Source organism: Catharus ustulatus, chromosome 1 (assembly GCF_009819885.2).
Source record: "Catharus ustulatus isolate bCatUst1 chromosome 1, bCatUst1.pri.v2, whole genome shotgun sequence".
NCBI lineage: Eukaryota > Metazoa > Chordata > Aves > Passeriformes > Turdidae > Catharus > Catharus ustulatus.
Genome location: NC_046221.1, coordinates 155,290,183 through 155,546,704, shown reverse-complemented (window position 1 = coordinate 155,546,704; position 256,522 = coordinate 155,290,183). Strand labels below are relative to the sequence as shown.

The window sequence follows — 256,522 nt, the reverse complement described above, 5'->3', positions numbered from 1 at the left end:
GTCGCTGAGATGTGGACATCTGGCTGTTTGAAGCTCCACAGCCCACCTCAGCTGGCTTGTGGGAGTTTGACATGTGATCATAAACCAGAACTGTCTTATCTTGGGTGAGACAGGGCTCAAGGACTGGGCCCAGGGCTGAGCAGCCTTTCTGATAGTGATTGCTGTGTGGATGTGGCACCCTGGGCACTTACAGGTGTGTCTGGGTGTAATTTTATGTCATTAAATCCCAAATTACAGGGATATTTCAGCTCTTGTTGAAATCTGATAGCAGCAGCCCAAACCTGGGCTTCTATGAGCTCTCAGGTCCCTCAAAGGATGACAGTGCTGAAAGAGATCACTGCAATCCTCTATCACCCTGGCTTGATCCTGGGGAATCTTGTCCTGACCCTAGTAAATGAAGGCTCTAAAGACACTTCTCTGTCTAATTCAAAGACTTCAATTTAAGATCTTCAAATGATGGAAAATCCACTTCATGTTTTGATGAGTTCAGTTACATTCACTATTAAACATTTGTGCCATATTTCAGTCTGAGTTTGCTGGTTTCATCTTTCTGCCAATGTCTGCTTGGCTGATGAGAATACAGCACCTTCTTCCAACATATAAATATTCAAAGGTTCCATAAATCACTGCTGACTCTTCTCTTTCATAAAATAAGGAAGCTACATTACTTTTAATTCCCAGTGTCATTTTTAAATTTTTTTTTTGGGAACTTGAATGTAATAGTTTTATGCCTTTTATCTCTTTCCCTTTCCCTTTCCATGGACATTATATCTGTGAATGCCACTATCCATCACTCTATAGCCATTCACAGTGAACAGGCAGCTCTGATTCTGTCAGGCTAATGCTTTAATAGCACCTCTTCCTCAATACATCCCCTATGCCTCTCGGCCACATAAACAGGTTTCTCAATTTGACTTAATTCACAGTGTTCTTAGAACAAATAAACTGGGAAATAAATTGATTTATTTTATGCTGCTTGATTTGTCTGACACTTTTACTGAAGGCTGTTGCCAGCCAAAGAATGCAGGGACTATTAAGAAGAGAAAGAGAGCTCAGGAAGGATAGGTGCTGTTTTCTCTTGCAAATGCATGGCAGGAATAACTCCTTGCCTGTAGCTGATTTTATTGTAAATAAGTGAGATCAGATATTACCTAAAAATCCAAGGAAAAAGAAAAAAAACACCTTGGACTTTCCTGACTCATAAAAGGTAAAGGCTAATTCATGAATCTGACTTTCAAATGAGCCAAACCACTAGCTGTGTTAGTTTCCTGTCAGGATGCTTTTTCTTCTGCTTTTCTCTGTGATGAAGGTGACATCCCTTTGAATCAGCAGAAAGGTTGGGATTCAGGAAGCACATACTGGAATGGAAAGGGAGGTGGAGAAGTCAAACAGCACCATCAATTATTGTTGTTGTTATTGACACTACTTAGGTAATAGGAAGGAGAGTTACATCAGCCTGGGCCTTTGAAATATCACAGAAGCTTTACAAACAAGAGTATGAAAACATCAGTTTTAGCTGACTCTCGATAACATTGATGAGCACTCAGCCAGCCCCACTTCAGCACAGGTGAATACAGTAATTTCACAATTATAAGCCGCACTTCTGGGTTTCAGCAACTTTTTGGTTTTTTGTCCATACATAAGCCGCACCTGATTATAAGCCGCAGGTTACAATACAGAGTGTGATAAAAGGTATCTGTTCTATCATCATCTGTTGAGGGTGGGGGCAGTGATCCTTATCTCAATGGCAGATAATCTGCTAATGGGCCATCCATTGAAACCAGGCAGGGCATTGTTCTTTATCTTTTCACAACCCATCCTTCCTCCAGCCAGTCATTTTCTGCTAATGGCCATTGAGTCCCACTGTGGTACTGATAAAATTACTGCATCCCATTGGAAGTTGCTCCAGCCAGGGGGAAGAGCCCAACATTTCTTACCAAGATAAAAACAGAGGCTTTGGGACACTAAGGGAGCCGCTTTCTCCACTGGACTCCAGAGAAAAACCGGATTTCTCCACATCACCACTGGACCTCCAGAGGGAAACTGCACCTTGTACAGGAGCACTGCTCCAACTGAATCACATCTGTCACTGCAGGAGGATGCAGCCACCATTTAATGGGACTGCTACCAACACCCTGCCTGACGGGGTGTCAGGTTGTATTCTGACTTTGTCAGGGTTTGGAGTTTGTTTCTTTGTAGTACTGTATTTCTATTTTAATTTCCCTGGAAAAGAACTGTTATTCCTAATTCCCATATCTTTGCCTGAGAGCCCCTTGATTTCCAAATTATAATAATTTGGAGAGAGGGGGTTTACATTCTCCATTTCAAAGAGAAGTTCCTGCCTTTCTCAGCAGACACCTGTCCTCCAAACTAAACCAGCAACTTTTCATTCTTTGTCCATATATAAGCCGCACTTTGGGTTCGGACCAAAATTTTAGTCAAAATGGTGCGGCTTATAATCGTGAAATTACTGTATCTCATTTTCAGAGCTGCTGCCCTTTGCAGATGAGACCTGACACCTGCATGATAGAAGCTGCAATACTACAGAAAGTCTCACTCTTTTGCTGTCTAAAGAGTCTTTCCAAAGAAGAAGGTGGACAGGAATCACACTGTGCATAGAGAGCCAAATGCTCCTTTGCTCCCATTCAGCCTCATGTCCCCAGATACAATGGAGCAGTACCAGGAGCTAAGGTGGCAAATCCAGCACTGAATTCCCTCAGTCCTTTAGAAAATGCCAGAGGAAGGGATTTACCTTGGAATGTTACTCAGCCCAGGTTTCCATTACTGAGTATGTATGCACCATGCTGTGTGGCTTGAACTCCTTGTGCCAGAATATTTGTGAGGCTGATCACACACCCAGCTGCTAAACAGAAAATCAGCTGGTCCAGGTAAAGCAGCCTGACTGTCAGCACTCCAGGACCAGCTGGTCCTTTCTCCAAAGAGCTGGTGTAAATCAGCTCCACTGATTTAGGTGAGTCAGCAGCCAAGTCTGAAAAATAAAACATTCAATATTTAATTCATTCATGCAGCCAAAACAATTTATTCCCACCATTTGAGCAGGACCATTGCCTTTGAGGAGACATGACTGCGGTTTCATTCCCCATAAATAAAGTCAGATTTATTAGGACAGGTTTTCAGCTGGTGTCAATCTGTGTGACTCCTTTGATTTCAGCAGTGCTAATCTGGCTGACAGCATCTGAGCTGTTCCACTGTGAGCAAAAATGTACAGTCACCAATGACAGTAGCAAAGAAACAAGTCATTAAAATACTGTTTTCTGTAGTTTCCCATATAAAAGATTATAGAACTTTATATCAATTTTCAAATCTGTGTTACATTAGATTTTCAGTTACTGATGACAGCAACATTGTATTTTCTTCATTGCCCTCAATAGCAATGGCCTCACAACTGTGTTCATCCATTCTTAAATTTTCATAAATTCCTGATGGACATTTATGTGGGCAAAACCCATACTCTGATGGTTTTGAACCACTACCAGCCATTTGTAACAACAACAACAGTACCCTAGGGTATCCATTGTTTTTCCTGAGTAATTGCCTGTCTTAACATCTGCACTCAAACCACCACCAATTGCTTAATTGAAGTTTTCAAATGGAACTTTGAATAAAAATTTCAAACCATCACCAATTGCTTAATTAAAGTTTTCAAATAGAACTTTGAATAAAAATTAATAACAATAATTTAAAAAATATCAAACACAAAACCATCACACAAATAAGATACCAAGCTCTAAAAATAATTAATCACCAAAATGAACAGGCCATAAAGAATGAGGAAACTGCCAGAAATATGAATAAACTCTTAATAATTCCTTGTTGTGGGATAGTAGTTTTCTGGAAATAAATATTTACATAATATTTGCTAACCATTAAAAGAAACTGGCTTAACAATACATATTGAGTCTGAGCCTCAGCTGGTTTTAGTATGAAGTACCTGGAGTTGCATTGATTTGTGGCATTCATGGGTACAATGCATTATTCATAAATATTAGTTCAACTATTTGAACAAATGCAGGAAGTGCAGGGGAGGAATTAATCTTTGGCCTTGCCTCCTGCAGATGTTTTTCTTGATGCCCATTAAAAGAGAGGTAAATATATTGGCTAGCAAACTATGAAAGGTTGAAGAATCCTAAAAGATATTGCACCCATTCCTGAAATGGCACAGCTTGCTCCCTTTTTAGGTTTGTCAGCTTCCTATCATGGTCTCCTGGACAAGTAATTTTATGACATGCTCCGAAAAATGATGTCACTCCCTGCAGATAATGTCCAAATGCTGACAATCCTGTTCTCCAGATCAGTGACCACAGAACTGCAAAATCATACATTAATCTTGCATTTTTTATCTTTACTGCAATATTACTGTAATACTGTAATAGTGCTGCAATATTCTGCAGTGTCTGGGATGGAATTGGCTACGTGAGGAGGGAAATCTCTGTTCTCCTGGAATTTCTATTCTAGGGAAGACTAGACTCAGATGTGAACTTTTGAGTCACACACTGAGGCTTCCCAGCACTGCAGATATGGCTGTGAATTTCCCAGATTGGGTTAGATTACACATATATTTGATTGGGAAAAAACCCAACCAAACAAGCCCATGAAATTGCCTTAAATTTACAAGAACTAAATGCAATCTATAAAACAGAACCACCTCCTGTTCAAGATAGCCCTGTTTTTTTGTTGGAAAATATGTCTGCTCTTCTAGCCCAAGTGTTGTTTTAAAAATATTTTTAATAAACGCAGACAAATCGTATACTGTTTTCTTATTAAAGAAAATAAAAATGAAACCTTGTGAGATGTTTGGAAAAGTTATGAATAAATTCCCAACAGATCAAACCTGTTTGAAACATGAAATATTTGAGGACCAAATATTTTCCCTTCATGGCCCAAGTATCCAAATTCTGCATTCTAACTCTCGTAAGATTTTATTCAAAGTTTCCTGTGGTATTTGGTTAGTAAACGTTTCCCTTTCAACAGAGCTGCTTTCAGTCTGTGTTTCCTGGGGAAATGGAGCTTATGCAATCACTTTGTACATTTTCATGTCTGTCTCTGTGCTTTTGCAGTAATTTTTGAGCCTTTTGGGCAAAACCAAGCCAAATTTTGTCAGAAAGATCAGTATCTCACTGATGATGGCATTCCTGCACTTTGGGAAAGGAGGCACCGAGGAGGATAAGAGAGGCCACTGGAGTATCACACTTTTGGGAAAAGTGAGGTGTTTATTCACACACTAGAGCCAGAGAAGACACACAGCTGAGACCTGTCAGACTGCAGGAAAACAGCTTCAGCTGGAGTTTGCAGTCAGCCACCAGACACAAATCTGTGGGGAAAGTGGCTTTTATTGATGTAAAGCTCACAAAAATTCTGCTACTTTAGGCATAAATGGTCCACATGCTCTCAAGTCCTCATATTTTTATTTTTTATTTCTTGCAAGCAGAAATTTACACTTCCTCTTCTCTCGCCCCATGCCAATATTTGTTCTTAATTTGATCTTGGCTATAAAAGCAAAAGAGTTGAAAACAAAGTTATCCATTTTCACACTACCACTGTAGGAAGTAAAATATTAAGTCCATTCCAATTTCCTGCCTGGGTGCTTTCAAAGTGCAAAGATACAGTGACTTTCCAGTGGTTCTGTCTAAAGAAGAGGAATAAATTGAGTGTCTGATGATGTGTTAGACCTCAGCAGAAGGAAGTCTAAAATGAGTGCATTCAGAATATACACATTTTTATTACCATTAAAAATTGTATTTGAAGCATTTAAAAAATATGACAATGAAGATAATAAACTACTTTTCCATGCTCTGGAAGATGCTCGCCACAATGTCTGCTAGCAGTCAATATCAGTTTTACAAAGCTGTGAGTGTTATGATTTGTTTCCTAATTCCATTTGGACACTATTGCTGACACAGTAGTCCCAATGCAAAGAAAGGAACCAGGGGAGGTGATGTATCACACCTGGAGTGCATGAGCAGAATCACTGCCCTAAGCTCTGATCTTTGTCCATCCCCTTTTTTCCATCCCTGCCTAGGGTGATAAAACTTTCCACCTTCTCCCGGTCTGAACGCACCACACACAGTGATCACTGTTTCTCTATGGATTTATGTTTCCTTCCTCTTCTCCTGTCACCCTTTTGGAGCACTTGTGTTCAACCTGAGGGAAAAGGAGAAGATCAGGCTGGGTCAAAGCACTGACCCCACATGCTCAGGGAATAGTTTGGTACAGCTGATGCCCACCTTGATCCAGCAAGTGTTTTTCTTCTTCATCAAGTTTAAAAAGCATTTCCTGGGTTCTGGCAGTACTTCCTTCCCTTTAATATGGCTTTGGTCCATCCCCCTTCAATCTCACCTGAAGCTGTTGAGTCCCTGAGGGACGGCTGGGCTGCACATGTTCAGCCAGGACAGGCTTCCAAAAATAAATTTGGACAAAGACATATTTTGGGACATTATGTGAAACTGTGCTTCTGTGTTTTTTAGGCTGCTTTAGTTATCCCTGGGTTTAACCATCAGAAAAATATAGAGAGATCAAAGCCTGTAGTTCTCATATTGAGCAAAAATTGTGGCCAACATGGTGTCTGGTGTTTTTTGTTTGTTTGTCTGTTTGTTTGTTTTCCCCAGGTAAGCCCCCCTTTTCTTTGCACAGTGGGGACTGATGTCTTCATCTTCTGTTACCTCCCAAAGGCAACTCAGGAAAAAAATATCTGACCAATTTGAGGCTTAAAGCAGTTGCTGAGATTACAAATAAGGTGGCCAAGTTAGGAGAGCTTTCATGTGTTAAAAATCTCTTGGCATTATTTATTCACCATGTGCTGGGTCAGGGCTCTTGAAATACGCCCAGGGAAAGTGTCCCCAGAGGTGATGGAGAGGCCTGGCTTCCACCAGGGTACCAGAGATGGGGCACAGCTCCTGCCCAGGGACCTCCTCAGGTGGGAGCCATCACAGCCTCTCTCCTGCCTCAGGACTCCAGACTTTTTTGGAGCAGGGAAGGATATGGTCTGAGAGCAGAGCCAAGGTCCTGAGCCTCTAATGAGCTGGCTCCAGAGATGAAGAGGAAAAATCAGAGGGAGAGAGAGGCAAGGGAATATATCTGAGTACACAGAGGTCTGGAAGGTACTGAAGGGCTCCTCTCATGTCTCCCCTGCCCCAAGCACAGCCTGCATTAACTAAACTTACTGACAGATGCTTGTCTAACCTCATCTGTGATGAGTTCAGCTCCTTCCCTCTACTTTCTTTGCAGTGACCTGTTCCAAGCCTTTCCTCTCAGAGAGTTAACCTGAAATCTCTCTTGCTGCAGTGTAGGTCCACTGCTACTTGGGCACACTGGGAAAAGAAATATTTTCTTTGATCTTCACTGCAGAATTTAATGAGTTTGAAGACAACATAAACATATCCATTGCAGCCTTCTGTCTTTTCCTGTGAGGTGCCCCAAACGGAGCTAGTGCTGGGACTAGACAGAGAACTGCTCTTTATTTTTCCTGGAGTTCATTTCCCACTTCCTTCTTCATGACCTAGACTATTTTTGCAGGATGGCACCTATTCCCACTGTAGTGGCTGCTCCCTCTGAGATCAGTGACCACCAAGCCAAAAGCCATCACCTGCACAGCCACAGCCCTGCTGTCCACATCTGGGAGAGCCAGTCTGGCACCACTGCAGCAAAGGAGGAGGATGTCTGCAAAACCACTTAAATCTGCTGGGATCAAATGGTTGAAAAAAGCAACACCTCAGCATCAGCAGCCATCCTCTCATGCCCTGGCAGGGTGAGTAACCTGCAGGGTTTTACTTTCTACTTGCCCTGTGCTAGATTTCATGTGATAAATACAAACCCTGTTAATGCAACCTTGGAGAAAATAACTGCCAGAAAATAACTGTGGTTGATACAGTTGAGGAGCCTGAGGCAAGCCCATGCTTGCTGCTGTCCTGAATGTCTTTATGAAATAATTATTTCAAAGGATCTCCCTGGGATCTTTAATTTTCAAACCTAGACTTGCATCAGATGTAGCCCCTGTGCATTGCTGTTCAAGACAGAAAGATTTTGAAAGATCCTGGGCTACTTTGCAAAGCCCCACTCCAGCTTTCCTCAGGGGCAAGAGGGCAGTACAGATAAACCCTGCTGTGGATAATTCTCCTACTAGATAGCCATCCACACTACAAGATAGGATTTGGGTTGGATTCCCAATTTACTTGAGCAAAATTTCATGTGAAATAGTGGCAAAAGCCTTCCTGCAATCACCCCACAGCAACTTCATCCTCTTCTACAGTACATACTCTGTCTCCCATTCCTTCAAGATCTGTCAAGTCTGGTGTTCTTTTAATCATGATTTGATTTTCAGAGTGCTCCAAAATGGTCTGTTCCATTGTTTCAATGTTTTTTCTAGGTGTTGACAATATGCACATTCCCTAGCTCTTCCCTTTCCTTCAGAACATCAGACCCATATCTGCCCTCTTATCTCCATCCTAGGTCTCACATATCCTTTAAGAGAGTGGCTAGCCAGTTTTGCAATTTAAACCAAAACAAAAAAATCTGTTCTTAATGAAATCCCTTAGCCTGCCTTTTGCCTGCTGTCAGAGGAATTGCTCCTCCTCACTCACTGGTGTTACCACGTTAGTTACAGGCTCATTGCAGCTTTAGTGAAGGCTGAAAGGTCAAAGGCAATAACCACTCCAGCCCTCCAGGCATTATCAGCTTTCCTTCCTCTCTGATTGAAAGACCAGTTTCTTCCTTCATCCTCCTCCTTCTGCTGAAATATTAATAGGAAGCTCTTTGCTACCTTTCACATCCCTTGCTAGTTGTATTTCGTTTTGTGCTTTGGCTTTTATGATTTTGTCTCTACATGTTCCAGCATTTTTTTTTATAGGTTTCTTTAGTAAACTGACCTAGTTTCCACTTCTTGCATGTCCTCATAGAGCATTTGTCTGATGGCTGGAATTGCCAGTCCATACCAGTGTGGGCTGTGATTCACCTCCAAGCTGGGAACTGGGGGAAACCATGATCCTCCACCAAATCATTTCCACCAGGATGAGGTTGCTGAGGAGAAATATTCTAGGATCATCTCTGCTGTGAGCAGAGAGAAACCTCAGTATTGCACTGGATTGAGAAGCAGGTGCCTGACAAAGAGTTGTGCCATCAAATGGCCAAAGGTGTCAACCCTCTGTATTCAATAATAGATGTCTTTTTTTTACATTCTCCTTGGAAACTGAGGCATGGGAATTTTGAAGAGAAATAGGATATTGAATGGTCTCAAATTTGCATCCCTGTGCACGTTTTCTTAAAATTTTGCTGTTTTGCTCTAGAGAAAGTCAGAATGACATCACACCCTCACCAACAAGCCCAAATTTGGCATTTCTTGTGTCACCTCCTCTGGGAGCTCAAGTACTTGCTGAGGGATAGCTGTTTCCACTGTGCGTTCCTGTGGAGAAGGGTGGTGAAGAAAGTGCTGGGGTAAATTATCTGCTCTTTGAATTATTGTCATGAATTATAAAACAGATGTTTCTTATGCATGAACTTTTCATGATCTTGGGCTGCAGGCTGGCAGGATAATCAAATATTACAGCATGGAACAAGGAGCTGTAATGGGCACATAAATCCCAAATCTAGCTCCTGATGATATAGTTTTTTCCACAGCTTATCCCTTAAACCACACACGTGCTAGTTCTTGCACATCCAGCAGCATTTTCTGTACCAATTCTTAGCTGGAAGTGAGACTTTTGGCAAATTATTTGGAAAACTCCATACAATGCACACTCCTGCTTCCTCAGCTAACACTAAGCTCAGTGCCCTTCACTGTGCTCGAGGTCTTTGGAAGGTTCTTGGGCATGATTGGTTCTGTTGCTTTGTCCCAGGTGAGAATGTCTATTCTTACACCTACCATTAGCATGCCCTGGGCTGTGCAGGAGGAAATGCATCAAAGCCCTTTGCAGTGCCCCAGGGACACAAAGCAGCCATAAAGCAAGCTAAAGCAGTTAATTGCTCTGCTTCCCTAATGCAGCATAAGGGAGTTGGAGCTCCCTGGAGAATCCAGCATTTAGAGAGTAGTTTCTGTTGTGTGAAAGGCACAACTCTTAAAATCACAGACATAATGCTCAAAGGGGTTTTAGATCACACAGTCCAACTTTTCCCACTGAGGTGGGCTCAGGGTTAGAGGCAGGTTACAGCTGATGGTGTTTGCTTACACCTTTTTATGAACTGAAGGTGTTTATACAATATGTGTCTGGAGACAGCTTTGTGCCTGCCCATGCAGAATGGCTGAGCTCTCAGAAGAGATTTGCACCCCAAATCCTCAGCCTGCTCTTTCTGTCTGCTGTGCAGTTTTCATGCCTACTGTAGAGCAGCTGACAGGAACCAGCACTGGACACAGCAGCAGAATTCTCTTATTCCAGTAGCCCCTGGCACTTGAGCCTGGGCTCAAACTTGTCACCATATGGATGGTGGTGACCCTGCACTTGGGATCCAGGCCAAGCCTTCCTCCAGCTGCACTGCTGGCAGACAGCAGTGCCCTGCTGAGTGCCTTTCCAGGGAGCTGGAGCACATGCAGCAGAGATGAATATCCCTGACATTCTGCACATGTTGATCTGAGGTCAACTCTAGATTATGTGACTGCCACATTCTCTTGTTGTAAACAGAAAAAAAAAACCAAAAAAAGGACGTTTTGTATAGATTATTCTCTTCTTTAGCAATTCCTTGCAGCACTTCCTTGCACTCGCCCTACTAACCATGAGGTTAAGGAAATGCTGCTTGAAAGATGTGGTAATGATTTGGAAACCAGCACAAGCAGTAAAAAAATTGCACTGCTTTAGGAAATATTGTCATTATCTTATAAATACAGCATATCTGCATAGGCTGTCTTAGCACATATGGACCACGGAGAGGAAATTATATATTACATCATCACATTATCATGTGCAGTTGGCCAGAATTTTGGGAGCTGTTTCTCAACTCCAGGATCAGATGAGAGCAAAAACAAGAGAGAAACAAGTGACAGGTAGAGCTGCATCAAGGTAGAATGTTCATTTTTTTAAAATAATTTTTCATCTGAGACAGTTTTATAGTGGTAGACATATAAACCATCTTCCCCCAGTTTGGTCAAAGTTTCTATGGAATGAAGTCCTTTTCATGTAGTTTATTCATATGTTGAAGTAATTTGCTTGGCTGTATCCTAAAATAGCAGAGACATCTATTTTCCTTTACCATATGAAGTAAGAGTAATTGCAACACAGACCAGAGCAGTGCACTCAGTTTGGCCCTGTATGGTGGTCATATCAAACCCTCAGCAACAGGGAACATACAATGTGCACTATTACATCTCAGAACTACTCATTGACTTCTGTTGAAATCTGCAGGAGTCATCCTTTCAAGGAACTGAATGTTTTAGGGGTTTGGATTTGTTTGGTTTTTCCATGAGGAAATATGCTATGTGGTGGAAATGACTCACTGATGGATATGCAATGCCAGACATATAGATGGCAGTCTGGCCAGGTTTGACATGCTTGATTTCTACCAAAAAATGAAGAAAAACAGGTCAGAAAGAACAGAGAAAATTTGGGAAACTCATAACCCTTTGTTAAAAACCAAGATATGCCTACACATATGAATGAAATCTGAAATCTCTGTACAGTAATATGTAGGGATACCTTATGCATTACCTGCTCAGAGCAGGGCCATTTTTACAGGATTTAAGACCACCTTTCTAGCATCCTGTGAATTGTAAGTAACAGAATATTATCCAGTTGCTTGCAATCAGATCATGCTAAAGATGATCTTGAAAGCCTCCAGTCACAGCTGGAAATAGCAAGAGACTGAGCAGCCACCACTGCTCTTGCTGACTTGTTTCAGCAATCTAATCAGTTTGCCTTTGCAGACACTGGTAGATCTTGCCTTGACCCTAAGCTTCTCACATGTTAACTGATAGTTTTCATATTCTGCACAACTTCTGTTGGTGTTTGCTCCATGCCTCCAAGAAGCATCTCATTCTTCTTACCTAGTAACTTACAGAAGCCAATTTTTTAATAACTTGCTATTGCGAGCTATTTTCTTGCTGTCCTATTGTTTTTATTTTTTTTTCTATGTTTTTTCTCTGCTTCCTGTGCAATTGTTCAGCATCCCCTTAAAAACAGAATTATCAGGCCAAGGTGTAGCGCTCCAGTACACACTGCTGCTACAAAACCAGGTAGAAATCACATCCCTTCTCTTACTCACTTTCCTCCCCTGTGTAAGTCTGATCATATCAATCATATAATTGCAGCATCATTCTTAAGGCTCAAATTAATCTGTGCATCCAATATCATCTTCAGGTCTGTTTTGGTCTGCAATTTTAGGATTCAGCTACCACCTTTATTCACTTTCATTTACTTTGAATGGCCCTAATTTACAAAATGTCTCATTATCTCTTTATTATTGCCTAAGCACGGGAAAAATTTAGGAGTCTGACAAGATTTATGCCATTGGGAAGATCTAGTTTCTCCCCCAAAGCTGCTGATAAAAACTTGGGTTTGGACCAATTTCTGTCATATCCATTGAGAGATCTATTGCTTGATAAAATCTACTCACTAAAAAAAAAGTAAATAAATTGATAACTACCAGTTAAGTGGTTCTTTAATCCATTAATATTTGTGCTGCAGTGTTGTACAGGACATACTTTATCATAGTTTATTCAGAAAATTATGTGATACTAAATCCTAGAGCATGTTCAAGCTATGCAGTCTCCTTATTCAGTTTACTGCCATATACAAAGTACCAGTTTTGTTAAATAAGAGCCATTCTCATATGAACATGTCATTAACAGTTATTAATTGCAGTCCCAGCCTTGAGCCTTATTGTTGATTACAAACATGTCTCTTTTCAATACAAACAGCTCGTTGGCCTCAAGCCTATCTTTGCATTGTCTTGTTTGTCTCCAACAAACATTGGCAGAGAATTAACATTTTTCCAGTCATTTGTAGTTTCCCCAGTACTGAGATTAAAAGGAAACATCAGGGAAGCAGACACGACATCAGCTTCACTTTAAGATGCCTGAGTCAAAGCTATGCAGAGCTGCTGTTGTTTCTCTGAACCACTGCAGGCTCACAAGGCAGTTTGTGCCTTTATCCCTCTCATGTGATCTCAATGTATCACCTTCTTTCCCCTCAAATACACACATTACATATTCCCAAACTTTTCAGTTGTGATATTGTTTTATTTCTTAATTGCCTGCACTTATTGCTTTTGCTCGCCAACTGTACTTCTAATTAAAACTAGTGTGGGGTTTTTTTTCTTTTCTGATGTTTTGACACCTTTTTTATCAATAAAGTCCAACTGCTATCCCTGATGATTCCTGCTTTTCTTTTATTTAGTGAATTTTTAGTTGTGATACTTGAGTTTATGGGCAAACCTCAACTTGAGTTTATGGCAAACCTCACTGTTTCCTTTTCTGCTATGAGGAATGCTGAAAAAGTGAAAAAGGGTTTGAAACTTCAGGAGGAGACTCCCAGCATACAGACACATGGAGCATCCAAAAATAATAACTAAAAAATATAAATCAGTACAAGCAATCTATTGCTGGTTTTGTTAAAGCATCTACCAGAAGGCATCAGAGCAGTGCCCAGGGTATTGGTTTGATTATTGGGATAATTAGGCTGACTTCTGACACCACCTGGTTGTGTGACCACTTTCAACTTTTTGTCTGCATTTTTCCTTTGAAAAGGCACAAATAGCATAAAATAAATTGTATAATAAATATCTGTTTAAGAAGAGTTCAGTGAAGACTGCAGATGCAATCATAAATCTGATGTTCTTAACTGCTGGAAGACTTAACTAGCAATAAAAAAGTTTTCATCTGCATATTTCCCCTTGTGTGTTTGCTTTTTTAATATGCAGTTTCCCAGGAATTTGTTGTTTTATTTTTTTTTTTTTACTGAAGGAAGAAAGCAGCTTTCTTTTCATACATTGCTGTTTGTTTGCTTGGTTTTCTAATATGCTGCTCCCATGGATTTCTTTTAATTTTTTTTTTTCTGTGGTAAGGGAAGAATCCCACAATGTTTTTGCATCATTCTCCACACTCAGCAGCAGCAGAGCTCCAAAGCAGAGACAGAGCTGGTCTGAAGCCCTTGCAGGAAACCTCTGAGCCACAGCCTGCAGGTGTTGAGTAGGGCTGTGCTGCTGAGCCTGATGTGGTGGGCACAGGTGAGTTCACACAGAGATCTTGTCTATTTTTGCCTCCTGTTTTTATGTCTCTGTACTCCTGTCAGTGGGGTTTTACTGACACTGGCTGTGCTGTGTAAAACATTAATATATGTGGCCACACATTCACGTTCCAGCATTGTTAACAGGCTCACAGAATTTTTCTGAGAATCATCTGTGACAAACAAAGAGGCTGGCTGCATTACTAAAGTGCAGTTGAGGTGAATACATCTGAAAAAATAAAATACATTCCACAAAATAGAAGGAAAAGGCAAATCTGTTAACCCTAGCTTTCCTTGAAGTGATACTTTTAAGGCCAGCAGGCAGAAAGGCTCTTCTTGCATTTCTCAGAAAGATTAGCATAGTGCAGGAAGTCTGACAAATGTCTCTATAACTCTCTCTATGCTATGACAAGGTTAAGTTAAATATTTGTGTTGCTCAAATCTTATTCTGGATCACCACTGAGGCTGCTGCTGAGCATGTTGTCACTGACCAGCTGTGAAGGCAGTGCAGGAGACACAGGGAGCAGAAGAGGCTTCTGAAATCTGTGGAGGATTTCTTTGCAGATGATGGGATGTTTGAGATGATGTTCCTCTCCATAAAGCTCTGACTGCCTTATCTTTCAAGGGCTGAGTGCCACCAGCTGTGATCTTCTATTCTGGAACACTTCTTAGGAAAGAACTAGAAAATGTGATTTCTTTAGTCATTCAAATCAACTACAGATTGAACATTTGTATAGGAAACTTAAACTCATGGCTGTATTTCCTTACTGCCCTCAGATTTTTTTTAATGCGTTTTGTTCTGAAGATGCTGGAAAATATGTTTTTATTGGAAATTCTCTTGAAGACTTGCAAACAACATGTTATCAACTCAAAGTTCTGTGTTTGCCTCTCTGGCTTTTTTTGCTGAGGCCAGTTACCAGTCCCACACTTAAGTTCTTGTTTTGACGATTTGCACAATGCAAAATATGAACGACACCAGCAAGAGCCGTGTGACACATTGGTTGGCCCCAATCTGAGTGAGGTACTTGTCTGCTTCCATTCTTCTTTACTGAATATTGGGGGACACATTTCCTCTGTCAGATATCATCACCCAAAATACACTCCCCTTGATTATTCACTTTGACTAAATACAGATTGTAACTTGTACTTTCTTTTGGAGTGAACTGTCTCTTCCTGTAAAACAAAACTGGCCAAGGGGCACAAATCAGCTTAAAGGTTCTTCCAACTAAACAGGACAAATAAATCTGCAATGCACACAGCTCCAGCCCTCACACCAGCCCTCCAGCCCTGCATCCTCCAAGGCAGGTCATGGTGTCTGATGTCCCACTCCATCAGGACATCCCTGCTCCACACAGGGCTCCACAAACTGCTTCAAACAGCTGCAGCACAACTAAAGCACCTGAGTTGGTAAGGACATCTCAGAGGCACAGAGCACGTGATGCCAGGACAGCACCGGTGCCAATGCTGAGCTCTGTGACAACCACAGAGTGCCAGCACTGAATGATGTGGGCACAAGGTTTCTGCACCATTCTGGGCCCATATTCACCTTTGAATGGCTGCAATAGGTACATTTAATAGATACATTTAATGCATGTGCAGCCTGAAATCTCCTTGCTCATGCAGTTTATGAAGTCTTCCCATTTCAGACTTCTCTAAGCTTGAGAGAGATTTAATCTTTTCATTCTTCATAAATTATTCCTGGTAAACATTTTAAAAGTTGAAATAACCAAACAGCATATTTTAATGCATGTTTAATACACACAACCCACTTGGTCTTTCACTAAGCAGCCACCTCCAGTAGTGTAGAATATACCAGTATCCATAAATGGTGAAAGAACCCTGGAATCCCCAATAGCCATCCAAACAACAGCAAAAGACACTGTTATTTTCACAATGTGTAATGGGAAAGCTATTTGAGATGCATCATACTCTTTACACACTGCAAGAAGCATTCTTTGTTACTTGAATCCCATCATTTCCCTTGGAAAAGGGTCATGGAAATGAAACCCACAAACCTTATGTTTAAATAACATTGTAGGCCTGGCTGCAACCCATGACCGTAATGAAAATGCCTAATTAAGGTTTCCAGTTCACCCCTAATTCACTCCACATTGCTCAAATATTACAGGATATGTCTCACGTTGTGCTTGCAGAGAGATCCCTCAGGGACTGAAGAGTCCCTCCACACCCAGGCAGTTTGGGTCAATCAGAAAGTATTTCATTAGCTCTGAGTGATCTTAAATGTTATTTGAGTACTGCAGTCTGGGTAGGAGGCTCTAACAACAACATTCAAATAATTCAAGGGCAGCCTAAATATGGCAATGCTATTAGCAGAGTTGTTAAATGTTACTGCTTGATTTTTTCCTTCTACCACTACAACATATAAAGATAAAACACTAAACAAAGGTCTTAGGAGACAGTTTAAATTGAAAGAGGTAAATTTAGATTGGCTATTAGGAAGAAACTCTTTACTGTGAGAGTGGTGAGGCACTGGCACAGTTACCCAGAGAAGCTGTGCATGCCCCAGCCCTGGAGGTGCTCAACACCAGATTGCACAACCTGGTCTAGTTGGAGGTGTCCCTGCCCAAGGTGGGAGGGACTGGAACAAGGAAATCCTTCTGCTCTCTTCCACCTCAAACTGATTCCACGATGACCAGCCTGACTCTGGCATTGCTCTGGTGAACAGCACATCCCAGAGAAGCACAGCAAAATAGTCAACAAAGAGTTGAAGCTTTGCTCTTGCTGTTCTTGTTAATGCTTGCTTCATCTGGCCTTGTCCTAGATTATCCACTGACATCCTGCTGCTCATTGTAATTGGTATTTACCACACACACATCTTTAAGAGTAACCCAAGTTTATGGCAAATTTAATACCATCTAAATGTGAAATGTTTGGATTTGTAAATTTGCCCCTGCTATTTTAGCTTTTATTGACAATTGTATTTATTTTTACAGAGACAGTGTTTTTCTTTTCCCATGTCTTCTAGCATGACTAAGACAGACACAGAGGATTAACCCTTCTACATCCAGAGCACTAAAACCCAAAGCACACCCAGCTAAGCTGCAGAGCTGTAGACAGACTGCTCATGGGAAAACCATTATACCTGTGAGGGATCCCAAAACCAAGGGCATCTTTGTACAGAGAGTACATTTTGCTAGAAGTTTGTGCCATTAGTGAACCCAATGCAATAAGCTATTATTGTAACCAAGTTATGATATCTTGGTTCTGGCAGCTTCCTCAATGAGTGACTTTTCCTGCCACAGACCTATTGAGCCTAGAAACTAATTTCAATTTTGAAGCTAATTTCAATTCTGAAGGGGTCTGTAAGCTCTGTCTACATCAAGTGACAACCACATAGTCTGTAGTTACTCAGATATGTTTTAAACTGGCTAGGACAAGGAGCAACAACCCAGAGCTTTAATGTGGATTTGTTTCCTGAGGCAGATAAACCAACCTATCCCTAGGCCATCAACAGGCTGCTACTAGCACCTGAAGGGGAGAGCTGGTTGGCATGGGACACAACTGGAATAGTTTTAGTGCTGGCAATTAAACTTCAGGTATGACCATGGCACAGTCAGGTCTATTCCCCTATTTTAACACTACAGCTGTAGCCACACAAACAAGTCTGAATCCAGCTTGATGTTCCTAATCCTGATGAATGCCTGCAAGTTAGCATAAACACTAAAAATTCCAGAGGGTAGCACTTTATTAAGACCTCCTGTTATTTCATGAGGCAGTGTTATTTCATGGCAGTGGAGGCTCACATTTTTACAGGACATAAGACAAAGAGAGGTCAGTTTGCCAGGAAAGGATGTGTTCATTCCCCCTCATATATGTATCACAGATGTCTCACAAGACAAAAAGCTAAGACTGTTCTGCAGCAGCACAGATAATTTATGTTCCCCTTCCACAGCTAACTGTCCTTCCATGATTACAAAATATTTCCCTCTCTTTCCTCCTAAAAAAAAAATAATTTAAAAAGCAGTGGTTGGGATGCTTGGTGGGATGATGGAATGTCTGTTACACTGAAACAGGGGACTGTGCTGGCTAAATGTTGATGTGTGGAGTGTAACTTTTATGGAAGTTGCCATCTTTAAACGTTCAGCATCTGCTCCTCACATAAGGTGCCCTCTGTCCCTGCAGAGTGAACACACAACAAAGACTGTGATGCTGAAATATTTTGTGTTCTGGGATTTAAAATGTCTCTTCTCTTAGGGCAGGACATAACAATAAATTAACCTATGGATGATTAGGAAGTGTTTAACAAGGGTGGGAAGGCAGGCAGTGTTTTCTTACTCAACTGAAGCCCCATGATGGCTAAAATAAACTTCCATTCTGAAATTAAATACAGACTTGAAGTTCAAAAGTAGAACCTGTGTTGCCAACTTGCAATTCTGAGACAATATTATGGGGGTTTACTGGAACTAAAGCAGCTCATGTCTTCCAAAATAAAGCACAAGCCCAGTCATGGGATGAGGAGTCCATCACAGACTGAAACCATGGAAGATCTAACCATCAGAGGTGATGACAAGGGGAAACATCCAAGGGTCAATCTCTTTTGTTTTCTTTACTGTGTAGTGAATATAAATTTTTTTGCTAAAGAAAACTTCTCCAGAATCTCACAGTTCTTGTTACTGAATATTTATTAATCACAAAAATTTGCTCAAGAACTAGGATTAAAATCACCCTTAGCTAATTATCACATAAAGTCAGAAAATGAAAGAAGATATGACTGCAATCTGCATTGTTGTCCATGCTCCAAGTGCTGTTCTTTAACAACACAGTATCTCAATCATGGCATGGAGGATGAGCATGTTACTGTAAACAGGTTCTTTTTCTCCTAGTTCTATCCCAGTAATCCCAATTCTGTCACTGATTCAAAATCTACAGGACAAGGCTAACATTAATATTGCTCCACACTCAGAATTTGGAAATGTTTTCACTTGCCTGCCACATTTTTACACCAATAAATTTGGCTTTTCAACAGAACCATGAGGGTTAGAAATGTACTTTTATTTAAAAGAGCAGGCAAAGCCTTTCAAGATCACATGACCTCAAATCTGGCTTTTGAAGGAAAACAAAAATTATGGATCTTTCAATAATATCATTGTTCTTCCAGGTCTATTCTTACCAGTTTGACAGTCTGGTCCTGCCACTCTTGCTAAATATGACAATGGATGGAGATCAAGGCAGAGTTCATCAATCTGCCTGAGCTAAGAGAATCATCCTGTGTCAATATTCCAGAGTCATCAGAAGAAGACAGGGAATGGGGATTGAGCTAATTTATTCTAAACACCTATTTCAGTATGAGAACAGTTTTCCCCTGGGATTGACTGAAGAGGGCATGTAGCTCACCATTTGGAATACGGGCAGAACAGATGCATAATCTAATTATTGTAGGTGACCTTAATTATATTCTATATGCCCTTAGCAGAGCCCCCACAAGTCGTGGAGTGCCTTTCAACATAAAAATGTTCTGAGAAAATACCAACCTTTGCTAAAGGCCAGAGCAGACACCATACATGAAAGAGTGCTCCAAAATAGCATTGAATGGGACATAAACAATGTGTGTCCTCTGTGCAAGGACAAATTCCATCTCATTCCTGTCCTGTTCCTGAACTTTGGATGTTAAGGCCCGCTGGGATCTGAGAATGAGGTTAAAATATTTCACTTAAGAAATTAGCTCTTATAACACTCATGGTCATCTTAAAAGAGTCCAGTGCTGGAGCAGTACTGGAAGGGCAAACACCTCCTAAAACTGAGGATTGGTTTTTTGCCCCATGCAAGTGATTGCTACTTGCAGTACAGATATATATGCCAATACCTTTGGAAAACAGAAAATCTTCACCACAGTCTCCCTGGTCTGATGCTGAGGTATAAATAGAACATGCGCTTTCTTTCCTCATGCCAGGCCACAACAATACACAGTAATGGGTGCTTCCCATGTTATTCTTGCTGTGGGACAGACAGAGTCTAGCTCAGAAGCACCATGGTGAGAAAGCACAACCCTAATTGCCTTGAAATTGGGTCTAGAGGGAGCAGTTTCCTGTCTAAACCTGCTGTGCTAATTATAGTCCTGCAAAATGAACATGAACTCTGCCCCATGTTTGCAGACACAGCTCAAAGACACCCTTGGCCAGGGTCCAGTGGCAATCTCCAGGCAGTGGGTCCCAGAGCTCATGAATCACCAGGAAAGGAGATCTTCCATGTGTACATTGACAGAGGTGAAAAAATGCTGGCTGGACAAAGAGATTATAAACAAAATCTGTAACACAAACAAGCTGGGTGGAAATTCAAGAAGAGTAAAGATGGCAAATGAACCTTGTGAAAGTATATTTGTCTAAGCACAGCCTGGAAAATAGATTGTTTTATAATTGAGATATGAAATTGAAGGGAGTCCAAGTTCAGATTCTGGTTCCTGTAGACACTTGTTTCATATTTTTCATCATGTCACTGATTCTGTGCTTCAGAGCTTAGAAAAGGCTTTGAAGAACAATGTGCCAGGTGCCCTTCTCTCTGCAAATGGGGAACTTGTAATTCCTTTCTACACATCTCATTTTTTTTCAGGACCCCTTCCCCCTCCCCCTCATGAAGAGTAGTTCAAAGATGCAGACATAGCTACAGACTTCACATTCATAACTTGTAAACAGAGATTGCCATAAAACTCTAGGTTCTGAAGGAAAGAAAATGTATGAATAATAACTTTAGAAAGTCATTTAAATGTGTCCAAAGATTAATTTCCAGGGGGGTTTTTCAGCAATGGCAAAGTGAGCTGAGCCTTCTTGGATCCTTGGTGATTATCAGGCAACCTGAAACCATAGTTTGTTTGATGACTTAGATCCTAGAACTGAGATTCTGTATTTGACACATAAATAGAAACTATGTTGTTTAAAAATTTTGAATGCAAAAAATAATATCTTAGAGGGCATAAATGAATGAAGAGAGTGTCTGTCAATCTGTAAGAAATGTGTCTTTCCACATGGGTCAGCAGTGGCATGTAAACTCTCCTCAGCAGGTTTTCCTGGAAAGGCATAGCAGAGAAATAAATCACTGGACCTGTTTACTGGGACCTTGGGGAGTGGAAGCACTTCTCACAAAGTCATAGAATGATATCTTGACTGGGAAAGGACTCACAATGGCAAATAAAGTCCTGGCCCTGCACAGAACATCCTGACAATCCCATCATGTGCCCAAGAACATTGTCCAAACATTTCCTGAACTCTGTCAGGTGTGGGGCTGTGACCACTCCCCCGAGCCTGTTGCAGTGCCCAACCACCCTCTGGGTGAAAAAACTGTTCCTGATATTCAACCTAATCATTCTCTGGCTTTTCTTCAAGTCATTCCATTGAGTTCTGTCACTGGTCACCAGAGGGAAGAGATCAGCCTCTCTGCTTCCCCTCCTGAGGAAGTTGCAGACTGCAATGAGGTCTCCCCTGAGTCTCATTCAGGCTGAACAAACCTCAGCTGCTGCTCCTATGGCTTCCCCTCCAGACCCTTCACCATCCTCACAGCCCTCTGGATACTCTCCAATAGCCCTATACCCTTCCTGCATTGCAGCACCCAGAACTGCACACTTAAAAAAAAAAAATAAAAATTAAACAGTTCAATTAATTCACTGCACTCAGTCACAAATCCCATTTAATTTTCCTTCTAAGCCTGGAAGAAGGTATTGTAGGCAAGGCTGCGTGATTAGACATTGAGTTTAAGGAGAGTAGGCTTCTCATTAAGAGGGTTTTCAAAAGCATCTAATTTCAAAAGTATTGTTGAGCCTCCTAGCCAAATCTAAAATGCCTAAAACATGTGTAGGATCATGCTTTATTGATTAATTACTTTCAGACAGAAGCACTGAATGGAACATGTTAAATCAAAATGAGAGTCTTTAGTAAGGAGGGTTGATGATTTTCTCTTCAGCTTCAAAAGGGTAATTGTTATTCAGTTCAAAAACTCTTTGCCCTGACAAATCTGAGCGCTGTTTATCAATTGACTCAACTAAACACATCTGACAGTGGCACGAGGTTCTGAAAGGTTTTGCAGCCAGGATGGGATTAGTGGTGTCTCGCCTGTTACCAAAGGTAACTGGGTGCAGCCATCAACACTGTGACGTGATGACAAGGGGATATGTCCAAGAGTCGACTGCTTTTCTGCTAAAAATTTCTCTGAACTTGGCTGTGTGAAGAATTGGAGTAAAGGGAATATTCAGCTTCCAGGTTTCCACGTTATGCTAGTCACACTGGAATTAATAACACTTAGAAACAAAATGCTTTCTTGCAAAAATACAAAGTTAACTCTGGTAGAAATGAAAATCTTTTCATTAATGCAGGCACTGAACATAATTGAGAATACATCTGTTTTTATCACATGAGAAGCCCACAAAGCATCCAGCATTTTCAGGATTAGGGAACAAAAGGAATATATACGGCCATCGGCACGATGGAATTTCCATCACAGCAGACAAGGAACCCATGTTTTCACATCTCAACACGAAAGAAAAAATGAACACATGCCTTGGAATTATGAAACTGTGGTTGAATTTCCAAGAAATCTTAGCAGCTGTGATTGAGCCAAATGCCTCAAGCCAGGAATCCTGATGAGAGCACACTGATGGGGAGAGAGTGTTTGGGATGCTTGTGGCAAGGAACGTCTTCAGGCTGAGAGAGGTCAGAGGAGCTGCTCAGAGAGCAGGTCAGGCTACTGTGCTGCTGAGAACAATGTGCAACCAGGGCTCTTCTCAAAGGGACTACAGCAGAAAACAGAGATTAAATAAAGAAAACGAGAATTCCTTAATATCATGCATTCGTAACTGGCTGATGTTTCTGAGCTCTAGGGTAGTCAGGTAATAGAGAATCTTCATTCTGAAGAAGAGGCTCCAAAACCGGTCTTCAAGGGAAACCCTGAGTAGGAAATTTATCTTTCAGCTGTGTTTTCTGCAATTCCTTGCCCCTTTCTTAGCTCCTTCTCTGTCTCAGACAATCAGATACAGCTCAAAGGAAAAATAATTTTTCATATTAAAAAAAAAGACAGATTAAAAAATCAAATCCTGATAAACCTGTCACTTCACATTTTTATTCAATACATATTCAAATCTCAGTCTTCAGAAGAGTGAAGGAAGGGGGAACTGGAGACATGGCATGTGCACTGTCCATACAGCATATGGGACTGTTAGGATTTCATTTTGATAACTCATCCCAAAAGAGAGACAAAATGAACTGGGAAGTCTCCTGCTCACAGGTACATTTTAAGACCATGTGAAACTCCTCAAGCCAGATTGGGGTGTCTCACAAGAATCCCTTAGTGGCTAATCAGTTGTTAGATTTTTAGGCCATGAAACACCTGATCCATGAGGTGCATCAGCCCTGGAAGAAGTCCTCAGGCTGTGTCCTAGGCTGCTCTGTGTCTCCTGCAGGGGAACCTGCTGAGCTGGAGGCACATCCTCTGCAAACACCTGTGGGTGGTCATCCCTTTCAAAAGGCTCCAGAAAAACTTCTACATTTTGGCAATTATAGGGGAAAAAATGAGATAGTATTAGAAAATGTAGCTTTCTGTAGTTCTTTCCATTATTTACAGTGGTTACAGCCATATTAGTGAATTAAATAAAGCTGGAACTTATCTCTGACCTCCTACCCTGATAAATCCTCTGTGCAAGACAGGCAATTTCTGCCATGTTTCCTGGCCTTAGATTGTCACCATCATTTCATATCATCCTCCCTTTCAGAATGATTAGCTCTGAGGGACAATAAATAATATCAGGGAACACAGGAAGAGACACCATAAATAATTTTTGGTCAGGATAAAACATTACAAATTGCTCTGTCAATGAAGATCAGAAAGGATTGAAGTCATCCAGACATTTGGAGTAGTAAAACACTTGGCCCCAGATTGATGGTGATTTCTTGATGGATGGTGAAATGAGGACATTTGAGTAGCTTGCAAAAGCAAATGATACAGGGACTCCTGTTTGGTGGAGAGACATTTTCCCCCAATCAATTAAAGAGAGAAAAAAAAAAAAAAAAGAAACTCACATTTTCTATTGTGCTTTTTGCTCTTTGGAACCGAAAATACTCTACTATTTCAAATTAATAGTCTGAACACTGAAAATTTCTGACTTGTTCTTTGTGGTGAAAGAGTGACTACATCCTCTACAACAGAATCTCCCCAGACAGCCAAGGCCTTATGCAAGAAGGACTATATTGCCATATCCTTCCTCTTTTTACTCTTTTCTGCATTTTTTTTGCAGCAGTTGGTTCTATCAACACTTCATTTTTCTTCTTTGAGAATCAACCTTCTATCCCAAAGGAACCCTGAATGGTAGCCTGAGCCTTTTCAGAGTTTTGAACGTTTGGATTCCTTCAGCACAGAAGAAAAATGAAAGAAAACTTCAGCTCTTCATCTGAAGGCTGTGTCTGACTCACCAGCTACTGGATGATAATCAGGAAAGTTTTAAACTCTCCTGACAGTTTTGGCCATTAATAACTGAGATGATAAATGCTTTTTTGAGACTGCCAGCAACCTTGTCTCTCCATGCTTTAGTCACAACTCTGTTGATTATTTTTATGTCACTTAACACTCGCATTTAATAAAATTATTCACAAGAAGACCCTGGAAGGTAATAAGAAAACTCAGCAGTTGTCTGTGGATGGATTTCTGGTTCCACAGCCCTTATCATCTCACCCCAGTACTGGTGAGGGGACTCCCAGTTCCTTCACTGGGATTTTGTTGTGGATCCATGAATATCTGTGGCATCTGCAATTTCCACAGGCATAAGCAAGTAGAGTAGTGTTGTCTAGAAGAGTGTCAGAGAAACCTAATACTTCTAAATGCCATAAAAGTTTCCCTTCAGCTACCAATGGTTCTCTGGATGGGAATTTAAGAGAAGAGGTCTTGATGCAGCTCTCAGCATCTGCAACTTATTTCTGTATTCATCATATTTGCTGCCTGTCTGCAGGGATTGACCCAGAGCTGTAATAAGAATTAATGTTCCTCACATGTCACGGACTGTACAGCTTCAGACAACAGCCAGAAAGAACAATGCCCAGTGAAGGCTGCAGCCACTGGGGCAAAACAAATATATGAGAGTAAATTTGTTGACCTGGCATTGTGAAAGATGATGATGCAGGAGAGAAAGCCTTCAGAGTGTCTCTGAGCTGTTAGCTGGGCATTTCAAAGTGGAGTAAAGACTTCACAGTCATGGGCACCAATTAACGACATACCTTAAAAAGATGACAAAACATTGTGGGAATGTGTGTATGTATAAAATGTACTGTTTCCTGGCAGAGGCTGGCACACTCTTCCTGCCCAAGAATTGCTGATTATGGGCTTTTGTTTAAAAGTTACTAACAAGTAGCATGGAACATGCCTGTTGCACATTGTATTTGGCGGAACACTTGGCAAATAACTAATTATTCACATCTCCCTGTATAATCATAACAATTTCAAGTTGCATTGAGTCTCTGGTTGGTCTCATGATGCACACCTTGAGGAGACTTGCACTGACAGAGGGAGCATTTTTTGTTCAACTGTTCACCCTGCTGAATCCTGGCCCTTCTCCTCCCCAGCACCACCAGCTGATGCTCTGACACATGCTCTACTCGTTCCCTGAGTGTGGACATCTGTCCCCTCTCATTGTCCCTGCAGATCTCTGGTCCTTCTTGCAAAAAGTCATCACCTAAGTTAGTATTCAAATATCATGGTCTGATATTTGCTGCTTTTCAGTCTTGCCCTGGTTCTGCCTGCACTGCAGCCCACAGGGTCTTGGGGAGAAGGGAGGGTTGGAAACTTGCCCCAACTATTTATAAATTAGCTATGGTTCAGGATCAGCCCTGCAGGATTTGCTCTTTCTAAGGCTGGGGCTTGGTGGTCTTGCAGTGTCAGCAAGATTGCTCTTCCCTGTCCATTGCTGTCCTCAGGGAAGACAGATTTGAATCCAGAGAGATTTTAGCTATGGGCTTCAGTGGGAGAAGACCTCAGCTTATATGTAGAAGTACAGCTGGAGAGCAGAGCTCAGAGCCCTGCTCAACTAAGGCTGAAGTGGATGGACTAAGTTTGGGAGGCCACAAACCTTGGCAAGCCGAGGCAGAACCTTGAATGGAAAAGCAAAAGATGAGCTTGGTGTGCTGTAAACTTTCTTTTTGTCTCTGGTGGGTGTTTTACCAGGACCTGAGAGTGCTGATATCGATCAGTGACTTCTCAGTAGCTTACATTTAGGCAGCAGAGAAAGACCGGAGGCCCTTTACACGACACGTTCCACAAGAATTTTATTTCATGCAAGGGCTGTCGAGCAGGATCCTCGGAGACAAAGGGGATACAGTCATATTTATAGGTTCAGGGGGGATTCAAAATACAGCCAATAGAAAGTTATACAAAAGGCAGCATCCAATCTAAGTCAAAAGTTGTAAAAGTGAACTGACCAATTACACAAACTAATTTCTAACCAATAATCTTCCAAGATGTTAGGAGAGTGACCAAATTATTAAGGTATTAAGCCTTGGTATCTAGGAGACCTTATCTATTAAACTACATGCCAGGGGCCAGGGGAAGATGGGTTTGGAGGAATTGTATCATCCACAATGTGCTTTGTTTGAGATAAATCATCCAAGACCATACGTGCCTATGCTGGTCTGTACAGGTGTGTGCAGACCTCTGATTAAGTACAGTCACCTAGAAACACCAATTGTGTACCTGTGCTATTTTTAGCTAGAGTTGAAAAGGTATATACATTGATGTGTGAAATCAATAAATCGGCCTCATGCTTGCATCAAACGGGGGTCTTGTCTCTTCCTTATGCAAGTGGGGGTCCCGTCTCCTAGTTGACTGCTGTCAGTTATACATGGCTAATGTGATGGATTGGCTCTGGCAATTAAGCGATGAATATTGTGTGCACGTTAAGGGAATTTTTATTGATGCATGGTTATGTTTTTGTGGTCTTGCTGTTTAGACACGCTCTGTTCTCCCCACTGTCCCCTGCCCCCCTCAGAACTGCTGCCAGCAGGCAGCCTGGGGTTGAAGGCCTGTGCAGGGCGGGCGTGCCCGTGTGCGCCTGCACGGGCCAGCTGGCAGCGGGGAAGGCTCACTGTTAGGGGGCGTGGCATGGCAACACCTACCCTCCAATCACAGCACAGGAAAGTGATCTCCACCAATGGACGGTGAAGGAGAGTTGACTGACAGGCTCTGGGCAGGCCCAGGATTGGCTGACACAAACCCCGGGATATAAAAGGTAGAGCAGCCATTTTGTGGGTGAGCACATGGTGGCAGGTCATGCGCTCCCAGAGCTCTGCCTTTTTCATTGTTCAGTCCTTGAGTGTATTTGTAAAGGTTTACAGTAATGACTAAAAATTTTGGTCCAAATCCGAAGTGCGGCTTATAATCAGGTGCGGCTTATATACGGACAAAAAACAAAAAGTTGCTGTTGTAGTTTGGAGGACAGGTGTCTGCTGAGAAAGGCAGGAACTTCTGTTTGAAATGGAGAATGTAAACCCCCTCCCTCCAAATTATTAGAATTTTGAAATCAAGGGGCTTTCAGGCAAAAATATGGGAATTAGGAATAACAGTTCTTCTCTAGGGAAATTAAAATAGAAATACAGTACTACAAAGAAACAAACCCCAAACCCTGACAAAGTCAGAGTACAACCTGACACCCCGTCAGGCAGGGTGTTGGTAGCAGTCCCATTGAATGGTGGCTGCATCCTCCTGCAGTGACAGATGTGATTCAGTTGGAGCAGTGCTCCTGTACAAGGTGCAGTTTCCCTCCAGAGGTCCTGTGGTGATGTGGAGAAATCCGGTTTTTCTCTGGAGTCCAGTGCAGAAAGGGGCTCCCTTAGTGTCCCAAAACCTCTGTTTTTATCTTGGTAAGAAATGTTGGGCTCTTCCCCCTGGCTAGAGCAACTTCCAATGGGATGCAGTAATTTTATCAGTCACACAGTGGGACTCAATGGCCATTAGCAGAAAATGACTTGCTGGAGGAAGGATGGGTTGTGAAAAGATAAAGAACAATGCCCCGCCTGGTTTCAATGGATGGCCCCTTAGCAGAATATCTGCCGTTGAGATAAGGATCACTGCCCCCACCCTCAACAGATGGTGACAGAATAGATACCTTTTATCACACTCTGTATTGTAATGTGCGGCTTGTAATCAGGTGCGGCTTATATATGGACAAAGAACAAAAAGTTGCTGACACCTGGAAGTGCAGTTTATAATCAGGTGTGGCTTGTAATCGTGAAATTACTGTACTGTGAAATTTTAAAAGTGAGAGGTTGTTTCTCACAAATTCTATTTGATTTTCTGTTTTCTTTCAAACTACTGAGAACTTCAGCCTTCTTCCAGGGCCAGATGCTTTCTTGGCCACTTGCAGGAAGCGTTCCTGATCTGGCTGCGGTACAAGTGGCCAGGATTTCACTTGGATGAATTGTTCTTGCTGAAAACAATGTCTCCAATGTATTAGGCAAAAAAACAAAAGGCTTTTCTTTTGATGTCAGCTGTTATGCAGGTTCTTTTATCTTAGCAGACTTTCATTCACAGATCTATTTACTCTGGTGGTTGAATGAAAATATTGAATGGGAATTAAAGATGTTGCGTCTTAGGCAGCCCTGCATTGCAGTTTGATTTTTGATTTTTTTTTTATACTATTACCATTAGATTTTATCTATTACCTAAAGTATTGCTTTTAGGGGCTGTGAATCACCTGCTTTCTGCAGAGCTCCATTCCTTTAATCAACACTAATCTAGCAAGATCCCCAAGCACCTTCTAACATTAAAAATACTACATTAATTTAAATTTTCTTTCTCCCACTATTTTGTTTTTTTTTTCACAATCAGCATGAAACATAAAGTAACTCTCAGGAAAAGTAGAAGTAGAATAGGTCCCAGCTCCCCACAGCAGAAACACAACAAGCTGCTACTCACAGCAGGTAAAAAATTTCTGTGAGGGCTTGCTGTAGTTTAGGATGGAATCACAGCACAGAAACCAGAATAGGCAGGGACTGGGTAGAGTGGAAATAAATAATTAGGGGTTAAAGAGAAGAGCAAAAGCATCTGCAGAGGGCAGGAGAGAGAGCGGGCAGGGTAGAGGTTGAGTGCTAGCAAGCTCAGGCTCAGCAGCCCAGGAAGGGCTGTGGATATGGAGCAGGACTCTCACAGGAGCATTTCCTGTGAGCTCAGGGACTGTGATGAAACCAAAATCAGTTGGGGAATGTGGAATTCTTGATAAACTTCTGTGCTGGCAAAAGCATCACCATTATGGATGAAAAGTGCCCCTTTTTTGGAGTTTCACAAGCAATAGGACTGCTCCTGCACTGGTGTAAACTGATTTGTACAGAAGAACCTGTCTGGAATAACTACCCCAGTTCCAGTGTCCTCAAAAACATTTTTGTCACACAAACCTGACCTATGGCAGCATTATGAGCAGGGTAGGGATGTGGTCTCCTCTAATTTACCTTTTCCTGAGAGTAATTTCTTACATTGCCAGTCTGTGAGACAATGGTCTTACTGAGAGCTAAGCATAGCCCAAGGGATCTATTTTTAGCATGCTAAAATATTCCAAAAAAAGGTGATAAAAAGGGTGTAAATCTGCAGCTGGACTCCAGGGTGGAAGGTTGTGGGGAGGGGGTTGATGAAATATGGTTTCTCAGAGAGAGTGCTCCTTTTGGAGCACTTGTGGCATCTTGGCAAAGGAATAATCCATTCCCTCATAAACAGTCAGCACTCTGAGTGCCACTGCTCTGAATCAGTGTGACTTGCAGCCCCTGGCTCTGATGACATTTTTTACTTCAACTGAAAGGCAGGCCCATGGCTTTTGAGAGAATGATCACTGCCAAATTCAAGAGCCTCAGCCCTTGTTGAGGCGTTTATTACCAGGCATGAAAGGAGCAAAGTGCCATGTAAGTGATCTGAAGCAAACACGTCTGTCAGAGCTTGCCTTCTCTCCTGGCAGCCAACTGCTGTCTTTGAAAGCAGTCAGGCTAGTGATGGGATTTTTGACTGTGTTGGCTGGGCCAAAAAACAGTTTTTCAGGATGATGTTTTGAGAGATAAGGGAGCCTGTCTTGTCTTTGAGGATTCCCTTGGGTGGGCATGCAGCCCTTGCATTATCTTGTCCAAGTGATTCAACCTTCTCACAGCCACAAGTTCTGACAGCCCAGGAGGCTGCAACAAAAACTGTGAAAAAACAGAGCTTTGGAGTCACAGAAACCAGGCTGGCAGCCACAATGCTGGCTGTTCTTGAAAGTCTTATTCCATACCTGCATCTTGTAGGAGTTGGAGGCGATAGTGAAGGATAGGACAGCAGGTGTTAGGCTTAGCTCCCAAGGTGCTAAGTTAGGTCCCTAAATGGCTTTGTGAATTTGGATAAAATGGAGAGATGACATAGGGCTCTCTTCAGCACATGGTGGAAAGTGACTGCTTCCTTTTGGGATGAAAGGAAGAGTCAGGCTGAGGTCCATCCTTCCCCTGAGGTGAACACTGCTGGAAACACCTCTACTACTTCTGTACAAAGTGCTGTTGGTCACCACCCCAGGCTGATCTGCATCTTGTGAAACAGGATCTGACTTGTGAACTGCCCTACACCTACAAGGTAGTACTTTGAATGAATCTTTTTTGCACTTTAGGCTGATCTGAGATGCTGAATTTAAATGATGCTGCTTTGGCCTCTAGCTACAATAAACCAAGCAGTCAGTTATTAGTTATCTGAGTGATCTTTCACCTTAACATGGGCTTTACCTCAGAGTTGAATCTCCTAGATAGCCAGCATCCAGCCATTAACTTCTGAATTGTCACACTAAAGAGCAGCTGTCAATTCACACTGGTATTCCCTGTGTTTTAGGATACAAGTACTGAGTAAACTCTTGAGAGCCAGAATAAATCCTTGCCTTATCTAGGTATCCTGTTTTTTAGGTATCTAGACAAAATATTTTAAACAAAAGACTTTTCACTGAAAAATCATCCTTCTATTATGTAAAATTGAGATATCTGAGCAATTGTCATTGCCTAATGTAGAACATCAAGTCTCTTGAACTTGGGCTCTCATTTCACTTATACTGACATATGCAGAGCAGGTCACTGCTTTCAGTGGTACATATAAAATCCTGCAGAAAACTGATTATGACTCCTCTGAGCTCTTTCTTGAATTTAAAACCAGGGATGTGTGGGTCCCTTTTGAGGTGTGCATTGCTTCTTTGTGTAAGACAGTACCTGTAAGCCAGTAATGAAAATGCTGGCTGCCCCACTGCAAAACTGGCCACTGTCTTATTAACGTGTAACAAAAAAAAAGCTTTTTTTGGTCTGTATTGCTAAAGATCTCAGTCTTAACCAGGGAAGCTAAACAACAAGCTAAATTCTCCCCTTGTGAGTCAATGAACTGCTGCCAATTGCAATGGTGCTTTTGTCTGTGGCCATCTGCTCATCATGAAAGGGAAAAGGTTCCTCAGTGGGCACTGACCATTGCACAGATGTTGGGTGGGGTTTTCAGAGCCATAATGAGAACCGGGCACCCAAATTCCCTACAGGTTAGCGGGATCTGACTTACAAAGTTCCTTAGTCAGCTTTGAGAAACAGCTGTAATGTTTAAAAATATCCAGTCCCATCTGCCTTCGATCAGAGGCCTAGGAGATATTATCAGTGAGATTGACTTGTGCTCACCAGACTGTCTGTAGAGTGATTGTGTAAGAAGCAGGAAAGATAAACTCCTGAGGCATTGCCTCTCATGCCATGATAGCAGAATATTTAAGAAATAACAAGAAGAAGGAAAAGGAGGTCTCCCTAAAACAAGAAAATAACAGCTTTTGTAGCGATCTAAAATCTGTGCTGTGAAACACAGCATTCTCCACCCCAGTCATACATCATCAGCCTCTCAGAGTGAGTAGATTTGTCAGGAATCCTGATGCAAAACTGTCTTAATTGTCTTTGAGGGCACATGAGCTCTCAGCTGAAGTTCACTGAGTTTTAGCCAGTGCTGGAAACAAGGGGTCTTCCCTGGGCAGCTGGAAAACTAGGAGAAGCAAACATCATCATGACCAAAGGCCATGCTAGAAGATCCACATCTGCAGGGGCAGGAAGTAGTGACCCCTCAGCTTTGGGTCAAATCAACCTCATATAAAACCAGAAAAAAATAGAAAAAGTTGAAAGCCCTGGCTATCACACTTCCGATTAACCAAGTTCTCTCACACCTGAAACCTATATAAAATCCCAGCCAGGCCTGTGTCTGTGTTTCAAAGACCAAATGGGAACCATGTGGAGGATCTTTGGCTTTATTTTATTTTAAGCCTCATATAGGGAGGAGCAATCGCCCATAAATATCTAATTATTACTATATTAGCCACTGCTATGGAGTGTAGCTGGAGCAAGGTAGAGAGAATGTGAGTATTTAAGTCATACATAACTGACTGTGATGCTGCTATGGTGAAAAACTGAGTCCTCAGTTTTAGCCAAGGGAATTATATGATGTGGTTAGTAGCAGGATGACAACTGTTATGTTCCAGCTCTATGTGTCAAGTACTTATGAAAACAATCAATGTTCCAGCATTGCCATTTAGTCAGTTGTTTTCTTTCCAACTCTGCATGGTAAAATATTTCTAATACTCCACATTTTTTCTCTGTTGCCTAATATCTCCTGTGTGAAAGAATCACACAAAATGCTGTAGGGTAGACATTCAAGTATTAAAAGCAACACATACATAAAGGTTCTGATGGCTTGTCTTTCAAAAAGTTCATATTGAATAACTTAAATGGCATTAACTTGAGTTGTCTGTGTGTGTGCTCATAGCAAGTTTTAAAGACTGCTTCACTTTTAAATAATTATAGCCATTTCCAGTAGGAAGGAGGAAAGCATGGCTCTAGTTGTGCTTCTGTGCATTGCTCCAGTACCAGATCACTGCAGTCTTTGGTATTTCAGTTTAAAACGCAATGACCTAAACAGTCTGGGAATGTATTTTTCTTACTAGGAATTATATGTGGGAGCAGACTTGGCCTCTCAGTATCACTGAGGCTAAAGTTTCCTGACCCCTGTCAGTCAGTCCACATGTGTGCTTTTCTAACTAAATCTCCTGTAGGATTTGACCAGGATATTTTTAACAGCATGATTCCCCATAAGAAAGAGGAGTAAAGTCAGGAAGGTGATGAGAGTCACAGCCAAAAATACTGAACCACTTGTGCTGATGCAAATGCTGTCTCAGAATTCATAAATGTTTGAGCTGAAGGATATGGGACAGAAGATGTGGGAAGATGAGGAAATGGGGAATTACAGGAATACAAGGGATTATGCATTTGTCTGCATCAAAATGTGCCTTGACAGAAGAAATTTTAAAGAAGCACAGAGAGTGAGCAGGACAAGCATAAGAGAAGAAGACGGTGCAGAGAACTGGGGAAGAATATATTCATGCTTTTTAAAGGAGGAAACCAACACTGGGCTATAGAAAAGAGGCTTCTAGGAAACCTGGAGAGAGACAGAACAGTCTAAAGAGCTGCATCCACTGTAACAGAGTGTGTGGGGCAGTCAGCCGTGAAATAAAGATGTTTACAAATAATCCATACTGAAAGAGTCTCTTTTATCAAACTGGCAGTCGAGCTGGATGTCTCAGGAAGAGTGACTGAAAAGCCCAGTCATACCTGCCTATCTACCAGTCCTACCAGATGGCCAAGGCTGTAACTAGGAACCTACAAGGCTAAGCTGTTGCACTCCTAGCTCAAAATGAAAATCTTTTCTCAAATTCCTGAGACATCTCTGGGCTTCAGGTGGAGCTGAATAGTGAGTGGGAAAAGATTATATATTTGGTTTTCATTAACACTAGTCAATACTGAATCCTTTTAAATCTGTCCTCTGTTTACCAGTTCCATGGGCAGCAGGATTATACTGGAGATGCTGTGACCAACAATTAGCTCTCAAATAGGGCAAAAATAAGCCCAGTTTTGCCCAAGGAATCAGAGCTGCACTATCTATAGTTACTGCAAAGAAAGCATCCTTTGTTGACATAAGTGTTTAAGATTTGGGCTTTTTAAAAAGTTCTTAAATAGTTTTGGCTTTTTTTTTTTGTTTTTACCTTTACCAGTTAGCTAATGATGGAAAACAGAGTTTGAGTTCTCCATCTTTACTCTTTTATATTTAGCCAGTTAACAAGCTTCTTGATTCTTCTAGTCTTTTACTGTTTATTGAACAGGATGTAAGTATAAAAACTAGGAGTGTTACACAGTTTTTTTCTATCTTGGTAAAACCTTTGGAAACCTGGATACATGGCAGTATCAGCTCATGTGTTGTCGAAGAGCTCAAGCAGGAAACAAAACCTTATGAGTTGTTTTACTAAATCATTTCAGCACTGCACAAGAAATGTGTGTCTTACTGAGAAACCTTGATTTTACTTTTTGTGAAGTCTCATGGACATGCGTATGATATGCTATCAACTGAAGGAATAAGTTATCAACCTAATCCAAAATACTTTCAGAGCCATTAGAGATATCCTATGATTTTCCTTAAGCTTCCAAAACTATTGTGTATCTCACCACCTTCTTAAAAAACACAGATGCTCCAAGGATGGCATGGTCTAGCTTTAATTAACTTATTTATTGCATTATCTCTTCTGTGTACTCTGCCTTATCCAAATAGTCCTATACATAATTTCACAGGGGATCATGAATATAGCATGTGCATGACTTCATGTGAACACACTCAATGCATACTCTTCATTCCCTTCTTAAATTGCTCTTCCTTCCCATTTTAGAGTTCTTTAGTTTTCTCCAGAATGCCAAGCTAGGCTCTCTCTCCTATCAGCAGCTTGTGATAGGATGAGTAATAAAAAAGGACAAGACAGATATGACATTTAACAAATCTGAGCCTCATCAATGTGGGGCTTCTGAGTGTTTTGATGTATGTCTCTTTCTGGCTGGTGATACTAGAATTTGTGTAGTTGCAAGAAATAAAGACCAAGTGTATTTGTTTTGGTTTTGCAGTTTTTATTGATACTTTATTTTTTCAAATTACAGTCTCTTTTGACTTAATAGCTGTAGTGTTTATTTTGTGCCACATTAATCAATTTTCTTGAAAACTACTTTATTAAAAAGTCTACTTTACTTGATGAGAAAGTTAACTAAAGGAAGTGTTGTTCCTGTGGTGTGAGATGGTTGTGTGGATGTACAACTGTGTGCCAAAGCCACCTCACAGCCCTGTGATTCCCTATCTGCTGTAAGCCACCTCATCCCCCAGGGGCTGCCTCTCCAGGGAGGCAACTTCACTTGGAGTTTCACCAGAGCTGTTTTCTGCAGATGGCTCTCCACCACTTGCACCTCCTGAAAAGACAACACAATTAAGATTAGAATAGATATCATATCCTTGAGGCAGCAAGCTACAAGGTACACATTTTGTCAGTCACATCTAAAAATCTTTTATGCAGCTATAAATGTTCAGGAAACTGTTCTTCTCAGTTGACAATCCATTTGCTTTAGAGTTATGGTAATTAAGTATTGTTCTTTAAATAACTGCCACTGGAACACATAATAGATTTTCCTCCACTCATGCAAGATTTTTTTTTTCTATTATCTCCTGAAAATTCCCTGCCAGCTAGGAAGTGTGGGCAACATTAATTTTTTTGCATATAATACAAAAAGCCCCAAGCACCCACCTCCAACAGATCTTTTCTTTATCTTTTACCTTCTTTGATTTTATTCTTCAACCCTATTTCAGTAATGCAGTTGCCTCAACACCACCAAGCTATGTCAAGAAAGTGTACTGAGGGTGTGTATTTAATGTCTCATAGCTAGAGTGCTCTCACTGCTGCACAGATGTCCCTCATACTAAAGGAATGCTTTCTATTTGAGATTTTCAAAAAGAAGGTGTGACTAGGATGAAAGGTGAATGCTAACCACAACATTCCTGATTCAGTTTTGATTCAAGTCTGAACTCTGAACAATCTTTCTTTGTTTGGACTCTAGTTTGGCTACACATGGCATCCCAGAGCTCACGGAGAAGCTTCTAGGTTTCCTACCTGTTGAATTTTCTACATATAAAGTCCAATCTGGCCAGCTTGAGCATAGGAAATATTCCTAAAGGTGGAAATTTAGGCACATGAGTTGGGCAGACAAGATTTCACTGTGAGGCACTAAAGGTATCTCTTTCTCTCCGGCTGCAAGACTGCTTACAGAGGCACACACTTCAGGAGGATGGGTTGTGTTTAGTTACCAGCTAGAGGAGTAAGAGATGGAGACTCATCCAACTCCACCTGTTTGGGATGCAGTGAGAGGCTCCTTATAAAGGGAGTTACTGTTGTGCACACAGTCCACCCCACTATGTAAGGGGAATGTTAGCATTTCGACATCTGTCTGAATACACATAAACATTCTGGAGCTCCTGTTTTGAATGGAATTTCTAGCTGAATTTTAAGTTATTAACACATTCCCTGGAAAAATCCATCCACAGCTCTATTTTTCCACAATTGCCACTCTTCTTGTTTCTCATTTTGATGTTTTCCATGGTAACTGTCATAATACAAAATATTAAGCATGTCTGAAATGCAACCATGGGAACTCCAAATGTCTTCAAGCACCATCACTTTCATTATTCCCCAAGCAAACTGCTCCCCAAAATTTCAACTTTGCAAACTGGTCTCAAACAATACTTCAAGAGATTATCAGTTCATCTGCAATGAAACAGATTCCAAGTTCCCTTCATAGCTTGTAATGGCACTGCCAGCAACCATTATGATGAATCATTGCATTTATTACATGGATTTTTAAAAATTATCTTCAAATACAACAACATACATTCCAATTATGTGTCAGGGACAAATTATACATTCTATCATTAAATTTTTTGGTCTAATCACAAAATGAAACACCACCTTGGACAATTTATTTTCACTGAGTGGGAAGAAAATTACAGGTAACAGTTAAGATAAACAACAGTTTCTAGATCCAGCAGTGAACAACCTAAAAGACATCTCAGATTTTTAATATGAGAGGTTTTATTCCAGAAGCTGAAATTTATGAGTTTAGCTTAAACCACAGCAAGGAATACCTCAGTTTGCTCTTGGACGGAGATATTGAGCTTTGAGCCTTCAGTCATCCCTAATTTGACATTTTCAAGTCAAGACATTTCCCATGGCAGCATACAAAGGATCGAGAAAAATCCTTAAAATGCCAGTTCTAGTTATATTTTATGACCATTGCTTTGTCCAGTTCTTCTCCATTTGATTGAAATATATTGGGGATTTTTTTGCTTATAGATTCCAGATGGTATAAGAAGCTGGAAAAATATTGATTTCAAGGAAAAGATGAGATGAATGAAATGGGATTTATCACAGCTGGTTGAGATTGCATCATACTAGACCCTGTACACCTTTGTATTTAGATGTGAAGACTGGAATGTTTCGTTGTCCTTACTTCTCACTGGCACACGTGTAAATTCCATCTGCTTGGCATGACGCCACAAACTGCAACCCAGAAGAACAATCCAAGAACACTATCACGAACATTTATAATTTTTGAAAGGCAGAAAAGTGTTAGAGTGGATCTCAGGGTAGCTGACAGACAAAGAGATCCCCCTCAGGAAGGAGTACAAGGTACAACACTCAAAACTGGTTTGGAGCATTGTTCTCTCAAATCTGGTTCAGCATGTGCCAAGGTCCCACGGGACAGCCTGACAGCACTCCAGGAGCAGCAGCTGGAGCAGGCAGGGATCAACAGAGGTGCAGTGCCACAGTTCTGAAGGGAGCCACAGCAAACTACCTCAGGTGCAAGGACATACATCAACTAGGTAACACCATGATACATAGGGATTCAATCCTTGCAGAATCTAATTTTTGGGAGCAATGCAAGTGATGAACTTGTACTGGTGGAGTGACACTGCTTTGACATGAATTTCAGCACAGCATACTTTCAAAAATAAATTAAGGGTGCTCAGCCATCACCATCTGAGTTTAATGCAGTCTTTCTAACTGAACTGATGGACATTGGAATCTTTTCTTATAAGAACCTGGGCTCAGATTGTTATCAAAAGACTCACAGGATCTATAAGTTACCATCCCAGGCTAAGAGGTCTGTAGCAGAAAATGGTTTGCTGTGATGTCTGTTTAAACTCTGTGAGAAAATTTAGTATTCAACAAAGAGAACAGATTAAAAATTACTATCAAAGTAAAGTGTCAAGCCAACATTTCTGTGAGATGGAATTTAGCAGAAATCACCTGTGTAACTGCATTACCATGGTGCTGAGGCCAAGCAAATACTGGCTGAAAGAGCCAGCTGGGTGTGCTCAGTTCTGCTTGAAGATTAACATGTACTTTCAATATGTACTTTTTAAACCTTTTCTTGACAATCCATACTCCATAAATTTCACACTTTATGGCTTGTTTTCAAAAATTTTACTCAACTTTGTGAACTCTTTAAGTGTGTTTTTCTCTCCCTCCCTGTATTTTTGTTTAACATACAAGTATTTGGCTTTGGCCATGGACAAGAGTAGGACATTGAACTAGGCAGATCATTGGACTAACCCATACATGAATTTTGTGTTTCTATGCCGATTAGGATAGTTTTAAATCTTGTCTGTGTCAAAACCAATATGCCCTGGTGGATGTTTTCCCACTTTTTTGGGGAATTTCCGTAGGTGCTAGGAATGGTCTCTGTCCGTGGTGCTCGGCCAGCAGTCATTGTACCAGAGCTGTGACTTCAGCCCAGTCTGGCATTACACAGCCACAGTGCTGTGAGATGAGGTCCAAAATGATCTAGAAGTTATTGTCAGGTTTGTTTACCAGAATAAAGCTGTGAAAATTAGCAATATCTCAATCAGCACAAAGCCATTGGAGATATCAAAGTATCCTCTCTGAACTTGAAAGACATTGATGGATACCTGGAAACTGATGAAAAGGCTGACAACAAAATCCTGACTCCACTTTGGAACAAAGACCATGAGAAAAGATTGAGGCTGTCTATTGAATGAGAGAAGTGATGCTCTGTGTTTGCATCAGAACAACCAGCTTGATGGTTCTGAGATGTTTTAGTTTTGTGTCACTCAAACATTAGTCTCAGCCCGTTTGATGTCTTGTGTCGAGCATAGATAGCCTAGGTAGCTTGGTGTCTTGGAAACTACATTTTGTTCTCAGAAATTCAACTGAGCAAATCAGAGAGAGCCTGAATTGTGTTCACTATGAAGATGAATCCTTAGGACATAAAAAACACATGCAAACTTGCAGGCCTCCAAGAACAATTCCAAACATCTCTGCCTGCCAAAATGGGATGGTTTTGTTTGCTTTGCTTGAGGCAATCCATATTTATTTACAAGATACACAGATATGAAGGGGAGGGTTTTTTTTACTAGAATAAATTCAGGACAGGCAGCAGATTGAAATCTAAGCAGAGTTGGTTTTACTGTCCTAAGCAGTAAGAAAAACTTGAAGGGCTCTCATAGCTGCATTGAAATTTATGGGAAGTATAAGAGGAGACATGCAAGGGGAATAAGCACCACAGCTGTAAAAAAAGTCAAAGAAACTAATCTAGTGAGAAGTCAAAGCATGCAGGAACCATGGTAACACATAAAGCCTCAGCTGCAACTTTACAGTGGATGGCAATGATTTGTGCTCCTCCTAAGCCATAGGAGCTCAACATTCTCATGTTAGGTGCTTCCAGTAGACACAAGAGGCTGTATACACAGTCTTCCAGTTTATCTAGAATCTATATTATGACTGTAAATAGGGAGCAAGCTCTCTATATGGCTTCATCACATCTACTATCATCATAACAAGAAGATTTCTCTGGCTAGTTAAACTTCAGGACAATTAAACTTTATTACACATTACATGCTATAATGTAAGTTTGTTTAGTGTTACATTCTTAACTATACACCCTGGACATTGCAAGATGTTTAATTTGTGAAAAGTGCTTTTCCACAGTGACATAACAGCACTACAGTTAAATGAAAACATTTAGCAGAGAATTTAGGCTTTATTTAATGTCAGAAAACACTCTTCTCACCTGTGGATGCTTTCAGCCTTCTGATATAATCAGACCAAAAGGAACAGTCTGCTTTTTTCAGTCCTTTAAGAGTCAGCAAAGAAACAGTGAATTCCTTGTAGTTATCACCATCATCGCTTGACAGATACATAGGCCAGGCAGGCAGCACCCCCAACATTCTTCTCGAGAAACTGTGGAGGTAGTTTGGATTTCTAAGGGAGTGGGAGACATCATCATTAGAAAAGAATGACATGAACAGTAAAATGATAAGCTTGGCTAAGTCAGGGAAATGTGTGTTCAGTCCCTCTGACCAGCGGGGCTCAGATTCAGTCCAGGCTGGTGAATCATTCATAGTGCCTCATCTGACAGTACCTTTCTAGCCTGCTTCATTTCCCAAGGAACAGGTATACAGAACCTGTACAGACACGGGCTTATGAACACCCTCAATCCCAGCCCAGCCCAGCCCATGATGCTGTAAAAAACACATGAAGTCACTGTTCCACCATTCCCATACTAGGTTTCCAGAGGTACTCCTCATTTTCAAGCATGGTCACAGCACAGTAGCACAGAATGATGTTCACAGAGTAGTTGGTAAAGGGTGTATTGTATCTTCTTGTTCTTTCCCTTTTCTTATGGGAAAAAGAGAACTCTTAGCCAACAGGTTTCAAAATTGGGGTTCTAGAACTGAGCCCTGGATACAACATCAAGGCCTTTGAAGCCTGCATTTACTTTAGCAGCTGGTCAAGGGATTTAAATATCTATTCCTCCTAGCTAAGTCTCTGCTATAAACCTTTGGTGGCTTCTCTGCTTGGTAACTTTGCCGTGACTTTCCAAGTGTGGACCAAATCCCACTCAGGCTTACAGACTGTAGAGGAAGGGGAGAGGGATTAAATGAGGGCAGGGCCTGGGCTGACTACACTCCCTCTACTTCTCACCATCTCCCCAGTCACAGCAATTCTTAAATATCCCACACTTACCCAGAGTTTATGAAATTGGAGATATACTGCATAATTTGCAAGGAGAGGCTCTTTTCTTCCTCAGTAAATTGTTCTTCATACTTCGGGTAAAAGGGTAAACCAAATGCATACTGAACATCCAGCAGGAACTCCTGACCTGAGCTAAACCAAATATTTACAGAAAGATAATTAAAACCATCATTTATTTATTTGTAGGAGAAAGGGAAATAAATTAATTCAGAGAATAAAGCAAGTTTGTAAATAATTAATGACCATTAATTAGAGTGTGGTGAGCTGTGGGACTTTTTCAATCCAAAACATAACAGAAGAACAAGCAATAACAAGGAGATTTTTTCCATTATGTTAGTGCAGGGTCTTTAACATTTGTTACTAAAGAAAATTGTGGAAGGTGTTAGGGCACATTTTCTAAATTAATTGGGTGTATAAGAGAGAGTGATAGAGGGAGAAAGTCACTTGGCTATTCCTCAAATGCCTCTTAGGTTTTGGACAGATTTTCACTAAAATTAAATTCAGAAAGTGGAAGCAAGTGGTGACATGGATGCTGGCAGCCACAGCGGAAGGTTAATTATGGCTTATTTCACAGACTTGGAATAAAATTCTGGCCTTTCTTAGCAGCAACTGGAGTTTTTCCATTGACTTCATTGTGGCCAGGATTCTGGATAAGAAAAGATGTAACAGGAGATGTTTATGAAGATTTCTCTTAGACATAGTTTTAATCTAATTTCTCTGCTGGCTGGGTGGTTTTGGTTCATACACTGTTCTCCCCAAGTTTTATATGGCAGACAAGTCGAAACAGCTTGAGATAATCACCTAGATCAGATTTAAGAAACTGCTGTGTAGTTCCACGTAGTACTTGTAACTTATTATAAGGAATATTTCAACAATTCAGAGCCAAGACCAGCCAGGTGAGACTTGCAGGACCTGGTTACACACTCAAAATTGTCCAGTCCTGCAGAAAAACAGGCCAACTTCTTCTAATAAAATGATAACTAAACTATGTTCTACACATAGCTTTGAACCACAGCTCAGGAGGAGATATTTCTGGCCTGTCCAATCGCATTTTCCATATCCCCACTTGGACAAAGGTCTTATTGACATGGTTTGAATGCTGCATGAAGGCAGGCAGCATCAGGGGACCCTGGACAAGGAACAGATGTCTGTGAGACAAGAATAAACAAATCCCAGATCCACTCAACAAGATTTCATCTGCAGGTAGCACAACTGAAACTATTTTATCGTTGGACATGAAATGCAGCAGCACTGGTGTGACCGTGACACTGCCTCCAATGGAACAAGGACTGTTCCACCACCACTATGGGCAGGTGGTCTAAGAGCAAGATGACTGCTTTACATTTTATGAGTGGTGGCACCAAAGCCTCTATTTTGAAAAACACACAGCCCTCTAAATGAAATACATCTTGGGTTATGTTTTCCTTAGTCTTATCATAATACCTCAGTAATACTTTGCATCTGGAAAGTGAATTATTCACAGATTATTCACCAAAAAAATGTGGAACTGAAACAACATTAAAGCATATTTTTCTTCTCCAAATATTTATAAAAGGATTAAGCAAGATCATAGTTTAATAATTTTGCCTTAAAAATAATTTGCTTGGCCCAGTACATGACAGCAATTTCTAGTGTCAGTATTGCAGCAAAGGTATGATATACATAAAGAGGCAATTTTCTTGGCAAAGAAGAGTCACTTTTGATGAGATTAGAGGACATGAAATTAGTTGAGGTGCAATGAAGAGACAAATGTACTCATTTAGGGACTGCATAGCAGAGGTGAACTTAGGTGTGGAGCTAAAACAAGTAGGCTGGGACTGAGGGTTTCCCCCCAAATGTTCTTAGCCCTCTTTTTTCTAGAGGTAAAAACTGTTAAGGTCACAGCCCAGACTAAAAATTTAGCAACCTCATAAATAGAGAATTTATTTAATTTGAAATTATTTGTATGATTGTACTTGATTTGATACAGACTTAAAGTTGTACAAACCCTACAATTTCACAGACTGCTCTCAATATTTCTAGTTGATGAGAAAGAAAACATGAGGAGGATAAAAAAACCACTAAGCTTAAGAGGGAAAAGAGGCACAAAATAAATGCACAGAAGAGCAGGAAAGACAACTGGGAAACATCTAAATGGCAGCTGGATGGAAAATATCAGAATATTTCTGTCTCCTTCCTCAAACTCTGATCATAGAATCACAGAATCGTAGAATAACAGAACCATAGAATGGTTTGGGTCAGAAGGGACCAGAGGGAAGTGCAAAATGCCCAGAAATACCCAAACAAGGATTTTGGAGAATGCAGGAGCTCTGAGCTCACTCAGATAGTGACACTGTTTTCACTGAAAAAAAAGTGGAGTGAGAGAAAGAAAGGAGAAACAAATAAATATTTATTGCTTTGCTGCTGTAAACTGCCAACTCTGAAGGGAGGTTTTTATTTCCTGAGCTGCTCCAAAGTGCACTCCCAGGATACCAAGCATGTGCTCAACAGCAGCAGCTCTACATGGGGATATGAAGGCTCCACAACTGTTGGAATTGAGAGGACAATTTGACAAAGGGAGAACTGCAGAGACAAGGGCAAAAGGGGTTTTTAAGGAAACCAAATAGCAACTAACTTTCTCTACAGAAGTCCCTTTTCAAGGAACAGATCTGATATTTTAATGATAGCAGTGAATATAATTATGTGTAAGGATGAAATCTTGGCTTTGGTGATTTACAGGAGTAGTACTTTGTGTAAAGGTGGTTCTTCTCTGCATAGCTTTTCTTTTTCAGATGTCAATGTTTTTAGAAACAGATTCATGGCTCATTTTATTTGGCAGACCAGTGGATTAAGCTATGGGGAAGATAGAAGCCAGATCCTACAACTTTGTTCACACTAAAATGAGCTCTCCATGGGGAATTCTTACTTCACCTCGGAAGTGCTACTGGAGTCCAGTTTACAGAAAAATAGATAGTAAAATCAGAAACTTTGTGACATTCATAACCAATGATTTAACAGCAGAACCTGGAAATTTGTATTATCCAGTGCCAAACCATTTAATTGGGAAGGTATAAGTTTGGAGAAAATTTTCCTTAAACCTAAGATGGATTTTCCATTTAAATTTCCAAGTAGGAAAGACAGAAAGAGATTACTCAGCCATCAGATACTCCACTTCTCTCTCTACAGAGCTGTGGCAACTCTCACACAAAGGACAGCTTCAACAGGGAAGAGTAAAAGATGAGTAGATCAGAATTCAGAACAAAACAACCCTGGTTATGGTTGATTTGGTTTAAATTCTGGTTCCAAATCAAATAGAGCACAGATATAAGCCTCCATGTCCAAGAGCTGAAGCATTTTAAACACAGAAAACAGAACAGAAAAAAAACCAAGCCAAATCAACAACTAACAATTAAAACCAGACAAAAAGACCCCAAACCAAACTGCCTCACCACCACCACCACCCCAATTTAAAAAATCCTCAAAAATTTTATTTGCAAAACAGAATTGCCATGATTGGCAATCCATAATCAGGGCAGTCAGAGCAGAAGAATATGATCTGGCAGACTACTGTGCTATGTTAGGACTGAATGCACAACTCAGAGCTGGGGCTGCAGGGACCTCACAGTGCAATCCATAGTAAATTAGGACATGGATCTCATTTTGAACCTTGTCCTTGTTCTAGGTCTGGCTAATTATTTCATACTGGAAACTCATTTTGATGATTAATGACTTACTCTAGCCCAATATTTCTCCTTTTCCTTTCATTTAAAAATAGTCCTTACTCTCCGTTCCAGCTAATATCAATTAATCTCAAAGCATTTTGAGTCACAGCTTCTATTCTTAGTTGCCTTAATGTAATTTTTGGTCCTTTTTTAAACCTCTACACACAGACAGAAGCCAATGTAAATTAGCTCAAGATTCTAATGATATTGTACCAAAGCAGCAAACTTCCCACTGCTATTCAATCATTTAAATTTTAAAATAACAGGAAAAATATAACTAGCTAGAGTTCAGCCAGAATTGCCAGTGATCATCTGAGAAAGGCAGAAGAAATATTGTACTCAGACTCATGTCAGTCACCAAATAAAGCAGATGTTGGCAATCTGCAACAGATTGGTGAGATAAGAAAACCATTTATCCTTTAATGTAAACTGTTGTGAGAATAGCTGCTCATTCTAACAATTCTGTGAAAGATTTTGTGTTAGAGGAGATCATGGCTTTGACTTCCCAGCCTCACAATCAAGGCCCTGTTCAGTATCCCATTGGCAAGGACATGGGAAAATAAAAACCCCCACCTCTTCAGTGTCCCTTGGCTTTGCTGAGAGCAGGTTATTTACATGCTTTACATGAGTGAGCTGAGCACCACAGATGAAACCCAGATTCTTAGGTTGCTCATATATCTCCTGCTGATTTGAGGTTGAAGTAGGATTTCACAACAACTCTGTCCCAGGAGAAGAAGATATGATTTACATTAAATGTGCCTGTGTGCTCTTCTGCCCCCCATTCTGTGTTTATTTTCAGTAAATGAATTTAAAGTTATTTTTTGTGAGAATTATTGGAAATATTAATTATGCTTGTTTGCATCCATCTGCATTATCTTCACATTAATACCAGCAGATTTTTCCAGAGTATATTTGCATATCCAGTATCCTGAAGAGCCATTGTCTCATCCATGTCATGGGAGAGGAGCAGCCTACCAACCCTGCACTTTGCCTGAACTGAAATGTTCATTTGAATGCCAAGAAAAAATAATTTTAAAAATTATATACAGCCACACATTTTATGAAAGGAAATAGTATGTGATTGCAGGGAGAAAAAATAATCAAAGAATAGCTGGGTATTTATAGAAATTCAGTGAGCCAAAGTGAGGCCTGGTGTGACCTCTGCAGTTCTAGGGATGCATTTGGCTCACTGTGTCTCCTCTCATTATGAGCTCCTGCCAAACAAATGAGGGAAAGGATGTGAAAAACAGATGAACATTTTGCTTTCTTCTTTTCAGGAAAATCAGGACATATGGAAAAAGCTTAACTCCTAACAGGATTAAACTGCCAAGTTTATCCACCTTTGTACCAAAAAAGCCCTACAGATACATGGGACTTGCAAAAGTATTCTAGAGTTTGCTGTGTCTTTTCCATTTGAATTACTCCCAACACACACAATGTTCCACTTTGCATTGTAGCTGTTCCAATTAAAGAAAATAAAACTGAAATAGCAGATAGTAAATTCAAGAGCCTGAAAGCTCACACTAATTGAAAAAAAATCATACATCTTAAGGCAGGAAGAAAGAAAGCAAGCACTTTTATCAACTTGTCAGAACTCCTAAAGAACACAGATTACACAAACCTGTCAGATAATTGCTGTATTTAAGATCTAGTAATAGGCATGCTGACACTTGACTGGACTTTTGGGAGACAGAAATTCATTTGTTTGTTCAGTATGGCTACTCTTAAGTTGAATGAATGGATGACTTTCCAGAAAAAGGGGATGTGTGCATCTAAAGACCCCACAACACCAAGGAAAACATGGTGCTCAATATGCATCAACTTTGTGCTTATCTTGTAGATTACATTTGATGGGAACTGCCAATCCTTTCCTGTGTCTTTCAGCTGAATTTTGGTTCATTTAAAGATGTTTCCTGTTTTTTTCTGATCTGGCTGCTTTGCCTTTGCATATTTATTGCTAATTTAAAAGATCTGGAAAATCTACAGAGTTATGTAGGCCTCTAAACTACTTCATGGGAAGAAAAAACAAATTGTCCAGACCCCAAGCCTTTACAAACAGAGAAATTTTGCAAAGAGTTGAGAATGGCATGATGTGGCTGTATCAGTGGGACAGTGTTTTCATAGTTGCAGCTGGCACAAAGCAATGGATAAGGCCAAAGGAATGAGAGGCACTTCCAAAACAACAATTTTAGGAGATGCCTGGGAGTAGAGACCAGGATTTAGAGCACAATGACAAGCTGTTGTTGCAGCAAGTGGATGTAACTAGTCAGGGCAATTGTGGTGCTTGCCCAGCTCTAGAGCAACATTCATCTTGTCACCACCCACTGGTAATTTATTTACCTTCTGTTTTTAGGTCATTTATTTGAAGCCCAGAGGCAGCCTCCTGTCTGCCTGCACAGCACCCAGTTTAGACTGTGTCCCCAGCCTGTGGGGTGTTGGTACTCATGGAATAACAGCTGCAGAGGGAAGGAGAGCATCAAGTGGACAGCAAGTGGTGAATGGATTAAAAGCAGGGATGTGATATAACTGTTGTGAAATGAAAAGAGTAGAAAAATCTCCTTTAATTAGATATTAAGTATAGCCAAAATTCCTGCAGCATCCATAATAAATAGAAACCAAGAATACTTCACATAGCTGAATGGCTTTATACACAAACATTTTTTGTTTTATCAGTCAGGAGTTCTCGCCTTCAGTTACAGGAATCTTAAGAAGTGTCACCGAAACCCAGCCAACTATGTGAGCCTTGGCACACAGCAGCCTTTTAACAACTCACACCAATGTACACCAGAGTGCACAGTCAGGAGGTGAAGGCAGCCCCAACCAAAATGACTCAAAAAGACAGCAGCTCATTAACTTGGGTGAATCTGTCCCATGCAAAATTAAGAAAAGGTTTTATGATGATTATCATGGTCCTGTTAATGACTAGAAGATAAAGCCTCATTAAGCCTCAGTTTGATGCTTTTCCATCCTGTTGCTGATGATGATTATCAGCCCTCCTCATTGGGCAGAGCACTGAATTTTAACCACCATCTTTAAGACAGAACTTTTGGCACCACAACTGGAAACTGGCAAGCAGTGCTTCTTCAATGTAATATGCAAAAATCACCTAGAAACCTCTTGAAGGGTTAACAAGGCAAATCTTTGCACATTTATTAATATTATCCTTGTAAAACAATCTTCTATCACACATTTCCTTACCCTACCTAAAGCTACCCTCCAGTCCTCCCCACTATCCTAGGCAGTGCTGAGCAGCCACATTCCTCCTGCATTGTTTAGAATAAATGTTTACTCCAAGGCCTAAGTGTTCTCAAAGAGGGAGTGAGAAAATGGCAGCTGGGTCATGTATATGTTTTTACCACAGATTATTAATGTGGGAGTTGGCTCCTCATTCAAATGGGAACTGAAGACTAAAGCAGACATGCTGCCATGCCAAGCTCAGGAGAATGCTACCACGTGGAAGGAGACATTATTCTGCTCTCTGCAAGATCCATTCATCTATACAAAAACTGTCAGTTCATGGTTTTATGTGATTTTCCACATATGTCATAGGCATCAACTTAGGGCAGGCTTTTTAACCCTACCCTTGTATCTACACATGCTTGAATGTGTGTGTGTATGTGTATGCATTTTAGAAACATCCAGCTGAGAGACAGACTTTGGCTAATTGACTTTTACTGGCAAGAATTCCTCCCTGTTTAATATTTTTTGTCTACTTTGCATCATTGTGGTTGAGTCTGTCTTTACTAGCTGACTTCTCCTCCCTCTTGTTTATGTTGCTGTTAGTTATTAAGTGAAACAAGTACTTTTTCATCCCTGCATTTTAACTCTCTTTTCTGTTATGCATTTTGGAAGACACATAAAGTAGAGATAGGTGACAAAGTAGAAATTGAAGAATGTGCTGCTCTACAGTGCCTGATCTAATTAGTGAATGGCCGTTTCTCCAGAAAGAATATTTTGTCCAAGAGTAAAAAGTATTCCACTGTTGTAGTTATCTGAATATTATTTTAATGTACTTTTTCCAATTCTCCTGTGAGATAGCCATTAGCAATTATTATAGATTAAATATAATTATATTATTATCATCTTTATGATACAGATTGCAAACACAAAGAGAGAAGGTCCATCTCATGTGTAAACTGACTTCTTAGGAACAGTTTAAACATCAAAGTAAAAAACCCTCATTATTTTATCTTTTATGTTATTCATATTATGGACATAATACTATAAAAATTTCCATTTTTACAAGGGAAAGTTTATATCTCAGCAAACTGGTTGAGAAATCATTATTCTATCAAAAGCCTACAAGTGATGAGGAATGTCTTGTGAGATTTTCCTCCAGCTACAAAGTACGAGGGGGATCAGATTTAGTGTGCGCACTCACAGAATACCCTGTACATGACTCCTGTGTGCAAATCACACTTTGGCTATTGCATTCATTAACACAAACAAATGGCTGTATCAGGGCTCTCCTATTCAGGTCTTTAATAGAATGTTTGCAGGATTCAGTTCTCACTTATGCTGAGCAAGTTCACATCCACAAGTCCTGCCTTCCAGCCTAGGCTGTAGGTTTTTTGGGAGAGTACATGCCTCTGCTCCCTCTCCTAGGAGTCACAGTTTTCAAAGAAGAACTTGAGAACTCTCAAGACTCAGTACCAGTCGTTACACAAGTCTCTTGGAAGTTGGGGACACAGTTGCCAGATCTTTCCCCAAGATTAGCTTATATATGCTACTTGAAGGCTGTTTCATGGATATAATTGGTTTTACGGATTTATTGGTTTGAGTCTGGATAAATAGCTGATAATATTCTTAAGAACCGTTTTTCTTGTTCCAGATTCTTGATAGTTTACCATTTTTAGTAGTCAAAACCACTCTCCCATCTGAAGCTCTTTCCCTCAACAGCATCACAGCACTGCATGAGTGGGGCTGCAGTGCACCCACACTGCATGGGGGAGGGTGACGTGGCAAAAGGGGGATGGGATGAAAAATAAAGGAAGATGCATTTAGGCATGAATGAATGAAGAAATGAATGACAATATTTACAGAAAATACTTGCGCTATATTCAGCAGAGGACCCAGTGTGGGCTCCCTTGGGAAAAATAGGGTTTCACTTCACAAATAGACACATAGTAGTGCAAATGAGATGCTCTCATACACAGAGAAGCTGGATGCTGCAACTTCTGTTAAAGTGCTTGCTTTTCAACTTAAAGAGCATTATTTCAATGGCACTTAAGGATAAATAAAGATGAAAGGAGTAAGAACGCCATGCAGCATACCAAGTTGGGCCATTTCTCCCTGCAAGTGGCTTAACTTAAGGCAATTGAGCCTCTGCCTCACGTTCCTGCAAGTTTCAGACAGCTTTCTGGCTTTGTTTGTTCTTTTAAAGAGGATTATGGAAAAGCAAACCAATAACTTTTGCACTAAAGTTAAAGGAATTAGCCTAGAACACCAGTGTCAACATAAATATGATTAAAGTGTGTAGCTACATGCTATGTAAACTATTGCTGCATGGAAGAGTGTGAGGAGAGCTAAATAACATGAGCACAAGAAAAATCTTAAATAGGGCTTGATAGGAGAGAAAACTCTTATCAATTCAAAATCACTGCCTCAAAGCCAGTGAGTCTAAGCTGTATAAGTACTATTTAATCTACCTACAAATAAGATCTCATCATAGATGGCTGGGCCACTATCATTCTCCAAAGCAAGAGAAAACTTGCTAGCTCATTTGAGAGCACGGCTTTTCTTTTTGTGCAGCTGGATTTTTGGCATACCATAGCTGAGCCCTGTTTGGAGCCCTGTAAAAATCACTTATCTGGGCCTATCAGTAGCCAAATGGAACACTGCGAACATTCCCGCTGGAGCTGCCAGAGAAATAACAGCTCCCTGAGGATTAACTTCTCAGTTAGAAAGAAAGCAAGCCTGTGTTTCCACAGCATAATGGCCTTCATCTGTAACCTAGATCTGGGCTGGCTTCTTTCAAATGCTTTTTCACTATGCTATCAGGAAGGGAAAAAACCCATGCAGTTTGCAGGGAGCTTCACAGGATCAAATGGTGCCAGTAGGAGCCCACCATCCCTCCCCTGAGCCCTTTTGGAGGAAGCCTGAGAACAAGGAAAAGGTCTGAAAAAGCCTTCCTGGAGGGAGGTAGGGGCAGTCCAGGGGGTGGGGAACAAGCAGGGCTTCCTCATAAGGAAAGAGTATGAGGATAAGCATCCCTGTGTGCTTTCCTGCCCTGGTGTGTGCATTCAGGGAACAGAGGGGGTGACGGTCACTGCAGTTTATGGTCACTAAGCCTTTGAGAGCAGTAGCCACTCTGGTGAGTCACAGGGCAGCCCAAGGTGCTGACCACTGCCTGCAAACATCAGCACCTCTTCCTGACTTCTGTGAAAGGCTAGGTCTAAAATAAAGCCAGGAAAGGTCATCTTAAACGCCTCTGATTGTGGTAAGATACTGCATCTCCCATAGCCACTTAGGCCTTTCTGCCCAAAATATAATACAGCCTGTCCTGCTGACAATCATTCAAGTAAGCTTCTAAAATGAAGGATGACACAGAGCCTGAGTCCACCAATGCTGGTGTGCAACAATATTTTTCTTCCCATGAGACAGTGTGTCAGCAGAACACCAGTCATTGCTGGAGCAGGAAGGAATAAATCCCTGAGCTCATCCACACTGAAGGCAAGTCAGTACAACAGGGGTACAGCTGCACTGACCTCAAAAAAGGCAGCGCTGAATTAATGTTGAGTAACTAGAAAATGATACCACATTTATCGTGAGAGCTGTGGACTCCTGATGGCTTGGGCCACATTCTGACTCTTTGTGAGAGGTTTATCAGATGCAGAGTAGGAATATGAAGGGCTAACTTTGGTCAAGGTAGGTAAGTTGGAAAGGGGAAACTCAATTTAAGCATCTAATGGTAAGTGCTTCAGTTCAGAAAAAGGATTCCTGTATAGTTAAAGAACTCATTAGAGACCAATTCCTCCTTTGCTCATCTGAACTGTTTATTTAATGCACCTACATCTATTCATTTATTCCACAGCATGGCCAAGCAGTCAGCCCTGGTTTTACAAACTCTAAATCCAAGTAACATAATGAAATCCATCTCCTTACCTGCTCTGTGAGGAGCTCTCAGGTACATGGTACATGAAGACATTTCCTTGAGAGGCAGCCCAGTGACTTGCCATGTTTATGATGGGACAGGTGATAAACTGGTCACTGATAAAACAGGAGGAGCAGAGAACAGACACAGTTGTGTAAAGGAAAAAAGGGAAGAACCCCCACAAGCAACAGACTTGATAGCAACTATCTTGATAGTTTTCTTTAATTTTCCAAACCAGATCATATCTGTCTTCAAATCAATGGAAGGAAACCACATTCACCCTCTACAAAACTAGAACTACTTAGAATTCACTAGAAGGGCTGTTTTATGGAGTGCTGAACAATGATAGCAAACCAGATCTGACACATAAGAAATATCCTGGCAAAAAAAAAAACAAACCAACAAACAATCTCACTTAAGGGCTCATGATTATAATATTTTAAAGTTCTTTCTGGCACCACTAAGTTATGATGACATCTACTAATAGGTCTTGTATATTTCCTGGGTTAAGGATCAATAATATAATTTCTGAATTTGTATCTGTGTGATTTCCTGGGTAAAGTTTCCAGAACTAGAAGAGGTAAGAGACCACTTTTGAAGATAACCTGCAGGGCTCATCAATATGGAATTGCTGGTGCAATATGTATGGGAAAGAAAGATTAACCAATAAGTATGCAATGAGGAAGTCAATTTAACACCAGGTCTGGTGAAGCAAATGTATCCAAACCTTGCCACCTTCCTTTGCCCCAAGAAGAGGGGCTGGAAGGTGGGGTGAGCAGTAGCTGGAAGAAGCACAAGTGGTTCAAGAGGGGCAGGTGGAGGAGAGGAGACCTTACTGCAATCTCATATCTCACTGTGATTCCTCAAGGCAATGCTATTTACACGTGTGCCACCATTCCCCATTCCTCCTGTGCCTGAGGACTCAGCACATGCTTTGGGCGTTTCTATACCTTTACCTAGATGAGTGCACACAAACATATCTGCTGAGGAAGTGGGAGGTTTCAATTCTCAGTTTAGTGAATCTGAAACAGCAGCTTCTCCTTCAGACTTGGTAGGTTAAAAAATATATAAAACTGGTGAAAGAACGAACAGTGCCAGAGAAGCATAAAAACATGTTGCTATTTTTAACTGGTATGGTTATGAAAGGCACTGTTTGGGTGGCTATCTTGGCTCAGCAGAGTTTATTTAAGCTCATCTGTGAGACCACAAGCTTTGGGCTGACTGACCACAGGGATCTTTGACAGTTATGGTTGACAACACCCAAATGAAACAAAAATTACTGCTCTTCACATGCCTACCAGCATGGGGCTTTAGAGGAGCAGATGGTCTTTCAAAACTAGGCAGTCTGGGGAGAGCAATAGCTCTCAAGAAATACTTTGAGATACATTTCACCATTTAAAATGGATTTTCAGTTGGTACCTCGGGGGGGGGTGGGGAAGTCAGTTATTCTGAGGAAGTAGAAAAAAACTAAAATATCTAAATATCTAATAGTAACTGCAAAAAAGTGAAATGGCCATCTCTTACAGGCATGGAATGTCAGAGTTGTTTTTTGGTTTTTTTTTTTTAAAAAAAAGGAAAGAAAAAAATTAAACTAATTTTACACTTGGGTAAAAATACCAGAAAATTGCAGCTAAAACAAATTTAAAAGTAGAATTATTTTAAAACCACAAAATATGCACAATGTATGTAATTTAAACAACCACTTATGTCTCTTTATCACACTTTGTAATCCTGTTAAAACTTTAGCAGTTAATTCCTGACATAAAACTTCTCTTGGCTTACACATCTATGCTGGTAGTAAACTTTTTGTCAAAAAGAAACAAAACTTAGGAGAAAAAACCAAACCAACCAACCAAACATCCAAAAAACCAGGACCAATCTCCTGTTTTCTCCCCCATGTATGTGATGCTGATGTAGGTGACTCCCATTCTGTACCTACTGTTTCACCTCATCTCTGCTGTAGCTGGAGTAATTTCCAAAGTGTGTGAAGCAAAGTATTATCATCAGCTGCCCTATCCTCACTACTCATCCTTTTGCTTGGCCAGGAATTTAGCCTTAGCCAAGGTATTTGCCTCATATTGTACAGGAGCAGGTAATCCCTGCACCCAGGAGGCTGCTGAGCCTGCGGAGCTGTTGGTGTATCCCATTCCTGCTGGAGATGTGTGGTGTGCCAGCCCTTGCAGCTTTGCAAAAGTCAGTGTTTGCACCACACTGAGCCCTGGGCTGAATGCCAGTGATCAAATGTGACAGCCCTGTGTTACAACAGCTCTTACTGAGGATTTCTGGATGGGAAGAATGGCTAAAATGTAAGTCCTGCAGTGGTTTATTATGGCTTAAAACCTCACTGATCTAAAGAATTACCCCCCAGGGGTAACAGTGGTGATGGAAGGAGACTGAGACAGGTTCTGCCTTTGATGCCCATGGACCACAGTGCTCTACATGCACTGAGGCAATGGCCCCAGATGTCATGGTGATGGGAGCCCATCCCTGGGACAGGCTGCAAAGGAGAACAAATGTGGCAAATGTGTGAGTTGATAAATGGCACAAAGCTCAGCCCACAGCCCTCTGGCTTGTTTCCTTATGACCTCAGTGCACCAGCACACCTGGACCACCCAGAAACTACTGTCCACTTTTGGAATCAGATGTTTCCCAGAGAATCTTGGCTCCTGTTCATCTCCTGCTCCCTAAGGCTCTCCCAGAGCAATGTTCTGCAGCTCTGATAGAGGAATAAAAGGAAAATCCTGTCTCTGAGGTGTTGTGGAGAGTCTCACAGTGGGACAGAAAACACTGAGAGTGCAGATACCAGGAGCCTGTACTATGGATGTCTCAATTCAGAACACAGGTGGAACATCTTGGACAGGTCCATTAGGATTCAAGTCACCAGTTTATAAGCCAATCACATTAGAAAAGTAAAGAGTTTTCACAATGAATCTTGTCATAAATAGAGACAGGAATAGGGAAATAGTTTTTTGATTCATTTCTGGAAAATCTGTTCCACTTAACCATTTGGTCCCTGAATTTGCTCAGAGGCAGAAAACAGGAAGTTTTCAACTTCCACCTCCCAAAGGTCCCCGCAATGTTTCAATGCAAAGGATGGGAGTGCATTTAGTGCAGGCAAGTTGCTCATTCCTCTGCTGACATGCATGAGGTGCTGGAGCCTGTCCAGAGCAGGGCAATGGAGTGGGGAAGGGTCTGGAGCACAAGTCAGATGAGGAGCAGCTGAAGGAGCTGGGGTGTTCAGCCTGCAGAAAAAAAGGCTCAGGGGGAAGTTTATTGCTCTTTACAACTGCCTGAAGGGAGGTTGTAGTGAGGTGAGGATTAGTTTCTTCTCCGAAGTAACAAGCAAGGGGAAGTGGCTTCAAGTCATGCCTGACATTGTGAATAAATGTATTTTGAAGGTTTCATAATTAAAAAAAATCATGTAATTGCTGAAATCAAAGTTTTCAAATTTGACCACCAGACAAAAGTATCTGACTGTATAATTAGGGGACTGGGAATGAAAGGCAGACTGTTAATTCTACTGTCACAGAGGTGACAACTCAAGGAACTGTTGCTGCACAGTGTGCAAGTAACCAGACATCTATGACATGAAAATGCAAAAAGAAGCATTAGTAGTCTGAACTCAATATCAAGCTCTAGAAAGACATGTCAAACTTTTCACAAGGTATAAAAATCAGTTCAATTTCTGTTTACCAATGACCCTGGAAGCCTCACAGAAAATGAAACCATATTCCCCATTTTCTGTTCATTTGCCTAAGAATTTCTCAAGTTTTTCAGAATAGAAATGCATAATTTACATAAGCAAAACACACCTTGCTCAACTCCAATCCCACACATGTACTAGGATGACTTTCTTACCGGGTGGCATTTTCCAATGCCCTGGAAAAGGAGGAATAATCATCAGTTGAGTGTTCCAGGGAGTAATACCATGTAGCTGCATCTTCAATGAGCGAGTTGGATTCTTCTCCTCCTAGAGAATTTTGCAGAGCCTGATAAAAGGCTGTTTTGCTGTTGGCTCTCCCTTGGCTTTCTTCAAATTTCTGAGAAAAAAAGTGCATGCATGGAATTCAGAAACAAAACCTAAAGATAAATTTTTAGTGGAACAATGTAGGCTCAGATCTCCCTCTGCTGGAACAAGTCCTCTCTGCTGTGATGTCTTATTCCTAGGGGATTGAGTAGGGGACAGCCCAACTTTTGCTTTCCCAAAACTGTCACCAACAAGAAATACTGGCTTCCTCTGGACACACTACAGTGCAGAAACCCCAATCTAGTAGGTCCAAATCATAGGGACCAAGCTGTGCCAATGGATCTCTACTAGTACAGAAACCCTGCTGGCTCTCCCAGAAGGGGCTCCCAGGGACAGTCCTCCACTGCATGTGTCCAGTGCTGTCTTTCTGATGATCTCCATGGAGGAAAACTAGAGGGGAGAGAGGGAGTTCTTTCCCTTTCAAAGTTCCAGAAAGCAAGCATGCTGTGTAGGCCATTGAATGGCTGTGTCACTCTGCTCTTCTGGAGCAGGTACAAAGGAGCATGGCTGCTCCAAGTTCTGTATTTAGGTCCTTTCTGGAATAATATCTGCCTTAAACCTGGAAGAGAAATTCCATTCCTCCAAATCTGAATGCAGGGAACAGCCATGATCTTCAAATTTCATAACTCTTAGGCCTTTTCAGAGGAACCAACAAGGAAATGCCTTTTCCTGAGATCTGTGATCTGAAACCTTTCCTAACATAAAGGCATGTTCTCCAGAGCAAAACTCCCATGGGACCACCTTCTTTGCCAAACTGTGTATCCAAACATATTTTTACCAAAACTAAATCTGCTGGAATTTTTCAACACATCTTTTTTTGAGGAAGTTTTTAATATTGTGAACTGAAACTTTTCACTTAAAAAAAAAAAAATAAAATTCCATTTCAGAAACAAAACAACTTCATGAAAAAAAACCAAAAAAACCTACCCTTAACTTTCCTGCGCATCAAGTTCTTTTTAAAGAGGGCACTATACAGGTGCATATTGGTCGAAATTTGGATAAGAACTCCAGAGAAAAAGATCTAACAAAGCACCTCTATTATTTTGGGCAGTCAGTCTGATGCAAACTAGGCCAATGTCTGCCCAGTTTAGTTACTGTAGATGCTTTACTTAATATATTATTTTGATGATACACAGCTGGTTTTCATCATGCTGCTAGAAGGTCTTTCCACAGCCCTATACAGAAAGTACAGATGGAATAATAACTTTTCAGTAGATTCACAGAAATGAAAGATGGAAAATAAGTTCCCATGTGCTGAGGCTGAGGTTTGTCCTTAGTATTCTAATGCTCTGTGCATTTTGATTAAGTGACTTAAAGGGATTGGAAAACTCTACCAAGTATCCAAAGGTCCAAGAAGATCTTGGCAATTTTCCTTGTATTTCTAATAGATTCTTCTTTTGCTGGATTTTGGCCCATGCAATGTGAAAGAGTCATGTGGTGCCAGCTTTAGTAATACAGCTGTACTTTGAAACAGATGGAGATCTCACTCCTGACACGTCACTTCATGTGCACAAATGCCACATATGAAACTGCACAGCACTCTTGCCTGCAAAATCATTCAGCTTAAACCAGCAAGGACACACATATTCTTCTGCAGGAAATAGAAATGGTCACTGAAGATCTGGCTGCAAGTTCACTGAATTCAAAAGCAACTTTTCCATCACAGCTTCGGCACACATCAGTTTGAGTTCCTACTAAGCAGAAGCATTGCTTTGTTTAGTTAAGAATCTCTCATTTGAAGATTGGGGTTAGCAGTTGTGGGTAAGAAAAGATACTTTTCCATGGCAGAGCAATTCCCAATCTCTTGTGCATAAATCAACCCACACAAGCAACTTTCATGCAGTGCTTTCATTTTGTTGGATTTTTAAAAGGGATTTGTTAACTTGTTCTACTCTTGTCATGGATACTTAAACCAGAGAGAAACCTTAGGGTATTGATTATGCAACCTAGGAACTGATCCATCACTGTCTCATCCATGGTCAAGTATCAAATAAAGGTTATGGTTGAAAACCACAGAAAAGGAGATGGATCATCACACACCAACTGATGGTTAAGGGGACAAACTCCCTGCCAAATGTTTTTGTAAATGCCAAAATTTGGTGAAAATGAAGTTTCATGAATGAATTTTTGAATTTTAAAAAAAATTAAACCGAAATCATTTGGTAGTTATTAAAGACAGAAACATCAGCTCAGGATAGGAAGTCCCTGAGCTGTAAAGTGGTAGAGGTTTGGGGAGCTTTTACCAGAAGTATCAGATTTGCTTCCCCTATTCTCACACACAGCCTCTTTTAACCAGTGCTGAAAACTGCATTTTGTGCTGAACAGCCCTTTGATCTGACTCAGTGTGGTCAGCCTTAGGTATTTAATGCCAGAAGTCAAGGAGAAGAGGCAGAAGGATGGACAGGGATCTTTTCTTGGAAATAAGGCAAAAAAGGAAGGTGTAGGTCCAGTTAAAGCAAGGTCAGGTGACATGAGAATACAGAAATGCTGCTTGCCACTGTAGGGAGAGAATTCATTTGGCCAAAGCTCAAGTGGAGGTGAAGCTGCCAGAAATGTGAGGGGCAATAAAAAGTTTTTCAAATAGAATAATGAAGAAAGGCAATGTAGAAATAACACTGACCCTTTCCAGAATAAAGATGGTCACTTCTCCCACAGGGACATGGGCAAGGCAGAGATGTTCAATACATTCTTTGCCTGTCTTCAACACTGATGATGGACCACGAGGGGCTCAGTGCCCTAAACTGGAAGACCATGACTGTGAGAATGATCAACTCCCAGTCAACTCTGATATTGTGTGGGATCTGCTGCTCCAGCTGGATCCCTGCAAATCTACAGGACCTGATGGGATTCAGCTGAGAATCCTCAGTGAGCTGGCTCGTGTCATTCCAAAGCCTCTCTCAGTGATTTATGTGCAGTCCTGGGAATTAGGAGAGGCCCCAGCTAACTGGAAGTTGGTGAACATTGTCCAAGAAGGACAAGGAGGACCCAGAAAACTACAATTTCACTTCAGTGCCTGGTAAATTATGGAGAAGATTATTCTGGGAGGTATGAAAAACACCTGCAAGACAGCAGTCATTGGTCTCAGCACAGCATTATGAAGGGAAAATCCTGCATATCAAACCTGGTTTCCTTTTATGACAAGGTAACCCACCTAGCTGATCTGGGAAAGCCAGTAGATGTAATCTCCTTGGATTTCAGAAAAGCTTTTGATACTGTCTCTCACACAATCCTTCTGGACAAAATTTCCAGCTTTCACCTGAATAACTGTGACACATGATTGGTGAGCTGGGTCAGGCACCAAGGGCTGTATGGAATGGGGTGACATCAGGCTGGTGGCCGGTCTCTAGTGGGGTTCCACAGGGCTCCATCCTCAGCCCAGCTCTTTTCAGCACCTTCATTAATGACCTGGGCACAGAACTCAAAGGAAGTTTGGTGATGACAATAAATTGCCAAGGCAAGGGCATTGTCCTGCTCTGCTCTGCTCTGCACTGGGGCAGCCTCATCTCAAGAATTTTGTGCAGTTTTGAGCACCACAACATAAAAAAAGACATTAAGCTTCTAGAGAGCATTCAAAAAAGGCTCACAAGGATGGTGAAGGGTCTGGAGGGGAAGGCATATGAAAAGCAGCTGAGGTCACTTGGTTTCTTCAGCCTGGAGGAGACTGAGAGGAGACCTCACTGCAGGTACAATTTCCTTGTGAGGGGAAGTGCACAGGCAGGCACTGATCTTTTCACTCTCGTGAACGGTGACAGGACCTGAGGATATGGCCTGAGGCTGTGCCAGGGGAGGTTCAGGTTAAATGTCAGGAAAAGGTTGGGTGTTTGGGCTCTGGAACAGGCTCCCCAGGGCAGTGGTCACAGCACCAAGCCTGGCAGAGCCCAAGAAGTGTTTGCACAATTCTCTCAGGCACAGGGTGGGATTCTTTCATATAAACCTGAGCTGGGTTCAACTCTTCACTTAAAGCCAAAGGTTGGGCTCAGCTCTTCTTAGCTCAAAGGTTGGGTTCAATCCTTAATTCAAACCAAATGGTTGGGTTCAACTCTTCATATAAACTCAAGCTGGGTTCAACCCTTCATTTAAACCCAAGAGTCGGGTTCAACTCTTCATTTAAACCCAAGCTGGGTTCAACTCTTCATTTAAACCCAAGAGTTGGGTTCAATCCTTCATTTAAACATAAATTGGGTTCAGTCTTTCATATAAACCCCAGAGCTGGGTTCAACACTTCATTTAAACCCAAGAGCTGTCCTGTACAGGGACACCAGTTGGACTCAATGGTCTTGAAGGGTCCCTTCCAACTCAGCATATTCTATGATTCTGTTCTATAATTCTGTGATTCACTGTGCCTGTGTACAGGTTTCTGTGGCCTTCAAAATGCCCCAAAACTCTACAATTTTCAGAGTTTTCTCATAAATAATTTATAATTGTGGGGCCCTCAAGATGTGCTGACTCAGATGAAACAGGCAGAGATGGATGACAAACAGAACTAGAATTTGTAAGTTGGTAAGAATTTTCATCCCTCAAACAGCACTAAAATAGCACAACCTGAAACAATTTCTCAAGCATTGCTTTGGCTACAATATAATTTAAACATCTGACTTAAACATGATAGCCAAAACCAAAGCAATATGTTCAAAATAAAATTCATTAAACATTAAAAGACAAAATATTTTAACTTCTCAGAAACTGATTCAATTCAACTGATTTTCCATGTTGAACATATGTTCCCATTAGAAAATATATGACCAAGGAGCAATTTTCAAATCACAGTAAATACAACAGCTGCTACCAGATTAATAGAAACAGCTGCACATCATGTAAAATAATTTACATTTTGTTAACCTTTAAAGAGGCATTAGGAATAGGCCTCAGAGTTATAGTGGGTTTTTTTAAGAATGTATTTAAAAAAATAATTAAAGGCAGCAGGTGCACACTTTTCTACTCTTCTGATGATTCAAAAATACCGTAAACATTGCCTAAATAATGAGCTAAATACTGCTTACTGTTCTTGTTGCTGCAGGATAGCTTATGGATCATATGAGTGAAACTGGCCCAGTGTTTTACTTAAAAAGAAATTGTAGCAGTAGGTAGACCAAATATTTACATCCTACAAGGGGCAAAATGTACTTTTCTGACAAACTGAAACAGTGATAATGCTAACAGTGTACATACAGATCTTAGGCCTTAAATGGCTTTTGACAAACACTGACACAGAAGATGGTGAAAGACCTGCCACCATTGAGTAAAGACTTGCAAGAATTCTTACTAGTTCCAGTATGAAGTAACGAGTTCAGCCCATTCTCCTCACTGATGGCATTTATGGAGACACTTCTCCCTGGTCATTACAATAAATATGCACATATCTACCACCTGTTGAATATTGCTGAATGCCTCTTTTCATAAAGAAATTACTGACTGCAAAAAAGTGCAGGATGGTAGTTCTGTTCTGCACAGATCCATTTGCTTACATGAGATAAATAAACTAGATTTCTATCTACTCACTCCCCTAGGGCCTGGAATTGGGTTCTGCATCCAACTAGATTGTACTAAGGAGGGAAAGAAGAAGAAAGCAAACACATGAGGCACAACCACAACTAAATCCTTGCAATGTGGAGATTACATAGCAGGCACTTATCATATGGAGGGTACAGACTGGGCTATACTGACCTCCATGCATATACAGATAAACACAGACACAGAGCAGCATGAGTGAATCCATAGATGCCATTAGATCCTCCCACCTGAGCATCACATATAGGACAGGGATAAAATTTTGACCAGTTGGGAATTGAAATCAACATTTTTAGAGGTTTCTGCTCAGCTGCCCTAATCTATGACTGCTCAAAGCTAATATTCCCTGAAGGTCTGCCATGGGAATTGCAGTGAAAGGGTTCAGGCTGAACCACTCCATATGTCACATAATAGTGTATTATGTACCACTTGCCATTCCCTTAACAAACTCTGCTTTGTTTCTCACTTAGTTTCAACCTTGTGATGGCTGCACTGAGGATGAGTAGGAAGAGCTCCAGGAAGTGATGGATGTCTCAGTTCACATGAATAAGCATTTCAGTGAATGCCATAAAATGGACATTTCATGGGCATACTCTCTGCCTTTAATTGCAAGCAAATTGAACATAAATGTTTTGCTAGCAGGTAAGTGGTGCCTTCTGTCTTTCTGTTTCATTTTTAATAGCAAAGACTTTAATAGGCACAAGCACAATGTTGCTTGGGAGTACAGAGACACCCAGCACAACCCAAGGCCAGTGAGATCCTACAGAACAATATGGTGACAACTGGATTCCCCACCTTTTGGTCTGGTTGTAGTCTAGAGGTTTCACTCTCACATCTATGTGAAGAGTGCAAAGAGTTTATAACACTTGCCTGCAACTTCAGTCTAAGGTGATAAGATTTGCATTATGTCTCAAGCTTGCTTACACCCAAAGGGCTAAAAGTGTCTCCTTACCATTTACAGGATCAGTACTAAGAGAAATCAGGATTAATAGAGCAAGTCCTTGACTGAATTGCCCAGCACAGTTATTCCCAGGAACTGGTGGAGCAAGTCAGGAGGGGTTAAGTGTCTTTGCCCCTCACTCGTCACACTGACTACACTGAAATCAGACATCCTAAAAAAGATGGAAACTTGGACTTTGCCAATTCCATATGCCTCCCAGAGCCCCTTTTAGCTGTGTTTGTTTACTGAAACACATGCATGGATCTTCTCTCTGCACAGCAGGAGCACAGCCATAGGTGGATTTGCACCCCAGGGAGTTTTGGTTCCCATTTTTTAGAACAGATTAAATACTTGGGATGTAGTCAAAGGCAAACTAGGTTTGGTTCCCCGAAGTTCAGTTCAGTGCTTCTGTCCACCAGCTAAGCCTTTCCACACTCCTTAGTGTACCAGTAAAACCAGCTTTGGCTATTCCTAGAGAGGTGCAAGTGAGATTTACCTCCAAGGAACCCTTAAAATTAATAATTTTTGGGATATGGCATGGATTGTCTCAAATCCTTCTTCACAGCCTATTGTGGGGAAAGGACATTTAGCACAGATTAAAGATCTCTATGACATTTATGACAGAGGAAATGGGGCACAGACTTCCAGGTAACAACCACTGTCTGCACTAGTTTTTGTCACTGTAGCTAAATACATCTGTGGCTTATTCAGGACTTCATCATCAGACTGACTGGAAGCATACATGGTCATGGCTAGCACACAGAAATGCTGCTGAGGACCTTCAATTCTTAAGTAGCTCAGTGGTGGAAGGAGCATTGCAGTTTCCCAGCAATTAATAGTGTCTACAAGGGAGAAATCAGGAATCTTCAACCTTGCAGCAGGTCTTTAAGAAAACAACCCAGACAGGAATACAGACTGGTCAAAGCATTCTTATTCCCTCAAGTCCTAAAACCTGAAACCGCAGGAAAATAGAAATAGAGGAAAATGTGCACTTAAAGAAATCATCAGTAGATATGACCCTCTCTTATGGTTGAGCTGCACCAACTTACTGAGTTCCCTTCCAATCTTATTTTCTGCAAAGATTTTAATAAAAAAAGATATTTCAGATTTTATTTTTGGACAGACAACATTTTTCTGCTGTGAGTTGCAAGTGTTTTTTCATTTCAATCTGGCAGTGCTGGGATTTAGCACTTGTGCCTTCCATCAACACCATGATTTGTCAAAAAATTTTTAATACAGCATGGAATTTCATCTCAATTTTGCAGACAACTGTCATATGCAGAAACAGTGGTAAAGGAAAGAATTTCACTTCCTACTCTTCATCACAAGACTTGTAATGAGGTCATTGAGGTTTATTCCCCTCTCACAGGGTCTGGATCATTATCTGCAGGCCTCCAGCATCACATTATGTCTTCTGTGCCTTTTTCCTATGACTGTCTCTTGAAATTGATTCCAGAAGAGGAAAAATACATGAAAAAAGAGCAGGAACGTTCTGGTAGAGAGTAAACAAGTAATATGAATTTAATTCAGATGGGCTATTAATTCTGAATTAAATTTGCCTATGTGCTATTGGGTACTAGAAAAGAGAAGCTGGGACTGACATTTCACTGCCTTCTAAGAGGTGAAACCCACAGAGTTATTTCAAGATAGCAACAGACAGTACAGCATGGATGCAATTCTCTTTGTTTTCACCAGTTTCTGTCCAGAAACCTTAGACCACACATCAGGCCAGCACAGCTCCCTGTTACAGCTATCCATACTCAGAATCATCTTTACAAGAAAATGTACTTCTAGGAGACCACAGAAGACAAGATTGCTTAAAAAACCTCAAAATTATGACTTAATCCTGCTGCACAGTGAAGAAATTTATAATTAACCTGCTTTCTTCTTTGTGAGATACTATGGAGATTGAAATATAAATAGGATTTTAAAGACAGTAGAACATTAATGCTGAATCACTTCTGGTCTCTTACTTTTTCATATCTCCCACAGAAATGTTAATCAACACCTATTATTATGCCATTAGTCATCCTGACCAAAGTGGGCCAGAGAATGACAATGCATTTGCATATTTCTATGGAGAATAATTCACAACTTGCAGATATCAAAAAGCATCTCTCCAGGCTGCATGTGATTACTGTCATCACTGTAATCACAGTGAGACCATCAGTTCATTAACAGTGAGTGTCTTCCTACCTTAATTGCCTTGGCTCTGCTGATGAGACCATCTTGTTGAGCACTTCCAATGAGCAGATCTACTTTCTGAAGCCGAGGGCGCTGCAGGGCTTTAGCCAAAGGTTCCCGGAGGTAAATTCCATCCATCACTGGACCCCAGTACTGGAACGGGCCACTAATAGCTAGCAGCTGTGTTGGCAAAATAAAAGAGCAAGAATTGTGCAGTTAATTCAGCCTACCCTTTAAATTCTATTTTATTTGTGCTAAATTCAACTGATCTGATTCCCTTCAAGTGAACAAGTGACCAGGCAATATAAGTGCAAACTCCTCACTGGCAGGAAACAAAGATTGTCTCAGTAGGTGAAACAAACTGAAGAGACCAAGAGAAATATGGTCTTACAGTCATAAAAATGTTTTAAACTAGGGATTGACTCCATGCTGGTCCTCATTGGAAAACTTATTGCTGGTGGGTGTTTTAATTTGTGGGTAAAGGATCCAGCTCTAGGATTATTTATACTGCAGATTTCACAAGACTCCCACTTCAAATACAGAACACTGACATCCCATCCTGCTTTGTTTTGTGCATAAGTTCTGTTATTAAGGCTACAGACATCTGACTCTCCTCTAGAGCATCACCCAGAGGCGGGCAAGAGGGAACTGAAAGAAGACAAAAAACAATAATTAGATTAATTTTAGAAGACATGATTAAAGCAGAGTAAAAGGAATTTAGTCTAAAGGAGAATGAAACTGTGAGTATTCATAGCTCAGAGCTGGATGTCATGGACAACAACTTCCTTCCACCAAAAATAGTCCAGTTCCTCTTTCACAAGGATTCAGACTAAATTATTTTTTAAGCTTTCTCACAGCTTTATGTGAATGGAAACTTTTTGATTTCTTGCCAATGGCATATGTTTTGCTATGTACCTTAGTCTGAGCATCATTGAGGACACGAGCAGGCAACTGGCGAAGGCAGGCTACAATTTCCTCACTGGCGGATGAAGGACATCCCACATCTTCAGCCAGGGCTGCTGCTTGGGTCTGTGCTCTCCTTGTAGTAATTATGGATGCTGGAGAAAAAACTGAGCCTCCCTAGAAAAAAAATCCACAATATCAGTCAACACATGTCATCAGAACACCTGGTTCCCTGGTGCAGGTAAAAAAGATGAGAAGAAAAATCTGTCCACCTGCAGAACATAAACCCCTGGCTTTCAAATTAAAATAGGTGAGTTCTAAAGATCAAAGCAAAGGGGTGAAGGGTCAGTTAGGCTGTTTCCAGCTCTGCTACAGTTATTTTGGAAAAGCTCTAAGTGTCTATATTATGTCTCTAATCAAATCACAACTCTTTCTGCAAACTTTGCTGGAAAGAGAAACATCGAGACAGGAGGAGATACAAAGGTGCTGTGAGGCACATCAGGGAATGGAGAGCCCATCACACAAGAGGAGACTAAATGGAGTTTTGTCATAGCTCTGGTAAACATGGACTGAGAGCAGGTGTGATGTCCATAAAGAAGAGCCATTTCTACCTTGGGACAATGCTGGTACAAGGACAAATGAGCACTAACTATTCACATTGAGTGTAAATCAGCTAGAAGCCAAAGACAAGCAGCACAAGGAGCAGTGAGGGTTTGGAAGTGCTATGAACTGAGGAAGTAAGAAAAAAAAGACTAAAGGAAACTGCAGAAGATTAACCAGAGTGTGAAGATAAAATCAGAGCACAGGCTACAGTCCAGTCTCTACCCCAGACTCTTCATATTCTTCTTACAGCTGTGCCAACAAAACAAATGTTCTTAACAAGAAAAGATGGCACAACATTTTTGAGTAAACATGAAAACTACTTCTTGAAAATGCAGATAAATTAGCTTACATCTGATAAGAACTGACCTAGACCAGAAAGATTGGAATAGCTATGACATGGTTCAAATGACTAATTTCCAAACATTTGCCTCAGTTTACTAAAAATAGCTTCTAAGATCAGCTTTTGTCCTCTAAAAACCCCACAACCTAGATGCATGATATGAAAGACCTGAATCCATTGAACTGATTAACATCTCACTGAATTTGCTCAAAGCATAACTGCAAGTCTTGAAAATCAACTTAAAAAGAAACAGAAAACAAACAGCAAATCTTTAAATTGAAGTTGTCTCAAACCTCTGAGCCCAAAGAACTCTGTGAAGCCCTGACCAGGGCCCAGGATATTTTTTATATTTCAAACAAGCAGAGTCATTGATACTAATGGGATACCATTGCTCACAACTGGAGAAATTGTTTTCCTAAAATAGTGAAAGAGGTTATTGTTTGGGTGTAGAGAGTTTTTTGTTTTACTGACTGGAGAATTTCAGTGCTACTACCCTCCTGAAAGGTTTCTCTTCTCTTTTAAGAAAAGAAGGAACAAGCTCTGGTAAACAAACTCTGTTATTAACTTAATTACTGAGATGAAGAAGGCTACAGATAAGCGAAGGAACAACCAAATTTTTTTAGTCTGGGCCACTGTAAGAGCCATCTTACGGTTCTAAGAGGGTGGAAGAACTAAAGAAGCAGAAATAAACACTTGGTCTTACTCCTCACTTCTGCACTCAATTTAGATGGAAAGTCAAGTGACCAATGGGCTTTGTTCTCTCATGGGATTTGCACTGGCCCATTTTGTGTTTGCAAGGCACGATATCTGCCAGCTGCTGACTAGTTGCACTGACTCAGCTGGTCATGAGAGAGAAAGAAAAATATCTTTGATGAGAGTATCTCGTCTGTGGGTGGGTTCCCAGCACAGAGAGTGAGAAGCGTGCATTTTAACCTGGCCTTTGGAAGAGCATGTTCAGCACAGCTATGATGAGTGAGACTAGAAAAGGGATAACACACCATGCCAGCTTCCCTCAGAAGAGGAGCTTCCTTTTCATTGTGGAGTAAGGAATTATGAGCCCCCTCAATATAGCAGAAAAATTAAATCCAGGACTGCAGAGTATTTACCCACTAATCTGGCAAACATATTATTCCACAATCTGAACGTGCTCAGCATGCTTTATCATGTATCCACTGCCTCCAAATGGCATTGATTTAAAACAAAATCATAAAAAATTAAAGGGCTTCAGTTACCCAAACTCCAAAATTCACAAATCTTGAAAGTGTCAGTTTCTGTGGAAATACTGTAGTTACCCTATTAAAAGGCCAAGTTTGGTAGGGAAAGAGTGCTAAAATCAGATGATATATGGACTACAAAAATTCATTGGGACCAAGCAAAACATCCTCGTGTGTGCTTGATTTTGAACACATTTCCTCCCAGAGATTTTAAAAGCTGTGCAAAGCTTCCCTGTCTCTGATATCTACAACCTGAAAGATTGCCCTGAGTTCATGTGCTGAATAAAACAAAGACTGCAAAAGGTTCTGGATAGAAGTGTCCCCCAAGTTCTCTACTGCAGGGGCAGAACTAAAGGCCTGGGCAGGCAAATCTCATGTCAGAGCATGGGACGTGTATGGGCTGGCAGTAGATACAATCAAAGCTTGATGAGTAAAACAAAACCCCCAAACTTCTGCAAATACATTTTTGAGAAAAGGAGAGCTCGGTGGAGCCTCAATCTGGCTGTGGATATTTTCTCTTCTTTCTGTGAGTGGTCACAACAGGTTTGTTTGCTCTCTATTCCGTACTTTTTCTTCCATTTTACATGTCAATGGCCACTTACTTTGCTTTTTTTGGTAACAGCCATATTCAGGAAGCAAGTCTCGCATCTAGGGTGTGAAAGAGACCACATCTTTGGGGTTTGAAAGACATGTACTATCTACTAATTTTAATCATGTTTAATTTTTACTAGGACTGGAAGCAGAGGATAGAGAAACACAAGGCATCATTCAAAGAGTATTTGAAAACAGTACCAGTATGTCTCCTTCCCAGGAAGGGAATTTTGCATCCAAAATATGTTCCAGGCTTTAGAAACATGGCTCCTCTTAGGGCAGAAGTTATGCAAGCAATACTCTACCAGTTCTCTGCTTTACAAATTCACATCAAAATTCAGGGTTACTCTTTCTTCATTATTACCAAAAAAACCTCCTTCAAGAACAAATAAGTGAGAACAGAAGCTGGCATTGCCCAGAACTATTTTTCTTTCTTTTTCATGCCTGCAGTTTTCACATTAAACAGAAATCTCCGCTAAACACTGAACCCACATTACAGGTGTGGCTCAGGACACAAAGAATAACAGAGCTACACTTAGCAGATTCCTCTTTTCCTATAAATCTAAAATTTATTTGTGTGATTAGTCCCAGAAACCAGTAATGGAGGACTTGTGTACTTTAAAAATAGGACTACTTAGGCAGAAATAGTGGAGGGCCTGTTTATTTCCATTACATGACACCCATATTACCATCAACATGACAGAATCATGAATCAGAAAACCAAAAATCATGAGATCAGCTCAAGAATAACAAACACTGTGTTCTTTTCGTTAGTCCAATGTTTTTTAATTCTCCAGGAATTCTCCTGTACCTATGAACACAAGAGCTAAAAAATTCACTTTTAACACTAACAAGGGAAATCTTCAGACGTTCCAGCAGAATTGGTTTTTTGAAAGCGAACCTCTAAAAATATGACATATATAATAATACTGTAGTCATTAGCCACCTTGTCATCACTGGGGACATCACTGGATGTCATCACATCATTTAGAAGGGATTTACAGGGAACTGAACCCACACACACTTCTTGTTTTAGCCGTTCTTACAGAGGGACCCACAACAAAGGGGAAGAGGAAGACAGAGGAAGTTCCATTGACATTTTTGACATCGACCCAGTTGAAAGTGTTTGAAAGTGCTAAGAAGAAGCAGTTGCAGCTGTGTTACACAATCCACAACAGCATTGTTACACTCCAAAATTCACAGTAATAGGAAGAACTCTACAGTGTTGAGCAATAGCACCTACTGCAGCAAGTGATGGTGTTGAAAATGGGAGGCAAAGCCCTCGGTGCTATTTAGTTCAGGGACCAGGAGCATTGTCAGCATTTCTTAATTTCTCTTTTCAGTATTAGAGGTTCAATTACACAGTAAAAATTCAGGCACTGTTGCAGCTCCCAATGGTGAGAAGCTGATGAATCAGTATTATGTGAAGGTGAACTCTCACTTTGTTATCAGGCTGTGACCAGCTGAGCTGGGGCTGTGCCTCTTGCAAACTTTTATTTTGGGACATCACAGCCCAACAGACTTTCATTGGTGCTATCCAGGCCATCCCAATTCTTCCTCCACAAGCTCTTGCTGCTGGTCTAATGAGATGATTAAAAGAATATATGGACCTGTATTTCGGTTGTGTGGCCATATTTTGGTAGTGAGAGTGTCTAAATGAAATAATTGCAGGGTTGTGAGGAAAAGTGGGAGTGGAAAATCCCAGATGGTCATAATCATTTTTCACTTCTCATTATCCTGCTCTGTTTAGTTGGTAATAAATTAAACTAATTAAAATAAATTTGTTTAATTTCCATCTGTGATGGTAACCAGTGGGTGATCTCTCCCTGTACTTATCTTAACCCATGAGAATTTAATCTTATTTTCTCTCCCCTGCCAGCTGAGGAGGGCAGTGACAGAGCAGGTTTAGTGGGCAGCTGGTGTCCAGCCAGAGTCAACCCACCACAGTGCTATCACTGTACTCTGTACTTCTGTCTCACAACATATCTGGAAAAGACAATTGTCATATAAGCTGCAGTGCTGAATGTCTTTTGATTCCTCATTTAATTTGGAAGCTCACTTCTGCAAAACTTTTCAAAAATGATTCAGAACACATATAATGATTAGAAACTTCACTGGAACTAGATTTTATCACTCACACTCTGCAAACCCAAATGCAGCTTCCTCTCCTCACATCACGACCTCTTGTTTTTTTCCAAAGTGACTTGAAAATGAAAATCTTTCTTGAGCCACATTGTCTCCTCAACACATGCACTCCCTGCAAGTGAATGTGGTTTCTCTGATGGCTGCAACCAAAGCAGTCTGTGTGCCCTGAACCATGCTATAGGCAATGCAAACAGCAATTACAGTAACACCACCCAAAAAGGAGATCAAAAGACATCTAATGCAAACAGTCAGACCAAGGAAATGTCCTGAGAATTCTACTTTCCCAAAGGAGCCAGCTGCACAGCAATATTTTATTTGTTAAAAATAGGCACTCTCCAGGCTCAGATGCACACAGTTCCCAGCCAGAAGTATCTGTCAGACCATCTGGTTTGACCTCCGGGATAGCCAGGGCTCTTCCATTTCCTGACTGCTGAGCTCGAGTGCTTCCTATCACTTAAACCATGGCTTGTGTTTGACTTAAAGCCCGATCTTGCATGAAGCGTTTAAGCTGGGCTCAGAAACACAGAGAAACAGATACCACAGCCTTCTTGGCAGTTTGTGCCTAAGGATAATCACTCCATGGACAGGCAACTGCCCCTTATTTCTGTTTGAGGGTGTCTTCAGTTTCAGTTAATGCCAGATTAAAGATACTGCTTAAATCCTGTTTTTTCTCCCTGCAAAAATAAACAAGGTGCAACTAAACAACCACTGACTCACTTTCCCAACGAGTTTGGATATTGTTCTTTAACAAACTGGATTTAAAATATTTTCAGAGGTTGTTTTCAGTTTGGACCCTATTTGCTTCTTCCTTGCAGGGTTGTTTTTCAGCCTCCCTCACTGTTTTTCCTTAGCTATCCAATTCTGGATGGTGACAGGTGCTTACAAGACACCAAGGTTGCAGGGCTCTGTGTGAGGATATTAATGTAATTTTTCTAGGCTTTCATGATGTCTGGCTTCAAGAACCTGGAGAAGTAGAAAGCTTTGGGAACAGCTCAGGAGGTCTCTGTCACAGCTAAGACATTTGGCAGACACCTGGAAACAGCAGCACAGGGAGTGAAACAGGAATGGTCAGGTCAGCCCAGCAATGGAAGGGTGAGACTGAGAGAGAAGAGAAACATTTTTCCCTCCGTAATTGTCTACTAGACTGTAATTTCCATATAAAAATGGTGGGAAGGCAAGGTTGTCTCTCTTACATCAAAAATAACATTTTGAAGAAGGAAGGTTTCTTTTTCATAAATCAGCCTTTGCAAACCCCTCTTTGCTGACATCAGAGGCAGCCCTGCAAGGACAATGTTCCTCTCATGAGTGACTCACAGAGTGCCTGTGTCAGGTTAGTGACTTGAATAACAGGATATGAATATTTCTAAGATGACATATAAAGCCCCACTTAATTCATACAAGCACTTTCTTCCGTTTAGATGTAAACACTACCTTATCAATTATCCTATTTGAAACAAGGTATTAGCTGAATGCACTGAAAGGGTAAATCAGCTGTCATCATTGCACGAGAGCAGCCAGCCACCAGCAACAGGCAGAAATGACATGGAAATGGAGAATTCTGTCTAGGACCCTCCACTGCAAACTCATCTGTTCCTCCACGGTACAAACAGTGTCTGAGATTTACTGTTTCCAGCAGACCATGTTCTATCAAGCAAGTCCAGCCTCTCCTCAAGCATGACCAATTTCTCCTGCTCAGTCTGAGACCTGTCCCATTCTCAGGATGTAACCTTACTGCTTGTAAAGGCACAAAGATGGTCAGAGGCAGCCTAAGGCAGAGGGTGGTGAGACGGATCAGGAAAAGGCTCTGCCTCTGTCTATTCCCACATGCAGGCAACCCCTAATCCATGATATTTTAGTAATTCCAGAAACACTGTTCATCAATTCAGTGAATTCCATCAATGGGCACGCATGTCACATCCTTGTGATTTGAAGAAAGCAAGAAGGTCCTAAACAACCAAACCATAACTGGCCAGGGTAATCATGGAGCTGTGCTATAGACTGATTAGCTTATCAATCTCCCTAGTGCTTTCCTGTCCCTTCAAACTGTGGACTGCTGGTACAGCCCATCAAAGAGAGAGAATATTCTCCTGGAAATACCAAATTGCCAATTTTTTGGCACAGTTTTGTGGATTTGATCATTGTTTCCTGGTTTCAATAACAGATAATCAACAACTCCCATATAAACACCTACTTGGAGCTACTCTGGTGTGAAGTAGGAAATCTGCTTGGGCTTGTTGGGTTATTTTGTTTTCTTTGAGTTTGTCAAGGGTTTTTTAATATTTTCCTATACAATGTTAGGGATATGAGTTTTTCAGATCCCATCTTGATTATAAAAGCAAAGGGCAAACCTTAATAAATCCCTTTGACTTCCATATTCATATCCACAGCACAACATTCCTCAATGTCTTTAGTCAGGTTATCTAACAGGCTGCTCCATCTCAGATGTTGAGATAAGGAAGGTCCTGAGGCTTCTGCACTTTCTACAGCTAATGTGAAAATGGGCTTCACAGACTGGCTTTCAATCCATATTTCTTTATTGCTGATCTAAAGCTTCAGTTATTTGCAGACAGAGGTATTTTGGGGTACTGAGTGAAGCATAAAGCCAAGGCTGCATTCCTATTCAGACTCAATAAGAGAGAAAAAAATGTTTTGTGCCTCTTCCTGTCTGTCAGGGAAAAAAAATAGCAAAACTGCATAAAAGAAAACAGTTGTGGAATGAGCATTACTGGATAAATAAATTCGTAAGAAGAAGAAAAAAACATAAACCCTTTCTGTGTAAGTAATGTAAACTGGGTTGTTTCCCTCATTTTTTATATCTGCTGAAACCAGCCCTGATGCAATACATTGAAAACCTCCCTGTTTTTCTCAGCCCATAGATAAAATGTGCCTTCAGTAGTGACTTGCAACAGGAACCTCATCTGTTGCAAACACTTTGAGCCTTCCTTATTTCTCAGAGAGGAAGTATGTGGCCTGTTTGGCAAATGCTGCTCTACATGACAGCGTGAACTTCACAACACACTCATTCGACCGGCTGCTCCTCGACTTGATCAGCTAAACCTTGCTGGCAGCATGAGAGCAGTACTATGACTACGGCTTTTTTCAGAAATACTGCAACCTGGAATGCCATGCCTAGCATTTAAAGGTAATCACTGCTGTGATATATTTTACATTATCTGCGTACGAGACCAAATGTTTCCATTTTATTTATATACAAGGGTGTTCTATTTCATTAACAATGACAGTATTCAGACGTGGATTTTAAGTACCACCAAAGGCAGAAATAGAAGAGCCTGCCTCGATCCTTTTCATCAGGAGTGGTATTAAAAGACAGACAGGACAAGGATAATTCTACTGAAACCTAAGAGTCAGATAGATGCCTTAGACCTTATGCTAAAGCAAACTGCATTTCACTATAACCAAAATATGAGCCCACAGATTAGTGGGCTTTTTATTCAAAGTGTTAGAAGTGTGCATAGTGTGGTATTTCTGTGTTGTTTCATGTTTGCATGTGTCTATGAATTACTTTGATGAGAGTATTATGTTATTCTTTCTGAGTGCAAAGGTACAACTGCCTCAAAGCTTAAAGGATGCTCATTTTGATTAATGATAAATTAAGGGAAATTTGCCAAAAAAAAAAAAAAAAAAACCAGTTTCTGAAATCTATGTTGTTTTGCTTTTTCTTTCCCCACATTAAAAATAACAGGATGCCAGTGCTTTAATTTTCAAGCTAAATGAGATTCAGATATTACCTGTAAACTTTATTGAGAATGGAATTTTCACACCTTGGCAATATAGATATGAATATCAGGAAACAAAAATAAAATACCGTATAGCATCTCAAGAATGATAAATGTTCTAATTTTGCTAGTCTACAGTATTCCTTGTAGGAGGGCTCTATTCATGTGCCTATCTTGCCTTTTTATTCCTCTTATTACTTTCATTTCTTTATATTAACTAATTCTCAATCATATTAAATATAACTTTGAGAAAGTTCTCACCAAGTAGCAGAATTTCTTGTGTTCCATGCTATAAAACTGCTGCAGAAGAATGTTTTCTCAGGGAACAAATTCTGCAAGAGGAAGTTACTGCTACATGTGCTGCACACAGGAACGGAAGGGGAAAATTGTACCACAGGTTTTGGGGTCACACGATGTAGGTCAGTGGGATTCCAGTCTTGAAGGTGAAGAATTCATATCTGCTGAGAGTTCTGATAAATAGGACATAAAGCAGGACTGTGGATGTTTCCTCACATTCCTTTTGGCAGCAAAGATCCCTAAGCCCTAATAGCTGTGTGTGCAAACACCTTTCCTTGGACATTGTGCACAAGTGGAAAGGGGAGAGAAGGAAAAACCAAAGCTTGGAACACTGTAAACATGATCTTAATGGTTAAAAACCAAATTTTCGTGCAAGCCTGAGGAGGTGGCTGGTGAGCAGGAGGGCTGTAGGTAGATTTTGGTTCCCAGCAGCCCAGCGGTTCCTCTGAGCTCAACACCAGCTGCACTCCATGAAGGGTTTGGGGCAGATAAGACACAGTGAGTTTAGAGTCTATCATTTCTCTTTAGATCTTCCTGCATCACCCTCAGGGAATTATTTTCTTTGGATCTGGCATAATTACCTGCTTCTGTGACAGAAGGATGGCACTTCTACTGGTATCCCAAACTCTGCCATCAAGTTTAGATATAAGGAACAAAGTTTTTACAATGAGGGGGGTGAAACACAGGTTACTCAGAGAGATGCTAAATACTCCATCCTTGTAAACATTCAAAGCCAGGTTGGACAGGGCTCTGAGCAACCTGATCTAATTGCAAATGTCCCTGTCCAAGGAGGGAGGGTTGGACTGAGTGGCCTAAAAATGTCCCTTCCAAACCAAATTATTCTATGTTTCAATAAGAATGAGTGAGATGCAGTGCCTCTAGCAAATTTTCTATTTCAGAAGATTATAATCTATAAAACTGTTAGTATTCTTCTGTTGGTTTCAATGAAAATAATTGGTTCATGAGCTCTTTAAAGCTTCCAGTAAGTCTAGTTTTGCAGAGTGTCTCAATATTATAGAAAACCACACAAGAATTTGTCATGCAGCAATGGAATGGATTTGTATTGTGCTGACAAAAACTCAACACAAGCCCAAGCAACTTAAGCCATCAGATTCTATCATTCACTTGAGAGTAAAGCACACCATTGTTTCAGAAATACGACCAATTTGTACATTTTTACTCTAGAAACAGTGATACTAATTTGTACATTTTTACTCTCAAAACAGTGATGTGCCATTGCCAACAAACAAGAAGAAACAATTTTTGCCTGCCCTATTTAAAACAAAACTTCTGTGTCCCATTTTCAATATCTGAAGGTTGAGTCATACCTCAGAAGATTTACTCCACCACCTTTGACTGGACTATAGGAACCCTCGCTCTGCCCCTGTGCATAAAGACAAGTGTCTTTAGCAGTAAAACCTAGGCTGATGTCTCATTTTCCTTTCAGTCCCTTTGGTTAAGTGAATTAACAGCAAGGCTCAGAGCTTTTCATTTTTAATTTTATTTTTACTGAGCACTTCTGCCATGAATCTGGAGAGCACCTTGAACTCTCTGTTCCTTTCACGACTTTTTGCCACCAAGGGCAGTGCCAGTAAAAGAGCACGGAAAATGCAGTGAGAAAGAGCAAACTGCCACGTTCATGACGGCAAAGCCCAGGACGTCACTGCTCTTCTCTGCACGGAAAGTGCCTCACAACGTTTGCATTTTCCACAAGTCACATTCTTCCACATCTAAGGCAGCAGCATGGAGCTGCATGTTGTGCCCTGATGACTTCACAGGTCAATAATGGGATGCTGTTCTCAAAGGACCTCTGGTGTGGAAGAAAGGAATCAGGCTGTGCTCTGCAAAATACAAAGTAGGAACTTGCCTGTTGTCCAGTGTTTAATCCCTCTGGACTTGACTGTGGTTTAACTGCAAATTACAGATAAGCAGCCCTGTAGAAACACTACATGTATTTCTAAAGCAAGATTTAGAGATTAGATCCTAAACACCATGTAAATGCCTTGGTGAAATGTGCCATGCTTTTTGGAAAGATTGAAAGCCTGAAGTAAGATTTTCAGAAGTCTTTCCACCATGCACAAATGCTATGTTTCCCTTTCCAATGAGACTCAGGCACACCTGAAGTTAGGAGTAATAAAAAGGCCACTGGTCACAAGTCTGACACCGTAGGATGGCTTGCTCTCCTTGCCCTCAAATAACAAAACCCTGAATAAAGTGGTACTTAGAGGTAGGACTCTTTTTTGTTTTTATTTTTTATTTTTTTTCCTGGACTTTTGGTACTCAAAATCCAAGCAATTCTTATCTAAATATCAATTTCCTGTGTCAAAATTATAGATGGACATAAGGTGTTTATGCTGCCATTCTTGTCATCTACCTGGGATTGCACAACATTTTTGGTAACTGCAGCTTAGATTCTGTACACTGAGCAAGATTTGAGCTACCCTTTTAAATAACTGCAAAAATGCATCTACTAAAGCACAGAGCTCAGCAGAGATTATCAGTCCAGGTATTTATCTCATTCTCCTGGCTGACATTTTCAGTCCTGTTGAGCTCTCTGTTGCTGTGCCCAGGAAATTTTTCAGGCTAATTTGAAAATGAGCCATGAACATCTATAATATCTGTAGCCAAAATAATGGCTGCACTACCCCTATGGGTTTGTCTCTTGCTCTTTATGGGATACAAATAAGAAAAATGTTCAACAACTTAAAATTGGGTCTTGCAGAAAAATACTCATAATTAGATCAGAAAATTATGATCTTGAAAGCAGACATTGCCTGTTAAAGTGAATTCTGGTTTCAGGTTTAGAAATTTAGATGCATTTACATGGAGAAAGATATTTTTTTGTTTTGTTTTCTATCAATAGACCTTTTTTTTAAAACGAGAATACCCAAGTAGTTTATTTAAATTTAAGGGTGCTGCTTTACTCAGCTTCTCCTATTGGGCAACACATTTTTGTTCATGTGCAAGTGGGTTTCAGATATTTGTCAAAAAGACATTGGCACAGCTGCACCCTCCAGATGTGCCACAAGCCAGCTCTGAGTGCATACAGTGAAGGGGTAATGTGCCATTTGGCCAGTGAAATAGAGAATTCTAGCAAAGAGCCTTTGGAAGCAGCACTAAGAAGCTTGGGAAGCAGATGAGGTGGAGTCAAACTGTGCACTACCATCTGTTCTAGCACTGAGCTCCTTGCATTCGATAAGGGATGAATTTTCTTTCCTTTGAATGGCATTTTATTCCGTGGGATGTCTTCCTAAACTGCCTGTAAGACGTTAAAAATTTATGGTATTAATCAACATACTGAAATTCTGCCAATCTTATTCCAAAAGACAATTAGCAATAAAGTCTTGCTGATGTCAGCAGTTTTCCTTCTCAGGTTGGACATCTCTCCACCTGACCCTCATCAGGTTCTATCACGTGTAAGTGAAGAGCAGCACACCAAAGTCAGTAACCACCTTTGACATATTTAAGCTAGAAAAGGCCACAAGGTGCAGAATACCCACATAATGCTGCTAGAGTACCTGTTATCATTTTCACAGGGCAATGGTCAGAAATATATTTTTAAAAATAATTACGCGTCAGCTGGTGGTGTTGTTTTGCTTTAATGTACAGTTTTTAAAAAGATATGGTTTTTGTCTTCTGAAAAAACACCATGGCGTGATACATCTTCCACATTGAAAATATTTATCTCTCTGTTTTCTGTCAGAGAGAATTAGGATGGCTGCAGCAAAGCTATGAGAAGGAACTGTTCCCCTCATTAGTTCTGCAATTGTCTGATACTGTTTCTTATACATCCACCAAAACTTTAAGACAGGTATCTGAAAAATTTGCACTGCTAGCTTGATGCAGGAGGACTGATTTGAAATCAAACATTTTTTTAGGCAAGGTGTTACTTTAAAAAAAAAAGTTGCCCACGTTCACTGAGGGCACAATTGCATCAGAAAAAAAGCCCAAACCTATCAAGTTCTGTTCTTTGTGTTCAGTACTAAAACAACATAATATACACACAGTGCTGAAAACCAGGGACATCAGTCTAATTAGATCCTTTGCAGCCTCAGAACTCCAAATGCTGAAAAAACATTCTGTATACGAGATGCCCATATGAGCACAGCCCTGCTGTTACTTCCTATTGTGCTGAGGTACTGGTAATGGAAACTTTTACTGCATCATGTTCTTCTGAGCAACTTCCCTAGCTGTGGTTTTCTGCTGCTCCCCTGATAAAAGCACAGAAGTGGTGAGAGTTTAGCAAGTATGTAAAACTCTTGCATGAATTTGACACCAGAGATCTCAAAAGCAAAACTGTACGAAATTGGAGACGCCCAAACGAGGTCATTTCTCATCTGTTAGCACAGCAGGTGTTGTTGTGATGTTAAATTTCAATGTCTGCTTTGATTTAGTTCCGAAGAACTTTGACAGAATTAGCGAGCACGATGGGAAATACTGTGAAAACTCCGAGAGCATCCGAGGAAACAAACGCGCCGAGCCAAACGGGTAAGCACTCACTTCATTCCTTTCCAGAGAAAAAGATGTTCATATATCATATATGATAGACTCAGCCATGTGTCTTTCTTCACCCTCCTGACAAGAGCAGGCAAGTGCATGGCTGCTGTGGGAGAAGGAGGGGATCCACCAGACTGTGCCTATATTTAGCCACGTTTTAGCTCATTTTCCAAGAAGCACTTTAATTAAAAACCCCTGAATGTTAAACATATTATTTGCTGGTGCTCCTTGAAAGACGTTCCTTCCAAATCAGAAAGCACAGAAATGCTACTTTAGAAACCAGGAATGTTGTGTTTTGACGTAATTGCATGTGATATTTTATACAAATTTATTCTTGAAATTTGGGGTTCCTTCATTTAAGGTCGAAAGTTTTAATGATGTATTGCGCTGAACCTCAGGTCCACCCACTGTCAGATAATTGCATTAAAAGTAGCACACAGCCAACCTGTCACCAGATTTATCCATAAAGGCACAGGGCAAGCTGCCAAAGAAGAATATAACACATCTGCCCTCTGCATCCACACATGAATAAATCAGGTTGAAAATCCCTCCCTGCCACCTCTGTAGGCTGGTAGAGGTCATGCATTGGAGGGGGAAGGAAGAGGGATTTGGTGATCAGCTACTACAAACTGTGAGTGAGTGGGTGGAGAGGCAGTAGAGCCTCCGCCCTCAAGGTGCACTAATACAGGCAGCTGGCACAAGAGCTGCGATAAATCACTCCTCAAAGGTGAAAAGGAGAAAGCTATTTTGGCTTTTTTCCTTTGGGTTTGGGGTGGGTTTTTTAAAGTAGGCTTTGTTGTTTTTTTGTTGGTTTGTTTTTTAATTTTGGGGTTTTTTCCAAGAAAGATTTTCCGATTGAGCTGCTCATTATTATGAGGCTAGGAAGTCAGCATGGTTTCATTTTTGCTGCAAGGAAACCCAGCCCTGCTCTTGGTTAGGAACTCACTGAGATGGGCAGCCTGGCAGCCCTGAGCGCTAACAGAAACTACTCAGCATATTGCTTTTTTTTTTTTTTTTTGGTAAAGAAGAGTGCCTTATGTTGGTAGTCCCAACAACTGTTGACACAAATACCACATATAAACACCAAAACAGAGACATGCACTCCCTCAAAGCAGCACCTTGCTGATGAGCAGGCCATGCCTGTGACCAAGTTTGTATGGTCCTGCACATGCTAGAAGTCAGGATTTAGCAAGGCTAAAAACAACTGCAACCCTTTCTGTGATGGAAATAAAACAAACCCCCAAAAGATAACTCTGCAAACATTGATAGCACAGTGGTTACAAGGGGAAAATATCTGTTTAGGAATTCAGGACTCAATCTGCTTGGACTGTCCTACACATCTAGCACATCTGGAAAAGGGTATTGCTAGTTCTACCTGACCTCCTGCTACCACCTGGGGAAGAACAAATCTCCTGTAGTTGCAGTGGCATCTGCCAAGGCTGTAGGGATGTTTCAGACACTCTCACAGATGAAATTGCACCATATACACGTGTTTAATCATCCAAAGGCAGGGGGTTTGTCACAAAAATGAACAGTGATGGAATACTCTCCTATGAGAAAATGTTGAGAGTTTGGGTTATTCAGCCTGGAGAAGAGAAGGCTCCAGGGAGACCTTATTGCAGTTCTCAATACTTAGAGAGGGCTTATAGGAAAGATGGGGGTGACTTTTTAGTAGGGCTTGTTGTGATACAGCAAATGGTTTTAAACTAAGATAGGGTAGATTTAGACTAGATACAAGGAAGAAAATTTTTGTAATGGGTGTGGTGCAACACCAGACCAGGTTGCACAGAGAGGTGGCAGATGCACCACCTCTAGGAACTTTCAAGGTCAGGAAGGTCAGGGCTCTGAGCAACTGGATCTAGTTGAAGATGTCCCCACTCATTTCAGAGGGTTGGACTAGATGACTTTAGAGCTCCCTTCCAACTCAAACTATTCTGTGATTTTAGGATTTATCAGCCTGAATAGCTCTTTGGATCCACCCATCTCTTAGTCTGGGCCAGACCAGTATCTTTCATAAGATGTTGCTGATGAAAGCTGGGGTACAAACTCAGTACTGTCATCCAAATCCAATGAAAAAAGGCTTCTAAAAATGAACCTGGTACCAAAGTGTGTGTTGGGGTTCATCCAGTGAGTTTGTATGTGTTTGCCTTCCTGAGTAGATTAAACTCCCAATCACACCACAAAACACAGATTTCCACCAGGCCAGGAACAGACTTGATTTAACTGAGGTGGAGGATGCGATCCACAGACTTTCAATAGTTGAAATAGTTATAGGAGGTTTGACATTGGCTCATTTCAGTGACACAATAACATGAAGCACAGAAACAGAAGGGAAAGAATGAAAGGAAAGAGTTCCCAACAAAAAGGGGGAAGAAAAAAAGGTAACTGCAGTCCGCAGACCTGATCTGAAGTGTTCATCAGACACTTATGAGCCCCTGATGCTGCCTGAATTTGCACTGAAAGTAAAACCTTGTGCTTTCCTCACCACCAGTGTGCCAGTCTTGGCCCTGAGAAAGAGAACAGTGTATAACCTGCATTTCCCTAGCAGGCATTTGGACCCCTAAGATAACTGCACCCCATCTGCCAGCACATTGTACACGCATTCCTGGCTCAACCCAGGGACTGATGACAGAGTCAGCAGAACAGCAAGGGGTCATCAAGGGTTGTGAGCCCCTCTCTGTCCTCCTCTGGGACCCTGAATCAAGGGTTAATCCTTTTGGGCTGCACCTGCACAACTCTCAGTTCCCAAGCTGGCTGGTTTAGATCTAGCTTGGGTACCAAAGTGTGACTCTGCAGCCACACCTTGCAGTGCTGTACAGTTTCCCAGATGCACTTGAGTGCCCTCCTTCACCCTCCCTGGTGCACCCCATGCTATAAATCATAACATTTCTACTGTCCAGTAAAGCTGGATGATGCATGGAGCCGAAATCCAAATAGTTCATTCCCACTCCAGACGTGGACCACGTCATTGCACAGCACAGCAGATTTTTGAGGGTGATGAGCTGGATCTGGATGCTTTGCCTATGCTCTTCCTACTTTAATAATGCTTCATAGTCCATTCCCAATTAATAATTGGAAGGATACAATATTCAGTCTCACACTTTGCAAGACATGGGGGTGTGAAGACATCTAAAATTAGCATGTATTTCACATTCATTTCCTACTCCTAAAAAAAACACCCAGAATTAACACCTGATGCAGCGGAAAAGATTGTGCTTCGATCTTTCCACTCTAACTTTTGAGTTGTTCCATTTCAGATGTAACCTACACTGGTACTGGGTAGGAGAGTTTGTCTTAGATAAACTCAGGCAAATCTTTTTTCTTTTACACCTTGAAAGTGTGGGGAGCTCATCAGATCAAATCTATTAGATAACTGTGAAATTTAGGTGTGGAGAAAGCATGTAATTTGTTTAGTTCCTGTTTCCAGACTTTTGTGTTTGCAAGGAGCTGTTATGGGTTCTGTGAAATGTTGTACAGTGTGGTGGGGTATTTTGCATGACCAAAAAACCCAGTGAGGTTTGACTTAAATACCAATCAAAACAAAGTGGAGAAGGAGGGGGTTCACTGCTTTCCTTACGCTTTAATATAACTGTGTGTAGTTTAAGAGGTAACATTTGCATTGATGTGGAAGATAACACTCTGATATGTTCCTTCCTTTTCAGAACTACAAATTAACGTGCAAAACTGAAACAAAAATTAATATAAATATGAGAGTGTAAGCAAAGGTCTTGCTGGAGTAGACAAAAAGTCACCTACCCCACAATGCATAACAAAATGCAAATGGCCAGTACACCAAGAAGGAGAGCAGAAAAGCATTTATTTTCTACTCTTTCACTATGGAAGCAGAATATTTATAATATTATATATAAATATTATAATATAATATTTATAAAGAAACTTTTTTTTTTAAAGCACTATTAAAGGCATTAACGTGTTGACACTTTATCCTCATTTTGCTACTTTTAAAATGCACCTTCTGGTCTCTATTTCTTCTAGTATTCCTGGATAAAGACTTTGTTTTGTCAAAGAAAGGGTCAGTGCCAATGCTTAGGTGGTGTTAGCCTCAGATACTGAGTAGCTTCATAGACAGGAAAGTGCTACTAGATTTTCTGTGCAGAACAAGGAAGCCATCAAAGGCTTAGCACAGAATTTCTTCAATAGGGTTGAACTGTCTAATAGGTTATATTAGACTAATCACAGTGGTTGGCTGTACTGGACTAGTCCTGTTAATTCAGTGACACTAATCAACCTAGAAAATCATGGCAATACCAATATTAAACCCACTCTCAAAATAATCATAGAATGGCTTAGGTTGGAAGAGATCTTAAAGACCATCTAGTACCACTCTCACTGCCATGGGCAGGGATGCCATCCCTAGATCAAGTTGCTCAGATCCCATCCAACCTGGCCTTGAACACTTCCAGGGATGGGGCATCCAGAGCTTCTCTGGGTAACCTGCTGTGTTTCTGTTCTTCATGTTTCCTTCAGCCTTTTACCCTTATCTCTGTGAGAACTAAGGCCCTGAGACATATAGCTAAAAATACAGCATCCTTTCAGGGTGTTTCACCTAGGTTTCCCTCAAAAGTTGTCTTCCTTAAAGAGAAGTTGGCAACAAATCTATATTAAATGAGAAAAAATTAACAAGATACAGAAGCGTTTCTATCTCTCTAATTTCTTTCTTTCCTACCCTGAATTCACACCCATTTTTGCACATGCTGGGCAGCACAGAGTGGGAAGTGTGGAGATCAAACAAGCACTGCAGAGGGAAGCTCTGTCTCCCTGTGAGGCCATGGAGGGGAGGAACTGCTCCAGAGAAACACAGGCAGTGTATGGCACAATCCCTCTTGCCAGGACTTGTGACAAAGAGCCCAAAACACCCAGCATGACACATATCTGAGTGCCCCAGCTGTCAGCATTTACTGGGCACCACAGATCCCAGCAGGATGAGGGGCATTCCCTGTTTGATAGTCCCAGTCTTGTGTGAAGTGCTCCATCCTTCAGAAACCCAAAGAATGAACATGTCCTACACAGGGTGCAAGTCCCAGATTCATCCCAGCTGATGTGAAAGGTTTTCTCATCTCTTTGGTGACCTCAGTTCTGTAATTGCCATTGTACAATGGTTTCAACCTAAACACCCCTGTGCCTGTTTTCTTTCTCTGAAGTTCTAATACAATATCCATGCAATGGTGAGAACCAAGTGCAGTGGCTGATCATCAAGGATAAAACAAGTGATGGAAATGAGCAGTAATGGCCACACTCTCATTGATCTTGATCTAAACTGATTTCATACCATTGAAAAGTATCAGTGGTGTAAAATTATGATATAATTCAACATGCATCTTTCTTTTCTTAAATATAATGCTACAAAAATTTAGCTGGAGGCAATTAGAGACAGTGGCATTAATCAAACTGGGTTACTTCCTAATACTATAAAGAATTACTAATTTTTTTAGTTTCAAACTGAATATGTCCTTTAAATATGGCAATTGCTAGAAAAAGTGGTCTAAATTTAGTTGCTTACAATTAACCACATGACCTTTTTCATTTCTAGTATCTTCACAGTCTTCTTATAAATTTATAGGCTCTTCTTTAGCTCCTTACATTTATTAAGTGACATTTCAGAGATTTTTTTCCCTGTTTGACCTACTACATAGAATTTATCATACTTAAAGAAAAATTCATTTTTGTCTCAGAGCTCTACCTTTGTTTAAAGTGACATTTTCTTTCTTCTCTCACAGGTCAGGAGAGTGACTTCCTGGCTGTTCTCTATGACTATCCTTCAGCAGACATAAGCCAACCTATATTTCATGTAGGGGAAAAACTACGTGTGCTATCAGAGTAAGTTGATCAATTTATTTTTAAATTGGGTTTTATTACATCTGAAGCAAAACTCTGTTTTATGCACCTGGCCCAAACTGGATGAAGTCCAGCAAAATGAGTTGAGTTCAGAATTTTCAATGAAGGATGCTTAGCCATAGTGTACATTTCTGTGTAGTTTCAGGATCTGGGATTACAGACTGTCCTTTGATCCATAGATTTCTCTTAGGTTTCTCAAAATGGATTCAGACTCTATTCTAAAACAAGACTAAGAGCAATTCTGCTCTGAAAAATTATGAGACAGCATTCCCCAAATGTAATGGAAAACAGAGTAAAAACCCACACATAGAAAAGGAAAATCATTTTAAATTTCTTTATGTCAAGCGTGTCTGTCATTTTCTCTCTTACCCTTTTTAATCTAACAATTCCTTTATGATTAAATCTTAGAATTTCCTTCCAATTTAAGGCAAATGTCAAAAAAACCAAAGAACCAAAAAACCCAACAAAAAAACTAGTGTGTGTGTGTGTTGCGGGGGGGGGGGGGGGTTGGTATTTGTATTTTTTAATCGATTCTCCATTTTCTTAGTGAGGGGAAAAAAAGAGATTTCTCAGCCAGTTCCATTCAAAATATTTAAGCCCCAGAAGTAAGTAGGCTTAAGAGCACCAGATCAGACTGACCATAACCTAGTGCAATATTGCCAGACATAAGAATGAGCACATGTGCAGAAAAATAGAAGCCAGCAGCCCTGATGTTCCTTTAGGCACAGCTTGTATCAGCACACAGTGACCTCCTGCAAGTTACTCAGCCCCACAGCCACTATTTACACTGCTCAAAATGAGAAGCATCACAGATGACTGATGATTTCTCAGACTCTTCTCCAGGCCACCATGACCTGCAGTGGCCTCTGTCAGTCACAAGACACAGGCTGACCCAGACCCTTTGGGCTGACCCAGAATGGCTGCACTTGTGTTCTGCTGACACAGCTTTCTCTGCCTCCCTGAACCTAAGGGTCCCAAGACTCAGACAATACCACCAGATAAATTTTCTGCTGATGGAGAGCTCCTCTAAACCAGGGGAATTCTTCTCTGCTAGCTTCTAGCAGTATAAACCTTGCTGCAGTTTGCAGAAAATACATGACATGGTACAACAACTGCTTTTGCTTGGAAATTCCAGCTTAAAGCCTCACTCTCAGATTTCATCAGCTACAGCCCTCACACCACCACAGGACTGCCTATTCCCATATCAATGGGAATTATATCTGTGGCAAATTACATACACATGTGCTGCTAAGTATCATCCACTGCAGGAACAGCTTCTTTCTAAAAGAATAGGCTTTGGCAGAAGAAGCTTTTGACATGTTTGTCTGCTGTGCAGTGATCAAGAGCTTCTCCTGATGGATACATTAGATCCAAAACAAGCCTTGATGGGAGCTTTCTTCTTCTTATTTTGAATCATGAGCTTGTTCACAGAAGACAAGACAGTCCAACACCATGCAAACCACAGTGTCCTGATGAAGGTCCTGTTCTCCCCTGCTGGGGTACGTCCTGCTGTCAGTGGGAATTGTTTTCCTGAAGACTCTTCCTTCTCATAAACTGTCATTCTTTTTTCTGAAATCACTCAAAGAAGTAAAATACAGTAAAAAAAGAAGAGTAGTGTTGCATGACCAGAGCACAAGTGATGAGGAGTCAGCATAAGCAGCAGCATGCACTGCTTTTACAACAGCAGCTTTTCAGCCTCCCACCAAAGCAGTGATGTGTAGTGGCAATCAGCCCCAGCCATCCTGCCAGGAACAGGACATATGGAACCTCCATAGGAAATGCAACTCCTCACAGATATTTGTGACTGCTCTGGGTTGGCAGAATTATATAAGCACCACTGGCACAGTTTCTCACTCTCCACACTGGTCAGGCACAGATGAACTGTATTTGGCTGGCAGTAAAGTCAAATGTACTCCAAGATTTGCCCCAATCTACATAATTTCTGTAGCTCTTGCCCCAGGAGAGATATGTTGCTTTGGGATTTTTAATCATCAGAAGGATTTTTCAGAGTTAGTAATATTAAAGTTTGGAGGGAGAGAGATTACTAATTTCTCAGTTTGATTTTTTCTTTCTTATTTCAATTCTTGGTTCTGTCTAGGAGAGTTCTGGGTGGGGAAGGGACAAAAATAACCTAAAATTTTTATAGATAAATTCATTTCATCTGGAAAACCAAATACAAAACATTTGGGTCCCTGAACTTTCTGGCTCTGAGAAGTAGATACTTCCCTTTTTCCCTCAGCACAGACATTCTGGACCATGGTCCCAGCAGCTATAGCTCATGACATTTAACCTAAGTGATTTCAACACAGCTATTTTGACACACACTGAGACTCTGATCTGAGTCTAGACATTATTTTGGGAGCATTTATATGAACATCCACAAAAGCAGCATTCAAACACAAGACACAGTTCTTTGGATTCAAACTCTTAAAGTGAAGGTGCAGAGAACCCATCAGCATCCTTGCACTACAAGTAAAGCTCTGCATCATCCCTGTATTTTTGAAGGGATTCAAGAGTCAAAGCCAATATCTCAGCAATATCTTGAGATGTATTGGGGAAAACACAAACCTGCAGCTTCAGCTACAAGCTCTATTTATTGGAGTCTGGTCTGCAACTCATGGAAGACAAGGAAAAGAGCAAACCACAAACCAGGCTCTGTTGAACTGACAGCCTGTTCCCAAGCAGACAGGCTCCATTTCCCAGGAACCTCTACCCTGGACTTACAGGGCTGTCCAGACACAACACACTCAGCTGTAAACTGAATATTTTGGACACCAGTACAAGTCTAGCTGTGGGAAGGCAGAGCACAGCATGGTTTAACCACTGAGTATTTATCCTTCTTCTTTCAACTACAGAAAAATATTTTATGTCTTACATAATTCAAATGGAACAAATGTAGCTTATTTCTGTGCCCAAATTTAATTCTCAAGGAGGTTTAGAAAGGGAACTACTCTAAATGAAACCAAACAGGGTTCCTTTCTGAATACATAGTTTCAGGACACACACTGAAGGTTGCAGGCTAATCTGTATATCTTCACTAACTTCCAAATGATGCAAAGCTCTGAAAATACATCTGAAAATATCCCTTCTCTTGCTTTCACACAGTGAAGGAGGCTGGTGGAGAGTCCATTCCCTTACAACAGGTCGAGAAAACTATATTCCAGGAAAATATGTAGCAAAGGTTTATCATGGGTAAGTAAATGCATTTCCATAGCCTTTAACATCACATTTTTACATATTCTCCTCTCATTACTCAGAGTCTTAGTCCAAAAAATGCCAATAGTGACTTGACAGGCAGAAATTTTATTTATTGACAGTCTAAAATTCATCTTTTGAAAAATTAGAACCTCAAATTCACATATAAATTTAGACTAAATGAAAAGGAAAATCCTTCTTTTAAATGTTGGAGAGAGCCAAAACCATCTCAAATCACATATAAGATATTTAATATATATCTGTTGCATGGACTGATCTCTAGCTTAAAGACATTGATGAAGAGAGCCTATTTAGAATGGATTTTTAATACTTACATAGAGTAAAATTTTAGCCAGGTTTGCTCACAGAAAAGAGGCCAAAAAGAACAAATAGAAATGCTAATAAGTCTTTCAAGAATGCAAACTTTCTCACTGGAAGAACTAAGGAAATTTCAGACATTTCTTGTTGCCATAGACACCACTCATGAAAAAACAAAAAACAACATTAAAACACAGACTTTAAAGTTTTCTGGCAAATGTTTTAATACCTGTTTAATTTTAAGGATATGAACTGTGAATGTCACTGTGAACTATGCAAGTGCTTAAATCTTAACCTGCTTTTACATCCTCCTGAAACAGCGATGCTTTCCCAAAGGCAGGGCACTGATGTGGGGTAATGGAAGCTGCTGTCTGAAACTTCAGTGGCAGCAGAGTGGATCAAACACATGAGAACAACTTTAAAATAGAGAGCCAGTAACTAGAACAGCTGAGCAAGCCCAGATGCATAGTGAGACACTGGTTGTGGCAAAACACAGCAGTGCACCAAGTTATGGTGAAAATTTACAGGGCTAATTCCACTTTCCCTTATCCACAAAGTCCATCGACTTAAATGGTTGGACTGTTCCCTAGAAGAGGCAAAATACTTGTAACTTATTTGGGGTTTATTTATGACACAATTTGGGGTTAGCAAATATGATTTAAATGAAAAGAGAGACTTAACTAATACCACAGATGTCACCAATATACCACATGAATCTGTCCCCAGCAATACAGATCAAAGCAGCTCAAAAGGTTTTGTTTTCCCTAATAAGTTCATTCTTCTCTTAACCTCACAAAGGTTAATGGAACTCAAAACCAGCAAAATTTTCTCCATAAACTGGGGAAATATGGTAGTTGAGAGAACAACTATAGAAAGCCACAGTTATTTTTGCAGTCACTTTTCCTGGCTAATGCAGCACTTTCACAGCCACATGCTGCTCACTGTCTCACTGGTGTCCAAATTTCAGAATTTGTTTTTTCCTGCTTCACAGCTGGTTATTTGAAGGGCTGGGAAGAGAAAAAGCAGAGGAACTTCTACAGCTACCCAATACCAAGGTCGGCTCCTTCATGATCAGAGAGAGTGAAACTAGGAAAGGTGAGACAATACAGATTTTTTCCCACTTGATCTTAGGCATTAACAGTTTTACAGCTCTTTAATTCACTCTCTGTCCTGTTTCATATGGATCAGTCCAAAACCAGAGAAGGTACATAATGGGAAGGTGAAGGCACCCAGTGCAGTGTGCCAGCCTTTACCAGTCACCTACTGGAAACAGGGCTATTGATGGCCACGGAAAGTTCCACGGGCATCAGCACAAACAAGACACAGTTGTTTAAACACTATTATTTACTTTGGTTGCATGCAAACCTTATGAGGCAGTGGGAGTTTCAATGAAGGAAAAGTCACAGCTTTGCCTTGGTCCACAAAGATTGATTCAAGAAGTTGTAAAATGCACACCAAGTAGTGGGGGTGGTGGATAAGTGTGTTTAGTATATAAACGAGGGAGATCTTTTATTTAATTTTAAAAATTACTGGCTTTCAATTTTATTTTCCTTCTTTTGCTACATGGGAAATATTCTGTACCAACTTTATAATTTTAATTTCTTCAATGGGGACATAGAATCACAGAATGTCCTGAGTTGGAAGGGACCTACAGGGATCACTGAGTCCAACTCCTTGCCCTGCACAGGACCACTCCAAGAATCCCACCATATCCCTGAGAGCATTGTCCAAGCTCTTTGTGAGCTCTGTCAGGTGTGGTGCTGTGATCACTGCCCTGGGGAGCCTGTTCCAGTGCCCAAACACCCTCTGGGTGAAGAACCTTTTCCTGATATCCAACCTAAACCTCCCCTGACACAGCTCCAGGCCATTCCCTCAGGTCCTGTCGTGGTCACCAGAGGCAAGAGATCAGTGTCTGCCCCTCTGCTGCCCCTCCTGCGGGAGCTGAACACAGCAATAAGGGCTCCCCTCAGTCTGCTCTTCTCCAGGCTGAACAAGTCTCCCCTGGCTTCCTTTTCCAAAGCACCAGAACACATTCTAATTTTACAATACTACAGATAAAAGGGAATAATACATCATCTGTTCTGATCTCTCGCATACCACAGGCCAATTACTTTCTTAATATCTCTACTAAATTCAAAGAAATTTAGGACTGGCATTCAGTCTTTGCCAATAAATGCTACAGAACAGTTCTAAACAAAGAAACAGAAAAATCCAAGAAGCCATCTCCTGCCATGACTGCATTATCAGCTCTCAGCTCAATTCATTACTCAAAGCTGAGTAAATCAGAAGTCTCATCTCCTTATTCAGTGGAATGCAAACAACTTCTGTAAATTTCCTTTACACCATTTCAAAAAATCCCATGCCAGCAATAATAAAAGAAAAGCACACCAGAAATTTAAGTTCAACCAAAATCCCAGGCCATGTTGTACCTTTTATTACATTTATGTATGCATATATAAAGAATAAGTACTATATGAGATGGCCACTCAAGTTTTTTTCAGCTGTTTCTGACATGTTTTGAGTCATGGCACCACATATTACAGATACTCTATTCTGCTACAGATAGCCAACCAGAACTGCAGCCCCACTGTGGTGTAATTAGTTGTTCTGTCTCTCCAGGGTTGTATTCCTTGTCAGTGAGGCACAGGCAAGTGAAGCATTACAGGATCTTCCGCCTCCCAAATAACTGGTATTACATCTCTCCACGGCAAACCTTCCAGTGCCTTGAAGACCTTGTCAATCACTACTCAGGTAAAAATAAGTGCAGGAAAAACATATTTTCCATTGGCAACTATAAAACTATCTGTCAAAGGTCCAGAACAAGAAGTTTTGCCTAAGACTTGCAAATACTATCACAGAACAAGGAATGGAAAAAGTTCAGGTTTATATATTTTACTTCATTTTTCATCCTAAATAAAAATATGCTGCCTTTAACAGTAGAACTGAAATCAGTACAAGAACTGAGATAAATAAAGCCAGATAGGCTCTGCCTGCATTGGTGTTTGGTATGACATTGGGTAGGATAGTGTATGGCCAGGTCAATAACACTGACCTAAACACCAGGTTATAGCAGCTCCCTAGAGAATTTCCAAATGCAGTTTGGAGGTCAGCACAGCTCAGGAATGCCCAGCCCCTCTAACAGCACACCTAAAGTCAAAGTGTGAGCGTACAAAAATGCTCAGCTGTACAGAAGCCATGTACCCATAGTTGTGGGTTCCAGAGACAGATTGCAACTCCTGTCTGACTCTGTTTGCCAACATGGAGATGTCTGCCATTCATTTATTTGCCATTTAGGCAGGCAGGAGATGTTGCTTCAAGGCATGCAACACCAGGTTGTCTATTCATGTTTTCTTAAAGAACCACTACAGCACACAACCTTATCTGCAGTAGAAAATTTTCAGAAATGCTGTAAGCTTCTTCCCTATCACTTTAGAAGAAGTGCATGGCAGGAATTTATCAGCAGAACTTATATCAAGAGGCTCAAGCTGTTAGCTCAATTGCAGAGTCAGCTGTCACTGTTACTAATATCAGTCCAGTGGATGACACCTTTTTCATAGTTTTTCAGATTTACGGCAATTTAACCTGTGTCAGAAAGGTAACTTGACAAATGACACAATTAAGTGGCTGCAGTTACCATGCATCATAATGGCAACATTCTAAAATGAGGAAGGAAATTACAAAAAACTAATTGCCTAAAAGCTACAAGAGAACAAAAGGTTCTGTGCTTTAACAAGCAATGGGTGCTCTGTAATTTTAAAAGTGTGAAGTTACCATAACTAAGTATTTCACAGGTAAAAGTGTGACTGCCAAAGAGTACTCTGATAAAATGAGGAGAAAAGTCATTGACATTCAAAACAAGCAAGTGAAATGTTCAAGTCCAATGATATAGAGAAGTAAGAATTTGGACAGGAGATATATATGTATTGACATGTTAACTAGTTGACATCTTTCACCATTTAGAAAGAAGAAAACAATCAGTGCCTAAAATCTGGGCTGGGGCAGAACCCAAAACTTGCAAAAATTAACATTTGTACTTGAGTTATAGGTATAAGAGGAGACATAGTCAGATTTAGGTCTCCATCCCTCACCATGAGAAGATACAGAACCTCACTCTGAAATAAGACTCAGAGTCACAGAACACAGCATTTAACCAGGATGTTCTCTGCTTGGGCAGAAGAATATCTATGATCTTCCTAATGGAGTAGGAAGAGGGTAGAGCCCAGAAACACTGATGAAGGCAACATATGAACCTCGATTCGTTCCACAGAAGAGTATGCAGGCACACAATCCAATCTGATCTTTTTTACACTCTGTTTGCGTGGCTGAGACAATAGGAAGCAAAACAGAACTCACTGAGGGCTCAGAAAAACTGGGTTTAAGTTTCTGCTCAGTCACAGAATTCCTTCTAGTCTTTGAGCAAGTCACTTTGTCTTTCTGTGTCTCAGTTCCTCACTTGTACTGTATGAAATATACCCAATGAAAAATTAAAAGGCAAAGGTATGAGGAAAGGAAAAAATTAAGCTTATGTTACTGTGTCCTTGCTAAGAACACACAATTTTTGACTTCTACTGCTGAGTCCAAAATTGTTTATCTGAGCATGCACCAGGGAAAGAAGACAGTAAGCAAAGACTAACTGTCTGTGTATTCATTTTCCTGTTCAGAAGTTGCTGATGGTCTCTGCTGTGTCCTTACAACACCATGTCTTACCCAGTGCACTAACAACAACACCGTGGTGGATCCAGTTCCTCCTGTGGTGATGAGGAATAAAAATTTCAACTGGAGAAACATTCACAGGTACCACAAATAACACAGGCTGCCAGAAACAACAGGGGTGTTTCCCAGCCATGCACATACTTGCACTTGCAACACACAAGACACAGCTATTTATTTCCATCTCCTGAAAGCAGTTTTGAAGCTTGGACAATCTCACATCAAGCAAACCCATGAAAACTGAATGCCCAGCTCTCTAACTGATAATCTAGGTTTAACTTAGAAAGAAAGTATAGTTGGCATTCAATAATTTCTGCTATCCATGTGTTCAGTCCCTTTGGGACTCCTGAGTCCTTTCACCAAGGGGCAGAGTCCCAAAGCCCAGTGCCACCCACCCTGCTGGTCCATCCCCTCTGATGTGCAGTGCTCAGGTGAGCTGTGGCAGCAGAAGTGGCTCCCCCTTTTCACACACCCAGGAAGCAGCACAGGTGCAGTGAATGAGAATAAACCTTTCCTGTTGTGTCTCTCTCAACACACAGCCCAATTCATGAGATTTGTAATATCACAACTGCCACGAGAGAAAGTAGGTCAGGTTTCAGAAGCTGAGGAAACAAACGCCCTCAGAAACAAAAGCACCTTTTACTTTTGAAGAGTAAATTTCCCTCCACTACTCTTCCTTCACAAAGCATTCATGTGCTTATGAAGGCAAGAAAATTTTGTGCAGTACTGACGTCATTTTTCCTACATATTAAGAAGAGAATATAGATGATATATCCTTTTCAAGTGTCAGAAAAATATTTAGATATTACTGTTATACTGCTTTTTTGAGAAATGCTAAGTGACAGAATTATGATTTATGAGGCAGAAATGTTTTTATACAACAAAAATAACATTATTAATTTTAACAACTGTTAATATTATCCTAAGAGGCTCAATCCAAGTATCTGAAATGATAACAAAATATTGTTCTTTTACAGGCTGGAGTTGACTGGAGATACCAAAAGCACGCTGGCAGCAATGGATGACTCCTGCCTCAGCTATGGCCTGAGGGAAAGCATCGCCTCCTACCTCTCCCTGACTGAGGATGACAACACTTCCTTTGCAAATGCCAGGAAGAAGAAAACTCAATCTCTCATATACACAGGGAGCAAACGTAAGAGTGCCCTTCACCTGCCACCCACACTGTATGACAACTAATAAACACAAACAGGAAAAAGCCAAAAACTGACGATTTAGAAGAGAAACCAGGGCATCCTGTGGTCCTGCCATCCTTCAACAGCTGAGAAATACAATCAGACAAGCTGGTGACCAAACACCAGCAGTTCTTCTGTTTTTCCTCTTCTGAATGTTAACCAGAGACCTTCCAAGGGTGCTATCTCAGCCATGGCATGTGCTGGGAATGTCCCCAGTGCACCAGAACTGGCTCACAACCAGGATAAACTGATACAGACTCTAAATCAAAAGCCAAATGGTGCAGGTGATTCTTCAGCAGGGACAATGCCCAGCATTGTGCAGAGGTGACTGCAAGGGAAGGACTAATTGCAGCTCAAGAACTTAATTTAAGTCTTACTCTGGTATTCTTCACAAGGCTGAGAACCTTCTTTACAGAACCTATCTACACTGAAAAAAGGAGCATTTTTCTTTTCAAGATAGACTTATCCACTGTCATCGAAATGGGTCAGAGAGACATCAATAAATCCAAGAACGAATCTAACATCCAGCATCCAAGAAACATCTGATTATAGTGACTCCATACTTATCTTTTAGGATAAAAAAGTTAAAATCACTGTCTTTAAAAGTAGCATTTAATTCACTTGCTGGCAATGGCCTGCAGTGTCATAAAATAGTCACAAAATTAAAAACAGGGTTAATTCACCAAGAAAAACAGCTCCTGCTTATACCTGAGATGGGAGTTCAGGCATATGTAATTCAGCTGCTCATAATAAAGCAGATAAAAGGAGAACAAAGGAGAGTGTAATTGAAAAATAAGATGTGATGATATTGTGCCTAAGTGCAAAGGATGGCTCGCAAAGGTGTGACCTTTTTTGTGTACAGGGAGATATTTTAACTTTGACTTCTGAAGTCAGCCACATATTTATGTATAATATTTATATTAATAGCAGCTTTTAAAATAATTAAACTAAGGGAACAAATCAGTAACAGTGGATGTTAGAGATTTTCCCTATTTTCTTGTCTGGCGAGAGTTATGTCCAATAGGAATTAAGTTTTCTATTAAAACCACTTCAGGATTAGAGGGTTTTCTGAAATTTCATATATTTTTTAACAGGCATTTTTCCTTTTCTAAGTGATGAAAGAGCAAGTAGCATTTTCCTTTGAACCTGCTTGTGATTGCTTTTTAAACCAAGCAATCACTCTTGTCTGAGTGTGTAAAATGCTGCAACCTATGCTCTCAAGCTGAGAAAGTTTTAATCCAATATTCTCTTGTACCTTTTTGCCCTGATTTGAATAATGAAGGTTTGGGGAAATAGAGAATTTGAGAGGTTGTGTATATACATGTACATTTAATCTCTAAACACCTCTTAGGACAAATCTATGTGCTCTTTAGATCTTGTATGGGGTCTTTTGCACTAGAAAGAAAGGTTCAGAGATCAAAATATTTCACAGCCTGTTTAAACATATTTCAGGACTTAAAGGATGAATGTAATTTGGCTGGTAAATATTGAACTCCAGAAAGCAAGACACACTCAGGAAGTCTAGGCATTTGTATAATCTAATTACTGTTACTGATTATCAATACATTATGGTGCCCGCATTTTATCCATGAAATGTCTGTGTGGAGCATTTCAGATTTCTAAGTCATAAATTGTATTTATTCATTAAAATAATATTCAGAAGTTACTTTGTGTTGCTTTTAGAAAATGGAAACCTGGTGTGCAACTAGTACAAACACCCAGCCTTGCAATGCCAGTGCCAGAGGGCATCTTGGATGGAAGGTGACAAAAGAATCCCAGAGCCCACACAGCTGGCAGCACCTGGACACACTCTGTGAGAAGGGGCTAAGACATTCTGATGTTGACAGGTTCACAATCACAGAGCAGTTCAGCATGGAAAGGAACCCCAGGCATCCTCTGATCCAACTCCTCCTGCTCCACCAGGGCTACCTTGAGCCATTTGCCCAGGACCATGTCCAGATGGCTTTGGAATAACTCCAGGGATGGACACTCCACAACCTCCCTGGGTGACCTGTGCAGACACTGTCATCCTCACAGTACTGACACAGTGAAAAAAACTAATCAAATGTGCCATAGGGATGGCTGGATTTCACAGATGGGTGTGGGGAAATTCTGTGAGGTCTGGCCATTTTTACAATCAATTGAAAGACTTTATTGGGGACCTTCTGGGAAACATGAGTGGGAAACACGAGTTTGCAAGGGATGACAGCCCCCAGGTGATCTTCCACAAATCTGACATTATCTATGAAATGGTATCAGAAGTACAAAATTTGGGTAGGGATGTAGCAAAACCGGTATAATGAATAAAAGTAACCAAAAGAGGTGGTTGGTTTGTTTGAAAAGGAATGAGACTGGTAAAGGATGGGAACAAGGAGATGGGAAAAGAGGGAAGAAAGGGGATCTAAATAACTAATTAGCAGGATCAGGGATATTTAGGGTGAATGTCAGAGAGCCCTGCACCTGACTGCAGTAGAAGAGCAATAAACCTTCTCTTTCCACTATTGTCTGCTGTGCTTCCATGGCCAGGAGGGACCTGGTGTCTTCGCCTGTGCTGGGTGGAAGAAGGCTGGCAGCTGCCAGCTCCAGGAATGCCTAGAGAGGACACCTAACACAGCTTCCCCTGCAGCCTCCTGCAATCCATGCCACTGTCCCAGTCACCTAGATCAAAACTGCACTGGCAAATTACAGTAATTTCACGACTATAAGGTGCACCCTTTTGACTAAAATTTTTGTCCCAACCCGGAAGTGCAGCTTATAGTCCGGTGTGCCTTATGGTCATGAAATTACTGTAATTGAGTGACCAAAGTATGAAATCAAGTGCCAGGCTAATGCTCTTAAGCCATTTAAAACAAGACCATAATCGCTGATACCACTTATTACTAACCATACCACTGAAAGATTAAATAAATTCTAAAATGTCCCCATGATAGCTTTGCACTGATTTTATACAATCTGTTTTCAGATTTGTTCCACACTAAATCTGTTATAGGGCAGACCGGAAACTCAAAAGCATTTTGCTATTTCAGGTGCACATTTTCTAGTAAAGAAAGTTTCATACACCACACTTCTCTGCATGCTCAGGAGCAGCATGGTTTCATCATGCATAACAAATACAGAATCAAGGAGCTGACTTTTGCAGAAGATGTCTGTCGCTATTGAGGGATTTTCCCTCAGGAAAGGTATACTTGGTATATATTCTCAGTTTCATGATTCTAGTCTGTGTGCAGGTCCTTTTTAAAGTAAACATAAAAGTACCAATGATTTTGGTGTCTGAACAAAGGCAAGACACAATACTTTACAGGAGATGTAAGTGAGAAACCAAATTTAGCACTTAAAAGAAAGAGATCAATAATATTTTTAAACTACAGCTACTGCTATTGTTGCTTGCTTTTCATTTTGTCAGTGTATTTCACCAGAAAACTAAATGTAGTGTGAGGCTGTCAGGATAAGTAATGAACACTACTCTGAAATCTGAAATTAAGACTACTCTGAACTCAGTGGAGATGCTTCTTTCATCAAGACAGTGGTCTGCACAGTCCCAGGAAAAACAAATTGGTATAAACTCTAGAAAATTGGGAGGAATTGGTGCACCTGTCTTCTCATTGCACTTGCCACATTTTCCCATTATTCAGTGTTCTGCTATAGGAGAAATAATGAGTTTAAACTTTTTTTAAATAAAAAATATGATGTGGAAATACTCTCCAGAAGCAACAGTAAGCAAAGAGCTTCTTGCATTTCCCTTCCCTGAGTGGCTCAGCTGTTAAATTGCATTGTGTCCTGCCACAGCTTTCACAGGTCCCATCCTCAGCCACATCAGTAAAGGGTTTGTGACTTCAGAGTAGGAGGAAAATGAGAGAAAAGGACTCTGGGTCTTCCAGCAAATTAAATTCTATGCTAAGAGCTGACTAAAAATCTAGGAACTGTGTGAGGAATTATCTGATAATGACACAAAAACCCCAATTAATGAGCAGTAATATTCAAAAACTTCCCTTGCCTTCCCCACTAGAGCAATGCAATTAAAATAAACTTATTGAGCCACAGGGATGCAAAAGGCAAGTTATGTTTCCTGAAGGAAGGGCACAGTGAAGAACAATTAGGTACAGAATGAAGATGTCATTATTTTCAAAGCAACATTTTATTTAATTGGGCCCTCAGCTTCCTGAACCAAGAATTCTATCCCACCGCTCACAGTTCCAAGGCAACACTGCTAGAGAGATCATTTTGTCCAAGTACCATTTCTGCTGGGTGTATAAACCTCCTCTGCTGATTAAGCCTCATGGCAGAGTTTAAACATTGAGTTTATCTGGGGCTGTGAAGATAAATGGCAGTATTGATGCTGACAAAACTGATCTCAGAGTCCTGAGACTCAACACAGGAAAGGCTGTAAGGATATAGATCACTTAGAGTGACTGAGAAAATGGTCTAAGCTGATGGGAAACAAGACCATCTGTAAACTGATTTTTATTCTCTGAAACTTGGCTTTTCTTTTAAATGAAATCTGTCATAAGATCCGATAAAAAGTCTGGATACTTTAACATGTGGGAGTTTGGCTCATCAGTTTCAGGGTCTAAAAGCTGCTGACCAACAATTGTATTTATGGAATGGAAACTAAGCTGTTGTACCTACAGGTTATGAAACGAGGTTATTTATATAATACACGAAAAACCACAGTGACGAAAACTGGATTCTTACTATGAGTAAATCAAACACCCAAGTGCATCTCTTGTACATGCTGGTGAAGCATCCAGCTCCTGGAGATAACAATCACAGGTGAGATGAAAAATAACTACAGCAATAACAGCCCTGTCAAGGTATGGATGAAATAAAACCAGCACCCACACACTGCAGCATCCTCATCTCTGCAGCAACATCCTTTCACAAAGCAGGTGAAGCTGAAGCAGGAGTGGAACTTACCATCAGCAGCAGCCTCCTGAACAGGTCTGTGTCAGAGAGCAGGTGGGTGCTGGTGACATCCGCGCCGCCGCGCTCGGCTCCCAGCGAAACGCGCCCGGGGTCGCCCCCGAAGCTGGCAATGTTCTGCTGCACCCACCTCAAAGCTGCCAGCTGGTCCCAAAGGCCAGCATTCCCACTGGCATCAGCAGAACCTGCTGGAGGAAACAAAACACAGCTGAAAAGAGGACTGTAAACACTGAAGGTTGGAGTGAATGTTACATTTTTAGCGGCTCTTGCAGATGAAACTTGACAAAACTGGTATCAGAGTTTAAAAGTCTGGTCCCTTCCAAGGTGATCACTTTACACAGTGACTGCATTTCAGTTTTTAGTATTTCACAGGGCAGCCCTGGGTGTGCTGCTTTGTCCCAGAGACAGAAAAATAACACTTGAACTTCTAAGCTTCATTAGGGCACATCATAGCAGGAAACAAATCCAGGCTCAAGTATCCATAGATTTAGCCTTAAGATTCTTTTTCTACATGAGTAGCTTGATCTTAAAATGAGTTACAAGCAAAACAAACAAACAAACAAACAAAAAAATCTGTGTGTTTGCCAAGTTCTCAAGTTGGAAGGGATCTATAAGAATTTCTGTTTCCCTGGAGTACACCTGATTTTATGTTTCCTTCCTACATACCTCTTATACTTGCCCTGCCTGGTCAATCATAAATCGTAACATCTTGAGTTTCTTTACACTCTTACAGATATTATTTTAAATTTTATTATATTTCTGTCTACATTCTTTGAGATTGTCCCATGTCTATCTGATAGAAATCTGATATATATATATATATATATATACATATAGATGTAAAGAAACAAATAATCACGTGCTTCTCATGCCTAAGTATGACCACCTCCTTTTCAACACAGAAAGTGGTAACCTGATACTTTGATTAATAAGAAACTAATGCATAAAGCATCTAATGATGGAACCATGTAGGTAAGCTTGATTTTATGTCAACAAAAGCAGAAATAATTCTTCCATGGTTTGTAAAAAGGAATAGAAAATGATTATTCACTGTCTACTTCTTTTTAATCCACAATGAGCCATTCATTTTCAAAGTTTTAAAATTCTTCACATTTAAAACTTGGAAAACACCAAAAGCCCACAGGATAAAACAGAAAAGCCATGAATAGAAAAACAGCTGAAAATATTTGTTTCTTCCATTGCCAAAACCAAATAGCACAAGTTTAAAATAAGGGTAGGTTCAGAAACTAGAAAATTAAAATTAACAGAGATTGGAATAAAAAGATGCCACTTTGTGGACAGGTCTTGGACAAAGAGCAGTTAAAGTGTACACCCTTTACTGAGGTATCAAACACAGTTTACACAGCAGAATAAATATAGAGGAGAACAGATTAATGGTGACCTTGCAGGGCTTAGAGAAGCCCACACTACAACAGCCATTGTCAGGAACAGCCTTTCAGTAGGGCAGCCAAAAACTGAATGGCCCAAAAAACTATGACCTGTAGCCTTTGTTTCAGATGATCAGTCCAAGCACCACCAATGAAGCAATGGAGGAAATATTTTCCTTAGTTAGCTTTTTGGTTTTGTGATTTGGTTTTTTTGGGTTTTTTTAGTTTGTTCTGCACACCATGACCAGTTCCCAGAGCTCTCAATCCAGCAAATAACCCCCTCATTAAAAAGGAAATCTCATTTTAAGTTCTTGCTCCATCCCCATTGAGACCACACCAAAGGAAGTGAGATCATAGAATCGCTCAGGTTGGAAGAGACCCTTAAGATCATTGAGCCCAACTGTTAACCCTGTACTGCCAAGTTCACCACTAAACCATGTCCCCAAGTGCCACAGCTACATGATTTTCAATATTTCCAGGGATGGCGACTCCACCACTGCCCTGGGCAGCCTGTTCCAATGCTTTACAATCCCTGTGGTGAAGAAATTTCTATGTGCAGATCCATGTAAATGTTTTAGTCTCACAATCTGCCTTGCTTTCACTATACTAAACAAAAAGACCTAAAAGGGAAATATAACCAGTTCCTTTTTCCCTGGCAAAAACCACAACTGAGTTGTGAAATGTACCACACTGGAGAACAGATGCATGCATGGATATTCACAGGAGTTAGACTGAAAGATACATGTCTGCCAGGAATCTTTTCCACTGCCTTTTTGTAGGAAAAGATCACATTCCTGAGGACACAGGAAGCCGACAAGAAACCAGAATCCTTGTGTGCTTCCTTCTGTTATTACTAAACAGAAGAAGAACAATAGTGCTAAATTAAAGAATGAAAATCATTCTGGTTTATATGACTTCATGGAATCTTAAAAGAATAAAACCTAAAAACATGACTGTCTTCTCCATATTCTTGCCATCTATACCACTGGAAATTCATCTTAATATTTCTGGATGGAAAGGGAGAAGTGGAGACACTAATAAGAATGTGCATCACTTTCTGCAACATTAATGAATGATAGCAAATTTAATTAAACAACATATTTTATGTTTAAAAGAAAGAGAGCTCTTTCACTTTTTGCAAAAGCCCTGCCACTGGGAGACCAGAAGAACTGTAGAACTAAAAATTCCATCCAAACAAAAGAAACTCTTCTGTTCTCACTACCCTTTGATTCCCTAAAAATCCATTTAACTCCTTCCTTTCTAGTTCTGTAATTTATAACAAGTCAACTTGGGAGGATTCAGCCCTCTGCTTAGTTGGACAATCAAACTAATATTCCTCACAAGTTCATAACTTTTATTCCTAACTGTAAGAGTCCTGCTGCAAAGCCCTAAGGGCGAACTCCTGCTCCCTTTGAAACCAATGGCAAAAGTTCCAAAGGACCAGGTGCAGGAGGCTGGAATGTTAATGGTTAATGACTTAAAGAATCACCCATTTGTTGTCTCAGCACCAAGCCTGACAGAGTTTAGGTGTGTTCAACATTCTCAGGCATATGGAGGAACTCCTGGTGCGCCCTGTGCAGGGTAAAGAGCTGGACTCCAATGATTCTTGTGAGTCCCTTTCCACTGGAGATATTTTGTGAGTCTAGAACTGTACAATTTTCCCAAATACACACCATGGACTTCCCAAAGAGGAAGAGGCCAGGAAAGATTGACCTTTTCCCTGACCACAGCTCCAGAGTAGACTGGAGCAGGAGAAGGTCCCTAAAAATTCCCTGCCTGTAATGAGCCACTTCTCCATGAAGGTTTGCAGGAGCAAATGCAAACCATGCACAGCCATGCACACCAAGGCCATGTACTGACATTTTGGGACATGGAAACAAAACCCTGTGAAACAGAGACCAAATAATTTTTCTTATCCCTAAATTATGCATCATCATATAAATTCTGCAGTGTAATATTCAGCCCAACCAGCATTTTCCACTTAGGAAGAAACCTGGGTGAGTTTCACAGGGTTGAAGGAGGGTGGTGAGTAACATGTGGGCAGTGCTGTGTACTGGAAGGTCCCACAGCACATATCCACACTGCATTTGGCTCCAGACAAAATGAAATGATGGTATCACTTTCATAAACATTCAGTTTGCGCTGATGAAAACACGTTTTTATTCTCCAGATACACCCATAACCAAATTCTTATCTAAACAAGTAAGGATCTTGTAGTGACAGCTCTCTATTTACAGAAATGAAATGAATGAAAAGAGAATGAAAGAGACTTTGCTGTGAGTGAGCTTTGAACAAAGCAGCAAACAGAGAAGGGAAAAAATAACCAACAACTGCAGCTATAACCTCAAACTAGGCAAATTCCACTCAACACTCAAAAGTATCATGAGGCAAAGTAAGTAGGTCAGATGTTTGCAAACATGGCAACTGTGGCATCCCCAAATTTAAAAATATATTAAAATGCCCACTAAAGAGATCAAGGATTGCCACCAGACTGAAAGAGACAGAGCTTCACTTGCAGCTGTTGCATTTTCTCTCAATGGCTCTCTATCTTAAGTTCCTCTGTCCCAGGTAGAAGTAAAAGATGGTAGAAAGAAAAGTCTTCCCTACTTGCTTAAAAAGGCAAGGCTAAAAAAAGGCAAAATGAAAAAAAGTATCCCTAAGACCAGATGGCACTACCCCAAAGATTTAGGGAGATTGGATGTGTGTTTTCATACCTCTTTATACAAGACAAAATCACATTTGTAATGGGAATTTGTATAAATTTTAATGGTAATTAAGAGGTATTAGGAGGCAATAGGAGAGCAAAAATCCTTTATGCTAGAACATGGGGAAGGGCTGTAACACAGAACATGCAAATGTTCAGTCACATCCAGTCCACTACAGATTCTGGTAAAATGTGGCAAGTCCTTCAGAGAAGTCAGGCTGAATTGTTAAGGAACCAACCAACCACCTTTGTGCCACACTTTCCATCCTCTCAAATCCTTCACACCATGAACCTGCAGTTATCTGTCTCTGCCTCTTCCCCACTCTGACATGGACACAAGAGAGCATCAACAAAATTTCATGGATGGAACAGGTTGGAAGTTGGAATAATTGAAAACTCTACCCACAATGGTAGACCACTGGAATTGGCAGGAATTTTGGTACTAACCTATCTTCACATGTGTCTGCAAAACTCAATATCCAGAATCTCATCTGCAAGCACAAGTCTAGCTAGTGCTTTGATACAGATATTGAGTTTGGTTTGTTGCTGTCCCTGTTCCCCCAACCTCTCCCCTTTACAAGTCTCCATTACTTGTTGGCCATTCTTTTTCCACAATAATTAAAAGAAAAAAAAATCTGTGAAAGATACAGGTTACTAAGTTAAGAAATAACTTGAAAAAACAAAAACCAGAAACAGAAGAGTTAGAGAATGCATAACTGTGTTTGCTCTGGCAGCCCATGACCTACCAGTGCTCAGGAAGCCAAAGACGCCGACCCGGTAGTTTGCCGTCACGACGATGACGTTACCGACGGCAGCCAGGTATGATCCATCCAGGGTTGTCTTTCCCTCCTCAGCACTGTAACTCCCTCCATTGTGGAAGAACAGCAACACTGACATGTTTCTGACCTGCCATGACAAGGACCAGATTAATATTTCAGTTGCCAAGTGGTTTGGTAGGTCACTGATGACAACACAAGCAGCTTCCTCATGAATGTTATCTAAGCCATTTATAGCTCTTCAAGAGTGACCACAAAGAGGGAATACCTGCCTATCTGTCTGCAACTGAAAGGGTTCTGTCCACAATTGTCCACAAATTGTCTGCAATGACCTGTATATCATAAACAGGGCACTGTCTCCAGTACAAAGTAGATCTAACAGCACCACCACATTCCACCAGCCAAAATCTCCTCTGGGCCAGCTCCTGCTGTCTTGGCCAGTGAGAACGTGGTGTGTTTGTCTTTGCTAGAGCACATCTGCTTTACACAAACATGCAGGAAAAGCTCAAACAAGTGGGAAACAGGAGAAGGAAAAGGCCTGTTGGGCTGCTCCATCTTCAGTGAGACTAACTCATAGCTGTGCTCAGCTGCTTCCTGCTCTCAAGTCTTCAGCACTCAAACACAGCCTAGTCTCAAAAATATCACTTGATATTGATGACAGTCCATGCTCCTCCAGTCCCCATGGAAATTCTCCCCTACCAGATACACAGAGGGATCCTGCAGAGAGGGCTTTGTCTCTGCAGAGAGACTCACATCTCACAAAGTATAGATAGACTCTGCTCCAAAAGAGCCCAACAGCATTCCTGGGATGGCAGTGAGTCCCACCCAGCCTCATTTTAACACTCTCCCATGTTAACACTGCTGGCAGAGCCACCTGATTTTGCACAGAAACAGGAGCTTTTCCCCAAAGCAGCACCAGGTTTGGACTCTGCACACACAGCAGGGCTGCAGCCAGGCTGCTGCTGCTGCACAAACAGGAAAAATACAGAACAGCCCCAGGACACCTCAGCACTTACCAGCAGGTTACAGGCACTCAAAAGAAACATCTTTCAGTGAACATGAGGGGGGAGGTGGGTTCGGTTTTTGCCTTTTTTTTTTTTAACTTTCCTGTAGCAGCATCAAAGTACATCTGGGGTTGGTTTTCCCTGCACCTAGAGGGCAATGGGCTCTGCTGCTGTTATTTTCTGGATGGAGCTTAGCTAAACACAGCAGTCCCATCTGTTCTGGCAAAGAACGTCTCCAGCAAAAACACAAATGGCTGTATGGGAGAAGCAGCAGAGCAACAATAGCTGCAGCATCCTGCAAAATTGCAGGTTAGCAGGCAAACTACCCTCAAGTGCCCTTAATTTGCACACAATTGTGTGCACTCCTCACTTATCTCTCTGATGAATCAGTCCAGGGGCTTCTTGTGAACATAATGCTGCCAAGAAAACACAAGAGTTTACAAGCCCTGAGACAGTTGGTTTGTTTTCTCATGAACTTCTCTTGAATTGAAACTGCCTAACTTGCAGTGCCTCGTCCCTGGTTCCCATTTCTGCACTGCATGCAACACAGAGAGAGATGGGGGTGAAGAAACAAATGAAATCATATGTTTTCACATGGAAATTCATTCTGAAATACAACCACATCGAGTTGTGTCAGCTAAAATGGTATTAACAATTTTACTGAGCCTGCTCCAACCCCTCAGCTCAGCATGGCTAAGCCTGAGGCTCATACTAAGCATTTCCCACACATCCATAGTCTCTGTAGCACCATGACTTCCATCTGCCCTGTAAATTGCATATTACATTATTTCTGAGTGACTTTACACAATAAAAATCTTAAGAAGGGCAAAGAAGGGCAAACCAAAGCCAATTACAACAGCTTCAACAGATACAGAGAAATTCAGGGAAAGATTTAGCATGGGGACTGTGCACTGAGCCAAGTGTCTGGATGTAGCATTCCCATTTCTTTTTCTCCACCAAGCAATGGGAAGCCCAGCAGCTCCACCATGGTCTCCTGACTCAGGGGCTTAGGTCCCATGTGCAAACCCTGATGGGGTAATGATGTTCAGCAGCCACCAGGATGCTACAAGTCAGCTGGAAGTCTGAGAAGCTCCATAGTATTCACAAGCATCTTCTCCATCACAGAATGACAGAATGGCTACCCTTGGAAGGGAACACTGTTGGGGCCATCTGGCCCAACCTCCCTGCTCATCCTTCTGTAAAACATCTGATGAGCTATTTGACAGGGATAGATCTAAACTCAACCAAGACATGCAAACTTCAGTGTTTTTACTACTGCACAGTATTGCTCTGTAAAGAATTGAGTGCAATGGGGACAATGCACTAAGGATGACAATGTGCAGGAAATGGAGTAAGAAGAGAGAGGGTTTCTATTCCTATTTAATGGAGATTTTTAAGTCTTGATCTTACAATTGAACCCTTTCTAAATAAAGGCAAAGCACAGCTTTGCTGAGCTGGTGTGACAGGTGGTGATGATTACAGGTGGAAAAAAGTCAGAAGTGCCAGTTTAACTGTGGTACATGTAGCTATAGAAGCAAAATTATGTCATTCACCTTCCTCACTGCCTGACAGAGTCTTTTGGTGAGTCCTTTGGTGGCAGGCTGCACTGTGTTCTTTTTGAGGCTCAAAATGCTCCTGAATGACCTCTCCACTTGCTGCTCTCTGGGAGATTTTGTATTCCATGTTTACTAGCTAATTTAACATTCCACCGGCTGAAAATACATAACTATCTCTCTGCATGTGAGTACAAAATACAAAATAGAGCTTTCCACAAAAAAAAAAAAAAAAAAAAAAAAAAAAAAAAAAAAAAAAAGAAAATGCAATGCCTTCTGTTCTTCTGTTACCAGTTACTTCTGCAAAACCAGAAATTTTAGTTCTCTCCTGGACTAGACTTATGCATGTGAAACTGATTTTCTTGATTGGACCTACTTCTACCTTACACAGCTACAAAAGACAGGAGAGATTCTGTTCACAGCACTGACAAGGAGAAGAAACAAGCCTATTTAGTCTGGTGGAAAATACAATGCTTTCAAATAAACTATCATGAAAGCAGCTCTTAAGCATGGATGGCAAACTGCCTGGGACAGTGACCTGATGTTTTCAGTAAGTGGTGACTGCACTCACAGCAAGTGACAGCCCCATGCTGCAGGAGCAGCCTGCTGGTCTCTCTGGTGATTTAAAAGGGCCTGCAAGGGACTCTGTGCTGCTGTCAGATTGCTAAACCAGCTCTCTCCAGACATGCAGTATGACAGACTCATAAGTTTCTATTACAACTGCCATCACCTTCTGAAAACTGCCAGTACTGTGGAAAGAAAAGTTCCTGTCTCTGGGCCCACTTTTCAATGGGATTCACATGTTATTCAGCATCTTCATCCCCAGCCCCCCGGGGGTTGGCCAATCATTTTAGCTTGGCTTTAACTTGAAGCTTTCTTTTATATCTTTTTAGAATGAGAAAATCAAGAACTTTCAAATGAAAATTCCTCACATTGTACCAGTGGCCCAGTCATTTTTGAAACATCTATTTTTCAGCTCTGTGAGCTGGCCACAAATCTAGCATTGCCTGCTGCTCTCATTTCCCAACAGACCTCCCACAGATGTCAACAAGGGAACAGGAAAGATGAGGGGGAAAAAAAAACCATCAGCAGCTCACTGTCTGGTGGCAAATGTTGATGTATTGTATTGCATTATTGTCTCCTGGACAGATGGTCTGCTTGCAGGAACACTGCCATCTCTGTCCTTAATTTCTCCTTTGCTGTCACCTTCTTCTTGTGCTTTGTTTCCCTCTTTGTCTCTCTCTGATTTGGAGTCACCCAACACTGCTCACACCAAGCCTGTAGGGAATACTCCTGCACCAGTAAAGGCAACAGAGTGCCTAATTCAACTTTGCAGGCTTTGTGAACAGCCCAGGAAAAACAGCCACCCATGCCAATGAAAAGCACTTTGGAAAGAGACAATCCTCAGCTACAAAAAAATTCGATTTTAATTCCAGCTCTTCCTTACAGTGGTGTCAGGAACGAAGATGTGCAGATACAGGCAGTCCTCACTGACAGACTGTGACGGGGCCTCTCCATCTCCTGGCTGCCAACACGCTGCCCTAGAGACACAGATTGAGACAGTTCCAATAAAAAGGCTTGTACTCTTCTTCCACTGCTGCTACCTCCTTATATTTTGATGCATTAGGTTAATAAAATCTTTAAATCTGTAAATCTTGAACTCATTTTAAACTGTGCCCACCTATAAGTTAGCAACAGTTCTGTGGGTTTGTATACACAGACATAATGCATTGCATTTGTGTGCCTAGAACCCCTCCTCAGAAACCCTGCCTCGTTTTAAAAAGCCTAAAATTTGAAAATATGCTTTCAAAAACCCACACTTTGCGTAAACTACACAAAATTAGCACCAGCTGTAAAGGGAGCAGGACTGGGGCTCACAGGCACAGTCTCCCCTACAAAATACATTCTTACTGAAATACTCATTATTTATTTAAATCTCTAATAATCTGTGGGCTACCTACATTTTGATTTATTTTCTTGTGGTCTGTGGGCTATATTTCATTGTGTTTAATTTAATTTCTAATGGTCTGTGGGAAAATTTGGAAACTTCAAAATTTTAATATGTTTTTAGAATCTCTGTTCTAAGCATCATAGCAGACTATTAACAGTGTAAATTAATGTTAGAAGTCCCCTTTCAATAAGAACTCAGCAGCCAACCACATGGAGGAAGTTATTTTCTGGCCATCATCTGAATGAGATTCATCTGCTCAAACATATCAAGCTCGAATCAGGTGGATGATTTTTACTGTTCAATGATAATCTACTTTGAAGCCAGTTCCTTCTATTTCACAGCTTTATCCATACCACACAATGAGTTATGGAAAAACAAAAATCATGATTTATTAGTGATGAAGCCAAAAGAGGCTTCAGAAAATATGGTAATAGATGAGAGAATTATTTCTAAATTATCATTTTAATGTCCTTGTAAAATTTTGTCCTAAAGCTGTGCAAGGAAACTGCAAGGAAAAGGACCAGACCTAATGGAGTTTTACAATTTTTTTTCCCATAAGGGGGAGATTCCTAGGATGGATGTCACTCAACAACTTTCACACTGACAAAATGAAGCACATCATCTCCAAAACAGAAAACTTCTAAATCTATTTTTCAGCAGAAAAAAATACAAATTCTCAGGTAGGAAGCCTGCCAGGACAATAGATATTACACATTTAATCATAGGGCAGCAGGGATCATCACCTGTGGTCATGGTTTATTTTCTCCAGCTCCCAGGAGAAAGGCTGCCACCTGCTGAAGCAAGTCCACAGCTCTTCCAGGAGCTGGAGACTTCAATAGCTGGCTGGTGGTTTTGGTTGGGTTGGGTTTTTTAAGTCTTTTATCAAGTCCAAGCTGATAAATAAATATTTCTCTTTCATCAGTAATGACACTGTGCTAATGTGAATTTTTTTTGTATGTAAGTATTTAGCATAGAATACATGGAATCCTAAAAAAAATCAACAGTTTCTATATATAAAGTGAGGTCTCTCCAATTCCCCAAGTGTAAACTCAAATAATTGTTTTTTTTAACCTTAAATGAATAATAGAAGATAATGGCCAAATTTTTCTTTGGACTGTGGATTCAAAAGAAAAGGAATAGATTGACAAAGGTCCCCAAATTCCTTTGAAAACCTCAGCCAGGCTGCTCATTTAAACCCCAGGTCTACCAAGGCAGATCTCAGAGACAGGTGGGTCTAACTAAACCCTAAAAGACACCAAGAGCTGTGTGTGCTAAACCAACACCACTGTACACCTGAGGAAACAAAAAAACACATCCCACCAGATCCCTGCAGTGAACTTGAGGCTGTGGCTCCACAGCTCAGGTGTATCCTGAAGGATGGGATCACCAAAGGCCAAACAGATTTTCAGCTCCCCAAACATTTGCCTTTTAATAGGTTTTGGGCAGAAGAGATTGATTTTCTGGGCCTTTCAGCCTGATCTCTTGGACAGAGAATTTCTGTGTGCAAAACTTATCTGTGTAAATATAATAAATACCTCTATAAATGCCATTCAGAATGAAAATGGACTGACAGCAGACAGTTGGTGGGGGAGTTCTGCAGAGATTCAAGACAATGGAGTGCACAGGAATTTGCCTTTTCTCTTGAGGTGCTTGCACGCTTTAACATATAGACAGAGAAATTATTCTCCTTGCTAATCGAATCTCAGACCTGTATTTATCTGTACTCTGTAGGTTGCTTTGCAAGAAAAGACATGAATGTTGCTGTTGTCACTGCAGCAGCTCCCATCCCCCCGAGCCCTCCTGCAGGTGACCGGGGCGTTTCTTACCGAGCCACCGTGGCGTTCCAGGACTCTGCCCCTGCAAAGGGCTCAGGGGGGCTGAAACGCCTCTCTCCAAGGGGAGGGGCAGCATAAGGGATCCCCAGGAACTGGCTGATGTTTCTCCATCCTGAGCCAATGTGGATCACCTGGGATTTGCCCATCAGATATCCGTGGGATGCGGTGTACACTGTTGGGGTCCCATCCGATTCAGAAATGGGCAGGAATAAATCTATCAGAGGAAAAATAATTTGGTTTTTTTCAAGCTAAGACCATTTCAGAAATTAAAAATTAATTTTAAACTGTTAAGTGTCCACTTCTTTAAATGAAATAGATAAATTTACTGTTTTCCTATAAAATAGTTCATTAAAACACAGCTAAGTGACACCTTCTGCTATTTTTCCCCTAAAAAATGTATTTGATAGGTAGGAATAAAATTCAAAGTCAAGGGACTAAAACTAAACCTGTAATGAACAATAAACACAAAAGTCTACTTTTATGTCTCAGTTTGTACTTTTATTTTACTTGGCAATGATAAACTGCTTTTTCTCTTGTTGAGTTTCAACCTGGAAGGCTCTCATTGACTTCACAGAATTTCAGTGAAAAGGAAAATTTTCTTCTCTTTCCCATTATTTTTGCCTGGGTTCTAATTACATTTAATGAAGAGAATAACCAGTATTGCACAAGAAGAAAGCAGTTTCTTTAAAAATCAAGGGGAATAAACTCAACAAAACTTACACTTTCAAACAAGCATGTATCCAAACATCAGAATTTTTACTTATCGACATTGTCTACACAACTTCTTTTTCTCTCTTAAATAATTTTCACTTCTTTAAAATATTATTTCATCCCGTTTAGGGAGCAGGGATATCTGGTTGGGTTTTTTTGTTTTTTCTAGAGATTGTCCTTAATGTTTTCAATTGACAGTGGCTTTTCAACACTCCTAGTATTATTCCCCAAGCTTAAAAGGAAGAGCATATCAAAGCATCTTCTGCAGATGAAAAGCTAAGAGCTGGACTTGCATTACTGTTGTTGTTTGATTTTACTATCCTGCACTTCCAAAATATCTTTCATAAACTAGACTTCCTCTGAAATGCCTGCTCCAACACCAGAGGGTAACTCTACCTTTTAATGCATTTTTAAAACAGTATCTGGGGACATTTTTCCCATCCTCGTGGCTGTAACTCCTCTGAAACAGCCATGGACAAATACCCAGGAGCCATCCACATTGCTTTATGAGGTGAGGAATTCCTCAGTCCTGCATTCACAAGAATTGTGCACAGCCCACCCCAGCTGAGCCCCTTCCTCCACAGCTTTGACCTGTTCTCACCTCGTCTCCTGTAGATATAGGCAGCAGGTTCTCTGAGTAAAACCCAGCAGCTCTGCCCCTGCAGGCCATGTGTGCAGATCTGTGTGTCAGGGTAGAAAATGCACCTCATGGCTGAAGGCTGCATTTCCAGGGTGACCACTGTACAGGACTGGTTCTTTGAACAAGCTGTGAGGTGAAGCATGAAGAAAAAGAGCATGTCAAAATGTGTTCTCACAGTATTTTGCATGACTGTTACACTGCTCTTAAAAGAAAGGTTTTACAACAGGTGAAGCAACAAGGATGTGATGTAATTCAGAGTAATGGGACATAAATGTCCTCAAATGCCCAGAACAGTCTCCATATAGACAAAGGACAGAATGTTATATTGGCTTTTAAAGGGAATAATGCAGCAAAAGAACTATTATCACAGGTTTTAGGAGGAGAAAAACATCATCTAGTAAGGTCCTGATCTGAATTCCAACAGTCCCCAGGGAGTAAGTGGGAGCTTTCCCTTATTTCTACCACTCTGTGGCATTGAGGATTTCCCAGTCATGTGAAATTAAAGGACTCCTTTTTGTCTAGTCAGGCTGTAGATTGAAGCAATTCTCCTTGCAGTTACTACAGCTCTCAGCAAAGCCTCCCTCACACCCCACTGCCACAGGTTGTTCAGGTAGTGGCAGGTGGGTTTAGAAAATGGCAGTGGCTCTTTGGAAAAACAAGACACCATTGCTTTAATTATTTGCTATAATACTCTCCCAGCTGTACAATGCCTGGAGAATTGAGAGATCTCTGTGCCCAAGAGGTGTCAAAATTACCTAATTACTGTACAGCATTTTATATCTACTGCATCTCTCTTTAGCTAAACTGCTTCAGAACCCCTCTCTCAGGTTAGGAAACACTGGGATAGTTTTCATAAACAAAATCAGTGTATCTATGTCAGAAGTGGGAAAGCTGTTCTTGGTTTTCAGGCTCACAAGTCAGTATTTCCTATACAGCTGGGAATGACCATTTCTTACCAGACAGGCAATAGTCTCTGGCAGTGGAGAAGTAATTGGATATATCTCTGCTAACATGCACAACTTCAAAGTTGGAGATGGATGAATCCATGAGAACAGATGACACATTTAAGGGTTGCCATGCATCCACATACTCTGTAAAATGAACCATAAAAAAATAATACGGCTACAAGGAGCAGTAAAAAATTCAGAGGAAACTAATATAGAGTTAAATGCACTGGGGAGTTCCTCAGTGAACAAGTGTCATCTTCCTTTGCATCAACTGAGAATAAATTAAATATTCAAAGATCTTTGACTTTAAGATTCAATCCCATGTTCAGAGACCAGATATTAATTGGTTTATGAAGGTATTTAGCAAAGAAATAGGCAAATCCAGAGCAGCTTTATCCAGATTTGAAGGTAAATCCAACTGATTTAAATAAAAGATTTCTGAACAGCCTTAATTACATTAAAGGGAATGAGTTATACTACTTGCACAGAAGTTCTTGAACAGGTACAGCCACTAACTTCTTGGAAAGTAAATGGAGGTTAATTTGATCATTTTAATTTGATTTGGTGGACAAAACTACATTAAATCCTATGGACAGTTTTAATGTCATGTAACTTCTACATAATTAAGATTTCACTCAATTTCATAGGCATATACATACACAAATATGTGCATATGTGTAAATATAATCCTGTGTATTACATATATCTATATTCCCGTGTAAATATAATCCTGTGTATTACATATATCTATATTCCCATATATACATTTAAAATCCATGCACTTGTGTGAGCGTGCATACACACATATGTACTAACTTTGGTATTCCTCAAGAATTGTCCTTCTGTCTCAAACTATATTTAAAAAAAATACCAGAAACATTCTTTTCTCATACACAAACAGATAAAAATATCTGAGAACTCTCAATTTTGCACACAGGAGACAAAAAAGAAGGATTGGGACAGAACGGCCTTTAATTATTTTAGTTCCTTTCAGAAGTTCAATAGAAGTAAAAGGCCCTGCTGTGGCCTCTGAGTCCTAAACAGCAGGTTGGTGTTGCCCTCTCCATGTAATTGTAGGGTGAGGACAGAGCAGAGTCAGCTGTTCCTTTGCTATTCCTAGAGCAGGTCCTACCCATGAGTTCATTGACCCACACAGATGCAAAAGTCATGACCTGCCATTTCATTAAACATTTCTTTTATTCTACTTAGAAATCTGCAAAGATACCAAAGTTTCCTTTCTCCTCCTCTCACAGACAGACAGTTTGACCACAGCACTCAACATCAGACCTGAGGCTGAGGGCTGGGGTCCATACAATCAACTTGAAAGTCCTGGTGTTGATCCTCTTGTCCACTCATGAAATCCCATGACCCAAACATATCACAGACAAGGCTGGTTGCATCCTTCCTTGAGCAAATAGGCAGGGAAGAGCAGTGATAAATTCAATTTCATAACTGTTGTATCATTTGTGACAACACTGACTAACTGCCACAATTCAGGGACTCTGCAATGATGCAAAAAGTCTTTTCTTTAGCAGGGTAAATCCTTCTCTAGGAAGTGTAAACCTCCAGCATGAGTTATCTCACGAAGGACAAGCTGAAAAACCTGATGTGCTACCACTTTTACCAAGGTGGTTGTGTTAGGGCTTGGTTCCTTTGCCATCCCCCTTGCTGAAGGAAACATCTGATGGAGCTCATGGAACTTCACAAAGTTCAGGTTTTGAACTAGAGGCAAGAAAGCAGGACTGGGCTCCATGGGTCCTCCACAGCAAAAATCATTCCATTCATTCCTCTTATAGTTGAGAGCAACTTTTCTAAGAGAGAGAGGCTGAAAGTCTCCAGCTAAGTAGAAATGAAGTTTAATTTTGTGTTGCACTGTTTTATGTTAACACCCCAAGCTTACTTGAGTCACAGAGAGGCAAAGCCATCAGCGCTACATTCAGAGGGGATCTGAATTAGTCAGCAGCTGTGACCCTGCAGTCACAGCTTGATTTGTGCAACAGACTCACTGCACTGGATTTTCCTCTCCCCTTTAAGGACTGATGATTCAAGTATTTTAGAGGAACAGCGTGATTTTAGCCATGTGGAAATGACTATTTCTCATCTTGTCAATGACAATTCATTTTAAAACATCCACCAGGAGCTGTTGCATGACCTATGCTAGAAAACTTCAGGCTCTACATCTAGGGTGACAGTTTAGCACTTATTTAGAAAGATACTTAAAAATAGACATCAATTTTAAGTGATGGAGAATTAACCATTAAATCCTGTCCCGAGATTTTCTGCCCACATTAGTAGATCCCCCAGGTCTTTCTTTTGCAGACTGAGTCTTACCAATTTATGTTTTCAGTTTGTTGGGTTTTTTTGTTATTTGGGTTTTTTTCCTGTTTTTGTTTTTATGTTTGTTTTTTCTGAAGAACAAGAAAAGATTTATTTTATCTATGTGACTCAAAATTTGTTTTTACCTAAGACTAATGTTGCCTTCCTGTGCTGGCTGCAGTACCAGCAGCTGAGTACTACTGAACCAAACAAAATCTCTTTAGGTTCAAACACAAAGCTTCAAATTACCAGCTGTGGTTCTTGCAAAAGAGAGTCTTGTCTGGATTCCACCATTCCACAAAAAGTCTGGGTGCACTAGTGGTTTTGGAAGATATTTCCCCAGACTCTCTTTCCATAGCTTCCCTGACACCAAGTGACCTTGGGCAAGTCTCATCATCCTCATTTGTCTCCAAACATTCAGAGGGGCAGAGAGGTCCTTGCTCTCTCAGGAGGGAAATTCAAAATGAATCCACAAAAAAAAAAAAAAGGATTTACACCTCTGATGTTTGCATTTTGCCTCCTATATTTACTTCATGAGCTAAACCTTCTACTTCTGCATTAGAAATTTATTTTATCCCTTTATGTGGGATAGAGTCAGGATCATACCTTTTATATACATATGAGGCACACTGGGCACTTTGCAGCCCGTGCTAGGCATGGAAGAGTGACCACTCATGATGCAAAGATCCACAGCTCACACATTCCTATCTAAACTGATTATTCATTGCACCAAATCTCACAGAAGTGACCCTTGCCACCTCCCATGTGGGAGGTTCTTTGGGTTGGGGTTTAGGTTGTTGGGGTTTTTTTCATCCTCCTTCCTGGACAAAGTATTCATGATCTCAGGTCAGATGTAAATTCTGAGACTCCCAGTTTTCTCCTTTTCTCTTTTTCTGCCCAGCTGACCCCAGATACAGAGAGATGCAGAATGTTTATTTTAACAACACAGCAAAACTCTTTAGCCCAGAGCCATGCATGGCACCACTAAGTGACAGCCAGCACTAAACTGCTAAAGAGATTTTGGATATTAGTTGGCTTTTCCCTTCTCCTGAAAGCAAATCCAGCAATGCCCACTTCATTCTGTGAGCAAAACACAACTGTCCAGGGCTGATCTGAACTTGCCTCATACAGAAACTCTCTCACCAGGCAGAGCTAAGACTGGCCCTGTGCTGCTGGCAGTGCACAGTGCACCTGATGGGCTGGAAGACATTTCTGATTTATATATAGGTTAAGAGCTGACCTTCCAACCCACAGTTTGGCAAAGGCTTTCATTGGATAATTACAGCCCTCTGAATCCAGCCATCCCTGTAACTTTTATTGCAAAATTATAGATGTCCCATATAGAGAGCCTCTCTCTTCCAGATGTTCTTGTTTGGGTAGGCAAGGTTTAAAATTGGATTTGCAAAAAGACTCACACTGGCCCTACTCAGCTCCCACTCCAGTCACAAGATCACAAGACTGGAATATATTTCCTGGCAATGGGATTATAAAATACTTGTCAAAAAGTCAACAAAAGTTTCATCACTGGCTTCAGTGGAAGAAAAGAGACATCAATTATGAGTTTGCTGCAAAATTTAACACTTGATACAAGGAAGCAGAGATACAGAAGTGCATTAAAATAACAGGTTAAATTTAAAAGGAAACTTGGGAAGTTGAGGAGGACAACATGAGGTTTAGGAGGCACATAAATCAGACTGCCTGATTTATGTTTGAAAGACAAATTCTGATCTTAATTCTGAAATTTGTGAGCCATATTTAATATCCCTGACTCAAACCCAAAACCTGCTGACAGACTGAACTCTCTGCTTTATATTCCTAGTTTTCAGGGTATTTTTCAACAGACTGCTAACCTGTCTGCATACCAACAATCTTCAAAGCCAGGAAATCATCAACTCAGAGTGGACCTGCAGAAAATATACTCTTCCTAAAATATAACTGCTTCTCGTTTTTGTTGATCCATTGAAATTTCTATAATTCAAAATGAGCTATTTTCTTTAAACTGCTGCATAATAACTGTAATCCCACCTCAGACAAGTCTCAAAAATAACAACTGAGTATTTATGGCCTTTAGCAGGGAGCTCACTATGCTCCTGTTAAATACAAGCTTTCTGTCTCCTTCAGGGGTGTCAATTATAGGAAATAATATAATAAGGTGATATTAAAAATGTAATAGGTATTTATCCAGGTTCAAAATAAGCTGTTTCCAAAAGCTTAAAATCCTCATATTTACAAACAATAAAAATAAAACTTAAGACCAAAGGTAGAGTAATTCCACATCAGAGATCAAATTGGCTGTGTGAGACCACGGTAAATCAGTTCCCAAAAATGGATAAAATAAGGCTGTCTTTGTTTCACACCAAGGATGTCTCTGAAATATACTCTACATTGTGGGAAAACAAAAAGATAAATGACAATATTAATCACCAAAGCCAGCTACATCAGCACTTGTACTTCCATCAGCATCTCTCTTGAGAATGGAAACGCCCCATGTGCAGACACAGCCCAGTGGGAAATTTATTCCCATGTTGGAATATCCTGTAGCCACTGCTCTGCTCAGTCCTGCCTCAAGGGGATGACAATAAATCAGTAGGGGATCACAGGAGGAACAAGAAGGGCCTAACAGATCATTACATCCACATGCCTCAGTGGTTTTCCAATTAATCACTTGATTTGCATGGACTGGGAGCAGAGTCCACATGATCTGTATGTAATCCACAGGGCCATGCAGGAACCACCCTGAAAGGGCCAAATCTAAGATAGACAGACATGTTCTAGTTAGAACTGAAGACAAAAATATTCATTAAAGTTTAGATAGTTACTGTATACAATTAATAAATCTCGTAACAAGGTCAAAAGTCATCAGGGTTGCTCCTCCCACACACACAGGGGTATTGTCAGGCTCTCCAGCCTGCTTCAAGCTCAAGTATTCCTTCTATAGATTCAGGTAATAAGTCTCATGGATAGTTTTGCTTCTTTCAGACTAATTTGCAAACACATAAAAATTTCCCATACTCAAACTCTTGTGCATAAACTGTTTGAGTAACAGCGTTGCTTATTTGGAAAATAACAAAACAAAATTATATAATTTAAAAACCCATTTTCTTGTTTCCCCTAGCTTACAGCTGGCTGCAGGAAGTTCCATCTCAAACCTAACTATGAGGCCTGGCTGTTTTCTCTTTATAAGACAGTCTACCACTTTCACATAGCTGAGCAGATTTGTTATTTAAATATCAGCCCAAGTAAACCAAGACTGCAGGATGACATATGAGCATTTTCAGCATGGGCAGCCTTAAAATAACATCTGTTCTCCCATGGTTAAAGGTCACAGATTGTACCTGAAACTCCCCACAGATAGTTCCATACTCAGTGTCGTCACAGCACATGAACTTCTACAGGGGAAAAAATGCTCCAAACGTAACGAGTTGGACTTTCCCAGTCAGTTCAGGCTATCAATTTTTCAAGCACCACTTCTCAGATCACAGAAACTATGTGTAAATCACAACAGACCAGCAGGAGCATGCTCTGCTCCATGCAAGAGACGTACAGAAGAAAATGGAAATATTCATTCAGTTAAAGATGAAATCCATACATTCGGTTAAACACGCTACAGCTGGAGATGACTTAGAGACCTTTGCCTTGTGGCAGAAAGGCTTTTGCAAGCAGGCAAATTTGCTGAAGCAATAACAAATCAATGAGAATTCAGGTAAAAGACATTGTGCAGTTCACCTCCCTCCTGCTAGAGAGTAATGGGCTACAGGCACTACAGAGCACTAATTCTCCTTTTTCACAGGCTGCTGGGGTATCTAGTGGATGTTAGGAACATGTATCAGTGTTGTTTGTAGGGGCAATAATTTGGGAAAAGCCCACTGGAGTCTCAGGCTTTTGAGAGAAATCACAGGGCTGCAATGGGCTGCTGGGTGAAAGTTCTGGTACAGGACAAAGAACAGGAGCCCTGAGCCTCTCCTTTTGCTGTGTTTCTCCCAGGACTGGCCTTACATAGGGGAGGGTCTTTTCTTGCATCTCCCTAGTGGCTGCAGGCTGCTCTATGACAAGACATGAAAAGAAGTTGCTCCTGAAAATTATTTTTGTCATTGCAGATTCAAAGGTCTAGACATTTTATGGTGATTACTGCTGATGAATTTCTTCAAGAGCCCAGACCAGGGACCTTCTCCTTTCCCATCTCCTTTGCCATCAGGTCTCCTGCCCCATTCAGCAGCCCCACATTTTCCCTACCCTTCCTTTTGCTATGCAGGTACTTGTAAAAAGGCTTCCTGTTGAGATCTTTCTGTTGTTTTATGGTCCTGCAATGCCTCTGCCCTCTCTGTTGAGAACAACAAGTAAAACAGTCAAAGCATCTACTTTCCACCAGGCTGAAAATAAGTCTGCTCATCTGGGTTTCTTCTCAACACATTGGGGCTGCAAACACCACAGGTTTTTAATGGAGCAGCATCCTGACTCCAAATGGGAGGAAGGAAAGTGCTGGGCACTCCATCCTGAGCATTGCAAACTGGCTGATTAGGAAATAAGGCAGCCAAAGCATGAACTTCTGATGAAATGTACAGCTTAATAGAGCTCAGATAACTCAGACTCTAGGTTGGACATAACATTAACTTCATGATTTTGCAGAGCCTTCTGGCAAAGTATGCAAATTTAAGTATTTTTCTGATCTTTTGATGGATAATTTATTTTTCTTGTATCTGTAGATATGCTTGCACTCACACACACACACATCTACTCATGTCAATGCCCTTTAAATAGTGACATTTTCTCACACTCACCATCTGGCTACCACAGAGCAGCCACAGTAATTTTTTATCCCCACGTACAAGCTTTAACACTATGTAAAAAAATTCAGTAAATGCTAGCTTTTGTGTGATGCCCAACTCTAAAACATTCAGTCTTCTATAGCACATTTTAATTAAACTTACAATCATAAAGTGTTTGGAAACAATGTTTTTGAAAATTTTCTAAAACCTCTGACAACACAGCCCAGATCACAATTTGATCTAAATAACCAGTCTGGTACTTTTGCTATCGAAATGAGGCAGAACAGAAGGACAGATGGTGTTCAGTTGCATTTTGAATGTGTTGCTCCAGTGGTGTCAGAGCCCCCAAGTGTCCAGGAAATTGGTGCTAATTTGACTTCCAGCCTTGCTGTGCTCTGTAATTAAGTGACTTCTCCTAACCACTATCAGTCCCCAGGACAACCACTCTAACCCAGGATCCTGCATCCTTTTAGAAAGCTCTGCTTGCTTGGGTTGCTTAACCAGATCTCTGCAAACCAGACACATCCCTGGAGCTGCTCTGCATTTGGAAAGGTGTTCTGGAAATGGGTGTGACACATCAGAGTTGTTACCAAAGGTGAGGACCTCACTTGCTGAGACTACAGTTCTGGGCAGCCTTTAGAGTCAAAAGCAAACAGCAGAAAGACCCAAGTTCCTGATTTTCTTAAATGCTGCTTAGGTCACTGTTTTCCTAATTTAGGCAAGCAAGAAAAACATAAAAGGAAAATTACAAAATTACTTCCAAGTTTCACTCTGGGAAGAAGAAAGCGTTAGTGAAGTTGTTTTCCATGTCCCATGGGAAAACACTTTGCAAAGGAGTTTAATTGCCCAACCTACATCCCAGGTCTATCCCGCCACCTCCTCAAAGTGTTTCACACCAAAATTACCTACAAAGATAGTTTTCCTTCTATTGCATTAAAATGATCATTTAAAAAGCAAAAATTCTACTAAAAAATAAACCAAACTTGATCATGACAGGTGGTTATGGATATAAAACAGATCATAATAAATTCTGAACCGAGTATTGAAAATTCTTTGCAAATATCAAGTCTCCTGCATGCTCAGTTGCATATTGTTTAAAGAAAGACAGATTCAATCAGATTAAATATTTGTTCAGATCACACTGAAAATCAAAGGCAGAGATGGAAGTGACTTCTCAATTTCAGTATAACTGGAGGGTTAAATTGAGTTTTCTAATAACCAGTCCACCTCTTCCTTTCTGTTACACACAGCATTTCACAGCTATGCAGTGTATTTCTGGAAAGGACACTTCAGGGAAGCCTCTAGCTGCTGACAATTTGCATATATTTTTAGGGGGCATTAGGCACAAAGCTCTGAATGACAGCAGTTAAGTTTCATTTGCTGAGAAGATCCACTCACTTCTAAAATAATCCATGTGATATTACCATAAGATTCATTGTATCTGGAAAGTGATGTGACATACACACTCATAAAAAAATTTTCATCAATCCTGCCAAATATTTTGTCTCAGTGACCTCATGAGGCAGAGAGTGTGAGAAATTAGGTCAGCATCATGGACATGACAGTTCTTTCACTGAAATTATACACAATTAATGAAAATGAGTCAACACCTAAATGAGTATAACCTCATGGGGAGCACTTTCAATATAGTGTTATCTTTCAGCAATATGTAAAAACTAGAGGATGAAGGGATTTTTACAGGATTGTTTGGTTTTGTTTTGGTTCAATTCATAAATACACTTACCACTTTCTGGGCTGAGAGGTAAATTAACAGGTGGACACAGATTGGGAATGGTGCTCTTCAAATCAGCTAAAAGCAGAATAAAACCAACACAGTTGAAAACAATAATACTTGAAGGTTTAAAATGCAATTGATACTCAATATTTCCAGCATTATTTCTAGGATCTGGATGTTGCATCTTCTCCCCACAAAACACCAAGAGGATGCAAGGCTGCTTTGCTTTCTAATCCTTTTGAGCTTGTACATGAAACCAGACTTCCCGAAATTTCTGTATTTATAAACATTTCTACAAATGCTTTTTGAGGTTCAGTTATGAACAACTCATTTCGTATTTCTATGTTTTTTTCTATGCCACTCTCTGTATTCAGGTTTCTGCACCAGGAGAGACACAATTTTCTCTCTGCTTCCAGCAAACTGGAATTTCTCAGAAATATGAATTAGAAACAAGGCATTTTCCAGCACAACACTTTCCAAATTGAAGTTCAATTAAGAATTCATCATACACAGAACTTAATATTCATTTCTGTACAAAAAAAATTCTCATTTGCTAATACTTCCCAAAAATATTCTGTAATCACAATAATAAAAATGAAGTTTCCCCTGTGCATTCATATTTTGTAAAATACTTTGGCTAGTCAAACCAGTTACAAATTCTCCACTAAGACATAATAAATGACCATCCCCACAGAGGATGAAGACAGATCAGATTTTCTGTTAACTTCTTCCAGTATGTGTTTCCCATGCATGTGACTGATAGATGTTTCTGAAATCTCAAAGGTTTTCCCATCCACAGCAGTGAAGGATTGGGCCTGTCCAAAACTCTTTGAAATGCTACTCTGTGTTTGTTTTTGACTGAGCTGCAGCTCTGACTATACAAAATCAAACTGCTCATGAGCAGAGCTGTGCAGCAAACAGATCACACATCACCTTAGCCTGTTATGAAACACACAGACAGAAGTGCCTTCCTCAAACAGGACTCTGGAATACAGCCAGAGACCCTGTACCATGCTAATATCCCACTGCCTACAGTAAATCACTCCTTCAGATTTTACTCATTTTCCTTTTTAGCCTCTGAACATTTTTGTTCATTTTCCTGATTCCCAGACCTTCAACACAGCAGCACAACCTATACAAATTTTTGTCTGTAAATATCTTCATTTGCATAAACATCTGTGCCTTGCTGTGTGTTACGGTGGAAACACATCTGTAGCTCCCTTGATGCATCAGGAAATGTCATGTCTCTCTTAACATTCCCTACTTTGCATACACCCCAGGCTCCTCATCATCATCCCTCTGTCTGTCATGTGAAAAACAGCCTTTATTTTTTGTTGGTTCTCTTGCCAACAAGGGGAAAACCATTCCAAGAAGTGGGAGTGTATCTACACCTCTGCTGTCCCCTCTTGGCTCCACCTTTCTCTTCTTCACTCTTACCCCTGCCTGCATCTCAGCTTCCCCTGTGGGCACAGGGACAGTGCAAGTCTTGAAAAGCTCAACACTGCGCTCACATTTCAGAAAGAGTGTGAATGAAGGTTTTATTTATCCACACTGTAAAATGCAATGCACTGCCACAATATCTGATCCATCTCTACACAGCTTTAGCTGGATTATCTTTCTGTCTCATTCCCTGGACAATATATATCCATGCTTTGTGCCCCCTCTCCTCTCAGCTATCAGCCCTTCTCTACTCTGCAAGAACTAAGGGAGTATAAAAACAAAATTTTCCCCTGATTCACCAGACCTGCCCCCATGGGGGCTCTCTGCTCTGGAGTTGTGTCTGTGTGGCTGTCCTCCCATCAAGGGGGACAAGCTCAGGCAGACAATTGTTTTCCTTATTCTTTATATGAAATCAGAGCTTAACAAAGTAGAACTAGACCTGCCCAAAAGGAGTGTGACAAATGGCAAATTCATTTAAAGTTTTCAACAAAGCAATGAAATTTCTGTTTCTCCATAGAAAATGAAATCCATCTTGACTAGGAGTGGTTTTGATTCCTCCTGAGGAATCTCATAACTGCTCTTCTGTTTAAACACCTGATGGCTTCTTACTACCTGAAAAATACAGGTCTACTTTGGAATTTTGTTCTTGGTCCTTTCTTTACCAAAACAACCAAAAGTGAATTTTAAATTCTGTAGCAAACCCAAACCTTTTGAGCTTATGCATCCACATGGATGGTAAAGCCATAAGCCCAGGAGTGAGAAACAAAGAATGATTTCCTGACCAGGACTGCACAGTGAGGCAAAATATATTTAAATTCTGACATTGGCCAAAAGTTTCTGATAGAATCTAAGAAATTAAATTATACATCTTTGAGGTATTGCTATTCCTTTTCTATGAAAATGGCTATCAAATTGCACCTTTCTTTCCTTGGCACACACTTGTTTGCCTTGTCTATTTGTGGTCCTTGCAAATGGGAAGCTCCATTTTTATACTCTGAAATTCAATGTGCAGATGCCCATTAGAGAGGTCATGTCTCCTGCATCACTTACCTGGCTTTTGGTACCAGCCAAATGGGTGTATTTTGACTTCAGCATCTGGTGAACTGCAGTTTGAAATGTGCCAAGCACTTCTGGTTTCCTCAGCACACGTCTGGATTCCAAGGCTGTTCAGAGTCACGCACACGATCTTTCCACCTGCCAAGGATGCACGTGGTTATAGAAATAAGGAGGAAAATTTTCCTTTTCTAGATAGTGCTGTGAGGAAAAGGAATGCAGCATGGCTCCACTGGGTGTTAAATGAAATTCAACTGACTTAGAAATTGAAGGAAATACCTGAAATGAGCCAAGGGATTGAAACTAGTGCTGAAAAATCCCATTGAAGTCACTGTGAGGGAGGGTGGGTAACAGCATCAAAATCCATTATAACCCAAAGTCACAGAGAATTTCAATGAGCAAAGGTCAGGACTCTTCAAGCAAGCAGCCCTTACATGCTAATGTAATTAAAAATCTGCATGTATGTTGAAATATGTCCCCTATTTACATCCTGATAAAAATTCTTTCAAAGCCTTAGTGTAAATAATTTTATTCCTGACAAATGACACAGTTTCATTGAAGATTTCAGCTCATGTTAAAATCACTACTGAAAGTTGTCTTGACTATATGACTGCCAAAACTAGATGTCTGTAATGTCATAGATAATAAATATATATAGGATAAACTAAAAATTAGTCCATTTTGCATGTTGGGTGCCTTAAAATCTTTTATTTATTTTAGAAGTATTTAAAGAAACTCAAACCCGTATTCAGTTAAGATGCCAAATTTCTCATGATCATGAGATATGACAACAGTCAACTATTTTTTATTTGCACATTAATTCTTATCTAAACTACACTGGATTAATTTCCTAAGCTACTCATGTGAAAATTTAGTCTGGTCTACAAAAAAAGGAATTAAAAAATTTGTATTTCTGAAGTGTTTCAAATTCCAAAATGCAAAAACAGCACATCCTAATGATCTCAGGGAGAGTTGATTAGCACATGATTCCACCAAAAATAAAGTTACATATTTCAGTAAATCTGAATTTGTAATAACATATTGAAATCTATTTCATTGAGCTGGGTGGTATCCAATTTCAAACACCAGCTGAAGACTTTCTTCCTCAAGCAGAAGACTAAAATTTGGGAGCAGAGAGGATCAGACAACCAAGAAAGCCAAAAGGCTAAACTGCCCCAGAGTATCCACAGACATTATGTGCTTGCATACAACCAATTTCAGTAATATTTAGGTTACAGAGTCTTTTAGGCTTTAAAAAATGAAACAACATAAAAGGGTAAAAAATCACTAAAAGAAGTCAGAAGATGATGAATGAGAAAAAACTGGAGTTTTATCAATTTGAATTTTATACTGTTGGAACTGCAGCCTCTAAAGGACTCATTCTCATGAAGTTTTCTTAATAATTTCTGAAATGTGAAATGTGTCATTGAGCTGCACTCCTAGAAATGGTTATGGTTACTCAAAAAGGTGCTGAAGAGAGGTGCTGAGATGTGAAAGAGCTTTTAAAGTGCACTTCAGAGAAAAAGAAGAGTAAAATTTGGACAATGAAGGAAGACTGAAGTTATTAAAAAAAAAAAAAAACAAAAAGAGGGGAGAAATACCTGACAGCTGGGAGTCGTTAAAAAAGCCAAATCCTGTGCAACAGGGGTCAGCATCACACCAACGCTCACACTCAAAAAACCTAGGGAAGGAAAAACATTTCCATGGAATCACTGGCATATTAGACACTCAGAATCTGTGGAAATGCCTTTCACAATCAGGTGAAGAACCAGTATACATATGCACTTCCATACATTTTCCATATGCAGATGAAATTAGGCTTCATTAGTATACACCTACTAGACCACATCTATTAATTTAGATGATTTTTTTGATATCTGCCGTAATAACATCAGTCTAAATTGATTTGGTGTATTACTGCTGAGAGATTTAACTGTCCAACTAATAATTAGTAGCATTATAAATAACAATTTTCATGTCCATAATTAATAATGGTATAGATTATTATTTATAACTCAATTATAAATCTCCTTTAAACCATATGTTATTTTTTCTTCATTAAATATTCTCAAAAAATGCAGTTCCTGGATCATACTTCTGATTTCTTTTATCTGCAAAACACAGCCTTGGAATTCCAGACATGGGTAAAATTCCAGGGAGAACAAAGGAACATTCATGTCCTACCCATCTGAAACAGCTTTTCTGCTCATGTCAGTCTTATTCCTCACTGAGATTTCTGTCACTTTCTGGAATGGGACTCGTGTGTAGAAGCTCTTCACAGAACTTTTAAGAGTGACTGGAAGGAAAAAGAAAAACAAAATTGGAAAAATCAGTTTAACTTTTTCATATACAAATACTGGTCAAGTAATCAAATGCTAGGGGTCCAGTCTAAGATTTTATGCTGAGCTCTGGTGGATTAAAGACAGTTTTACGTTATCACAGCAAATTTTTAATTGATAAGCCTGAATATGAATAAAAATTCAACAAGTGAAGGCTCTGAAAGCTTATCAAATTACATCACCAAATAAAAACTTCCAGCCAGGCCTTTTGTTTCTGAGACCTGTATTGATGCTACTTCTTCCACAAGGCCTTAAACTGGGACACAGCTCCAGACTGGAAGACTCCAGTGTGCTCATGCATAATTCAGCCCATGCTGCCCTTTGGGCTCCCCAAAATGACACGACTGAATAGCTCTGTTCACTGGACCTTTACATTTACAATTACATGTTCCTGTAGAGTGAAAACAGGCTTGTTTGTCCAGTTTCCTTATAGGTGCCCTAGGAGAAAAACATTGAACTTCCCAACTAATCAAAGAGCAAAGGTTAAAATTCATGTCTACAGCTCTGCATTTGCTAAAAAATAATTTTTAAAAATAAAAATTACGCTCATTACTTTCAATTTTTGCATTATTTAGCCACCATAGAAATTTTAATGGTAGATTGTGACATTCCAATGACATTCCTATTTCGTCCATATTATAAAAAGGGCCAAAATATAGAATTTTGAGATCCACTTGGCCTCTCTGACTTGGGAATGGCTAAGGTGGACAGAGTGAAATTCATGGTTAATATCTCTCTATTCTGAACTGAAAATGAAAAACCATATCCTGAACAGCCTGAACTGCCCTTGCACCATCACATCCCAAGACTCATTTATACATGCAGACTTTTAATCTCAGAATCAAGAGCCAAATACTGGCTTGCATTACCAGAGTTAGAGCAGACATTGTCCATGCAAACACCACAACTTGCCTATTTTATGGAACAGTGTCTGGGGTTGCCAGGGTAGCACAGTTGCACAGTCTCCTGGTATTTGGTCGAGGCTGCTGTCACAAATCTGTGCCTCTGGATAGAGGGTACACACAAAGTATTTGTCTGTGGCATTTTGCAGATCTGCCATTCGACAAAACTCTTCCTCTTGGGCACAGCCTGGGAAGAAAAGTCATGAACAGTCACACACAGGAGAGCTCCTTTCCCCCTCTGCTCCTCTTCATGTTTTCAGAGCAAAGCTATCCATCAGCAAACAACTAAAAGTGAGAATTCCAATTTTATCCTACCAATCATGCAAATTAATTAATTTAATTACTTAGAAGTGCAAGAGAAAGAGGAACACATTCTGGCTCTAGGGGCACTCTAGGTTTACCTGGAGAGCACAGTGAAGGAGTTACAGCACAGCTAATTGGGAAAATAAATTCCCCAGCTGTGAGAAGCATTACTCCAGAGTATTGGTCTCTCTTTAATATTTTAATTCATAAAGACCTTCCTTTTTTAGTAAAACTGACATACAAATTTTATAATCATAAGAGAACTCTGCACCAGTCGTGGTGTGTAACAAATGAAAAGGACAATAATGTCTACAATGTCTTAACAAGTTTTTACAAAAAATATTTCTGAAACATTCAAGCATCATACAAGATTAAACATAACTTTCCCAGAATGAACTGTTCAAGACATTTGCTTGTAGCAATTTGTTCTCAAGTTTGTCCCAGGGTAAAAGCACACTTTCAGAAAAGAACTATAGCTGTCAAACCCATTTCTTAATTACCATGGCAATGGCTCCTGTAAACATGTGTTTCAATGCTTAATTTTAAACAGGAATAGCTCTACTGACCTCACAGTGATGTTTGTGCACTGTTTAGTACACTTAGTTCTGATTTCCTGGTCGAGCTAGAAACTCTTCTCCATTTACCACATTAAAATGTCATGTATCATTAACCCAAATTGTCTGCACTTTACCTTCTTTCACCACTATTGCCATCTCTCTCTTTGGAGTGGTGCACTTCAAGAGCAGCAGGGCATTGCCCAGGCTGTACCTTTGAATTCTCTTGCCCATGGCAGGGGCACCCTGATGGTGAATTCTGGGCACCCTTTCTGCCATGGCGGGCAAAGGCTTCAAGGAAGAAATGTGGCAATTTCCATGAAAATTTCAGGAGTTGTCTACAAAAAACCTCAAAGTCTACTTATCATTATTATAACACCTATTAAAAGATTTTAGTTAGTTATTGCTCCCACAGAATTACAGTCTCCATGATGTCTTACGTGTGAGACACCAAAGCAGAGCTTCCTCAGCTGAGTACTTCTGCCTGGAGACCCAGTACTGCTGGTAAGGGAGAGAAGAGTTCTGGTCACTTTGTATCTGGCTGTTGTCCATTAGGTAGAAAAGATCCTTTGTGGAATCTGAGATACAAACAAACAAAACATCCCACAAAAAAAATTAACTGTGATCTGGAATGAATTAAATTTATTTGTAAATAAAATTCTGCCTTTCACAGTAAAACAGCTGCAATCATTTTTCAGGGCTAGAATACACCAAAGCCTGCTTTTAATAACAGAATTGTCTTCCCACAGTGATTCTCCTGTAGGCAGTACCTCGCTGAGCTGCCCTGCACAAAAGAGCACTGCCAGATATTTCCAACTGGATATTTCCAACATCCAAAAATTACATGAAAATTCTAGAAATTAGAGGGGTCACTCTACTCTGCCATGTAACACAGCAACAGTGAACTATGAGAATTCAGAGGATGTAAGTATGAGAATTCAGAGGATGTAAGTATGAGAATTCAGAGGATGTTTGCAATTCCTTAATCAATGTAGTTTTGTTAGTTCAAAGTACAGCAGTTTCCTTATATTCCCTCGAGAAGCTTTTACACCTCTCAGTCTTAAAAGTTTTCTTGACAGGCTTAATACCTATTTCAGTCATTTAAGCTCATTTCTCTGAATTTATGCTCCCACAGACCACATTAAACATCTCATTTCTGTCACCTGCCTGTGACCTTGAGACATGAATGCAATGATTTATATCTCTTGAGCTCCCTCTGAAAGAATCAGTCACAGCTATTTTCTGGTTTCCAAATTTATCCCCTTAAATAAGAGTCCAGTACTAAAAGAAATGGACACTCTTCACTGGTCTCTTACAAATTTCTTCATAAATACTTTCTTATTTATCAAATGTCATCTGCAGCTCTCATTCCCAGTTCCAACACTGTGAGATGTTATTTAACATGCAGTGAAATAATCAGACAATAATGAAAACAAGGAGAAGTAAAGACATGCTGATGATTGCTGAAGTGCTGAAGCACCCACTGACATGCTGAAAATACACTGTAGCTTTGAATTTTCCATCAGAAACTAGAAAATATATGTTACCCTGTGTTTTACAAACGATTATCAAGTGATAATAGCTCTGTAGACATTTTCATGTATTCATGACTTCCTAAACAAGGTAACCTGTAATTCCTGTTTCCTCTCAAGTCATAACTTCAACCTTCAGTTTCTTTTAAACAGCTGGTGTCAAGACTAAGATTTAGGGATGGAGGTAAAAACTGCATTCCTTGCATAACTGCAAGTTTTAATGGTGTCATCAGCTCCAGCAAGGCAAACGAAGAAGCCTCAGGGCTGCACTCATGCCTTGGCAGGTAAATGTAAGATAATTTCAACCACCATAGTAAGTGCATTTTTTTTCCTCTCTTTTTAAGTCTATACTTTAAAATAGCCCAAACTACATAGGAGCTCTGCTACATAAATGGGCATTTTTAGGTTTTTTTATTAGTTTAGTTTACTTTCCTTTTGAATTCTATAAGCAAAATCAGCAATTCACTTCCTTTTAGGATTTTGCACATATTAAATCATGTGCTCAAACATTCACCAAGACTCTTCAGCAAAGATTATAATTTATTAAATATGAATCAAGGTGCTCTCAGCAAACTCCACTGCTTGTTTTCTCTTAGAATTATGGTACTGAAGGCTCAAATGAACTCCATTAACGTTCTAAAAATTATTTTGGACCTATACATGACTATAACAAAGAGAAAAACCTGGAATAACGAAGGAGCTGAGAGAAGTTCACTGGCATCATGCATGGAGGAAACACTTATGCTTGCAGTTTCATCCTGGGTTTCTCTATGGCCCATATTTGCAATTGTACTCTCAGCAGCAGTAAAGATACCCAGGTACTCAGCCCAAGGACTTCATTCCTGGGTTATGTGAAATAATATTACCTGTGTCTCTTCAGTTCAGTAAGCCTGAAAGAACAAGTTTCACACTGAACATTTTAACACTTTCATTTCCAGCCTGGCCTGGCAAGGTAAGAACCATAAAGCCAGGCCTACATTTTTAACATCTACCTCAAATCCTGTATCAGACATCCTACTTCAGAGAAATCCTCCGGCCTTCACAATACCTATACCATAATGAACATATATACAGCAATATATTATATTTTCTGGTTAAATTCTGCACCCCCCTCTGCTCTCTTCTGTTGCCTGCTCTGTCTTATTGCTCTAATACCTGATAACACGAGATCATCTTTTGTCTTCAAAGCAGCATCTTCACACAAAGAGGTTTTCATCCTGGTGACCATATCAGAGTCTGGAATGAAACAGGAATCAAAGAGCAGAGTAATTCCCTTTATTTCACAAGAAAAGATAATCCTCAGTTCCCAAAATTGAACAAATATATGAAGTGTACCACTTAGGAAAATTCCTTTGGTAGCTCCTCCAAGCATTGTATCAAGAGTGAGTAAAACCATCTCTGTATATTGTTTTGGATTGTCTGGATGACAAAAGTAAATATCATATCCACAGTCTTTATCTCTGTATTCAGCATCAGTGCTCTGAATGCTGTGTGCACTTATAAAGCATTATAACAAATCATTTGTGCAGGTTCTGCCACGCACATGGTGAAATTCAAAAAGAAAAAAAAATACAGTTACTCTGCTAATAAACATAACCCATGTAATTAGGCATAAAGTGCCAAATTATTATGGTACTTGGACACTGATGAGACAAAGACAGGTGTCTTCATGATATCATTTTTAAGAGTATTTAAATTATAAATTATGTTCTCACACACAAGAATTTACCCAAATTTAATTAAACTTGCAGTAGAATAATTACTCCAGATTACATAAATAAAATAGGCTTCTGAATTGTGTCTTAATTTGGATAGCATGAAATGAAGTGACAATGACATTTCCATTATAGAACAGACATCTGCCACACCCTACAGTTCATCATAAGTTTTCATAAGAAATTCTGTGAGATGACTTACCTCTCCACAGGTAAATTTCCTGAAAGGTAGTGAAATTTCTTTCTGCCTCTTCCATCAACTGAGAAGCTTGTAAAGAAAAACAATTTGTTAGAATAGCTGTTTAAATTGACAAAAAATACATCACTAAACTATGCACCACCTTCATTACACTACAAAAGTCCAAGGAAGAAGGTCCCAGGTGTCACAGGGCTAGCCTGGGTCCAGGGTGCCAAACTTTACTCAATTTCCTATCACTGCTTTTACCACATAGGTCTGGGCATCTCCCTTTTTATCTTTGCTCCAGACTTTACCTTTTTTCAGATGATTGGCTTGGATCTGCCTGAATTAAATGCTGCAAGTATTACAGAGTGACATATTAAACACAGTCTCAACTTTCATGAATGTTCATGTGGCAAAATGTGAGAGGCCTATCTATCTAGCAATGCATCCAGTCAGAGAATTCTTACTCTCTTGTGAGACAAATTTACTTGAAAAAAGCATTGGAGTACAAGAGCAGGCTGGTGAACAAGACAGAGTTTATACAACAATTAAAGAAAACTAATGTAAATTGAGGTGATTCACTGACATACTTCCACTGAACACTTGTCCTCCCAGGGTGAAAGAAAATTTCTTCTCCTTCTGGTCATAGTTCACACCATTACACATCCCAGCCATGGCTGAGGTTGGTGCTGGACTCCAGCCTTTGGCACTGCAGATCAGCACGTCAGGGGAGCTCAGCAAACTGCACAGAATGGTCCCTGGGGGCAGGAAAAGACACAGCTGCAGCACTGCACTAATGCTTTGCACCTACCCAAGCCCCCCAGTACTTTCTCAAAGTGCCAACTGAACCCGTGTCACTGAGAGAGAAACCCTTCAGTGTTGCTACAAAAAAAAAAAAAAAAAAAAAGGGAATTAGAATCATATGTTCAAATTTGAGTGCTAAGGTTAGCTACTCACTCTTTTCCAGAGATTTCAGGCACATACTATTATTATCACCTAATAAAATATTGCTATTATCTGATAATACCCAACAATGTTCTCAGCACTTCATAGCACCAGAGAGACACATCCCATCCTTTGCTGGTCTTACAATGTCAGGCTCTGAACTAAAAAAAAGCACTTATATATTTTTACTGCAATGATTCCCTGAACTGGTGCCTGATTTCAGTCCCCCCAGGCCTGAGTCACCCCCAGCACTGTGATGTGAGTTGGGAGACCAGAGTGTTTAAGGCACCAATCTGTTACCATAACTTCTAGACAGTACTCAGCTCTTGCTTTGCACTTGGTGTCACAGCTCAGGCATTTATAAGGTTTTACAATGCCCTCTCTAGTTTGTGTTTAAGGACTGGGTACATGAGATATTGAATATGCTACCTTTTCCTTCTTTTTTCTTTCTTTTTAAGCAAAATGCCAGTCCAAGTAGTGCATTTACCTGTAGAACTGATCCAAATAGTCACCCCAACCAAACAGATATTCACCTTTTACACTCACAAGAAGAGAGAACCCAAAATTTGACAGCAAATATATAGAGAAATGGACTTTATGAGACCATTTAAAATATCATTATCCAAATATAAAATGAGATGCCAAAACAGAGAATAATTTTCTGGAAATATTTTCTTGACAACTTTCACAACTTTTTTGTGACAGATTTTCATAGATTTTTGTAAATCGAGGATCAGTTTCCACTCCAAACTGGAGAAGTGCTTGTCACATAGCAGCCAGTAGCACATGACTGGATTTCACAGAATCATCCAATATCCTGAGTTGGAAGAGACCCACAAAAATCATCAAATCCAACTCCTGGCTGTTGATAGAGCTTTCCTTTAAATCCTTGAGGCATGTCATTTAAAACTTCACATTTCCTACAGGAAGTGCATCTGCAAGTGGAAAGTCAACTCCATGTGAGCTTGAAACTAAACTGCAAAACGTAAGCACTGGCATAAAGTGCTTGAACTTTTTGGCAAAAATCTGTTTGTGCCAAAGTCCCATCTCTGCCAGGCTCCATCCATCCCACTACCACTTGCTGTCTTAGACAGACATCCAGATCTGGAAGATTTTAGCATTTCTGCATGCAATAATATAACATAATTTTGTTTAGCATCCTTTTCTCCTGCTCTTATAAAGAAGTTGATTTTCATTTGCACCACAAAAACTCTCTCCGGAGGCACCTGTTTAGTTCCTGCATCAGCTGAAAGGAATCAATTTCTGGCAATCAAGCTGTGCTATGTATGGGGAGAGGTGTTTTCAGAACAATTTATCTCATCCAGATGGAGATGTCCCACAGACAGAGATTGGGCTGAGCTGGAAGAGACTCACAAGGATCACTGAGTCCAATTCCTGGCCCTGCACAGGACAGCCCCAAGAGTCACACCATGTTCCCAAGAGCATTGCCCAAACACTGCTGGAACTCTGGCAGGCTTTTCCCTTCATAATATCCATTTTCTTCCAAGAGCATGTTGCTACCTCAGGTCTTTACTGCTCCAGACTAAGTCTTGGGCATTACTCAAACATTTATAACACAAAAAAATATCAGTGATGTAGAGACAGGCTGCTCACACAGGTGTGATGCAAAGGTGAGTTTACTGTGTTCAGCAATGACTTCTACTCATTTAGCATTGGATTTTGTCTTAGGTTGCAATACAAGACGTGACCAAAAGTCTGTATTCTATCACCATCTGTTGAAACCAGGTGGGGCAGTGATCCTTATCTCTGTGGGAGATATTCTGCTAATGGGTCATCTGTTAAAACCAGGTGGGGCAGCATTCTTTATCTGTTCCATAATTCATAATTCCTCCAGGGAGGTATCTTCTGTTAATGAGCCATTGAGTCCCACTGTATGACTGATAAAATTACTTCATCCCACTAGGACATGCTTCAGCCAGGGGAAAGAGTCAAGCCTTTCCTACCTAGAGAAAAACTGAGATTTGGACCACCAAGGTAGCTTTCTTTCCACTGGATTCCAGAGGAAAACCAAACCTTTCCACATCATTACTGGACCTTTAGAGGGAAACTGCACCTTCTACAGGAGCACTGCTCCAACTGAGCCACATCTGTCACTGCAGGAGGATGCAGCCACCATTTAATGGGACTGCTGCCAACACCCTGCCTGACGGGGTGTCAGGTTGTACTCTGACTTTGTCAGCATTTTGGGTTCACTCTTTGTAATCTGTATTTCTATTTTAATTTCCCTAGTAAAGATCTGTTATTCCTATTTCCCATATCTTCACCTCAGAGCCCATAAATTTCAAAATTATAATAATTTGGAGGGAGGGGGGTTACATTCTCCATTTCAAAGAGAGGCTCCTTTCTTAGCAGACACACACCAGTCCTTCAAACCAAGACAGTTTCCTACTGCAGAACTGTGTCCTGTGCAGTCAGGCAGTACCTCCATCCAGCAGGAGCTGGCTCAGGATGAATCCATCACAGCAGGAGTCCTGGCTGCACTCCTGTCTGCAGAGCAGCTGAGCATCAGTCTGGGCTGTGCCGGCTGCTGGGAGCACCATGGAGCGGTACACGCCCGACAGCACGTTCTGGAAGCCAGTCCTCTCAAAGGCCTTGAGTCCAGAGGAGCTGAATTCCTGTCCTGGGTAGGCAGAAAGGGAAAGGAGCTCAAGGGGAGCTCAGGGAATGATTCTGAATTGCCTGCACTCTGGAATTGGTTGAAAGCTTTATGATCAAAACTCAGTTTAAAAGTCCTTTTCTGGACTTTGAGTTTCAGAAGCAAGATAAGATCATCAAATGATGTGGTGCCACCATTCCTGAGTAGATGGTTATAATGCACTGCCAGCAAACAGCTCCCAGGATCTATGCAGTAAGGTTGGTAATATTCCACCTTCAAGCACTCATTTACACTGTTAGAAACTCCCAGATAAAAATGAAACAAATTTATCTCATTCAAAAATTAAAATGTGCAATTTGGCTAGCATAACTGCATCTGCAATTAAGACTTCTGCTAACTAGGAGGGCATGATTCATAGAATTTTGGATCTAGAAAACTAGAATAGATCTGGTATTAACAAGATTATACCAATCACAACAAGCTCAGGGGTCTTAATTTATTTTCAGGTGAGACTTAGATCTTTTATCTTTATTATTAATAAATAGTGACTCAGAGGTTTGGATATAAGTACAAAGAACATGGTAAGAGCAGAGAGTTTTGACTCAAACCCTGGAGCATTTGTTTATCTTGCTTCCAGTTTGGCATGACACTTAAAGCTGGGCATGCAACGCATGTGGTGCTATCAGCCACACTCAGGCCATAAATAAATAAATAAATAAATAAATAAATAAATAAATAAATAAATAAATAAAATTTCTCTTATGCATTCATTAGTTCAGCTGAAATATTTTGGGATTCATGGAGAGAAGTTTACTTCTTGGCTGGTATATTACTAGAACAATTCACAATCAAAAGTAAAGTGCACTTAGCCTGGTATTAAGAATGCCTTATGTATATAACCAACTGCTTAGTAAAGAGAATTCAGAACAGAATAGGAGAATACATTGGATAGATTTTGAGGTTTTGTGGGACTTGTTTCTGGCAAAAATCATCAAAATGGTTTACAAAAGTATTCCTAATTTCTAGGGAACAAGACATAAAAGAAAGATTTTCTGAACCTTCCAGATGTTCATTAATGTTGAGTTCTTTAAAGTATTGTGTCGTCTTAAAGATACTCCCCACATTTAGTCATGACCCTGTACAGAAGTATCTACCAGCTTGGACACAGAGTCAGATTTAGGTGAGTGATTCACATCTGGTACCTCTCTTCAAATAGACCATCAGTGCATCTCCCTCTGGGTTCCTGACACGAAGCAAGCAGCTGAGGCCACTGATGCTAGTGGCAGCAGGGTTCCCCAAGACACCTTGGACCTGAGACAAAACAGGCAAGCAAAATAAATATAACCTAATGGATTTCCTCTTCTAAAATACATTCTCTTTATTCAGAAACTCATGGGGAGCAATGAGCAACACAAAGGTTATCAGGGCACAACTCCATGTGCACATTTTTTATTCTTTCTCATACAGACAATTTTTACACTATCAAACTGAGATCTCAGCTCCTCAATTGCTGCTTAAAGTAGTGAATAGAAAAATAGCACAGTGATACAGAGCACCCAGTTCAAACCCTGGGCTAGAGGAAGGGACTCAGAAAGTGTGATTGTTCCAGGGGACCTGGATACCAACCTGGCTACTTCTAGTTTGGACTATCCAGATTAACCCTCTTTTTAAATCAACCTGATCTCCCATCTGCAGGTGCTCAGCATGTTTTAGGGACAACAGTGCTGTGTGATGCTTCAACCATAGAGATATTCAGATGTCATTTTTGGAAATATCTGGATGTAGCTTCTGTACCAATTTGCAGGGATTTATTACTGCCTTAGGGAAGAGCAATGTCCAAGGGGCCAGGTAACAGCCTGCCTTTCCTCTGTGGTCTTGTCTACTCACATGGAACACACAGCACTATGATAAACATGTTTTTAAATATGACCATTCTCACCAATCCAGAGGTGGTGCAGTTGAAGTTGGCTTCAGCAGTGCTGTACAATGCACAGAGCACTTGAGCACCTGCAGGACTTACAGCTGCAAAGCCACAAGCATCTTCCCTCTCACAGCCTGAAAAACAGGAGAGAAATTTTAGGTTTCCTAGCATTTTGCATGCAAAATGGTTGCTACAAATTCCACTGCTTTCTGCCACTTATGTAGGTTTCCATATATCTATCAGACATGAATTTAATTAGCCAAATGAACTTTAGTACTCAACTACCTTAGTAGAGAGATGAGGATTTTAAATCAAATTAAATTAATCCAGAAAGTTGTTCATCACCTGATGATACAAACAGCTGAGAAAAGTCTGACCACACACCCAAACATTTAAAGTGTGCAGGATAATTTTGGCAGAGGCAGGACTCTCATGAAGCTCTTTGTCAGCACATCACACCTGCCTGATACAGTAACCCCATGGTAAAGAGATTGTGACAAATATCAGAGTGACAGGAAGGAGGGAAACATCAAATTCTTTAATCATGCTGCCCCTGCAGCCATCCCCTGGCCACTGTAAGGGAGAAACAGCATCCCCTCCAGATTTAGGAGTAGTTGAAGATCCTCCTGGCCTTAAACATTCACCATTAACTTACTGCCACAGCTCTGCTCCTAGCCCAGGTGAAGCACTTTCCAAATCTTTAGTATAAAATAACCAGCTTAGATCAGAACATCAGCTGAAATGCAAGCTGCGTTATCTGACCTTAGGGAGGGAAAGGTTAACCCTCACTCTTCAATGAAAACTTCAGCAGTAATATTTTGTAGTTGTGCTGCCATTTACATAACTCAAAAAGAAAATATATCTATGAGAGAGATGGAATCAGATTGGTTGGCAAAGGGGCATGATTTTCTCCCCAGGTTTGTTCTCAGGCTCTCCCAGTTCAGTGTCTTGCTTTTGAAAGTCTCCATTTTCAAGGGAAAGTGCAAGAAATCTTACAGTATACATCCAGGGTGAGCTCCTGCAGGAAAATCATTCCAGTAAAAAAAGGCTTCACATATTCAGTTCTTAGCATGAGAGGTGATTGATCCTACTAGACTGTGGCATGTGACACAAAGCCACTGATTTGACAGAATTTTGGTATGTGCCTTACAAACAGGACATCTATGCTCTTACTGCCAGAGAGTTTTTACTTTGAACATATCCCTCTGTCTCCTTTCACAGCCCGACACAAGGTGAGACTGACTCCAAGCACCCTGAAAGCAGTGTGGTGACTCCTCTGGGTTTTAGATGATTCTGAACCAACTTAAACCAGATGTAATACAGTATATAAACTGCAAGACTTGGCAGAGGAATATCTCTGAACTCCTTATGATACCCTTCTGACGAAAGCAAGGATGATTATTCTTATTTTATGTGCCAATCAGGTAATTTGTGAAGAGGTAAAAGCTTGCTTTTCATATGTCCTGAACACCTAATCCTTCTTTTGTCTGCACATCTGCACAGTCTGATGAATGTTTCCTGGTTTAAAGCTCAGTCTCATTCGTATTGTGAACTACATCAACTGGCTTTAAAGTCAGATGACCTGTCTGAAGAAGCAAGTGAAGTCAGAAGACTTCTTTTTGAAAGAAACATCAATCTCTTCCCAGAACCAGGGCAACCAAAAGTTGTAAATATCTCACAGTGAATTGGTGCTGAACTGCAGAACATATTGTTCATCCAGGAACTTAACTACAAACCCATCATATGAAAATATTATTATTTCCCACAACTGTTAGTGTTGTCTCTACAGATTTTCTGTTTTCTCACCTGAAATGCACTGAAAATATGCACTTTGCAGGTCTCCCCCAAATGACTGAGACTGAAGAATTTGAGCTTCTTCTGATCCATAAATCAGGCGGGAGGCAGGAACTTTTTCAAATTTTCTGAGCACTAAAAAAAGAACAAAAAAATCCCCGATCAAGTAGTATTATCACTTTCCATGCTGCAAACAGACAAAGACTTTAGGTAGAAATTAAGCTTGAAGAATTCTGTGGGGAGAGAGGTTTGCTCATTAAATGATGTGCCATAAGCTCACAGATAATGCAGGAGACAGCTGGCGTGAGGGTAGAATTTCAGCTTTGAAATAAAAACTGTCACAAGATGTTTTAAAAACCAGTTAGCCAGGAGTGGGCTGGGATTTTACTTTCCAGTGAGGCTTCTCTTCCAGCAGCAGAGCTGCCATCTCTCATTACTTGTTCATGGCATTGAACCAACTATTGAGTCAAAGGGGGATCCAACTTTCTGCCAACCAGAGAAACAAGAGCCAGCTCCAACAGCACTTGGTTGGACAGGAAATCCAGAAACACAACAGCCTGATCTCCAAGGCTATATCCAAGCACTATGTCTTACCTGCTGCTTTATTACTCCTCCATTCCACTTTTAACACCACTTTTGTCACTTTACTGCCCAAACCCTTTTATCTGCTCCTCTGCACTGGACCTGCTCTCCTGTGTGTGAGGAGTCTGAACCAGCAGCTCAGTTCACACACTGGGAACAGCTCATGGGGTCCAGAGATGCAAACCCCAAAGGTCACTAAATGGGGTGAGGAACCTAATCCAGGCTCCAGAGGGTTTGGCCCTGTCTGTGCCCTGAAGGGGATTACAGGTGGAGAGGACACAGTGCCACCACCACCCTGTGAGGTTGGTACTGCCTGAATTACCAAGGGCTGGGCACAGTGTGAGCACAGGTTGATGCACCAGCACGTTTGAGTGAGCACAGCACATCATCCCTGCCCATGCCAGGGGGGCTGGAAGCAGAGGATCTTGAATATCCCTTCCAACCCAAGCCATTCTGTGGTTAAGAGAAGAATGTTGTGACTTAGCATCATCCCTTGGTGACCAAACTTCTCTAAAGGCCCCAGGTGAAGGCAAACCTTGGGCTCCTGGCAGCAAACACCATGCCTAGAACTAAAGGAGGTAAAAGCAGGAGCTGTGGTGTGATCCCAGCTGTGGGAAGAGCTGCAAACCCAGCCCCTCGTTCCCCTGGGCTCATGGGCACAGCAGTCAGGCCAGAGGATCACAGTCCTCTCTCCCTGAAATATCTGGATAAACCACAAAATAAAGTCAGGGATAAATTCTTAAAATAATCATTTGCACTCTTACAGCAGAAGAGTCAGGGCTAAATCAGAAGCAAATGTCCACTGCTGTCAGGGCTGAGCCAGCAGGTGCTTTTGATAAAACCATCATTTCTGCTCAGGAAAAAAACCACATGGGTTTGTCAAATGCTTAGCACAAGAAAATCCTTGCACTCCAGTTAGGATGGGGACAAGGAAGAAATGTGGTGCAAGCAGAAGTGGAAGGGTTTTTTTCTCTAGAAATACAGGGCACAAAAATACAAGCATCAGATATCTTCTGCACGAAACAGAATCCCTTCTGCATCTGCAACTTGCAGTGATGCCTGGTTAAAAGCTGCCCTCATTCTTATTCCAATATTCAAACTTTAAAAATTACACTCTCCAATGTTTTTCTTTTCTTCTGATTTTTCCCCCTAATTCTGGCTTCATCCCACTCCTCCATTTTCAAGAGAAAATATTTTTTCTCTATTTTTCTCCCGTATTATTGAATATAATATTATTGATTACCATATGTATTGAATAAAATAATATGTGAGAAAAGCAGAGAGGAGATAGAAAGTGTAATGAAACGATAAACTGAAAATATTGAAAAATAATAGAAAAACTGCCTTTTTTCATTCTTGAATTTTGTTTTTTAGTACAAGGAAAGTTAAAAAAATTGCAGTCATAAAATCATTTCACAGATTTAGTTCAGAGCAGAAATTCTCTATCTCACTTATTCCTACAGCAAAGCTTTAGATCCTTCTGTTTATGTAATTACAGAATCACAGAATGGATTAGGTTGGAAAGGCCCTTCAAGATCACCTAGTCCCAACCTCCATATAATAAATGTTGAGTGATAAATGTTAAGTGTAAATGTTAAGTGGCCTAAATATAACAAGAGAGGGAACAGTAATAACAAGCAATGGCTGTTACAGCTTATTCCTCTGCATTCATACAACCAACTCTTCTTCTGTCTGAAGACTCAAAAACCAAAGACCAGCTGGGTTTTGGTGACCCTCCCCATCTGTCTGCCTCTTGTCAAGGCAAGAGCAGCCTTCAGCCCCTACTGTCTTGCTGTGTGCTGAACTCAATTAAGGGAAAGAGGCAGGTGAAAAAGCAAAAATAGAGATAAACAGTTTCACTTCACATTATGCTTTCCAGAAATGAAGCATGATCTTTAAAGAAAAAAAAAAAAAAAAGAAATAAAATAAGCCATAATATTATTATTTAAAACCCCAAGCAAGTAAACAGATTTCTTAAGTGTTCAAGGGGCCCTGAGCAACCTGATCTTTTAGGTGGCATCCTTGCCCATGGCAGGGGTGCTGGAACAAGATGGTCTTTCAGGTCCCTTCCAACACAAACCATTCTATGATTCTATGACAGACATTCTATGACAGACATTTAAAAACACATTGCCACTGTGTTTTTAAACAATCATAAATGAATTTCCAACAGTCATAAATATTTGTAGTGACAAAGCACAAATATCTACATCTGCTCCATCCTGGACAGTCAGAAATGCCCAAGCAGGAAGGCTCATGGTGGCAGGAGAATTAAGATCCTGAATTCTTTACACAAAGAAACATCCCAGCTACCCCATGATTGAGAGCAACAGAGGCTTTCACCTCATGTTCATAGCTCTGATCAGTCTCTGCGTATGCTCAGAGGAAAAAAGGAGTTATTTTGACTGAAGATAGTTTTGTGACCTCTTCACAACTGGGACTTTACTTTTCACAGTCCTTCCACTGATCACACTCGTCATAAGGCATTGTCTAATTCAAAGCACACCATGACATCAGTTTCTAAACAGAATATTCTATTAAATTCAATACCAATCATATCATGAGCATATAAAAACTTCTGGGAAACAGCTAAAGCTTTGAGGCTGAGAGGAGTAATTAGACCTTACTGCAGGCAGTCTGGGGACTGTTTGATAGATTACTTTCTTTGTTTTTTCAAGCTTTTCATCCTTGAAAGCCAGTATTTTGCAGCTGTATTCAAGCAGCAGTAACTTCCTCCAGCCTGCAAGGATGTGTTCCCCAAGTCAGATACCTTACAGCAGGAGCCCAGAGGGTGATGTTATGTTGTGGCTGTGAGGTCATTGATGAAAATAGTCTATTTCCCATGAATACACAGATGAGGGATAATTTTACAAAGAAATAAATAATTCTGCTTTTTTCTCATTAGCCTTCTCATTATTCTTTTGGGTTTCCAAGCAGAGATCACAAAGTCAGCACACATCAAAAGCTGGCAGCCATCTGAGAGTGCAGTAAACCTGCTTCACTCTTTTCCCTTACCAGAAATAACTTCCCAGTATAGTCAAGAAATGCAAAACTAAGGAGGAATGTGGCTTAAGGCAGAGGCCACAAGTATGGGAAAGTGAATAACTATGGGACAGTGAATCCTCATAAGCTGTGGAAGGATTATTCTCTTCAAAGGAAGTGGGGTCAAAGCATATCCAAAATATCCTTCTGCCACTTACCCAAGCACTGGTCATCTGTAAGCAGATCCTCTGTTTCAGTCCAGTCCAGTGCTGCCCCAGAGCTGTCGACACAGAGGGATCTCTTGGTGCCAGGGTCTTGCTGGGAAGGTCTGTACTGTCCATCCTCATCACACTGCAGGCCCTGCTCATTGCTCTGGCAGGATGTGACACCTGTGCAAGAGAGAAGGCGAGGGGAAAAGGAGCTTTGATAATGCAACTCCTCTCTGTGAATTCAGAGGCTGGACAGGACCTCTGCAGCTCATAAGGACAGAGCCCCCTAGAGTTGCCAGGACCCTCTCCAGATGCCTTTTACCCACCTCCAGGGACTCCACAACCTCCCTGGGCAACCTGAGCCAGTGCTTGGTTGTCCTCACAACAAAAACATTTTCTGATGTTCAGAGGAAACCTCCTGTGCAGCCACTGCTCCTGCCAATGCTGTGGGACAAAAGACTCCTGAGCACAGCAGAGACTTCACTGAAAATTAAGCTAAGATTTACACAGTACTTCATGCTCTCATGGTAGTCTCACTGCTTTGTTGTTTCTTCAATTTGTGTTTCAAACATTTTTAGATTTTCTGTCATGCACCAAATCTCTGTTGATGTATTTCCAGCACTACAAAGCAAGAAGGAACTGTACTTTCATACAGGTTTGTTCAGTGGCTGCTGCAGTGGATCCGTGGCACGTTGTGAGGAATGAGAAGAGCTATCACACCAATTAATTCAGAAAAACTCTTCAATCTCTGCAAGGAGACAGCAGGGAATGAAAACAAGAAGGAAGGTGATGTGAAACCTGGCCTTTTGGGGAGGGCTGGCACTGAGGTGCAGCACCAAAGGCTAAGTGGAAACCAGGCAGGGAGCAGGTTTAGTGAAGAAAATTGCAAGTGCAAGTTTTTAAACCCTAAGGAGCAAGGACACAAGTCCAACACCTCCCCAGGGAACACGTGGAAAAGAAGAATGGCAACTGTAGGCAAAAGCCAATTGATGTTGGGACACATTACAATAAAAATGGGAGGTTTATCCCACCTAAGAGAACAAATAAGTTGAGACAGAATGAAGTAGACCATATACTAAATGACACTTCCCAAGAAGCTCATTCTTGGTACTCTCATTTATATCTTATTTTATATAAGATAATTCTGTAGACAAAACTTAATTTGGACCTTATAACTGATTTTCTGTATAGAACTGCATTAGAAAAACAAACCATTTAATCTGAATTCACCAGATTTAGTGAACATTCCAATAGCTGCTTTGTGAGAAGTGTTTGTATTTGCAGGGGAAAGCACTGCACAAAATGAGACTATTTTAGTGTTCATGAAAGTGACAATAAATGGAGTTCATAAGAAGTTTCTTACTGATACTAAATACCCAAATATCATTCCTGAGGACAATGAACATGTCTAAAGGAACCACAACATCCTGGATGAGACTGACCACTTGTTTCTCATGCATTTTTGGTCAAAACACCAGACAGTTTGTACTTTGTAAAATACTTTTGAACGTATGCAGAAGGGATCATATCCAGCCAAAAACCCCCAGAGGGAGGATTTAATTTTTTTAAAAAAACTAAGAGATTAATAAAAAAAAATCATTAAATATTGGAAGCCAGAAAATAAAGGCAATATGGAAAAAATGAGTTCAACTTACAGTGATCAGGACTGCTTGCCCCATAGGAGTTGGTAGTTTTGCCCACAGGACACTTGATACAGAAGGAATGTCCTGTCTGATACTGATAGTAGCCAAGAGGGCAGGGAATGCATTCATCGTCCTGGAAATAACTGCCTGGAGGACAAACAACTGCAAAGAGAACAATCACCTTATTCTCATTTGGAATTCAACCAGTTCTGGCATTTGCACACATGTGTGGATATATATATATACACACACACACACACATATATACATATAGATATATATATATATATACACAAACACACACATAATGTGAGTGTGTATAAATATATATACATATATATATATAATTCTGATAGACTTGCCATAGGCTTCAAACTCTTAATGTATGCATTTCTAAGTGGTATAACAAACTAAACTTAAATGATCATTAAACTCATCAATGGCAGAAATCTAGGCTGTGATATGTTTTTTCAGATCACCCAAAATCCGTTCTTCAATTAGAGCACGTGAAGCTCTTTGGAAAGGCCAAGTCCAGGCCAGATTTCCAACTGTCAAATCCATTTGGAATAAGATAATGCAGGTGGATGAGTTGTGAAAGCAAACAAAGGAAGACAATCTGCAAGAAAAGTAACTTCTAACACTACAAACACAAACAGGAAGGCTCTGAGGAGCAGAAACTCCAAAGCCATCATACAGAAATCCACCATATGGTAACACTTTAATTCAGAATTCCTGGTAAAGAAATTTTTGTTAAGCACTTCCAAACTAAACAGTAATGGCTAGATTAAAAGTAACTAGTTGTGCACATGACAACCCAAACACAAAATAAAAATGTGTTCTTAGTGATATTCTTAGTCGGTATCTATATAATTTTCAAAACAATCAGAAGCAATATTTCCAGCTGAGCTGTTGCATATTACAGAGAAAATTCCTTGTCTTCTGGGATATCATGGAATACTGTCTTTCCATCCAGAGCATTCAAATGAACATTAAAGCAGAAGAATCACAGACATATTTGCAGGACAGTACCCCTGCTTGTTATTTCACAGCTGCTTCCCAGATGTAGATTTCCTTCAAAACACTATCAAATGTATATTTTGGGACTTTGACAAGGTGCAAAACTTTATTTCTGTTCCTGCCCTGCATCCTGACAGAAGGTGAAGCTTCCATGAGAGAGAAACAGTAATGGAATATTGGCCATTCTCACTACAACCCATATGGTGAATTGCTGTTCTGGCCAACACACCAAAATGTAAATTAATTTAACTCATGGGACCATCTACATTATAATAGACTAAAAAGACAGTTAGTAGGAAAATTATCATCTATTCCTTCATCTGCTATAAATAGTCCAGTGGGAAGGTCTGGAAGGATATAACTGTGAGACTGAAATTTTCCTCCTAGTACACATCTAAGCAGTTACTCTGGATAAAACACATATCTAAAATCAATTACAGAATGTAAAATATCCTGGATCAGTCAGAATTCTTCTTTCAAAAACCCTAATCTAATACATCTAATACACAAAAGTGTCTGATATCTGATATGTTTTAAAGACTATTTCCAGCACATGCAAAAAGTATAATACTCATTGAACAACAGCAGAGATTAAAGTGAAATGAGAAATCCGTGCCTAAATTGAAGACAAAATGCAGTGAATGAAGAGACTAATTAAGTAATTAAAGTTTAAAAAGAAACAAATTAAGCTTTTCAAAGCATTCTCCTGTTTTTTGTAGTTTTAGTCACAATGTGAAAGAAACATCTGTTTTTCCTATCACATTTTGAGCAAGAAAAATTGCCTTTATTTCACGTGTTGGATTGACAAAAGGACACAAAGAACAATAAAAAATGCTGGTGCAGAATCACATTTTCTAGACTCTATAACTCTTGGAGGGACCTATCACTTCAGCTACAGGGCATGGTGACACAATCACATGTGGGTTCAGTTTGACTCTGCAAGTGAGACAAACCACTGTATTGAATTTCTTCCAAGCATTAATACATTTTAACAACGTAAGAAACTAGAGAACAACTTTCAGCCAAAATCTCAGAGTTAAGTGTAATCAGTGGGACCAAGTTGTGTAACTCTATATCAGAAAAAGATAAATTAAAATATAAGAAAAAAACCTAAACAGCCCACACACACACACACAAAACAAACAACAACAACAAAAGAGGGGGAAAAAACCACCCAACCAAATAAATATACCGTAATTTCCCAATTATAAGCTGCATGTCCGGGTGTTGGCAATTGTCTTGGGTTACAATACAGGGTGTGATAAAATGTATCTATTCTATCACCATCTGTTGAGGGTGGGGGCAGTGATCCTTATCTCCATGGCAGATATTCTGCTAATGGGCCATCCATTGAAACCAGGCAGGGCATTGTTCTTTATCTTTTCACAACCCATCCTTCCCCCAGCGAGTCATTTTCTGCTAATGGCCATTGAGTCCCACTGTGGGACTGATAAAATTACTGCATCCCATTGGAAGTTGCTCCAGCCAGGGGGAAGAGCCAAACATTTCTTACCAAGATAAAAACAGAGGGTTTGGGACACTAAGGCAGCCCCTTTCTCCACTGGACTCCAGAGGAAAACCGGATTTCTCCACATCACCACTGGACCTCCAGAGGGAAACTGCACCTTGTACAGGAGCACTGCTCCAACTGAGCCACATCTGTCACTGCAGGAGGATGCAGCCACCATTTAATGAGACTGCTACCAACACCCTGCCTGACGGGGTGTCAGGTTGTACTCTGACTTTGTCAGGGTTTGGAGTTTGTTTCTTTGTAGTACTGTATTTCTATTTTAATTTCCCTAGTAAAGAACTGTTATTCCTAATTCCCATGTCTTTGCCCAAGAACCCCTTGATTTCAAAATTATAATAATTTGGAGGGAGGGGATTTACATTCTCCATTTCAAAGAGAAGTTCCTGCCTTTCTCAGCAGACACCTGTCCTCCAAACTAAAACAGCAACTTTTTGTTCTTTGTCCGTATATAAGCCGCTCCAGATTACAAGCCGCACTTCGGGTTCAGACCAAAATTTTAGTCAAAATGGTGCGGCTTATAATCGTGAAATTACTGTAATCGTTTGATCTTGCATGTGAAATTTGGAACCTGGTCTCACTTCTAACTGCATTCAGGCTTCTGTGTACCACAACAAGGGGAACAAGCTGCAAAATCCAGGCTAAGGAGCAGCTCTCTGATTCCACAGGGATACCACCCTTCACAGAAGCCTCAGCTCTCACTGCACTGAGCAAGTTCAAAAACAGTCCCAGCTGATCATCACCCAACACTTGCCCTTCTCCTTCTTCCCTCCAAGGATACTGGAAAACTGTGGGATATCAGATTCTTGATACAGATTATTAGAAATAAAGTCTTTAGCTGCCACTCAGCTACAAATCTAGTCCTTCCATTTGAGTTATGTTATGTTTGAAGCTCTGATAGAATTGTCAAGCATAAAAATGTATAATAAGACAAAGCTAGTTTACAAACAGCCTTTAGGTTTTCTCCTGAAATAAATGGAGGAGAAAGATTATGTTCCTAAAATCCTCCTGGACAGTTTCCAACACTCTTAATGTTAACTCGTACCTTAGCAAAAGAAAGTGCATTTTCTACTATTAAAATTTAGCTAAAATAATATTGTTACCCCCAACTCTTAAGGAATTGTATTCATAGATACCTGTGATGTAACATAACTCAGTGTAAGGCAGAGACTAAGAAAAAATGCCATATAAGAAAATCTAACAAATGTAAATGTTACCCGTTTTATAGGCAGGAAGACATGAAAAAACACAATAGATGGAAACCTAAATAAACAGATGATTGTAAGGAAAATACAAGAGATGAAGAGGCAGATTCATGTAAGTTGCATGTTCATAGGAATAAATTCAGCTCACTGAGAACACCAGAAACCTGTCACTACTGAGCTGACCACACTTCCTGAAGGAAAAGCAATGACATTGACAGTGAAATAAAACCAAACAAATCAGAAAGATCAGGATCTGAAAACACGATTAGTATTTCAAGAACAAGCCAGAACAGGAAAGAGAAGAGAATAAAGAATCTCTACCACCTGCACACAACTTTGTTTTCTGTATCACAGGTGATGCTTCTTATTAATTGTCCCTACTATTAGTGGGGAAAGACACCCAGACAGGATGAGTGATCAGATATATCTACATATATATATATATTTGGATATAACTAGAACCTAAATTCCTAAGTTCCCTGTTCAGAGTAAAATGCAGTCCTGCAACACAAACCAGTGTCCAGCAGCAGGTACACTATGACAGCTTAGGGTATGAAATCTCTGTCAAAGGCTGGGGCAGAAACTGTCTCCTTTCCACATATCTGTAATGTCTGTTTTACTGAGTGACATTTTCCACAGCTAGCTGGTTCAGATATGTATAAATTAACTCACAAGGCAAGTTAATTCACTGCTTCCTAGAGGCTTTTATGCCTGGCAAGTAGTATTTGGCAGAAAGATCATATTCGTTGGAAGTTCTGCTCTAAGTGATGGATTCTACTTAAAAAACAAAGATACCTTTAAGCAACACAACATTACATCTTACTAAGTAGGTGAAAGTTGTTATGGACTCTGGACTCAGCAGGAATTAATATTTTTTTCTGCATGTAAAGTGTTTTTTTCTGCAGATCTGAAGTGTTCCAGACTGTGGAGATAAACTGAACCTGCAGTCAATTTACCCGGAAGGCTCCAGGCTGGAAACTGCAGCAGTTCAAAAGTGGTTCATCATTTGACTGTCACTTGATTACCTTACCCAGGCATTAGGAAATTCTCTGAACCTAAAGAGAAACACCACACCAAGCAGGGAGATAAGTTTTTTTTTCACATATTCTGATTCACTTCATAGCAATGAAGTGATGAATATCTGAAAATATTCCCAATATTGCAAAACTTACCCAGTACCTGCTTCTGTTATCTTATACCTACAAGTGGTACATCTGCCCTCTGTTCCCTACATAAAAAAGGCTAGATATAGTGAATACATCCCAAACTGGCATAAATGAGACATGGGCTCATTGAGGACAACTGGGCCAACAAGAGCAATCAGGATCTGAAGGAAGGTTGGTGTTGATAGAAACAGAAGTGGGTTTGTTGAGGCAAAGGCACCTTGGCAGCAGGACCTGGTAGCCAGGACAGGTTGGCACAGCCACGGGGAGCTGTGGAAAAGGCAGGTTTGGCAGCCTAAGCAGGATGCTGGCAGAAAGGCAGCCTGTTCCAGGGAAGAAGACTAAGCAGAAGGAAAGAAGAAGAAAAGTGGGCAGAAGTGCAGTTAGGTCTGGGTGTTGGCCAGCATCAAAAAAGCTTCCATCTGAGCTGGCCCAGGAATTCACAATCTTGGGACTTTTGGCATTTCTGCATCTAGGTTTCTATTCCAGATAATGTGTCATTTTCTGAAGCTCTGGCTACATTATCTTTGTGAAATCCTTTCATTAAGGATCACGTGCATTACAGTCTTACTATCTCCTATTACCAGAATTACCAGAATAATAAATTACCTTCTATTACCAGACAGACCTAAAATGTTTACAAAAATCTCAAAAGTTTTTACAAAACTTTCTATACAATGTCAGTGCCATGATGCCTATTTCCAAATCATTGGTTCAACACAAGGACTGAACAGTAAGCAAAGCATTAATTCCCATCTCTCCCATTCACATTGGTGCCTCACACCTTTCAAATATGAACCCTAAACACAAGTTCACTGATGACTTTCTAATTTCAGCTTTATAGGATTCCTGACAACATCTAAGAATGCAAAGTTAAAAATGAGACATACCACATCCTTGTGAATTAGGGTCTGCTTTTCCAGGAGATGAAATTCTTCGAAACCCACTCCTACATCCGAGCTGCACACGGGGAGACAGATCAAACTCTTCATCCCGGGGAAAATCAATGACAGAATCTGCTAGGAACTGCTTGGAATCCAAATGCAGCAGAAAAACACCATCCTTAATCTCTTTTATAAATGCTCCAATGAGATTTTCCCCAACAATTGCATTTTCTAAAGAGGGAAAAAAAATACAACAAAATAGCATGAAAGACATTTCCATAATACAGGAAAGGATAACCACACAGAAACTGATGAAGTTGAAGTTAAAAACAGAGGCAGATGCAGAAATACAAGCTTGTTAACAAACAGCAGGCCACAATGAATCTGCAGAGCAGCTATAAGATTATAGTCTTACTTTACTTACTCTGTTTGAATACAGTCAAAGACAGCTCAAACAGAAGGCTCCAAAGCTGCCTTAGCAGGTAATGGAAGTTGGAAATTATTGGGATATGATGGTGCCATGGCTGTACAAAGAGAACAGGTCCTGCTCTGTCTCTTCTGAAATCATATAATCATTCTCTTGAAAAGCTAATTTTGTACTACAGGGAATTTATGTGTGAGGAGGATCAAAAAGGTAAACTTTGAGGAAGACTTTCAAAAGATAAGTTGAATATAAAACCAACCACACTTATACTTTGTTTCACTTTCTGCAAACTGCTTGAATATTCACAGGGAGAATGGAATAAAAAATAAAATATAATTCAGATTAGATCTAATTTAGATTAGATATAAGGAAGAAGTTTTTTACAGTGATGGTGGTGAAACACTGGACCAAGTTGCCCAGAGAGGCAGTAGATGCCCCACCCCTGGAAATGCTGAAAGTCAAATTGGAGGAACCTGACTGAGCTGAAGGTTTCCCTGCCCATGGCAGGGGTGTTGGACCAGATTACCTTTAAAGGTCCCTTCCAAGCCAAACATTCTATCATTCTGTGTTTTGAGTTTCCCTTAGAATATGGAGCAACTGGACAGATGTAAACAATATCAAACTGTAGAGCCAGGAACTACAGGACCACTGCAGCTGCCATCTGTGTCCTGAAGGGTTGTGAATTCAATTCTGACCAAGCAAAATTGCTGTAGGGCACATATCCCCAAGCCCCAGAGTTAGAAGGAAGGACACATACAGACAGAGTGTTTCTGTTTAGTGCTGGGAATACCATTCCAAAGCAGTGAAACTGGAGAAAAGGTACACAGAATCACCAAGGTAGGGACAGACCTTCAAGATAATCTAGTCCAACCACCAACCCAGCACCATAATCACTCCTAAATGATGTCCTCAAGTGACACATCCAGACACCCCTTGACCATGGCCAGAGATGGTGACTCCACCACTTGTTTGGCCAGCTTATTCTAATGCCTGACCATTATCTCAATGCAAACATTTCTAATATCTAATCTGAACCTCACCTGGGACAACCTGAGCCCATTTCCTCTTGTCCTGTCACTTGAGACCTGGGAGAAGAGAATGATCCCACCTCCTTTCAGGGAGCTGTAGAGAGCAATAACAGCTCCCCTTTCTCCAGGCTAAACACCCCCAGCACCCTCAACTGCTTCACACCAGACTTGAGCCCCAGACCCTTCCCCAGCTCCACTGCCCTTGTCTGGATCCACTCTAGAACCTCAATGTCCTTTCTGAAGTGAGGGGTCCAAAAATGAACACAGGATTTGAGGTGTGACCTCACCAGTGCTGAGTATGGGGGACAATCCCTGCCCTGGTCCTGCTGGCCCCATTATTTTTCATACAGGCCACTATTCTTGATGTGCCCACAGAGGGCATTTTAATATCTTTTATTTTGAAGGAAAACACTGACTGCTTTGAAAGAAGTTCCTTACACCATCCCTAACTCTCATGGAAACCACACCAAACATCTGCTAGTCAGTGGTCTCTGTATAGTTGCTCCAGGACATCAGAAGGATCATTCTTTAGTGTCAAAGGTAATGCAAAATAGAAAAAAAAGGGAAAAGATAAAAAAAAACGGAAAAAAAATAACTTGCAAGAAATTAGTTAAGTTTTTGACAATGTGTGAATTGTGTCTCCCTGAATACAATTAATATAAATACTTTTCCACCACTGAGGATTTGTCCAATGGAAATTAACATCTGGGACAGTTCAGCTCATGCCTGATAAAGTAATTTTCAGTCCTAGTTAAGGCAGCTGGGAGAGGCAGTCCTATCTGAAAGAAATATTCAATTATAGCTTCTTTCCACTATGTGGTCACAACCTGAGAAGGGAAATATATCAACACCAAAAGCTCAAAAACACAACACCAGTGTTGTAAAGACAGGGAAGCAAAATGATTAAAAGCAAATCAGGTTTAACCCATAGAAACATCAGAGAAAGAAAAATTACCAATATCATGTAGGTCAGGGAGAGAAGCTGTTGGGATGTTTTCCAGCTGAGTCCTCCACGTGATGTTCACTCCCAGGCGATCCACGCTCAGGCATTCCACATAGACAGTGGAGTCATCACACATGGACACTGAGCCAGTTTTTCCAAATGCATTTACCTCAAATTCAGAATTAAGTGAAATCACAGTTAGCCAACCTGAGAATTTTCTTGTTCTTGCCTTGCCCTATTCATTTGCACAGTACTATACTCAAGTAACACTGTCAAAAGGGGCTCTAAAAATAGAAGCAAGAAAATTTAATTTTAGCAAGTCATATGGTCACTGTAAGAATAGTCAACATATTCTCTTCCACTGAAACAAATTTTTAACAAATGGTGTTATATGATTTTTATGGCTGGAACTAAATTGATCTGATGATGTGGTGTAAGACAAATCCCCCTATTTTCCCACTCATCCTTATGAGAAGTGCTGCCAATCCTGACAGATTTCATGGCATATTCCATTTTTCCACATTTCTCAAACAGGCCAAGGTCTGTGTTGTGCTTCACTTTTTTTAATTTTTATTTTTAATGCAACACAAAACCCAAACAAACAAAACCAAACAAAACAAAGCAAACAAAATCCACCAACAACAGAAGATAAGGAATTTAAATTACCTGGAGGTGACATAAACCACGAGCCTTCAATTCATCTAAAATAAATATCTGGAATGCCTGGAGTAACCCAGAATAGTCAGAACTGCATGTCTTCTCAGGAGGCAGGCGTAGCTGAAAGTGTGCTTGAGCTTGGACTGTCTGAAACAACTGGAGCTCTAAAAATGAAGTAGAGAGGGCATTTAGTAACCTCACTAATGAGGAACCTGACCTTCAGAGTTACTTTGACAAAAGACAACACTGATTTCACATTCTCATGTTGCATCAAAAACATCTCCCCACTTTTAGATGAAAGCAGTAGAGCTGTCAGTAGTAAATAACAAGCAGCAAGACACAAGCCTGATAAATATAAATGAGAGAAAAAGCCAAGTGATACACTTAGATAATAATTAAGAGATATTTTCCACTGGAGCACTAACTCACAGAAGGATAAGGACAATCTGTATCATTACTGATATTTTTTCATATGCCTTAGTAAATAGGAAGTCCCAGAGAACTACATGGAAGCTGACATTATACCAATACTTGGAAAAGAAACAGAAAAACCTGTAATTTTCACTTTTCTTGCATGCAATCATGAAAACACTTATAGTAAAAAAGTAATTAAATGGTGATGGTGATTAATACTAATGAAAATGGGTTTTTGGAAACCCAGTTTGTCAAACTAAATGGGAATAAGTTTTAGGAGAGAATAAATTTGCAGAATAATGGCATTGCCATGGACATCTACAAGAACTTTCTGAATTTTTGACAGCAAACCAAGTGATGCTAATCACACAAATTGATGACAAATCTGTGAGATCATCAGTCAGAAAACCAAAATCAATTTAATCAGTTTTTAGCAAGAAAAAAAAATGCAAATTTCTTGTCTCCCTGGAGCAACACTGATCCCAGGCTTCTTGGAGGGTTTGTTATCTCAGGTTCAGCACAACAGTCGTGCTGTCGTTCCCCTTCCAATTGGAGCTGGCTCTTATCCCACAGGCTGGACAAGAAGCAGAGCTCTCCCTCATTCAGCTCCTCTGCAGGTCCTTCCTGTCACTGTCACAAGTGTCACTGCTGGAGCACAATTCCTCATCCCTCACCCCAAAAATGAGCATGAAAGCCCAGAGGGCACAAACCCCTGCTTCCTCCTGCAAGGCACAAGGCCCCTCTCTGTTTAGTTTCTCAGAGAGTATTTAAAGAGCTGATTTAACCACATCTCTACATGTATGCATAAAGAACAGGAAATACAATTTTTGAGAGTGAAGGTAATTATCCATTGGAACAAATTACTAAGTGTTTTGGTGAATTCTCCATTCTTGTGAAGTTTGTTCAATTGCCTTTTGATTTGTTGGGAATCTTTTCTTTCTCCTTAAAACCATGCTCCATTTCAAACACAAATTACTGGGGGAAGTCCTTTGCTTATAAACATTATAGCAGATTGCCACATACTCCCCTCTGTCCCTACAAAGTTCCACTGTCATCAGGCAAACATGGAAGTTATTTCATGACATGCTACAGAAACTTCACAAACACAATGGCAGACAAAAGTTTCAGTCTGAAATTGAAAGTTTAAAAATATTTGCATTTGGGATAGAAGAGTTTAACCCATTCTAAAGACTGATTAATGGGTGTAACTTATTCTGGAAATTAAAAGTAGCTGCAAACTTGGCAGGAAGACCTGCAATTCTCAAAGTTCAGAACTGCTACAAATTGCCATTTTGATCAGAATGTATGTCTTTTTTAAAATAATTGAAAAGGCCAATGTTAATATCCAATTACATGAGCTCTGAATGGACATTCAATTGTTCCAAGATTTAAAGTGCCATTTTTTTCTTGAAAGCAAAATGGTTTGAAAAATACCAGAAGTCAGCCAACAAATACAACAATAATCCTTAAGAACAGACTGCTGCAAAAAAGATGCAGAAGTAACAGTGACTTGATTATGCAAATAAACAGTCAAATTCAGCCAAATTCAAACATCTGGTGCTCATCTGTTCTTCCAGGACAAAGTAGGTCCATCAGAATCACTTATGGTGCCAGCTTCTTTTAACTAACAAGACAAATCTGCATATAGATTGAATAGCTATTTATGGCTCTATTATTACAGGCAAGAGGGACAATTCCTGGTACAGGGGCCAGCCAAGAGCCAGAGGTGAAGATGGCAGAAGACAGAACACATCTTCTGCACCTCAACCTGTAACTGTGGCTGCTGTTCACACAGTAGTTCTGTGATAAAAGCTAATTTTTGCACTGTTTGAAACAGCTCAGTTTTGCATTGAGCCCTTCCCAAGCCCCAGCAGATCAGATCAGGTCAGATGAGATGAGATCAGACCAGGTCAGACATACTCTGGCAGGCCTGGAGCAGAGGGGCGGCCGAGACCCAGCGCCGCTGCCGCGTGTCACACTGGGACGAGGTGCTGGCAGTGGCACTGTGGAAGCCCTGGCGACACAGGAGCTGGCACTGCTGGATGCCTGGAGCTTGCCCAGGGATATTCTCACAAAGTACAGCCCCATTGGCAACTGCTGAGGCACCAAATGGCAGAGCACACTGCGGACCTGCAGGCACAGGAGAAAGGGGATGTGTGTTAGAGACAGCTATGATGACTTCTAGGACAAACTCCATAAATCCCTCAAATCCACAGATTCAAACCTAGACAGTTCCCTGTGCCTTTCCCACTCATCAGCTTTGATCTGGTTTAAGGTCAGCTTGGTTCAGTTTACTGAAGCTGATGGGAAGACACATATTGGCTGTGATGGGTAATCAGGTCCAGAAAGGGACGTGCGTGGTTTCTAGGAACAGACACATTTTGAACAGGCATGAATAAATTTAAGCAGGAAATGAGAAGGAGGTTTCTAACCAACAGCAGAACAAACCTTTACAGAAAATATCTAGTGGAAACAGGCAGGGACAAGTAAATCTCATCTCACTCCCCTTTAGAATTAAGTTTGAAAGGTTTGAGATCAGGAACTCATGACTGTGCTGTCTTCAGCAGCACCAAGATTTTTCTAGTGACCAGTAGGGCAGAATATATATATTTTTTATATATATATATATATGCATCTATATATATGCATGTATATACACATATACAGCAGTGTACAGCTTTAGAGTTGGGGCACAGTCTTCCCTATCAACTCACTCTGTATGAATACAGTCATTCAAACCCTGCTAGCCCACTGTAACAGACTTCTATAGCAGACTAATTACAGTGATAATTAATTGTTACTAATCAGTACAAGCCAACTGCTTCACTCAATATTAGCCAAATCCCCACTTAATTACTAAATATATCCAGTAACAATTAAACACTTATTAGCTCCAGAGCTACAAAACATAAGAAGAAAAAAACAACTTTCTCACTTATAAATAAATAAATACAAAGAAAAAGATGTTATCATACAATTCACTTGCTTGGTGCGTGTATATATATACATATATAATTTTCCAAATTACAATGCTCAGAACCGTCCTAAACTTCCTGATCATTGAAAGGAGGCAAACACTGATGATGGTTCAGGTCTGAGCACCCTCCCTCATCCTTTCTAATGGACATATGAAGATTCATTCCATATTTAAGCAGCAACTTCATTTAAGGTATTAAATACCTTGTATTAAACTTTCAGTTAAAGTATTAAAACATTGCAGGATGAATCTGGGATCCAGTGTCTGCAGTACATCTTTGTTTTTAATCTCTGAGCATTTCAATGCCAACCAAAAAAGCTTTCATATCTGCCTCTCTGAATTGTCAAATGCACATTTTTATCCACGTCTCCTTTATAGCAACTTTTTTGTAATAACTCTGTAAATGGGGCCACTGCATTCCTTCTCTTCACTCATTGACTCTGTAGCCAGTCTCTCTCTCAGTAAAGGTGGAAACCTGGCATCCTTGCTTAACAAACTTCTAATAAATCTCACAAGGTTTTAGGACCAGAAGACATCTCTGTAAAAGAGATAAATACTTATCCAGGCTGTTAAATTACCATAATATAATTTTTATACAGAGTATGTAAAAATCAGTCTGTGATTTCTAATTGCTGTAACACATTCCTCTGCCCAGTCTCAAGTGAATGGTGCTACAATTCTTACTGCCTGTTCCATTGAGGTGTGAACCAGGGAAGTACCCAGCCCCCAAAACAGAAGTGATTGATGGTTTCCTGGTGTGGTTCAGAGGTTTCAATTCACCATCAGTAGCTTGCTCATTTATCCCTCTAGAGATGCCACTTCATTTTCTATTGTTGTCAAGCCTGCACCATTTTATCATTTTCCTGTCTGTAGGAGTGAATCAGAATCCAGCTGAGCATTGACACTTCTTTCACAGGTGTTTCCAAAGATTTCCACTAGGAAATCATCATCTCCAGGACCTTCTTTGGAATCCTGTCTCTGCTCAGAGTTATGGGAAGTGGGCATGAGGATGGGAGATGCATGTGAGCACTGCTAGGGCACTTGGCATCCTCTCTGCAGTGCATGCCAGCTAGGAGAAGCTGAATTCTACCTCTGATGGAAGTGATTAAATTAATGAGAACCTCCTGGCATGTACTGGGCACTCTGAGTTATTCCTTTCTGTTTACAGCTGTCTGTTCTGATGCTGGAGGAGAAATTTATCTTCTTTTCCCACCACAGCAGCTTATTTTGCTGATAAACAAGATCTCCAAGGTAGCAGTAGAGTACTCCTTTTTCCTGAACAATTACTAATAATTCCCAGGACTAGAGGTATAAGGCTGGGTACACTGAGGAGAAAACTAAGTTTTGATTCTTTATTTTTACACATTAACCAAGTTGTATATCATGAAAAGTTCCATTGCTGTTTCAAAATCCAGGGAAACCACTAAAGATTATTTAAATCTTTATGCAGAAAATAACAAATAGCTTTCAGTAAAATCAGGTTTCCACTATACTTTTAAAGCAGTTCTCCTTCTCAGCTCAGTATTTTAAAAAAGAAAGGTCATTAATCACTAGTAGTCACTATTTTCTCTAGGAAAAGTACAGGATGACAGCAGCAGTGTACTTGTGGTCAGGTCTGCTTCTCTGAAGAGCTAAAAACCTGCCTTGGATGGCCTTGTTCAGGTGACTACACCACCCTACTTTCATCTCCTCAGAGCTCAGCTGGCATCTCCACACAACACCATGGGGTAAATACAGCCATGGGCTCTCCTGGCTTCTCATAAAATCCCATCCTCAGAACTATCTATTGATACAAGAGAGTCCAAAGAAAATTATTTCCAAGTTGGCTGAGCAGTCATCTAGCTGACAAAAACCTTGCAGGCAGTTGGGTTGACACAGTCAGGTATTTTACAATAAAATTGTAACATCATTAAGTTTGGAAATGACCTGTATGTTCATTGAGTTCAGCACTGGCACCTCCACCACTAAACCATGTCCTCAGTGTCACATCTTCTATTTGGTCAGCGAGCACAAGCCTGTCTTTTTCTTTATACAGCAGAGTCACAAAAGGAAACTGAAGCAAATTATGTGGTCTTGTTTCCCTAATTTTTTTTACCCTTCTCCCCCAAAACAAACAAAAAAACACCAACAAGAAAACTATGAAAACAGCTTTTGAAGATTTTCTTTTTATATCTCTACCTTTCACTAATCATTACATTTTGGAGCATTGCCTTGTAGAAAGTTTAATTAATTTTGCTTCACTTCAGTGATGAGAAAATGCACAAAGGACATCGCAAATTAAATTTATCCAAATGTCCTCTGTTTGGATATCTCACTGGAAACCATGAGTGAATTCCAGTGCTTCACAGTTCTGGTCATTCAGGAAATACTCTGTGAATATGCAATGTTTTGGCACATCTTTTTCACAATTCTGGTCACAAGCCAAGAGTCAGAATGGCAGAAGTATACATTTTTCAAATTTTATTTTAGTCATCTGAATGGGTTTTAATCCCAGAGCCAGCACAGACTGGAGCAGATTCAAGTTTGCAGCAAACTGTTCAGATTGGCCTTTTAGCTGGGTTTCATAGCTCAAATGGATTCAACCAATTTTGTGAATTAGGAAGAGTCAAGGATCCATTCCCTTCTCCTTTTTCCCTCAAAAAGTACCTGAAGAAAACTGGGCAGCATGCCCAGGTAGGTCTGAAATCTGCTACAACACAAAGACAAGCATGTTGCTTGAGCAAAAGTCTCTAAAGGTCAGAAGCAATAAGATTAAATTCAGCTAGGGAGTGGAAAAATTTAGGATCTGGGTTAAATTTCAGGTCTGAAGTAAATAAAATGCCTGAAGCAGGAACTCACTTGCACATTCTGGTCTTCCCCCAGTCACTCGTGTCCCTGGCACCTCTTCTCCAGTGCCAAAGACACACCAGCAGCTCCCCTGGTCCTGGCTGCACTGCACAGGGGAGAAACCCCCCTGGTCCCCTTCACACTGGGGGATGAAGCCTCTGGCAGCTTCTCGGGAGACAGCTCTGGACTTCAGCATGTCACAGAAACTGGGACCTTCAAAGAGAGAGAGTCTTTGCAAGGCACAGAATAGAAGGCAATAAATTGACCTAAAGACTTCACCAGCAGTTCTTCCAGCCTGCTTTGTTGGTAGGAAGAAAGATGAGTGACCATGAAACCATAAATAATTTGAATCACTATAGAAATGAGGAATTTTACTTCTTCTAGAAAAACATCACATTTTTTTCTAAATATTAAAGTGCAAGTGATACTGTTTGAGAAAAATAGTTGAAAAAATTCTGTGCTTTTTTTATTTTTTTTTTTTTTTTACAATTGCGATGGTGTATCATTTAGGTGTTGATATTTCAAAGGCAAAAAAATCAAGTTAGTCTTTTTAGTAAAATTTATCAAGCAAGGTAATTTTAAATACAATCATATAATCATTTACATTTTAAAATAGCTTAAATGGTGATAAGAAATCAAAGATTAAAAAATGCATAAAAGCCTGTTCATAAGTTTGTCTTGACTTTTTAATTTCTGGTGCTATGAAAGTAAAGGGTAACTATTTTCAGATACCCCTTCAATGTTGCTGTGCTTTGTATGTGCCCTATCACTGAGTAATTAAACTATGAGCCTCCCATGTTTCACAGGCAGCATTCTGAACAGGAAAGTGAACATGCTGCCAAGCATGAGGCATCACAGGCAGGGGGCAAAGCATTACTCACACTCAGGATTGCCATCCAAGTCTTTGCTGCCACGCTGGAATATTTCTCCTGACACAGGATCCACACACCAAATATCTGTGTCAGATCTCTGCAGCACAGTGTATTCTCCTGTCTACAAAGAATCAAGGACATGTCACTGCAGAGCAATGCATTTTAATACAGACATCAAAATCCATACCCCAACAATTGGTTAAAATGCTTTATTATATTTACACTTGTCCATTATTAAAATATATTTAAAAGAAACACAAAATACAGTCCAACTGATTTAATTGATAGTCCCTGAAAGAATCAAGAATAATTTATGTTGGAAAAGACCTCTAAGATCACTGAGTCCTACCTTTAAGCAGGATGTAGACTTAAAGTCCATTGAAATGAAGTTCTGATAAAATCCTAGCTTCAAATGTGTTCAAATAATATGCAGATGTGGTGCTTAAAGATATGATTCAATGGACTCAGCAATGCTGGGGCAACAGTTGGACTTGATCTTTGCAGTCTTTTCCAACATAAATTATTATGTGATTCTATATGATGATTGTATTACACGAAATGCCTGTTCCTTGCCTGCCTCTGTCCTGCTCACAGACACATTTTGAGAGCATCACAGACCCTGCTTTTTTGGGATATCTGCACCCAGCTCCCTCTCGCTCTGCCATTGTCTCACAGCTCAGGAAGAAAGAGCCCCCCAAATGTCAGTCAATTAAGATGTGCCTTTCAAGCACAGCTCTGCAAGAGCACCAGGCAGAGCCAGCCTGGGGGAGGGAAGTGTGGGCAGGCACAGAGCTCCTGCTCCCAGCCTCCATCCCAAAACTGTTTAGATTCTGCCTTCTGCAGGGCAACACTGGCTGTTAGTTTTGTCTTACCCTTTTCTTTCAGGTTAATAGAAATGCACAAGGGGTGCTTAAAGAGGATGGACAAAAAGTGTACGTGACTATGGCATGGTGTAAGCAAAACTTCTTCCTCCCTCAGTCCTTCCCAATCACCTCAAGGCAGCTGGGGATGAACAGATCAGCTGTAGAGGTGTCCAGCTTTACACTGCTCTGTCTCCAGCTGGAAATTAGGGCATTGCCTCGAGAGCGCTGACATGAAGTCTGGCCTGTCAGAGGGAAAACATTTTTAAATAAAATCAAGTTTCAGACCTAAACAAGAGAAAGGGTTACATCACCAGCTCCCTCACACATCTGCATTAGGCACTGCTCCAGTCTCAGGCAGGGAATTCCTGACTGGTATTTGATAACGGCTGAGGTTGGAGACACCTGGCTGGACAACTGGTCCAGTCCCCCTGCTCAGGCAGGGCCACCAACTGTAGAGGGTCCACTCAAATCATGGAAGCCAAAATCACACACAACAAAATTAAATGAATTAGCAAAATAAGAATATAATTCTTTTTACTTTTCTCAGTGGTTAGAATAAAGCCTTACTTCATGCACATCACATTAGAATTTCCAATAAATATTAAAATTTGCAAGAACAGGTAAAGACAAATATTTAGGAAAAAAACCCAACTGACATTTGGGAAGTTCTGCTGAGCGTGAGACCAAGGAATCCGTGACATAACGTCCTCTCTCATCCACACACCAGCAATGACCTGGCCAGGAAAGAAAAGCATCTTTATGTTAGATGTGGTACTGCAGTGTGCTTTGTTGCATACCAGGAAGATTTTCACCCCCAGCAGCTCCATAGAAAGGGGTCAGTAATTCTAAGCCACAGCTAAATCTGCTGTCCAGGGGTAAGTAGACCACAGCTGAGAGCAGTGGTGCAAACGGAAAGGTAGAAGCTCTGGTGAGACTCTTCCACTGCAGCCCCATCATCTGCTCTCAGAAATTTGGTATCACCCACAAACTTGCTGTGGGTGTGCTCCACCTCATCATCCTGGTCATGAGGGAAGGCATTGAGCAATACCAGCTCCTGCACCAACCCCCAAGGAACACAACCAGCAGCAATGAACTGAGTATTTACTGATTTTTGAGCCCAAATGATCTGCCACTGAAGTCCAGTCAATTTACTCACATCTTCTAGACCACAGCACCTTCCTCCAGTTTGACTGCTACTGGTTTTCTATCTTTTAATTAGAATTCTTGGGGGGTTTTTTTGTTTGGTTTGGGGTTTTTTATTATTTAGACAGCCCAGAGTGTTTTGTTAGGAATTGCTCACCTGTACTCTCATAGCACTGAGTTGGCTCCCAGTTTCCCAGGCCATCACACTGGGGGATGTAAGGGAGAAATCCCAGCTGTGCTGCTTCCCCAGAAGAACGTTTTGAAGCAAAGTGACTCTGCCAGTAGAAGTGCAGGACTATAAAAGAGAAGTAAAAGAAACTCTAGTTCCCAATACAGGAAATATTAAATGCACATATTTTCAAAAATCTGAATGTTCCCTGTACTTCAGAAGACAAATTAATAAATACATTTAAGGTACATAAATTAAGTACATAAAGGTTGGTTAGTGCCCAGATTTTATATTTGCATTGTGTCATGCACAATGTATATGAGACAACTGAAATCAGTTTTTGGAGGGGTAGCTCAATGACCCTGATTTATCACCCCTGCTGAGCCACACCTGCTTTTCAGCAAAGCTGCATTGATCGCAAGAGCTCTTGCACAGATTCTGGGTGTGGCTGCATTGAATTCAGCCCTGCTGTCCCTTCACCCACCTGACCATGCAGCCAGCTGGAGAGCAGGGTCACTGCCCGACAGCAGCTTTTGGGAGACCCCTGTCCCCAGCCCAAAGGGCCCAGCAGAGCGCAGCAGGTCACTGTCTGTGAGCTGGATCCCCTTTGCCAGCAGGAAACTCTCTCCAAAGGCAAACTGGGACCCATTCGAGGCCAGGATGAGCTGCTCTGCCTCCTCCATGAACTTTGTGGCTTCCTGCTTCACACCTTCGCATATACCAGGACCTGTATAGAAAAGTGTACATATAAAGAGTATATTTGTTGGGAAAGACGAAAACCTCATAAATATGACTGCCTGGCAAAAGATTTTGAGAATATGGAAACTATAAGTTAGATTGAAATGAAAGATACCAAAGCTTAGTTACTAATAACAGCTGAAAGGAATCCCCTCGTGATTAAACAATTCCTTCTCTTGCAAGCAGGTCCAAAGGTCAGAGAAGATCCTGCTAGCTTGGCAGAAGGGGTCAAAAGAGTAGTTTTTAGGGTTTAAAGTGTAACACAGTATGGTAATGTAATGATTCTTATAGGCTGTATGTAAATGCTATTGGATTTGTATCTTGTATTAGATTGGTTAGTGGAAATTAGAATATTCGACACAGAAGAATATTTATTGTATTGTAAGGGGAACCTCGCTCTCTTAGAACTCTTAGCTCTTACCTTTTTCTCTTACCCCTCACTCTCTCACTGCCCTGCTCTGAGCTGTGGCTGGCAGCTCCAGGCAGGGCCATTTCACCCACACCCTTTTGCAATAAACCACAAGTTCCAAGACCTGGCTTTAGAGATCACTCCACCCGTCCCGACCATCCTGCCCACCTCCTACAGCTTCCTACATATATTAACAACTTTCATCTAAATCCAGTAAATATGTCCATGAAAACTAACTGGTCTTTTAACTAGCATCATCTGTTTCCCTCTGAAATCAGTGTTGAATTGCATAATGAACAAGCAAAGGAGACTTGTCACTGTTTAGCTGTTTAACAGCAAGTCTTAGAATGCCATAAGTCACACCAACATTCTCCATGTCCTGGGCCAAAGGCTGATGTTTTTAAGTCCTGATTGGTTACAAACTGAGTCAATACGTCTCTACAGAGCAGTCCCTCAGTAGCTGCCATAAAAAAAAATGTGGATAGTCAGAAGTGAGAGTCAGAAAGGAAAATGAAGGTATGTCCTTTGGGCCTGGAGTGGCAGCTGACACTGTCCTCTCCATACATCTGCTGACCCAGAAAGGGCAGCTCAGTGCACCAAACCAGCTCCATGAAAGCTGCTCCTCCAAAATAACTCTGTTAATCTGCTCTGTTAAATCCCCACTTGCCCACAGAACTGGAATCTCCACCAGTTCATTGTCCTGTCTGTTTTTCACAGCTGGAAAAATACTGTGTGATGAGAACAATTTCAGTGATGGCATTTATAGCACCGGTCATCTGCTGGAGTAACCCCAAAGAGGGCCCAGCTCCTTTGCAGGAGGGTCTGGGCAGAGAGCTTACTGAACTTCAGTGCTGGCCCCACTCTCCTCCTAGTGACTTCTAGGGGATATCTGTTACTCTTGACCACATAATAAGAAAGAGTAAAGAAAATCCCTCTTGCTTCATTTTAAGGCATTCTTGGAAGTCATTTATATTGTGGTATAATCTTGATTTTTCCATACAACTCTTCACACTTTCTAATATCCTTTACCATCTGGCTAAGTATCTTCTGCAAAACCTTTATATGTCCAAACTCCAAATTATAAGATCTACACAAACTTGATATGGAACTTTATTTCTCCTTATTCCCAAAGCTCAGTCACCACTTATTTACCAAAATGAGTCACCCTACTTCTGATGTCCAGTGACAATGGCAGTACTGATGATCTTTCTGACAAGTTATTGTCTGCTACTTCACAGCAATTGAAAGGGCTTCCCTCTCTCGTGGCATAAAATAAAAGACCAGAAAACACTCCTACCTACATGCCAGAAATTGTTACTTACATGCTGGAACCTGGTTCACTCCTGCCTTTGTTCCCTCCAGCTCTCCTCCTTTGCTGTCAACACACCAACAATCACGAAGTTCAAAGTGGCCTAATGGAGCACTGAAATCAGAATAGGGTCCTGGGTAGTAGCTCAGCTGCTCAGTCAGAAGCTGCCAGAACGTATATGGGTCCAGCAAAACGTTCTCAGAGGCACTGGTCAGGTTTCCTTTCAGCACTTGAGCTGGGACATCCGTGAAGGAGGAATACATGGAGAATGTGGGGAAGACATTCTGGTGCCCAGCCTCATAGAGAGCTTTAACAAAAGCTGAAAAGTCCCCAGAGGATGCCTGTTTATACCCAGCCACTATGTTCAATAGATCAGGCACAGGCAGGGGCTGGCCCTCGTTGTTCTCTGCGATCCACCTCTCGTACCACTCGAAGGCTTGCTCGGGAGGGCCACTGCACTGCACCTGCCTCCAGCCTCCCCCAGCATCACACTGAGGGAGGTGAAGGCTGGACAGCTGAGGCACAGCACTTGGCTCTGACAACAGGAGCTTCACAGCCTTGAGAAACTCCTGGCCAGCTGTGACTTGGCAAGCACTTGGGCCTGGGAAAAGAAAAACATGCACATCTTCTGAATGCACCGAAGATATACAATACCCCTATCCTCTAGTACAATGAACACCACTACTAAAACTTGGTCACTCAGCCCAATAATAACAACATTCCTGGCCTGTTACTAAGAGGGCTTAGCAATATTAAGGTCCCATGCTGAACCAGGGCAAGATTTCCAAAGGGATGTGAGCCCTCCAAGATGGACACACATATGTTTTTTTAAAAATTTGTGAGTACATTAGGTACTTGTATCTCCTACTGGGAGGCCGGGTGCCACTAAATGCCTTCCTGAATCTGTTTACATCAATCAGGTATTTTCAGATATGCTTGGTAATCAGGTTGTTACTTGTCATTCAGCCAATCTGCAAAAACAACCATCTGAATAGTGAGATAACATTGATTTTATTTCCCCTTGCACTGAACCAGAATCTGAAGACCGTGTGTCCTCTCTTCCCACACTCCACTGAACATTGCTGCTGAATATAAAAATAACATCCCTCAAAATACTGGAGTAAGTTTGGTTTGGAAGCCCTTTCTGCCATCTTCAGAGCCAAATTTCATTTTGCCACCAAGCAACTCTACAAACCCAGCCAACTTCAGCTCATATTCTTTTGAGCACCAGAGAATTCTGAACCTTTTTTATTTTGGGTTGCACTACAGATGGGTTGTTAGATATAAATCCCCTCTCAATTCAGATCATTACAACAAACTCCCCTCTACTTCTGCAAGCTGCTATTCAAAGGAGCTCCCTCACTGTGCACTTTCTCAAATGCTGGACACTGCTATTTCTCCCAAAATGAGAAGCAGGCTCTCCTCTTGGTCTATTCTCCCTGTTGATGTGTCATTCTCAGTTCACAGAAATTTGAAAGACAAATATTCACTGTCTATGTGCTTCCTTTTTTCTTCATATTCCATAAAGAAAAGGGCAAGGAGAGGCAGTCCATAGTCTATCAAACTGGTATCAAAAGTCATTTGCAACTCACCTTTTTGTCCTGACTTTGTGACTTATGAGAAACCTACCAGCCATTAAATCCCCCTCTCATGTCTGGAGTCCTGTGATATCTTACCAATTTGAGAATATATACTTGAGCTAAAAATACTAAATCAAGTTCATAGCTTAAGGCACTGAAAATCTTTAGTTCTTATGAAAACATGAGCCAGTGACCGTGCCCAGGTGACTTGGTCTGCAAGTAAGAGATTTTTCACTAGGCAGGGATCACATTCAGTTCCACAGGTGCTCCAGGTCTCCTGGGCATCATGGGTGTTACACACTCCAGCTGCACTCTGAGGTAGAGCCATGCCAATGTTCAGTAGCCAGGCAAGACCTCAGGCTCCTCTGCTTTGAGTGTGCCCACCCTACACCCTGACCACCCTCAGGACTGGGGATATCAAGGTTGACACACACTGCATTTCCCACTGTCCCCCTGCCACTGTAAAGCTGGCCTGCTTTCCTGTTAGGAGAGGAGATTTGCATACATTATCCATTTATTTCCAGATATAATCAGATATGAAGAAAGAACTATGGAATTCCAACACAAAAGAAAGCATATTTAAATTCCCAGTCCCTAAGACTTACATTGCAACGGCTTTCCAGCTTTCCCCCTTATTCCTGGAGTAGTCTTGCCATTCACATCAACACAGAAGCAATTTGTTCCATAACACTGGAGTGGCAGAAAGTCTCCATCCTCAGTACAAGAGGGAATGAAGAGATCTGATCCTGCAGGCAGGCTTTGCTTCAGGTTTTTCAGGTTTCTCCTTTGCCTCTCACACTCAGTGGGACACCTTGGGCGCTTGCCTTGACGTCTTGAGCCTGGAACCTCCTTACCCAAAGTGTCCAAACACCAGCACTCTCCTGCATAGCACTGAACTTCCTCATACCTCCCCTCCTTGGTGCATGCTGGAACAAACAGGTCCCTGGGCTCCTCACCACAGTCTCTGGATCCCAGTGCTAGTTTCACCACTTCACCTAAATCTTCAGCAACGCTTTTGGGGACAGAAATTACTTGCTGAAGAAAAGTAAAGAACTCTGGTAGTTCCAGGACAGAAGAAAGGAATTTCATCAGATTCTGATTGTCCTGCAGAGTTACTGTGCGGCCAAAGCTGCCCACAAGAGGTTTACTGAAGATGGAGCTTTCCTTTGCTACCTCCAGTGAAAATGGCTCAGCTGATTCCAGAGGGCCTTGGCCATTATCTGACACATCCTCCTGTGGGAAAAACTGGCCAATGCTGTACTTCCCACTGGTGCCAAGCACCCCTGTGAAGTTGAACTGGATCAAATTCTTCAAGAACCTTCCTCCAAAGAGGTTTTCCTGGAAACGCTTTGGATTGGCAGTGAATTGCAGTGCCACTTGAGCCAGCTCCCTCGATGGGAACATCCCTGCGATGGCTTCACTAAGGGTGGCTTCCAGATCAGCAGCCTGCCTGGCAAATGAGCTTTGTGCAAGTGGGGATGACAACCCAGAGTCCAGAAACAGCTCCTTGAAGGAGGGAGGGCAGGGTCTTGAAAAGCCATCAATTTTGTCTGACTGCTTATCTGGTGTGGCAAAAAAACTGGGCTGACTGAAGTACCCAGCAGGGCCATAAAGGAGCCTGGACAAGGCTCGCCGGCGCTTGGAGATGCACGACTGCTCCTCACCTAGAGAAAGATATAGAAAAGAAAAAAAGGAAGAAAAAAAAAGAAAAAAAATGAAGAACATTTTGGAACCCCCAGAACCTGTAATTCTATTGCTCTATTTCAAGCCAAAACCAACATTGAAGTATAGAATAACCTGTTCTCAACTATGCATCTTGCACACTCTTAAGGAATTTGAAATGCTAGTGCCTATGGTCTACAAATAAAATTCTCCAGTCAAGACCCAAAATGAAAGGAACATTCTTTCCCCACTGCAGAGTTCTCTGCTCTGTGGTCTTTTAGCAGTTCTGTTGCTTCCCAATTCTCATCCCTGTTCCCATGGCTGAAAGAATGAAAAATGTCCTGTCCAAGTATTTTAGCTCTCTAGTAGGATGCTTTGTTGCTAATAAAAACTTCCAATGACCCAGGTGAAATATGGGAACCTAAGAAGGAGAAATAAATTGTGGAAGAACAGAATTTTAAACAATGCCCACTAATGAGGTATTTATGGACGTTTCCTAACTACATCCTCAGTTTCATAGTGAGGTGTTCATTGCAAAAGGTTTGAAAGTGAATTGTTAAAATTAGCACTAATAGAGTGCTAAGGACCAGATGGCATTAATGAATGAGCTCAAAGGAAAAAAATACAAAATTTCAATGAAAATAGTCAAATATCAGCATATTGAGGGTACCAACAGGGGCACACATATCCTGGGCAGTGTAGCTGCATCCAGCCCCATCTGTACACTGATACACAGGCAGCAACAGCTCCAAGTTAGGATGTAACACATCAGTGAAGAAGGACAAAGCTTAGGGCTCAAAAGACAGCAAAAAAGGAAAGACTTGATAAATATAAAGACACCAAGAATCAGACAGACAGGATGGTTGTGGCACTGACTGCATCTCTGGAATGCACACAGCAGCTTAACTCACATGCCACACAGTTACCTGTCCTTGAAAAATAGAATTATAGAGAAGGGAGGCAAAAGTAGCAGAGCTATAGAGAAGGGGAGGCAAAAGAATTCTGAAGACAGAACAGCTTTTCCAGTATGAGAGAACATTCAGCCTGGACAAAAAAATATGTAAAAGGTTTTTAAAAAAACAGGATTCTGCACATCATTCACAATAGACAATTATTATTCAGTATTTCTCGCAGTACAGAGAAGTCCAGATGTAGAGCACATAATTATGATCATGAAATTTATTGCCAGAGAGTGAAGGATAAAAGGTTAGAGGGCAATTAGGCAAATCCCAGGAAGACAACTCCATAGGGGAGGGCTGAACACAATGATCTGGACTCAGCCTCCAGTTTGGGGCATCTCCCACCTGCAGGAGGATATTTGGAAGTTATGTGCATTTTCCATGTTTCTCACCCTCTCACTCAGCACCACTGCTGTCCCTCTAGGGGACAAGACAGATAAGCAGCTTTAGTCTGCTCCAGCACCAGCTCCCTTGGGCTCCCCACTCCATCTCCATTTATTCCACAACCAAGCAATGTGATAAAGCAGTCACAAATCCTGTTAACAATAAGGATAAAAGCTGGAAACCTAAAAAGCTGCTCAAAAGATAAGCAAGTAATCTGATGTTCTGTGATTGATGTCTTTCTCACTTCTGTTTTTGCACTCTTGTCGTGTTCTGCAGCTCCTGACAGGAGCTCAGGGTCCCTTCCCATAGTTCCTTTGTAAAAGAACTTTCTGTAGGATGGGCCCCTTCTGTTTTCAATGTTGGCTCTTGGTTAGAGGGATAAAGAACATTCCTCAGAGGGCCAATAAGTTAGTGTAAGCCACAATTCCACAAGAACAGTAATATGAAACAAATGTAGGATCACGGGTCATAAACACTCTCCCCTCCTACCCACTGTTGAATCAAATCAAAACAGAGGAAGAAAGAATAAACACCAAAGGCACTGTTGGTGCTGTTCCTGTCAGGACTGCCTGGTGCTCACACTGCTGAGTGTGAGAGCCAAAGACATTAAACAATCGCAGAACCATTAAGGCTGGAAAAGACCTGTAAGGTTCTTGAGTGCAATCCCTAACCCAGCACTGCCAGGCCACCACTTAACTGGTGGTACCACCACTGAGTACCACATCCACGTGGGTTTTCAACATGAAATTAAACAGAGAACTGGAGACACACACATGGCATGTAGCTGTCTGAAGGCTTCAGCTATAAACTCATGAAATACCTTCTCAGGAGTTAATCTGTGAAACCTCTGCAGAAATTTTTCCCTGCTTAAATTTCCTGAGCCTGCCAATAAAAGCTGCAAGCAGCCTGAAGTCATTGCCCCCCTTTCCTCACCCCCTCTCCTCAAAAAATTATCAGGAGGGCTCAGCAAAGCATACTTAAAGAGAAAACAACCAGTCCCAACATATGGCAAGGCCTCTCAGAGGTTCCCCTGTAATATCCTTGGTGATCAGCCTCGAAGGCAAGCTGCAGTTTTCATTTCACAGAAAGCCTGTGTGTGCCCAGAGCACTTGGAGCCGTGACACCCAGGGCAGATTCCTCCTGCTTGAGCTGCATGGGAAGCTATGCTGTGTCTCACAGACAGAGCAGTTGCCTTCCCCCAAGGCAGCCCCCACATTAAGACCCTGTGCCCCAGCCCTTCAGCACAATCCTGAATATTTAGGTAATGCGCTTCAGAGCAAAGGTTTTTAACTTTCCTCCTCCCCTCCAGCCCCTGGACAATTCTGCTGTCATTTCCATTTGGGGCACTGATTTGATGGTGTATTCTCTGTGGAATCTCTCAAAGCCCTAATCTATACACCTTTTCTGAATTGTTTGTTGGGTGGTTTTTTACAGGATTTGGCAGTTTTCATGGCAAAATATGCAGTGACAGAGTTGGAAAAAAAAAAAAACCCAGTCAGAATGGGAGATTAAATTCCACAGTATTTCACAAAAGGAAGAAAGTAAAACACAAAATCGCCATCACTTGCTTCCTTATATTACCCCAGATATTCTCACTTAACACCTCAGTTCTGGGAGTCAAGAGCCAGACATCAGAGCTGCAAAGAAAAGCCTGCATGCAAAACTGAAAGGCTAAAGAAAGATCATGACAGAAAATAAAAGCAGCATGACATTTAATAATTTATTAGAACGTGACTCTGAACCTCAGGGAAGTTTCAGGATCTTTGAACAGCAGAATCTGTCACAGCAGAGAAAGGAGTTGGTCAGTTCTGTTTCCTGCTAAAGACACTGAGAGTTGGGCTCATTTTTCCCTTGGCAGATACACCTACCACAGGCTGGGGGCTGTCCTCGCCTCCTCGTGCCCGGGATCTCCTGTCCCTGGGTGTCCACACACCAGCACTGTCCCCCTTGGTGGCACTGCTGGGGCTCGTAGCCCCCGCTGGAGGTGCAGGATGGAACAAAGGGGTGCTGGAAGCGCAGGGCTGCAGAACGCTCAGCCTCACACCTCGAGGGGCCTGCAGGGAAAACAGTTAAACAGGGAAAGTTTCAGCTTCCACCTCTGTCTGATACCACTGTTTGCCTATTAGGCAAAAATTTAATTTCCTGATGGTTTTCAGTGATGCACCAAGTGCCAGCTCAAAATGCGAATTCTCCATCCTCTTTTTCCATGAAGAACTTGCCCCACAGATTTCTACTCAGCTCAGATAAGATAAAGATAAAACCTCAACACATTTTTCAGCATAGTTGCAAGTAGGCAGAGCAGGAATATTTCTCCCAGGGAACCGTGCTGAAGGCTGGGGGAGCTCTAACCCTTAGTGCCAAAGCAAAGTTGGTCAACAAAGACAGATGTACAGCTTGGCAGACTGGTTTGAAGTCAAACATTGGTGTTTCTGAAGAGAATGAGGTGTTGCTCCTGGAAACAGATCTGTACCTGACTGTGGAGATTTGGGCTGAAACCACTCCATTTCTCCATTTCCCTCTACAGGGATCTGAAGACCCTATTCCAGTCTTAAAGGCAGAGAGGGCAAAAATTCAGCATGTACTTTTTCTGGGGTATGATCTCTCCAATACAAGACTTTACCCTCTGAACACAAATTTTGCTCGTTTATATTAACCTGCAATCCTACAGCCTAAACACTTCTCACCTTCAAGAACTTTCCAGCTACACCCAGCCACCTCAGTGAGGCAGCGGGAGCAACCTGTTCATCCAGGGGACAACTTTCCTAATTTGAGTGGCTTTGCGTGACAGTGTGAGAGCTGTGTAGGACACCAGAGCATCCCCCTCAGTGGCTGATGAACAAGGTCACATCTCCATCTTGTGGCTGGTACAGCTTCATCTGTGCTGACAGCTGCTGCAGCCCCAGCTACAGCCAGAGCTGAGCCAAAACCCGTGTGCAGTGCAGAGGGAAGATGCCTTCCAGACTCCCCAAAAGGATCAGCTTGTCCCAAAGCCAGAAAAACCGTGTGACTATATGGCCAGAAGACTGACAGAAGTATCTGGTTAATATTTCTGGTGATGCAACTCCTTAGCAAGAGTCATAAAGCAATGTCAGAGGAGTTTGGGACTTTGGATGGGAGGATGAAGTATCAAACAGGAGATTCAACTCTCCCCAGCCAAGGCAGTTTGCTTTGGGCTCTGGTCTAGGAGGGAGCAGGTACCTGACCTCCTGTCCTGCAGAGCTCTTTAGGCTGAGAAATTTTCTCCCCACATGCCTGCCCTGGCCAGGGAAGGAAGGGGACCAAGGGCAGATCCAAAAGTTCAGCCTTGCTGGCCAAGGCTCTACAAACTCTTGTGTGGCCTCCTGGGAATGGAGTGTGTTGTGGTCAGTGTAAAATCCTTCCTGTTTCTGAGTGTACCAACATAAATTAGGGAGTATTTTCTCAGGCTTTTAATTTAATAAATCAACAAACCAATCTTCATAATCTCAGGGCAAGAGATGCAGAGAGTTCATGGGATTTCAAACAATGTGATCTGCAGGCACATGGGAAAGCATTGATTAGAGGAAGGTGCAATCTGCTGGTAGAGAATGTAAAGTGCAGATGATAAAAGCCAGCTGCAATTCAGGGACCTTGATTCTTGCATTGAAACTGTGATATTACCTGGTTTTAGAGCAAAAAACTCCTAGAGCAAAAAACTCCTAGAACAACTCTCCCCAACTGTTGCTGTCACATAAAAAAGCTCCAGAACTGCCACCTGATTTACAGAGCATCTCCTGGGTGCCACTTACACCTGAACTTGCCAGAAGTAGCCAGCTGGACCCCCAGGAATCTCCTCTGCAGGATCCGAAGGATGCTGCTCTCCGTGAACGTGCGCGCCGGCTCTGGCGCGGAGAAAACCGTGTCGTAAACTTCATCAAGCAGCAGCTCCAAACCTGGGAAAGACAGGCTTTTAGCACAGGGCCTGCTTCTAAAACAGAAGTCACCCTTGTACTAGAGGAGCAAAACTGGGAGACTCTCAGGAAAAATAAATCCAGTCCTCTACACAAATGAAACGTGGAGTTATACTGCATAACCCTAATGCACCACATCCTGCACCCAGTTCTGGTGCCCAGCCACCACCTTTATGCCTTGACAGCTACCAAAACAAGCAGGAGAAACATCCCATAACTGGCTATAGGCTGTGGTTTTGTTAGGTTCAGCCTGTAGTACAGAAATTGATGGAATTTTGGAAACAAATGTTACCAAAACCAACTACAAGTCATTTAGGTTGCATATTAAAAACCAAGGCATTCAGTAGTTCTCTGAGTGCACAGATTTTTTGAGAACTTTGTTCCTTTCTGGGAATTAAATGCTGAAGTTCTCATCAATCATCTAAATTTCAAGCTACTGTGCTTTGTATTTTCCCCTTTAAAAAAAAAAATTAAAATTGAAACCACAGTAGCTAAGGAAGGTCTGGAAATTTTCAACTTCCTCATTCCTCCTTGCTGGAAAAAGAACATTCTTTCTTCTAAAGCATCCCATCAACTAAATCCTGAGGTTATGAGAGAAGGGGATGTCTGTGCCCATTGTAGAGAGATTGGACTAGATGTTCTTTAAAGGTCTTTTTCCAACCCAAACAATCCATGAGTCTACCTAAGCAAGAAGGAAAGAGTTCATTCTACAGGCCCTTTATATTCCCCTGGTTTGCTAATAGGACATATCAAATATGACACAGCTTTCTAGTGTGGGCAGAAAGTGGACATTCAGAAATCCTATTCCATATCCCAAAGAGGACAGGGTTAGCTCCCAGGCACCAACTCCACACGTGGCTGATGGAAGCTCTGCTGGAAAGGGTGGGATTTCATTAGTGAGCTCCAGCCCTTCCCACGGGCATCACTCTGGTCACACTGGTCTTACCCCTTGTAAGACTGAAATTGAATTTCCAAGTGAATCTGAAGACTGATAGTTGTCATTTGTGCTTTCCTGTGGGAACTCAACACCCCCCAGATGAAAGGATGAGATGCTGGAGGGCACTTACCTGTGTCTGCTAACTCCCTCCCCAGGCTGTCCACACAGTAACAGTACCCAGAGATCTCTGGGAACGCCTCCTTCACCGAGCTGAATTTTTGGAAAGCCCTTGGGAGCCTGGAAGAAAAAGTACCTTGCTGTGAAGAGCCCAAGGAAGAGCCCATCAACCACAACAAAGTATTAGCTGTTTCCTTTCTGATTTTGTAGGAGAAGGATGTCTGCAGAACACAAGGCCAGTACAAAACACTTCGGTCTCCTTTTGGCAACCAGGCTCTGACATGATCCAGATCGCTGTTTCAGCAGGATAACAACTCTCCTAAATGCCATTTCTCTAAATAAATGAGATAATTTCCCTTCAGACAGATTTCTGAGCCTTCCTAAGCATGTACCCAGCATCTAACTCACTTTCAATTCTAGTCTCATCTTTGGAAGCCTGTCAAAGAGTGTGAAATAGATGGGTGTTGGCTTAATGTTACTACAACACCCATTCATTAGCTCCTTCCACAAATCTGCATGAGATGGCAGAATGCCTAAAAACCCAGCTTGTTTCCCTTCCTTACATGCCACGTATGATTTCTGCACTAAATTAAGTACAAAAGCTGATAAAAACCTCACTAATATCTTTCATTTTCAAGGCATGGCTCAACAAATTAAGGAGAAAGAGAAGGAGAAGGGTATTTTAATGTGCAACAAGCCCTGACTTTGGCTTCTGGAGATCAAAGACATGGTTTTCAGTGCAATATTCTAGGAGTGACAGCAGCCAGATTCCAGCAAAGCAATTATTTAAGAAAAAAACTTAATAGGGTCCAAGTTGGAAAAACCATAATAAATGTGGTCATAAATGACAGACATCCTAGGGTTTCTCCAAGCAAAAGATAAATTTTCCTAGTTTCAAAGTTCTAAAACAATCCTGTTATTTAATGGACACATCCCCTTACCCTGAAATACTAGGAAGGTCTGGTGCCCCAGCTGCACGTGGCTTATTTGGAAAAACCTAGCAACAGGGAAGTGGAATTTTCTGCTCAACACCTCCAGAGAGTTGCACAAATTAGGTTTTTACCAAGGATGAACACTCAGCAATAAAATACTGGTGGATTAGGCACTGATTAACTGGGGAAAAGCAGTTCACAGCCACTCTGTGAAACTGTGACCAGGCTCAATCCAGTGCCACACCCCAGCAGCCTCAGGGATGCTCCAGAACCCGTGGCCTGAGAAAAGCAATGAAATGCTTGTCTGGCTCAGAGCTGGTGCTCAGGTGAGCAGCCAAGGGGCCTTTGCCACGTCCAAGGCTTTGCCTGAATCACTGAACATTCTGGGTTGGAAGGAACCTTAAAGACTACCTAGTTCCAACCCTGCAGTGGGCAGGGGCTGCTTCCACTGGCCCAAGTTGCTCAGGGTCGCAATCCAGCCTTGGCCTTCAACACTTCTAAGGATGGGGAATCCACACTGTCTGTAGGTAACCTGTGTCAGTGCCTCACCACTCTCACAGAATTTCTTCTAATACCTAAATCTAAACCTACCCTCTTTCAGTCCAAAGCCACTCCTCTTTGCCCTAACACTACATGCATTTGTCAAGTCCTTCTCCACCTCTCTTGCAGCCCCCTTTAGATACTGGAAGGTGCTATAAAGTCTCCTGAGAACCTTCCCTTCTCCAGGGTGGATAAGCCTGTCCTCAGGCTGTCTCAGGACAGCCTCTCTCAGCCTGTCTTCAGAGAGGAGAGCTCCTGCCAGGAGAGCTGAAGGTGTTACTGCTTCCACAGGACATCCAAGCACAGCTCTGGGAATGCACAAAGCAGCAGCACCTCTGTCAGAGGAAGGGGCTGTAACCTCAGGCTGGTCCCAGTGTTACCCAGCAGTGCTCCTTTCTCAGAATTTGTACATCCCTGTGTAGTGCTGCTTTGCTCTGGCACCCTTCCACATCTCCAAATTAAAAGTCCATTGACTCCCTCCACTTTGGATTGTCAGATCCTGCTCCATTGTTGACACTGAGATATCAAAATGTCACACTTCAGGGTAGAGAGGGACTTCTGCCAGCACGAAAACAATACAATTTAAGGTATAAACACATAAACAGCATATTCCTATAGTCCTCAATGTGCAGATGGACATAAACAGCTTGGGGTATTTTAATACCTTTCAGCTCCCCTGGATTATCATGCACTGTCCACTGTCCAGTCAGGAGCATGATCTTTTTTCTGCACTGCTCATGTCCTTGGAGGTCATCACCTCAGCATCTCAACCTCTATCTGAGTGAAACAGGATTCAGTGGAAAAACTCAGCATCCTGCTTTCTTTCCTTCTCAACACTGAGAAGTCCCACACACAATTACACTATTTTATATAGGGTGGATGTGTAGTCACATCTTGTCCTTCTGGTTCTTTTTGTTCCAAGTTGAAGGTCTACTGGAAACAATTTGGAAAGGGAGGTAGGATGATATGTCTAGATTTCAAAAATCAGTCTGTGGAACCAAAGAAAGATTCTCCATTGGTTCCATATGAGCACAAAATATGAGTTAAAATCCCTGTTCAGCTACAGTCCTTTGCTGTGGAACTCATCCCTTCAACTCTGCATGCTGCCCTGGTGTGGGGAAGTGATAATGACATTTCAGGCAGGAGTAGCATGAAAATAAATATATTAATGACCTGAAATACTCAGATATGATTGCAACAGGTTAAGCCAATGGCATAATTAGAAGGTAGATATCTGGGATTGAAATGATCCTGCTGTGATTAATTGCATGCCACAGACAGAAAATAAATCCAATCTTGCGGGTCTTTGCAGGCAAATCTCCCGGTGGGAGGAAAAAATATCAGCATTGATTTCTCCACTGTAATTGCTTTTTCAGCATTTCAGCAGTCCACAAACCAACAAACAAAAGAGCCAGATTATTTTGCTCTCACCAAAATAACCTCTCCTGAAGCTCTGACAAATTTGCACTGTGCATTCAGACATTTCAGTTTTACTTTAATTAAAAAAAAAAAAAGAAACCCCTCCAAACAGCAGAACTGGCTTTTACAATAAAACATCTTTGCTGCTACAAAGCCAAGTCACAATGAGATTTACGTTTAGTGCACTGCCCTCCTCCAGAGAAACTGGTGCTGGTGCCAAGTCAGAGGCACTTCACGAGACACTGAAGGGTTTCTGAACATCTGTGCCAAAACAAACTCCTGTCCCATCAGCTCCCCTTGCCCATCCCTTATGTCTCCATACAGAACTAATTCCCAGCTCCTCCACAGGACAGCTTCCTGCCCCCACAGACAAGGATTTCATCTGGTCTTGTGAAGCATTCCCCAACCTCTGTAACCACCCAAAGCCAGCTGTGCCCCAGCACAGCCATTCATCATTTGCTGTCTCACCCATGTGAGAACCCTGGCACTGCCTAATCTTTAGACAGGTAAGAGGTTCTCATTATCAGACGGAACTTCATCTCTGCATGTAATCACTTGTCCATCTGCTTTCCTCTCCCATATGGAATTGTCTTTCCCACCTTATATATGCATCCAAATTCCTCTTTTCCCTCTGCATTTATCTCATTTGCTGTTGTCTGTCTCAAAGCAGCCCTGGCTACTTTTCCAACTACAGATCACAATGTGGTATCCAGTGCTGTGTGAGGACACACCAATTAGACTGCAGGGATGGAATGTATATTATTTTTTTTAATCAGAAGAAAAAGGTTTTTTCACTTGCTCCATTCTCTAATAGAACATATCATAATGTGCAGTTACATAAGGTCTCCATGTAACAAAAATCACAAAGAAACAGTCAGACAGTGCCTTGAAGGGATATGCAGGATTACCTTCTGATTCAGAAGCCTCAGCTCTTACCTGTTGTAACTATGAACAAGATCAAAAACACTCATGTCTGTTGTGTTGACAAACTTGCACTGGACAGGCAGAAACTCTCCATCTGCTGAGCACTGTGGTGGGCTCTTCTCCCCAAACCCGTGCAGGATGCGACGATCTCGGATCTCACAGTTCCCTGGACCTGATGAGGAAAAGAGGTCATGTTTATTTGTGCATTAACTTCCCACAAACAGCTGAATGGCCACCCTGTTGTTGAAAAGGGGGTTACACTCATTACAGTGAGCAGGGGCACTGAGGTGCATCATCTTGTTTGGGAATTGGACTCAATAATCTTATTGGTCCCTATTCACACCAAGCCTTTCAAACCTACAAAACCCATTGTTTTGTTGAATATTACTTACACTGTGCTGGCTTTCCTCTCTGTCTGGTGCCATAAATCTCCATTCCTTCTGGATCTACACACCAGCACTGCCCCAGCTCCATGTCACACTGCACCTCATCAAAAGCCCCTGAATCCAGGCACTGAGGGATGTAGGAGATGCTGCTGCTGTTGATGTATCGGCTCACCAAGATCCTCTGCTTTTGCAGCTGGCAAAAGGACAAGCCTAAAGTACCAGAGAGGGGCACTGTTAGAGGAAGGTTCTTGCTGGGCACTGAATCTTTTATTGAGGCAACATCTGAGTTTTCTCAGAATTACAAGTTCTGTGTCTGCCACGCAGGTGGCGTAAGGACATTGATGGACCCAAGGTAATGAAAATTGGTATAGAGAGGCCCACCACAGATTGGGTTGAAGCTCTCCAACTCAAAAGCCATTACACTAAATCAATTGTTCATTCACAATTTGTCTTACTGGGACTTTGATAAATACAGACATCAGGTGTATCAGGTTTCCATGACAAGCCCTGAAGAAACTCCAGAACTTCCACTAGAAAGACCTAGCAAATTACCACAAACTAGAGTCCATAGAAGTCTGGGCTAGCCTTTTCTTAATTTCAGCAGTTCAAATGCAAATTTAAATGGTTCTTTACTCAATCTGAGCAAAAATAGAAACTTTTTACTTACAAGATATGGGATATCCATTCTGTTTGCTGCCAGGAACCTCAACACCATTCTCATCTACACACCAACAGGAGAGACCATTCCTACTGCACTGGACTGTCCTGAAGAAGATCACAAGTAACATTTTATCTTGTGTGTGTAGAGTCCTTGGTCAGTACCAGACATAAACAAAAACCATATCAAATACTTCAAAATCACAAATAATGGAACTGGCAAGAGCTGCATTTCTAGTGACTCTGATAAGTGGGAACCCTTAATTCTAGTAATTCTCTGAACTCTTCAGGAATTGCAGATATATGAATTGAAGTCATTGAAGAAGCAAGCAGGTTGGACAGAACCCTAATTCTCATTATCTGGGATTCACCAAACACTTTTTTGAGACAGTTTCTAAGTCAAAACTGGAATGGTCACAGCTGCTACCAGAGCCAAAAAGAAGATAATAGTAGAGAAATTACAATCTGTAGTCAGCCTTATTAGCTTCTTGCACCTTCAAGCTGCTCTCTAAATCAGTGTTCTCTGTGTGCTTTTTAGTTCCTTCACTGCCTTTAGAAGGAAACCTGACTGTGCCACTAATGAGGGTGGGTGAGTTCTCAGTCACTTGGCTGAGCTGTGCCAGCTGGCACACACATTCACCCATGGGCATGTGTAGGAAGACAGCAAACTGCAGCACACTGCAAACTACACCAAGTATTTGACAGGCAAACAATGCTGCCAAGATTAGCTGTTAATCAAGATTGACCTCTTAACCTGGAGATTACTTCCAATAACAGGGAATTCATTTGGGAGAGGTTGGATCTGCAGCATGGCTCAGTGAAGTCCCTTCAAGTCTCCTGTGCCCTCATCCTCCAGTCCACTGACACCGTGGCTCTTCAGGACAGGCTAAAACTTCCATTAGCAATGAGAGGTCACATCATCTGGCAGCACATTGGTAGCAGGGATGAATTACCTGAACTGGCCATCCTCTGAGCACTGAGGAACATAGGCTGCTCCTGCTGAAAAAGCCTCTTCCCTCTGCAGTTCACACGGACGCAGCGGCTGGGAATCTGTCTGATACTCTGAAAACAAGAAGATAAACACCTAAGGGTGGTCTCACCGCAAACCCATTCTTACCAAAACCCTGTTAGTGCCAGTGCTGCAGGGGAACAGTCCCAGGTCCAGGGGTCCCCCCTGGCTGCTCTCACATTTCTGTGTGGGACAGCCCAGGGAGGCACTGAGCCAACCCAGGGCTCTGCCAGCTGCAGGATGAGCACACACTGGAGATGATCATGAACTGCTTCCTCAGGCTGGCATTTAGTTAGTCTCAGCTCTGTTCTCTACTGGCAAGGCTATCATTTTCTGGTACTTGGGGTTCTTTACTTAGTTGTGCTCATGACCACAAAAGAGCCCTTTGCATAACCACACACACCACTATTAAATTTTCTGAGTAATTATCCTTTATTGAAGCTAAGTTTCTATTTCACCAAAGGGAGAGGTATTTCTTCTTAATCTCATGAAAGATTTAAAAATAATCAATTTCTAGCAGTAGTATCAGACTAATTAATATTAGGAGCACTCTCAGTTTTCAATGGGGCAAATGAATAACTGCTGAAGCCACCTAGCAAACTTTTAATGCATTCAAAGCTTCATTTGCTGCTGTTTTAGATGCAGAATGTAGAATAATGAAATTCAATAAGTTCTTTTTTACAGAGCAGATAGTTCATCTGACACTTTCCTCATCCTCAAAATCTGATTAATGTCATTCTCTTAATACCATGGATTAGTTTATAAAAATATAGCAAAAAAATCCACAGGTACAGAAATTTAGTCCAAATGTTTGCTTTAGCCAGTATTTAGTCTGAGAGTGCAAATACATCATAAGTATTCTGAATGCTTTTCAGCCTGAAATAATTTGCAACTCACTGAACTTCTACAGCTGCAGACAGTTCCTGTGCTCTTAATGCTTCTCAACCACATCTGTTTCTGTGAGTTTTTACTGGGTCCCCTTAAGACCATAAGAAAATTTTCACGAAACTGCAAAATTTCAGGTGATCTCATCTATAGACAATGTCACATAGGCAAAGCTCCCCATCTTCACCTCAAACATCAGCTGCTCTGGGATGTGTGGAGATCCCTGTGTACGGTGCTGGAGAGGGTCCACCAAGACATCTGAGTTAAATGACTAATTAATTCAGTGATTCAAATCACTGGTTGTGCAGGACTATCAAACTTGGGTCAAAGAACTGGGGCAGCACTCAGATTATCAACATTTTAGGTTCAAGCCTAAATTAGATGATGGCATCTACAAGTAGAAGATGTGATTGAGGAACTTCAGAACCCTGCAGCAGCACCTTTTCTTACCTATACTCCTTCTCTAACCCTTGAGAAAACATTGGGGTTTTTTCCACCCAGATTCCAGGTATACAAACTCAGGTAAGCCTGACCACTTAAAGATCCTTATAGTTTAGTTTTTAACCAGGAGCCCAGCCTTAGTTTGCACAGCACACAATAACCAGCTAAGTTTGCAGCATGTAAGATTCAAGATCATTACATATTTCATCAGGAAAACACACAGAGCAGCACAAAGATCTGTCACCCCTGGACACAGGCACAAGAAAAGGACAAGTGTACTTACCAAATATATTGGCTGTTGCTATGCTAATAAAGCAACAGAGGGTGCAAAACGGGAGGGAGCCCATCTTGCAATGGGAGAGCCCCATCCCCTTCTGTCCGTGGGGCAGCTCTGTGCACCCCACAGAGCCTTTGGTGCCCTTTTATAGCACCCATCACGGGGATGGGTTCACTCCTGTGCTGCTGGCTGGGCACACAATTGGGAGAATGACGCACACGATGCTCCTGAGCAAACTGCAAGAGGCTCCTTCAGCTGGAAGTGCCCTCCTGGCTCCCCTCAGGCACTTCTCATCCCTGCTCCAGGGAGCACAACTGAGCCAAGTGGCAGCAGGCACAGTGGGTGCCAGGGGGCTCAGTTATTCCAACAAGTAAATTGAGCATATTGGTGTCACCCTGGGCAGAGCTCTGGCTCTCACCTGCCCCAGGGGACAGCCAGGCTCTGTGCTCCCTAGTGGAATTGCACATTTTTGCATTCCCAGAGAGCTGAGCCTGCTGAGGGACAGACCAGAGTGAGGCCTCTGGATGCTGCACATTAGAGTGAATATAACTCATGATGTTATTTACTAAGTGAATAACAGGATTTACTAAGTGTAAAACAGCACCTCACTGGCTAAAGTGAATTGAAGATCAATTACATTCCATCTTTTGCTTTCACTCCCACTTGCACCATGCACTTTAACACAGCCAGGTATCTGACAGGCACAGCTTCACTTCTTGGGCTTCATCCTCCAGCTGTAAAATCAGTATGACCATGAAGCTTCTTAAGTTAAGAATTTTGGTACTAATTACATGCAAGATCCTCAACATAAAATATATAAGAAACGTTATTTCCTTGGTTCTAGAATTTCACTTGTTGATTGGCCACCTCTTGTAACTGAGTCGGCATTTACTTGCATGACAAATTATGAGAACTCACCCTCACTTGTACAAAGGTGGTTGGATAAACAAGCTCCAAATAATTACTTAAATAACAACAGCACATGCTTGAAGCTGGATTTAACTTGATTTCGAAAAAAAGTGAGAGCAGCACTCTTGTTTGTGATCCATGGGTACTAGACAGCCTAGAAACAGCTCTGCTGGTACTCTCCCACAGACTAAGATCATGACAGCAGGGATCAAGCACCCTTCTGTGCTGACTGCAGACCACTGCCATGCCACAGGGTTTGATGGATATGGTAAACATGATCTCCAAGAGCAGCACAAGCTTGCTTTAGCATGACTAGGCTTTTAAACATGAGTGGGACTGTATTTGGAATTTACTTTCAAGCAACCTATTCTGGACTTAAGCAAAGTCAGTCTAGAGAAAGATCCAGCTGGGAAAAAATGAAGAACACGTCCAGTGTAGATGACAGACCCCCAGAAAAAAAAGACAACCTTTAGAGGCACAAAGTTGACAAATCCTGCAATAGCTGATCAAGCAGGCACAGAAAGAAACTGAATTTCTGGATTAGCATAGTATTTGCAGGGAAACATCCACCCAGAGTGAAAGAATCTGACTAAATAACCAGCATTAGCACCAGAGTGGCTAAACCAGGAAAGAAGTGTGACCATAATATGTATTTCTGACCCAAGGGTGCTTCAAGAGCCTCAGGTTTGTGTCTGAGCCCTGCACAGTGGGGCAGACACAGGAGAGCACCAAGAGAGCCCAGCCCTGTGCCACAGACAGGCTCTGCAGGGGCAGCAGGCTCAGTGCTGGCAGGTACTGTCTTGTCTCCAAGCCAATGAAACATCTCCAGAGTGTCTAATATTGATTTAGTCCAATTTTCTCAAGTTATTAGAAAAGTGTCATTCAGGTTCCTTGCACAGCAAATGGGGAGAGGAGCTTATAAGGTCACTACTCACTTTCCTTTTTATTCTTTGCTATAAATGGAGTAAGGCAGACAGGAAAGCACAAAGTATCAAAGGGCTATTATTAGCAAAAAGAAGCACAAACTCACAATATCTACATATTGCTGATTCCCAAGATGATGTTTATTTCCTTCAGAAACACTCAAAAAACAACCTACAAACTACTCAAGTTGGGAAGAACAGCCAAGTCTTAAAAGTCTCTTAAAAAAATAAGTGAGAAAAGGAATTTTGGCAATTAGCTTCACTCAAACCACTTCTAGATGTGCGTCAAACAAAGGTGGGCATCTCGGTACGTGCACATTCGAGGGGATGCAAGAGCCCATGGATTAAAAAGGAAAAAAAAAAGTTGTTTACAAAGCAATGTGTGGAATTCACATTCATCAGAGAAAAAGAGGCACTTGTCTATCTATGGCTGGTCAAATACAAAGTAAGAAAAGCCTTGCATAACCTTCAGTGAAGGGACAATAACACTGACCTCTATTTTTAGCACTCAAGAAAAGATGGAGTAACATCTTAAATTAGCTCATAAATGAAGAGCAGAAAAGGAGCAGGTGGGAAAGGTCCCTGTGCCCAGTACAGCCTTAAAACTAGAATGTCTTCAAAATCATTGTTCTGGTGCTGGAAACGAGGGTTTTGTTTTTTGTACCTACTGGCAAAGCTGCTCAGGCTATGCTACAAACTACAGCTGTTGGGGGAAAGATAAAGGTCAGTGGGAAGAGACACTGAAATCACAAACCTCAAAAAAAGAAGAAGACATTTATTCATTGTTCCAGTTTTGCATACACTTTCTTAGCAGAAAAGACAGTTTGTGCAACTGCACTTTTGCATATTGAAAGACCCAAGGATAAAGATTCCTGTATCTAAATATATGGATATCTGTATCCACAAAAAAGTTACTCTTACCCCCAAAAAATCTGAGCCTGAGAAGTCAACCTTACTTTAAAAAAAGAACTGGAGGGAGCTTCCCAAATGAGGCAGAAAATTGGAAGCAAAAGTTTAAAGAAAACATTGTGAAATTATGCTTACATCAATCAGTTCATCCATTTCAAACTATAATTTTTTTTTTCTATTGTTAAATAAAGCACCAGTGTTGGACAATGCACTCACACATTTTAAGAAAGCTACATAAAAAAAGGTTAACACCATTTGTTACACTTACAGATAGAGAACCAAGGTTTACATTCAGCACATTTCCTCCCAAGATTTTGTGAAGCACTTATCTCTGTCATTTCTGATTAAGACCTCATGTGATGCAAAATTAAAAGATGACAAGATGCTAGCCTCAGATAATACACTTTTAAGTGTATTCACTTTATACATGACACGTTCTTCAAATTGAAAGAACCTTAGGGAAGTTTCAGTTATGCTAAACCTGTCTAGATCAGAAAAGTGGGCAAAGGACTTGCCAAATTTTAAATTGTAACTTACCATTTGGAAAAGTGCCTTTGGTGACAGAAGAACCTAAAGAAGCTCATGTAAGAATATTTGAATTTCATTTGTCCCTGCAGGAATTGACCATGTATAGGACAAATAAAATTGCCTTTTTTCTTATTCATTGAAAAGCTTTGAAAAGTTTTATTCATTGAAGAGCTTTCCTCTATCCAACGGTACCACAATGATTCCAGGTAGGAAACCAGGTATTTTATTCTCACAACACCTGGGATGCAGATTTGTTTGAAACTCCAAGCAGCAGTCAGGTCTGCAACCACAGTGACACACAGGATTTGCAGCTTGAATCGATTCAATATTTGACCAAAAAAACAGCTGAGGCAGTGAGAAATGTCACCACCAGTCACACAACAACAGCAAGAGGGTGCCAAACTCTTGGTGTTGGTGGGACAAAACTGCTTTGGGTCTTTTCAATAATGCAATATTTAACCTTCTCTGAACTAAAGGCAATGGTGAAGAGCCAGTGGACTCAGAAAGGAAGTTCAAAGACAAACACAGCTCCTGCCACACAACAAAGCTGTGAATTCTGTAAGCCACCAATGAATAAATGGATTAAACTTGAGGAGTCCATCTCTGTCAAGTGACTGATAAAACTAATGGACCCAAAAATTTTAGTAACAGAACCTTCTGTTTGCCAGAGGCAAAATACACATTCAGGAAAAAGTCAATTTGCAGATATTTCATAGTATATTTGTACAGATCTGACATCCTATTTCTACTGCGGACAAGACTCTGGGCTGACCACACAGTTGGTCTGACTTGGGAAACCTCTTCTTCAGAAAGCCTGTTAAATAAAAAAAGTGTTTCAGTGTGTTGTTCCAAGATCTGAATCTGGTCTTGTATCTTAAGTTTGAGAGCCTTTGAAATATTTAAGTTCATTACATTTATTATCGTATCTACTTTTTCTGTGAATGAAAAAAAAATTCTGTGTCAGTAACTTATTGAGATTCTGTCCAATTTCATTCATCTGCTGTTTACCATTTGTGCCCTTGTCCAAAGGATGTCTAAGAGAAAAACTTCCTTTGTTGGCTTATTTGTTTTCTACCACAGTAGTGTCTTGAACAACTTGTGGATGACATCAAAATAAATTAAATTAAAGTTACTTTGTAATGACATTGTACAAAGGCACATGTCTGCCCACAAGAAGAGATGCCATCACTGTGAACATGTTGTTGAAAGACATTGATTGTAAAGAATAAAGTGCATTGCAAAACTCAAACCCCGAAACTGTTAAAGCACCAAAACAGTTCAGGAACAGAAATATCTTCTAATTACTTTGCCACATACATTAAGTAATTCAGTATTGTGAATAATTTACTGATTGTATAATTTGCCTGCAGGCTAAAATACAACTGGAAATTCCCTCAAGCCTTGCAATGTAGAAAAGTGAGTATCAACGACTGCACATAACCTGAGGACTACAGGCTAAACATGCAGCTGAAGATTCCCTAATGCTTTAAAACATATGCAAACACTCATTAGCTCAAAGAGAAGTCCATGGAAAGGGAGCCCAGGCACATAACAATCTCAACAGACCTTTATTGTGAGTATTAGAATGCAGTCAACATTATTGCTATTATAAAAAACAAATCACAGAAGGAAGTATTTTGCTTCTCTCACAGAAGATTTAATCATAGTGCAGTGCTGCCTCTCTCAGAGTGTTTAGTGACAATACACTGATGCACGTGGCTACAGCTGAACACAGGAGGCTTGGCCAGTTTTCAGGAAAGGAAGACAGCTGTTTGAAGCAAACAGCGATTGAACTAGCTTTAGTTATCCAGCCCACAGAGTAAGGGAAGGGAACTTCTGTCCTCAATTATTTTTCATGCTAGTTCATTTTCTCCATGTGGTCTCCAATTTTTTATTTGGGTTGTTGTTCAGGCTGGTGCAGAATGGCTGCCAAATGCACAATCTGCACTCGGTGCAGTGTATTTTCACCATTGTTACATGCTCTGTATTTGTTTTCCATATACAAACAGATATACACATAGTGTATAATATTTATTGCTAAAGACAGACCCCCACACCCAGTGCCCAGGACATAACAAAGTATAACAGAAACCATTACTGAAGCATTTCAAACAGCCTCTGCAAAATCCTCACCTAAAGTCATAGGCAATCAGTACAACAGAAAAAAATTGTGAGCTAATAAAATATGAGAATAGCAATGGGCATTTCAAAAGTGATTAAGCTTCTGACTTTAATAAGCACTCCCAAATTAAGGTGCATATACTGAAACATTTTAAGCAGTAGAGCAAAAACCTAAGTTCCAGTGTTCTGAACAATCTTGCTTGCAAATGAATGGCATCATTGCACATACCCCTTTACACACCAGCACCTCCACAGAGCTACCAACAGGGCAAGGCAGCTGGGACAGCCTGACTGCTCCTTTGGCTGTGAACCCCTGCCTGCAGAGTCCTGCCCATCCTCTACTTGTTGATTTTTACACCAAGCTCCAGTTCAATTCAGGGTCTGTTTTGTGCCCTTTAAAGTTCCAGTGAAGAAAAATGGTTACAGACTTTAAGTACAAAGCAAAAATAGTGTGGTTTACAACATCAAATACTTTTATAATTTTACTGTAATGTTTGAATGACTCCTTTGCATCCCAACCCTCAGTTTGGTAAGGAGTCCTGGAGCCCAACAGTGCCAGAGGGGTTTTGCTGTAATATTAACTCAAGTTTAGTTAAGTTAAAAGCCAGATGGGAGCAGAGGAAGATCACCAATTGTACAAGACAGAAGAGGTTTACTTAAAGGTATCAAAAACACCTGGAGATTTTGATTATGGTGCACACACTCCAACTGTACACTAGTCCCAGGATGCTCTGGAAGCTGTGGACAGAAGAGCCAAAGAGGCCTTTCCCCACGACTGCTTCCCACAGCAGTCAGGAAGAACAGGGCATGAGAACAGAGGAGTGACACTCTCCAGGCACCTCAGAAGCCAGAGTGCAGAAAGCTGAAGAATGAAAGCAGAAACAGATGCAAGCTGCAGAATGTAGAGCACATGTAGAAGCTCGTAGACAAAATTAAGAGAGACAGGTGGCTATCAGCCATACAAGATTACTGCACCCATGGAAGAACAGCTTCAATTCTTTGCCACCCAGCAAATATAGGAAATCTATCAGAAAAATTGCAACCCATCTTCTTTGTTGATTTGAAAGAAAACAACAGGCTTCTACCACTGTAAACCACTCCACAGCTGAACAAAGATCTATGCATCTAAGGCCAGAATATCCAAAATATGGGCACTATTCAACCTACAGCTACCCAAGAAAAGGGTTAATAGGAAGCATCTTCCAACCCATTCCTGTGATATGACCTGAAGTATGTCCATTTTGTAACCAGAACGTGGCAGCCCCATCATGTCCCACCAGACCACAGCACCAACACTGTGTTTCATTTATGACTGCAGTGCTGCTCTCCTGCCATCGCTGCAACTGAAACACAGAATTCCTGATGTAGATGCCTTTGGTATGGTCACAAGTAGGAGCAGGCTTTGAAATGAAATCACCCTGATACCACCATTAAACAAAAAAACAAACTCCTAACTAAACCTCAGACAAAAAGCTGGGCATTCAAAGGTTCCAAAAGTTGCCACTTAGCTCTGTGAAATCACTAGAGGCTCCTGTAAAATGGCATTTCCCTTTTGTCTACTACTATTTTGAACTCCTATGCAGTGAAAGGCGACTGCAAATTTAAACATTTTGCCTTTCTGTGCACACATATCAAACAGTCCTTACACTGCCATGTACTATTTTTTCCTCAGAGAGGGTCTGTCCTCTCCATCAAACAATGCAGTCACTATTCACACTCCAATAAATGATGTTGCAAGTAGACTGAGTACATCCCTGGCTTATTTAGAGAGGAAGCAGGAAGACAGATGGAATATTATGCCTACAGGAATAAGATTCTCTCAATAAGGCCAACTAGGAAGAAATACTGGTAAGAGCCAGATCACACTGGGATTGACTGGCACACAAGCAAAACAATCAACTGTGGGTTACATTCTGTGCAAAAAACACTTAGCATTTTTATGGCACTTGACTTGTGTTTAGAAGAAAATCCTCAATTGCATCCCAAGGCTTTGAATACTTGAAAAACTGGGGTCAGAAACTAATGTCACATGTTACAGACCAGCACCACGACTTGAGAAAGCAAACTCAGACAACTTTGTGAAACATTCAAGCAGTACACAATGTATCATACACAGCACGGTCCATACGGACAATGAGATTGTATTTCTTAAAAGATATGAATGATTGCAGGAATTTTTATAATACATGACTACACAATGAACATAAAAAAATACTGAACAGATTGTTTTTGTAAGCACAGTCCATCCTGAACAAGACAGGATCTCGAGGGGTGAAATTACATATTCGTGTAAAGTAAGAGGTCATTACCAATACAAACAGAAAACACATTAAAGCTGCAAGGGCAACTTCAACTTTGACCTTAGGATTTTCTTTTCAGGATACCATTCCTCCATCTTTGTAGTAAGAATAAAACCTTTGTCCTCCCCCCTGAACTTTCCAAGTCCACCTTCATCTTCAGTAACATTTACAATTATATTACACACACACACATGCACACACATTGCATAATATTGCTACAGTGTATGCTGTATAAATTCTGTAAATACACTCCACTTTGTTTCAAAGTAATTCATCTGGATTTACACTTCTCTTATACAGTACACACAGTACCACATTCAAGGAGATGCAGCAAGTGTAGTCTATAAAAATGTCTCACATATCCAAAAGCAAGTAGGTCACTCAACTATTCATGTCTGAAGCAGTTATTTAAGCATCAACTATATAACAGAGTATTTCTTAACAGTTGCTATAAAATGTCAACAACTCCACAGCTCGAATGTTTTTTCCTGAATTATGGAGTTGCAACCATTCCATAATTCCATGTTATCACACAGTTCTGTGATGTCTCCTACAAGCTTGATGTGGGAAGACTTTTTACATAGCAACTGCTCATTAACAGGGGTTTACATTTTGCTTTGGCCATCAGGAGTGATAACTCACTTCAGGTATGACTGAGAGGAAAGGTCAGGGTAGGTTTACTTTAGCAATGAACCAGCCACACTGCTTTCTTTCTCAATAATGGTTTTATCATGAAAGTTCTATGCAGTGGTTGCAAAGTCTTTCCCAGATAATCCATCTTTGGCACGTTTTTCAGTTGTATGCATCCTTGAAAGGCATTCCAAGATTTTTGATGGTCTGTACATAATAACAATCACTTCTTTTTTACATTTGTATGTAGATCAGGAAGAAAAGTGGAAAATGTAGAGTATGCAGAATAGTTTTAATAAACAGTTTTACATACAGTACCTTACATATAGAACAGTGTGTTTGCAAATTTAAATAATTTTTGAATGTACAGTGGCTTGTACTCTTATCAAAAGGTAAATTCAAGTTTACTGTCTATCGGTTCTAAAATGCATTTATACAGATAACTAGAACTGATAAACAGACATGAGGCATAAAATGTTCAAGTATCTTAATGTCCTCAGTTAAATAGCCTCCTTTTAACAGTCATATTTTACAAATTTCAAAACCTGTACATACATTATTTTCAGTTTTAGAAACTGCTTGTTAAAAGGTAATATGAACCACCAGTTCTTGTAGTCCATGGTAATAAAACTAGACATGTGTAGATAGAGATGTGTATGGTATGTATATATGTACATGTAGCTATACACATATACACACACACAGACACGGATGGAGCACTGGGTACAGTGGCAACTTATCAGCACAGAATAGTCCTGGGTTCAAAATCAAGAGCTAACAGAGCAAGTAGGTTGCCTTTGGTTTCATGACATTTCATTCATTGAAGCTGAAAAATTTTATAAAAACAACTTGGATAAGGTATCTTGTGATTTTTTTTCCTCTAATGGTTTAGAATTTCTACAGCCACACACTGTTTTGCTGCTCTTGTCATTCCTCATCCTCACTGAGGATGGTGAAGTTTTCAGAGGGCCAGCATCAGAGTAGAGCTACCTAGGACAAAAATTGTACCTTGATTCCTGAACACTGCTAATAGAACATAAAAAAATATAAACTAGATACAATTTTGGATGGACTGCTGGCACCGAGTAGGACTTTGGAAAAAACCTTTGCCTAAGTCATAATCAAACACTCATCCCAGTGATTTTAATATTATTTGGCACATCTGACCACTATTTTCCACTTCTGTTTTAAAGGAGCCTAGGGGTGCTGTTCTAAGGATTTCTATTTAAAAAAATATTTTAAAAGGGAGACCATGACAAGGAATTTTTTTCAAAAATCAAAGCTAGTATGTTCATTTGTAAGAGAAAGAAATAATCTAAAAACCTTCCTTGTAGGGATGATACAGCTCTCTCTGTATCTATCTTTCACTAGCAAGATAAGAGGATTGCATTTTTAGTCAGCTGAATTCTGCTAATTTAGAAATATTTGCCAAGGGTTTCAAAATAGTAGCACTGCTCGGCTAAGAGTTTTTATTTGTTGAATTTTCTTGTATCTGGGGATTTACTTGTTTAACATGTTAAAAATCTTGAGAAATTGACATTTCTCAGTTATATTATATATAATTTTGAAGCCTGGACACTGAATATTCATATTTTCAAGAAAACAGATTCCTGACTCTAAACTTCCTCTCTTCTTTCTAAAGCTTCAGGCTATTAATGTAATCAGCAAAGAACCAGATAAATGCTCAGCTTTTTGCTGTCTTCCTGTCAGTCTTGTGGCTAATAGAAAATTCACTGTAAAGAGCCTATTTTTACTTTATTCTTCCTTTTGTCATACAGAGCACAGTGTTGCTATTTGCTGTACTTTTCCCATGTCGATTAAGAGCTGTTTGATACGTCGCTTGAGCTGAGGCAATCTTGCCAGAGGATCTGGTGGTTCCAGTTCTCCAGTGAAATCAAGCCAGCTTTCTAAAACTACAGAAGGGAAAGAAAGAAGTTGATTAGAATAAGTCTTTGAGAAACAGTTTCCATAAAAATTAAACTTTTTTTCTTACTTTGTCTTTCATAAAAAGGGAAAATGCACTGAGGCTGTGATTTTTATTCAACAGAAGAAATTTTGTTAGTGAAACACCAGCTAATTCTGTATTCCTCTTGAACAATCCAATCTTCTGGTTTGATTGTTGCTGCAAAAAGGTGTCTGGGAGGAAATTTTACCCTTGGCTCACAATTTACCCTCTACACACAAAAAAGCAACTTCAGTTCATGGTCTACTCTGACAGTTATGGAAGAGAAAATGAAACCCTTAAACACAAGGCTTGCTTCTGCCACTTTAACAGGCTCCTGTGGACAAGGTCCAGATTACAGAATGATTTTCCCATCTTTAACAAATGTTTTCAAGGCATTTCATTGTAGAAACAGAGAAGGCAAAAGGTCAACCCTGTTAGTTTAGAAACACTGCCTAGGAAAAGCAGGGATAGTGGAAGTAAAACTGCAAATAGAAATAAGACAACTTTATTTGTTAAAAGATTAATTAAGAAGTCCTAGGATTAGACTACATTACTAGTTTCTGATGTGCTTACGTGCTAAAATATTCTTGTACAATATAATTCCATTAAAGTTTTCTCACAAATACTGAATTGTTTTCATGAAACCACTTGTTTACTAATAATGAAAAAACAAAGTTGAAGGCAGAATAAACACCTTTTTCCCTCCTAAATATTGCCAATTACTAGAGCAATCAGGCAAAAATCACTCCAGGTGCAGAAAAAAACATCAACTTTATGATCCATATCTGGACAAAGACTAGATGGGTTATGTAAGCTTTCTCTAGTCTGAGCCTGAGCTCAGGGGTTCTGAGTACTTAATCTACTTTATTGGGCATTGAAAACTTGTGGAAGGGGGTGGGGAGATCAAGGGTACAAGCTCTGCCTAATTCAGGGAGCCAAATTTGAACAGAATACTTAAAAATCCATCCTCAGTGCCTCAGATCACTTTGAACATGTTAGTTATGAGAGATGCTGCTACAGGTACATTAACAAGTAATCTGGCAATGCAGTTACCATCAACTTCTTTTTCAATCAGGTCCATTCTGCTGGTGACTTCATTCTGTACATTCTCTATATGGGTGAGGAGATTTAGCTGCCACTGAAGATGTGTATCCACTTGTTCTTCCGAGCCTTTTCTTTCATTACAAACAAACACAGTGTTTCCTTCAGCAGAATTCTTCATAGGAGCAACAGAAAGAAAAAAATTGCCATTTAAGATTTTTTTTCCCTTAGTTTTAATTTCTGGTGTTGATTTCAACATTTGAGTCACATGACACACTCTGTTGACTTAGAATTGTACTTCTGTATACATGACAAAAAGCTGACTCAGAATGCCACGTATCATGACATATCAATAGACTAAACCAAACAAAATGCAGACTCCACATAAATAATCATCTATAGCTTTTGCCTCATTTCCCTAACACTGGAGTTTATCAGCTCAAATGTTTTGTTTAATGCAGTAAGACAGATTGTACTTTTGTGCCCTTTTTATATAAATAGCAACTTAATTCATAAAGTGATGAACTGCATAGATCTACTGCCACCAAAAATGTGCAAAATCCTAAGGTTTGTTTCTATGGAAAATTGTCTACAATGCAGAAATATCTAAGATGCCAACAGTCACTATTTTGCACAAATAAGCAGGACATCCTATTTCACAGGATCCCAGAATGGGTCAGGTTGGAAGGGACCATAGTGGATCACCTGGTCCAACCTCTCTGCTCAAGCAGGGTCATCCCAGAGCAATGGCACAGGATTGTGTTCAGATGGCTCTGGAGTATCTCCAGGGAGGAAGATACCCTCTCTGGGCAATCTGTTTCCGATGAAGACAAAAACCTGCTTTTCCTATCTGCTATGACCCCATCTACCTTCCAACCACAAGTGTGGGGCAGAACTGAACATGTTTGGGGACAGTTACAGCAACATGCCAAGTTATGCAAACATAGCACCTGAGGAACATTGACTTCTTCAATACAATTCCTACCTTCCAAGCATGCCAGAGATAATACATGAGCTCCTAATCTTTCTGTATTTGATGTTTCAGCTACTGAGTGCAAGTAGATCAGATGTAATGAGTTAAAAATGCTCAGCATCTCAGCTAATTAGCAGGATTAACAGCTTCCATTTTATATCCACTGTGGCTTCACATCCAGTGAAGTTCTTTCACTACTGAAGATTTCATTTTAAGAACTAGAATGCCAGACGCATGTGCTCACACAGCATCAGTTCATGTCAAATATCAGAGCAAAGAATGACTTTAACTGTGTTAATACACTTCTCTGAAGAGTTCAGCTAATTTTCCACAATACATAAGAAAAAAATGGTGTTATGCCTGTTATTAAAATATTTTTTTCTCCAGTCAAGTGCAGGAAGAGTGAGAAGAGAGGCAAAGAAGAAAATAGGAATGGAAGGATTTTAAGTTACCACTTAAAAAAAAAAAAATCTAACTTTCATTTTAAGACTTAAAATCAATTAAAAAACACCAACCAAACAAACAGAACACTGGCTGACCTGCAGGCAACTTTATTAGCAACTCAGACAAGTGTTGCTAACATTTGTAATGTTCATTAAAGGAGTTAAAATTATGTATCAGAGATAGATTTTATTTGAAAGGTATGAGAGTTTTGATGCTTTTATGATATTTAAAATCCCTTCAGGTTTGTTTCCACAGTGTTTTCAGTAATCAAGCTGGTAGTAATCCAGTATTAATAAGAAATTATCGATTCCTTACAATTTTCAGTTCCTCTCTAAAACCACAGGAATGCCATTGTTCCCTTGTAGTAAAAGGATCCAAGTCCATAATTCAAAAACCAAAATCATCTTTCAGCCTCAGTAAGTTATAGAAAATTTCAAAGTTAATATCTAAATAGCATCATAAATGTGATTTCTTTCTTCTCATGACCTCTATATTTATTCAAATGGCTCCTTGAAAAAAACCTACAAAATCCAACAGGTTCTCCTCTAAGCTGAGGTCAATGTAGATACTCAGGGAGTGATGGCTTGTGCTTTCAGAAGCAAAATCAAGGAAACCACAATTTTAAAGATACTTCATAGACCAAAAAGGGACTTGATAGCAGTTAATCCAAACACTGTTTCTAAGAGAAATGGAAGTTTGCAACAGAACTGTAGATCAGGGTAAGACAAAACAATATGGAAAACCAGAATATTAAAAGGTTCTGAAGAATAGTATAAAGGAAAATTCAAAGCCCCAATCAAAGTTTGACAAGGAGAGGAGAGAAGGCACCTTAGAGAGAAGTCAGATCATTTAAAAATGGTCGTTGAATGTCATTTTAAGGTAACTGCAAACAGGTTTATGGAGAAATGAAGGAGAACTTTTCCATGCCTATCATGTTTGGGCAGAAGGCCTTATTTCAGTATCAAGGCTGACTGGAAAGGTCATCAAGGTGTCCGTAAAGGAAAGAACACTCTTAAACCAAGAACAGATATGTTTGGGACACTGACAAACAGAGCACTTCGCTTTTTCGATGTATGTTTGAATCTCTGAAGGAAATATTAGTTTTGTTTAACTGCTCATGTATATTTTCCTTTAATTCTAAATATCTTTATACTATTTATACTGTTTACAATGATGACTTAAACTACTGTTGGAAGGCAAGAGTATCTGACACTGCTGCATGTCTCATTACTATAAATCTGAATATAGTTGTGCAATGTAGCAAATTTAGCACAGAAACAGGTATTTTTAATTAGAATGAGGAAACAAAAATCCCCATTCAGACCATACAGCTTTCATGCCACATTTAGAACTAAAATTAAAAAGAAAAAAGATGCATCGTACTCATTTCTCCCACACCAGAAACTGTACTTCAAAAGGGGGATGAGTTGGATGACTTATCCTCATACAGCTGGTTTGTAGAAAACAGAAAGGTTTGGTTCTCTTTGGTTTCTGCTCAGAGAACTGTTCACCAAAATCAGATTAACAAATTTCAGACCTTTTCCACCAAATAAGGGATTCAAACCATTAATGTAAAAATGAGAAAGAGATGTTTAAACAGTAAAATATAATCCTGACTAAAAATGTTTCATTAGAAGAAATATCTAATATAGAGGAATGAAAAGTAGTCGCCACATAAGGTGAAATTAGTTGTTTAGTAAATCATTACTTGTGGATGGCATTATAGGTAGCACTGCTATTAAAAGAAGAATACAGTACTAATAATAAATACTATTTTAAAAATCCTATGTAGATAACCAAACTGAAAGAAAAAGAGAAACCTGACCCATTTTCTTCACCTTGCATAAACCACATAAGTTCTGTTCCAAGACCCTGCATTTTAAGAACAGGGTTTCCTTTCTTGCAAAACATTAGATTGAAAATAATTTTTTAGCATAGGCAATGCCTTAAACCATACCTTGTATTTCACAGACCAGCAGAAATGAACATACTTCACCTGGAACTATTTCAGTGATCCATGTTTGCTTCTAGTGATTTCGGCTGACTTATTTGGCAAATATGTTGATTTACAGCAAAAAAAAATTTAAATATCCGTATGTACTTCAGTTTTATCAGATTAAACATACTTTTCCAAATAAAATTTCCCAGATGAAGAATGATACTTACCTGCTCATTCATGCCACCATCTTTAAAATACTGTAAACAGTTTTTATTCTCTGTGTGATATTCCTGATCTTCCTCAAAGCTACTTGTGTCTTCATCATCTGAGCTCATAGGGTCAGTGACTGCTTTGTAGTCATGACTAAAACTCTGTGGTTTTTGGTAACTGTGCTCACTTGTGATATAAGTTTCTTCCATCTTCTGGGGTATACTGGGTGGTTCTTTATGATTTTGACTATGACACGTCCTTTCAGCTGGATTAACAGCATCCTGCAAAGTCACTAACTTTTTCTCTACCCCAACAGTTCTTTGTTCTTGTTCTTTCCTCATCCCTGAATAAGCCCAGAGATGAAGATCTGGGTGATGCTTATTTCTGCAATGAAGGGGAGGAAAAAAAGCAAATTATAGAGAACACCACTTAGAGCACTGAACTATTAAACATCCAATTCTAAATCTTAGCTACTGAGAAGCATTATTATCAAACATGAAGTATTCCTAGGTCAATCATCAATTTAAGATAATCTAGAATGTCCTTTTAACATAAAATTTACCAAAAAAAGCACCAATAATCCCAATAGACCAAATCTGCTTGGGTGCTGAACACCTAGCTCCTGCTGAAGCTGAGGTTATTGCCCATCTTGCATTTGAATTATTTAAAATATTATACAAGAAAGAACTTCATTGTGAGAGAAAAATGCATATGGAATAATGGTAGTCTCTGCTACCTGAATATATATTTTATATATATAAAATATATAAAGCTGGAAAATAAACCCTGGAGTGATACCTACTTCAGTATCCCAATCTTCAGCTGCAATCCATGCAGTATTTCAGTTACCCCATAAACATCTGCCAGCAGGTGATGTGTTGACACGATCTTTTTGGCATTAAGATGAGAGTAGTTCTCTTTCAAAAATGATAATCCACACATATGTCCATTGTTTAGCCAGTCTTTGTCATAGAGATATTTGGCACTCCACCTCTGTCCTGGGGTAAGCAATAAACAAATTGAGGGCCATCTAAAGCCACAGCAGAATTATACTTACAATTACAGTGCTATAATTATGTGCTGTACTTGCCTAACATCCATGAGAGGATGAATCATGATTTTGATATTGATATATAAGAATTTAGTTTTCATGGATTAAGAAGAAAGTCTTAAAACTTATGAGAAAAACAAATTAGCCTGAAACCTCAAGTCCCCTCTAAACAGCATTTGAAATTAAAATCTTATCACCTTTGCAATCAAACTATAGGATATTAAGATCTACGCTGTTATCAAAATAAAAAAAGCCACAAAAACCAATTTACATTGGTACTTTATTTGTCTAAGTACTGCAACTTATTCTTTAAAAAAAAAAAAAAGAAAAAGCCTAAGTTACCTAGAGAAATGTTAGAGAGTGAATTTTATACGGACATATCCAAAACACCCAGTTTGTTTCTAAAAGACAAATGTTTTGCTTCAATACTGAAGTAAATATCTATTTATTAGAAGCCAGGAAAAGGCTTCAGGATTTATAAATGCCAATATAGCTTTCACATTTATGTATTAGCCTCTGCAAGTTATTATTAACCCCAAAGATTTTGATACAGCACAATTGTAATCCCTTTTAACTGCTTTTTGGCATAGTATAATCCATCAGTTTATGTATGCACCATATAGCTTATATAAATGGTAGTGTGATAAATATATATACTATATATTAAACCATAGCATAGTATTAAAATAGAAACTATGCACTGCTCAAATGTTTTTATTTGTGTAACTAACTCAGATAATGGTGTGAAATAGCTATGCTGTTTCTCACATTTGTGGACTATCTTATCTGAATGATAACAGTGACAAAAAACAGGACACCAAGAGAAAAAAATTACTGACTCTCTGTTATCAGGAAGTGTACAAACAGAAGAGAGCTTCAAGAAGAGCATGCAAACAAGTCAAAGGTCAAAACCAAGCAAAAGAACTCTTGGAACTTCTAAACTCACAGGAATGTTTGACTGTGTATAAACTCTCATGAATATGCATTAACCCGTGTAATGGAAAAGTTTTTAAGAACATTGTTTTAAGTTAATCAGGTGTTTTTGGCAGATTATCAAACACCCCAGTGCTGGATATTGTCCCTTTTTATCCCTCATTAAACTTTTAAACATTCTACAGAGTAAACTTTATTTTTCAAAAGGAAAAGCAGCTATTTCAAAGTTATTTGACAGTAGAGCTCTTACACTCCCCTCTGAGGTGCCTTTCACCAGACTTCTTAGAGAGGGATTGATGTATGTGGGCCTCACACCTCCCCTGCTATGTCTTAATCCCACCAGCAAGAATGAGTATTTGGCTAACATTTCTACAGTAGCTAAATAACTACTAAAAACCCAAACAAATAAAAAAACCCCATAACAAAATAAAACCAAAACACCCACCCAAAACTAGAAATGCATAATGCTAATTATTGCTATGTTATTGCTTAAAAAGCACCCAGAGGGACTGACAGAAATATCTTGCACTCAATTTCAAATCATACTATCATCATAGACAGAACAAAGAATGGGTTGATGGAAGCCCTTCATACCTTTCAGGAGAATACCCTGTCTATCTCCTTTTTGCCCATTATCCCAATACACTTTAAAATACTGACATTGAGAATGACTTTTTTCTCCTGACATAGAAAGAAAAGAAGTAATGGTTAGGAAGGGAGAGAAGATAAAAAATTAGGGACACAGACTCTGCATAGCAGGGGAAAACAAAGTACCTAATACAGTGCAGGGAAAGAGCACAAGACAAATTAGCTGGGTTTAGTAAGAAAAAGCTGGGCTGCTAAAAGAAACACCACACAGAACTATCAGACAAGACTCTCTACCACCAGTTTTGATTCACACTGGGGCATATGGAACCAGCTCTAATATTTCATCTCAAAAATAGCTAATAAAAACTCTGCAAACAATTTTCATATTTCCCTTCTTAAATTTAGAATGAAAGTAAATTTGAGGTTGTAGTTTCATTGCCCTTTTGAAACAGCTGGAGTGCTGGATATTTCACCAGAAGACAGGTATGTGCATTTGTATCGTTAGAAGAAAATACAAAAAACTTACTTCCAAATCCTTTAGTTTTTCTCCAAATAACTCTTAAGAAAAATGGGTTTATCACAGAATAATTTTAAATTAACATCTACCTAATCAATCAGTTTACAATTAAATGGTTTTCCTAGTTCTTACAAACTTGACCTAAGTAACTGAATTTCAACATATGCTGCTTGTGCGCTATTGCTTACTGTAAGATGTGCTAGATTTTTTCATATTTTAAATATTCAGTTCCATACTTTAACACAGTTCTGGGCAAATGTAAACATTATAAAATTGCAATTACTATGAAATGCCATTCACAGCAAGTTTGAGTGTACTGTGGTACTGAGTCCTTTTCCTCTAAGAAAATATAAACAAATGTGATTCCAAGTGTTGGCAAAACAGATCCCTTAACAAAAATTCTTTCTTTAGAAAGGCTTTCCAGACTACAGTGACGTAAAAAAGTGCTAAGGTTTGGGGGGAATTAGGTTTCAACAAGTAAAACAATGGTAACTGAGTTCATGGATAAGATTTAGCATAGCTGACCATGATGTTACTAACATAAAACTAAGTTTCTGCTCACAGCCAAACTTAGAATCACTTGCCCCAAAGAAGCATCACACGTAACACAAAACAGACAAAGCTTGAACAATTTAAGCAAATTCATAACATGTCTGCTCAAAAATCCCCAGCAGGGCTGCAGATAAAGGTGGTTTATCCATACCTGGTGGATCTCTGCAGATGTAACAGATGTACTGCTCTGGAATGCTGTCCTCCAACAGTCCCATGCATACACTGTGCTGCCAACACAAGCATTCTTCACACTGACATCAGAAAAAAAAAAACAACAAAAGCAAAAACTAAAACTGAGACAAGTAGATGCTAAAACTCAGAAGCTACTTCTTGTATCATCAAAATGCAGAGAACAGCACTTTAACTTAAATAGCTGGTTTGAGCAAGATTATTTTAGTTGAGCAATTTGTGTTTGGGTAGACAAAGACATCAAGGTAAAAAAAACAGCTCTAGATCTGAAAGTTACCTCAACCACAAACTCTGGACTGGAAAAAAAAAAGAAACTGAAGATGCAATATTAAATAGTATTTTATTACAACATTCAGTACTTTAGCACCTACATATTTAGTAGTGAAACATCAGACAGGAGTATAATATTATAGTAAAGTAGAAAGATAATGTAATACATTACAGCATAACAGTGAAAAGTAGAAAACTCTTCAGTTTAATTATTTATATTTACAAAGCATCTCTCCAGTGCGCTAGAAAGATGTGCTTTTAATATCGCACCAATGGAAAATCTAAAAGAAAAAGAAAATTAAGAGAAAATGAAAGAGGAGAAACAAGAGAATAAGAGTGCAAAATAGAAGTGGCAAGACATGAGAGCCTAGGAACAGCAAACTGGTTGCTCTGTGAGACAAGCATGAAGAAAAATCAGGCTGCCACTGGACTTCAAAAACAGGCAGGAAACTACCCCTTGTAAAGATATTTCCCTTTCTCAACTCTGTGCTTGCCAGTGTTTTAAATACCTGCTGGCTCACTGTTGAAAATTTCTCCTCTTTGCTTTGACATGCCTTTGAGCATCAACCTGTTCAAAACTCTGAAGTCACCTTTCCTCCTGTCCCTAAGCTACCGTCCCCTCCTGTCTCCAAAGATTCTTACACCAGTCCATTTTTCCACATTGTTACCACAGCTGAACTCCTGCTCAGTTCCTCCAAGAGAGCATTTTAGTCTGCTCCCAGAGACAGCCTGTGTGCCCCTCATTTCCAGGGCTCTGTCAGTTCCAGAAGAGCAGGTCCACTAACAAATGACAGCCCTACTTGTTTCCTTTAAACCTCAACTAAAGGGCTCCATGCTATCAACAGGAACTGTACAACAGTATTTGTTGAATACAAACCTGATTTTGAATGGAGGTAAAAAACACAGGAAGTTCACGACCTTTTTAAAGTTGTTGACAACTGACTTGTTCCTTACTGCTTTTTGCATCTGATTTAATCACTGCATTATAAATTGCTTGAGAAAAAATGACTTGAAATTACTCATGGATGGGAAATGCTCTCTCCTCATTGGAGTACAAAGTAATGAGCAGCAGGAGTTGCAATCCATCAACACCTGAAAGCTGTGCAGACATGGTATATTCTTCTTCCCTTTTATCTATACCAAGCTAAGATGTAAATCCTCAGCAGTTTCTAAAACCTGATAGTGATATCCAGAGTGAGAAGAGCTATTCTAAAGATGAAACACACCGTACTGACAGTATTTAGTGTCTGCACAGGAGACATGTTGCACACAGAGAAGGGACATTTACAGTGAGCAGAGAGGTTTCTACAATGGTACTACAAAGCACAAGGGCAAAGCCAGGAGGGTTCATATAATCAGAATGTCTGGGGAACAGAAGCAATGGTTTGTGTACAGCAGAGGATACTTTATTCCAAATTTATCAGCTGGCTATAAAGAAAAAGGTTATCTAGCAATTTGTCCTATGTATCAAATTGCTAGAGGAACCCCATCCTGGAGAAACAGCTCTGCATCCACTGAACAGAGTCAAACCAAGTGCAGAACAAAGAAAGATTTTGTTCTTGTTCACTTACGTATAGCTCTCTACACAATTCCAGTTACACATCAAAAGGGCACCTTCACAAGCAAAACATTCACATGAAAAATATAACTCCACACATCAAATTTCTTTACCTGAATCATAAAGCCATTTTCTTCATCAAGTTCACAAATGCATCTAACAATTTCATTGAGAGCATCATCTTCATCCTGAGATTCTTCAAAGTTAGTTGAATCAAAATCCTGATTGTATTCGTCACCACTAAGTAACAAACTCTCTGTGGAAGAATCATCCAAGAACTCCACATCTGAAAGGTCTAATAGAAATAAATACATGTGAAACTGTGTGTGGAGAGACATGGTAATTCAAAGAAGTACAAAGAGTTTTGACAGGTAAAAATCTTAATCTGCATCAGCCAAAAAACCGCTCTCAAACACACTGCTGGTATATGAGATTTCAAGATGAATCCTGCAAAGTGCCTTTAATGTGCTCTCCTCAGATGCAGAGTAGCAACTCTTAATCAAAGCAAGTACAATGTAGAGCAGTATGAGGAGTGTAAGCATTTTGGTTTAAACAGACCAAGGTTAAGTCAGACACCGTATTTATAGCTACAATCCCAAACATAAACTAAATTATTTCCTTTAAAACTGTCTTTCTTAACAAATTAAACCCATAAACTGAAATTTGTTGTTCATTCAACCTACTTTCTCCACTAAGGTCAACAGACAGGATAGCTCTTGGATACTGGTAGGAAGTGTTCTTCTCTGAGAACATACTGCGCAACGTCAGAGAGCTGCCCGAGGAGCGCGTTAAGGGAGAGGAGCACCTGTCCAGGAATTCAACAGAACTGTCTTCATAATCCGAGTAATCTGGAAAGTTAAAAGAAAAGAAGTCACTCTTACAAAAGTAAAATTTATAACAAATGCCAAAAAAAAAAAATGTATAGATTGTACTGCAGCATTTATGTTGAGAAGCAAAGAATATCAATGCTGAGGTATCAGGATGATGAAACTGTAAATAAGAAATGACAAAAGCTCTTCCTAACATTTTATTTTAAAATTTCCAGTAAGACCCATAATCAAGTTTGATAGATAAGCATCAGCAACTGTAAATCTGCCATCTCTGAATGTACAGAGGGGTAATTTTCCCCACAATATTATGCAGTCTTCTTTTTTCCACATCTCATCCTGCACCACCTGCTATCCTCAGAGATGCTGCTGGAGACTCTCTCTTTTGCCTTAAGTCTGTTTGCAGCACTACCAGCCCTGCTACCTAGATGACCTTACCAGATTAAGTGACAAAAACTTGTCTGCACCCCTGCAGAGGAGCACAGGGAGCCAAAGGAAATTGTCTTTGGATGTTCCCAGGCCCATCCCACGAGACATGAATGGGCCAACAGGTCCTGGGTTGGGCTAGAGAGCATCCCAGGAGAGTATACATGCACAGGCTCAAAGGAGAAGGATGAGCAGGCAAACAACAAACATCCCCTGGCCAGGCCCCTCTGAGACTTTCCCAGCAGTGCCATCACCTCCATTATCCATGCACAAAACCCAGGTTGTGTTACCTACAGCAGCTCTCAGGATCATCTTCTGGACTTAAGGGCAGTTGCAGCCCAGGGGGGTTGCCAGGGGGAGACACTATGGGATGTGGGGGAAAATAATTCAGGGTTTGCAAGTGACTTACTATGAAATGTTTAGGGAATTAAAAAAGGTGGGGAAAATGGATGGCCTGAAATGATTTGGGGAAGAATAATTATGGGGAAAACACAGGAGTAACAGGATAAAAAAGCTACATATGCATAAAGTCTTGTGGTCAGTACACTTGCCTGGCCATGCCCTGCATCCAGTCTGTGCTGGCAGAGGTTGTAAGTCTCCCTCCTTGGAGCCATTGAAAAGTTTTCTGGATATAATAATCCTGGGCAACCAGGACAAGGGGTTTGGACCACTGCACCTCCAGAGGTCTCTTCCAACCTCAACTATTCTGTAATTTTTATTAAACTTCATTTCCATCTCTCACCTGGGGAAGGGGCTCTCCATTCAGGGTTCAAGTACACAGTCTGTGTGCCAGCAATGGAGTAGCACTGCAGGTTGAAGGGTCCATGTGTCTGCAGTGCTAGCACTCAGACTGCAGTGACAACAGCACCAGCCCCATGCCAGGGATCTCTGGTCACAGAGGCCCATGAGCTCATGCAGCCAGTCCAAGTGTCTGATTGCTTGCATGGATCAAGCTGGACCAGCTGAGGAGCAGATGAAATGGCCTGGGAGCAAGGGGTCAGTGGGTCTGCATGAGCCAGTTCTGGGGATCCGGGGAGTCCTGGCCAACACTGGGACCATGTGGGAATGCACATGGAAGTGAGATTCTCTGTACTGCAGTGGGGCTGCTGCCCCATGAGTTCATATCTGCAGGCACAGGAATTGGAAAGACTGGGATCAAGAGGAGCTACAGGGCAGACAGTGTCTGAGCCCACCTGTTGCAGAAATCCCCACTGTACTTATTTATACATCCCTGTATTATCTTCCTGTTCAGCCAGAGAGCAGATCCAGATGAGACTGCTATAGCACACACAAAAGCACAGACAACATCACGTGCTTCTGCCTGCTGGTCATGCAGTGGTACTGGCATTTATCTTGAATCAGCATTGTATCTTTTCCTCTAACAAACTAACTTCCTGTAACTTGCAGCAGTCTCAAGAAACACTTTTGCAAGCCTGTCCCTAATCATAATGACTGGAGAGATTGTCCTAGGAAAGCCATGTAATTGCAAATCACTGAACAGTAAGGGTTGGAAGGGACCTTAAAGATCATCCTGTTTCCCCCCACTTCCAGTAGACCACGTTTTTCAGAGGTCCATCCAACCTGGCCTTCAACAGTTCCCAGGATGTGACATCCACATCATCTCTGGGCAACCCATTTCAGTGGCTCACCAACCACACAGAAACAAATTTCTTCTGAATATCTAATCTAATCTAATCTAATCTAGATCTACCCTCTTTCAGTTTAAAACTGCTACCCCTTGCCCTATCACTACACTCTCTATTAAGGAGTCCCTCCCAGTCCTTTCTGTAGGTCTCCTGTACGTACTAGAAGCCTGCTATAAGGTCTTTCCCCAGCATTCTCTTTTGTATAAGAGAGCCTAAACAGGTTCTCAGCCTCTCCTCATAGGGGAAGTCCTCCAGCCCTATGATCATCACCATGGCCTTCCACTGGACCCACCTGAGCATGCCCATGGCTTCAATTAGTAATTAGAGTAGCTACCCTTTTACTACTCTTAAAAACCAGTATTTCAAATATAAGCATGTAATAAGATTACTGCACTTCCATCCTTCTGTAGGAAGCATTCCTGCTCCCACCTATCACTACAGTTTTCCTGCTATGGGCTCCTAAATATCCTTCTCTCCTAGATCACCTTCCATGAAGTAACTTTCCTCTTTACTGTCTCTGTCCAAAGCATTTCCAGCATTTCCCAAGTGTACTCACTGTAGTGAACTCAAGGAGCAGCTGAGTTGATTACTTCAAGCTGCACTGGCTTTCAACCTCACTGCAACAGAGCAGCATAGATAACAGGCATTGCCTACTTTCTGCTACACATGGATTTTATACAATCAGTAAATTACACACAGACTAAGAGCACAAAACCAGTCTTTGCTGGGTTTTTTGTTTTTTCTTAAAGCCTTGTTCAAAACTTACCTGGGGCACACAATGTACCTGTTCCCTCTTCTTGTCCAAGATGCCTCAATTTCACTTCAAACAAAAGGAGCATGCCTCACACCCTCACACTTTTGTCCACATCTGGGGTGGAGTGACCTAGTCCTGGAGAGAGAGTCCTGTTTCTTTTGACAGATGGGCGTTTTCAGGGTCACACCAGAGTCAGAATCCACCAGAGTATTTTTAATTTTTCCCCAGTTAAAAAAAAGCCCAAATTGAATACCTCTGGATTGTTAAACCCAAATTTTCACAAGATGAATTTGCAAAGAAGAAAATGCTCAAGTTTTACACTGCTTTTTGCATCTGGATTTAAGATTTCTATTTGTTGAGGCATTGGGCATATTTTCTTCTGATATTTACAAACACTGGATAAGATTCCTAGAAACTGGAACCTAATTATGATACTTCTGCCAACTTTCTAGACAAGCTGGCAAAAAGATCAAAGATGAAAACAAACAAATAAACCTAAACAAAACAAACAAAACCCAAACCAAAACAAACCAAACCATACCCAACCCAGACACAACAAACCACCTTATCACCACAAGAAGATAAAACCAAAGAACAATACTGGGCATATACCTAGCATTTATCAGTATCTTCTTCCAAATACATAGATGCCTTCCCAGTGCAAGTAAGAAGCTCCCAATGATTTTTAAGTAAAATATGCAATTGAAGTTTATAGTGTAAAATTATATTACTCCACTATAAAGATGATGAAGTAGACAAAACCTGCAATATTGCAATTCACACTAAAGCACTGCATGATCTGGAAGCATTTTCATGTTATAGCACAAATTTTGGACAGAGAAACACATAATCCAAAAAATATAATCCCCATTTGTAAAGGCAACACACAAGGCTCTTATAACAGAGATGCCAACCTCAGCTGTGCAGGATGAATTGTTAAAGAGGGGTGAACTGCATACAGCCAACCACTGAAATGTAACAACAAACTCGACACTAGAATAATTTTAATGTCCAAGCAAAATAGGTATGCCATGTACACAGAGCTTCAAATGAAGAATTTAAAGAGATGAAAACAACAAGCATATGTTTTTGAGGAAGAAAAAACGTCTGGGAAATGTGTGTCTATCACACAGAGAGAGACAAGCTATAAATGCACAGAAAAAAGTCCCAAGTGTCCTTTTCATATTTAAGGTTAAAACTTCTTCTTGGACATTTCTGAAATTTTACATTCATATTGTTTAAAACAAGTTTTACTATCTAATGCTAGAAATATATTGGGCGGTTTTACTTACTTTAAAAAGATATAAATTGAACTTACCATGCTGTTTTGATTTCTTCTTTTTTTTCTTCTTCTTTTTCTGTTTTGGTTTATGATCTTTTTCTTTCTTCTCTTTTTTCTCCTTTTCTTTTTCTTTCTTTTTACCTGAAATAAAAATTAAACAATTCAAAGCAGCTTCACCTAAACAAGGCATTCAAAATCAAGTGCTCTAGTTGTCTACTCAGATCAAAATGATTCAGTTAATTTACTTGCACTCTTGGACACACCTCTTATTAACTGCTGGTATAACAGTTCCAAGAAATCTCACTTGACAAATAATATTATATCATTTTAAGTATTTCCAAATAAGATATCAAGGCATAAAAAATACAGCAATGTACAAAAAGTACATAATATCACATAAATAGCTTATAACTTTAATTTTACTTACAGTTTATAACAAGAAGATTTGGGCATGAGAAAAAGCTTTCACAAATGTGAAATTCCCAATTATAAAGATCACATTGTCCTAAAAGCACATATTAGGCCTACAGAAACACATCTGAAGGAAATTTCAGTATCACAAATCTGCTGCTGCTGTCAGCACTCTGCACTGTACAGTGGCATCCTCACAGAAAACCGATTCTCACTCGAATTTGACACATTTTTTACGCTGCAGTTCACTTCTAACCACTGCTGGTATACACACGAGGACAAACAATTTGACTCTGAAAAATTCTTTTTATCTTGTTAATTCTCCCCAGACAAAATACATCCCACATTTTCACTCCACAATAATTTTTTAAGTTATCAGCAGTGAGACAAATAACAAGCAAATCAACTTGTTACAAAAAAAAAAAAGCCTCAAAGCCAGGATTGTTCCCTGCACACAAACTGGAGCAGTCTTATCTTCTTAGAGATACTCCTGGATAAACAAGGTAGAATCACTTCTGAATTCTAGCCAGTCTCTAATAATTTATATTATTTTGAACACAGGATAAAACAGAGTCCTCTCAATCTGTATTAACCCTTATTTGCTCCTCCAACCTCAAATCTGACAGTACAATTAAATAGCCAGTATTCTCATTCTACTAAAAAAAATCCCCAATCAAATAAAAAACCAGAGCCAGCAGGCATCTCATAGGTACTTTAAGATCCTTCAAACTCATTGCTATGGGCACTTTCATTTTACCTTATAATTATCCTTACGTTACAAACCTGTCATATGCACAAAAATTGTTTTAAAGACCTTAACAAACAAAAAATGCAGCTCGGGCCAGGAAATATTTTATGCTTTTACATTTGCCCTTCAAAGACAGCATTAGAAAATTTTTCTTTTTTTCATAAAAATAATACTGCTCTCTACATACCATATGTTGAAGAACTTTTCTCTTCCAGTTTTCCTTTTCTTTCCATTCTAGCTGCACCTGCAAATTGAAGAATATCACATAAGGCCAATCTCTGGTTGCTGACCTAATTTCTGGTAAAAGTCATTAGACTGTTAGAAATCCTAAGGGCACACAACAATAAGAAACATACAAACAATACAATTATTTTAAATGTCATTTTACAAATATTTTATTGTCTAAACACTGGAAACAAAAAGTATTGTAGTTTACCAACTTCTGAATGCTTGTCCTTCTCAATCACGTTCTTTAATATTTTCTCCTTCAGACTCTCAAAACATTTCTCCTTTATGGGCACAGAGCACTGTGTCTCTGTCCCTTCAGAGCTCACTGATGTGGAAGACCTCTTTTTTTTACTATTCCCTTTGGGTAACTTGAGACTATTGGTTAAAGGCATTTCCAGATGCAAGGCATGTACATGGGACGAGGGTGCTGAAAACAAGAAGATGGATTTACTCGGCATTCCATAAGGATTGCAGCCAGCCAGGGCTGGGTCAGATCACTGAAATGTCAATAATGGTCAAACCATCACCACACTTTCATTACTGCACATGAATGCCTAGATCTTAGTCTGACATACAATACTATACAGGTCACAGAAGCTTTCCTCCTGTATTTCAGAATTTGCACTCACTTTTTAACTACCTGTACTGGTTAAAGTGTACTTTTGCTGATACTTTTAAGTATTTTTGTTTCCTTTTTTTTTTTCACTGTATTAGGAACCCATGACAAGAGTTAAAGGTGCTGACACTGCCAGTATCATTGAAGTTAATGCTCCATTATTTTAACAGAGAAATTAAGCTCTGGTGCAACATTTTTAGTCCTATGTATAAAACATTTCTGCTTATTGACTTTAATAATATTTAAATAATTCACTTTCTTTCATTAATCCACATTTCAATAACATGTAACAGTACTGTGATTTGTCAGAATTCGGCATCATATACTGTCAATTCTTATCTTGTATTATTTAGAAGTTTATTCAGTTAAATAATTAGGGTTTTTTTAGCTCTGTATCTGATGCAAGTTAGGAAGTAACAATGTGAAAACAAAACAAAACCAAAATTATCTTTTTCACTGCTAATATTTATAATAATTTTTATATAATCCAACTAGAATTAAAGTTATTTATAAAGAACATCACTGAAGTAATTCAAAACTCTCTATTACTGTGTCCATCAGTATTTTTAGAGCTTCAAGATTCATCTAATTGTAATTAGGAAAGCCTAATTTTCATCAGATCCTTGGGGATATTTTAGGACCATGCCAAGGACATATTGTACAAAAATGCAGCTCTGTGAAGTCATAAAGGGATACCTGCTATTGGCCAAGTTATTCAGCAAGGCAAAATACAGAGCTGATCTGGAATGCATTAAATAAGCAGCATTAAGATAATTTGGTAAATTCATCAGTCATAAAAAGATTCTGGGGAAAAGGCAAGAACACCTCAAGCCTTCCCAATAGGGACAGACCAAGCCAGTTGTACTGGGACACAGCACAGCTCACACAACACTCACTGCCACTCCTCTGAGCCTTCCTGGGAACACAACCCAAATGCCACTAGGTGGAAAGCTGAACAACAGGAAGTAGAGCATCACCTCTCACACCACACAGCAATTTAAAAGCCGGGGTCCCCAGCTGCACAGCTCTGTGCTGTGCAATCCAGGCAGCAGCAGCTGCTCAGCTCTGTGTGCTGGCTCCTGCACAAGCTGCATAGCCACACCTGGGGCTACCTGAGTCTTTCCTGTGCCTCAAATTAATCACCTCACCCAAGACAATACTCCTTCTAAGACTGATTCAAGCTCTTGCCTTTGTCTGTATTTCAAGTGCATTTAGCTTGCTGGAATACTTATCATTGACACAAAACACTACCCAAATTATTCCTTTCTTGGATTTCCTAATTACCATTTGTCTCTGTTACAGGACTGAACTGTTCTGCCATCTGTAGAGCAGTAAGTATATTTTAGCACATTAGTAAAAGAAAAAAGTGACACTTTCCCACATCATCATGCTATCAACGTCTTATCTCATTTCTAAAAAGAGCGCAAAAGGATCACCCAAAAGCACTTAATTCATTTTAGGTCACTGCCATTTTGATGAAAAGATGCGAGAACACTCCATCCAAATAATCTCAAAAGAAATTTAGCCTCAGCATTAGATGAATTAGTATTTGCACTTTATTATTGAGAAGAAATCCTGACCTGACATCCAAATGTGATTTAATACCAACAGCCACAACACAACAAATTGCAGTATATCAATAATTTTCAACACAAGCACATCTGACAAAGTAAACAGTAACTGTTTCAGGGAACTTATATTGGGCAGAAATCTCTCCAGTCAAGCAAATATCCATCTTGCTGTCAGAATTCTCCAAACTGCCTTACTATAGAAACTTGAAAATAGAAACTGTTATTATGCCTGTATACATTGCAACATTATTCTTGGCTTTTACTTTTCTTCATTGAAAATAATTTTAGATAAAGAATCTTAAATTCTCAAATCCTACATAAAGCGTCAAAGCTTGTAAAGTCTGCTTTTCAACTGTGTAATCACTACTTACACATAATCCCAAAATAGGACAAGGTGGTCGGTGACAAGGGCAACAAATACAACAAGGAAATATTAGTTCCTTTATGAAAATACCACCTTTTCATTTGAACTGTTACTTTTAATTGCCATTTTATTTCTGTTAAGGAGTCTATCCAGCCACCTCCCACACAGTGAACGTGGGAGGTCTGCAGTTAACACTCGGCACAAAGACGACCAGAGATTAGACTTGGTAAACTACTGATTTTGTCACCATTCCAAGATCAATTTTATCACTAGAAGACTAATTTCAGATTAAAAAGAAATGCCAACCACAGCATTCCCAGTCCAGTTTATAATATGTTTCCAGTGCTGCTTCTCCTGTTATGGCACAGAGAAGTGACACAAGCCCCTCATGCAAGTACAGGCCCAGGACAGGACGTTGTGCCACAAGCACAGCTGGGCTTGCAGTAGTACTGCTTACTGCAATGCATCAAGCTCAAATGAATTGTAGCCATCTGAAGCAACTTATTTTGTTGACTGATACTCTATTTCATGGTTTTTCATGTTTAAAATAACATCATAAATATCATTATCTGCATTAATCTTAATCATAATCATATTGGAACTTAAATCACATTGCAATGGAAATATCAATTATGCTGATCATGATTAATTTAATGTTTTAAATTCCCAGTGCATAGGATCAATTTTAAATCTAAACAGACTTTTAATTGCATATCACAGATTAATACTGGACCCTGCCCAAAATGATGTCTTCAGGACAAATGAACCTATAAAAAGGTTCTTGCTTGACTCATTAGGGAGTAAATCTGACTGTTAATAGATGGTTGAAGTAAAACAAACAGCCCCAAAATAACATGAGCAAGTAACAAGATGAACAATAGTTTATCCCTCTTAAAAGCAAGGTAAACCAGTAACATGGGCAAGAGTTTTAAAAAGTGATCAATCTCATTTTCTGAAAATTTTGTTCATCAGCTATTTCTTGTTCTGCTGCAGTAAACTGTTACCAAGGAAATTATATAAAAGTATGCAATGTTTTTTTCTTTTAGTCTTAAATGCAAATTTCTCCCATATAGTTAACCTAATGTTACCTTACTAAATCATCTGTAGGCATTAGAACAGGAAATAACAGTTAGTGATAATACTGTTATATCAGCATTACAAATATTATATTGTTAGATTAGAAAGTGTAACAATATTTTCCTTTTATTTAAACTTCAAAATCCAGATTGCGTGCTGAAATTATGTTTGCTCAATATATAACAGTTAAAGTAACATAAATGGTGCAGGGCTACAGAAACCAAGAGAAAAGATCACAAATTTAAAGAGAAAGATCTGAACTTCATCTATTCAGAATGGCAAAACTACTGTGCTTTGCAAATATTCTGATTAACTGCGCATTTAAAGTCTTTGAAATGCTAAAGTGATCAGAGGCCAGTTATCTGCCTTGGAATGGTGACAAAACTCTATCAATTTGGCAAATGAAAGCACAGATTCTTATTTATGTCTGTGCAGTATCAGGTGATCACAAGTAGGACTTCACAAACAGTCATGTAAAGCAGCACCTCTGTTCAATAATTAATGGGTAGTGTACAGGTGTCTACCAAAGTGCACAGTACTTCCATGGAGCCTTTGGATTGAAGGAATTATCACAGAGTTTTTCTTTTGCCTCTGCAAAATGATAAGGTGTTAATTTTGAGCAATGTTTTTGTAATCTGTGTGCTAATACTGAGTTGCCATTTACGCACCTGCACTTCAGTGCACCTAGTCCCTCTCCTCTGAAAATACCAAGTCAGTACCTTCTGAATAAGGTCACTAACGTGTAATTTTTAACACCACTAAATTATTTTTTTAATTGACTCAACTGACAGCCTCCATCAGAAGTCAAAAATGTGCCACATAACAAATTGCATCTCTGGGCTTAAACCAGTTCAGCTCTGTTACAGAAGGGTCAGGGATCAGACCAGGCTGTTCTAGGCTAAATACCATCATGAAGTATCTCTGAAACTATTCATAGTTATCCACTTCTATGATTACAAAGACAGGTCTAACTTAAGTGCCCTTAACAAAATCTGCAGTGATGTCAAAATCTATGTCCAGACTGTGTTAATAAAATCTTAACAGCAGAAATACCATAAACAGATGCACAGTTATAAGAGTTCTTTGAGATCAAGAAAACACAATTACAGAATAGTTTGGATTTTACACCAATTTGTAATGGATAGAGTCACAGTGCATACATTTAAATGATGCAGTGTATTAAACTGCACTTAGGTAGATGTTTCTGTATAATGCAAATTAACTTTTCTCAATTATTTCAAGAATTGACAGGAATGAGAAAGGAAAGCTTTGGGCACCTCTCCTGTATATATTTGCTTGCTATTGTTTAAACAAATAATTAGGAAAGCACTGAGAGTACATCCTATTTATTTTCCTGAAGCATGCAAGAATTTGGTGAAATTATGCATGCTTCAGGAATGTGACTTGAGAAAACCTGTGCAGTTTCAGAGGCAAAATGATGCCTATTTATTCAATAGTGTAGACTAACTCCAGAGGTTTCAAACCAGAACTCTACATTTTTCCTTTTTCTTCTAAGATTATGAGGATAAACATGTTCCACCAGAGTTAAAAGACTGGGATGAACCCAAAACACACATGAATTTTAGTTATAGAGTCCTAGTGATACCACTGAGAGAGGCAGATAGCTCCACAACCTGCCATGAAATCTGTGAATTTAAGGTATCAAACTGCTCATATTAGTCTTTCAGGCCACAAAGCTGATACTTAAGAAGGTGCTGGGCTACATGCTGCAACTTACTGAAAACTTCTAACATTTGGAAAAAAGTCAGTATGACAGCTCAAGACACAACTCCATTTATTGCATGAAAGAAAACTGTAACACATGAAAAATTGGAACAAAACAGATGTGCCTGGAAAGGCAAAAACTCAGATGACAAAAAATGTAGCTGGAAAAATCAGTCCCTTTAGAGCTTATAACTCTCAAAATTATATATGCTTATTAAACTTTATATACAGTATAAAATCTTCCCTCTGGTAGAGGATGCAAGTACTTCCAGCTTCCCACTATGGACTCAAATAGTAACAACAATTTTATCATGGAATTTTTCCCTGACACAAACTATTTGGACATGCCCCATAATTCTGAGTCATTAAATAAAGGTGGCTGTAAACAAAACTTATTCTCTCTTTAATTGCTTCAGCTGTGGCCAAGACCTAGCTCAACAAACAGGTCCAAAGTGCACTCCTGAGTGCTGGGTTTAGAACTGGCTCACTCTGCCCCAAGCCAGGCCCACAACAGGAGCAGGTAACTTCCAGCATTACCAACTAGCAATAAACCAACGTAAAAAGAGCCAAAAAATATATCAGAAAATCCAGAAGTTAAATTTCTATAGCTGAAATTAATTTTACCAAACAGGAAACAGATGGTTGGAAGCTGGTGCTTTTTTTTAACAATCTTGTTCAATGAGTGGGCAAATACACAACTCACAAAAGCACTTCTCTTAGGGGCAGTAGACACGACATAAAAAAGGACTTTTATAGAAGTAATTTTCCCAGGAATCTGTAATTCTGCTGCTATGCCATGCACCAAGGGCAAATGAAGACTCTCAAATGGTTTTACTCACGTAATTAAGTAATATTTTAATTTTAATATTTTAAAAAGCTTAAGTGGTGGCTCACTAGAGATACCTATAAAATTAGTTCAAGAGATTCACAGATGAATCGACTAAGACATAGTTTAAGTGTCATAATTCTTTTAAGGCCATGATGTCCTCCCTTACTATCAATCCCACTTATCAAAACTTTCTGAGCAGAATACAATAATTTTACTTTTTTCCCCCCCTTGTCTTAACTTTTCTGAACAATTTTCTCATGAAATAAAACAAAACAAGACTTGAAAAGAATTTTCTTGGAAGCCAGTTAAAAATGGTGTGATAGCCACATACGATACTTGCTTACAGAAAAATGATACGAACACTTATCATACACTGGATGAAAACATCCCACTTTTAGGTCTGCTGTGTAAATCCTTCCCCAAATCTCTTAGTTACCTCTATCCAAGTATTTCATGTAAACCACAGTAGTCAATGAACTGTTACAAAGGGAGAGGTAGCACAGAGTTGCAGCATTGGGCTCTGTGCTGAGAGTGACCAAGTTTTTGAGGATTTCTCAGAAATATTTTTAAGTAACATTTTGTAGCAAGTGAAGGACAGAATTTCCATCGCAAACAAACGCAAAGCAGAGGAATGCTGACTGTCTTTAAGAACATTACTGTTTTAAAGCTGAAGCCACAAAATAGTATGTTAGTAAAGACTTCACTTTGTTAACTATTTTTACAACTTTTAGCAATATCAAACATATTTTTGAAACACTGCTTACTACATTCCACACTCTCATTTTCTCCTTAAAGCATGTTAGAAGTGCAAAAGCAGCCCTAAGCCAGTGAAGACAAAGAATATGCAGATGAATGAGTCCAGAAGAGAGGCAGGTTTTTGAGTGTGCAGAAAAGACAATAAAAAGCATCCCCTCTCTCTGCGGGATTGAATACACACACGTTTGAACCCTACAACTATAAATCTCTGTGGTTGTATACTGAATCTCTTTACCTGACGCTGTTGTAGCTACTCTTCCATCAGTTACTGCTTTGGAAGAAAGATATGTAATCATCTGAATATCTTCCTTGTCTTTACTGGGATATTCATTACGGAAAGTGGATTCCGCAGATAATGGCGCTGTAACTTCCGAACTACGGCTTAAATCAAGAGGGAGACATGGTCCACGCTTCTCAAGTGACACATGAGCAACATCAGGTACTACATAAAAGAAAAAATGTCATATTAAAAAAGACAGATGGGTCCAACAAACAGTCTGGATTGCAGCGTTACATAACATAGGAACAGTAAAACAGCTTTAGCTACAGCAGTTCAAAATATCCCATTATTTGAAAACCATGAAAGGTCTAATTTTTATGATTCAATTTCTCTTGGGCAGTTCTTTATTAGATTAAGATACATTACCCTCCAATTTTGATGACTGTTGGTTTTGACCACTGATGGAGAACACTTTTCCATCAGTAACTGAAGAGGGAGAAGAAACTTTTTCTACAGAATCATCAGGCAAGGAGCAAGTGGCTAAACGCTGTGATCTTCTTCTCCGTTGACTATGTTTGTAGGATCTAGGGGAATTCACTGGCTGTGATGGACCTAAAAAGAGATCTTTCAATGTTCATGAAGCAGAGAGATACACCATCATCTTACCGCAGCATTTGAGCTCTAAAGATGGGGAGTGCTTTAAACAGCTCTTATTTGCAAAGCTGGTAATCACAGCAAAACTGGTAAAAGTAATTACAAAACTGTGACTACCAGGAGCAAAGAAAGGTTTATGCTCAAGACATGATTCTGGTTTTTGCTTATTACAAGGCACCTACTTCCCCACTGGTAAAGGTGGTTGTTTTGGGCAAGCAGTGTATTTACAGAAAGCAACCCACCCCATAAAACCCAGGCAGCAGGTTACTTATAATGGAAGGGGGCAATAGGATTTAACAATAAACAGAACAAATGATCACAGTTAAGGATCTAAAAAGTCATGGATAGTGTTAACATACAACTTAAAGAAATAATTGAAAATAGTGTTTAATTTTATATCCCACCTCCTGCCTTCTGATAACCTGATATCAATACCCCAAATGAAATTCAAACACACACTGCCAACGCATGGCACAGTAAGAAGGTTCCTTTTTTTAGTTAAAAAAACCCCAAATGGGGGAGGAGGATTGATATAGGTTAATATAGGCCTGATTCATTAAAAACAAAAAACCCACACTCCCCTACACCTCTTCAATATTACCCAGTTCCACAAAATTTTTCCATAGAAAAACATTTAAGTTGGTATTACACTGTGAATCACTGCTCTCTCCTTTTTGTAAGCAGTTTTTAGAGTCAGATATCCAGATTTAAAAATTAAGACACAGCAAAACTAACTTTCCACTACAGCTAGAATAAACTTGGAAGTCAAAGATTAAAGACAACACTAACAAGAGCTAAGCTACCAAGTAATCAAATTTTAAATTAGCTATTTTTTAAAAAAATATTGCTAATCCAAAATATAAGCATGCTCCAGGAAGGCTACTTACCATTGCTCTAGGGGTGGGGATAGAAGGCGTATTACAATATGGATGACTGCTAACATTTTGTGGGGACAAAATACAATTTTTACCAATGTGTCCTGAATAAAGAAGGTTGAATTTGCACTCCTGCCTCTCCCACTCATTTAAAGTTATCTATGAGCAAAGATTAAAAAGAAACTTATCTCATAAGTGAAAATACAGAATCAAGGTTAAGGGAAACACATGATACAGGTTGAGTCTTCCATCCTCAATCACTATACTAAAACGGAAAAAAAATGTAGCTTTTGACTTACTGAAACCTGCATTTATATTAACTTGTGGCCTCATTTAATGTTCTTTAGGCACAGAACCTGACACTAAACAACACTAAAAACCTAATATATTCTTTAAAAAAATTATAGAAATACCTTAATATTCACAAAAAATAGTATGTATTCAAGCATGCAGCATAAAGCTTTCCCTATTCTTCTGATAAACAGTATTTTGATGCTTGGCAAACCAGTTACACATGTTAGGAAGCTGAACACCCATGGGATTTTACTAGGACAAGGAAACACAATTTTTAATATTTTTCCACCACAGATCTTGAACCCATCTTCTCTTTCACATGGTGTTTGGAGGAAGTATCACATAAAGTGATGAATGCCACAGCCAACAGGTACAGAACGTCTGCCTGCTGAAGGTGAAGTTTCTCAGAGAGGGAAAGGTCCACACCAAGGTGTATGTCTTTTCTTTTTAATGAATCAGGCCCTTTTCAGAAGGGAGGTTTGATTTCTCCTGTATCACTGTTAATGCTAGTGTGGAGATTTAAGCTAGAGGGAAAGCCAACCCTTAAAAGCCATGACTCTATAGATATCAATATATTATTTAAATGTATTATTTCTGATAGAGTAATTCAAATGCCTTATTATATGACTTGACTTTTAAAATAGTGAGCTACCCCTAATTCTCCCACTTGGACATTTTATTTAAAGCAGACTCATTTTTAAAAGCAATAGCCATTTACAACCAAAGAAAATTTCTGTATATCTCTTATAAGTAGGTACGGTATTTTTTTTAAAATGTCTGTGCTCACTAGTTTTATTTATCACAGAAGAAGGAAGCTGAGAGACCAGCGTCAAATCCTCGACTTGTATTAATTCTGGGGAAAGTGGTGATTTAGGGGGCTTTATACACCCAGAAGAATCTCCAGATTCTTGTTTGCATTTCTTGCTGCGAGCCTTTCCTGAAGACAAAGTTGAGGATAACAGTGCAGGTTTCTGAATGTTGGCAGAACTGCTAATATCAGCTTCATTTTTTTTCTGACTTTGTGGTTTAGGTGAAATCTCCTGAATAAATAATAAAAAATTGATACTTTTATTTCAGTTTCTTCATTGTGGTTCTTGTATTCTATTTTGATCTTTTTAAAAGCAATTTCAGTACTCAAACACATAAAAAAGCAACATTATTTTAAATACAAATGAAAACCATTTAAAATGCATCACATTAAATTTTGCTTTTTTTAAAGGAGCACTACCAATTGTTTTCAGTATTCAGAATACTCAATTCTTACTATTTGAAATATCTGCAAAAAGCCTGAAAAGAAAACATTTTCCCTCTATTCCCCATTCAAAAATTCAACTAAGTATTTTTATTTTTATTTTTCATCTGCACTGTCAGTGCAGTCTCCAAGCAGAACTCAGAGAGCATCTGTTCCCAGCCAGAACACACATAGTGCTGCACCATCACAGAGCATCTCACGCTGGAAGGGACCCAGAGGGATCCTCAAGTCCTCCTCCCTGCTCCTCACAGGGCTGCCTGCTGCTGAATCATGACTGGGAGTGTTGTCCAGACACTCCTTGAACTCTGGCACTATGAGCAAACAATCCTTCCTCCCTCAGGATTGCAGCTCTAAAAAAAGTTGCCAAGATTTTCCCTACACAGCCATTTCCTCAACCAGATCCAAAAAAAAAGAAAATACATAATAAAAAAAAAAATAAAAAAAATTAGGCAGTTCTTCAGGAAAACTATATTTAACAATGAATTTGCATTTTTGAGAATCTGAAAAAGTTGATAATGCTCCTTTAAGGAATGTCTGAAACAATGAAAAGCTTCTAATACTGAGCACACTCTCGCACAACCCCTTTCAGTGCTGGGAGTCTGGATTTCACCACATTATGTTTGTGCAAACATGAAGAAATCACAACTTCTAGCACCACAGGGTTAAATAGATTGCTAACTGCCAGGGGGAAACAAGCAGATAATGAGGCAAAACAGTTTTTGAAGGAAAAGAAGTCAACATATAATGCATTTTTCCAAATTCCTCAATTTTCATCCTTCTTAACACAAACAGAACTATTTTTAGACCATTAGCATGCATTGACAGACATTAGCATTTTAAATTTTTCACTGAAGTTCTTCCTACATTATGAAAACCATGCATGTGTTACCACTTGCCTAATAAGGGCAAACTACAATATCTGAATATAATTTCTTAGGCCTGTCTCCTTCTCATCCCAGTTACATTATACAGCATAGTACCATCTAATAAAACCGTAACTAACAAAGCAGAGAGGTATTTCTAGAACGTGTGCACCTCTTTATCCAAACTAGAAACATCACATCTCCAGTGATTTGAGGGTATTATTGAGTTTTGTTATAAATTGCAATTTTATTTTCCACTAGAACTTTCCATGTTCCAATGGAGGAAAAACAAAAAATAGCAAAACAAAACCCCACAAGTGCACATTCTATGTCTGTAAAAGGGTGCCCCTGAATGCTACGTGAACGGCTCGCTGGGAGTATCCTGTAAAGATCCGGTGCAAAACATCCCATTCAGCAGACATCAGTTCTACCTTGAATAACTCCATTGCACACATACTAAGTGTAGTTTATTCATTTGTATAAAATATTCCATGAATTGTAGAGTATACCTATGCTGGTTATGAGAGGTATTACCAGAAATTAATTAGAGTCGTAACTTGTAAATAAACAATTTTATTGTTCATCTTCACAGATGTGAAAGACATACTACAGCATCCATTACTTTCAAATTACAAAGTTATTTAAACAAGATTAAAAAAATTAAATTAAGATTTTGATAAGGTGCTTAACCTCTTAACAGGACAAATTAACATTAAAAACCTTAATGAATTAATGTTATCCATCTACTCAGGTCTTGGTCAAAAGGAAATATAACATGACATACCCTAATACAATTAAATAAACTACTGTATCTGCAACTAATCATCTGAGGTTTTGGGTTTAAGACAACTGTAAACTAAAAATCTATAAATATAAACAAAAACTTGCATCAACAGAGTCAGTTTTCGGCTATTGGCCTGAATATTTCTACCATGTTCTGTATTACATTATTAAAAAAACCTACAAGATATTTTATCCATTCCATTTTATAGCAGTAGCAGACAAAGCCTCTAAGGAATGTCAGCTTCGCTATCAGAAAACCTTTTGGAAAGGTTTATAACTCGGCCATTTTTATTTCATTTTGGGCAGGAACTTGGTGAAAAAAGCTTTAAGCTCAAAAATTTCCTCCCCACAGTCAATCATTTAAATGTTTGTGAGGTTTCTGGTTTTAGTTAGACACAAAGGAATAGGACAATTTGGGATTTTAGATGCCTCTTTAAAGGAGCTTAACTATTATTTCCAAAAAATGAGGTTTTTCAGACCATTAGCATGTAAACAATGACAGAGACATCTTGTTTTTTATATCTGATCAATAAAACAGGAACAGCCGAGTTACTAAGTCTAAGAAATAACAAAAAGGTTATAGTAAATATGCACTGCAGTTTATACTGTTGCATACACAGTCTATGTAAACCACAAAGTCCCATTCACCGCAATGGGATTCTGCATGGCAAGATTTACATTGTAATGATTCTCCCAAAAACAACATGCTGTAAGCCATTTCACAGTTTTTTGCACATTGAAAATATCACACACAGTAGCAAGAAAATCATAGCATCTTTAATATGCAAAAATTTGAGAAATGGAATGTCATGTCAGTACACTGTAAACCTTTATGCAAAATATCGGTCAATGCATCGGCACCGCAGGGGCTCCGCCGGCCCTGACAGTGACAGCATCAAAACCAGAAAATCAGGTTCCATTGACTCTCATCCAATGCAGCATCAATGGAAAAACCAGAGCAATGCAATTATATATCAGCTCTAAAGAACCAGTACAACCAAAATGCCAAATCAGGTTTGGGGTAGGGACTGTTCATAGAGTGTGCCGGGGCTAAAGAACAGAAGTGCTTGTTAAGGAATTGCAGGCAGCAAGGCTACTTTGTTCAAATGCTGCTGTTAAAGAAGAATGAAAATGCATACAAAAAAGCTGTATTAAAGATACATTAAGGCTCTGATTTAAATAATTGGAAAACAAAGATGTCCTGAATCAAGACTACTGTTCATCCTTAGCTTGCTTTACCATGCTCAGGCATTCAGCCCTTTTAAAATGCAAGATAATGCACAACTCGGAGTCCAGCAATGCCTGGACACAGTGCAATAAGCCAAAGACAAAATGGCAGCCTCTAGACCCTGCCAATATGCAGGTTTAAAAATCAGACCCTTAACATTATTTAAAAGTTTCTTTTTTGTATTTATTAAAATACACACCCTTGCAAAATGTATGGCTCATTGAGCAGTTCATAAAACACATACAAGCCTACAACACCAAATTCTTACAATATAAAAGAAACTTCTTTTAAAAGAAGTTCTATGTGATGTCAAAAACCCTGTTTCAAACACAAATCAAATTTGTGTAAGGGCCTGTTTCTAAGCCAGTCATCATTACAGCTATAAAACTGGACCTTGGGACACTGGTCTCCTCACATTTGTTGCACGGAGACTTTGTTATTTTGTTTTCTGTTAGTTTTCTAACACAAAAGCTCATTATTGAAATTCAAGTCAACATTGTGTTTAGAGACAGATTAATTCCATACCTCTGGCTCTGCCAGAAATGTAAACATAAGATAAATTTTCAGTTCCCTGTTATATCTGAAGGGGAAAATTTTAATGTTGTAGGTACTACATCTCCATGGCACACTCCAGTGGGAACTTTGCAAAAGAATCAAACTCTACCATTTCATACCTGCTCCAGGACTGGAGCTGTTTCTTTGTTGCCTTCCTTTTTTTCAGCACCATCTGCAACAACAGCTTTGGATGCCAATAAACCTTAGGAGAAAAGTTGCAGATATTTTTAGTTAGAAGCACCTTGCAACAAGAATTTGTAAAAAATAAGCAAAATATTGAGATAAGAAATATGAAATGCACAAATCTACAACATGAGTCTTTCTGAAATGGCCTCACACAAAACTGAAAACTTTAAATTAGAAGAAAGAAAAAGTTAAAGGACATTCCAACAATGGCATGCTTACATACGAAGCATTTCTTTGGCATATTTACTGACAAGAAGAAAATCAAATTATCAATTCTAAAATAAAGCCTTGCCATCTTTCCAAAGCCCAAATACTTGAGCTTTAAAACCAAACACATCATACATAAGTAAATCTTGAAAACAGAATTATTTACAAAACTTTCTTCTCTCTCCCTTTTCCAGCCTTAGAGAAATCAGAATCTGTATTACTTCTTAAGTACAACATATGCAAATCTTTCTTAGACATAATACAACAAGGGATTTAATTTCCAAACAAATATTCTCAGCAGTGGAGCTCCCAAATTGCCTTACTAAGATGACCATAGTGGGAGCAAATAATATATTAGAATATGTAACTTCATTCACAAACTTATGTACAGTATCACTATTACAAAAAATCTGTGAAGACAAGGGGACTATAAATGCAAGAAAGTTTTCTGCCAGTGAAGCGTATGGCAACAGATGCAGTTGTACCTCACACAATAACTTTAATTGCCTAACAATGTAGAGACAGAAGTTCCACACCATTAAGAAAATACAGAACTGATAAAATCTAAACACTATAAATCTGAATAAAAATTGCTATTATAATCTCTGGGAATGTCAATATTGGGAGTGAGGAGTTGAAATCCTCAAAAATAAGTTGACAAAATTCAGAGGGAATTGCTATTGCATCCCATAAAAGAATTAGATATGGCCAAAATTAATTTAAGGTTCACAAAGTCCAAGAAATTATAAATTAGTGAAGTCTGGACTCTCAGGAACATTACATCAATACATTACATCAAAACAAAAAAAGATTTCAGCATTCAACAATAACACCAAGTGTTTTATCTCATTGACTATTTATGTTAGATTGAGTTATGCATTAGTGTAGGCTAACTAAACCTAAAGCAGAAATGTAGTCTATTAGATAAAAGCAAATAAAATTATCAGTTAAGGTTTTAATTCTGCATTAGACTACAGAAAAGATTTTGGTTTTAAGGACTTAAATAAACATTTTAAACTCAAATTATCCTATTTAAATCAAGTTGCAAAAATCGCAGTGTTCTTTATCTTTGCAACCCTGCATCTGTATCAAAAAGCATAAAAACATTTTCAAAATCAAATGAAGCTGAGTTTTAAATACAAAAAAAAAATAAAAAAACAAGCTACAGTTTACAAGGAAGCCTTTGTGGTTCTGTAAGCCACAGGGTGCCCAGAGAAGTGTGTCCCATCCCTGGAGGAGTTCAAGGCCAGTGTGGATGGGACTTAGAGAAAGCTGGTCAAGTGGATAATGTTGGCATTAGATCACCCAAAAAGGTCACTTCCAACCCAGACCATTCAGTGTTTGTCACATTCTCTGATTTTTAGTTCTAGCTAGATGATCTCTGCTCAGAAATTCAAGCTGTTAAATCAATCTAGATTCAGATCTGTCAACACATAATCCTTATGGTTTCCTTTTCCTCTACCCCATAAAGTATTTTTCTAACCAGGCACCACGGTTGTAGGACAAAGCAACTTCACAAGCTATTGCAGACCAGCACTACTGGTTCACCACCCTCTGTCTGTAGGAGCACCTAACCAAGCAAAAGTTGGGAGTGGCACAGTGAACCAGGAATGTTTTATTCTGCAAGCTCACTGCAGCTTTTATCTGGTTTTAGGTACCAATGCAGCACAAGAAGACATGGAAGCAAACATTCCAACAGCGGCAAAAACTGATTGGAAGATGACATTAATGCATGCTTAGCAGGAGATATTCTTCACCTTTGGGAAATGTAATTGCTACCAGTGCTAGTAGCAAAAGAAGGGGCAAAGGAAGCAACTTTACTTTGTTGAATGGTGAGCAAAGAACACGTGATACAGCTGTGGGCTTTGTGACAGACAAGACCCTTCTGCATCAAATGCTGAATGCTGAACTGAAATCCAGGATTTTTGTTGTGAACAGCTCCCTTCATACAGCCTCCAGCAATAGTGTTTTTCACTATTTCCCCAATACAGCCGTAAGAACCTGCTAAATGTTTTCCTAACAGCTTTATTTCCTAACAATGCTTTATTTCGTAGCCACTCCCATGGGTATACCAGCATGATTCCCAACTTCCCTTCAAATGTAAAAGCTTGTGCTAGAGACAAAAATGACACAATGCAAGTGTATATTGATATACAATACATTGTCTAAAAAAAATTTAATGTATAAAAAAATAAACATGATAAGAAGAAGTTTGCTCACTAGCAGTAACATTTTCAAAATGTACTGTTATAAAAGACACTATGGTATGAACTGAAGAAGTGAGTTAATTTGGGAAGAGATAAATGAAGTATCTAAAAGGCATGACAAATTTATTCTTGTAGTTAAAGGATTACTTTCACTGAAAGGTAACACATCCTCTGCTAGCCAAGTGGGTCTTGTGGAGACAGATACTGCTTTTAAAACGGTAACACAGTCAATGGCTGCAAAATCATGGTTTGATTATTCAGTTCAGTCTGTATGAACCTGTCTCACTACTATGATTCTCATAATCCTCCTGAGGTAATAAGAATCTATCCACAGCACAGGCAAATACAGATTCTAAAGGTAAAGGTTTTTCAGCTGGCTTTGGTATCTTCTGTTACTACCTGCTATTGGAAAAAAATAACAGGGCTCCATCAATGTACATCTCTAGTCTCTACATCTTATACTACTACTGCTCATGGCAGCAATTAAATTGGAACCTCACTGAGAATGTATGTAGTACAGGAAAGGGGAGTAGAAATGGGGCTGAAAAATTTGACACCCATTAACAAAACTTGGAACTAAAGAAGGAGCCTTCTAGGAATGACAATCCTGGAGGTAGAAGATGGGTTTTTCTAAAGACTGCTTCCTTTTTATGAAAAGAACAGATCCTTTCCATCCTTTCTTGGATGAAAAGCTGGACATGAGTTGCCAACCCTTTCCTGGGCTGCATCAAAAGCACTGTGAGCAGCAGGATGAGGGAGGTGATTCTGCCTCTCTGCTCAGACCCCACTGCACTGTTGTGCCCAGTTCATGTGTCCCAGCACAGGAAGGACATGGACCTGCTGGAGTGAGTCCAGAAGAGGGACGCAGAGAAGGTCAGAGGGTTGGAGCACCTCTCCTGTGAGCAAAGGTTGAGAGAATTGGGATTGTACATCCTGGAGAAGAGAAGGCTCCAGTGAGCCCTTATAGTCTAGTGCCTAAAGGGGGTCTACAAGAGAGCTGAGAAGGACAGTTCACAGGGGCATGAGAGGATAGGACAAAAGGGAATAGATTCAAACTTCAAGACAGTAGGTTTTGATTAGATACAAGGAAGAAATTCGTTCCTGCAAGGGTGATGAGGCACAGGTTGCCCAGGAAAGCTGTGGATGCCTCATCCTCAGCAATGTTCAAGGTCAGGTTGGATGGGGCTTTGAGCAACCAGATCTAGTTGTCCCTGCCCATGGCAGTGAGGTTGGAAGTAAGTGAACTTTAAGGTCCCTTCCAACCCAACCCATTTCATGATTTGTACCATTTTATTTTTACTGATTGAGAGACTGAAGCAGAACCACTCTCATAAACAAACTGATTAAACATCCCCCACTGAAGACCAATGAAAGGCTAGATAAACCAAAAATAGTATGAAAAAATCTCACTGTGCAGTTTAGCAAATTAGGTTATTTTTGTTTTACAGAAACAAATATCTACTTCCAAGAAAATCCCAACCAAAAAAGTGCCCCTCTCATTTGTAGCACAGGAAAGTTTACCACTCTTCATATGAAATATTATTGACTAGAATAATGATTGGAATGAATTTCTATCTTACAGTGTGTCCAAGGGCTCCTCTGTTAAGGGAGGGACTTCACAACTTTTTTCAACCCAGCTTCTGAAAGGCATCTGATACCTTCCCAGCACAAGTACAAACAGTAAGACTTTGTCCTAAATACTGACAGGACCAAAGCTAGCATCAGAATTTTCTTATTTGGAGGAATATAAATTGAAATAATTTTTTCACAGGTGTGTAAATTTCTATTAAAATCTGGAATATATGCATTTTTTCAGCTTTTAAAGATAAGACCAATTATTAAATTTCCTGTTGTATAGAATGTATTCTGCAGTAACACCCCTGTTTTCCATTAATATACCTTTGAGCACTAAAGATAGTGAGTGAATGCTTAGACACCCCCAAAAAAATCATCTTTATAGCTTCAATTTATAGGGATGTATATCTCTAAATAAGAAACTCTTTTTAGCAACAATTTCACTTTACGAAAAAATACTTTGTTTCTCCATAGCTAACCATAACTTTAATTTACAGTGGTAGTAAGCAATTCATGACATTCTTAAGAAGTTGTATAAACCCAAATTCACCCAATAATGGAGAAAACTGTACAGGTAGAGGTAAAATACGCTTAAGAAATTCATCAATTCAGGATGGCTCCTATACTAAAAAACCAAAAAGACCAAGTACAGTCTGCAACCAATTTCAGGTAGAATTCACCATTTATGAATTGTTTTAAAATTCTTAACAAGTACAGACTGCAGTGACCATCTGCCTCATGAATGTGCTTATATAGAGTCTACTTCAGCACCTTCTTTACAAGCATGAATATTTCACTAGACAAAAAAGGAACAAAGTCAACAACAAAAAAAGTCTTTTACCAGTGATCTTGTTTAGGCGCGCTCTCTTTGCCTGAAATGAGTTGCCTAGATTACTTTTCCTCTTGTGTGATAACGTGTTCTCTGCCTGCACAAAGGCCATCTTTGGAACATCCACTACAGGAAATCCTACTTCTAAACACAAGAAAAACCTCATTAACATACATTTCATAAACACATAACAGCCAAAATACTTAAATATTTCAGAATACTGTAGTAAAGAAACTTGAAATGTTTATAAAAAAGGAAAATGACACATTCTGAATCTAGAATTACATACTGAAACGATACATTGATATTATATCAAAATTTGTAATTTTTACTGAAGGTAATGAGAAATAAGCACTAAAGACTTAAAATGAACAAATCCTACATACTCAGATACAGTTTCAAACAAATCCAAATATGGATATATCATGCATATTGGATTTTTTTTTTTCTTAATACAACATCAGAAATTATCTCACAGATAAGAGAAGATGCAGGAATATCAACCAAACATATAATGAAATCATTAATAAAAAGTTATTTTCTGCTCTTGATAAAAGTATTCAGAAGTTTAGCACAAGCAGTAAATGCTGATTGAACTAGATTTATCTGATCAAAATAGTTTCTGAACCGATTACCATTATGTATCAGAAAGTTATGAAGACAGTTTCCTCTAGAAATATTGGTTATTACTTAACTGCAAAGTAGCAACAGGAGTTCAACACTACAGAAAAAACAATTTTGTATTTACAGAATGTGCTTTTACCAAATGTGTCACTAGATGTAGGCTCCTCTTCCTTTTTTTGGACTTCCTGCATGATTGTAGAGGTTGAGGTTTCTTCCTTTTTTGAAGGGACTTTTAGCCATTTTCTGTCCTCTTTATCTTTATTGCTGTTTGCACTGGTTCTAGGTTTACTTCCTGCTTTGTTCTTGGCTGCTGCTGCAGCAGCAGCTTTGACCAAAGCTATCCAATCCTCCAAAAAGGAAAAAATGGTGAGTAAGTATTATAAAGTGCCTAAGACTCAAACAGAAAATACTCGTAAACCCAGTGAACTTTATCTAGAAATGTTCAAATGAAATTCAATTTATTTTTATGGTTACTACTCAAAGAGTGGTATAACTGACTTTCCCAAATAGTCCAAGTAAACTTGAAGTATTATCAGTATGCCACGTGGATAAAAAGAGATAAAATCTTTCAAAAAGCACGGTATACGGAATTCTGGCTGTACAAATTCCCTTTTAAACTGCTTTTTGTGTCATTGTGTTAGAAACCCAGGAGCTCCCAATCCCAGAAGACTGACATTTTTCTTAACCCTCTGGTCAAACACACAATTCCATAGCTGCTGACCTATTATGCAAAGCTGCAATCACCTCAAAGCAGTGTCCAGATGCATGGAATTCCTCCTGCACTAAATTGATGAACCAGGGATAATTCCTATCTCATTACACCCTTGTTTCTAGAGCAACTAGAGACTCTCTTGCACTTTTTGTATTACATATTACAGGTCTCACTCACTAACTCCAATAAAGTATTCTATAATATGACTGAATTTCACAATCTCTATTTAAGGTCATTAAATGTCATTTTGCATAATTGCTTATTTTTACCATACAGAAACAATGAAAGGATGAACAATACATCCCAATCTAATCTACTTTAAGGCATTCAGACCAAGTCAAGCCACCCTACAATCCAATGGAGAGAACTTCCTAGGCTGAGCCAAGCTCTTTCCACTAGTTTAGAGCAATGACACTTCCTTATGTCTCCTGAAGATCAGGGATCCATCCTATTGCAAGAATTATAACTTTATCCTTTTGACTGAAGTCTGTTTTTGAATTTTCTATAACATTCAGTTACAGAATTCTTCCATGGAGAAGTTATGTGCAATATAGAAGGCAACAGAAATGATCAACCAGTCAGAATTAAGCATCTGAGTGCTCTGAATCACAAGCACTACCACACACAAAAAAAAAAAAAATTAAAAAGACTTTGTCTAGTGACCCATGAGTACTTTACAAATAGTACTTTTTCCCCCCCAACTGCATACAGACTATTTTATTCTGGAATATCTCCTTGTTGTTATGTCATCACACAAGATACCTAAAGTAAATTTGATTTTACAAATATTGTTCCAATGCAACCTTTTCCCCTCAGCATATTAAGTCTTTCAAGTTTCTGTTCTGTGAGGGTTTCTTTGCCTTCTTTGACACAAACACAGTGCTAATTCTCCTTGCATTACGCTTTTCCTTTTCCACAGTTCCATACTTTTAAAGCACTGCTTTACATGGCTTATGCTGCTTCTTTGCACCAACTCACTTACTTAGAAACAACAGTTTTGGCTCCTCTGAGATAAAAGTGTTTCATGTCCACACTGTCAGTGCAAGATGCAGACACTCACGTTAGCCAGCAGCAAAGTTTGGAAGCACTTTGGCAATGCTCACACAACAGCAACTACCGAGGCCGCTTGGTGACATGCCAGCACAAGCGAGCGTGTCTAACTGCCAGCTGCATAGTCAGTCAAAAGCACACATACCTCTCTTCTGGCCAGCCAAAATGAGCACACCTATTAGCTCCAGTCCATCCAGAGCCTTGCCCATCCAGCAGGACAAAAAAAGGATTGAGCTATTTGTGGTGGTGAGGAATGAGGAGACCTGAGAGTAGAAGTCTTACACTGCACCCTGGCTAAGGGATGAAGAGGATCTGTAACATGGCTGGAGATTAGATCTTATGATAACAGTGGGAAGGGAAAGTAGTGCAGCCTGCATCAAAACAGCTTCTAAAGAACATCCTAATTTTCAGTCAAGCTAAGCATCCTGTAATCAAAAGCTTCAGAAGATATCAAGCTTCAGAAGGCAATGCTGAACCAAGTACCCCGGTCTAAGCACAGCTGGTGCAACATGGAAAGGGCTTTTGTGGTTTTCTTTGTACTTTATTTCACTGTTTGGATACTGTTCTTGCAACATGGAGTTTACAGTAGCAGGACACAACAATGAAGCAAACAAAGGTTGAACATTCAGAAGCTAGAGAAGAGACAAATTACGTAATTATGGTGACAGTTATAGTTTTTCCATAGATTAACATGTAAATTTAAACTCAGTGAAGAGAACCTTGAGCAGTTGGGATGAACAAGATTATATCAAGAGATTCCTTCCAACTTAAAACAATTTTGTGATTCTGAATTGTTCAGAGATCTGTGAGTCCATTATTGTTTTGGCTCTGGAGTAAACACACAGGCACTAAAATGACACAGTTAATGCCTGTTTTTTAACCTTGAATTCCTGCTCAGTAGCACAGCTCCTCACATGTGAGAATTACTTAGCATCTAAGATGCTAATGTGACTATATTTCTTTGGTAGATCACAGGAATTCCTCCTTCAAAAAGATACGTGTGTCTTTTTCAGAATTTTTACCAGAAATTAACAGAACAATTGAAGAATAATAGTGGGCTCCTAAAGCACAATAAATTCTGAAATCTGCCTCAGGCTAATAGTATGATATCTATTCTATCAACCATAATAGCAGGACACCAAATATCACAGACATCACAGAAACTAGTTACAAATTTTAACCCTAGGACAAGTTCCCAGATCATAAAAGCCAAGAGCCCAAATACGAACACATTAAAAATTAATAGAGCAAGAGCAAATCCTTCTAAGAGTTTTCCCTAGTTTTCTTTCATTTCTTGACATTGTTTCTCTATTGGAAGAAGTTGTGTAAGTCTAAACCAATTACTCAGCATCATCCAGCCTGATTTAGCCTGATTTCCCACTTCCCTCAGTATCTCATTTCAATGAGCTTCTCGTTAACATATGTAACTTTAAAAAAATGTAAAATAAAACATCCAAAATGTGTATTTCCTTCTTTTTGTTTCTTACTAAAATTCATCTTTCAAGTAAGCTGAGAAAATTGACAGGAGAATAGTAATGGCCCACAGCAGTTAGAAAACAAAGCATTACTTTATGACTACTGAGAAAAAACTGTCATAATGTTAATCAGATTCACTAAATCAAAACACAGGAAATTGCACGATCGAGAAATACATCAGCAGAAGTTACCCAACAGCCTTACACATCAATTGGCTAAAAAAACTTGTATTTTAAAATATTCCTTGTGTAACCATAATCCTGCAACAGTGGGAAGGCAAAACCAGAATCATTTCCCAAATGCAACCCTTGCGTCAGTAGCAGAATTCACACATCCATCGCTCTCCCTTCACCTGCCTACAACCACCACCTTTTTGCCTCTCCACAGTACTGAAGATTCAGCTGCTTTTTCCTCCTCTGTCACACCATAACTTCCAACTCCCACACGTTCATACATACACGTACATAAAACATGAATCTATTGACTGGCTGATTCCACATCAAGCCTGGATTCCTTACCCTCACCTTTCAATTCTACAGTCTGCCCCACCTACATCTTGGCTCACATTGTCTCCTGTCACATCTTCTTTTTTCCTCTGGCCCATTCGCAAATCCATGCTTTTTCCTCAGCTTCCTCTTCCTGTGTGCCAAGTCCCCTCCCTCTCCTTCAAATCCCTCCTCAACACTCACTTCTTTTGGTTCGATTTCCGTCACTAATCTCAGCTCCGGCGCTATCTGCTCCCTCTCGCGCGCCTGATTACATCGAAGATAAAACAAAAAACATGAAACAGAAAAAGTAAGTTATCCAAATACTTCATATGTGCTCTCACAAGGGCAGTCTCAATATCCCTTCTTTCCCTCTCTGCACTATGTTAGTCACACACCTGTGCGATTTTGATTAATTTGTGCTTAACTGAACCACAGCTGAGCCTCAAGACTCATTGCACAGACACACAAATATTTTTCACTCTTTAAAAATTTTGCTTTTCCACCCTCATAACTGAGTCTTATTAAAATACACTTCTGCTGCAACTCAGAAATAGTTTGAGTGCCATAGCATTTACACTCTCTTCCTTCAAGTCACACTAAGCTCAAATCAAAGTATTAACTAATCTCTCTCTTTCCAAGTAATTTAAATTCTGCAAGCTTAGCACACACCTTCCACAAAGATCTTAAAATTTGTTGCATTTATTGAGGTAATAGAACTTCAAGTATCTTGAGCTTACATTGATCTCTGTAAATGCATTTTTTAGTTTGGAAACACACAAAATACAAGTTCTAAGTTTAAATGGAGCATGAATTGTTGCATCTCTACTTAATTTATTAAATCTATTTACAGTCTTAGCATTTTGTAAGCTTTACATAAATTTTAATAAATATTGTCTTATAAAATAAATAATGCAAAAGAATAAAAACATCCATGGGACTTTGAGGCTTAAACAAAGCTCAGTCACAGATAACTGATTTTCAACCAAATCTTAGTTCATGTTTTTATTCTGAAGTAACACAAAAAACACTTAGAAAAACAAACATTTTTGTTTTCCACTTTTGCAAAAGAAGTTGCAAGAAAAATTTTATATTTGCCTTTGAAAGCTACAGACTTTCATGCTTATTTCTATTTTTTCAAGATTAAATGCTACAACTAACTAGTATTAATCAGCATTACTAATCAGAAAGCACAGTTGGAGGTGTTCTTGTATCCAGACAACTTAAAAATTCTAAACCCATCTCAGAAAAGTGTAAATTTGTGCCTCTAATTCCTTCTCAAGATTTCATTGAAGCAGCCTACATTCAACTCCCAAGATGCGTAAGTGGCACCATAATTCTCAACTATTGAGAAAAATTAGAAATAACAGAGGAGCTGGACTGCCACCAAACAAATCTGGACAACATAATGGTTGTGAAGTAATGGATTTACTTTTTTTTAAAGCTAAAATTGCATGTGGCCTAAGAGTAGTAAGTCAAGATTAGACACAACATTGCTCCCTAGAAAAAGCACAGGACAGAATCAGGGAGCTCCTTCCACTGTCACAAAAGGCTTAATTCTTTTTGGTCACAATTACATTACCCAAGTTTTGCTTTTTATGAAGTAAAAAGAAACACTCAGTCTTCCTAACTTAGTGTCACACTGACAGTATTCCTTGAAATACTACACACTGGTTCAATGGAGTTACTGCAGGACTGCAGCAAGAAGCCAGGGTTAGTGTGACTATAGATTTCAGTTTAATCTCCTTCAGGAAACATCTTTTAAATAATGCAGTGGTATCTGCACTAAGGTCCAGTGTCCCTTGCATAGAGGATCAACCCTACCATACAGCTACCTTTACCCTGGAGGTCAGGATGTGGAGATGTTGCAATCCAATTCAATTATCCATCTGCCCTGGTCACAATATGGATGGCTACAATGGCAATCATGAAATATTTGAAGTCTGCGAAGTTAGGAGTATTCTGAAGAAAATTAAGCATGAATAAAGACTATTTTTCATGGATTTTGTCTCAAATAGTTTCAGTGGAGTAATTTCTCATTAAATATGAGAACATGGTTACCATGCAAGATAAATGCAATGGCATTTGCACTGAAAGCATCTAAGAATTTTCAGTGATGTTTCCCTTTCACAAGCAAAGACAGGCCTAGTGACTAAATCACATCCTCTACTTCATAGTCTCCCTCAACTTCTATTAAGCATCTCTTCTTTAACAGCAACTGGATGTTATAAGAGACAAGAAATACTTATCTGTCTGATTGCCCAAAAGGTCTGACATATGGGGAAAAAAACCCCAAAGTCATGTTTATAAGAACGCATGGGCAAAAAGTTCTCATAGTAGCAAACATGGGCAGAGAGTGGGGAATACATTTAAAAAAAAAAAAAACAACAGCAGCACAGACTGCTGATAAGCTAAAGCTTTTTTTCCTGAAAGGACACCAGAGGGAAAAGTCATTGGATGTCCCTGTTTTTGTAACCTCTGTAAGACAAAGCTTTGTGAAGAGATTAGTTGGCAATGGAGTGTCCAGCAGCCAGACATTTCAGTGAGGCATGGCCATTTGAGCAGCACACTCTGAGGCATCATCCATAAACTGGTGAAGCAAGGCAGTGCAGGGCCTGGAATAAAGACTAGTCTGAATCTAGTTGTGCTACTGACACTTCTATGCTCTCAAGGTATTAAAAAACAAATAAAAAAATAACAAAAATAACAAAATAAACAAAATAACGAAAACCCAAACAACTACACAAAACCTAGGAAAGCAATTGTTTTAATATTCTTACCTGCCCTTTTGCATCCTCTGGCATAGATTTGATATGCATCCTTTTAAGACACCGAATGACACCATCGTAGAATTGCACTGTGAATGTTCCTAGAAATGATGGATGGAATAATTTAGAGCAGTTAAGAAACAAACACACCTTGTTACTATGAAAGCTTTATGTTTTGCATGTTACTTTGTATGACAAGAATAACCAGGTGTTACTTACTACTAGTCAGGATCAAGAGAGGAACAAAAAAACCATTAAAGAGGGCCCAGTGAAACCCTGCTTTAATACTGCTACTCTTTATCCAGCTGGACAATATCAAGTATGTTTAAGCTATCGAGTCACTTCTGCACATAATTCATTGAAACAGTTATGTAGTAATTCAAATGTCACACTAGGGAAACAGCTCAACTTACATCCAAATCCTAATTTGCTCTAAACTACAGCAAAAATGTCAACTTCTAATGTTCATTAGGAATATTACCATTGTGAAGTACTTAACCTGTGTTCCTTTATTTTCTTATTTCCATTATTTTTCTTCGATAAAGAGAACTAAAACAATTATGAAAATTTAAATGTAACATTAGCCAAATCAAAATAGTCCTAAGACTATGCACAGGAGCTTCTGATCACAGTGAAAACATTAAAAAAAGCGTTTTGCCTTCTAGGAGAAATTTCAGTTTTCAAATTTGATACAGATAAAAGACAACCATTTTATCAAATTTGATATATAAAAACATTTTCATTTCATACTGGGGTGGAGAGGAAAACTTTAGAGCTACATCACTTTTTAAAGCAGACTAAACCTACAGCACAGCATTTTCAGGCAGACTTTACCAATGCACCATTGCAATACATACCCTCTTTATTAATTGCTTCAATCTTTGCAGGGTAATATCGACAGTCTGTCCAACGAGCCAGGACTTCTTCTCCAGGTTTAAAATCCTATTTGAAACAAATTCAGTAATTAATAATTAAATAATTTCGATTTTTTTCCTAAAAAAAATAACTATTACAGAGATTTAATGTAGGAAAACAAGTGGAGCTGTTTACAAAAGTCTAAGACTAAATAAATGTGCTACTTACAATAAATTCTTCATCATCCTTCAGCCCCTCTTTCCTTAATGCTGGTCGCTCCAAAGGTCGCAACCTGTTGCTGTCCCAGTAAATCCACTCATCGTAGCGATGGCTCCAGCGTTCAAAATGCACCAACATCTTCCCCTCTTCATAATCTATCTTCTCAATTCGAGATGGATACCTGGAGTGTTAAACACAAACTGCTAAGTCTCTAAGGTTTCTTTCTTGGTTTAGACATGATACTGCCTACATGAACTTCCAGAAAGTTGTATTAATACTTTTGTACTGAAAACTCTCCAAGTCTGAAAAAGGCTAAGTAACTGAATTGAATGGATAACATTTAATTCAAGAATCTATACACAACAGTGAACATTGGAATCAGGCAGAATTCAGCTCTTTCTGCCCTTCACAGAAGTATTGAAACAGATTCAAAAGTGCATAGAATCTCCTAAAAAAAAAAAAAAGTTACTTACATCGCTTTTTTTTTTTTTTTTACCAGCATTTATATTAGGGTTGTTCTAAAGTTAACAACATGTGTATGGAAAAGAAAGACCACAGCAAAAGGACAGCCACCTTTAACTTTCACAACCTGTTTTTCAAACCAAGTACTACTGTGGACCAATAATAAAAGAGCAGAGCTTGAGCAACCAATTTCCAATCCTACTGCAAATTCTTTAGCTAGAAAGGCAACTGACATACGTAGGGAACCTGTCAACATCATCAATTTTGAATGTAATCTCTCCAAAGTACTGATTGTGCTCTAAAAGGAGTCTCTATGTTCTGACTAAAATGTAAGTTGTCAGGAAGTACAGGCTTCCTTATTTCTTAGTAACTGGACTCACACATTAAAACAAAATATGTCAATCTCAAATTGCTCCTTTTCTCCTGTCCTACTTCTTCAACTGCAGTGATGTATACAGCTTCCCAACATTAAATATCTCAGGAGCTGCTGATTAAGAAAATCTCTCTGATTTTCAAGGTTACTACTGCAAACACATTTCACCCTCACATCAGAATTCAGAGGAAGTCCAAGCTCATTGTATTCTCTCATCCATATATTTCAGAAATGCTAAATATTTTTATATCCATTCCTTAAGACTCCAGCTTTTTCTCACTGAACTTCCAAAAAAACTCTACAAAGAGGTTAGTCTACAAAGTCTTAGTCTAAAACTGAAGAATCTCATTTGCCACTGCACTAATAAAATCTTTTTCAAGATACTTTTTCAAGTCTTTCAAAGCTACAAGATTAGCCTCTCTTCCCCCTCTAAAGCAGACCAACAAAAACAATCTAACAAGAATGGTGAAGTTGATGATCTCCTGAGTTAAAACAGTAAAATTCATGGGTCAAACCTGTATCCCAGCAGCAACATTCTGGTTTAACTTTGAACAAGGCTTCAAGAAAATAAGTCAGCCATGAGATGACTTTCCTAAGCCCTGCCCTCTGATTATACTTTCTTTTTAAGTCCATATGTTGCTCCACTTAGAAATTTTATTATAAAATTTCTAACTTTTTTCATCTTTCAGAGTGTTCCAGTTTCAGACTTAGAACCTGACACTAAGCCTCAGAATAAGTCGAAGAGGAGCAAAGCAGAGGAAAAAGTAAAGTTACTGTTATTACAGTAAGCGTGTGAGAAACAATGTAATCTAAAGGAGTTACAAGTAGAAGGAAGATACAGAAGGTATCTAAGAGAGGGAAAGAAGGAAAAGCACCAGAAAAGCAACAGGAAAGTTCTGCAGCCATCAGAAACGAGAGCTTGTGCTGCAGCAGTGAAATGAAAGCCAAGAGAGGCAATGTCCCTTCCCAGTACAGTCAGAAATCTCAGGGTTATCGCACACCAGCCACCAGTGATGCAAAACTATGATTGTTTTACAAAATTCAGGGCCAACCAAATGGAGAATTCTCCTTTTCCTACACATCTCCAATGTTCCCATTATGGTGCATCCCTATAGCAGCTCCCTTCTTATGGTCAGGAGCTCTCTGATCAGCAGCAGACACCATTCCAAGCACTGAGTGAGGAGACAACAGAAGGGATAAAGTGGGAAAACACAGCATTGTCCTGGAAAGAGCAAACCATGTAAGAGAGGAAAGTAAAATGCAGAGCACAGTTTAGAGACAAATATTTTTTAAAGATAATTATAAAGACAATTCAGCAAGCCAGGAATCAAGACATTAATATATATACAAAATCAAGAGAAAAGGTTAGCATCAGTTAATAAAAAATGTGCAAAACATCAATTCTCATTAGAGATCACTTCAGGTAAGACATGAAGCTCAAGGAATTTATAAGTTAATTTCTCTTTGTCAAAATACAATTTCTGCTATCAAAGTCTTTCTGAAAGTCCATGATATATCCTTAGAGATGGAACCACCCATGCCATATGCAATTGATTATTAGGCAACCCAAACACAACTCTGTATTTAGCAACGAACTATTATCCTCAATATCCACTAAATTTAGGCACACATTGTGCCACAAATATGTACAAACAGTAATATTTCACAATACTGATCCCACAGTGGGAAAGAGCAGAACATAAGTATTGCAGAACTTACTCTTGCAAATTATCCCCTGCACAGAAAGATCTTTCTGCTGATTTTGTACTCTTACTGAAAAGAACCAATTTAATGAATTAAAAAGATTAATATGAAGATGACTACATCTCATACACTTCAAGGATTTTATGTGCAAGTTCCTTTCATCACAAAGTTACAAGCAGGCATTTGAAGAAATACTGCAAAGGGGGATACAAATAAAATTCTTTACTAGTACCAAAGAATAATAATATCTAAGGCCAAAACAACTTTCCAGTCAGGTTAATTCCCCCAGCAAGTAAGCCACACTAAGCCATCACAATGAAACTGATTTACAACCAGATTTGACAACATTTCATCAGCACAAACCAGAAAAACACACTAAAATTTGAGGGGAAAAAAAAAGAAGACTCAAACAGACCAGCACATCGACATTCAATAATCAAGTATTTTTTTTAATGGGAAGAAACAATATTCTGCAAATTCTGGGTGTGCTTTTTCAAAAAAGGTGCTGGAAAGAGTATGTAGTAATCACAAATTAAGTTTCATCCAAATTTCAGGGGTTTTGTTCTTGTTTTTCAAAGAGAGAACAAGAGAACTGCTGTTAGATGAATTTATCTGCCCAGTTTACACATTGCATGCCCTCCATTCTCAGGTTCCAATCTTGGCAAGTCCAACCCATTAGAATTATGCAATATTTTTGGAAAGCCTCAGAATCTGATATGGTGATATGGTTTAAAACCTTATACTATGAAGCCCTGGTCAGGCCACAACAGTGTTCTAACAGTCATACAATAAAAAAATCATTAAAGATTCCCTGCTTGACTTCTTGACAGTGAAAGAAAAAAACACCAAGCCACTGAATATTTTTTTCCAATGCACTGATGCACTGAACACACATTAACAGCCAAAGAGACAGAACTTTTTTTACCCATCCCTTCAACCCTTCAAAAGTGACCAAAAAGTGCCAAATTGCCCTGTAAAATAGGACAACAAGCATTTCAAACTGTAAAAAATAAAACATTAGTAAATTTGCCTAAGTTTGCACCTACAAACACACTCATACTTCTTGCCTTTGCAACACTGGTTTAAAAAGTGTTTCCTTCTACCTCATAGAGGATATAAAACCAAACACCCTCTGTATTGACTTCTCACAAATAGTGTTCCAGTGTCTGCAAAATCCACATACAAACACCTGTTTCTAGATCCCCACATTTATTAAACATATATTGCATTAAATGTAAAGCAGTCTTCGCCTCTCTTTCTTTTCAGTTGACTGAAATCTGAAGCAAGGACTGTACCAAGCAAGATTTCTCAAAGTCTTTCAGGGAAAAGACTTCCTCCATACTGGGGGGGGGCAGGGGAAGAGAGGGAAATGCATTCAGATAATCAAATATACCAAGAGGAAGTACTGCTGTTCTGACAACCAACCTTAAATACATCAGCTTTGCAGGAACTGTGCCCTACTCATGAGAGCTGACAGCTCAAGAACTGTCTTACACACAGACATGCATTTGCAGGTATGTGCAGCTCTACTGCTTTTTCATTTGCTGTGTCAGCAAGAGGCAGAAGAGGGTGCATGCACATGTATCAGTTTTTGTATGAGATCACAGGGGAATTCAAACTGAAAGCAACCCCAGAAAGCCTCTAGTCCAACCTCCCACTCAAAGCAGGGTCAGCTATGGCAACAGGCCAGGTTTTCCAGCGTTTTATCCACCCCAGTCTTGAAAAAATCCCATGTTGGAGACTCCACAAACTCTTCAGGCAGCCTAATCCACTGCTTGACTGTCCCAAGAGGAAAAAGATTCTCCTCGAACCCAGTCTGAATCCCTCTTTTCAGTTTGTACCTGTTGTCTTGTCCTCTAACTACCTGTATGTAGGGTTTGGCTAAGTCTTGTTGGTGACAATACTCTGCAGGTATTGGAAGGCTGATAGTGGGATTTCTGAAGCCTTCTCCAAGTTAAAGAAGTAATTTCCTCACTCTCTCTTCATATGGCATACACTCCAGCCCTGATCATCTCACATACTTAATAACTTTCTATTTTGTAATTTTCAATCCCATCTAATTCATTATCTGCTGACAGATGATCATATCAGTTTTGATTAGAGCTGCAGTCCATAGTTTGCTTTAGCAAATTTAAACAGAACAAGTGGTACAAATTCTTTATGCAAGATGATCCCCTGCCACAGTGTAACTGCTGTACTTGATTAAGCAGCAATTGCAGTTATCTCCACAATAAAGCAAAAATAAACAAGCTCATTGACAGCCTGTTTTTGCTGACCAGTTTGACCAGGTTTTCTTCTACTCTGTCACAGTACATGACAAATGATACCAGTGATCCAAACACTGTCTGCAAAAACTTCATTTAAAACTACAGGGCTCTAAAGCAGTAAGTAGCCAAGACACATCAATGACATCTCAAATGTTTACAGAACATAAATGGAACACCAGATACCATGAGTTCAATTTCAGCAATTACTACACAGTTGAAAATGTAAGACCTGCAAAAGATCCTCAAAAAACAAAAACATACTTTACTATATTTTTTCTTACATCCTCTAGAAGCCCTTCTTGATTAGCATTTTAACTAGTCATGATCATTAGATGACAGCAAGCTTTCAAAAAATGGAGACAAAAAATTGAAATCCTTTTAAAGGCTATTTTTCAGGAAGTGTTCTCAATTTGTCACTTGCAGAAAGCCTGAGATAAGCAATACCAATGCTCTTCAATTTGGCTTTTGTTAAAAAATAATAAAGATATTTCATGTAAGTTCAGCAAGTTTATTTTCTTTGAAGTACGTATTTCTGCATGCAAATGAGCAGAATGCATACAGATTATATATATAGAAAGAATTTTAAAAACATCCACCCCCTTATGCAACAGAAAGCCAACCAAAAAAAATCCCACAGACTGTCATTGCAACCCTTGGCACCCTAATAACAGCACAACAGCAGATTTTCTGCCACAAGGTATTTGGTTTTGTATTATTAATTCAGTTTGTAATACTAGTTCATTGCAAATGCAGACCTGTTTCATTGATGCTGCAATTGCTAAATTTTGATATTAACTTTCTTCTGTATATGGCACCACAAAGGTTTACACGCAATTAAACTTGACCTGGCTCTACCTGGTGGTACAGATGATAAATCAGTTCCTGGAAAGTTCAGGATAAATTCTACTCTTCCTGAAAACGCCCAGCAACTCAGCTGCAGAGCTTGTGACGTGGTCATGCCTGACAATCCAAACCTAGACAAGAACTCCAGCACTGACATGCAAATCTTCCCTGTGAAAAGGCTGGGCAGATCTGATACAAACTACACTCTGGATATTCAGTAATGTCTTTTTGATACAATTAAGCTATTTTCACGCATTAGTTTTTGCTACCTAATTAACTACCTCTAGTCAGAGAAGATATTATAAAAAGTTTCATTGCTCTATTTTGGATGTTTTCCTTATCCTGACATTCAGTAACAGAAATCAGTATGCTGAAAACCCTATCTACAGCAACAGGTAAGAACAAGAACAGTTCTATAAACCAAGTCTTTTAAAGCCCATTTATTAAGACAAACACTCTTCCTGTAATTAAAATCAAAGCTCCACAAATAAAAAGTTTGATCCAAGTTTTTACACAGAGTACAGAAACAGTGGAGCAGATATGTCAATAATACACAGACTTCTCTCTCACATCACTTGGAGTTCATAGGATCAGATATTTACAGGAACATGCTGAGCTCTCCAGAAACGCAACAGAAAAGCAGGTACATATCCCTACCTTTCCTAGCCCTAATAAATCAGAGAGCAGCTAAGAAAAAACTTTTAGGTAGAATCATCAAATACTTCTGCCACCTACTTTGACAAAACCAGGGACTTTTCAAACTCAACTAGCCAGTGCACATCAAAAAATTAGGCCACATGATTTAATAAAATTTCTACTAATAATTTATTTCATCAGAAAAGCTCCTGTACAGCATAGTCCTTGTGCCCACAATTCCTATTTTATAGTCTTTGAACTCACAATTGCAGAGTTTTAAGCACTTTATTCCTCCAGTTGTTTAATACAAACTCAAATGTACCTGCCTATCCCATGAACTCCAATTCAGGACGTGGTGGTTTTTTTTTTTCCTCAGAATCATTTTTGTGAACCTGTCAAGTGTGACAACTGAATACAAAACAACTCCCCTTGCGTGCCTTCAAATGAAAACAAAAGAAGTCTTTGATCCTGAGGTTTGCCTCATTGACACACCAATCACCTCGGCCATGACACTGAATTCCACACTACTCCAGAAAGGCTCCCTGCTTATTACAGCTGCACAAGCCACTAGGAGCAAATAAACAGAAATCCAGAGAAGTCTAGCTCCATTTCTGAAGAGACAATATATTCCTAAAAGCTAACAGTTTTAACAGACTTAGGGGGAAACACATAGTGTTCACGTGTGGAAATTGTCAATTAATAGGTGCACTGATTTTTATAATTAGTCATCAAAGCACATAAACTACACAAAATAGTTATGTTCTCAGCAAATACTACACAGTGTCTTCCATACCATTTTTGTAAATAGTCCAGTGCCTCCAAACGAGCACCAATCTCAAATGTGATTCCAGGACGATTTGGAGGCTTTTTAGTCATCTTGATACTGCCTTTTTCACCACCTTTGAAGGAAGGAAAAAAGTTGCATTAAAACATATTATGTTGTTTAAAATGTGTCATTGACAGCAAATATATTCAAGAGGGTAAAATGATACAAAATTTTGATCCTGACTTTGTACTAACTGCTTAGTTTACAAAAATACAGGCAAGGTCCAAAAAAAAAAAAAATAAAAAAAATTTGTACACACTTTTATTCAGATTTATTTCCCTTCAAAAATAATCTGTTATCAACCTTAAGTTAAAAAATAATAAGAAAAAAAGACCATAATGCTGATCTCTGGAACTGTACTAGACTGTGTAATTCCTTCACATCCTTTTAAAGCAAATTTACCTATAGTCAACATATGTGCTCTCCTCGGGTGTAGAAAAGGCAAACCAAGTAAAACTTACCTTACCAAGAACAGATAAACATGGCCTAAAGGACAAGTGAGACGAAATTAGCGCAAACAAAAAATAAACAAAAACCCATTTGAGACCCGGCACTCTGGAGCCGCACTCCTAGCACTGAGCTTCGGTCGCAACTGCCTTCTAATTTTATATTGTAAAAGGAAAAAAAAGAAAAAAGAAAAAAAACCCTCTCTGTACAACTACTGCCGCTATCACGGTGACTTTCTGCGGTGCTCCCACCACCGCAAGCCCGCTTGGGGAGCGGGAGCGCCGGGCAGCGGGTGGGAGCCTGCCTGCCCCGCAGTGCGGGGGGAGCGCCGGCCGGCCCCGCTCCGCAGCGGAGCTCCTGCAGGCACGGACGGACACACAAAGGCTGCAGCCCGGGCGGGCCGGGAGCGGCAGGGCCGCGGCCCGGCGGGCGCTCGGCACACCCGGGGGAGGCCCCGCCGGACCCCCGGCCGCGGGCGGGGCCCGGCGCGAGCAGAGCCGCGGGCGCCGCCCCGCCAGGCCCGGCCGCGGGCGGGCAGCGCCGGACCCCGCCGCCCGCGCTCCCTCCGCATTTCCTCCCCGCCGCCCCCGCGCCGCCCCCGCGCCGCCGGCCCTTACCGCCCGCTCGGCTCGCACGGGGCCCGGCGCGGCTGCCGCGGGCGCTCCGGCACGGCCGCCCCTCACCGCCCCATCCTGCCCGCGCCCCGCGCGCGTCACCGCCGCGCGACGCGCCCCGCCCCCGGCACGTGACTGCGCAGGGGCGGCGCGCGAGCCAGACAAAGAGCGGCGGGGCGGCCTGGGACGGCGGGCTGGGAACAGGGATGTGGGGACAGCGACAGCGGGCTGGGACAGGGACATGGAGACAGCGACAGCGGGCTGGGACGGCGGGTTGGGAACAGGGATAGATACCGAGCTGGGACAGGGACACTGGGAACAGCGACAGCGGGCTGGGACGGCAGGCTGGGAACAGGGACATGGGGATAGCGACAGACACCGGGCTGGGGACAGGGACACTGGGAACAGCGACAGCGGGCTGGGGACAGGGATAGACACCGGGCTGGGACAGGGACATGGAGACAGCGACAGCGGGCTGGGACGGCGGGTTGGGAACAGGGATAGACACCGGGCTGGGACAGGGACACTGGGAACAGCGACAGCGGGCTGGGGACAGGGACAGACACCGGGCTGGGACAGCGACACTGGGGACACGGGCACAGCGACAGATACCGGGCTGGGACCGCGGGCTGGGGACAGGGACACGGGGACAGCGACAGCGGGCTGGGGACAGGGACATGGGGACAGCGACAGATACCAGGCTGGGACGGCGGGTTGGGGACAGGGATGTGGGGACAGCGACAGACACCGGGCTGGGACGGTGGGCTGGGACAGCGACAGCGGGCTGGGGACAGGGACAGACACCGGGCTGGGACAGCGACACTGGGGACGCGGGGACTGCGACAGACACCAGGCTGGGGACAGTGACAGACACCGGGCTGGGACCGCGGGCTGGGGACATAGGGATACTGGGGACACGGGGATAGCGACAGACACTGGGCTGGGGACAGCGACAGCGAGCTGGGGACATGGGGATACTGGGAACGTGGCGGGGCACGGGGACTGTGGCAGACACCGAGCTGGGACGGCGACAATGGGGACACGGGGACTGCGACAGACACCGGGCTGGGGACAGTGACAGACAGCGGGCTGGCGACAGCGACACTGGGGACACGGGGGCACCAGCCTGGGGACACCGACAGCGGACTGGGACGGCGGACTGGGGACAGTGACTCTGGGGACACGGGGACTGCAACAGACACCGGGCTGGGGATACACCGGTAGTGGGCTGGGATGGCGGGCTGGGGACACCGGTACACTTGGATGGGGACACCGACACCGGGCTAGGGATGCGGGGATAGCGAGACACGGGGACACCGACGGCTGGGGACACCGACACTAGGGACACGGGGACAGCGACACTGGGGGCACCGACAGACACCGGGCTGGGGACAGTGACACCGCCACACCGCCTTCCCCGCCACAGAAATGGGATGTGTCCAGTGGGGAAGGTGCTCCACTAAGGCACTGGAGCATTTCTCCTATTGGGAAGGGCTGAGGGACCCGGGGCTGCTCGGCCACAGAAGAGACGGCCGAGAGAGGATCTCGTCCAGGAGTACCTGAAGGGAGGTGTCAGGAGGATGGATCAGGTTCTGCTCGGTGCTGTCAAGTAATAGGACAGGAGGGAGTGGGCAGAGACTGATGCACAGGAAGTTTCAGCTGAATAGGAAGAACTTTAGTGTGCTGTGACCGTGCACTGAAACATTGACTAAGGAGGGTGTGGAGTCTCTCCGCTAATTAAAGTGGACACAATCCTGTGCAATGTGTTCTGGAATGACACTGCTTGAGCAGGGAGGTTGGACCAGATGACCCACTGCTGTCCCTTCCTGCCTGACCAGTTCTGTGACTCTGGCATCTGTGATGCTGTGAGGGAGAAAAAGACTCAGGGCAGTCACTGAGATGGTCCTGGAGGTGCCACAGCCTGGCAGCAGCCTCACAAGTGGCCTGTCTTTGCCTCTGTTTGTTACTCATTAAATCAGCTTCACCTGACCCACAGATTTTCCTGCTTTTATTCATCCAGCCTCCCCCCATGCTGCTGAGAGCAGGGTAAGGGAGTGGCTGGGTGAGTGCTTGGCAGCTGGTGTGATCAGCCCACTGTGACACCCAGTGTTGTGGTGACTGCTCTGTTTGCTGCTTATCGCTGTGTTTTGCTCTGCCTGAGAGACCTATGATAAAGGCAGTGACCATGAGCCAAGTCTAGCATTTGGCCCTTGCACTGCTGCCATCCTAGTGCTCTGGGAACAATCTCAAGGAGTCTTCTCCAGAGCACTCAAGCTTGTAATGGCAAGGTCAGCATCATCACATCCCCGTGGATGTGATCAGTAAAACAAATGTCAAGTTTCCACCAGTTAATAAAAAGGCTTTCCTAGGCATAGTGTGTTTCTGGAAACTGCGTGTTTTGGATCACAGTCAGCTTGTGAGTGACCTTTAACAACTTTTTAAAGTGTATTGAGTTTGTGTGGCAAGCCTTTGGTAGTGAGGAGCTTCTGTGAGAAGCTGCAGAAGCTTCCCCCATGTCCACCAGAGCCAAAGTCAGCTGGGTCTAAGACAGATCCACCACTGGCCAACACTCAGGCCATCAGTGACTGTTTTGCCTCTGATGGTAACTGGTGAGTGATTTCTGGAGTGATCCTTAGGAGTGACCTCTCCTCTTACCCTAGAAGCCTTTTATTATATTTACTGTCTCCTGTCCAGTTGAGAATGGCAGTGAGAGAGTGGCTTTGGTGGTGTCCAGGCAAGGTCACTAAACAGCAGCAGGACAGTTTGTATGGTATCCCTTGGACCTCGCCTGGAGCCTCTGGCAGAAAACACCTGGAAAGACCCAAGGCTGACCTCTGGGGTTCTGGATCTGAGATGTACTGGATGTTCAGAGGAGGGGGCACCTCCACACACAATGCTGCTGAAGCTACATGGAATAAGGGGGTAGGATTGATCACACAGCAGGCTCAGAGGAGGAACTCCCAGTGCCCTTGAATGCTGAAAGAGGTCACCATTGAGCCAGGAGGCAGAGATTTCAGAGCATCATCTGAGGAAGTGGCTCAAGCCCAAAAGTATAATAAATAGCAGAAAGTGAAAGGCAATATGCTTTGTTTACCAATGCTTCCTCTTGTGTTGTGCAAAACCATCTGATGTGGAAAGCTACTGGGTGGAGCACAAATCATGGACCAAATTAATTGATTGGACTTGTATGAATGTCTGGGACATGTCCTACAGACTAAGGGAATGACATCATGCAAATGTCACTGGACAGGAGGGGTATCATGACTGATGATGCTGATAACACACAGTGTGGTGGCTGTTGCTGAATAACACTTCCACAGTGTCAGGCCTTGATTTTTTTTTCGCCCACTTATCTTCCCCAGCAGGTAGGCAAGGGGTGGGTAAGAGACTGGTAGGATGCAGAACTAGGACAGTTGACCTGAACTGGCCAAAGGGATATTCCACACCATAAGAGATTGACTTCAGCCAGAAAACCTGGGCAGAAGAAGAATGGAAGGACACTTTCTTCCAAGGTGACCATTGCTGGGGGATGGAGGGGTACAGGTCTGCTGGTGGGAACTGCTCAGTGCTTGCCTTTGAATTGCTTGGGGGTTTTTTGGTTTAGGGGTTTTTGCTTTTCTTCGTTTATTAAATTGTCCTCATCCATGTCTGCGAACATTTCTGGGGGTGTTGGCTGGCAGTGACTGAACATGAGCCAGCAGTGTGCCAAGGAGAGCAATGGCATCCTGGTTTGTGTCAGAAACAGTGTGGCCAGCAGGACTAGGGACTGAGATTGTCCCTCTGTACTCAGCACTGGTGAGGTCATATATTGAATCATATGCTTTGTTTTGGGCCCCTCACTGCAAGAAAGACACTGAGAGGCTGGAGTGTGTCCAGAGAAGGGCAGCAGAGCTGGGGAAGGGTCTGGAGCACAAGTCTGATGAGGAGCAGCTGAGGGAGCTGGGGCTGTTCAGCCTGGAGAAAAGGAGGCTCAGGGAGGATCTTATCACTGTCTACAACTCCCTGAAAGGAGGCTGTAGCCAGAGGGAGGTTGGCCTTTTCTCCTAGGCAGCAAGTGATAGGACTTGAAAAAAAGCTGCAATACATTAGATATGAGGAAAAAATTCTTTACAGAAAGAGTGGTCAGGCATTGGAAAAGGCTGCACAGGAAGTGGTGGAATCACCATTCCTCAAAGTGTTCAAAAACTCATGTGGATGTGGCAGTGGGGGGCATGGGTTGGTGGTGAACAGAATGGTGCTGGGTTAATGGTTGGACCCAATTATCTCAGAGTTCTCTTCCAGCCTTAATGGTTTTATGATTCTTACTTTTGTTCTTCCCATTCTCTTCCCTATGCCACTGCCAGGGGCGTGAGCGAGTGGCTGTGTGGGTGTTTGGCTGCTGTTCAAGGTCAATCCATCTGCTTCATTTAGTCCCCAGGAGGCTGCCTCCCACTTGAGGAGTCTTTATAGACAGACTGTTCAGTAGGATATTTTAGAGTATTTGCTATGATATTTTTTTTCCTCCCTAGATTTTCCCTTGTTACCATTTTCTGGAAGGTGTGGCAAACAGAAGAGACAGAAGGAAGAAGAAGGCTTGAAGAAAAACAAAGGAAACAAAATGAGAAAACAAAGAAAAAAGGACAGGAAAGGAAACAAGTTTTTTTTCTTTTTTTTTTCTTTTTTGTTTTTTTTTTTGTTTGTTTGTTTTTAGTGAAAAAGTTGCCATTGCATTCATTTGAATTTTCCAGCTCTTACTACCCTTGGTGTGGTTTTGATGCAAGCTTTGGTTTGGAGGGTTTGCTACAGGATAGTGAAGGTTGTTGTGTGAGAAATGAGCTCTCTTTGAGCAGCAATGAATGTGCAGCATCAGGATAGAAAGGTGGAGGTGCTTCTGTCCAAAGACAGGGGGTGGGGGAAGAGAAGGGGCTGTGAGGATGGGGCTGGGTACATGGGAGTCACTAAATCATGTTCTTGACTGCTGAAGGCTGAGTTATGCCAAGCTGTGAGATGGGCTCAGAGCAGTGTGTGGCACCTTGAGCATCTCCTCACTGCTGAGGCTGTTGAGAGAGGGAGGCAGAGCTGACAGGAGGTGGCAGAGGCACAGCAAGCCCCAGGTATTGATTAATATGGACTCAGAGCACATCTGCACACACACAAGAGCACAGGAGGACAAGCCCATACAATCCTCAGCCCTGGCAGCTCCCAGGAGCAATCAGCCCATCAAAAGCCCATTTCCTCAAGCTCAGAGGAGCACAGGGCAAATGGCAGGTGGGATCCAAATGATGCAGGCTGCCGTGTGTGACTCCTACCACACTGCCTTCAGGACAGCAGAAGTCCACTTGAGGTCCAGCAGTACAGGGAAGCATTTCCTATTTTCACTATTATCACAACATTTAGGAAAACAAGGAGCACCAGCCACTGTCCCCATTTTTTGCTGCCATTTCACATTTACCCATGCCTGCCCTGCTGTAGCCCACACGGATCCACAGCCCCTGCTGGCCCTGGCTTGCCTCCCTAGCTCTGCCCATGGCCCAGGACCCCATTTCAGCTATACTATTCCACCATAAAGTCAGCAAGGAGCAATTTAGGCCAGGACATTTTTTTATATCCTTTTAGCACAAAACCGTATCTGATATTCAGTCTTGTTTCCTGAGAAAACAATGGCTGCATTGCCTGTCTGCCTTCCATCTTCCCTTTCTTCACTTACTCCTAAAACTTCTATCTTACTTCAAGTTTGACTCAGAGAGAAAGACATCACATTACCCCAACCTTTTCTGTTCAAATGCTGAACTGGAGAGGGGAGGGTGACTGAGTTGACCTCTCCATGATGGAAAGACTCAGTGGTTATTTTCCTTCAGACACCAGAGCATGACAAGACAGAGATGCAGGAAAAGAGATTTCACTATTTCTGCTCCTCACAAAATTTGGTGTTTAATCTTGTCACGAAGCATGTCTTCAGCTTTGTCATGAATATACAGGCCATAAATTGGAAACCAAACTGGATGGGAGATTTTATATTGCCAGTCAGTGACTCACTGAGACTTGGAGGGGGGCAGAGAGGATTTCATAATCAGCTGAGCATGAGCTCATGATGTGCTGTTGATGGTGAAAAGACTAATGCAGTCTTTGCAAAGCACATGCACATGGAAACACAGAGTAGGAGTAGAGGTGACATTATCGCTGCACTTGGCACCAGCACGTTGTTATTAAAATAACTTACTGTTCAGAAAACCCATCCAAAACCTGGAAGGGTTCAGGAAAGGTCTGGGAGAACGATCAAACACCTGGGAAAATAAAGATATTATGGCGAGAAACCCAGACATCAGTTTGTTTATTTTGCCATTTGTTTTTTCTTGTGGGCGAATGGGTTAGGCCATTAAAGAACTGCTTTAAATGTCAGATATTGCAATTGTGAGGTGACAGTCAACAGAATAAAACTTCATTGTTGTTTTTTACCCTTATCATAGTAGAAAGATATATTTAAAATTACTGCTGGTGCTTGTATTCAAATGGTGTCTGCACAGCCTCAGTCTGGCAAACGTGCAGCAACACCTCTGCCCTGCTCTGTCCATCTGCACAGGCAGCTTGGCTGTGGCCTGGCTCTGTTCTGTCATCATCTGTCCTTCTCCTGCCACTTCCTTGGTCTATTTTAGCTCCAAGCTGCTGTGGCCCCCTCTTGACTTTCTCTGCCCTTCTTCTTCTTTCATCCCAGAAACTCCCTCCCCTCCAGAAATTCCTCCCTCCTTCTGTGAAGATTTCCATTATCTCACTGAACACTTTTCATTTTAAAGCCCTAAATTTTCCAGATGCTGGGAAATACCCTAAAGTGAACGAGTTTTGAAGCATCTGGACTTGTATGAAAAAAGAAAGTCACTAACACCCATTGCCATGGATACCATACAAAATAATAACCCTGTGGGTTTGGGACATCAACCCCATCTTTTTCTAGTTTTGAAAGATACTGAAGCTGGACATTTTTTACTGAATTGCTCAGTGGTTCTTTGCAGAGCCTTTAATTCTGTCAGTGGTTTCTCTCAGAGAACTGGCTGTTTGCCCACAGGTGCTGTGTTTCACTGCATTGCTGGAGGGGTGGCATGAAGCTGTAAAAAGGTTCCCTACTGGCAGTATTTTAAGGGTGAAGTACAGTAAGGTGAGAATGCTAAGGAGTGAGACCTGGTAAATCCAGGTGGGTAATGAAATTTGTGTTTAGCAGGTGGTTCTGACATTAGTAAAAGAGTCCCAAATCCATGCAAAGAAAGAGAAAGGAGAGCAAACAATGGCATTTGATGGGGTTAAAGGAAAGCCTTGAGGCAGAAGTTGCTGCTCACCAGAGTGGTACTTCCTGATGTTCTGCATGGCTGGGAGGGAGCAGCTCCCTGGTTTGGATGCAGGCAGCTCTGCTGTGTCATGCTACAGCCTCCCTAAACCACTTTCTGTGTATCATTTGATATTTCTTGGGGGCACACAGAACATTCACCGTGCTGTGAATATTGTTTTGCAATGAATGTTAGATCTCTTGAGATGTAATTGTGCTATTGCCTCAGAGACAGGGCTGTGCAATGCATCACCTCTGCCTTTCATTGCAGCCATATGTCTTGGATTGTGTTTTGGTTTTAGAGGAGATTCTATAGATTGAAATACATCAGTAAATATTTTATAGAATTTTCCTTTAAAGCCTTGATGAGAGCAGTGCTGAACAAAAGCTGTAGTAATAATACCTGCTCTATGCACTGATTATTTCCATTATTTCCCAGATTATTTCCATATGAGATTGAAATGCAGCATACCCTTTCTGGTGGATCAACAGAGCACTTGACTCACAAACATATTACAGTGGGAAGGTTTCCATGGTCTGCATTTCTGAGAGCTGATCTCTGGGTGGACAGAGTTAGCTACTTGTGCTGAAGGAAAACAGAATTCCAAAAATCACATGTCCAACCTGGTGGAGTCCAGGAGTAAGAATGAAAAATACACATCACATCTGTCAGCAGGCAATACCAATCACTTTGTAAAACTAGTGTGATGTTTTCCTGTCTCCTTTGTGGTCCTGTGCAAACTGGGGTGTCCTCAGGGGCTGAAGGATGGTTGTCGATTGTAAGATTAGCTCTTTGTGCCCAGCCCTGCCTGTAAAATGCCTGTAATGCATTTGTTCACAGGAGCACGAGTTCATGGTAGGAGTCACTTGTATCACTGGTACTTGGCCATTGGGTCTGTGCTGGTATCACATGGGCAGGTTCCTGGAAGGCTATCAGAGTTCTGCTCTCTGTCCTTAATTGCCTTGTAGGCCACACTCAAATCCTTGATCTTTATGCAATGCTGGACAGCATCCAGGCTGTAAAACCACTCTGCCCCTGGTGTGTCATGATCTTCCACTGCATACTGGGGCTGCCTGTGAGACAACTGATAATCTCTTGTGCTGTGTAAAGAAAGGCATTTTAAAGAACATTATTAGAGTATCACTTCAATTGTTACTGGTCTGCATTTATGCCTCCCTCAGTAGGATTTATTGTAGTAATGACCAGGATATCAGAATGATTAGTATTTTGTCTCAGACATAAATTTTCAGTATATGTAAAGCAAGCTATGATCCTTTACAATGATGCATTGGCCAAAAGCCTTCTCTGTACATTGGTACAAGACCCTCTCTGTTCCATGTAGATCACATCAGGGCTGTCACAGAAACCACACAGGCTCCCAGTACACTGGGCAGCAGTGCATGGCCATCTCCAGAGGAATATTAATTTATCTTTTGGGACTCAAAATGTCCCAAAAAAAACCTCCAGCCAAGGATGAGATTTAGATTTGTCTAGTTAGAGCACCAAGAAGGTCCCTAAAGCCATGTGTATCTATGTGGCCTGTTCAGCTTTTAACCACCCAGGTGCTGCCATGCAGGTGGTCTGTCCAGCATTAACTACAGTGACATGGGAGACAGGAATATGGGCAATTGAGTCTTCTCCATGTCTGATGGGTTATTCCTGGGTTGGTCACATAGTGAGGGGTTTTAACATAACTTTTTATACCCTTTAGAGCTGACAGTCAGCACTGTCCCCACACTGTCCTACTTGCTTTAGTCCCTGTCCTCTCCCTCTCAGTCTGTGTGTCCTGAAATGTGTCCTGTAGATTTGTGCTGGAAGTGTGATGGCCTGGGACCTTAGGAACCATGTGTGTACATCATTCACAGGTCACTTCAAACCTGTTCCCACTCATTCTCTGCTCAGACCAGTGATCTATGCATTAATATTTCTATTCCCTACAAATAAGATACTGCTGGAGCACAACTGGCCAACAGCTGACTCTGCCCTGGCTGCTTGTAGTCACAGCAGACACTGCAGAGTGCTGATTCATGAACTTTTGTCACCCTTTATAAAATTGAGTCAGACAGCTTTTTGTACAGACCTGTGTGTTTGTTGCTTTTTTAGTGTTCCTACCTTGTTCAGTAATGGTCAGATCTTCTTGTGAGGAAATTTATGAAGAACTCTAATGAGGACTCACCTGAGTTCTAATATAAACCTTGACTAAATTCTGCTTTGGCTGATGTATTTGAACCCCTTCCTTTTGCTTTCTTTCTCTGATAAAACAGGTTTTAAAGCAGTATTTTCAGATGCAGGGTGGGAGAGTTACAGATTCTAATGGAAGCACTTCTTGTATTTTTCCCATGTCTATTTTTACACTGCTCCTATATCACAATACAGCATTTTCCCATGTCTACATCATATTTATGTACCAAGGAAATTTCTCTTTGGTACCATATAATCAAGAAGCAAGAAGATACAACACAGACTGGTCGTGGCTTTGTAGAGAGAAATATCATTGTACACACAGGCTTACTTGATTTAGATCTATTTAAAACATTTTTTTGTTTATCTGGACTGTGTCTGTGGTATAATACAGAGGCAGCTGACATAGCATTATTGCAAGTAAGCTTTTGAGATCTAAGCAGTATGGGTGTATCAGCAAGCTCAGAGTAAATTCCAAATTTTACAGGTCTATTTATTGTGCTCCACCATGCAAACAAGAAATATCCTTTTTTGCCTGTTTTGCAGGAACAATTAAGCTAAAATAATGAATTTCAGGGGCAAAAATCAATCCTGGAACTCAGAAAGTCTCTGATAGAGTGTGATGTGATTTCCATCTGATAACATTAAAAATCGATTTGTTCCACTTTAAGGCAAATTAATCTTTGTTCAGGCTAATTAATCTTTGTTCATACAGCTGACCTGATAAGGTTATTAAAATCATATATGATGTGACAATTCTGTAACCTGCACCGAAATTCTAACTTAATGCACAGTCAGCCTTTTCTTAAAATTGAAATAAAATGTCTAGGCTTGTGAGATTTTTTTTTTTTTTTTAATTACCAGAGTCCCTCAAATATTGCTAAGTGTTTCTGCTGCATAAAGGAATGCACTGAGCTTAAAATGTTATCATTGACAAAGGTGAATTAAAATGGGTCTTAGATTGTCCTGCAGCAAGACTGCAGGCAAGGAGAGTTTCATAGGCCTTCATTTGGACCCAGTGAGGCTGCTCAGAGATTCTCATGACCAGCCCTTCCCCTGCTAGATTTTTAAAAAAAAATTAAATTAATTTTCAGATATCTCTGAGTATTTTCTGTTACTTTTGAGTACTATATAAACAATATTGACACAGACCTGTGATACAGGAAAAATGGCCTGATTTGATGCTTACTGAACTGGTGGACAATTAAAGGTTGTCAGGTTTCCAGGAGGTTCAAAGAGAGTTACAGAAGCATCACATTACTCTCAATTACATTCAATCAATAAGCACTCCACTCTCTCCACCATGGCCACTCAATTCACTCTACCAGGAAAATATCCTTCCTGAAAATTGTCTGTTTAGCATAACACACAATGCATTGAGTTGCAGTGGGCTGTTGAAATGGCAAAGTTATGGTGTAATACGTGTAAAAGCTCCTCTGCACACTCACAGAGGAGCTCAGAGGGACAGCAGTGTGGGGTGAGCCCAAAGAATTCCCTGCTCCCAGCTGTTCCCTTTCCATCAGCCCAACAAAAGCCTCTCTGATCAGCCAGAGGACTCTGGGGCACAGGGGAAGGTGGGAACCTGAATTAAGGACTACAGACGAAGGGACACTTTGTCTGCTGAGCCTTTCCCAGGGCTCAGCCCTTGTGGCCAGGCATGGAACCCACCCAGATGAATCAACACCAGAGCACCTTGGGCTTGGGAGGAGCTGCTGCCTGGGGTGTGGGACACCTGGGCTGGGGTGTCTCGGTGGGTGCTGAGCACCTGGGGACTCCCAGCCAGCTGTACCTGTGTGTGTGAGGGTCTGCACCCCCAAACTGGGGGCTCAGATGTCCAGTGCATGCAACTGGTGAGACTGGGATCTAGGGGCAGCTGCTGGGCAGAGTTCCTGAGCCCAGCTGCTGGAGGGATGTGTACAGATGTGTGTATCTGTCACTAGTGGACCTCTGCACCGTTCAGCCAGAGGGGTGAGAAGGATGAGGCTGTTGGTGCCGTGGGGGTGCTCTCTCTGTTTGTCCCTGCTGTCTGTGTTGCCAGCTGTGTGTGTCTGTATCCTTGTGGTTATAAATGCACTCTGTCCCTCCTGGGGGTACCTGCTCAGCCTCAGTGCTGGAGGGACCCCAGACACGGAGCTGCCCCAGCCCCCCTCTCTTGTACTGTCAGACCCTGCTCAATCTGTTGCATCAAAAGCAGAGTGAGCCTGGGAGAAGTGTACAAATATGGGTGGTATTCAGTATCGTAATTTCTGATTTCCTTCCTTTTGTGGGTTGAATGGTAATGTGAGCCACAGGCATAAAACTACTGCAAGTGAACTTGCTGGTGTACTCATTTTGTAAAATTTGAAACCTGGCTTTAGGCTTTTATTGTTTAGATAGGGTTTGTGGTGCAGTGGGAAATTTGAGGAGCAACAGGGTGAAGAACAAAAAAAAGCTGTATATAAACCCTTGTGTGTGTGAGCGTGTACTAAATATAGTCTAGCAATCACCTATAAAATATTCACCAATGCATGAAGTTTATGCAACAAAAGCTTGTGGAACAGTGAGTTTCAGATACTAATAGCAGTGACTGAAAAAAAAAAAAACAACCCCACCACATCCAAGCCTGAATATGATATAGACATAATATATTTTAAATATATAGACAAACATGAAATGCCAATGTCCTTCAGAAAAGCAGTTCGAGCTTGGAATTAACTGCTTCCTGTTGAAATGAATAAGAAAAGAAACCAAAAATATGCCCAAGGAGTAAATTTGTGTGTGTACAGAAATTCATCTGCAGGTGACCTAGTTTTAAAGATCATTGGGAATTTATATTCATTGCCCATAGAGAGGCAGGGTGGCCAGGGAAATGCTGCTGAGATGAAGCCCATGCATCCATGGAAATAGTGCAGGACTAAATTTCCTCATTGACATAATTCCATTAAATTAAAAGAACTGATGTGAAGATGGACTATGTCCCTATTTTCATGTTCGAGCAAAAGGATCATAAAATGTTCATTTTAGTTTAACTCACAAACAGAAGGTCTTTTGCAACATCCTAATTGCCTAATTCCCATTTTTGTTTCCTTTTCTGGGAGGTAATGTTTCTACATTCCTTTTATCAGTGGAAATATTTTTCCTTCTCCAGGGGGAAAAATCCCCACAAACTATCATAGAACCAATCATATTTTACTAGATTTATGCTTTCACTTTTTGTCAGTGATACATACAGACATCAGGAGAGAAAACTACTAGATCATTTTATCTGTTTGGAGATGAAGTTTTACCCCCAAGGCTGTACAATTCAGTGTCAAGCAGCTGATTTATATTACTTTTGTATGTAATAGTTCTGCAGCCAAATCCTTTTGATTGCCAGGATATCTCATTCAGGCTCCATTTCTCTTATGTGGATTTGACATTATTTTTTATATTTTTACATATGATGAATGGATACCTTGCACAGTATGAAACACTTAGCATGCCACAATGAATATGTTTACAAATGGCTTTATT

At 40.4% G+C, this 256,522-nt stretch overlaps 3 protein-coding genes across 3 annotated transcripts; 1 reads left to right on the top strand and 2 right to left on the bottom strand.

The window, feature by feature from the left end:
• Positions 1-35,149: 35,149 nt before the first annotated feature.
• On the bottom strand, positions 35,150-181,745 carry TG (thyroglobulin). The gene is made up of 48 exons (XM_033063694.1): positions 181,682-181,745; positions 180,017-180,125; positions 179,074-179,171; positions 178,413-178,616; positions 178,033-178,192; positions 174,219-174,325; positions 172,990-173,133; positions 171,091-171,276; positions 166,823-167,881; positions 164,651-165,238; positions 162,666-162,908; positions 162,170-162,307; positions 161,526-161,603; positions 160,999-161,111; positions 160,016-160,127; positions 159,147-159,347; positions 155,252-155,461; positions 152,927-153,081; positions 152,273-152,429; positions 149,872-150,096; positions 144,081-144,230; positions 142,435-142,605; positions 138,665-138,787; positions 136,877-136,992; positions 136,140-136,248; positions 134,764-134,961; positions 131,966-132,133; positions 131,397-131,462; positions 130,635-130,715; positions 128,388-128,525; positions 127,101-127,277; positions 126,034-126,145; positions 125,451-125,530; positions 123,847-123,990; positions 121,366-121,431; positions 112,549-112,683; positions 111,554-111,718; positions 110,233-110,455; positions 107,903-107,996; positions 103,869-104,028; positions 99,025-99,215; positions 65,427-65,591; positions 64,524-64,691; positions 55,711-55,892; positions 51,864-51,968; positions 41,050-41,190; positions 40,094-40,284; positions 35,150-35,422 (listed from the first exon to the last, which is right to left on the bottom strand). The coding sequence occupies exons 1-48, from the start codon at positions 181,743-181,745 to the stop codon at positions 35,310-35,312; spliced, it is 8,283 nt and encodes a 2,760-aa protein (XP_032919585.1). The 3' UTR covers positions 35,150-35,309.
• On the top strand, positions 73,186-95,776 carry SLA (Src like adaptor). The gene is made up of 8 exons (XM_033076996.1): positions 73,186-73,449; positions 78,736-78,829; positions 84,577-84,676; positions 87,800-87,886; positions 89,199-89,302; positions 90,827-90,958; positions 92,869-93,001; positions 93,895-95,776. Exons 2-8 carry the CDS (start codon positions 78,769-78,771, stop codon positions 94,112-94,114), a joined length of 837 nt encoding a protein of 278 aa, XP_032932887.1. The 5' UTR covers positions 73,186-73,449; positions 78,736-78,768; the 3' UTR covers positions 94,115-95,776.
• Positions 181,746-186,493: 4,748 nt separating the features above from the next.
• Positions 186,494-243,612, bottom strand: PHF20L1 (PHD finger protein 20 like 1). The gene is made up of 22 exons (XM_033072343.1): positions 243,558-243,612; positions 242,461-242,566; positions 235,392-235,563; positions 235,166-235,250; positions 234,321-234,409; positions 231,745-231,807; positions 227,957-228,164; positions 227,206-227,337; positions 222,309-222,391; positions 218,296-218,548; positions 216,112-216,297; positions 215,701-215,907; positions 208,736-208,954; positions 208,487-208,543; positions 207,177-207,311; positions 202,889-203,053; positions 202,319-202,500; positions 200,340-200,439; positions 197,350-197,545; positions 196,565-196,931; positions 192,994-193,156; positions 186,494-191,908 (listed from the first exon to the last, which is right to left on the bottom strand). The coding sequence occupies exons 2-22, from the start codon at positions 242,541-242,543 to the stop codon at positions 191,766-191,768; spliced, it is 3,288 nt and encodes a 1,095-aa protein (XP_032928234.1). The 5' UTR covers positions 242,544-242,566; positions 243,558-243,612; the 3' UTR covers positions 186,494-191,765.
• Between the last annotated feature and the right edge of the window lie 12,910 nt (positions 243,613-256,522).

Bases quoted from the DNA above. Each gene is read 5' to 3' on its own strand.
- SLA (XM_033076996.1), top strand. From the start codon at position 78,769: ATGGGAAATACTGTGAAAACTCCGAGAGCATCCGAGGAAACAAACGCG. The intron at 90,959-92,868 runs GTAAAAATAAGT...TTTCCTGTTCAG, and splicing joins CCTTGTCAATCACTACTCAG to AAGTTGCTGATGGTCTCTGC. The intron at 93,002-93,894 runs GTACCACAAATA...GTTCTTTTACAG, and splicing joins AACTGGAGAAACATTCACAG to GCTGGAGTTGACTGGAGATA.
- TG (XM_033063694.1), bottom strand. From the start codon at position 181,745: ATGGGCTCCCTCCCGTTTTGCACCCTCTGTTGCTTTATTAGCATAGCA. The intron at 136,249-136,876 runs GTGAGAATGGTC...GTTTTGTCTCAG, and splicing joins ACTGCACCACCTCTGGATTG to GTCCAAGGTGTCTTGGGGAA. The intron at 107,997-110,232 runs GTAAGAAACGCC...CTGTGTCTCTAG, and splicing joins TGGAACGCCACGGTGGCTCG to GGCAGCGTGTTGGCAGCCAG.
- PHF20L1 (XM_033072343.1), bottom strand. From the start codon at position 242,543: ATGACTAAAAAGCCTCCAAATCGTCCTGGAATCACATTTGAGATTGGT. The intron at 215,908-216,111 runs GTAATGTATCTT...TCTTTTATGTAG, and splicing joins ACAGTCATCAAAATTGGAGG to TACCTGATGTTGCTCATGTG. The intron at 197,546-200,339 runs GTATGGATAAAC...TGCTTACCCCAG, and splicing joins CATCTGCAGAGATCCACCAG to GACAGAGGTGGAGTGCCAAA.